Source organism: Agelaius tricolor, unplaced genomic scaffold, assembly GCF_023055355.1.
Source record: "Agelaius tricolor isolate 1412-34295 unplaced genomic scaffold, bAgeTri1.0.p SCAF_14, whole genome shotgun sequence".
NCBI classification, from domain to species: Eukaryota; Metazoa; Chordata; class Aves; order Passeriformes; family Icteridae; genus Agelaius; species Agelaius tricolor.
The window spans coordinates 2,314,866-2,603,223 of NW_027269274.1; the positions used below are offsets into that span (position 1 = coordinate 2,314,866).

The following is a 288,358-nucleotide window of genomic DNA, read 5'->3' on the forward strand; positions in this document are numbered from 1 at the left end:
GTGCTTGTGGCATTAAACAAAACTCAAAGCAGAGAGCAGGGCAGGAACAAAGCTCTGCTGCAGCATTGAGGTTCAGCTGCTTGAACCTGAGAGTGCAGAGAATCCCAGTGTCAGTGAGGCTGGAAAAGCCCTCCAGCATCACCGAGTCCAACCTGTGCCAAATCCTTGAGTCATTCCTGGGACACCTCCAGGCATGGGCACTCCAATCCTCCCTGGCCACCCTTTCCATGGGGAAATTCCTCCTGGTGTCCAACCTCAGCCTCTCCTGGTGCAGCCTGCGGCCATTTCCTCTTGTTCTGTTTCTTGATTCCCATCTTCTTTCTTTTTTTTCTTGCTGTGGGAGCAACTGATAGCCCAGAAAAAATCCAGGGATGGTGCTGGGGAGACTGGGTTGAAGTGGGGACAGCCTGGTGCAGTGGTGGCACCTTCTGCCTAGAACACAGTTGTTACAAACATCTTTTATGAAAAATCCTTTCCTTAGGATTGTTCCTCCTGAGAAGCCCAGGGGCCTCAGGAACAAAATGTAACCAATGTTTATCTGCTGCTGTGGAATGCAACAGGTGCATCTGGGATTGGGCTCATGTGGTTGTTTCTGATTAATGGCCAATCACAGCCCAGCTGGCTTGGACTCTCTGTCCGAGCCACAAGCCTTTGTTATCATTCCTTCTTTTTCTATTCTTAGCCAGCCTTCTGATGAAATCCTTTCTCCTATTCTTTTAGTATAGTTTTAATATAATATATATAATTAAATAATAAATCATCCTTCTGAAACATGGAGTCAGATCCTGGTCTCTTCCCTCATCCTCAGACCCCGGTGAACACAGTCACACACGGTGGCTTCCAAAGGGTTCTGTACCTTATGTGGTGAAAGGGAAATATTTTGGGCTCAGCAGCGTTTATTTTGTTTTCTTTCCTTTGGACTAACGAGCCTGAGTCAGGAAACCATGTGGGGAAAATCAGTATGCAGAGTGCAAGCATCAATTTAAATCTACAAAGTTGCAGTGGGCTATATAAAGATTTATTAATCAAAACATTTGCAAAATATTGACTGTGCACGTACGCTGTGAGGCCTGAGAGATCATCTGCAAAGCAAAGCTTGAATTAATCACTTCTTCTCATCCATTAATCTTTAAAGAATTAAAAAATTATGTAGCAGATATTTGTGGGTATTTTGTGAACTCATTTCATTCTCTAATTTCAAATTTTTTTCCACTCAACAGTTGTCGTGTAGAGGGAGGAAACAACAGCTCAGGGCGATCAGCCAAGTTTTGGCTCCCAGAACAGGGGGTGTTTTGGAGAAGGTTATTCCTGGATCCTTCCCATCCTGAGGGGAAAAGTCCAGAGCCCAAAATTCCTGAGGGGACAATTCCAGAGCCCAAAATTCCTGAGGGACAAAGCACAACCAAGAGCATTTGGGTGCCTCTTTTGGCTTAGACGACTCTGCAAAACACAGCTCTGGGGAAATCTGGTTAGAAGGATCTGGCAGCCCCTGTTGTCTGCAAAAATAGATGTATTACAGGGGAAAACCAGAAGAAAATGTGGTTTTGTTGGAGAAAAAAACCCTTAATGTTTTAGTATCCAACCAAAGACTATCAATGGATACACAGTCAGCATCCTGCCACCTTGAGTGGTGCTGAAAGCCTTGGCAGCCAGTGGATATCACAGGGATTAAAACCCAAAGGCATCATTTGGGCTGGGCTCTTGCATTTTCTGAAAGGCCCAGGAAGGCACCAGCACAGCCCAGAGTGCCCATGAATCAATAAATGCTGGCAGGCTTATTTTCTTGAAAGTTGTCAAGTGCCACAAAGCAGCCCTGTTGTAGTTGATGGCTTTAATTTAAAGAAAATAATCAATTTGTAGGGCTGGCATGATGGGGAGTAACAGCCATGATTTTATTTCAGATGTTTCTTTGAGTCGGTTTATGAAGATGTTTTATAAACAAGGTTTTAAAGTGCAAGGTGTGTTCTTATTTTATTTCCTCCAACAACCAGCAAGTGAGGGAGCCAGGGCTGTATTTATAGCAGGATGTGTTTATGGAGGAAACCTTGCAGTGGCTGGAGGAAGGAACACACATCTCCTAATGCAGAGGAATGACTGGGAGCTGCTGCTTAGGAATGTGGTGCCAGAGCTGAATTACATCAATTATTAATAGATAAATTATTATATATTTAATATTATATCATATACAATATATTATATATAATATACAACATATAATATATATTATATATTATATATTATATATTATATATTATATATTATATATTATGTATTATATATTATGTATTATGTATTATATATTGTATAATATATAATATATAATGTATAATATATATAATATATTATATATTATATATTATATATAACATATAACATATAACATATATCATATAACATACAATATATAATACATAATGTATAATTAATATATAATACACAATATCTATTATATATTACTTATACATGTAATATAATGTATTCTATATGTATATGTAATATGATATATTCTATAATATACAATGTAATATATGATATAATATATAATATTGTATACTATATATCTATTATCTAATATATTATGTAATATTAGAATTAGATACTATAATATATAGAAATACATAATATATTATATATTTAATATTATATTCATAGATAAATTGTTATATTATATAAATTAGACAAAAAAGCCATGAGGTGGTACAAAATGCCCCAGCTACAGAAAGCACCTTCCCTAAACCAGCAGGATGAGCCCCATTCCATCCTTGAGCCCTTCCCAGGAGCCCACCTGAGGTTCCCACACCTGGGCAAGGGGACAGAGACATTTAGGATCAGCAGGAAGCTCCAAAAGCCACGTTGAGGCATTAAGTGAGGATGAGGAGGAGCAGGTTAATCCTCCTCCCCCAAATCCAAATTCCTGCCTGCCTTTTTCCCATCCCAGCCTTCCAGCTTCTGACCTGGTTAAGGCTGGGGCTGGGCTTAGCCCAGGCAGGGTAATAACAGAGGGGTTAAGCTTGGAACTTCTTCCCTCTGCTCTGCAGCAGTGTTTGTCTCCTACTTTTATCTGCTGGAAGCAGGAATACAAAAAAAAGTACTTCTGGCTCAGCCAGTGGATGATTTTTATCAGCTCATTTTAGTCAATAAAGAAAGAAGTCAATCACTCCTGGAAAATAGCACTTTCCAGTGCTGTATAAACCTGGCCAGTACAATTGCAGAATAAATCAATAACTGCATTAATCAATAGGATGTAAACTGCTGATCTCTGTGGATAAATTGTACCGGTGTAAGAAGGCTTTCAAATAAATTCCAAACCCACTCAAACTGCACAGGCTTTGAATCTGCCGAGGGCACTGGGACCCAGGGAAGATTTGTGCTGTTTCTCTTTAAAATCTCTGGGACAGCAGGGCTGCAGAATAATGTAATTATATCATGGTAGCAGTGCTCCCACTGCAGTGAGAGCTCCAGAAAAAGATCCCTGCACTCAAATTTGCCAGGAAAGGGGGATTTCAGGGGGAATAGGGTGGGCAGCCCATGGCACAGGGTGCCCAGAGCAGCTGAGGCTGCCCCTGGATCCCTGGCAGTGCCCAAGGCCAGGCTGGACACTGGGGCTGGAGCACCTGGGACAGTGGGAGGTGTCCCTGCCCTGGCAGGGGTGGCACTGGGTGGGATTTAGGGTCCCTTCCAACCCAACCATTCCATGATTTCCATGTTTCCTGTTTCTGAGATTCTAAGAACAGCGAGTGATGCACAGAGAAGGGAAGGGGATCCTCCCCCTGGGTATTTGGCAGCCCCAAGAGCTGTTTGGCCTCTCCAGACACCTCCATTCTTTATGAAACCCTGCATTCGAGCACCTCAGTTCATATTCTACTTCTTACCATAACAGTGACCCAATGCAAGGCTACTGGCAGAGCCCATGGATGGTTTCTAAGGGAAAAATTGGATTTTACCTGAGGAGATGCAGCAAAGTGGTTGGAGCAGAGGGATGTGGTAGGGAGTATGGCTGGAAAACCAAAACAAGGAAAAACAAGTACATGAATGAGGAAAGTTTGTGCTGGACATTTCACTGAAGGCAATCTGGAAAGAAAGAATTGTTAGGAGATGATGACTCAAATGCAACAATTCCATTTATCTTATTGGAATATTAAGATTCCAATCCTATATATATATATATATATATATATATATATATATAATAATTTGGGATACAAGCATCATATAGCCAACCCAGTACAGCCCCTTACAAAAAACTTCTGCTCTTCTGGGATCCCTTAGCATTTCAGAATTATTCCAGTTCATTCCATAAAGATGACAAACATTTGTAGCTGCTTTTCAGTACTGAAATATATTGGTGTCTATAAAATAGGTTAAGCAAAGAAACAATGCACACCAGTATGATTAATATGACATTTTAATTGCTACGTCAGGCCTATTTTCAAGTATTTAGTGCTAGGAACTGACAAAAGAAGTTCTTAATAAAAAAGCCTGAATGATTGAAGCTATTTAGAGGCCCTCATTGTACTGTGCTGTCAAAATGTCCAACTGACCTTTTCCTGATGGTAAATTTTTCCAGGGAAGATTTCATACAGGCTATTTTAATAGTGCTGATTGCCCACCCTCTCCCTCAGTTTTTAGATTAGATAATGGTCAGAGCAAGAGAAATGTCACATCCTTGCCTAGACTCTGGATTTGGCCAGGGGCATTCTGTCTGAAGTCTGTGGAACCTTATTTAAATTTTTAGGTGGATATTTCTGAGTGCATCATTAGCCATTATTTTATATTTTCCATTCAGGGAAATCCTGGAGGTGTTGTCCCCTCCATAAATTCAGTCAGGAGCGGAGGGAGCCTATGGAAAATAACTCAGCTCAGTGGAGGGAGGCTGGGCCACTCCTTGGCAGGAATGATGGGGTGGGGAAGTTGTGCTGCAGTGTACCTGGGAGAGCTCAGCATCCCTGTGGGAATGACTCTGTCACTGCCCCCAGACCTCAATCCACCCCTTCCCAAAGCCAGCACATCCCTGGCAGTGCCCAAGGCCAGGCTGGACAGGGCTTGGGACACCCTGGGATAGTGGGAGGTGTCCCTGCCATGGCAGGGGTGGCACTGGGTGGGATTTGAGGTCCCCTCCCAGCCCATTCTGGGATTCTGTGCTTCCATGACATTGTGGCTGCACCAACAGAGGCACTTGAAACCTCATTTTGGGAGCGCTGAGATGCAGCAACCCTTGGGCACATCCAGGGCAATTGTGGGGATGGTGTCTTGGAAATATCAGTGCTGGAGGGGAATAAATCAGACATGGGAGGATAGAAATTAACTTAGAGTGGAAATTAATTCCAGATTTAGATGAACTGTGCTGTTTTAACTTGTTTAACTCTTGTCACCAGGGTATTTTCTGAAAAATCTTCTTTGCCTAGCACTTTTCTCCTGAGAAGCTGAGAAGCCTCAGAAAGGAAATGTAAACAATAATTATCTGATTGCTTGGAATGTGGTCTGGAGGCTGCTGACCACCAGGTGCATCTTGGATTGGTTCCATGTGAATTGTGTTGACTTAATGACCAATCCCAGTCCAGCTGTGTCGGGACTCTGGTCAGTCACGGGTTTTTACTGTTCATTTCTTTTTTAGCCTTCTGAGGTATCCTTTCCATTTATTTAGTATCGTTTTAGTATAATAATATAATGTAATGTAATATGATATGATATGATATAATATATAATATAAATCAGCCTTCTGAGAACATGGAGTCAAATTCTCATCTCTCACATCGGGACCTCACAACACCACAAACTGTAACTTGCTGTGCCCACAAAGGCTTGCAGAGATGGACAGAAGAATGCAAGGCTGTGATAAGAGTAGTTTTCCACCTCTACCCTCACAATAAACCACATTGGTTTACTCAAGCTCTGACATCTTTCAAGCAGGGAAACCAAAACCATTGGTTTATTCAAGTTCTCACATCTTTTGTGCTCCCTGAGTAGACAAAAATCCATGGAGGGGAGCACAGAGGGATCCCCTGGCATGCCCCAGAGCACCCCAGAGAGTCCCCAAACCCCTGTGAGCAGATGAATCCCCTCGTCCACACGGGCCCTGCAAATCCCTGCAGGAAGTTCTCCACCACCGAGGCACAGGCTGATATTAATAAAGCCCTTTTTGCACATTTACAACACTTTTGTTCATGGATGTGATTTAGAGCTCGGTGTCAAGGGCTGCATTCCAACGACCCACAGAAAACAGGGAGTTTCTGCACTCTGGGATAATGCTGATTTAGGGGCTGGTGCAATAACACACATGGGCTATTTTATTTCGTTTCTTGGCATTCCTATTCAAAAATTGCCCTATAAAGAAGGGAGAAGGTGTTAAATAAAGTTTAAATGCTCGTAAATCACAAAGAAACATTGTGCTCGGAGCGAATGGAAACATTTGGAGAGGCTCAAAATTGCTTTTTTCATGGAGAAATATTTTGTTGATGTGTTAAATTCGAAATGAAAATCCCTGACTGTGAGTCTCTTTCATGTTTTGGTACTTTGCTTAGGTTATCAAAAGAAAATAGGTATTATTTTTCCAGCTGTCTGAAAACTTTGGCTGGTCTGTGATTTTCTCTAAAATCTGCTAAGTCTGGGCCCAAAATTCCCTTTACTGGGCACCTTGAAATGGGGTTTTTAATTCAGGTTCTTGGCTGTTAAAAATCAGGAGCACTGCAGAGTTTTTCTGTTGTTTTCTTTTCAACTTCTGGTTTTAGGGGATTTGTGCTATTCCTATTCCCAGTTTTTCCTGCAACTCTAAGTGACAAACTTCTGAACTTTTGATTCAAAAAGAATCAAAAATTCCTTTTGACCCTTTCTCTTTTCTTTTTAATGAAAGCTGCCAGCCATGTGAGCTCTTTCCATTTCAGCATCAGCTGCTTTAATAACACTTTCACATAAAAAGAGCTGGACTTTCAGTGCTTTGGGCAGCTCAGGCTCAATTTGTCCTGGTGAAACACCAACAAAAGGACTGGGGAGCTGGAGAGGAGAAAATGAACCTGCACAAGTTCTGCAGTGATTTAGGGAGGGTGGGAGGAGCTGGATGTAAAGTTTTTTCTCCTTAAGACTGCTTAGCTCTGCTCCTGAGGCAGAATATTCACCCTGCAAGCTCCAGCTCCAAGGGAATTCAGCAAGGGAACACTCCCTCATATTCCTGGGATTCTGCAGCTGCCCCTTTTTAAAAAGGGCTGCTCCCATGGGAGCGACAAAATGGAGAAATGCTGAAGTTAAAGGGTCTGGTTTGGATCTTCTACAGCCAGAAAAGAACATCATGGGTGCACAAAAGTGAGAAGAAATCTGAAGAAGTGTTTCATTGTTTACTTCCACCGCAAGGAAAAATGTTTTTACTTCATTAAGGTATTATCAGGATTTTCTACAGCACATTCATTTCTTTCTAAACCATTCTCCTCTTTTGAAAGCTGTGTTAAACCTCTTCCTAATAACTCCTGTGATTAGGAACTTTGCAGAAATCCCAGAGGACAGACTTCTAAAAGTGACATTTTATTTCCAGAGCCTCCCTGTAATTAAGCATCGCTCAGGCATTCTATTGAACTGTAACTGCTCTGCAGAAAATCTCTTTTCACTTGAATAAAAGGATGTTTTGGGCAAAGTTAGCAGAGAATTACATTTATGTTATGAAGTATAAGAATTTCAGATTCAGTTTAATGAAGGGAAATAAAAGGTACCTGTTGTTTAATGGGCACAGAAGGTCTGGGAGTGAGCAGAGGTCCTGCTGGACACCTGCTGGGAAGGGATGCTGCAAAAAGCTCTCTCAAAACCAAATAGGAGTGACCTCTAGAAAATATTTCACTGAATGCAGTCTGAGGGTTATTAAATATCACCAGCTGGAAGAGATCTTTAATGTTCCTTTCAACCCAAACCATTCCATGATCCTGTGAAGAGTTATTTGCTTGGGCATCAATCTCTGCCACGTGGTTCTGCAATGATCTGATCATTTTTGAGTTTATTTTCTGCCAGTCCAGCCTGTGGGACTCTGTGAGGAATCAGAGAATCAGAGAAAGGTTTGGCTTGGCAGGAGGTACCAAAATTTTGGAGCTTCCTCTGTGAATTCCCATTGCCATGCCCATGGATAATCAACATATTTTAATGTGTTCTTTGAAGGATTTCCATGCACAGCTGAACTTCTTTTACTCATTCATGTGCTGACACATCCTCACCCCCATTCCAACAGTCCCCTTTTAAAAATATTTGGGGTATTTGGTTACCTTGTAGTTATAAATGTTTACAAAGATGACACAACATGGATCTGACAGTGGGGAAAAGAAAATAAACTTCAGAGCAAAGTGAGAAGGAAGAAAAGATTTCCCAGTAATGAAATCAGGCAAAAAACACCTTTTATCAGATGTAGTTCAAGCTGGCAGGAGCGTGGCTTCAAGTGTTGAGCTGCATCTCCTGAGTTGAAAGCCAAGCTCTGGTGTTTCATTTGTCATTCTGGGGACTCAGGAGATTGAAGGGCTTAATTAGCTGCTTTTATTTATATTTCAAGATGATGAAAATCAATGTTCTTCTCATTTACCTTCACACCCAACTCAAAGACGAATCTACACTTTCAAGCCACAGCAAAGAATAACAAAATCAGGAGAGAGCAACTGATCCTGCTTAATGACAGCTAGATTTCAGCTCTCCCTCAGAAAATATTCAGTGTCCCTGGAAGTTCTGCTGATCAGAACAGTCTGTGCATTGAAAAGTCCTTTAAAATGGATTTGAGAATATGTGGAGTGTCTGAGGGTATAAAAGGTGCTGCTGTTTCAGCTCTGCTTCAAGGCCTGCTGATACCACTGAAAGTTTTTCCGTGGAATTCACTGGGCTTTGGGTTGGTCCATAGGAGACTCATTTTATTTATAAGTTTTATTATAAATTCTCCTTTTCTGCAGAAAATAGCACAGGGTACTTCAAATAATGTGTTTTATGACACCTCCTCTAATACAGACAAGTGCAAAAAGTAAACAAATAGCTTTTATTTAATTGAAAGTGGGTTTTTTTTAACAGGATACATCGAAGAACATGAGATAAATAATATCCACATCACAAGAGTTTTAAATCTCTGCTCCCCTCCGTGGCATTCAGCTTGCACAGGTTGACATTCCATTAAAATGCTGTTCCAATAACAACTACTTGGAGAAAATTTGAGACCACCCACGTGTCAATCCCAAATTAGGTTTGGCATCACTCTGTTTAATTAATGCATGTTGATTTACCCCTTGATTTCCAAGCCTATTTTTAAAAATTCATGGAATTTTGGTGCCTCATATTTTCTTAATGAGAGACCACTTCCTCCTCCCTCCCCCTCCCCAGTGTTGATTTTTCTCAGGAATGTTGCTTATGGTGAAGAATTAAGATAAAATCTACACTTTTATTTTTAGAAGTCCAAGGCAGAGCATTGCTGGAACCAGCAAGGAACAGGGCTTAGAAGAACAGAACTCAACAGCAGGATCCCAGATGCCAATGTATGGTTTATCCTTTGGGATAATTTCATTGCTCCAGAGCTTAAACCTGCAAAAATATAAACAGACAGAGGTAAATCTGTGTCAAAATTAGTTTTTCTTTACATTTTAGCTTAACAGCAATCTCTGTTTTCTTTTCAAGATGAAAGATTATCCACAAATGTAATTTCTATTTATTTGTTTATTAAACTGTAGTGGCCATTTTGTGGAGTAGGGTTTTGGATCAACACCTCACCTTTCCCGTGAGTATCTTCTTCAAGAGGGTTTTGACAATTTTGTTGCAAAACAAACTATGAATATAAATATAAAAATGCTCCCTTTTGTATGAATAATAAGTTATTTAAGAGAGCAGAGGCAGCACCCTCTGGGCCCACCCCAGCACAGCCATGGGACAGGGCAGATTTAGGGCCACATTATGTGGGAGAACTTTGACTTTCCCAAGAAATCTTATTCCTGTGTCCTTCCCTGAGCTCTGCAAGCCAGGGCAGTGGAGACCTGCACTAAAAATAAGGTGTGGAGAAAAACACTTTCTCCTCTAATGAATGTCAGAATATCAGAGACAAATTTATAGGAGCCAGCACCAAAAAGCACCAGGAGGGAAGACACCTGTGGCAAGGGACAATCTGGGAATCTGCTGTGCTTAGAGGCACAGATTTCTTCTTATGCAACAGCATTCAGAGGGGGGAAAAAAAAATATCTCACTTACTCGATATTTTTGGAATCCTAATTTCCTCACTGCTGCTGCCATCGCCACCGTCGCTGACGGTTCTTATCTCGATGAGATAATCTTCTTCAAACGGGACCAGAAGTTCAGCTGAAGTGTTGTTTGTCTCCAGGATATGGGCTTTGCTCTGCCTGTTCTGTCTGTACAGAATCTAAGCAGAAAAGGGATTGGAAAACAAGGGTTATTTCATTTTGTTTTAAGTTTTAATGGGTTTTTTGGGGGGGATACTGAGAGATTCTTCTGTCGTGTCCCAAAGTTTTCTGAGCACTCTCAGCATCCTGTAGGGTGTTAAAAGCAATTTAAACAGGGGAATAAATTCTGCAGGATTTTGGGGTGGGTACCACAGCAGGTGGTTTCCTAGAACCTGAGGATAATCAAAGAATTCTGCACTGAAACCAAACTTTAAAATAAATTTGTATTTCCTTTAAAAGCAGATTTATGGGAAGGATTTTTGGTTCATACATAGATCTTTGTGTGAGTATCTTTCAGTGTCTTTTTTAAAGGTACATTTATGAACTCTCAGAGAGTGAGAATGTTTAAATGTGGTTTATGACTGCCTTTAATGCTTCAAAGACTGTTCTCTATTTCATATATATTTGTGAAACTCCTTCCCTGGAGATACGAAAGCAAGAAACTTTAGGTAAGTAAGATTATAAGGGGACAAGAGAAATACAGGATTGGGGGACAGAAAATCCCTCTGTTGGGGTAAAGAAGTCCTACTCTGAATGAATATTTGTGTAAACATCAGTCAACCATCCCAATAAATCCAGAAAAATCCAGTGTTCCAGGTAATGAATACTCATTGTCCACCAAATCTCTGCACCTCTATTGTAACCAAAATATCTGATTGATGAGATAAAGGAATCACTTACTTTGTAGCCCAACACCTCAGACTCATTCTCCATTGTTTTCACATGCTCCCAGTTGAGGCATATTTTGGAATTTGTCAGCTTCCAGGCGATGTTTGCTGGAGGTTGACTTGGTGCTTTAAAAAAAGAAATAAAAAGGATTATGATGATAACGAGATAAACTGAGTATTAATTTTCATAGTGAATCTAAATGAGCTGCTGATATGGGAGTAGCAAATGCTTGGGTACCTAAAAGAGCAAAACAACATTTTCCAGTCCATCATTGCTCTGGTATTAGTCAGAATAAAGATCTATTCATAGCACAGAACCTCTTACTGTGAGACTTCATTTGCAAAATTAGGCACAGCCTGACAGCGTCTGACAGTTCAAGTTATATTTGAGAGATTTTGTGCAAGGAAAATGTTGTTCCATTCTGTATTTCCGTGTCCTAGAGGATGTTTTGCTGTCTGGATCTCCAAAAAAGCTAAAACTGAGAGCAAACGACAGAAGCCAAGATTTCCATCAGCCAGGACAGGTTACAAAGAGCTGCACATGAAAGTCTCCATGTGATCCACCATGAAACATTGTAGGATTTTAGAAATTCTCAGCACAATAGGCTGAGAGCAGCTTTTTCAAAGGCTTTTTATGCCTAAGTGCGAGGACTTTGAAAATTTGCCTACAAGTGACTGGAATTGAATCCTGTGTGAACATGTGAGGGTGGAGCTGAGCCTTTGAACTGAGCTCGGATTTAGGCCAACACGTTCTCTCCTGCTCCATGGCACATCCTGCCAGGCCCTGCTGGCTGGTGGCACAGGAAAGGAGGGTTGAAACAGAGGGAAAAAAGAGGAGAGAGCTGGAGAAACACATTCCAGCCCTGATTCTAAATTGTTTAATCTGGGATCCTTCTCTTCCCCGCTGTGTGCTGGTGAGTGATGGAAGGAACAGTTGATTTGGTGATAATTTCTTTCATTTCCCACAGAGATAAAACAAATGGATGGGTGCTGCTGTTTCATATCCATCTGCCTCGTGGTTTTGGAGAAGTTTAATCCATCCCTCTGGTAGGGAATGAGATGTTGGTGGAGCTCCCAGGTGAACGTCCAGGGGTGTCCTTCCATCAGCCACACTGTCAGTGTTGGAAAAGATTCATTTCTTTATGAAGCCATTTATCTACTCTCACATACATCAAACTGCAAATTTATTTAAATATGGCTTGAAAGCTCGTTGTTGCTTTCAGGAAACATTTTATATATGGAATTGGATAACAAAATAGTCACAAGAGGCAAAGGATGTCAAATACTTCATTGGCTGTGCACTCTGAAGAGGTTTGAAATCACTCAAAAAGGGGTGAATTACAGCCTTGACCAAAGCTTTTTGACATAGAAACTTAAAGCTATCTTAATTCATGATCTTGAGGCTGAAAAAACACCACAGGAGGATTTGCAAAACAAAATTATCTGGGTTTTTTCCAGCCAGAAACCAGAATAAGTGGTAAGAGCACTTTCCCAAATCCATAGGAATATCTGCTAGCAAACCCAAGCAGTTCCAGGTCTAAGATTGGCAGATTATTTCCTCAATTAATTCCTTGTAATCAGTGCTCTCAAGAATAATAGAAATCCCAAATATCTGCTTAAGTTTATTGAGGTGCTGATGTTATTGTCATGGTTTAGCAAGCAAACACTTGGCTTTGTTGCTGTACTGAGCTGAGGTTTATCCATGCAAGTATTTCCAGTATCTATATGTAATATTGATATATTTAATGTGTATTTGTATCTATTTGTAAGGGAAAAAGAAGAGGAAGATAAAAAGATAAAAGGAAGAGGAAAAGGAAGTTGAATGGAAAAGGAAAGGAGAAGGAAAAGGAAGGAGAAGAGGAAAGAGGAAGTGGAATTTCTGCAATCCATGCCATATAATTAAAGAACCAGAAGAGAACAGCTCTTTATGGAGCCATGTCCATGGTTTGAGGACCTCAATTCCACCTCCCTAAGTACTTTCAGCTGAAACCAGGATGTCACCTTAGACCTTACATTGATCTTAGAGAAGGACACTTCAATCAGAATTGCACCTCTTTGGCAGAAGGATCATTTCAGCTCTGCTGAGTCCCTGCAATAATGGGAGGAGCAGAAGGCTGCAGGGATGCTGGATGCTGAGCAGGGAGACAGAGCTATTACTTTGGAGCTCCATCTCCTGCTCCAGATGCACATTGTTTATATTCTCTTGACATACTATCTCTTCTCTTATTGCAAGTGCTTGCATCTTCCCCAGACAGAGCTTGAAATTTTAATCTATATATTTAAATATTAAAAAGGTTATTTTGACTTTAATTTTTAAATGAACCATTAGCACAATCCTGAATTTGACAGAAGATAAAGTAGATGTAAAACAAAAGCAAATTTATTCCTTCTGTGTTTTGTCATTTGACTGCCATGTCTTTAACTTGTCTTTCATTCAGATGCACATAGGAATAGAGGGAAGAATTCCCAGAGATGAATCTATTTTCTATTGAAAAATGGACTGTGATGAAAGTCATGGAATCACAGAATGGTTTGGTTGGAATAGCACTTAAATTTCATTTCATTCAACCCCCTGCCATTGTCAGAGACACCTTCCACCATCTCAGGTTTTTCCAAGCTTTGTCCAAACTGGTCTTGGACAGTTCCAGGGATGGGTCTTGTTTGAGCCCTTCAGAAATATCTTCTCTTGCTTTAGTTTTCATTGTTTTATTTACAATAAATATTGGTTTTGTGGCAATTAAAAAAATCAATTAACTCATTTTTCAAGTTGTTCCTATCTTGCACTTGGAGCAATGGCATGGAACAGCATATAGAAAAGAGGCAAAACTGGTGAAACTCAGGAGAAATATTTCCCTTTTATGCTAAAGTGCTGATCAATAATTTACTGGGAAAACAGATTCCAAGGAAAAGAAAGCAGCAGAGGGCTTTATTTTTAGTTATAATTTAAAAAAAAAAACAACCCACAACTAAATTGTGTTTATATCAATGTATCCCTTATGCTGAGCTCTGCAGTGCAAAGTTCAGAGGTGTGAAAACCCCTCTGTATTTGGTACATTCAACAGCTTCCTTTAAAACCCCCAAACCAACACAGCCTCACCCCAGAATCTCTTGTCTGGCCTGTGGGACATCCCTCCTTTATTGGCTCTGCACCTCTGGAGTCCCCTGAAAGCAAGGGGGCTGCTCTTCCTGGGCAAACACAAATCCTCCCTCATGGGCACTGGTTTAGGACCAGAGGAAGTTTCTCAGTCACTGATTTTGTTGTCTGACTTATGAAGAAATTTGGGATTCAGTTTTCCTTGCTGTTGAAGCCTTTGGCAGGGATGGGTCATGGGGAGCTGGGATGTGCCTGTCCCAGCTGGGAATTTGGGACCCTTGCGTGGATGCCATGGGACAGAGAGAGAAATGGCAAACGTTTCTCACAGTGGCTTGTGAGAACTTTCAAGGAGTTATAAAGTTGTGATAACTTGTTAAGCATAAACAGTCTAGAGGTGGTGTTTTTCTACTTTGTCTTTCTGTTCTTCTCAATTCATACAGCTCCCTGGAACTGTATGAAAAAGGTGTTTTTGTTAACTAACCAATCAAACAGAATCTATCGTATCACTCTATAAAACTGCACGGTTCTCTTCAATAAAACCTTCTTTTGCTCTTTCTGTAAAACTGCCTCTCACCTGTTCCTGTGTCATTCTCAGCACAAAAGTGACCCCCTTGTTGTGCCAAACCCAATACTCACGGGATTTTTTGGTGGTGACATTCACGGGGGTGCTGGAGGGCCCTGTCCCCGCAGTGTTGTAGGCTCGGACTGCTGCAAAATACACCGTGTTAGCTCTCAGGCCCGTGATGTTTTTGGCTGTCACATTCCCACTGACTCTGACCTTCCCAGCTGTGCTTTCCTTGGGATCATCTATCCAATATAAAACCTAAAAAGCGAGAACAAAGAACAGGCAATTCATTGTGTTCCAGCAATTAGAGGCTTGGCTGGGAAGCAGACATGCTGACAAGGAAGATTTCGAGGAATACAGGATTTTTTTTGTACTCCAATCTAGCAGGATGTAAACCCTGGCATGAATATTTATAGAGAAGCAATAACATTTCAGAGACTGAATCCCAATTAAGGAACGAAATGAAATCCTTAAATTTACAGATGTCCAGAAGGAAACCTTTGATAAGGTAAGGAATGATAAAAGCTTTGTTGGTTTTATGGTTGAACACAATGAAAGAAAACCTTAAGATATACAAAAGAGCATTTATCTCAATCATCTAAAAGGTTTTTAATTATTTTGTATCCTGGCTCTAGTTTTGATTCAGTGACACCTACTTAGACTTGCTATTTTTTTCATTTAGTAATTGACTTAGGAAGGTTTTTGGACTGTACTCTTACTACCTTCATTTATACCTTGCAGTGATAGCACAGAATTTAAAGCGTTTTTGACTCGTTTTCCTCTTATCTACAAATAAAAAAATAAAAAGAAAAAAAAAAAGAAATTGTTTCACTATGCAAGTAAAATGACCAGGAATGATATCTGACATTACTTAATCCTAAAATCACAGAATCATTTAGGTTGGAAAATATCTTTAAATCCAACCATTAACTCAGCAATGCCAAGGCCAGCACTAAGCCACATCCCCAAGTGCCACATCCACACAGCTTTTAAATCCCTGCAAGGATGGGGACTCCTCCACTGCTCTCTTCAAATGTTTGAGTTAATGGTTGGACCTGATGGTCTTAAAGGTCTTTTCCAACCTAAATGATTTCATTAAGAGGAGGGAGAAGTTAAAAGCCTTTCAGTGCACCACAGCACAAGCTCTGGGTAGTTCTGGAGTACATTTATCCAGCCCTGCTCTGTCAGCAGTGCCTCGTGTGCCTGTCCCCAGATCTGAGCACAGAAAATCTGTGACAGAGCTGCAGTTCTGGGCTGTAAACCCTTCTGATTATCTCAGGTGGCTTGCTGCTAATGAGAGCCAAGGAAAGAGCTCCACGCTCTTGGAAGCAGCAGTTTGTTAACTGGGAGGAGGAACCAGACGGCCAAAAGGATTCTGGACAGCAAAGGGACAACTTCAAGGTGTCAGAGCCCGTCAGCCCGTGGCCCAGCCCCTCACCTTGTAACCCAGTCCCTCACCTCATAGCCCAGCATCTCACCTTGTAGCCCAGCACCTCACATTGTGGTCCAACTCCTCACCTCGTAGCCCAGCCCCTCACCTCATAGCCCAGCCCCTCACCTCATGGCCCAGTCCCTCACCTCATAGCCCAGTCCCTCACCTCATAGCCCAGTCCCTCACCTCGTAGCCCAGCCCTGTGCCCATGGCCCAGTCCCTCACCTCGTAGCCCAGCCCTGTGCCCATGGCCCAGTCCCTCACCTCATAGCCCAGTCCCTCACCTCGTAGCCCAGTCCCTCACCTCATAGCCCAGCCCCGTGCCCGTGGCCCAGTCTCTCACCTCATAGCCCAGCCCCGTGCCCATGTCCCAGTCCCTCACCTTGTAGCCCAGCCCCGTGCCCGTGGCCCAGTCCCTCACCTCGTAGCCCAGCACCCTGCCCGTGTGCCGGTTCCAGGGGATGGGCAGCCAGGACACCTCCACCGCCGCCGCCGACACGCTCAGCGCCGAGGCACCCGCCGGGGCCATCTGTGGCTCTGGGACAGGGAGAACACAGCTGCTGGGACATGCTGTGACCACAGGGACAGTGGGGAGGAGAAACAGCAGGAAGAGCCCCTGGTGTAACCGTGAGGTTTGCTCTCCACTTATGGTGGGATGTCAGCAAAAGCTGTTCTCAGAATTGCCCATTCCCCATCTGCTGGAGCAGGTTTTCAGAGATCAGCCACACTGAGTGGTCTGAAGAACCAAACCCTCTGAGAGAACACCTTTGAGTGTCTCCCAGTTTTCCCAACACACTCAGCAGGAGCACCTTGGGGACAAATTAGTCAAAACAAGCCCTCTACTGAAAATCATTCTGAAAATTTGCCCCTTCCTATTTTTAGTTCAGATTCCCATCTCCTGACTCACGTCTGTTATAAACATCCAATGAGCGGGTTTGGGCAGGGCCCTTAAAAACCCTGGGAGATCTGCCTGACTGTCACAGACATCTTTTATGAAAAATCTTTTCCTTAGGATTTTTCCTCCTGAGAAGCTGAGAGGCCTCAGGAACAAAATGTAACCAATGGTTATCTGCTGCTGTGGAATGCAACAGGTGCATCTGGGATTCGGCTCATGTGGTTGTTTCTAACTAATGGCCAATCACAGTCTGGGTGTCTCAGACTCTCTGTCCGAGCCACAAGCCTTTGTTATTCATTCCTTCTTTTTCTATTCTTAGCCAGCCTTGTGATGAAATCCTTTCTTCTATTCATTTATATAGTTTTATATAATATATAGTTTTATATAATATGTAGTTTTATAACTATATATTATATAGTTTTAATATAATATATATCATAAAATAATAAATATCATATCATATAATAAATAAATATAATAAATAAATATCATATCATAAAATAATAAATCAAGCCTTCTGAAACATGGAGTCAGATCCTTATCCCTTCCCTCATCCTCAGACCCCTGTGAACACGGTCACACCTGACCACATCTGTCACCTGTTGCTGCTACACACCCATTACCACTAAGAGTAGCTTGTGTTACCATCCTCTCCTGAGTAGATGATGGAAATGGAGCTCAGGGTCCCTTCTCCCTCGTTGTTGTAGACACCAACTTTGACCTCGAAAGGCGACAGGGGTGTGATGCTCTCGTTCCTATAAATGTATTTGCTGGATTCCACCGAGGCCACCACAGCTTTGGTCCAGGTTGTTGAGCCAAGGGGACGGAACATGACGATGTAGCCAAAACCTTCCCCGTTCTGGAGCTCTTCTGACACTGGCTGTGGTGACAAGGCAGTCAATAAAGGTTTGCATGTATCCACAGTTTTAATTGAATCTTCAGTCACTGACTGTATTTTAGTGTTATTGATTTAGTTGGCTGTGCCTTGGAGAAGATAATAATGTTTGCCCCATCCGTCAATGTAATATTGAAATAAAAATCAAAATAATAAATCTATTGGGGCAATCAATTTAGAAACAAAAGATCTGATCAGCTCCATTAAAGTTGTCTCTTTCAGGCATGAAGTTTGCAAAATTAAAAGCATTTCACTCAGTACAAGTTGTAGCTTGTAGATTTTTTTCCTTTCCCCAAAGGGGCATAGGAATGCTAATTTTAAATAAATGATTTTAAAGGAAAAAAAGAGCTGGGAAGGAACAAATGTATACAAAGAAATGTGTGTCAGTTGTATAATTGCCTGCCTCTGAGTACAGTGCTGATGTATTTTTTTCAGCAAGAAGAAAGCCTCGAGTACATGAACATATTCTTATTTAAGTTCTCAGAACAGAAATGTTCCTGCAAGTCAACATGGCAAAATTAATGTTTCTATTAATAAAATCTCATGTCAAGATATGTATGAAAGGCTCAAACTGAAAAGGCAATTACAGCAACACCGTGTCCAGCATGAAGTTGGGTTTTTCATGGGATAAAAATACTTCCACATTCTCAAAGCAAGAGGACATTTATGAAATAAAATCAGGATTAAATGGAGAAAGGAAGTGTTTCTCAGTAAAACTGCATTTATTTCAGAGGCTTGCATCAAAGGAAGGGGCATGGAAAAGCAGGCATGGAAAATGGTGCTAAAAGACAGCAAAAGGGTCAGGACCTGAGTCCTGGCCCCAACATCTTCTCCTGCAAACTCTTGGGAGCACAAACAGTGTGAGATGATAGGGGAAAATCTGGAAGCACTTCAGAACACTTCAGGGCACTTATGTTATTTTTATCATAAATTCCTTCTAATTCCAATAATAAAAATACTGATAATAAGCCTGCCCTGCATCTATAACACATGTCCTTCCTTCAGGGTTTTACTAACCCCCAATATTCCCCTTTCCATCTCTTTTCCAGCCCTGAGAGAATTAAATGTGAGGGATGATGCCTCACTGGGGATTTATAGGAGTTCAAGCAACTTTCTAGAGCATTTAATTTGTTTTTGAGGCTTCTGTGACCTCAGATTTAATCAAGACATTTAGTGAGCTCATCACAGAAAGCCGCAGAGTCCCGTTCAGTGTTGTTTGCTGGCCATAATTAGGATTTCTTCTGATTGTTTTTCAGGACACACTACAGAGTCCAACAGGATAATTTGACTGAGATATCTCAGGTTGTTTCCTATTTTCATGTTCTTCTGCTCCCAAAGAGAAGAAAATTAAACAAAAGAGTGAAAGGTTGCAGATGGAGGAAAACTTAGTTCAGGGAAAGTGGAATTTCACTCTGTTTGCAGCACAGGGAGGGGAAAACATCTGCAATGTTATTTATCTAGTGGGAATTTTTTAAAATTTCTTTTGATCTGATTTTTCACTTTTTGACCAAGCAGCTACCCCATCACTTCCCAGGCTTTGCCTGCCTTCATCCCAGGGCCTGTGGGAAGCTGCTGGGAGGCTGGAAATGGAGGCTCCTTCCCACAGCACTCACTTTCTACTCTCTGAAATGACCTGCACTCACCCTTTGCAACTTGTCTGGCATTAACTGCTCTGGAAATGTGTATTCTCTGCTCTCGCTGGAGTGCTGCAGAATTAAAGGGCTCATCTCCTTTAACGCATAATAGGATATGTCTTGTCAGCACAGTGTTCCAGAATGGAAAACATGTAAACAAAAGTAGGAAAAATGTAAATGCAGAAAATGGCCAAGCAGATTAGTGTGTTAAGCACCTCCTGTACAATGGAGATAAGAGGGTTATGCAGACTTCTAAACATCTTTACAACATGCCTCTTAAACTGTTTATTTTCACAAATTGTTCCCTATAACACAGAAAACTTGCTGTATATCTTACAGGCTGTTTGCTCTCCACATCCAGGGTGAAATCCAGGCTCGACCAAAGCTGGTGACCAAAAGCCTTTGGATTTCAGCAGGGCTGTGGTTTCACCCACAGATTTATCCCTGTAGGACATGTGAGGTTCCCTGAGCTCAGAATTACCTCCCATGTGATGACCAGCTCGGAGCGGCTCCCTCCTCCTCCGCCGATGTTCGTGGGTGCCACCACGGGAACTGGAGAAGAAAAGAGGTTGGAGTGTGCAGCTTCCCCAAGGCTCAGCCCTGGGGCCAGCCCTCTTTAGTGTCTTTATGGCTAATCTGGAGCTCAGAAGTTCACAGCTGGCACTAATTTGGGTGGGAGTGTGGATCTGGGCAGGCTGGATCCAGTGGTGTGAAGCTCAACAAGGCGAAGTGCAGGGTCCTGCTCTTGGGTCATAAACCATAAACCACATAAACCATTGACAACGGCCCCATGGTGCACTCCAAGATGGGGGAAGAGTGGCTGGAAAGTGGCCCAGCAAAAAAGGACCTGGGGGTGCTGAAGATGAGGCCAGGTGTGCCCAGGTGGGGAGGAAGGCCAAGGTCACCTGGCCTGGATCAGCAATGGTGTGGCCACAGGAGCAGGGCAGGGATTGTCCCTCTGCTCAGGCCACACCTCCAGTGCTGTGTCCAGCTCTGGACAAGGCAGTGGTCAGCCAAATGTTGGACTCAGTGATCCTGGAGGCCTTTCCAAGGGGGTGATCCAAGCATTTCCTACCTCACCTGCAGCCTCCCAACAGCGGAACAAGGATCACATTGCACAGCAGCCCATTTGAAATGAAGTGAAATTATGTTTACACGTTTTCTAAGGCTGAAGCCATAGATGAATTTGATACATGAGTACCCTGGTTCAAAAAATTAATTAAAGAACTGGAAGCATCAAGTATCTGACATTATTATGCCTCATCAATTAATTGGCAAAATGATGTTCCATTCAGACTGTAGCTGCAACACTACTGATTTACTAATTATGCATTTGTTCAGTAAACATGTTGTTGGAGCAATATATTAATTTTTTTAATTGGTTGTATGCTTATCTTAGTGAATTCAAAACTCACAAATTGCTTTTCTCCTTCTCCCAAGACTGTAAGTATCCAAAAGTTGGTTGATGAGAGTTGGATTTCTCCAGCATTCCACAGGTGCGTGGCACCAGAGGTGGAGGACTGAGATCAGGGAACTTTGTTGAGGTTGAAGGGGCCCATGGTGGAGAGCCAAAGAAAATATCAGCATTTCCTGCCTCTTGCTTTATATTTCTTCTTTAAGGTCCCTTCCAACCCAGCCCATTCTATGGTTCCATGTTATGTTCTTTTTCAGCTGCTGGCGATGTGTAAGAGAAGAGAACATCCCTGCAATGGACAGAGACAGGAAGTCTCTACAGGACATTTGGTAGTACCATCTCCAAGTCCTATCTTCAGAAATGTCAAGATTGTTGTCTCATTGTCTTCATTCATCTCTCACTGTCTGAAAAGCTGATGTGTAGGGTGAGAAATAGGAGGGATGTTTACATCTCAAAAGCCCTTTTTTCAGAGATTTTGGGCAAGTTTTGCCAAATCTGCTTGTCCTTCCCATTGACAAATGCATTAACCCAGCTTCAGAGGTGCCAATAAAAGCAACAGTGCTTAACGTTCACAGAAACTGATGTCAGCCCATAATATAATTTGAATTATATATAATTAAATATATGAATTATATATAATTTCCAGATTTTAGTCCATGTATAAATAAATATCTGATTTTATCCTCTAGAAATGGGAGGAATTTCAGAATAATTTTGCTGTGCAGCCATAAGAGTGAGTAGAAGAGAGCAAACAGGCTGGGCTCTCCTGGAGGGTTTCACAGGGCTGTTCATTTTTGTCACTCACAATCAATGTCTTTGGGCACATCAGAGGCAAACGATCTCAGACTGACAAGAACTGCATGGAAACAGCAAAACAAACTTCCAAGCCTGGTGTTTCACTGTTTCATGAACCAAGTGATGCTCAATTAGCTCATGTGTTAAATGTGTTTGGTACTTGCCACATTTGCAAGGGGAGGATTTTGTGCTGCGGCTCAGCAGAGCCTCAACTGGGTCAGAGTTGAGAAACAGATGAAAATTTACAGCTGAGTGCACCAACAGAGGCTCAATTAATTCTCAGCTCCATTTTAATGAAATGAACAGTGGCTCATTTGCATTCACAAATCTAGTAATGCTCAGATTTTAGCTGGCAAAATAGTTATTACAACAGCTCAAATTCACCCTGTCCTGGTCAGGTATTTGCTGTCCACACTGCCCTGCTGATTTCAGGTTCCTATTCTGACTAAAAAATTAAAGAAGCTGATATTGTCCCACTGCACTGCAACATTTTGAGACAGGGGTTTAGAGCAGTGAAGGGGTTAAGCAGCTAAAAACCTGAAGTGAGTCTTTCTGTCTCTTTTGTTAAACTTCAGACAGAGCTACACTGCACAGAAATAATCTTCCTTGTGTCATTGCCATGATAAATAACAATAATTTTATTGTTTCTTTCTCCTCATTGCCCCAGTCTTGTGAATCCCTCTAAGAAACAAATAAATAAAAGCTTTAAAAGATGAAAGCTTTCAATGCCTGCCTAGTTTTGAATATCCCACTTCACAAAGCCCTACGGTGGTAACAGCCACAAAAACCTTCTCAAGATTAATTTGGTCTTTGTGATCAATCATGTAATATAGAATATTCATTTGAGATACTCTGCTGGGAAATTTAAAAAATTTGACCACCTCTGGAAGGTGCTGGGGTTGGATCTAGATGGTCTTTAAGGTCCCTACCAATCCAAACCATTCTGGGATTCTATTCCCAGAAACAAATGGATTCCACATTCTAAAAGAAATGGATTTTCTTCTGTACAATGTACAATACTGTATTTTGAGTTCTGTCCTGAAATGCAGCTTGCCAAACTTCAAAGCTTGGCAAATGAGATAAACAGAGAAGAGAAAGTGGGTTGTAAAAGCTGCTTCCATTTTACTGCTTTCCATCCCATAAACACTGATTTTATAGGTGGGAGACAGTTGATAAGCAGGGAGCTGGGAGGAACATAAAACAAACCAAAGGTTTGGGCTGCAAATAAATTGTACCAAACTGAGCAGGTCAAAGGACTGACAGTGTTGGTCACCCAAGAATGAGGCAGCTTCCCCTGAGGTGCCAAGTCCCAGAAGATAAATGAGGAAAGGTCAGACAGACAGACAGAAAGGATCCACTCAGGAGTCAGTAGAAGCTGCTGGTTTCACTGGGCTTTGATGCTGTCATTTTTTTCATCCAATATCCAGAGTTAAAATTATCCTGCTCCTCTTGATGCTCAGGTATCAAACCTCTGCAGCCAAGGGACATGCAGAGAGTGAAGTTGTCATTTCATGTGCAAGTCCCTGAGCAGGATAAAAACTTGGATTTAATTGGGAGAACAAAAATTGTTCTGCCCAATTGCTTGAGTGAAAGGTTGATTGGGACACATTAAAGGGAGGAAGATAGGATAACTCCAGCTTTTATCGTGGAATGCCAGAGGGGTTTGGATTGGAAGCGACCTTAAAGACCATGGAGTCCCACTCCTGCCATGGGCAGGGACACCGTCCACTATCCTGATGCCTTGTGCAGGCTGCCCTAGAGCAGAGGCTGGATGGAGTTACAGAATAAAGCAGGGATTGATTCAAAGCATCTCCTCCATGGACCCACCTTGGGCAGCACAAGAGCCCAGCCAGGGCTGCACCCAAGATGAATCCAAAATGGCCCCAAAATGCACGGCCGGGCACGGGCTCTGTCCCTGGGATCAGTTCTGCTCCATTTGCATCTTGCAGTTCATTGTCCCATTCCAGCTTTAGCCCCTGCAGTCCCACCCTGCTTGTTTTTCTCTCTCCAGCCCACGGTGTTTGTGCTCTTGGGCTGAGATTTGGATCATTTGTCCTTGGTGCCCAGCTGGAGCAGGAATTGTTTTGTGTCCCTGCTCTGCGCACAGAGCTCACCATGGCCTGATGTGAAGCTCAGAACTGCACACTAAAGCAGCACAGAATGTGAAAAATAGAAAAGCTCAAACCTGAGGCATCAATCCCAGGTTGCTCCAAGTCCCATCCAGTAACGCATTCTTGTGGAACACGTTGGATCCCCGCCAGTGGAATTGGGTAAATGAAATTCCCACAGCTGAGAGCCGGAAAAGCCTGGCAGGAAGCAGGGCCTCACCTGCTTTGGTTTTCAGGAGAGCAAAGCCTGGCAGGAAGCAGGGCCTCACCTGCTGCTTTGGTTTTCAGGAGAGCAAAGCCTGGCAGGAAGCAGGGCCTCACCTGCTGCTTTGGTTTTCAGGAGAGCTGAGGGCCTGCTGGGCTCCCCGATCCCAACGCTGTTGCTGGCGACCACACGGAACTCGTACTCAACCCAGGGGCTTAAATCCACCACGGTGGCCTTGTGAGTCTTGCCATTAATGACCTCAGGAGCTGAAGGCAAACATGACACCAACAATGGGTTTTTGAGGTAATTAATGTTACACACTAAATAAAAAATCCAAGGCAAGTCCCAAATTGCTCACCTGTGGCGACTGCCTGCCATCCCACCGAGAAGGGAGTCCTGGTCTGGACACTGTAGATCTGCACTGGGCTGTTGTTATCTGCTCCAGGCTTCCAGGATAACCCAGCAGTTGTGCTAGAAACATGTTCAACTTTAACATCTTCTGGTGGACCTGGAGGGCCTGACACGATCAGCATTTTAAGAGGAAAGTATTGGGAAGAGAAGATTCACCGCTGGAATGGGTTGGGCAATTCTTACTTTCTCAAGTCAGAGGAATTATTCATGAAGCTGCAGTGTCATAAAAGCTGCACAATCCCTAAATGATGGCTCCATGCCTGGATTTCATTTTTATGAGTCAGGAAAATTAATGTCTTGATGTCGCTAACATGAAAACTACAAACAAAGGAATGATTTCTTCTTTGTGTCTGACAAAGAAAGGCACCCAGTGTTGTCTTTTGTTGAACCATTGAACAGCCTGAGAATTCCTACTGAATTCAATCAAAACTGAGGTTCAGAAGGAATGCAGGATAGTGCACTACACAGATTTCTGATTTCTCCTAGGGTTTACAAACCTGCTCCCATGACAGCATTTCCTCACTGCTTGGAAGTAAAAAGCTGAGTTAGAAAATATTATTTCATATTATCTCCAAATAGGGGAAAGGAATGAGGTATTTTGATTTTCCCAGCTTGCACAGTGACCCAGAGATGCCTGAAGGAAATAACAACACTGCTGAAGTTAGAGGACTTCCCTCCCATCTGTGTGGCCCAAAATTTTTGCCAAAGACGCCAGGGCAGAACTCCAGAGGTTCTCCTGAGGTTGGCTGAACTCCAGGATCATGCTGGCCACAATTTTGGGGCCAAGAGTAAAAGAAAGGGAACATTTCACTATTGAGATGTGGAATTGACATCCTAGGAGCTATTTAAACAATAGCTGATGTTAAGAATTCCTAATTCCTCTAGAAAATAAGTGTGTCTCCCTTACAGACATACCTCTCACAATTATATCTGCCGTTGCAGATTGAGTGTCTAAAGAAGTTTGCACCATGCATACATATTTCCCAGAATGATGCAGCTGAATATTTCTTATCATCAAATCCCCAGCAGATTCCTGGAGAGATTAAAAAAAAAAAAAAAAAAAGTAAACTAATCACTCACAACATGCTTTCCATACTGGGCATTTTTATAAATTGCTCAATATTAATACAAAATTCAGCTTTTAAATTAAAATATTCATAGCTATCATCAGTTTCTTTCATGGGGACATTTTTATTATGGCTTCACAAATAACTCAAGCGCCTTTATGAAATTTAGGGAAGAAAAATAAATGTTTGCAGCCCTTGTAAAGAAACAGTGATTTGCCAGGCACATAAAGAGCGAGGGAGGAATTATGATAAACATTCGTGTCGTGTAAAGACTGTGGCAAAGAGTTTCATGAAGGAGTTTGGGAAACTCACCCTTCCAATCCTTTCAAAGTGATGGATTCCTCTGCTCAAATCAATCCTCTGGCCATTGAACGACCACGAGAAGCCCACGTGCAGGGAGGGGTCGTGGGACACCTGGCATGGCAGGACAATGCTCTCTCCAACTGTTGCATCTGTGTCAGAGGGGGGAACAGTGATCACAGTCCTTTCTGAGGAGACAAAAAAAATTACATGTTTTTAATTAAAGTGCTTATAAAAATAGCAGTTATGGAAGGAGGTTTGTGCCATTCGGGAAATGATTTCAAACTGGCCCAAATGTTCTGTAATAAAGGGAATTCTCTCTAATATAGAGATGATTTTAGACCACTCCTGTGGCAGTACCATGGCCACATTGTGTGCCTGAGAGTGAGCAGATGGGAGAGGAACACTCTAAATTAGTTTATATTTATATTAGGAACACTCTAAATTATACTAGTTCATAAAGCCCATAATCAATAGTTATGATTTCAGTCAAAAACTACAGAATTCTCTTAAAAACATGCCCATGGTTCTCCAAACTTGAAGAATTCTCCTGGCCAAAAACTGCAGCAAAAGCAAAATTGCTGCTCATCTCCACTTACTTTAGACATTGACATCCTTAATCTTTGTTAATGTCAGTGGCACTTTCCTCCACAACACTGCTTAAGTTACAGCTTCAAAGACGTTCCCAGGCAGGAAAATTATTAATTTGATCATTTTTAACCCATTACATGGAGACCCAAACTCGCAGCTCTTATGAAGGGAAGTATCAGCTCACTGAAGGGGAAAGAAATGGGTTTATATGGCTGCACTTTTGTTGATATGACTGGCAGACAGATTAGAGATAACAACCACTTTGTTGTAAGCAATTCCTTTGAATAAAGCTTTTGTGCATGCAAGTGTTATAAAGTGGTGAGAATTTAGACACACGTAGAAAATGAGAGCAGAATCACTTCAACAATATTAATATGATCTGAAAATAATGTGAGAGGAGGAGAAGGGAATTTGCACGAGCTGGGTTAGTTCAATGCTTGTCACAGCTTAATCCAGAATTTAGGTGAATCTTAAATCGCAGAATTCTGGAAAGGATTTGGGTTGGAAAGGACCTTAAATCCCACCCAGTGCCACCCCTGCCATGGCAGGGACACCTTCCACTGCCCCAGGGTGCTCCGAGCCCCATCCAGCCTGGCCTTGGGCACTGCTGCTATCATAAGAAATCTCCTTTATTATTGGCCTGAAACTGTTTACCTCCACCAAATAGATCTTGAAAACTGTCCTTTTGGGAATTACACTGGCTTTGGGCATGAGGTGTGTTTTTGAGTCGTGATAACAAAAAATAAATGAATTTATTATGGTATTCCATCCTCTTGCACCTCTTGTTGTATCCTCCTCATCCCCACTAATTCAGAATGTTCACTTGGGTGATATTTTTTACTTCTTTTATGGGCTTGTCTTCAAAACTTTTATCTCAAATACTTTTAAAAGCTTCTTAAAAGCTCTTGGTTCTGTCTTATCCATCTATCTTGCTTAGCAACAGCAAACATGCATTATATGGCAAATCCCATTCCAGAGGAGAAAAGAGGGGAGATGTGAGTGCTGGAGGTGTAATAAAGACTTCTCCCACAAAGAATAAACAACTCAATGAGCAGCAATAAACTTAATTTGCACATTAGCTATGCTTTCCCAAGTTCTGACATTTCAGTTGAAAATAATGCTGAAGCAATGAGGCCTATAATTGAACAGCCCAAACTTCTCCAGAGGGGAAACAAAAACAAATGTTCCCTGCAAACAAGATCATTTTTATACCATGTTGTTACTTGGTGTTTTAATAAACTTCATAAATGCCAAACAAAATAGGGTTTTTTTTTCATGTTTTAATGGGATTTTCCCATATTGCCACAATGTATGGGACATGTGAAAGGGGGAGAACCTCAATGAGGTCAGAGCTGCAGAAACCCTGAAGTTCTTGGTGTTTTCATTGCTGGCTGTGCTGCAGCCCCATCTCAGGTCACACTCTGAGCTGTATCAGTGCTAATTGCTCTGTCAGAAAGTGAACATTGAAAATATTTTTGCCAGATGCAAAGTTAAGGAGGAGCTCACACTGCAGGACCATTCTGATTCTGCTGAAAAGAAGGATATTAAAATAAAATAGTTACAAAATCAGAGAACCTTGGGTTGGAAGGGTTTCTGAAGCTCATCTCAGTCCACAAAAGAAGGAAATTCTGAAATACCTTTCACAATCAGGTTCCCTGAGTTTCTGGCAGTTCCAAACTGGTTTGTGGCGACACAAGTGTAAACCCCAGCATCCACCTTGGAGATGTTGGAGATCCTGAGGCTGCCATCCTCCAGGAGCACCACCCTGGGGAAAAACAAACAAAATGGAGCCACAGAATCCCAGGATGGCTTGGGTTGGGTGGGATCTTCAAGCTCATCCCACCCCCTGCCATGGACAGGGACAGGGACACCTTTCACCATTCCAGGTGGCCCCAAGCCCTGTCCCACCTGGCCTTGGCCACTTCCAGGGATGGGGAATCCACAACTTTCCTGGGCAACAATAGGAAAATGGAAATAAAAGAGACTCCTGGCAGAGGAATAGTAACAGAAATGCAGTGCTCCTTTTAATATCTAAACGTTTCCATCATGGTTTTTCTTTTCTACAGTAAGCTGAATCTGTGTTAACCAATTTTCACCTCTTCTGCTTTTTAATTTCTAGATTGGAAATGCTTTATTGGCAAACTGGGGTTGATCATTCACTTTTCCAGGTGGCTTTCTTCCAGCAAAATCTGGAATCTCAAGAAAAAGTCAAAAGACTCAACTTGCTACTTACTTGTGTTCTATTTTACCGTGGTTTTGTTGGTTTTTTTTTATTTTATTTTACAGATCCCAGTGCTCCTAAGCCAAGCTAAAGTTGTGTGTGAGCCCAGCTGCCCGTGGAGTTCTGTCAGGATTATTAAAAGATATTATCAGACTGGCTGAGATGCTCTAATGCCACCTCACAAGCCAAGGAGCCAAATCAAATCCATCACTGTCTCATGGGGCCTCCAAACCACCCTGGAGTCACTGAGTTGTTCATATCAGTGTGCAGAGAATTGGGGAAATTGCATTTAATGGTAATTTCAGGACCACTCCTGAGTTTTATGGACAAAATTAATTTTTGAGCTTGTTCATATTTTATTTTTTCATGTTATTGAGATGCTTTGGGATGTAAGTCAGGACAAGGACTGGATGTGATTTCCTGGGATAAGCTGTCACTGTGCCTGGCACCCTTCTGCTGTCACATACAAGGGCAGGACTTCAGGATTTGGGGGATTTTCTACAGAATCACACAGAACACACACCCAAAAGTAGAGGATTTTCAAATCACAGCTGAATTAGCAACGAACTTCAGCACAGAAAATATTTTTCTGTCATATTTTGGGGCTTTTCCCCCCAGTTCTTCAACATCCATCTGGTGAATGTGGAACTCAAACAAATGTTTTTTCTGAGTTTAGAAGAAATTTAAGACATGAAGGTCCTGGAAGTTTCATAAAAAGGGGGTGAGGCTCCCTCTGTGCACCTCCTCTTGCCACTAAGCTCAGTCCTCAACAGGCATCAGAGAATCTGCAACCAAATGCCACATTTCCTTACACAAATAAATTCAGTGTAAGCCACAACTCCACAGGAAACCAGGCTCCATTCACTCACAGCAGCACTGCATCATTTTTTATATCCCTCATTTAATTGACATTTAACTCTAATACAAGGCTCCTTTCATAAAATAGAAAATATCTAATTCATGCATCACAGCTTGGGTATTTAATATTTATTACTAACAACATAAGATTGGGTGATGTACTGAATTATTAAAGGAAATGAACAATCACAAGAGCAGAAGTTGGAGCTGGCAGCAGCATCAGAACCATTAAACACACAAAAAACCCATCACAGTGTGTTTCTGTTTCCCATTCTGGCATTTTTACATCTGTAACTGCAAGTGGAACACACATCAGACCTTGTCCTGCTCCTGTTACACCTCCCAACAGCTCAGCTGGGAAGGAAAAGCACTAAGCTTGGATTTCTGGCGATCTTCTGGATTATATCCCCCTAATTTCACGTGTCCCACCCTCATCTGACCTTTCCCTGTGGGAATTCATAAAATTAGAGGGAAAATGAAAATGAAAATGAAGCAGATCTTAACAAAGATCTGCTCCTGAGCAGGGCAGGGTGGATCTGGGACCAGGACAAGCAGAGATGTCCCTGTGCAGCTGGGAGGGGAAGGGATTTGGGCTCGAGTGAAAAATCTTTGTTTCCTTGGCAATAATCACCAGGTGCTGCAGCAGCTCTGGGTTTGCCCCTTGTGGTACAGTGAGGGAATAAGTTCAGGTTTAATAATCCATCATTTTGACCAGGAACAGAGCAAAAGAGGAGGAGGCAAAGTCCCCTCCTCATACAGGGATGTGTCAGCTGAAGGGTATTGTTTGGATAAGGAAGGGGGAGTGAAGCTGTGCCAGGGGAGGGTTAGGTTGGATTTTTGGGAAAGGTTCTTCCCCCAGAGGCTGCTGGCACTGCCCAGGCTGCCCAGGGAATGGGCACAGCCCTGAGGCTGCCAGAGCTCTGGGGGAGTTGGGAAACCCTCCCAGGGATGCCCAGGTGGATTTGGGGTGTCTGGGCAGGGCCAGGAGCTGGATCTTGGCACCTGGGGCAGTTTCTGGTCCTTGTGGGTTCCTTCCTTCTCAGGATATTCCACAATCCTGTGATCCCAGGAGCTGGGCTGGTGTCACAGCTGTGCACCAACACAGCAGCCCTGGGTCCTCTCCCTCACACACTGTGACTGTTCCAAAGGCAGCTTTGAACATGAAGAAACATTTCCAAGTATTTCCCTTCTGCCTCTGCAATATTTTTTTGCATTAATGATGCTTTTCTTCCCATCAGCTTGCACCAGCCCCCAGAAAAACTGCTGGTGATAAAATAGGGGATGCAATGGAGTGGCTGGGTAACATATGGTGTTCATCAAACAGCATCCAAAGAGATTCCAGTGTGAATCAGCAAATGCTCAGAAATTGGGCACCTGAATAATAATTCATAACAAGCCACCTCAGTGTCTTTCTCTCCATCAAATATTGATGACCTGTTACTTTTACTGCAGTTGTACCTAAAAGCTCTTAGGTGCAAATTAAAATCCAGAAGTGGCATAAAGCAAAAAAAATTTAAAAAGACAATCTCCAAGCCCAAAAGCTCCAATGTAGGTAAATACACAGGAAAAAACAGACAGTAAAATACAGAATAGCAAAGGGGAGAAGCTTTGAAAGCTCCATCTTAGCCCCTGTGGATTCTGGTTACAGCTTTTCCACTGAAGTTTGGTCATGCCTCAGATTTTTCATCCCTGTATTCTTCATGATGAATTGAGACCTCGATAATTCCCATCTCTCTCATTTAGCCACTAAGAGGGGTTTGTACCCACTCAGGAGCTGACAGTGTCACGTTTGATCTGAAGAAATGCTGCTCTGAAACAATATTTCAATGGCTGGGCAGGCTGAGGATGGAATGGCTCTTTTAATGGATCAAAAAGGAGCTTAGCAGAGAGAAAATCTGCAAAATAAAAGCTCCTGAGTTGTTTGAAACAGGTCACGCTACCTAACAACAATTAGAGCGAGGAGTAAATAAAACACTCAGGCAGAATTTGTGTAACAGCACAAAGAACTCCAGAGTAATTAGTTTAGTGGGGAAAGGAATGACAAAAAAATGTTTTAAAAAGTGAGAAATTTCCAGCTGTCCTGAGGTCTGTGTCAGGAGAGGGGTGGGAAGACAGAACACAGCAGAAAATCAAGATGCTGCATTTCAAATGGAAGAAAAACAACAGCAGCCTCTGAAACGCTGCCCCGGGTGCCAAGAACAGCAAAGTTGCCCTAAACTCCCTCAGAGCCACGACTGAGTGCCCTGGGTGGGTTCAGAGGGGCTGCACTTTGCCCTCTCCCATTTCTCCCCCAAATCAGGGAGCTGTGATGCACAAGGCTGTGGGAATATTGTCTTTAATGGGCTTTGGATCAAGCTCTGACAAATGGTTTAAAAAGAAGCTGTGAAAGGCACGTCTCACCTGCTGGAAACCATTCCTTTTCACAACATTTGAGGCTGTGTGAAGGCTATAGATAATAATTCTTAGCAGCTGCATCACAAGACAAGGTAATTCCAAGTGCTGTGACGAGACAGAAAAGTTTAACTTGTCCAACACAATGCAAGGACAATATTTTGTCTGCCAGGAAAACTGGACTTCTCTCAATAAGTAAATAAGTGCCTGTCAAAGGCCCAAAAACACAAGATGTGAAGAAGATCTGATAAATGCAGAGCTGTGAAAGAAGGAGGAGAAGGAAGAACTCAGGGCCCAGCTGAGTTCATAAATCTCTGAGGCACCAAGGGATTGCTTAAGCCCAGCCTAACTCTGAGCTGGCATTGCTGATTACAAAATCCTTGAATCCTGATCAGTCCTGCTTTCTCCTGTGCTCCTGCCTGGTGCTACCTCTGGGTGAGCAGCTTAATTAAACCAAGCAAAAGAAGAGATGGAAATCCAGTTCTGACTATTTGTGCAAAGTTCCTGCACACAGGGTGAGTTGGGAATGCAAAGAAATATTATTCCATATAGAATTGTGAAATGGTTTGGGTTGCAAGGGACCTTAAAGATCATCCAGCTCATGGGCAGGGACACCTCCCACTGTCCCAGCCCCGTCCAGCCTGGCCTTGGGCAGTGCCAGGGAACCAGGGGCAGCCCCAGCTGCTCTGGGCACCTGTGCCAGCATTTTGTCACCAGCAATGTAAAGTATTTCTTCCTCATTCCTAATCTAACCTGACCCTCTTTTACTTTAAACCCATCAGATATAAATATTGAAATTCCCCTCTGAGTGATTCCATCAGGAGATGAGCACCATGTGCAGGCAGGGAAAACAAACAGCTTCCCCAGGATCTGCTGCAGCCAGAGCTCCGTGTGATGTTCAAAAAGAAGAGTTTGCAAAGTTTGTGCAGAAGCCAGAGGCTGTGGGGAAGAGGTGAGAGCTCATTAAAATTGTCACACATACTTTTTAAGTAAAGAACTTGAGAAATCAAGCAGGGATGATAGGTACAGCTTTTAATTAACCAGGCCAAACAAACCATCTCCGAGCGTGTTGTCTTATGTGAACAAAAGGTTGTTGATGGCTATTTGCTTTGATCTTAAGAGCATGAAAGAATAATATGTATTTAACAAGGCTGAAGGAAGAAATAAAATCTGAGAAAAGAAAGAGGTGTCAAGTCATTAGATTTAAAAGTGCAGCAGGGGTAGCTTTGTGCAGTGCTGCATTGTTCAGCCAATCTGTTTTTGGGAGAGGGGGATGTTAATTCATGGATATGAAATGCATGGATTCAAACAGCAAAGGGCTTTGAAATCCCCATCAAAATCTTGAGCTGGATCCGTGTAAAACTGGGTGGATTCTGCAGCTCTCAGCACTGCCAGAAGGGCAGCTCTCCCTTCAAGGATGTAATTCTTTTCCAAATAAAGTAACCCTGATACTTTGTACAGATTCCCTCTCCTTGTCTCCTGTCTGCTCTCACATCTGACACCTCCCAGCATTATTGAAGCCTCATCACGGCACTGTGCTGATAAAAAGAGAGGAATCTGGATCTGATGAAATCAGAGGCAAAGTAATTTTTATTATCTGAGAAATCCTATTTGAAGCCATGTCTGCTCAGCCTCCCTTTGCTGCTCAGGAGCAAACCCCCTCTTTATTTCCAGGCTGTGCAAAGATATATTGTTTATAAATTTCTCCAGACATGCTGCCAGACACTGAGACAATATCTGACTCCTCTAATTTTACCAAGATTGAGGAGCAGGAGAGGCTGCATTAAAAAACTACAAAGGGAAGTGAGTGAGGGGCAGAAAGATGAGCACAACTCCCCAACGACTCGGAATTAGCAGTGATTTATGCAGATGGAAATGTGAGCAAAGTTTGGCTGAGTGAATGACTTGTCCCTGCTGCTGACAGCCCTGGTATTTTTGAAAAGGTCCCACTGAATCCCATCTGAGATCTGACTGTCTGTATCATATGTTAATGATCTTTGTACCTGTTTATTCTATTCTGAGCATAATTTGTATGCTAATAGTGTTGCCATTTAATAAACTGCGCTTAAAAGATTTTCCTTATCTGCATGCTGATATAAATGAGCTTCAGGGTTGACTGACAATTAACTGGAAATCAAATAAATGTCATTATAATCTTTTAACTATTTGGATCAAAACAAAATTACACAATCCAGCTGAATAGTCTTATTAAAATATTGTAGAAAATAATATTATTAGAAATTATTAAACGTGACGCTAGAACTCTTCCATCCTATTTCTTAAAATTCTCCCCTCTTCCTAAAAATAGAATTATTTTTGCATCAAATCCCTGCAATTGGGATCACAAATATTTATTTATGTAAATATATACAGCCCTCTGAACTGAGCTGTACTCCATACAGATTCCAGAGAAAACACAGGATTTTCAGGAGCTGCTTCTGCCTTTAACATAAAATAGCAAAAATTGTTTTGCCCTGTCTGCAACACACTCAAGGATTAAATGTGAGGCAGATGTTCCTCTGTGATGGCCAAAGAAAAAAAGTGACAAAAGCACCCAAATGTGCCCAAATGTCTTGTAGTGACACATCCCAGAGCTGGCAGCCAGGGAATACTTGGCAACAGCACCTCTGTGTGTATGGGAAAGAAAAGCAGAAAAGGAACAGAATTGCCAAATAAAACAGCTGCCAATTTCTTTATCTTCCAAGTTCTGCTGGTTTTATGAAATCTTTGTAACTCCACTACATCAGACAAAAGCTCTTCCAGTGCAGGATGGGATGGCCACACTGCCACTATTCTAATCCCACCATTAATCATCATTTTTATGATCCAGGCACTATCAGGAGCTCTGACTCAGCCCTTCACACAACTAAATTCACTCCAGATGTAAAACTAAGCCCTTAATATGGGATTTTAGTAGAATTTAAGCAGTACAGAAGGGCCTGAATTGCCCTCTGCGTGGGAGTTTCACTCACTTGCAGGAAGCTGCTTCCCTCTCCTTGTCAGAACACATTTCAGGAGCACAAAACCATAAAACCCGCTGGTAACCTTAAAGAATTCTGTCCAGACAACAAGCAGCTGACACCAGCATGGCCCTGCTTGGATTTCAGAGACCCTGGAATAGAATCAGAGACCAGAAACCCCCAAAACAGAATCAGAGGATGCCAGGATGGTTTGGAGTGGAAGGGACCTTAAAGCCCATCCCATTCCACCCCTGCCATGGGCAGGGACACGTTCCCCTACCCCAGGGTGCTCCAAACCCCATCCAGCCAGGTCCATCACCTCTAATTTCTTAGGCCTGTTAGTTGGGCTCCCCCTGGACCTGCAGGAAACCTGGGATAATCCTCCCTGGGCTGGTGAATTTAAGCCCAATTTGAGTGACAATGATGGGGATAGAGTGTGGTTCACTGGAGCCCCAGACCCACATCCTTGCACAGAAAGTTTCTGTCTTTTTGATGTGTTAGTCACATTCTGTCACTTGTGTGTGTCCCTCCAGCTTTTCCTTTCCTTTTCCAGAGTTCTCTTTCAGTGAAAATCTGGGAAGATGTTTAACTCTTGTGGAAAAGAAGCAATGAAAGAGCAACCCTTGTTTGTCTCCCAAAATCCCAAACCAGAGCTGTTTGTGGCCTCCTACAGATCCTTCAAGGTGCTTTTCAACAGTGCTCTCACTACATGACCCTTCCCGCTCCAAATGGCCCCAGAAATTCCTCCCTGGAAGATTCTTTGTCCATCATGCCTGTCCCTGTGCCCACCACGTTGTCCTGTGCAGGGCCAGCAGCTGGGCTTTGATGCTCCTCAAGGATCCCTCCCAACCTGGGACATTCTGCATTAATCAATGTCCTGTATGTCACCTCCCCAACACACCTTGATCTCTTCCCTCCAATGTCACACTTTCTTTTAGAACTCTGGGAATCACAATCCTTGATTTGGTGCCTGTGCAGCAGATCTGGTGCATTTTTTCCCAAATCCGGGGCATGTTTTCCAAATTTGGTGCATGCTTTCAAAATTTGGTGCAGGTTCTCCAAATTTGGTGCGTGCTTTCCAAATTTGGTGCAGGTTTTCCAAATTTGGAGCCTGTTTTCCATATTTGGTGCATGCTTTCCAAATTTGGTGCAGGTTTTCCAAATATGGTGCATGTTTTCCAAATTTGGAGCATGCTTTCCAAATCTGGTGCAGGTTTTCCAAATCTGGTGCATATTTTCCATCCCACACTGGCATTTTGGATGCTGCAGCAATACCATCAGCAGCAACAATGTGCATTGCAGCAGAACTTGGATTGGAAGAGAAGCACAGAAGGTAAAATTCTCTCATTATTTTTTTTTTCCTGCAAACTCCTAATTAGGAACCTTGATTCCCAGCCTGCTCAGTGGAAAAGAAAAAAATCCAATGAGATTATCTGGTTTTGGATGGAATCCTGAACATCCATCAGAAAATGTGCATGCAGCAGGGACAGGACATGAGCTGGAAGGGGGAGAGGGAACAGCACTGACAGTCACTGGGGGTTGGATTATTGCAATTCCTTGTGACAGGGAAGAGTAACAGATTTCCTGGGACACCTCAGCATGCAGGACAGCCCCTTGGAAAGGCTCCCCTTAACAAGGCTGCTGTAACATGAGAGGGAACCATTTCAAGTTGCATTAGAGAGGTGTCCTGCAGAGGGGAACTGTAATAAATCCTCTTTTTCACGTGAGAGCATCTGCTTCATTTACTCCCTCCACGCTCCCATTACCTGGTGTGCTAAACACTGGCACTGAGCACTCAGCAGTACAGGGTGAAATTAGGTTTGTTGGCCTGTTCCCTTGTGGAACTCTCCAAGAAGAGAGAAAAGAAAGGAAAAACCCTTTTCTCCTGTCTTCCCCTGCACCAGTATCTTCTGGCTGCTGCCTGGGTCAGGTAGCAATGGGGGTCCCCTCCTGCCTCCTCGTTACTCTGCAGTGCCTTGACTTCAAATGGAAACAGAACAGAGGGAGAAGAAAGGGGAGAAACAAAGAGAAATAAGATAAAGAAGGAAAAATAAAGTATTTCTTTTTTTTCTTCCCATCACCCGTGCTCGTTCTTCCTTCTCTCCTTATCTCCCTCCTCATCTTTCAGTCAAATTTTCCATTCCCCTGCCTTCGCTCTCAGCGTGGGGAACAAGAACAAAATAACCAGAAAGATGGAGAAGAAGGAAAGGCTGAAGGCACTTCAGGAGAGTTTGGGGTGTTTTCTGACAAGCCTTTGGTTGTAAAACTTCTCTTCTGCCAAAGTCGCCAGTTCTGGTGATTCCTGTGGCTGCTGCCATGAGTGATTTCCTCCCAGATCCAGTGGCACTGGAAAATGCCTACAACCAACACCAAAACCAGACAAACCCCAAAAACCACACAAACTTCCCTGCTGAGAGCAAATAAATCCTCAGTAAATGCATTGGAACTGCCTCTCCCAGTTCTCTGCAATTCCCTTCTCTTTTCTGTCTGAAACCAGGACCACTGTGGTGCCAGCACTGGATATTTTTAGCTAGAAAATACTTCCTGCAGCTCTCAGCATTCCCTGGGGAATGGTGTGATGGTGGGGTTTGTCTGGTTAGCACCAAATGTGCTGTGACACTGGGGTTTCAGAGATAAAAAACACCTCTAAACAGCAACCCTGGGTTTTGTAGGAGTTTTCATGTCTTAAAGAGTAACTTCAGACCAAACAGTGGAAACAGGCAGGTAAAATCTGTGCTTTTGATTCCTGTCAATCTGTTTGTAAGCAAGGAATGGAGCTGAAGTGATTCATCAAATTTAGCAGAGGTGGAATCAATCCCATTGGTTCTCCAGGCAAAAGTGGGATTTCATCAACAGATAAGCTTAATTTGTATTCGTGTTGACTTTCAGCAGTGGCGTCTGAGATAGCTGGAATTGCTCTGATTGCTGGTGCCCACACTTCAAGTGCTCTATTTAAATACTAAAATAGGAAATGAACTTCTTTACAAGCACACAGACACTGATAAGATAGAAGGGTTAAGGCATCTCATCAAAGCTATGCAAAACTCCTCGTGGTGGAGAAGCAAGGAGGATAAAAACAGAGACACACTTAATCCAGGCTTCAAAAACCAGACTTAAAAACTAAAATAATAGTAAAATTAATATCCCAGTGCTATTCACCCAACTGCATTGCTGTAGAAAGCTGGGAATAGAACAGTAAGTTCTGGAATATCATAAGAAAAATAGATTTTATATGAAACTGGGCACCTGCATGCAAATATCTGGGGTACTTTTTGTGCAAGCAGTGGGTGAGGAAAGCAGGGTGGCTTGTGGCACTAAGCAGCCTGGCTCCTCTTTGCCTGTGCCACTCATCTGCTTTGACTTCAAGGCAGTTGTGGGTTTTTTCAGACACTGTGGATGGATTTCATTCCCTCAGCTTTGCTCATCTAAGTTTGGTGTCTCATTTGAGAGGGAGGCACCTGCCAAGAACAAGTAAATAACTCCCTTAGGCTGCATATTGACTTCAGCTAAAGAATAGTCAAGTGCCATCAATCTCCTCCTTTGTTAGCAGACTAGTGCAAATTTTAGAATTTTCTATCCATTTGGTCTTGATTCCTCCCCAAGCAGATTTTTTTTTTTTGTTTATTTTTAAGGATAACAGATATTCTGAAGCTAAACCAACAGCATTGACATTCTGGTAATTGAAATGTTTCCCTGAAGTTTGCTGAACTGTCCTGACACATTTCTGCTCAAATTGGCTGGAGCTGAAATGCTGCTTCACAGACAATGCATTTTGTGTTTGATCAGGGCATTGAGTGAGGACTTCTCCTGTTTACCAATAATCACAGCACAAGGTGAGCTGGGAGGGACCCACAAGGATCAGAATCCAACCCCAAAATCCCACCCTGGGCACCCCTGGGAGGGTTTTCCTAAATCCCCTGGAGTTCTGGGGCTGTGCCCATTCCCTGGGGAGCCTGGGCAGTGCCAGCACCCTCTGAAGGAAGAACCTTTCCTAAAAATCCAACCTAAACCTGCCCTAACACAGCTCCAGCCATTCCCTGCCCCAGAGAACAGAGGTTGGAGCTGCCCCTCAGGAGGAGCTGCAGACTTTTTAACTCCCTGTTTGTCTAATTCTAATTTTCCTAATTCTAATTGGTCTAATTCCAATTTGTCTCATTCCACAGACACAAAACAATCTTTTTTTCCGAAATAACAAAAAAAGAAAAAAAAAAAGTTTAAATGTGTTAAAAAGCTCCTGATTTTGGAATCTGGCTGTGAGCAGTGGAGGAGCAGAAGGAAAGCACAAGCAAGGGGTGGCCCAGAGGGTGGTGGGAGAACAGATCCTAAGGAAAGCTGCTGGGTCCTGGCTGTCCCCTGGCAGCAGGAGAACCCCTGGGCCTGGGCTCCAAGGGGCAGCTCCAGGAACTCAGCAATTCCCAGATAATTCAGGAACTCAGCAATTCCCAGATACTCTCCAGGAACTCAGCAATTCCCAGAGACTCCAGGAATTCAGCAATTCCCAGATAATCCAGGAACTCAGCAATTCCAAGATATACCAAGAACTCAGCAATTCCCAGATACACCAAGAACTCAGCAATTCCCAGGTACGCCAGAAATTCAGCAATTCCCAGACACACCAAGAACTCAGCAATTCCCAGGTACTCCAGGAACTCAGCAATTCCCAGGTACTCCAGGAACTCAGCAATTCCCAGATACACCAAGAACTCAGCAATTCCCAGATACTCTCCAGGAACTCAGCAATTCCCAGATATTCCAGGAACTCAGCAATTCCCAGATACTCTCCAGGAACTCAGCAATTCCCAGAGACTCCAGGAACTCAGCAATTCCCAGATAATTCCCCCACCCATCACAGCATCTGCTCCACTCACTTTCCATGGAATTTATTAAATGCAGCTTCCCACCTCATTGTTTTCCCATGTTTCCTCAGATTAATGGCCATAACCTGAGCGTAAAACACCAAAACCAAGAGGGCCACAGGACACAGCATTCACCACCTATTTATGGCAGAGGATCCATTCCCATCCCTCACAGAGCTGGGACTGAGCTGTGTCCTACAAGCAAGACTTGGAGCCAACAAGTATTGAGCATATTTTATGATCTCTAAATGCACTTCTTGCCCAGGCCCCCAAAAACAATTTAAATTATGAATATTTGCTTATTACTGATTATTAATGCATGGAAAGTGCTGTATATGACTAATGCATTCTTCCAGCCTACCTCATTTCTCAGTTTTCCCTCAGCTCTCCTCATTGAAATTCCGAGTGAAGTGAGTCCCATATGTTTCCATGCATTCACTGCAGGGCTTGGGGATGCTCAGCCCAGGCTGGGGGAATAGCACCTCTCTCTGGCAAACCAAAACCAGGCCCAATTTCCCTCCATCAAAATGCTTCCATCAAAAGGAATTTTTGTAAAATAAGTTTGCCATGAGAGTCCCAGATCTGAATTCACTGAAGGCACGAAGGCAGATGTTTGTGATGAGATCGGTGTCTAGACTTGGAAATTTGTTTTATTTAATATATGAATTGTTCCTTTCTTCTGTTTCCTCAGTTGGATACGAGGGGATAGAAGCGAGGAGAGAGCTGAAGAAAACTCCTGTTGCATGCACTGAGGATGTGACACACATGAAAATAGCTGAGATCTGTGTCAGACTCCACGGGAAGGGAGTTTGGAGCACAAAGCTTGGCTTTTGTTGTGTTTCCTTGCTACACTGAGCTCAAACCCCCAGCACACGCCAGGAAAAGTTCTTTATTCCAAAAGGCCAAGCAGCTGTCCCTTACAGAAGTGGCATTGCTCCCCAAACCCCATTTCTGCAGATTTTGACCCAAAGAAGGAGGATAATTGCCCAAGAGAGCACCTGAAGCTGAACTGGTGGATATCACATGAGGAGGGAGCAGGGAAAACCAGCCAGGAGGAGCCAGGTGTGGGATTTCCCTTGGATTCCTGCAGCTGATAACCTGGAATTCCCTCTCCCAGGTGCCAACACCGTGGACCATGGATAGATCCCATTACTCAGGGCCTGACCCCTGCCAATAACAGTGGAATGGAGTTACTGCTGAAAATTTGGAAGGGAAACTCAATGGAGAGGGCTAGGAACAATAAGCAGATCTGGTACTGGTATGTTCAGGCTTTATTTCACCATCTAACGTTAAAAAAAAAAATTATTTTGGCATTTTCTGCAGGACTTACATGTGTGCTTCAAGTGCAATGAAGTGTTTTACAGAAATGAGAGCAGACAAGCTGCTGAAGAGCTGAGCAATGGAGCCACAAAAAGGATGGGAAAGACAAGTGGGGCTGGAGAAAACTCTGCCCTGAAGAGGGGACTGAGGGCTGAGGGCCTTCACTGCTGAACCCCAGCAAGAAATGCAGAAAATTATCCTTCAAAAAATTCTAAGGTATTTTTTAGAGAGCAGGGGCCCAAATACTGCAGCTTTGGAAACTTGAAAATGAGCTCAAGAACTCAGAAGAAACCTAATTAAAAAGATTTCATTGTGGATCTATTAATATGGAAAATCTAATAATTAGTACTCCTATTTAGCACACTTCTCTTTACACACTTACAAACTGAATTTAATGTAATCTCCTGTGATATCAAGAGTTCAGCTGATCAGGGAGAATGGTTACCACATATTCAGGACTATCAGGAATAAACTATTATCAGGAGTGAAAGGAAAAAGATGAAAATGAAGGAATATTCTTCCCCCTTTGGGTGGAATAGGTCTGGTTTCACTATTTCTTTAACAAAAGATTAAATTTGTCTAAATAATTTAAAAGCAGCTGCATGATCTGACTTTTTTAAGAATGAGCCCATCACAGTTTGGCTGCCAGAACTGGAAGGGATTGGGTTTTCCTTTTTTTAGCAACTATAACCCTACCAAATATTTTAAAAAAGGCCAATAAAAGAGCCCATAAAGGTTATAATTGCAGCACAATAAAATGGGAGCAGAAATAGGCTTTGTCAGGGTTTAATCATATCTGTGGAGAAAGGCAGACCATGTTCCCTCTTTTTATGTGTAATTCCAGCACTTTAATTAGCCATGTACTTTACAGCCATACAAACCCTTATTTCATTTTGTTTTCTGTCAGGGAGATCTCTGGACTAACACTGTACTCCTGATTTATTTCCCATCCTTTTTAAACCATGGCATTAGCCAGTTTGTCATTTAATAATCAAACAGCCTCATAAATCCCACTTTGCACCAGTGGCCACACTGGCAATAATGTGCATGCAGAGAGTTTAAACTCTGTCTCCTTTGTAAATCCTGCTCCTGTTATTTGCTCCTGCCCAGCAGCAGGAGCCTTCTGGGAAACTCAGAAATTACAGTGTGCTCAGAATTCTTGTTAGTAAATTAATACAGGAGCACAAGTAAATACTGTAAGGAGTGTGTAAATATTTCTTTTATCAGTAAATCAGGTGGGGAATATCAGAGCAGTGGAACCTCAAGATCCAGACTTAGTTCAGCCTCTGGAATGGGCAATACAATCAAAATACAATCAGAAGACAAATAAAGATTTGTTTAAACACTGGTTAGAAAAGTGTTTTTCATCGTGAGAGGTTAAAATGAAAATGAAATGGCCAATACTAAAGGAGAGAAAAGCCATTGGAAAGTTCTCTGTGGCCATGGGATGGATTGCTCACCCAAATTTCTCTGTTCCACTGCCAGCACCTGTAAAATTCTCAGATTTGCACCTTCTTTCATAAACACTCCTGTGATTTATCTCTATTGTACATCCCTGCAGCGTGGCATAGGGAAACAATTCTCTGTGCCACAGTTTGGGATAATGTTTTAGAGAATTATCATCATTTCAAGTCTGATGTGACCCAAAGTAACCTCGCTGAGCAAGTGGTCCTGTGTGAAAATCTGGTGCTCAGCTGCCAGAGCTTCATGAATTACTGATTATAGATTTCAAAGGCTGACAACAGAAGGTGACAAGAGAGGGTTGCTGTTATATTTGTGAGCTGAAAGAGATGCTGAGAAGGACTCTCAGACATTCTCAGCACTTCTGAAGACACTGCTGCCCATTTCATCCATCTGTCTCCATTTGTGTATGGAAATAGCCTCAGGCCTGTATGTTGCATACAATATCCCTCAGTTCTGTCAGTAAGATCCTTGGATTTTAACATTCCCCCATTTAATTGTCATTAGTGTGGAATTATAGAATTATGGAGAAGCCTGAGCTGGAAGGGCTCAGAAGGATCACAGAGTCCAACTCCATGGGGATTGTCCACCCCAACAACCCCACCCTGGGCTATCAGTTTCTCTGGATCTGGATTGAAGGGACTAGAGATGGTGGTTCATGTTTGGACTCAGGTGTTTGTTATTTCTTATCAGTAAGACAGAAGTTTTACCAGTTTTATCAGTAAAACAGAAGAACATCCATGAGTTCGGCAGCTTTTCATTAGAAGGCACAAAATGGCCAACAATCTCTTGTCACAAGGTCTTAAAAGACTAAACTATCCAATTAAGAACTGACATCTGGATTATTTTCCCGTTTAACCCAAAGAGCCCCCAATGCAGACTTTTCTGCCCAATTACAGAATTCCACCCAATCCATGGAGAAGAAGGCAGAAGCAGCATGAAGAAGAAACCCAGGACAACGCCCTGTGCCCTCCATCTTGCTTCCATCCACAACATACTAAAAATCCCAAAACCTCAATTTCTCACCAAGTGATCCACCTACACTGCTCTCTATAACCTATTTCACACTTTTGTGGGTTCCAGTCTATCTTGAAGTCTGGGAAACTTTCTCCATGAGTGAGGGTCAGAGTCAGTGCTGCCCTGGGCTTCAGGGCACCCCAGAGCAGACACAGAAATATTCCCTGTGCCCTGGGTTTCCACCCTGTGCCTGAGGGCACTGAAATACAATAATGGAGATGCTTGCTGGCAGCTCAGCAATAAGGAATCAGCCCTGACCAAAGCCCACCTGACCCAAGGCAGTTGGTGAGGCCGTGTCACTGCTGGGCCAGCAGCTCAGTCCTGCCTGAAAGGAGCGACAGGCCGGGGAGGCCAGGGCTTATTGTACAGCCTGTGGAGCTGCACAGCAATTCTGCCCCAGCCTGGGGCACATCCCACCTCCCTGGCTGTCTCCTGGTGAAGCTGATTCCCTCCAGCCCGTGGCTGGCCATGGATTAAGGGATGCTGAGCACAGATGTACACACAAATCATCACCCACAGGGATTCACTCCGGCCCCGAGCTCACCCTGCTTTGCACCCACAGAGCTCCAGGGACACCCTGAACACAAAGAGGCCTCTGGCATTTCCATCAACGAGCTGCCAAGAGCAATCCTGAGCCAGCTGGGCTTCAATCAGCTTTAAATGATGTCAAAACTGAGGAAATTCAGAGGCCCAGTCGCTGGTTGCTGCCCGTACCTTTTGCTGTGGCGCAGAACCTCCGCGCCCTTTCTCCAGGAAACAGCAGCTCTGGGAGAAGCACTGGGCTTACAACTGATTGTAACTTGCCCTCCAACCTGCACAACAGACAGCTTCTTCACGGGGTTTCTGGAAAAATCCGGGGCTGCAGCTAAAGAGAGAGAAGGAAGAAGAGGTGTTACTAAAGGGACTTGCCAAATTCTGCTCTTTGAGTTCAGCCAGAAGATTCAATGATTGTTTTGGTTTTTAGATTTCTTCAAAAGTAAACCTAAATCTAACATTAAAAATGTATCTAAGTACCAAAGAATTCTGTTTCTAAAGCTGTCCGCCTAGAACTGTGTGGTCTGACAAAATTTCCTGAGGAAATCTGGAGACTGGGAGAACTGGTCTATCCATGATGGAAAACAAGATTCCCAAGCAGGATAAACCTCACACTCCTGATCCAGCCACAAATATCCATCTGCAGAGAGTATTCTGTCACAAGCACAGTTCTACTCTGCCTTTCTTTTCAGAGACCTACTCTGTTTTCTGAAAAGATGTTTATTTTTCCAGCAGCGTATGAGAAAATTCACTCGAACAAGAAGAAAACACAAGACATTGGGTACTCCTGAAGTCTGTGTTTTACCAGCTTCACTGATATTTGGCTGTTGAGCAAACTTTATATTCTGAAGTCTAGAACAGAATACTTTTACAATATATGAGCAAGTTCCATTCATGTTTGTCTCTGGTTGTCATTAATGAGATTCCTTGTTCCATGTTTCTTGTTTATGTCCATATTTGCCATATGCTCTTTGTTTATAGCTAAAACTATTTCCCCTGCTTTCTGAAATAACTTTAAAAACCTGCAGAATAACCATTAATAACTCAAACTAAGCGAGAAACAGCATTCATTAAACTGGTGTATATGTGATAATAAAAAAAGATCATACATGGATTAGATTCTTTCCCAAACAAGCCATGAAATTAAACTTAAAAAAAACACATTTCCATATGGGCGAAAGGCAAAGAAATATCAGGTTTGAACTGCCAGGTTTCATCTCCTCTTTTCTTAAATTCAATTTTTTTTCAACAAGTGTCCTTTTTACTGGTACCTGCAGATTTTAGTGACATTTACTCACCGATCACCCTCAGCTCAGCATTGGCATAAATGGTGTCATATTTATTTTCTGCCACGCACTGATAGAGGCCTGAGTCTGACAGATTCAGCATGGGGATGAGGAGAGTCCCATTTTCTATTTGAATTCTTTCCTGATAAGAGAAAAACAAGGAAAAACATTGACAAAGGTGATGAGTGAACAAATAAAAGGTTTTTTTAGTATCTCACTGATGCACCTGATCAGGACTCAGAAGCAGAAATGTTGTTTTCTTGGGAGCAGTGAGGATGGGTTCACCAGAAATGGGATGTGCACCTCTCTGTGTGGTGGTGGTTGTGTTTCCAGCCCCCTGAGCTCTTCCAGCTGTTCAGGAAATCCAGGCACATGTGGCAGCAGTGGCTTTGGGTGGGTTTGTCCAGGTTTTCCATGAGTTTCCCTGCACTGCTGAGCTGGGAATCTGTCATTATCCTTCTCCATGAAGGGGCCACAGAAGGAGTTCCCTGTAGGGATGCTCCACACTGGGGACCTGGAGCATCTTCAGGATCCTGAGAGGCAGCACCTCATCCCTGGCTGGTGGGACATCATTTCACCATCCCATCAAATAAATCTGATGGTGATAACCCCAGGTGATCAAAAAAGCTCCACAGGAGAGGCGCTCCAGTAACAGGAACATTTTGAACATCATCACACCCTGAGCCAAAGAAAAATGAGCCCCTGGAAAAGTTCCACTGAAAGCCAACACTTAAATTCCACTTGGAAAGCCCCAGGCAGCTGCTCAGAGCACAGGGAGAGCATGTGCCTCCTCCAGGCCTGCGTTTCTACACACGCCAACTTTCTTCAGCAATTCTGCTGAAATAGAGGCAGCTGCACAGTGGGTATATTTGGACCAGAGCTTGGAATTTGGTGTATTAAAAGAAGTTTTACTTGCTTTGCTTTAGAAAACAGAAAAAAAGCCTGTTTCATGCTGCAATCATAACTTAAAGCTAAATATCTTGTGATTTTACAATTACTACCCTCTGGAGACAATAATAGCTGTACTGCAAAGTGGAGCACTGAGGAGCAGAAAAAAAACCCAAACATTCCCCCAAACAGATGAGTTTGGAAGATACCCAGGGGGAATATAAATCCCATCACCAAGTGCAAGCTGGAACAGCAGATATCACGGGGAGGATGCTGCTTCTCATTTAGCCTGGCTCTCCTGCCTCTGGAGCAGGAATGGAGGAGTTTGGAGTGCACAGTTTGGGGATGCACTCCAGTGTTTGATGAACAGCCACAAGCACCTCAAAGGCATTTGTGAAGTGTTGAACATCTGTCACAGAATCCTAGAATGGCTTGAGTTGGAGGGATCTTAAAGCTTCCACCCCCTGCCATGGCAGGGACACCTCCCACTGTCCCAGGTGCTCCAGCCCCAGTGTCCAGCCTGGCCTTGGGCAGTGCCAGGGATCCAGGGGCAGCCACAGCCTCAGAACCCTCACAGGGAAGGATTTATTCGCAAAATCCCATCTAAACCCACTCTCTGGCAGTTTGAAGCCATTCCCTGTGTCCCATCACTCCATCCCCTGTCAATTGTCTCCATCTTTCAGGCCCTGCAAGGCCACCCTGAGCTCAGCCCAAAGCTTCTCCTGTGCAGGTGAACAATCCCAGCTGTGCCAGCCTTTCCTCCCAGCAGAGCTGCTCCATCCCTGGCATCATCCTGGAGCCTCCTCTGGGCTCTCTGAGCAGCTCCAGCTCCTCCCTGGGCTGGGCCAGGGCTGGGGCAGCTCTGCAGGTGGGAAATCACCTGGGATGGGCAGGACCCCCCCTTCCCAGCCCAGGGGGTTCTGGGGTCAGCACACACATCCAGGAGATGTTTTCCAACACCCCAGCTTTTCCTTGGAGCTCTCCCAACCCTGAACTGACCCAGCCCAAGCTTGTTTAGCTTGGAAATGCGATGAGAGCACAGCCTGGGGCTGCAAGGCTGGTGTGTGGCAAACTAATTAACAACATTACATTACTTAGCCTCTGATAATTTTTTCCGAGGCTCTCACTACAGATATCTTTTGCATACTTAGTTTTACCTCCAGGCTGTTTGCTATCCTCTCAATGCATTCTATTTTTACAAACACCCTTTGAATACAAAACCCCCTCTCTGAAGCAAGGCTCGTGTTCCATCCTCATCCCAAATTCCCCGCCGTTCTCTGCCGGCCCTTTTGAGCCGTGCAGACAAAGGGAAGAATAAAGCACACCATGTACAGGAGCAGGGAGGATGCTGGGGTGAGCAGCCAGGTGGTCAGGCAGAGAGCTTTGACAAAGAGGAGACAATCAGAATCAGCCCCGGGGTGAAAAGCATCTGGATGTTATTCTTCCTGGGAGAATTCCAACACACAGGGTGCTGCGACAAACTGAATATTTTATTACATCTCCCTTGTACTTTCCCCTCCAAAGTGTCCATTCTGTCCATTGAGCAATAACATCCAGCACTTTGTTGCCTGAAGAATTGCATTTACAGCACACTGTAAGTACTGTGAAAATGCTGGTTGAAAATGTGTCTGTGAGCGTTTCATTCCTCCTTATTGAAACGCTGCAATTGAAGAGTGACAGACTCTAAATATTGCTGCCTTCAAAGAGAGAGAAACAAGATAATCTCACTCAGAAAAAGGTGACAATGACTACAATGAGCAGGTTCAGAAAAATTGCAGTCCAGGTAAATTCTGGCTATTTTCCCCAGATGCAGGTTGGGTCTGTTTAGGACTGATCCAGCAGAAAATTATATGGAAGATTGGACCCCACTCCAACGACTTAAAATAAGTACAACTAAATCAAATAAATGCTGGTTCTGCAGCCCAGCAGGTGCTAATTCAGCCCATATGTTCTGGAAATTCTCCTGTATGTGCTCTTGCTAGGCAGGAATTAATCACAGAAATATTTTTTCCATCCGAGTGAAGATGCCTCACAGATGAGCCATTGTGTGCTCCAGAGATGCTGGATGGGTGCTCCATAAAATTTAAAGAAAAAACAAAAAAAAAAAGGGAAACTTGGCCTCAGCAGAATGCAAAGAGCTTCTTATGACAGAAATCCTCCATGAGGGTGCCACCAGCTGGAGGCTGGAGCATGGATGGAGCCTGGCATCCCAAGGAATGCAGGATTGTGCCTGGAAGCTGGGCTCTCAAAGGCCTGGCTGGTGAAGGATCTGAAGGTGGTTCTCAAGTGTTTGAGCTCCAAACTTCCCCTCTCCCCCTGCTCTCCAACCTCCCTTCCCACTTGGTCCTTTTAAGTGACATTTTGCACTTATCCAGCTCTCCCTTTTACCTTGACGTGGCTTTCTTTGGATTATCCTGCTACAAAGCACAGAAAATATTACCCTCAAAATTAGCTGATTTTCAGAGCTGACTGATTAATTAAGGTAAAGGATTAACTCAGCAGGAAAGCAGCACTCTGCACGAGACCAAATGTCCACCCAGCTACTGATTTGGAACAGAAACAGAAGAAAAGTGCAATTCAATGCTGAGCATTTTGCAATTCCAGTTCTGGAATCCTCTTCCAGTCCTTTGGCATCTTACCAGTTCCCCAAGCTGCAGATTATGTCTACAAATGTATTTAGTGATTCTTTCACCAATTCATATCTTTAAGCCTTTCCATACCTACAGCCATATCTTGAAGCAATTTGATTATTTGTATGAAGAAATTGGTGTTTCTCTCTCTCTGAACTGCAATTTCATACATTTCCAATGAGGATGAAGTCCAAGAATTGAGGCTCGGTGTGGCAAAGAGTTTGTGCTATTATATTTACTTTGATATATTAATATTTACCTATTTTTGGAAACTTAATTAATATATTGTGAAATTAATATAATGACTAAATAATGAAACAAACAAACGAAAAGATGAGGAAAAATCAAAGGAGACAGGACTCTTACCTCTGGCATCAGGGGCTGGCCATTTTTTAACCAGCTGTAGGAAGGGCTTGGTTTTCCTCTTGCCTTACATTCCCAAAATAAACTGTCATAGAGAGACAGAAAGGCATTTTGGATTTTTTTATCCCATTCAGGGGGTGCTGAAAAGAATAGGCAAAGCATTTTAAGCAGGAGAAAAGGTATGCTGCCATTAATTAATGAACTGAGCAGGGTTAATTAATATCTGTTCAACACATTTTTATTACACTGCAAGTGAATTCTGCACAACAACTCCCAGGCATTAAACTTTGGGGCAAGCTTGGGAAAATGTTAGAAATCAAGTGGTTCATGGGCAAGGAGTTTGGTTGAGATTTTATCAATTTTTGTGGCCAAAATGTGCAGAAATGGTGATTTTTAGATGCCTGAAATCAGAAAGGCACCAAGACCTGTCATTTCTGCAAAGTTTTCCTCTAAAGAAATTCAGTGAGGTGTAAAAGCAGAATTTGAAGGCACCACCCAGGAGCTCTGTAAACAACTGAGCCTCAAGGGCTGAGCTGAGCAGGAGCTCCCTTGGGAGGGCTCTGACATTTAGAGCTGTAGGCAGGTTAGAGGTGAGACCTGGGGAGAATAAATAACACCAAATTACACCAAATAGCACCAAATAACACCAAATTACACCAAATAACACCAAATAGCACCATGGGCAGGGACACCTTCCACTGTCCCAGGCTGCTCCAAGCCCTGTCCAGCCTGGCCTTGAACATTTCCAGGGATCCAGGGGCAGCCACAGCTGCTCTGGGAATTCCATTCCAGGCCCTTCCCACCTTCACAGGGAATGATTTCCCCCAATATCCCATCCTTCCCTGCCCTCTGGCAGTGGGAGCCATTCCCTGTGTCCTGTCCCTCCATCCCTTATCCAAAGTCTCTCTCCAGCTCTCCTGGAGCCCCTTTAGGTGCCCAGAGATCCTTTAAGGACAGAGTTCCCCCGGCTTAAAAGCATTCTAATTCCATTTAATTTGTACTGCTCTCAGGAGGGATCACATAAAAAGCAGTGTCCAGGAAAGAATCCTTATTTTTTTGGAGACAGCCTTCCTTCCTCCAGAGGAAAACCCCCAGAGAACAGAAAAGGAGCAAGAGGAAATCAATTACAGAGATAATTCACCAGCACACTCCTAATATGACAAAAAAACCTCATGCCAAGGCTTCATGAGTGCTGTTTATACACTGCTCTATGAACAGCTATTAATTAATGTACAAAGCACAGTTAATAAGCACATTGTTTTAGATTGAATTAACTGATCATAATTTTATAATTGCCTGTGCTGTTATCAATCACGGCCAGGTAATCTACTGAACTTAATTTTAATGGAACTGCTTGATTGACGTGGTGAAAAAAATTAGTGAGCAACAAGAGCAAAATGTACCCCCTGAAAGCAAGGAAATAATGAAATATTTAAACCAGCAGCAGACTGTTCTATTCCTGGCATATATCTTGATATTAGCCATGGCTGCAGGAGCCTGGGAGCTTATCAGCAAAGCCTGCATCTCTTCATTAGAAGAGATTTACTTTAAAAAAAAAAGGAAAATACTTGCCAGAGTCTTCTCAACAGATGTTAACTGGAGGCTCAGTCTCGCTTGCTATGATTTTTTTTTTTTCTCCTTGCTGTTATGTTTCATTTTCTTTTTTTTGCTTTCTCCTTTGAAAGATTTATGAGGTAAAGAAAAGATCTCTCCTCTCATTCCTGTCCAAATGTGTTGCTTTCCCTGGGTGTGAAGAGTTCCGCTGCAGTGGCATCCTTCACCCTGGCCATGAGGGAGCATCCCGTGGGGCTGGGACTGCAGGGAGCCCCTGCCCATGGGAAGGGACAGGCAAAGGGAGGACATTCCCAGGTTATTCTCCACTCTTAGCCAAGCTGGAAGGAGAGGGAGGAATGGGGTGAGTTCCCTCTGCTTTGTCCTGGTGTGTTTATGGGACAGCAGGAGGTGAAATCACCTTCACTGCCACAGCGCAAATCCTTCCCTGCCCTGCATCTCTGCTGGACACTGATCCCTGTCACTGTGGTATTTTATTGCAAATCCCTTTGCCAGGATTTCTTGTCCTGGGAAACCTCACCTTCTCCCTGTTTTGCTGCTTTGGAATGTGATTTGGAGAATTGTTTAGCCAGCATGTGAATTGTTTTAATTTAATGAGCAATCCCAGCCCAGCTGTGTCAGACTCTGGTCAGTCACAGGTTTTTATTATTCATTCTTGTTTAGCTTTCTGATGTCTCCTTTCTCTTTCTTTAGTATAGTTTGAGTATACAATTTCTTTTCATATAATATAATATCATAACATAATAAATCAGCCTTCTGAGAACATGGAGTCAGATTCTCATCTCTCACCTCATCCTGGGACCCCTCACAACAGATCCCTGCTTGCCTTTCCTGTCTCACACACATGCACAGGGATTCCTCTCTGCCTTTTATCAACATTCCCAATTTCCCCCACTTCCAATCTGAGCTTTGATGTAAAATATCTCCATTTGCTGAGCCTGTAACTCAGTGAAGGTCACTGAGAGCCCCCAATCAGTTTTTAATCAGCTTAACCTGACGTGCACTTTCTACCTCCAGGAAGGGGCTGGGAGACCTCATCTGCACAATACAGCAGAGCTCCATCCTGCTCTTCATTAAAAAGCAAAATTCACTTAATCTGCTTACCATAGACAAATAATTGACCTCTTGCAATGTTTATTCCTCGGGTGTTTGCTGCGGTGCACTCGTAGGAGCCTTCATCTTCCTGCTCAACGTTGGGGATTTCAAGAACTCCCCCAGTCCTGCTGTGTTGGATTTTCTTTGGCAAGGATTTTCCATCAGACCTCTTCCAGCTAATACTTGGGACAGGACTAAAGAATTGTATTTATTGGAGAAAAAGAGACAGCATTGGTTACAACACAGGAAAAATAATGTAAAATCCTTTCTTGAGAGTAGCAATATTTTTTAAAAAGAAATAATTCCTAAGCGTGACATACAGTGGTTCATATAAGACTGAGATTTTATAGCATGTCCAATTTATTTAGGAACACAGGTCCAAAGTGGGATGAAATCCTCAGTCAGTTCTATGATTTTTCCTTAGGCCAATTTGTGTTTTCCCCTTAGTAACTCTTACTTGGGGCTCAAACCTGTTTTTAAGCCCTGTGACACTGAAGCAATGACTTTGCAAGTCCAAGTAAACACCACAGAAGTTCTGAATTATTGACTGGTTCTCCCAGCAAACAAATTCCCTGTAGCACTAAAGGCATTTTCATACCCCAAAATAGGAAATATTGGCCAAGGTTTCAAAAGATCTAAAAATACCAATAAATCTAAATATAAAAAACAGGAGCCAAGGTAGAAGAGAACAGACAGAGAATTGAGTGAGGAGAGGAAAGAACAAAACATTGAGGCTGGAAAGAGATAGAGACAAAAAAAGAAATATTTCTTTTTTCATGTTTTTGAAGCTTTCTATCATTTTCATTTATATTTGGCTCAATGTAACCCATACAACACAAAACAGTGAAGTGTGAAGGCAGCTATAAATACATCTTGGATTTCTGGTAATATCACAAACCATGGGAGCCTCACTTTCATGATCTATTATGTCACCAAAACACTTTGAAATATTAATAGTCATGGATTTCACAGTTGTTTGCTGTTTCTGCAAACTGAAGTAAGTTGCTTTTTCTAACAAATTCAATTTTGAGATTTTTACAGGGGCTTAGGCTAAATGCTGACTTCTTTTCCACTGGAAGTAACATCCACAGCAACTGAAAACACAACTTTCATGGAAGTTACAAGTCCTTGTTTCCAGTCTCCAAGGTCTCTGCCTGCAGTGCTGACTTACAAAGGATTTATTCCTTTTTAATAATAATAAATTCCTTTTATTCCCTTTTAATTCCTGCTCGCACCTTAAATTATTCAAGTTCAAGTCCCTGTTTATTGAACAAAGAAATCAAGTCACAAATACAGAATGGATTAATTTCTTAATAATTCAGGAAGTTTGGGCCTGATCTCTGCATTTTGACTCTGTGTGTCTGTGATGTTCACAACTTCCTCTGAGCAAGAAGAACCAGAGCTGGGGGAATTGTGAGTTCTCTGAACAATTTCCTACAAACAGGAGTGACTGGGACATGTCAGATATTGCTAACCAGTCAAAGGGCTGCAAAGCAAAAATGAGATTTTATTCCACTTTTCCTCATTTTGGTCCAATTCTAAAAAATTCCAGATCTTTCTGGACAACAGCCACTGTCACCACCCCCTTTATTGGCTGTCCTTTCCAGCAAGACCAAAAGCTATTTCAGATATTTCATACCATTCCTTCCTAGGGAATTTCTAAGGGTTCGTTTTTCCTGAGGGAACTGTTAAAAGGTGCTGTCTCCTCCAGAAACCTTGGCACAGAACCACGGGATCATTCAGGCTGGAAAAGACCCCTGTCACCAGGATATGTTCTGAAAAATCCCTTCGCCAGGATTTTTCTCCTGAGAAGTTGAGAAGCCTCAGAAAAGGAATGAAAACAATAATTATCTGTTTGCTTGGAATGTGGTCTGGAGGTTGCAACAGGTGCATTTTTGATTGGTTCCATGTGAATTGTTTTTAATTAATGACCAATCACCATCAGCTGTGTTGGACTCTGAGGAGTCAGTCACGAGCTTTTGTTATCACATTTTCATTCTTGTTTAGCCTTCTGATGCATCCTTTCTCTATAGCTTTGTATAGTTTTAGAATATAATGTAATGTAATATAATATAATATAATATATAATGTAATATAATATATAATGTAATGTAATATAATATAATATAATAAAATGCAATGTAATATAATGTAATATAATATAATGCAATGTAATATAATGTAATGTAATATATAATATAATATAATATAATATAATATAATATAATATAATATAATATAATATAATATAATATAATATAATATAATATAATATAATATAATATAATATAATATAATATAATAATGAATCAGCCTTCTGAGAACATGGAGTCAAATTCTCATCTCATCCTGGGGACCTGACAACACCACAGCCCTCCAAGGTCAAGTCCAACCTTCCACCCGCTCTCTAATCAGGAGGTTCCTACATCTACTCGTGCTTTGAAACCTTCCAGGGCTGGTGACTCCAGAACTTCAGCGTTTCTCTGCTTTTTCCATGAACCAATTTTTCTAAAAATCCAACCCAAACGGCTCCTGGTGCAGCTGGAGGCTGTTGTCATGCCAGAGGAGCCCATCCCCACCTGGCTCAAGCTCCCTCCAGGTGTTTTTAGAGAGCAACGAGGCTTCCCTCGAGCCTTCTTTCCTCCTGCAGCATTCCTCTACAGCAAGTTAGTTTCAGTCATTTATTCAGTCATTTATCCAGTCATTTATTCAGTTGTTATAAAGCAAGGTAGTTTTGGCTGTTTTAAAGGAGCACAGCTCTAGTGCAGACCCAGCCTGGCTCGTGTCTGCTGTGCTCCAGGCAGGAAAACAGCCAGGGGAGCTTCCCAGCCTGGCTGGGATGGATCCACAGCAAGGAGAGCAGGCTGGCTCTTCAAATCCTCCTGCATATTCAACACTGGGGGAGCAGCAAGTGTGCAGCAGCAGCCTGCAGAATGCCAGGAGCGTTTAACCGCCTGCTTTAAAGGCGTCTCTTCTGGATTTAATTTTATTTTTTTTTTTATAACAAAGAGATTAAAGGGAAGCAGCAGCCATATGGGAGAAAAAACCCCAATAATTAGATGCATTCTACCACCTGAAAGAGCTTCATCTCCATATTTCCTATTCTCTCAGCCATTTGTTTTCTTTCAGCTCTGGTTGCTCGTGAGCAAGGGAATTCTGTGCTGACACCAAGGCCAGAGGCAGTGCTAGGTGGGAAAAGGCTCCTTCTGTCAGCTTGGCCAAGGTTTGAGCAGAAGATGCTTCCCTGATCTCCTTCTCCACACCACAGACTTTTAATCACATCCTTGGGGATGTCTCAAGGCAAGCTCAGCTCGTTTTTGGCCAAACATGAGGGTGTTTGACGCTCACTCCTGATGGCAGCTGAGCAGGAGGACAGAGAAACCTCAGAACTCATCAGTTTTGCTGTGTTTAAAGACAATAAATAGTTAACTGCACTTTGTTCTCCTGGATTTTATCAGGAGAAGGAATTCCTGGGTCAGGACAGCACCTCCACCTGAGCTACAGGTAAAGGAGCAGGATCTGGCAGGATCCATAACTCAGCCAATGCATGGGATGGACCTTCCTAGAGAATATCTGCATTTCTTTATTGCTACCTCATTGCTCCAAAATTCCCAGCATGTTCAATCACTGTATTTTTCAGAAAATAAGGGTTTTTTGGCTGGTTTCACTTTTTTTCTGCTGCTAGTTTCCACCTTTATAACCAAATCTCTTAACAGCAACTCTTACTCAGGCCATGTGAAACCTTTCAAGGTTAAAAAATCCAGTTTGATTAAATTGGGTTTTGGGACAAAGAATCTATTTAGAAATTGATGCTTTAAGGAGTAAAACATTCATTTAGAAATAGGTAGTTGTGTATAAAACCTAATTCAGCCTTGTGAATTTTTGTGGGATTGTTTTGCATGTTCATATTCCTGCACAGAGCAGTTCCTGCCCTTGCAGCTGTGGGGTGGCCCTGCCCCTCGTTGTCCTTCTGTCCTTCAGTCCCTTCCAATAACCAGATTAAAAATATTAACTGCTTGGGCCTAAAAAAGTTTTGGAGTACATGAAGAAACAATGAGTGCACTTCCCAAATTTATTACACTTCATACACAAAGTCTGGCTTTCTCCTGAGTAAATAAGAAAACAGTGCATAAATATGAGAGTGTCTTAGTACATAAATCTGCAGTTTATTTGAAACCTTCAGAGCATCCAGGAGCACTAATTTAATTTATATTCCACCATACAGGCAGCAGAATCACAAAACCATAAGTTACTAACTGGGAAAGAAAAGGAGATGGAAAATATTTTGTGGTTGGTGACAAGTTCTTGTCACAGCGAACGCGAAATTAATTTGTCTGCAGAATTAGAACCCACACCATGAGGGAGGTTTCACCTTTTTCAGCAGAGATGATGCATTGGGACCGTGCCTCATCTTTTGTCCTGTGCATCTGGGGGCCCTTCAAAGGGAAATTCAATCTGCATTTGGGATAATGAAGGCCGTGGTTCGTTAGACAAATGAGCCCGAGCTGAGCTTTGAGAGGCGCATCACTGCTGACACCGGGGAGAATTAGGAGCTGAGGAGCGCCATAATTAAAGCATTTAATTTGGGATCCTCCTGATGGATTACCTGAAAACAGCACTTTTCTGAAGCCACTCTCCTGGAGGCACCACCTGAGCTGTGGGAGAGGGGATCTGCTCATCCCTGGAAGGACAAATCCAGGCCTTGCTTTGGTCAGGGATGGAAAAGTGGGGCTGGAAACGTCACTTGTGGTGCCCAAAGTCATCCCCATATCTGGGATTTCCCATAACTCACCCTTTTAAAGCCTCCTACATCAACAACTTGAGAATATACCAGAGGTGAAGCCTGGGATTTTTATGTAAATTTAGTAAAAATGGTTATTTGGAACCCCCTTGGAGCTATGTGATTATCTACTTATTCCAAGAGCTGCTAGAAAAAACCCTTCTGTGAATGCATTTAGAGGAATAGGTGGGAACTTCCCATGAAAAATGAATATTCTGGGGTTGAAAGAAATCTTGTTTTATGTTATTCACATATGCTTTTTACAACCTCAGCTGGCAACAGCCCATCTGCAGGGATTGTGAACTGATTATTTCCTTTTCTTTGAGAAGGGAATGAAGAAAAATATAAACCCGGACAGAGTTTAATAAATATGTGCACCAGACATGGAAACTACTTTGCTTATTTTCGTTCCAGGGACTATTCTTATTTGTGCAACAGGAAAAAAAAGTTATTTTGAGAGAAATCTACAGAAAGCAGCACAGTGTAACTCAACTGAACATAATTCTTTCCATGGTGCTCAATCCCCTGAAAGACAGGGAACAATAATTTGGATATATGGCATGATTAATAGAGCTTGATCCAAACCAGGACTTTTAATCCTGGCATAATATTAAACACTGTCATTGTAATGAATATTGGTGCAGAACACAAAGTCTCATCTCTTCTATTAAACTGCCACAAGCTGCAGGATTTGAAATAGTGGAGCCACTATTTCATATTTCAGTTTTCCCTCTTTCAAAGGATTAAGTATAAGGTGCAGTTTTTTGCCTGTTTAGATTCGTCAGAGAGCTGCACTTTATTTTATAATCCCATCAGAGTGATCACTAATTTGCTTTTCCAAATCTTCTATTTGTGGTGTCTGCTCTATAAAATAAGGTTCAAAGTCAAGGACTGGCCTGAGATCCATTGTCCATTTGGGATCCATCCCTCCAAACCCTCTTTGCAGGGAGAAATTCTTATTCAACCCCTTCTTTTCCTCAAAACAAGAAGAATTTCTGGGGCTGGTAGATGATTTGTAAATATCCTTAGTGATATTTTAATGTGAAGTGCAAAAAGAGCTTTGCAACAGATCTATGTGGAATGCACCTACCCCAGGGTTCCCCTCAGGAGCACATTTGGGTGACTTTGAGCTCCCCCACGTTAAAAAAAGGCATTTTTAAGATGTCTTGAAGCAAGTTTTAAACTCAGCCAAGAGCCTGGCCTCTCCTAGCTGCACCTGAACTGTGGAAGTGCCTTTTGAGCCAGGCCCAATTGGTGTGATTTGCTGTTCCGCACAGAAAACGAGACGCTATTTCTCTAAATACCACAAAACTACTTTCATTTAAGACTTTTGCAGCCCAAAACCCCAGCAGGTTGCCTATGATCTGCCTTCAGCATGAAAGATTTCTGTTATTCACAGTGCCCAGGCAGCAGCAGCCGCAGCATTGTCAGAGCCAGCGGCTTAACAGTGTGAATATAGAAAATTATGGATAATGGGAAAGCAGTTCTGAAACCTGAGCGAGATAATAACCACCGGTGCTCGTGGCAGATCAGAGGTGCAGCTCAACAAATGCTGGGCTGAATTGATTTTAACATAAACAGACAATAGCAGGGGCCGGGGTTTTAGTGGAATTTGGGAATCTGAAGGTGCTGCTGCATTGAGATGGTTCTGCCTGCAATTGTAAGCAGTTGGAGGCAGGAAACTTCCAGCTTTTCACAATGCCACTAATCACCTGCATGCCTCTGGAAATCTGGCCTTATCTAATAAGTTAAGAGTGTTTCACCTGCAATCTGTTTTGCTTGCTTTATTCACATCTAAGTGCCAGCTCTGAAATAAAGCTTTTTGCACTGATGGACATGTTGGTGAAAAGGTGGTTTAAGGCTCTGTTTAGGGAGAGAAAAAAAGTGCAGACTGAAACCTGTGCAGTTCTATGTGAGACAGTGAACTCCTAAAAATAAAATTTAAGAGGAGAAATTGTGAGAAATTCTCCAGGATCAGCACCCGAGCGCCTCTGCTCCCAAGGAGCACCTCCTACACGGGGTGCACATCAGCACTGTGACACCAGAGTGTGTGGAAAGTGGATTTTGGCCATGGATCCCTGGTTCTTAGGCAGGATAACTCCAGGGAGGTCTGGCAGCACTGCTTTCAGCTGCACATGTAGAGGAAAATCTACATTAAAGCTGCATTAACCCTCTCAGGCATTCCTAAGCACTGCATAGAAGGGTCTCCCTGAGGGATCTCATTATCCATATGTCCTCTCAGTCCCCTTTTTTCTCCTTAAGATGTTCTTAAAATGGTAAAATCTGTTCATCACATTAACATGACCCATCTTTACCCCTTCACTAAGATGTCAGTGCTTTGTACATCTCATTTCCTGGCTTTTTCTCCATCATTGTTCAATGCTTTCCATGCAACAGATGGAAATAAGAAATGACAACTTGAAATGTAGAGCCTGCACGGACTAACACACAATTAAGGAGGTATTTAAAGAGAAGTAGCTTGACAGAATTTGGGAAAGAAAATCAGCTTTACCAAGAGTGCTAAAGTCTGGTACCGCTTTTGGGCCAAACAAAGTGCATATACCTTTAATAAAAATTATCTCTGGTATTAGTTTGTATAGAAATCTCATCAGAAAGGCAAGGCCATTTCAATCTTATTAACTTTTTATTTGCTTTATTTTTCTACTTGCCAGCCTAGCTTCCAGAGGAACATTTGATTAATTTGTGCTGTCTGCAAGTCAGGCTTTTAACCTCTGGGAAAGCTCTAAACACTTTAAAAGCTTACAGCCTTAAAATGGATTGTCAAAGTGAACTTAAACTAAATAGAGGTCAACAATCTCAGGGTTATTTGGGCTTTTCCAACGATGCTCAGTGGAAAGACTGGGGTTTGTGGGCTGGTTACAGTGATTCAGTCCCCAAGCTGCTCCCTGAATGCAGAGCAGCTGCCTGAGCCACCAGTGCAGCTGGGAACAGGCACAGCAGTGCAAGAAAACACAGAAAAATGCAGGAAAATGGATTTTTGGAAGGAAGGGCTGCTGCTGGGTCTTCCCAGGGCTCCTCAGCATTGCTTTGGAGACAGGAGGGTCAGGAGATCCATGCCCAATACTCTTCAAATATAATCTGATTCCCCACGTTTGATTTTTAGCAATGGGAGAGCCCAGAGGGGGCTCCAGGATGATGCCAGGGATGGAGCAGCTCTGCTGGGAGGAAAGGCTGGCACAGCTGGGATTGTTCACCTGCACAGGAGAAGCTTTGGGTGAGCTCAGGGTGGCCCTGCAGGGCCTGAAGGAGCCCCAGGAAACCTGGAGAGAGACAATTGACAGGGGATGGAGGGATGGAACACAGGGAATGGGTTTAAATTGAAGAAGGGCAGGTTTATATGGGATATTGGGAAGGGATTCTTGGCTGTGAGGGTTCTGAGGCCCTGGCACAGCTGTGGCTGCCCCTGGATCCCTGGCAGTGCCCAAGGCCAGGCTGGACAGGGATGGGAGCACCTGGGACAGTGGAAGAAGCTCTTGCTGAGGGCAGGGGGTGGAAATTTGGTGAATTGGAGGAGCTTTAAGGTCCCTTCCAGCCCAGAGCAGTCTGTGATTCCATGATGTCACACAAGCACAAAAACCATTCCTATTGTGATCTCTATCAGGGTACACTGAGCGCTGTCTCCTGGAGTCAGGTCTCATCTCAGAGTCAAAACTACACTCAGGAAAGAAAATCTCTGTTCCAGTTTCCCCTCCTCTTCCCACATTCCCTCCCCCTGCACCCACGTGAGCCTCAGCTATAGCACAGTGCTCTCTCTCATTTCCTTGGGAACACACGGCACAATCAAAGCAAGGTTAAAAAACCACAAGATTCACAAATCCCATTCTGACCAGAAGAATCCTAACGTGACAGGAGCAGTGTCAAACCCCAGAGTGAATAAAAACAAAGCTCTTACTTTCCCAGGGCGAAGCATTCCAGCGTGACGGAGGAGCCCTTGGCGGCGTGGGTTGTTTCTGGAAAGCGCACCTCAATCTTTGGCTCATACTCCCCCATCACACCTGTGGAACATCAAAACAGCTCAGTCCAGATGAGCCCCAGACCTTCTCATGCAGCACAGCCTCAGGGTGAGAGGGAGGGTGGCATCAATCTCCTCAGAGCCTCATGTTCCACCCGCCATGGAGCGGGTTTGACCTCCCGGGTGGGGTTCAGCCCTCTGCTGAAAGCTCTGTGAAATCTCTCCATTCCCTGCATCTAGAGCTGAAGAGTGTGACTTTATGCAAGCTTTACATTCCAAGTCTGCTGTGCATCAAGGTTTTGGAGATAATTTTGGGTTCACACCTCTTATCGAGCAACAGTTTTGCCACTAATCACACTCAGGACACAGTGGTGATCCTATGTGCAAGAAAATTAGAAAATCCCATGAACAAACTACTTGCAAAACTCCTAAAATGTCTTTCAAACACCCAAATGTGAGTTGCAGACTTGAGGAAGGCCAATGTAATTAGATGGAATTACCGTATTTGAAAATCTGGCTGAACATCTGATAAATCAGATAATCCAGTATTAATTTAGGGCATTTAATTTTGCAGCAGGTTTGGGATGGATTTAGGAAACTAAACTTTTAGCTGAACTTCTTCAATATCTTTTATGTGTCTCACAGTGAAACTCATTCCAGCTGTAGGGATGAACATAAATCAGGTATTTTCCTGCAGTGTCTTTGCCCAGATCCCACACAGGAAACGAACCAATTCTTGTTTTATATTTAACAGGCATCTGCATAATATTGCACATGCGACTTCCACTGCTGCCTCAGAGGCTGCCAGCATTGGAGTCAATCCAGAGGCCAGCAGAGAGAATGGGAGAGGAGAAAGGGACTGATAGAAGGAGTCTGAGAAAAGGAATAGCGTGCAGAAAAGAAAAAAAGAATCAGAAAAGATCTTAAGCATCTGCAATCAGAGTTTGTGCCAAATTGTTAACTTTGGAGCTGAGGAAGTGCAGCTTTGCTTTGTGTGATCTGCTGATGTTATTGAACAGCAGAGCCTCGCAGTGACAGCATTATTCCATGCTTTATTTATTTATTTATTTATTATTCCATAATGCACTGCTGAGTTTTGTTTATCCTCCAAATCCAACTCTGCACAGACTTTTGTCACTGATTGTTGCCACTGCTTTGCAAACAGCACGAATATATTGAAACTTAGGTGGGCAAACTCCCAAAACCAACTTTGTGTACAGATTTCCAGGTCTGCATTTCTCCCCGTGAACATTTAATTACAAATGTTGCCAGGAAGGCATTGGTACGTGTGCAGGGGAGTTTCTCACCTTGGCAACTCAAAGCAGCTCTCTGGATTTGATATTTGAGCTAAACTTAGGATGACAAATTTAGAAAGATTTGTTGGATTTAAACCTCAACACGGGCACGAGGTGGGAAATAATATTAACGTGCCATGTGACATTCTCTTGTTGCTCAGTGACATTGAGAACTTTCTTTGCGTGTTCACCTCCTCATCTCCATCCTTGCCAGCTCAAACACCACTGATGCCTTAGGATTTCAGCTTTTCTACTTTCCATCTATTTGTAATAACAGAATTTGTATTTCTGTAATTCTTCAGTGTGTAACTCCAAACTCCACACTCAGTGAGAGCTGCTGCTTCCCCATTTGGGGCAGACACAACAATTCCTCTGCAGGCCTGGCAATCAAGGACACCTCACTGCCTCAGGGCCCAGAGATGGGAACAAAAGGGAGTTGGGGGAGCAAACCTGGGGTCAATGACTTCATTACCTGAAGCTGGAATTGGCAGATTCACCCCCAAAATGCAAATGGACCAAACTTATAAAAGTGTGCAAACCCTGACCCATCATCCATTTTTGGGTGTAGCCCCTGGGGGGCTTTGTGTGCCCAAAATGTACCTGAAGGCCCTTCAATAAATAGATCAGTTTCAATAAATAGAACAGTTTCAATAAATAGAACAGCTTTTTATTGCCTTAATTCTGTCTGGCCTCTGTTTTAGGTAATCCCAAAAAGGCATGGTCACTGTGGGACCATGCCCTGCTGCAGAACCTTCACTGGGGCAGTTTTCCCTCTGTGGGGATGAACTCCCCCTGTCTGGAGCAGGATCAGCTGGGGTTTTGAAGCAGCCCAGCCCCTCTGTGCACTCACCATCTCCCCTCAGGCTGAGGGCAGTGGGGGCTCCCCACACCTGGCGCTGAGCCTCAGCACTGCTCACGGCACACGTGTAATTCCCAGCGTCCCAGGGCTCCACCTTGGCCAGGTACAGGTTTCCTGTTGCCTGGGAAACAAAGCGCCGGCTGTCTTCCCCAAGGTGCAGGGTGGTATTGTTGAAGATCCACGTGTAGGACAAGGCTGGAAAACACCAGACATGCATCACACATCCCTCCCAGTGGGGCTGGCAGGGGGAACAAGGGGAAACCACTGGGGAGGCACGAATTAGCACAGGCCAGGTGTGGCATCCACATTCCCTGAACGTGATCCCTTCAGCCAGGGTTTTTCTCCTGGGAAGCTGAAAGGCAGCGAGGGAAGCCTCAGAGAAAAGGAAAACAATTCTGATCTCATTTGCTTCTCCTGTGTTGTGCTCGTATGGAATGTGTTTGGGGATTGTTTACCCACAGTGATTGTTCCATTGCATTCTGCTGTGAGTTGTTTTCACTCTTTGGCCAATCAGGGCCAAGCTGTGTCAGGACTCTGGAAAGAGTCACGAGTTTTCATTATTACCTTTTTAGCATTCAGTAAATATCCTTTCTATATTCTTTAGTATAGTTTAGTATAGCATTCTTCAATATAATATAGTATAATAAATAGTACTACTACAAATATTATTATTATTATTTCTACAATAAATAATAGTATACAGTATATACATATATAATAAACAATAATTTAATAATAAAAATATAAATAAATAATATATAGTATATAAATATATATCTTCACATACTATATATTATACTACTATATATTATACTATATAATATATAGTATAATATCTATTATACTATATTATATATAGTATAATATTTATTATACTATATTATATATAGTGAAATAATACAATAGTATAATAGATAGTATATAAATAATAATAATATAGCATAATTAATTAGCCTTCTGATAAGATGGAGTCATCCTCATCATTCCTTCCTTCGTCAGTGACCCTGAATTTTACAATAGCCAGGTAAGCATTGCTTGAGTTTTCAGCTCATTTCAAGCCACTTCAGGAGGTCACAGCAGTTTCTGTCCCCCACTACTTCTCATTGTCCTGCCTAGTCTGCTCCTAAGCAGGAATGGTGGTGGGTGCTGCACTGGTGTGGGAAAGCTGCTTTAGTAATTAATTTCTGTTTATGGCACTTTCCCTCTGAAAATCCAGAGGGCAAATTGCTGCTTGCTGCTACAGCTCCTTTCTTCACTCTCAATATGGAAAAATTAAACTGGTAGCAAGGAGCTTGAACACTGGATTTTCATGGAGGGATGAGCTGAGCTGCACAAAAGTGCAAAACTTTAAATTTGATCCTATGGCACATTTGATAATGAACATCCCCTAATCTTCCATACTTCTTGCCCTATTCTCACTTCCTGCCCCTTTTCTGCCCCCGTTTCCCACATGGTGCTCCACAATGCAAATCTTTATAATGTACATCTATAAGACCAGGAAACTTAAAACCGATTTATTTGACCAGCCCACCCTGGAAAAGCAGATATCCTTGTGAGTTTACCACTCCCTGTTTTTTTGGGAAAGACTTCTGGGCCAAGCCTTGGGCACTGAGGAGCAGGTTCAGAGCCGGTGCCCCAGTGTGGGGTGACCCAGGGTGTCCTTCCAGCCCCTCTCTGCAGCTGCTCTGCACCCAACAGCAGGAGCAGGACTCAAACCCTCTCTTTTACAAGCCACAGTAAATCAGAACTTTCCAAATCCACCAGTTTAGCTCCTCTTAATTAAATGCATAATTCATAAGCTAACAGTGTTCTGCCAACAGCTTCATTTTTACACATTTCCCCCATCAACAACCCCATTCCAAAAAGATTATTTACGTTGCTTTCCCCCCCTCAGCTCCAGCTTGGGAGCACTATGGTAATAAGTCTGCAAACTCCAGTAGTTTTGTGGAGTTTTATGTTATCAGCTTCCAGCATTTTAGGACTCTCATTAGAAATGATGCATCTCCAGGGAGCAATCAATGACACTTTCTATACTTGGCTAAATCCTGCAACGGGCTCCCTTTTCCTGCAGATAATGCGAAACTTTGCCGTGCTCTGCAGTAAACCTGGGAGATGCAGCAATTCATCCTCAGTGTGTGCAGGCCCACGTGCTCACCCACAAGATCAAAGCCACCCTTTTGCATATTTACCTGCCCTTAGGCTTGGAGGTGCCTTAATGCATCTGTTTATTGAAGGAAATCTGGGGATGGGGGGGTTTTCCTGCAGGAAGGATCAGAAATAAGGATGCAGCCGTGACGTGATCTGTCTTGCAGAGACACACAGCCTGTTTCCCTAGCTCAGGAACAGGTTTTGCTGACTGCAGACTGTCTGGGCAAGCAGACCAAAGTGTGCAAAATTCTGATTTCAACTCATTTTTTTTTTCAAGGTCTCTAAGCTGCAAGATGGGGACTCTACAGAAAATGCTGAAGATTTGCAGGTAAATACTTTAATCTGTGTTCAATTACATGTTGTCCACATTTCTGTGGAAGAAATACCTTGGATCTGCCTTCTCCCCAGATTTCCCAAAGCACTGAGGGCTGGTACCCCAATGTGCTTTTCCTGCCAGCTGGAATTCTTGCCTTTCTCCTTGCTCAGACCTGCACTAAGGCACCTCTGGACAATAAAACCACTCTGAGTGCTTGGACCTGACATTTGGATGCCCAGATTTCCATGCCAGGATGGCTTATCCAAGAGAATCTGGAAATAACTTTAAGAATCATTCATAGGGAAAAGCAGTTTGGAATTTCTCTGCCAAATTCTGGTGGTGGCAATTACAGAGTGAAGAAAGCCCTGACCCCCTCTAAGGGCATCCCTGTACCTGCCCAGGCTCCAAAAGGATTCTCAGGAAGGATCTTTAAAATATTTTATGGCATGGAAGCAAAGCCAGCCATGGGAGCAGGCGATGCAGCTGAATTCTCTGTGCAAGATAGAATAAAATAAAACTCTATTAATGCCAACTTTGTGCTACACAGACATTCTTCAGGAGGTCAATCTGTGAATTAATTAATCAATAAAAGAGAACCAGACCTTTTCTGTCCTGATTTCTGTTCTCAGGGGGCTCCAGCTGACTTCATTTTCTCAAGTTTCTCCCTGTCTGCTCCCCACCATTGCTTCAGGGGCTATTGATGAATTTTCCCATTAACTGGGAACAAGCACAGGGCCCTCTTAGTCATATTTAAATCCTTTTTCCCCCCAGTATGAGGGATACAAACACTCCCCCTCTCCTAGCTGCAGGTTCATCATCACCCATCTGCAGGCCATCCTTGCCTAGAGCCTAATTCAGCTCCACTAAACTCTGTAGAAACCCTAATTTTAATTGACTTCAGTGGGAGTTGGATGAAATCTCAAGAGGAAGGAGCCAAACTTTGGAGATTGAACTCTTTTTTTTTTTCATGCTTTTAAGGCATAATACCAACAACCTACTCCCTTACTCAGTATCTTTTCTTGGAAAGTTACTACAGCAACAGGTAATAGAGTAAAAAATCCAGAACTGTGTTACAAAATCTTTCATTTTGGGTCACTTGGAATAAATCAGATGAGCATATCCACTGAATGGGCCAAAAAAAAAAAAAAAGGAGGAAAAGCCCTTTGCTCTCACTTTTATGGCAGAGCAGGAGTTATTTTATAGTGCTGCAAGATTAGGGTGTGTTTATTTGGGTTTCTTTTTTTTTAAATTTGTGGTGTCAGTGCCCCTTCTCACCCCAGAGACCCCAAAATCCGGTTAATCCTCCTTCCCTTCCAGGTGGGCAATTCCCGAGCTTGGCCAGGCTGGAGAGCATCTCCCACCTCTGTCAGCCCTGAGAGTTTTCCTGCAGAGCCTGGCTGGGAAAGAGCTGATAATCATTCCTGATGTACAGATCTGGGGGGTTTGGACATTCCAGTGCTTCCCTCAGCCCAAGCAAACCCATTCCATTTGAGATCTGGGGGTTTGGACATTCCATGCTTCCCTCAGCCCAAGCAAACCCATTCCATTTGAGCATTTGAGATCTGGGGGGTTTGGACATTCCATGCTTCCCTCAGCCCAAGCAGACCCAAATCAGAGCTGCTGGGGCAGGCTGGGCCCAGGGAGGGGCCTCTCCCTCTCTGGAGCTGGATTAAAGATTCATAAGGAGCAGAGAGAAAGGGACTCCCAGCCCATGACTGAGTTCTAGAAAGGGAGAGACACCTCAAACCCTCCCTGTCAGATTCTGCACTTTACCAAGTGCAGAGTTTCACAGAAAATGCAGAAATCAAAGGCCCTTTCTCATCTCATCTCCTCCCATCCTCTGCACACACCCAGTTCCACGTTTCTCCTCCTTCCCCAGCCTTCTGCAGGCTGAGAATTAGGAAATTTTATCCCCCCCAAGCAGGTCCACAGGGGGCTCCTGCATCCTTAGGAGCGTTTTGGGGTTCATTTATCCTCCCTACAGCAAAGTCAGCACGCAGGAAAGCCCAGAGCCTCCGTCCCCCTGCCAGCCCTGGCAGCTCTTCCACACCAATAAATGCAAATGCAGAGTGATCCTGCTGCTCCTAACAAGATTAGCAACTTCCTTAAAGCTCTGCAGGGAGCCAGCTCGGAGGAAACAGCCTTTAGATCAGGCTTCACTTCTGAGGAAATAAATGAACAACAGTCCACCCCACAGTCTTGTGTCAAGTATTACCATTTAGGCAGCAGCTTCTGAAGCACAGGCAGGTCAAGCTCGTGTGTAGCTGCAGAAATTAAAGCTTCTTCCAGCTTCATCCCTCCATGCCTTTCCCTACCTCAGAAATCTCTAGAAACCACTTTTTTTCTCCACCAGTAAAATATTACTATATTACAATATAGTGAAATATTACTATATGTTGATTACACAGGGGAAAAGGGCTGACCTAAAGAACTTAAAGCAGAGCTGGGATGAGGTTGAGGAAGAAATCCAGCTCAGCTGGTCCCCCCTGCCCTGCTGAGCCTCACTAACAAGCAGAGGGATGGCAGAGCTGAACTTGGCAAGGTGTGGAAATGAGCCTCATAAATAACCTGAGACACCAGGGCATAAAATAGTGAGGAGGGGTGGGCTGAGGGAATAAAGGGGTTGGGCTGGGTCAGGTAACCTGGGGCAGCCCTGCTCTTGCTTTAAAAACTAATTACAGGCTGTGATTTTTTTTTGTTTGTTAACTGTAATTTTTAATGTCCTAATTGATCTAAGGTATAAACTTGGGTGGGTATTTTTTTCTTTCATGCTTGTGTTTGATCAGTCCTGAAAGTCCTAATATTAGTTCACAGCAATATAGAATTCTCTTTTTGTTCTCTGAGATGCTTTAAAGCTGATGTGAAAGCTGCTGGAGCAGTCTTTTTGTACATTTGTTTGTTTGCTTGGTGGGGTTTGTTTGTTTGTTTTTGGTTTATGGCTGACTAATGGATTTCTGTCCTCTATTTAAAGGAATCACTCATTTCTCTTGTACAAAAATAGGTTAGCAGTGCTCTCAGTTAAGAAACCAGCACACAAAAAAGAAGCAGCACATCTTTCCTTGTCACCTCTGTTGGGAAATTAAGTTAAATTCCAATTGAGCTTTAAATATTTTAAATATTTTTGACCATGGACCAACACTTTAGGTGTCTGATAAGCAGCTGAGTGTCCTGATGAGCTCTGCAGAGTTTTCCTGTGAGCAGGAGGTTTAACTCCAGTCTGCAGGACCAGACAAACTTGGCAACGTGAGAAACAGAAGTGAGACACTTCCCTAGAGACCATGGGTGGTAGAAACATTTCTGCAGCCCATTCCATCTTCTTGATGTTATATGGGAGGAATTGAATTAATGAACCCTCCTTGTTTTCCATTCTATTATTTCTGTTCCTCTTCTTCCATTGTTATCCTGACTTTTAGAGGTTGGCAGGAGGTTTTACCCAGTGCTTCCTATTTCAAATTTCCTATATTAATAGCAGCTGCTTCAAACAACTGCTGTACAGAGGGTTCCTGTCTTCCTTCAAGTCATTACATCACAGGAAAGGCAACTCTTTCCCTGCTGGTAGGGCTTATCTTCCAAATTCCTTGACATCTCTCTAATTCCTGACACATTTAAAGTGCTGCACACAGCTCCTGTAATGTGGGCTGGGAGCACAGTTTGTAATCCTTCCCCCTGTAGGTATTGGGAGGTAGAAGCGAGGGTTGCAATTAAAAAACCCTAAATATACAATCCTTTTTCAACAAAAATGACTTAGCAAGCATCTTGAAATAGTCTCTGCCTTGTCATGGCTCACACCATGTACTCCATCCCCATGGTGTATCATTTTGGATCCTGAACTGAGTGTTCAGGGATGACAAAAGGACTCGGGCTCTGTTCTCAGGGGCCTTGTTATTGCAGGGAATGGATTTCCCAGGTTGGTCAGCAGCTCCCAGCTGCAGGAACACTCTGGGGAAGGCTTTGCTGGTGGATACCATTTTGTCACCTCAATTAATCTGGGGGGAGCTCACCTGGTAACTATTTATTTGTTCTGAATGTTTTCTTCCCCTCCTTCCTATTTGTCAAATCATAATTTTACCCTGCAGCAGGAGGGAAACAGATAGTTCAGTGGCTGCAGGATGGATGTGTTGTCTTTCTGCCTGTCCCACTGATACATTTGAGGAACTCTTGGAAGCCTTTCGTGCCCTTAAGGACCTTGTTTCACTTCATCTCCTTGATTATATCCTCCTTTCATCTGGCTGTAAACACCCAGTGAGCTGACACTTCCTCTCCCTAGGACTGGAGGGGTTGCTGGTGATGGATGGGGTTTTCTCCCTCTCTGAAATACTGCCTCCTCTTTCCACATCACTATTCACCTTCTCCTGGGGGTTTGGCTTATAACTCTGCTTCTTTAAGAAGGATTGAGGGTTGCTGGGAGCAGGGCATGGGAAACTGCAGCTCCTGTGGATGTGTGGTCACTGCTGCCAAAAGCAGAATGTGAGTCATCCAAGAGCTGCTCGTTCTTTAAGGGCAGAACACGACAATTTGGTAACTGTGTCACTGATATTTCCCCTCTGCTAATGAATACTTGCTTTACTGGGGTAAAATTTCCACCTGGATTTACCCCACCCAAAAGGAAGATCCTCAGGGGCTTATGGTGAGCACCCCCAAGTAATTAATCAGAAAATTCCTTTTCATTCCCCATCTGAAGCACTGACAATTCCTATGAAACCTGATCTGGCCCTCCTTTAAACAGGCAGTTCACCTCTCCAGAAGCCCCTTCCAGTCTAGATTGTTCTCTGGTTCTCAGGAAGGGATAAAATCAGGGGTTCAAGAGCAGAACCCAAACCTTCATGACCAATCCAACGTGTCTGATGCAGGATTCAAATGAGGGCACTGGGCAGCAAGCACTAAGGGGAAAGGAGCCTTTCCAGGCAGACCTGGAGTAGTTTTGGTGTAGGAGGAAATGCTGAGGGCTGATTTTCTGCCATTCCATGAGGACCAAGGCCCTGGGATAACCAGGAATGTCAGCAGATCCTTCATGCTGTCCTTGCTGTGTCCCAAGGAATGACAGGTCACATTTATACCTTGGGTTTTAGGGTTTTTTCTGTTCTGTTTTGGTGTGCAGCTTTTAGCTTTATATTAAGTGTTACTGGGACCTTTTCACAGGGTGGTGAAGATAAAACAATCCTGTTCTAGCTGGGGACAATCTCTTCAAACTTCAGGCCCAAAGCATAAACAACATGAAAAGAGGAGGGTGAATCTTCATCATTTGAAGCTATTAATTGGACAGTTGGCTTCTGTATGCAAATGGACTAAAACTTAGAAAAATGTGAGATCTTGTGACCAAGCCCTATTTTGCTTCCATCTTGGAGACACCTGGGCAGAGCCACAGCTGTGACTTGGGTACTGCCAGGGTGTGGCCTTTGAAGGCCCTTCAATAAATATCCACTTTATTCCTCTTCACTCCATCTAGCCTCTGTTCCAGCTCCTTAAGGCATCATTACTCCCTGATGTAATAATAAAATAATAAAAACAATTAAATAAAGTAAAAATAAAGCAAAAATAAAGTAAAAATAAAATGAAAAGAAAATAATAATAATAAAATAATAAAATAATGAAATAATAAACCTAAAATAATATAAATAAAATAATAAAAACAATTAAATAAGATAAAAGAAAAATAAAATAAAATGAAAATAAAATAATAATAATAAAAATAAAAAATAATAATGAAATAATAAACCTAAAATAATATAAATAAAATAATAATAAAAATGGGAAATAATCAATATCAACAAAATAATAAAATAAAAATTTAAAATAATAAATAATAAAAATAAAAATGAAAAATAAAAATAATACAAAAGAATAAATATAAATAAAATTAATATAATAAAAATAAATTAGAATAATAATGAAATAATACAATAATAAGAATAAAATAATAATAAAATAATAGGAAATAATACCTATCAATAAAATAATAAAATGAAAATTTAAAATACTAAAATAATAATAGAAATAATAATAAAATAATTTTAAAAGGCCCTGAAAAAGCATGAACCCAGCATCTTTTGAAGGAACAAAATCCAAATTTGTCGTTAACCCCAGTAATTGCTGCAGGAGCAAATTCCAGTGCTACTCCCCCAGGGAACTCTGCTCCTCCTGAGGCAGAGCAGGGGCTGCTCGGGCCGTGCCCATCGTACCTCCATGGTGGGGGGGAGTTCCACAGAGCAGCACCACTCCTTGGCCCTCTCTCACTGACACCGGGCTTCTCGCTCTCGTCTCGAAGTTTTCCAGGTCTTGAGGGAGAAGGAGAAAACAAGGCCTGGTTATTGTCCATCAGAGTTATTCCCAACTGCATCCCAATTTATCCAATTTATTAACTCAGGAACAGACACATATTGGACAGCAGAATTTAATTTCATGGAGAAATTGTATGCAAGGATAGCTTGTCCAAGCTGATATAGCGGAATTACAGGATCATTAAGGTTGGAAAAGACCTCCCAGATCCTCCAATCCAACAATTACTGAGTCCTTTGGCATTCACAAAATATTTATTCCTACAGCATTTCTACTGCAACTTTGGGAATTTGTGTTTACAATTTCTATTTGCAAAGCCAGTCTATTATTCCACTGCTTTTTCCAGCATCATTTTTTGGATTTGCAGGACTTAATCTACATGAGTTTGAAAAAAAATGCATTTTGTTGTGTTTCCTTTTCTATAGAAATAGAGAACAGCTGTGTTCTATATATACAAGTGATAATTAAAGATCAGCAGGACTCCCACAGAGTGTAGGTTTAAATGATGATAAAAATATGTTGTTTTCTTTAAGATTCTGGGCTGGCCCAAACTGGCTGCAGTGCTTGGATATGTTTTAATTGCCTTGAGCTTTAGCACTGGTTTTAGAGGGGAGGAAGAGAGGACTTCCAGTGGGAAATCTCCTGTCCATGCCCATCTCCCCATGTCCCAGGTGATTTTTATGGCTCTTAATGTCTATTTTTCAATCTGCTGCTTCCTCATGTTTCACTGAGATGCTGAAGAATTATCAGCTTGGTTCCTGTTAATTCAATTACAAAACATGACACAATAGATGTGCTTAAAAAAAAAAAAAAAAGATTATTTACTTTTTGTTCCAGTTCTCATCCTAATGAGAAGCCTTCCCATGTTCTTAGAGCCATTGGGGAAACGATTGCTCGAAACTCATTCAAAATATGCTTTAATACAATAAATATCAGCTTCCCCTTAAACCTCTTTATACCACAGAGCTGTAAACTGCCTGCCCTAAGCTCATTTTATTTACCTTGCTGCAGATTCTTGTTTCAAACAATTGTTCCATTTTTCATCAGCTGAACACCAACCCGAGCCAGAGTTCAATAGAGAGAAACAGCCCTCGTTGGTCAGAGCAATAACGATTACTACCTGTACAGCCTCAGCTATTTATGTCAATATATCAATTTTCTCCCCCTTAGCTGAACTTTCCACAGTTAATTTTTCTTTTCCTCCTCTTCATCTCCTGGATATTGGTCTCCTATGAAGACATTGTCTGCTCAGAGGGGGCTGGATTGAATTAAGCACCTGTAGCACCTCCTCGTGCTGTCATAGCACAATAGATGGGGGCTGTCAATACGCAGGGAAAGGGTTTTAAACTCTGATGTTCTTTTAATTGCCTGCTGGCTACAGCTCTGCCTTGGATTATGGGTAGTCCAAGGGGGAATAAAACACAAGAAAGGCCAAGAAAAATAGAAAAAAAAAAATCATTTATTTAGTTGTATTCCATCCTCTGATTCTAAATAAAAGAGAAAATAGTGGATGGGTGTAATATGGTTAATAAGAGTTTGGCTTCTTCAGTCTCTGAATTTGTGGAATTTATTTACTCATTTTGAAAATTGGAAATTTATTTACTCATTTGAATTTATTTACTCATTTTGAAAATTCCATCTGAGAAATTTTACCCCATTTTCTTTCTTTCCTGGAAATTGTTTTCTGAGAAGAAAAAGGCCAGCACCAAATATGTGTGTGGAAAAGTGGTCCCTGGAATTCCTGTCAAGATTTGCTTGGGGTGCCTGCTCTGAGGCTTTGTGCCCGGGGACAAGGAGGGAAAAGATCCTCAAATTCCCATATTTATGATATTAAATTTAAAAAATATATTAGAAAGGTGCAAAAATTCAGATTTTTTTAGGGTTCAGGCACTAATAACAAAAATGGCCACAGTTCCCTTTCCTATCTCTTTCCTTCAGCTGCTAATACAAAACAAATTGCAATTTCTACTTAAAAATAGAGTTAACCCCGCAAAAAAACTCTGGGGCAGTATGGAAAATCTTTGCACTCTAAGGAATTCTTCCCAACATTTTCACTGTGAGAAATCAGCTTTTTTTTTTTTTTCCTGAGAACAAAATTTCAGTTGTTATGAGACATCCGAGAAAGGAGGGAGAAAAAATAAAGGAAGCGCAGTGCAGCAGGAGGGAAAGGTTTTCCTGACAATTGAGAATTAACTGTGTAATACCTCGCTCTGAAATGGGAATAGATTTTGGAAAGTAATGAGCTGCTAGTAGCAATTTTTAGTTTAATGACACAATATGTCATGTTATCAGTTTTACTCTCATTTTAGGTGCTGTGTCACCTGTCCGTGTCTCTCCATTAAAACCGTGACGAGTGGCCCTGACTGGAATAATTAAAAGAAGCAGGAGGATGAGATCCCTTAGGGATCTGCTGTTTTGCAGGGAGCAGGACTATTTTTGATTGTCCAATGGAATCATGGAATGCTCTGGGTTGGGAGGGACTTTGAAGCTCATCCAGCCCCACCCCTGAGGCACCTTCCACCACCCCAGGCTGCTCCAAGGCCCTTCCAGCCTGGCCTTGGGCACTGCCAGGGATCCAGGGGCAGCCACAATTTCTCTGGGCACCTTTGCCAGGGCCTCCCCACCCTGCCAGGGAACGATTTTTTCCCAATATTCCATCTATACCCACTCCCTTTCAGCTGAATCCATGTGGGGAAGAAGTTGGCTGTGCCTTTTCAATCTCCACTTTTCAACCTTGAGGATCAAAATCCACAGGCAGGAGTTGGGGCTCTTTCATGGCCTGTTTGTAGCTTTGCTGTGCAAAGCAACTTGGATTTTCCAGTGAGGGAGAGGAGATTTCCATCCCTTTATGCTTATTAATCATAGGTATAAAAAAGCAGCTGTGGAGGCACATAAATCATCATTTAATCTCTTCATCTCACCCATGACAGGGACAAATATGCAATGTCCTTATTTAACCCAATTTTTAAAGGCCTTTAGGAAAAGACATTTTCTTTAAACAATTCATTGCACTGCTTAACTCCGAGATCTTCATCACTCTGCATCCTTTAGAAACCCTCACCTCCCCAAAATTTCACAGGCCAAACCAGAAATGATCTTTTGCTTTGATTGATTTTGATAGATAACTGTACAAAGTGAATTTATTCAGTGCCTTTTTCTGTAATAAAGAATCATTGAAGAACAAAAGAATGGGGTTCTGAAAACCTCTGAAACCAAACCCCTGAAAGGGCAAACCAAGGCAAAATAGATGAAGAGAATTCATTAGGAGAGTCAGTGTTGCTTCTGTTTTCATCTTTATTGGACTCTTCCTGCAGGCAGGAATCATCTCCCATGGAATATTGTGACAGCTCATTCAAATGGGTTCAATAATGAGCTATAAAATAATCCACTTTTGCTTTGCAGTCCAGGTGGATGAGAGAGAGAAGAGGTGGACCCTCAGAAATAATGTTTGTCTTTGCCACAGAGATTTCTCCATCTATTGCCCAACCTATGGGGCTGCATTTTCGATGACTTATTGCAATTTGAAATGTGATAAGTGTATACATATAGCAAAAAGAAAAAAAAAAAAAACCTGAGGATACAAATGCAGATATTCTACTTTGTTCTTGTTATTCTGAAATTCTGGCTGCTGTCAAAACCCCTTCTCCTTGCCCTGGGTGTTCATTTACACCAGGAGAGCACAAGCACTGTGTTCTTCCAGCTCCTGTTCCCTAGCACAGCTCTATAACGTAACATGACATAACCTAATAAAGCAGAATGTTGCTTGTCAAAAAGAGTATCAACTAAGAAGGCTAAGATCAGGTGTTTGGCACACATTTAGATTGCTAATATGCACTTAGGAATAAGATGACTATTTAACAGATGGTATATTTGCTAACTTCAGTGTTTCTGCAGAGATCTATAAATAAATTATCACCTAGTTCCTACATAATTCCTTTCATTCTTTGTCTGTATTTATCTCACTTGAAGAACAACGAGTTCCCTCACACTCCATTGCTCTCTCAGCCACGAGTTTTAACAAAAAAAACACTTTTCTTTTTTTTTTCCCCTGGATCTGTGCATGTTGGCAGCCTGCTCTTGGTAGAGCAGGATTAATCAGTTGGATGTGATAATGAGGTCGTGGGGGCCAAACAAAATGCTCAGATGCACAAGTGATCCTTCCCAGGGAGGAGTGGGAGTGATGCAAGGACTCAGCTGCCTGTGGCAGGGCCTCATCCATCTCCTGCTGGGAGTGTTGCAGGGCTGAGCGAGGAGGGCTGAGCTCACAGCACCCCAAACATATGGAATTTGGTGGGGTGGGGTCAGGGAAGGGCCTTCTCTGATGGGAGCAGGAACTCTGGGGGTGGAGGAGGCTGCCAGCTCCTCACCGGGAATGGAGGGAGGGGTGGGGAGAAGGAACGGGTCAGGGCATTTTTCACCTGGTGTAACCCAGCTTTACCCTCTGGGGTCCAGGATGTCATCATGGAATCACAGAAGGTTTGGGTTGGTCCACCCCTACCATGGGCAGGGATACCTTCCACTATCCCAGGGTGCTCCAATCTGCCTTTATCCTGATTTATGGCCTGAAAGTCTTCCAGGTAGATTTTAAACAGAATAAAACCAGAGCTTGAGAAGAATATCAGTGTTGAAGAAGAATATCAGTATCATTTTTCACCTTGTGTAACCCAGCTTTACCCTCTGGGGTCCAGGATGTCATCATGGAATCACAGAAGGTTTGGGTTGGAAGGACCTTAAAGCCCATCCCAGTCCACCCCTGCCATGGGCAGGGACACCTTCCACTATCCCAGGGTGCTCCAACCTGCCTTTATCCTGATTAAAATCTTCCAGGTAGATTTTAAACAGAATAAAACCAGAGCTTGAGAAGAATATCAGTGTTGGATGAAGGTGACCATGGGTGTCACTTTGCTGAGCACAAACCTGCCAGTGAGAGAAGCAAACCCAGGCTGGGGAAGGTGTTTGCCTGAAAAAATGGTCTCTGGAGACAGAAATGAAATTGAATTGGTGGACAGAAAACTTTCCTGCTGAAGCAATTCCATTAATTAATAGGTTAATTAATAGGTTCAGCCATACCTTATTTTTTCCTTAATGTTTTAAAGCTGCTAATAATAGAGATAATCATAAATTCCAGAGTGCTTTGGGTTGGAAGCACTAAAAGCCCATCCTGTTCCACCCCCTGCCATGGGCAGGGACACCTTCCACTAGACCAGGCTGCTCCAACTCTAGTTGCTGACTGCTCATTAATATATTTGTTCCAATTTCCCCACCACCACTATTACCCACACATCTGGGGTTTTTGCTTGCTTTATTTTAATATAAAACTGCCTTTCAGGTGTTGGAATAGCAAATTTAACTACACAACAGAGTGAAAGGTCATTTTCCCTGGGATTAGGGAACTGCTTCTTAAATATATTGGATAGGAACAAAAGCCAAATCACAAGCAGCAACTCATTCATTTCAACCTCCCAAATGTGTTTGAAATTCCTGAACCTGCTCAGGGACAGTCCACCCAAATCCATCCATTCCAAACCAGTGCATCCTAAGAAGGGGCATAGAACTTCTCCAAGGAAACCAAGGAAACTTGGGTGTTTTAATATATGAAATTGTTACAGACAATTAGAGAAACTCTAATTTATCACCTTGCATTATTACCACAGTTCATCTGAATTAAAGTGATTTCATGCTTTTGTGAACTTTTGATATTTTTTTTCCCCTCATAAATGTTTTGTCATTACATAATCCCAAATATAATGGCTGTAATTACTTGGTATTGAAATGTGCAATGAATGTTAAGACATGAGGAGTAAGAGCTCCTTACAAATTAGCCACGCTCCTGAGGACAAATCAATACAATTCCTCACATTTCCATGTGCCTGTGTCAAATTGTGATAGATCACTTCTGTTCCCCTTTCTTTCTTCTGTGTCTCCTCTGGCCTGTGATATATTGCAGTGGGAGAGGTGTTCCTGCAGTGATGCAGCACAACAGGAGTTTCCTCACGGGGAAATGGGGTACAAAGCTCAGCACTTTTCCAAGGAAGCTCCTGCTTATGATTTGCTGCAGTATCTCCAGCACTTGTGTTATCAGCTGATAATTAGTTACCTTCCTTTGCTCTGCCTGTAATGAATTAGAGGCCCCATTTGGGGCTGAATTTGGTGCCTGAATCTGAGAATTTAGGTCTGTTATAACTACAGATAATTAAAATGAAGCCTATTGAATCTTTATCTCAAATTCTGGGAGGCCCCATGCTTCCAGATTTTGGGTTTGCTATTTCTTCTCTCACATAAAGGAAGTCCCAAAAAAATTTGGGGTTAAGCCCTTTTAGCTACAGGCTGTTCCTATCCAGACCATCCCAGACTCCTCCTGGACATCAATCCCTGTTCTTTGCTTCTCCTGAGTATTTTTGTACTGAATTGCCTTGAAGGAGGTGAGCACCAATCTCTTGCAGCCTGGATACTACAGGGTGTGTTATGGAAATTTCCTTCTTTCTCCAAATATCTCCCAAAGGAATGGCTAATCTCCTTCCCTCCAACCTCCACTGCAAAGTAAACTCTCTTTTTCAGCTTTCCAAACTGCACTAAACTTGCTGAACAAACCCTCTGACAGTTCCTTTGTCTTGATAATACTGTCAATGCATTAAACTTTCCCCGTCAGCATCTAATCTCAATTTTTTAAATGTTCTAATTGATTTTCTATGAATTCAATTCTGAGATTAAGAGTGGTGTTATCTCTAATTAAGGTGTCTGAAAGCTGCTTAGTATTTCCCATTTCCTGCCTTTTAAATACTTGGATTTTCTCCTCAACACCTGCTGAGTTCCTCTGCTCCATCTGAAGCACTCGTGAGCCTTTAACACTTCAGGTCTGGAAGATTTGGAGCTGAATCAGCCAGGAGCAGCCTGGGCAATGCCCGAGTGTCTCCTTTCACCAGGACAGGTTAAAAATCCACTGGAATTCCCACTTTTGTTCCCATTTCCATCTTAGGGGAGCACTGCACCCCAGAGTGGGTAAAGGGAAAGCTGCCCTGTCCCCCAAAACTCCCTGATGGAGTTGCTGGTCAAAAAGAGAGGGAAAACCACAATCACTGGTCCTGTCCTTAGCTGTGTCATCATCCAAAGACCTCCATCAGTGCTTCCTTATTTAGTTAAATTACTTTGGAGCTTCCAAGGGCAAGGACCTGTAATTTATACTTCAGGATGAACACAGGCCCTGGGTCCTCAATTCAGCTTAAATGATCTGAATGGCCAATCCAGGCACTCATTTTCAAGGTGGGGAACAATAATTTCTGCCACTGTCTGATTGTCTTATTCAATTAAAGAGTGAAAATGCCCTTTACAAAGTAATATCAAGCTTCTCTAGAGGAAAAAAGCGGAAGGTCACAATTAAATTAAACAGGGATGGTGAGGTGAGAGGGGGAAAAACCCTGAGCTGGCTTGATTTTTGTTCATGCACTAACAAACCCAGAGCACAGAAACATATGCTGAGAAGCTGTAGAGCTGGTCTACATCTGGCCTTTGTTATTTTTTTCCCCCTGCTTTTACAGAGTTAGCAGCATAAAATATTAAATTTCTCTTCTGAGCTGAGCACAGGACTTGCTCTGAGCAGTAAGTGTTGACACAGCCGTAGGGCTCCTGCTCCAAAGCCCATCTGCAGGCCAGAGGCACAGCTGAGGAGCTGCCCCTCTCCCAGGGAGGGGCACAGAGGGAATATTTGTTAAATATTTCATATTCCTGAACAGTTTTCTCACTTGTCACGGCGCAGTTCATTTGTCACCTGTCATCACCAGAGTCACTTCGCCGTCTGCAGGAGTTTTCTCCAGATTGGAGAGCTCTTAAAGACAGATTTCTCTCCCTGGGCTGAACCTCAAGGGTCGGATTTCTCCCTGCCACAGCTACACTGATTCTCCTGACTCCCAGGGGAGACAGCCCTGGCTGCTGGGCCAAATGTCCTTTTGGCAGGGAGGTTAATTCTTATCCAAACCCTCTTCTCCCTCATATTTCCCACTGCTCCCACAGAAGCCTGTTTTTACCTATGTGAGATGGTTCAGGAACTTCTCCCTTCCCTCAGACCTTGACCTTGTTGTTAGGGACACAAAGCTGCACCCTGGTCCTGCAGGAAGCACCTCTGGCATCCCTGCCCTGGGTTCTGATGGATACAGGCCCACCTAAGGCAAAGAATTCATTCTATAATGCTTCTACTAACGAAATAGTAATCAAGGCTTGTAATACATTCAATAAAAAATGGCAAGGAAGAGAGGAAAAGTGGAAAGGAAGAGGGGAAAAGTGGCAAGGAAGAGAGGAAAAGTGGCAAGGAAGAGAGGAAAAGTGGCAAGGAAGAGGGGAAAAGTGGCAAGGAAGAGAGGAAAAGTGGCACTGCTCCACACTCAGACACTGCTGATAATGTTTGTGCCTGTTTCAGCCCTTCCCAAATTCCTGCCCAGCCCTTTGGAGATCTTGATCCAGCACAGAATTACTTCTTGTAGAACTACCCTGAGTTACCCCCAGCCCCTTCTTTACCTCCCTCATTCCAGCTGCAAAGCCCTCAAAGAATTCCTTCCAATGGGAATTTCAAGAATTACTCGAGCGATCGATGGAGGGGATTTTTGGATGTGAATCTTGTCAGTGGGATTTCAGGTGTAGGTCACATTATTTGTTCTTGCTGTAGCATTTAGAAATGGATATTTACAGCTCAGTGCATTCTCTGTGCCAGATGTGGTTCTGCTGTTGAGAAAAGCAATGCCTGTGACCTCATTCCTTCACTCCATGAAAAGTCCAAATGTTACACACAATTCCTCCTTCTCCAGTATCAGCTACAGAATAGACAGAATTTTACAGAATTTTATCTGCTGCCTTAAAAGATTACAGAGGATGGACCTCCACTGCAAAAATAACTGATTAATTAATTTCATTATTTTTTAGGAAAAAAAAGCCAATCATTTATTCCAAATAATTCAGTGGTTTTTTTCCCTCGCAAACCTCTACCATAACTTCTTTTGTCACGCCAAAAAATGAACAATCTCATGTGAACATCGTGGATATTTCACTCAATAATGTATTGGAATCTACATCATCTTGTCTGTAATGAAAGGAGAACAGATAAAGTAGCAGATCTAGACTGCAAACATAGACAGGTTTTATGCTTCCCCAGTATTAAATTTTATCAATCAGGATCTATCAGCTCTGGGTCCTGTGGATGCTTTGTTCCCCACCATATCTCAATCACATATATTGCTTTTCCAATACAACTGGCAATGGGTTGATTTAGGATAAACACTCTTAAAGGACCTAAAGAAGAGTAAGTAATATAGAACTAAAAGATAATCTTCAAATACTTCTGTGTTCCCTATTGCTACTTTATCTGCCTGGTTCACTGCCTGTAATGCTCCTTACAACCTCTCTGCAATGTAGATCTCTGTTTCACAGATAAAAAACCTCCTTTTATTATAAAAGTCTAAGGAACTAACCTGGAATAAAGCAGCTTTAACCAAGTGCTGATAGAGCAGAGCCTTGAACACAGTGGTTAAATATTCTGAGAGAGATGTTTAAACCATGGGAGGGGCAGAAAAGTGGAATTTCTGATGTGCCTGGTCTGTTACAATTTAAAATAAACAGGACACTTGGTGTCAATGGACACCACAGGGGCTCTGAGAATGCAGAGGAGACTAAAGGAGGGAATGATGGAGAAAGAGAACCCCCTTCCTTATGGAGATAGCTTCTGGTTTTAAGATTCCAGGCTGTTCTCTGTGTCTCCAGGAATGTCAGGAGATTTGCATAATCCCATTCTTGTGATAGCAGAGTTTTAAAATAGAAGTTCTATTATCACCCTGCCTTGTCCTGTCAGCAGGCAGGTGAAACCCTTCCAGGCTTCCTGCTTCATCACTGCTGAGCAGTGGCTCCTGCTCTTCCTGCAGCCTGTGAGAGGCTCTGTGTGCACAGAATTCTGCAAAGAAATAAATGCTGGGAAGCTCAGCAGGGAGATGAGCTGAGCATGGTGAGGTCTTGCAGTGGTTTTGGTCCTGGAGTGATTAAATTGCATCACTTCAGAGGGATCTCTGCATGTGTTCTGCTCCAAGTGGCCTTGAAGGATGCCCCATGCCCCAGTTTGGGGTGGGTAGAGCAGGACAGTGACCCCTTGGAGACCCCTCCCTGTTGGAACCAGCCTAGAGGAGGCCACCAAGTTGATCAGAGGGCTTCAAGGAGCACTTCTCCTGTGAAGACAGGAGGGAGAGCTGGGGCTGTTACTCCTGGAAATGTCGTATTCCTTCCAACAGTTCTCACCAGGTTTTTCCTGATTTTCTGAAGAAACTCTGTGAAGTAATGGGGCAAAAAAAGAAAACAAGCCTGAGGCTGCTGGGTCTGCTCCATGGAGAGCATCCATTAAGCAAAGGCCTTGGTGTGGTCTCCTGCCACGGGAACTGCTGCAGAGAGAGCTGGAGCATTGGCACAGAGTGTCCATAACAATCAGAAGTGATAAATGAAAGTTCTCTTTCTTTCCACTCCAAGCAGAATTCTGACAAAATACAGGGTTTGTTTTCTGTAACTCATTCTGCTCAGAACCTGGCCCTCAGCTCCCCACACCAGGGAGGGAGGCTGCTGCTGCTGCTGCTGCTGCAGTGATATTGGATTCTACCTGTGCCTAAAAGTCCAAAAGGCAATTTTGAGCTGTGAGACTTTTTAGTGACATGTGGAAGAGATGACAGCAGCACTTCCATCCTCCAGACAGGATCGATCCACAGCAAATGTTCCCACTGCAGGTTGCATTTGTTCCTCACCTGCTGAAGGGAAGACTGGGAGGTGTTGCCAGGATCACCAGGAGGGCTGTGCAGAGTATGCCAAGGAGAAATTTTTGGCTGATTCTCCACTTGTCTGCAGTTCAGATGAGTTTCTGCATCAGAGGAAGTGGGGTTGGAATGAGATGAACTCTTAAGGTCCCTCCCAAACCATTCCAGGATTATATAGAAGGCCACCCTTTTAAAACAGGTGGGGCCAGTGCATTACTCAGCATGTGCAGGGTGGAGAGTGGTGCTAGAATGGGGATAGAGATTGAGAGAATTGGGATTGCTCAGCCTGGAGAAGCCAAGTTCTGGGGTGACCTCATGGTGGCCTTCCAGTGCCTGAAGAGAGCTCCAAGAGAGATGGAGAGAGATTTTGGGAAGGTCCTGGAAGGACAAGACAAGGGGGAATAGCTTCCAAACTGCCAGAGGGCAGGGTTAGGTGAGATATTGGGAAGAAATTCCTCCCTGTGAGGGTGCTGAGGCCCTGGCACAGGGTGCCCAGAGAAGCTGGGGCTGCCCCATCTCTGGAAGTGTCCAAGGCCAGGCTGGATGGGGCTTTGAGCAATCTGGGGTAGTGGAAGGTGGCAGAGGGTGGAACTGGATGAGCTTTAATGTCCCTTCCAACCAGGCCATTCCATGATCCTCTGTAGATAGAGACAATTACCTGACATGCCCCTAAAGGAGAAAAGGGAATTTAGAAAGCCAAGTCAAACTTTTGGGGATGTATTTTTGATTATGAACTTTTCCTGGCACTGGCAAGCTGAGCTCTTCCTGCTCCTCAGTTATCAGCTGGTCATCCCTGAGTGCCTGTTGAGTGCTGAACTGAGCAGTTTATGCCTCCTTTTGAAAAAGAAAGGCACTGCCAGAGTTCATTCCTGCAATCATCTGCCAGGGAGCCTGATCAGCATTCCAGCCCTCGTGTGCTGTGATGAATTAACAATCAGCTTAAAGACCCAGAGAGCTTTACTCCAGGTGGTAGTTACAACAGCTAGCACACCTTTTAATCAAATACAATTGTTACAGAGGGATTTCTGGACACACACAGCACCACAACACAACCCAGCCAGAAGTGTAGGTGCCATTTAGCCTTAAATTCATGCATGTCCAGACTTTGCAAATTCAGCCTATGTGATCCAAGCCTATTGATTTTTCCATTTTCTGTTTTAAAGCATACACTGCCAGTGAAAAGGGTTATGACATCCTGAGGCTGCTGGATTGCTTTGTGATGTTTCTGTAATTTGTGTGCACTCAGAGGTAAATAACACGATGAAGTAATCAGATGAAAAGTGGGCTTTTATGCTGCCTGAGCATCTCCCAGCCAGCCCCTCCAACAGGGCTCTGCTAAAGCTCAGCCTGTCACCATCCAGCAAACACTAAATAGGTTTGATTTGGTTTAATAAATTCCTCCCTGAAACGGTTAAATGCTAATGATGTGCTGTTATTTTTGTGTTTCAGAATGGCAAAAACTCAGTCCAGGAGGAATTATTGCCTCTAATTTGTTATTTCAGCAAAACTGTGTCTTCTGTCTCTGACAAAAAGCACATGGAAGCTCTTGGGAGCTGCAGATTTCATTCCAAGTGCTCCAGCACTGTCACTCTCAGCCACACTGCTGTGAGCACATCACTGGCCAAGAGCAGGGAGGGTGGCAGTGTCAGGAAAATGCTGTTGAGAATAAGCACCAAGCAAAGCCTTTCAGCACCGCTTTGAAAACCAGGAGAATTTGGTTGGAGCCCAAAAACTCCAAGGAGAAATCCTCCCTGGGTCTGTAGCATTGTGGGGAAACTTAAAATGCAGGGTCTAATGGCTCCAATGTGTGCCCTTCTGTGAGGTTCAGGGCAAAGTGACCAATTCTAGGCATGAAATTAGATTCTTGTCCTTGTTTCTCAGAATTTCAGATCTGAGAAATCTGCAATCATCATGACTTTTATCATCAAGGGTAGAATAATTTGACTGAGAATCTAATTTAAGATCCCTAAGCAACAAGATGCTTTCAATTCATACTGAATTTTCTGGGTTTATGCCCTGAATAATTATGAATTAGGTTTGCATTTGATTCCTTTTCATTGTGGAGTCTTTTTTTATTCTGGTTTGTTTAATTGAACTTCTTAATTCTCCTGCATATCCCTTAATGCCTCTGCTATAGATGTGTTTGAGAACTAAAAGAACAAGTAACAGGCCTGGACAGGCTGTTTCATGCAGCCTGTTACAGGGATTTCCCTCAAGACCAGTTGTTTGCACACAGTTATTTTTGCTTAAAACTGAGGAAATAATTAAAGCAAATCCCCTGTGTGCCTTGGGAGAAAGTTCTGGTTGAAGCCATACTGAAGCAGTTTTCCCCAACAGGTTTGTCTTTTTTTTTTTTTAAGGTGTGAAATGCCTTAAACAAAAATGCCTTAGGAAAAATTTCACCACTGAAAGAGTGGCCAAGCTCTGGAACTGGCTGCTCACGGAAGTGATGGCATCCCCATCCTTGAAAGTGTTCAAAAAATGAGTAGATGTGAGATTTTGTGATGTAGTTTATGAGCATGGGGAGATCGGGCAAAGGCTGGACTCGATGATCTCAAAGGTCTTTTCCAACCCTGTTAATTCTGTGATTCAAGATGAAAAAGGCCTCCAGCCTCTGACCTAACACCACCTTATGAGCTGCACCATGGCACTGAGTGCCTCATCCAACCTTTTTTGAACCCCTCTAGGGACAGTGACTCCACCACCCCCCTGGGCAGCCCATTCCAATGCCCAGGCACTCATTCTGTGAAGAACTTTTGCCCAATGTCCAGCCTAAATTTCCCTTGGTGCAGCTTAAAACTGTGTCCTCTACTGATTCTGTGTTGTCATCTTATCACAGGGGTTCCATACTGTTATCTCCTTATCACAAAAGTCCCATAACTTCTTGGTGTGTCACGCAGGCAGCTCCTCAGAGCACTAACTCTTTCTTCTTCACAAAACACCCAACTGACTCCAGTTCTTTTCTCAAGACCACCCCACTCTTTTATAGCATCTTCTTCTCATTGCTTACAGCTGTGGCCTGGTAAAGTCAGGCCTGTTCCTAATCTTTGATAATTGGCCCAGCTGCAACTCCTCAGGGGTAAGATTACTTTCTACACGATCTTTATTTTCTTATATTCTATCCCACTACAATTCTGAGCTGTGGAAAAGCTGAAGGCAAAGCTCTCATGCCCTCATCTCTTCAAGCTGAGTCGGGCCTAGCTCCGAGATGAACCTCCCAAACATTTCACTTCATTTTAGAATGAGCTGAATAGTTCCAGGTGACCTGTGCTGGGTGTCACCACTGAGCTGGCAGGGGAGAAGCCCTGTGGGTGGCAGAACATGACCCCAGCCTGGACAAGGACAAGGACCAGGCCTCTGCTCCCGTGCTTGGCGCTGGCTGCACGAGCCAAGGCCCAATACCAAAGCTTTACAAACTTCCACCCCAACAACTGCAAGAACACACGTGGGCTGCTCCAAATGTGCTGCTGGCAGGGAGCAGGAGATGTGCAGGATTTATAGGGAGCTTTGGAGTTTGTTTATGACAAAACAAGCCTCGTGCAGGAAGCGGGGATGCCAAGGGCCTGCCATCCTAATGCATTTATGTGCTCCCTCTCCCTGCCACTGCCTCTCATTTTCAGCTTGTAGCTTTAATAATCTATGCCGCTGCCTTCTGTACAAAATTCCTCCTGCAGCTTTCCTTTGACAGCTCTGGTTTTAATAGAGGATAAGCACCAAACTCCAGCTGAATCTGAAGACATATTTCTAATCTCGTCCCGCATTTATTTTGCTTCTCGAAGAACTTCCTATCTTGAACACAGGAAAAAAGTATTTTTTATATATTAAGTTGACATGTTGAATGGGTTTCTGGAGGTATCATTAATTCAAGCTCCAACTCAGAGTTAGTTACCTTGTAGTAAAGAGACAAATACACGTAAACCCTGGTACTTGGATAATAGGTTTGATTCAATTCTTTATCAGGGACATTGTAATAATATGCCAGGCATTCCAATCCAGGGAATGGACTGGAATCCCTCCATTTTGTGAAGTGTTGAATGAAAGTGTCATCCCAGCAACGTGCCTGCCTGCCTGGATTTTAAGATATAGCCTGAAGTATTGGTTGAAACAAAGAATTAAATTGGATGGCAACATGAAAATAAGAAACAAGGAAATGTTGACTGTGAAATAAGAGTTTCAAGGTAATTTGTTCCACTATTCCCATCAGGTCATTATGACGTTTTCCATGTACTGTGGGTTTTTTTCCTATTGTAAGACAACTTAAAACTCCCAGTTCTGCAGTGAGGCTGCTAAATTGAACCATTTTCCTGTAAATTTGTGCTTGTCAGTGTAAATAACAGCCTTTGATTTGTCTGTCCTCTCTCTTCTCCATGGGGAAGGTGGTAAATATCTGTCACCACTACTGGAAAAGTGGTGTAGTGCTTGATTATGGGATAAATTTAGGATTCTCTGGTGCTGTTAGAGCTGGAGGACTGGAGCAGGCTGAGGGCTGGGGGCAAACCAGACCCAGCTCTGGGATCTGCTCCCTGCAGGAACTTTGGAAAGTGTTTGGGTGGGGACATAAAGCTTAAATAAAGGAACTGCTTGATATAAAATGCTGAAAAATCACCAGAGCCTTCTTTCTTTCACAGATATTCCTGTTTTTCCTTTCTCCCCCGTGCTTTTTTTTTCAATTTTATTTTTTTTACAGCTTGTTTGTGCCTTCATTTAAGGATGTTACCTTTCCTTAGATCTTGTTCTAGCTCCCTGCCTGGCCTGCCTTGGTTCCTTGGGGATTACAGACTCCATGGACAATTTTGAGGTGGCTGTCTATTCTTGCTCCTTTCTAAAATAGAATTTGTTCCGTCACTAACCAACTTTCACCTCCAAATCTCAAAAAAAATTCCAACACAGGAAGTCTGGCTTAAAAAAATGTTTCAGCAGAAAAAGTGGTAAAATAATGAATCAATTTTTTTTTTTTTTTTTACATTTGACCAGCCCTTGGGAATCAAAGCTGTTTGAGAAATTCAGGGTAAAACATTATTAAATGAGGTACCAGTGATATGCCTTTTGATCAGCTCTGCTGAAAGACACTCTGTGAACCAGCCTGACCTCTGATGTCTCCTTTGTGTAACCCCTGTGACACGAGGTTTGCTATGAGAAATGGAACAAGATTAATAATTAATCCATTTGCTGGTGTCTGAAATAGTGACACAAGGTTGGCTTTAGTCACATGTTTTATTAATGAGCTTTGAAAACAATTGCTTTCTCCCAGCAACAGACTGCTCTGAGCTTTAGGACTGAAAAAAAAAAGAAGGGCTGGAGGGAATATCTGGAGTTTTTTGGCTGTCGCTGTTGTTTCCCCCCCTCCCCAGGGCATTCACAGAACTCGGTCACCGCATCCAAACCTTGTGAAAAAGGTTGTGAAGTTGTGAAGGAGTGAAATGGGGAGCAAAGATGAAATAAACTTTAAATCATCTCAAGACAGACAACGTGCTCGACCTGAGGGAGCTGAAATATGAAATATTTCAGAGAGCAGCTCACACTTTTACACGTTGTGTAAGGAAAAGGAGTGTTTCTTTGGTAATGTAAAAAAAAATAAAAAAAAATCAGTGTGCCAATTAGGGGAACAATGTTTTTGTGTCTCAATTAGGCCTCATTAGCTACAGAAAACTCAAAGCTCAACTTTTTGCAACAATTCCCCCCCCAGCTGTAGCTACCTGTGGGATAACAACAAAACCATTGTCCTAAAAAGTGAGAACACCTTTATTAAGTGAAGATAATTGTGCTCATCTTCCTTGACCTTTCCATTTCCTGAATTTTATTCTGGCTCCCGAGGGCAGCAGCCATCAGATGTCTGCTTTTGTTATTAATATTTACTAGGAACATTTTGGGTTTTTTTAGGAATAAGCAGTGCAGAAGAAAGTCAAACCTTTTGGACAGAATCCCCAATGATCCTTTAATTACCCAATAAATTACAGTCCATGTGCAGAATTAATAGGAAAATAATGCTCTAATAAATATGATCTTCCCAACTTACATGCAAATTGAAGCTTTGCCTTCCTGCTCAGAATTGTTCCAAATGAATTTGTGGCCAAACACTGGTATGTTCCAATATCCTGATTTTTATGTGGGTTATTGATTGCCAAGCTGCCTCCAACCAACCTGTAGTGATAACTCATGGTAAGATCAATATCTGTGCCATTTTGCTTCCACCTTTGAGGGGAAAAAAATCAAATTATGCTTATAATTTACCGAGCCTATTCATATTTATCTTAAATAGTGTGCTGTAGCATACCTGTAATGATAAAAATGTAGTTAAATATCACAAAATTAGATCATTTTTCACACATGACTGCTTCTTACATCAATCATAATGATAGCAATAATGGTATTCTTTGGAAAATCTTTACTTCAGTCACCAGTGTTCGCCCAAATGTCCACAAAAAGTAATTATAACTTATTCAAACAAAGTTATCCATTCAGTCCAGAGGGGGGTTTATACCTTGTCTACAACTACATTATTTTTTATAATATGAATGTGCCTTACAGTCCTTGCAAATGATCAATCGTGAATTTGGCAACCAGAATGCTTTGGAGATGTAGATCAGGAAGGATTGCACTTGAGAGGGCAGAACAGGAGCTGAGAGGGAAGTTTTTATGCAGCAAGTCTGAGACTGATCATTTAATGATGAGAACGCTGCTATTTTAAATCTTCATTTGTCCCCATTAGTCCACTAAGCAGAAAATGGATTGTGTCTGCAACATTACCCAGCTGTTTACAGATGTCAAAATACAATTTCTCTTTCAAAGAAAATAAATATTACGTGTTTCAGGAAGGGAATTTTTGTGGCTTTGCCATTAGTCATGCTAGGGTTGAATTTTCCTTGCTCACGTGGGGGCCAAAGGAAGGATAAAGGACTCAGCCACTGAGGCCTGCAAGTTTTGGGGTTGTTAATGCCACTTTTTAGGTGGTCAGCAATCCTAAAATGACCCAACCAGGTACTCTCTTCTCCTGATTTTATATCAGAGCCATCCCCTTAGCCTTTAGCATTTGTGCTGGTCTCTGGGTGTGATTCCAAGCCCTCCAGTGGGTGGAAGGTTCACACAGAAATTGCCAGTGGCTCACCTTGGGTTCCTGGCAGTGCCCAAGCCAAGGGCAATCATCTCCTTGTTAATTACCTGAATGATCACAGGATACAAATTTTCTATTTCTGCTTATTTGCAGAGCTCCTGGCAGTGAGGGCAGTTTCTCCAGGTAACAAACTGAAGTGAACTCTCATTTATCCCTGGAAATCTGACCTGATACACAGCACAGGATTTCGTCATCCCCTCCCCGCCCTCTCTCCACACACCCACACTGCTCAGGAGCTGGTTTTGTGCTGGGGGATTCCCACACTGAGCTCTGAAATGCAATTCTATGCTCCAAGAACAGGGAGTGCCCTGACCTCCAAGTGAGCACTCGTTGTTTCAAAAGGTAATGACTGATTAAATATGAAATCAATGGAATTCTGTAGGCAAATTCTAATAATGTGAAATCATTTTTTTTTGGGGTTGCTGTCTCCCCTTCCATGGATGCATCCACACTGAAAAATTTGGGTTCAACTCTCAGGAATTCTTCCTACAAATTCCAGCTGATTTTTGGTGTTTCTGTAGCTCCCCTCAATTCCTTTTTGATATTTGCTTTAGTTGGTTTAGGTTTTGCTATTTTAGGGTATTACTGTTAGCATTTTCCCGTATTTCAGGATTTACATATGCTCCAAGTTGTCTGAAGCTTTCCATTTTCTAATCTAAGATATTCTGGTATTTAATTTGCCAGTTCTCTTTAATTTCAGAATCAATCACTGAAATAACTGCTGTCATCATTGCACGGCTCCCAATTAAGATCTATAATTGTTTTTCCAAACAAATGTGAAGACGTTGGCTTAGCTGCTGCAAATGAATTCTTCACAGTATCCCCATAATCATTCTAATCACCATGGTACAATGATTATTAAACTTTGCATATAGATCAGGGGTTCAGCTCCTGGTGTGGCTTTTTCCCTAATTAATATGTTTACATCACTGAAGGAAGCGAATTAATGAATTCATGTGGTAGACAATGATTTAATGACTTTGTGTGTTCTGCAGTGTATTAATACACAGAAATCTGGATAATTATTTTAGGGAATTTTTAACATAAGCCCCTTAAGGCAGAGATCATCGATGTATTTTTTGTGGTTTTTTTTCATGCAACCATTGGAAAATATTTTTCCTCAGTTATGGGAAATACATTCAGGATTGTTTTTCTTTCACCAATTGCTTCAGAACTTAAACTTTAAAAAATTTCCTATGTTCTGATGCTGAATTGATCAGCTCCCTAGGAGCCCAAGGACTGTGAGTGGGGATATGCTCACATGATTTAATAAATTCTCTTTTCAGCATGCTGCTATAATAAAAATATCAACATTTTTATGACTTCATTGTGTTCTATATTTCTTAGATTATTTGCATTCAAATGGAAATGTCCTGCCAAGCCACCTGAGGCTTTGTTGTAATTGGGAAAAGGATTTGCAAAACCCCCCCTTCATGTACAGCACTTCCAGTCAGGAAGAAAATGAGAAGTGTAAAAACTCTTGCCTGTGAACAAGGCAGCAGAGGGTGAAGGAGTTTTAATCCCACCCCAGTTTTGAGGCAGAATCTGCACAGAGCCAAGGAAGAACATTCCAGGGAAAAGGACACAAGGGCAGAGCTGCAATTTCTGTGCCCAGGGTGGATTTTTGGGATTACTGGGAATGGTTCTCCAGCTTGATGCAGTGATTATGAACATATTTGATGTCATTTGCAAGCCTTGTAGACTTTGTGCTCTGTTCCCTCCCTTTCATTTGTGTGCTCCAGTTTTATCCTTGTGCTGCTTGGATTTGGATTGGATTTGAATCTCTTTATCTCCTTGTAGTGCAGCATTCTGTGTTGGGCTGAAATATTAAAATGCTCTTCTAACCAATGCTGCTTATGCTGCCCTTGGATTTATTTATTTATTGGTTCCATTGAGTCCTCCCTGAGAAGATTATGGAGGGGAAAACACCCTCAATTTCCAACTTGTATGAAAATGCAGGACTGTGGGATTGCTCTGGATATTGAATGGAAGTGCAGGAAAAATCAAACAAAAAATGTCAAAATTCTGCTGGAAACGCTGCAGGGTGTTCATGGATAGGCTGGAAGTAAAAAAAAATTATGTACAATTCATTGAGTTGGTGATGAACCCTCTGGTGACTATAACCAAAAAAGCTTAAGTGCAAAAAATGATAAATCTAATTTAAAAATTTGTGTTTATTTACCACCAACATCACACCAGGAAACACCTGGAATAATGTACCTGATATTATAGACAGTTTTGACTTTATAAAAAAGGCATAAGAGATAAAATTATACTTAGCAGAACATTTATATAGATTTCTTAATGGTTTCAGAGATGCTTCCATCCATATTTTTGTTTGCAGTGTAATATGTGTTCTCTGTTACTTCCAAAGGGAAAACTGTGTCTCATTTTTATTACTCAACCCTTCCAACTACATTTCTACACAATTCCTGCACTGTGCTTCTCAGACACACAATATTTTGAGGAGGAGTTGCAAAAAATTCTCACTATTTTTGACAAGTCTATAAGACTAAAAGAGTACCTAGTAAAATCAAATTTTTAGGAAATGCTAAGCATTTTTTTATATTTCAAGAAAAGGCATTTATCAGCATATTTCTTGATGTAAAAACTGCTAAATAGCAAATTAACTGGAATCTAACTTTCTTCCTGTCGGGGTGGTTCTGTATTTCTGAATCAAAGAGAAACCTCCAGCAGTCCTTGCTGTTCTTTGCCATCACTCAGCAGAGGAGATGATTAAAATTTCATACTGGGCTTGATTTATCTAAAATTGTTGGAACTTTAAATATATGGGCTCAATCCTTATCTGACAAAGGCAGCACTCGCTGTGGTGAAATCAAAGACAAGTGAAAAGCTCCCTGTTCCCTCCAAATCGCGGTGTAATTGCAGCAGTGATTGTCTGATAACTTTTAATTGACCTCAGGGCTCCAGGATCCATCCTCAGGTGTTGATCTCAGATCCCTGGAGCCGCTGAGGCTTTGCAAAAAAAAAAAAAAAAAAAGGGAATGGTGATAAAAAACTCAAGGAATTTAATTAATGGGTGGGTAGAAAAAATTAAAGGTAAAATATGGATATCGAATATGGGATGGGGGAGACTTCCCAGCTCTCCTGCCTGGTGGGAGCTGCTGTCTCTGCTCTTGGTGTGTGTGAGGAACCCAAGGGGAGATACAAGAGTCCAGCAATTCTCTAGGGAGCTGCTTAAATGTGAAACAGAAGGGTGGATGAATCTGGAAAGGCTTGAAATTCATGGCCTGAACCAGCTGATGTTCATACTGAGAACAGGGAGAACAAATAGGCTGGGAGATACATGAGGGTTTCTACTCAGAGGAGGAGACGTAAAAAGCAAATTGAGGGTTCCTTTCATAAAGGAAATTGAGGGTTCCTTTCATAAAGCAAATTGAGGGTTCCTTTCATAAAGAAAATTAAATATATTAAAGGTTCCTTTCCTAACACAGTGTCTGGGGACAAATCAAGCCAAGAAGTCCAAAAGCCAAGCTGATAACCAGTGGTGGCCCTTTCCAGGGAAGGCTGTGGTGGGAACAGTTAAAATCTCTTCAATAAATATTCTCTAAGCATTTGATAGCACCTTATTTTCTTTCATGCCTTGCATGAATGATTTATTCTTTATATATAATTTTCCTTCAACTCAACCATTACTTTCCCCATTATTTTCTGAAGAAAGCACAATGTCTTTTTTTTTTTTTTTTCCCTAGATTCTCAGCTTTTCCCCTTATCCAACTTGGATTTCCAAATCCTTGGGGCAACAAGTTATATTGTAAGAAATGAATCCATAGTTACCAAATAAACAAAAAATCCTCTGTACCAAGGTTTTATTAAGTGATTCTTGTATAGGTATTGGAACTGTTTCTCTAAACAAACACCATGAATATGAACATGAAATCCTGGAATTAGAAAAGGGAAAGATGTTGCTCTTCTGCTTTCCAAGCATTTATTAATGTATGGAAAATTTTATCGAGTACAGATGCTCAGTGTTTCCATTCTCCCATTTTTCACAGCTGTTCTGTGGATTCAGAATTAATTCTGTACATTTTTAAATACGTTGGGGATGATTTTCAATTATTTTGTTTTCCTGTGTTAATTTCCTTTACAGCAAAGCAGCAAAAATATTTTTCCTTCATTCCTCAAAATTTACCCTAAATTTTGTATATTCTTGCTGTGAGCACTCAACAGATTTTGGGGCATTTATTTCTGGTAGTGCAGTGACTAAAACACAATCCAAAGAGTCACAGTGAGACAGTATTTCCCCAAGGTTGACTTCACCTGTAGTATGGCAGAGGATATCCTTTAGCTGTGCAGTTCAGGAGGATCTCTGGATTTGCTGAGCCCATGGAATAAGTGATATCATATGGCTCTTGGATAAAAATAGGCCCATGAAGGGTTTCTTCCCCTGTGAAAGAAAAACAATAATTTCAGATTAGGTGTCTTTAGCGTGTCCTTCCACATAAAATTGTCCTTTGGAGTCCTTTGCTTTCTGCTGCAAGGTGAGGTCTGCTGTTATATCCACCAGAGAATCCACCTGCAGACACTGGACTGTTAAGGAGGGAATATTTCAAGGCTGATTGATAATAAAATCGCAGAGCTCAGCTGCTGCTGATTTATTTTGCAGGTGACAGTGAAGCTTCTTTGCATGTTTCCCATGGAAGCTCCCAAATGTGCCCATCCACCTTCCCCTGGTGCTGTGCATCAGGAGTGGCAGCAGGAAGGGATGGAATTGTGGAATTGTGGTTCTGGTTTGGTGTTCCCTGCTCACAGCATAGTCTAAAGGAATCACTCACCCCCTTCTCCTCTAACCCTCCCCATCCCTTGAGATATTATTTTTGTATATTTTATGTATGATTTTTTTATACTGGGTTTAGGGTTGTTGATGGGGTTTTTCTTTGCTTGTTTATTTGTGTTTTAGGGTTTTTTCCCCTCCTTTTTTTTTCAATCCTTTTTAAACAGGAGTAGCATTACATAATCAACTTTTATATCATATCTAAAATTAAATGATTGATTGCAAGGCAAAACAGAACTATTTGTTTATTTCACTGTGATCTTCCTTGCTCTGGGGAGCAGGGGAGAAGACAATTTGTTCAGCAAACCACGAGGGCAAGGCAGAGCAGCTCTCTGGGATGCTTAAATAATCTTTGTTCCTTGTCCTGCCACTCTTCTGGGCTTAGTGCCTTGACTAAAATTTGAAGACTTCTTTTTTCACTGTTGCTACAATTGACCCTTTGACTTGTCTTTTCTTTGGGAGGAATTTGCTTCCCTTCTGGGTTCATTTCCTCAGTCCTTCTCGTTACCTTCCCAGAAGAAACTGCCAGGGAGAAGTTTTTCTGAAGCCACAAAATGACCCAGGGATCATCGTTCTGCATTTTAAATCCCTGTACCCAACAGGGCCAGTGGTGAACTACCTGATGTACATAAAAACCCCTACTTCACCTCATAAAAATGTAAATATTTTGGTAAACCTGGGATTAATTTCCCATGTTTTTTACTAAAAAGAATTTAGACTCATTTGTCATTTGCAGGCTATTGAATATCTTAATTTTACATCCCCTTCCCATGCCCTTAATGTGTAGAATAAGGACACAATATTTTACAGCTCCTTTCCAGTGGACATGCCACAGTCCCTGTCACAAAAATACTGCCAGGAATTTTAGTAAAGGCAGCTTCTTGCTGTTGTTTTGTTCTCTCTTTAATATCCTTTCCTCGCTGGCTGATCTGCAGCAGAGAATAACATCAAATTTGTGAGAAATGATGTGCACTCTCAGAGCCAATGGTGTCCTAGGAGTCCATCTCTTATTTATAGAAAAGGTCAGGCTGGTCATTTCTAATTTCCTGATGCATCCTTTTGTGTTTCCTATAGAGAATGGCCATATATTTCTTCTCCATCCTCCAGGTTCAATACAGTCACCACGATTTCTCCAGAGATACACATGACAAATGCATTTTTGTAGGGCTGTTTGCTTTTGTTAAGGTTTAAATAGTTCGGATTTTTTAAACAATCAATTGGAATATGAATATTTGCCTAAATGTATCGTTTCTATACATAAAAATCATGTGTGAATCCTCAGCATAGTGCTTGAAAGTAAATATAAACTCTTGTTATGGAATGTTTGATAAGAAATTAAAATTTATTTCTTTATGGTACCAAATCAGTTTCATCTCCTTAAAGACCATAATTATGCCAGCCTGAATTCAAAGCTAAAGCAGGAAAATGAATCATCATTCCTTCATTCATTACATGATATTGTCTTCAGCCAATCCAGGCATTAACAGAGTGCTAATGGACGAGGAGGAACTCTGATTTTCCATAATTATGAAAGAAGCAGGGGGTGCCCCAGAGCTCCCCAGTCACTGGTGTATGGACAGTGGGTGGATATGTCACACCCTGATATTCCTGTCAAATTCAGTTCAAGAGGTTTTACTCAGCCATAATAAATATTTAGATATTTATGCTCTTCCTTATCCAGACAGGGAGAAAGAAGAACAAATCTGGAGTTCACACTTGACCAACCTAATTTCCAGCCAAATCCCCTTCCCTCTTCTTTCCTATTTCTGACTCTGGCTGGATTCATAATCAGCTCCTTGTGAGGTCTCTGCCCAGCTGGAACTGCAAAGGGGAACATTCCAGGAGCAGTTTAGGCTGGCCCAGGCCCAGGCTGCAATGGGAGTATGGATAACTCAGCAGGCCAATATTGTAAATTAGCTGACTTTTATCCCTTTGCTGCGCAGATCTTCCTTCCCATTAGGATTTTTTGCAAAGTGGAGTTGGAATTGCCATCACTCCAAGCTGCTCGGTGATAGCAGATAAAATCTGTTTGGTGCAATTGAGATTGCCCCAGAAACATCATGATCTATTTGCAGGGAGAGCTTTTAGGTTTGCCTGGGAGAATCAGCTCCAAGGAGCCAAACTCCAGAGGATTCACTGCTCCAGGACCAGGAATGGGGAATTCTGCTGGGCTGGGAGAACAAAGAAACTGTGACTGCCCCATCCCTGGAATTGTCCAAGGCCAGGATGGACAAGATTTGGAACAACCTGGGACAGTGGAAGGTGTCCCTGTGGGGTGAAAGTGAATGAGTTTTAATGTCCCTTCCAACCCAGACCATTCCATGATTCTGGATGTAGCATATCAGAGAATCCTCATGGAAGATCGCGAGGAGAAGCTTCTAAATGCAAAACTGCCATAATTCACATAAGCAAACCAGATAAGGAGGAATTTATCCAGGCTATTAAGTTCCAGGAAGGCTGTAAATTCCAGGGGTAGTGAGTTTCTAATGAATCTTTCTTAATGTGCCTTAGATAGAGCTTCATATCTGATCCAAAACATTAATATGACTTTATGGGCCAAAGCTGACACCTGATTAAGAGGCGTCTTTTAAATCAGTGTGATAGTAAAACACCTGTCAGCTCCAGCAAAAGGGATGGGACAGGTGAATTAAACCCTTCCCCCTTCTAATGACAGCAGAAAAACTATGAAAAATCCAACTTCTTCAAAATCTGTTTAATTTTTCAGCTGAAGATATGGGTAATTTGTAATTGGAAGACAAGGAGTTTATGGGGTGCACAGATTTTTAAATGTCATGGAGTGTTTCCCTGGGGTTTTTGATTGAATCTTGTCAGAAGCAGAATGAAATTATTATTTCCTTCCTCAAAGGCCTGGACCAGGGAGTTCAAGGACTTTGAAAGGAGCCTGACAGATGCAAAACGAGAGGTAAAGGATGAGACACTGCTTGGTACCACCTAAAGTAACACACATCCCTTCAAGGAGTCAGATTTTTACACTGGGAGAGAAGATGGGAAAAGATGAAGCGGAAAAATGGCCATGAAAATGTTGTGTGGAAAGAAAAGCAGCTTGTCAGGAGCACGGGCAGGGTTCCCTCTGGCCCACCCAGCTCTCTGAGACTGAAGCAGGCACACACAGAAAGGCAGATTAGATCTTGTAGGTTTGAGCAGGAAGAAGCAGCCTAAGACCTGCAGGGTTTTCCCAAAGGGCCCTCAGCTTTCATGTGTTTTCTCCCTTCAGATGTTGATGTACAGAGCTCCAGAGACACAGGGCTCCTTTCAAGTCTCAGCTTCTGTTGAAAGAGTCAAACTGGGAGTGCTGGTGGAATTCCAGAGTGTCTCTGCTAGCAGACACCAAACCAGGGAAGCATTTATCTCCCTGTGATGTTGGGAGAAGGGGAGGCAGGGATGAGGCACACAGGGGAAAATCCTGCCACTGCTGAAGTCATAAAAACTCTCAGTAATGATGGGGAATTTGGCACTCAAGCCCAGGGCTTATAAATGGATCTGTCTTTAAAATGACAGGCAAGAGTGCAAGGCGTCCCTTGCACAGATTCATGGATTCATTGCAGCTGGAAAAGACTGGAAAAGCAACAAATCCATCGGTACATCCATCATCCATCCATCCATCCATCATCCATCATCCATCCATCCATCATCCATCCATCCATCATCCATCCATCCATCCATCCATCCATCATCCATCATCCATCCATCCATCCATCATCCATCCATCCATCATCCATCATTCCATCCATCCATCCATCCATCCATCATCCATCATCCATCCATCCATCCATCCATCATTCCATCCATCCATCCATCCATCCATCCATCCATCATTCCATCCATCCATCCATCCATCCATCCATCCATCATCCATCATCCATCCATCCATCCATCATCCATCCATCATCCATCCATCATCCATCACTCCATCCATCCATCCATCATCCATCCATCATCCATCCATCCATCCATCACTCCATCCATCCATCATCCATCATCCATCCATCCATCCATCATCCATCCATCCATCATCCATCATTCCATCCATCCATCCATCCATCCATCATCCATCATCCATCCATCCATCCATCCATCATTCCATCCATCCATCCATCCATCCATCCATCCATCCATCATTCCATCCATCCATCCATCCATCCATCCATCCATCCATCCATCCATCATCCATCATCCATCCATCCATCCATCCATCCATCCATCATCCATCCATCCATCCATCCATCCATCATCCATCCATCCACCCATCCATCCATCCATCCATCCATCCATCCATCCATCCATCCATCACTCCATCCATCCATCCATCCATCCATCCATCCATCACTCCATCCATCCATCCATCATCCATCCATCCATCCATCCATCCATCATCCATCCATCCATCCATCCATCCATCCATCATCCATCCATCCATCCATCCATCCATCATCCATCCATCCATCATCCATCCATCCATCCATCATTCCATCCATCCATCCATCCATCATCCATCCATCCATCCATCCATCATTCCATCCATCCATCCATCCATCCATCATCCATCATCCATCCATCCATCCATCCATCCATCCATCATCCATCATCCATCCATCACACCATCCATCATCCATCCATCCATCCATCCATCCATCATCCATCCATCCATCCATCCATCCCAGCACCATCACCACTCAACCACGTCCTCAGCTGCCACATCCACACTTTTTTTGAACACTTCCAGTGATGGTGATGCCGTTCCAGTCCTTTAGAACCCTTTCCATAAAGAAATTTCCTCTAATATCCAATCTAAACCTCCCCTGTCTCAACTAGAGGCCGTTCCATCAGGGAGACAGTGGCAAAATTGTGCCACTTCCTTAAGAGATTTGAAAAATAATGAGGGCAAGCAGATGGAAGGATGCATGGCTGGAATTTGGCATTTCCCAGGAGCTGGCACTCCAAGTGCCCCTTCCTTTGTCCCCTCATCCCCTGTGTGATGGATGGAAGTTGCCTGTGGCTCCCTTGGAGAGCCCCACTCTTGATTTGAGTTTGGAGATAAAACTTTTATTTAATCAGGGCTCCTCCAGCCCTAAATGGCACAAAAATTTGAAATGTTTTCATCAAGTCGATTCTGCATCCTGCCAATTTTTTTTTCCCTTGAGAAATGAATCAAATATTCCAATATTTTTCCTGTTATTTAAACAGGATGTCTATGGTGGGGCAGGTAGGGTGAGCTGAGGCTGATGTAGCAAACAACAGGCTCAGGTTATGGACTGGCTGCACATTTTCCTTGGGTGTGAAAACAAACAATCAAGCTATAAAATACAGATTTAATTCCTAATATAACTTATTGTCAGAATCTAGCATAGAAAATTAGGGTGTAATATATCACAGGTGATAATTATGGAAGCATTATGCAAAAACTGTCATAGTCATGAGAATTATGAGCCTTTTTCAATTAAATATATATAGTGACAAAAGATTTTGTCAAAATGAGATACTCCCAACATTTTTTAAAAGTTCTGTAATAACCAGTATTGCTTCAACACTTTCTAGGAATATATTTGGGTAGCAGTGAATTTATTACTCATCTAGCAGATACACACATTCTAATCCCAGAATAATTTAGGATGGATCCCTAAATGCCAAAATATGACATTTTCTCCTGCCATCACCCTGAGTACAGCAATCAAACTTCAGATTTACAGGATACCATGTTCCATACAAACCCCCAAATATTCCCTAAAGATTCCAGACCAGGAGTTCACATTGCAGAGAAGGAAAATTGCTCCTAATGGATGGGTTGTGGAGAGCATTCAGTGGAGCTGCACTGATTTAAGCTTTCTGCTGGAGATGAGCACAGATTTATGAAGAATTCATGGTGGGGATGTGTGGAAAGGTGCTCCAGGAGAGGGGCTATAAATACACAATGTGTCACCTGTATTAATAATGGAATATTTCACTGAAAAATAAACAAATAGGTGAGCAACAGTGCTGAAATTCCTACCTGGGCCTGATTTTTTGTTTGGTTTTATGAAAAGACTTCCCAAAGACTTTGTGCAATTGTGGGAGCTGCAGACAAGTGAAATAAGAGGTGAAAATCACCTTTTCATTAGTGTGGGTGATTTGTTTCATGTCATGAACTTGGGCATGTCCTTCAGATGGAGAACTCTGGTGGAACAGACATCTAATTATGGAGACAAATATCCCTGATGAAGTTGGAGGGATGTGCCTGTCTGATGGATACCAATCCTGACGTGCCCCCTGCTCAATGAAACTTCATTAGTTTTTTGTGTTACTAGGCAAGATGAATAAATAATAATGAACCTTTTCCAACTGAGGGCACGAGCATTTTGTTCACTGTAATTCCAGTTCTGAGGGAGCCCCAGATCCAATGACAGATTCTGTTTGCTGCATTGTACTCCTGTAATATTCATCTGGCACTGTTGCCAAACTGACTGAAGGCTTAATTCAATAATTTATGCTGCAGGAGAAGATAACAGCTATATCATTTAATATCCTGCCACTTAAAGAAAGCCAGCACTTTGTTTCTTTCTAACTTTTCTCTGTTTAAAATGCAACTGTGCTTTGTTCTCTCAGAGGATGGGGAGTAATTAGGCTCAGATGATTTTTGTCATTGGAATTGTGTGATGACTCCCAAATTCCACTGACAGATGCCCTGACAATGCCTTCTTAATGTGAGAGTGAAACCTTGGCTTGAATAAGCACATAACAACATGAGAAACTGCAGTTCTGCTTACACAGAAAATGAGGGGAAAACAATAAAGGAATTTGGGGAAATTTCAGACCCATTTGGGTCTTTGCAACTCTTCTTTCCCACCCAGGGACTCTGGAGACAGAGGGGACAAAGGAGAATTTCTGCACTCAAAGATCCAGCCACACTGGAATGGAGAGAAATCATTGAAGAGACCTGTTTGCAAATAATTTGAATTTACTAAAGCAAGCAGTGATTCATCTTTGTTTCCAGAGGCCACACTTGGTAATTCCCACTTATGCTCAACAGCAAAATTGTTGTAATGTGAAGTTGCATTTTGGTTCTGCAGCACTGAGAGTCTCAGACCTTGTAGAAATCCAGATACAATCTCCATTCTACAGCACTGTAATGCAGATGGGTGTTTAAGCTCCTTGTAGAAGTTATTTAAATTTGGTTTATTTATTTTGAATAGCTGGAACAAAATGGCTCCTTCCCAGATGCTTGTTTTTCTCACTAGGGCTGAAGTAAGAGGCACGAATAAACCAGTCAGGAATTGCTGCAAGACCCTGACATCAGTGATGATTTTATATGTAGATAACAAGGTTTATATCCTGGGATAACACTTCCAAATAATTGAGATCATGAAGATAATAGAAAAACACATGAAGACCATTTATTTTTGTAGCCCAAATTACTGCCACGGCAAAAATTCCTCAGGACACAGAAAGATCTGATATAGAAATTTCAGGCTGCCACCTACTTCTTGCTTTCAGATGATTGATAACTCAGGAAGAAAATCTTGGGGTATAAATCATCTCAAGCAATGATCCAGGCAAGATTAAAAAACTCTTTATTTTCTTACATATAATTGAAGAGGAATGCAAGGGGTATTTAAAACATTTTTAACCTAAGGCAGGTCTTGATTTAAATTAGATGATTCAGTCAGGATATTATCAAAATATTTATTGTATTGACTGACTGATTCACTTGCATTTGTCATCACAGTACTGGCATCCATTTGAAGGATCAAAACTACATTTGGAACTTATACTTTTAGGAAAAAAAAAATGGTCTTTCTTAACCAAAAATCAGGTTGCAAAATTGACAATTGGCCAGTGAAGATCTACCTGAGATAAATCAGACCTCATCTGGCTTTTTTGTGGCTGTTTGGGTAGGATGAGATTTTTTGGCCAGAAGCACTTGCAGATGTGCCTCATCTTGAGAATATTTATGTTTAATTCTTATTTTGGCCCAAAAAAAAAAAAAAAAAAAAAAAAAAAAACAAAAAAAAACAAAAAAAACCAAAAAAAAAAAAACACCCAGAAAAAATCTTAACTATCATGAGCAGCAGAAGGGAAATAGAGATTTAAATAGCAAAACGTGGTTGGGATTTCACTGGACATGGTTTTATCCTTTGACTCCTCCTGCATTCCAGACACCTGCTGAAAACAGGGAGATGCAACCATTCCCCAGGAAAAGGCAGGATCATCCTCTGTTGTGGAAAATATCAGGCAAGGAAAATATAATTAGCATTGAATATTCTGTTATTGTGTCTAGCCCGCTGAAAGCTCCCAGGCATTTTCAAAATAAATAGAATAAACAGAGATGAATGGAACTGAACTCTGCTAAATATCATCAATGAGGATCTGCTTTATTACTGGCAATTAAGAAGGGAAAGTCAAAACACAAGCTCTCATTATCACTCATTGATTAAAACCCAGTTAGAACATTGCAATCCCAACCAGCCCACTGCTCTGCTCGTTCTGCATTTCAGCACAGAAAACAGCACAATATTTCAGAAATAATTAGGAACACAGAGTTAGTGATCAGCCTTAATGTTCCCCAATAAAATTGCCAAAGTAAATGATTATGGATCAGCCAAAAGACACTATTTGAAGCCATCATCTTTTGTGGCTGTTTAATACCTTCATGATGATTTTTTCTTTTCCTGAGTAAACGCAAATGAAGTTAAAATCCTTCCAGTAATGGCACCCTGGAATTTAGCAGAAGTCACAAGCATAATTTGCAAATGCTCTTTTTTGGGAAATGACTGCCAGCCACTGAGTACTCAGGCAATTTTTGTCTCTCTATTTTAGAGGAGCTAATATCAACATTTCTGATGTAGAGCAAGCTGGGAATGTCTCACTGTCAAAATCACTGTGCTTTTCCATTCAAGGAAAAATGACCTTTATCTGATGTGTTCTACAAAAAAAAAAAAAAAAAAAAAGAAATGACAGCATAAACAACAAAACAAAACCCAGCTGAAAGGAGGGAGGAAATGCAGGCTGATAGGGCTGCACTCAAATTCTGCCTTGGAGCAGAGCTGGAAAGGGAAGGGTCAGCAGGAAGGGCTGTGAGCCAGGGACACGTGAGGTGGAAATGTTGCTGCCCATGTCAGCAGGCTGAAAATCCAGGGAAAATTGCAAATGATGCTGTTTAGATACTCTTTCCTCTCCTAATGTCAGTGTTTGATGCCATTTTAAAGCTGCACAGGAACAGCAGCAGCCCAAACCTGGGGTTTGAGGTGGCCCTGTTAACCCTTTCCAAGGTGTCACCCAGAGAGGAGCCTGGAGAACATGGAAACCCAAATGGGAAGAGTTTGTGCCATTTGTCCTCCTGTACCTCCTGTGCAAGTTTCCAGAGGGAAACCAGAGCCTGGAATGCTTTTCATGAGCAGATATGAAAAATTCCCTAACTCTGGCAGCTGTTCCTTGGCCAGTGCCAGTTCAGCTGCTCCATCACCCTCTCACCTCCTCCCTTTTATCTCTTCTTCCATTATTTGTTAAAATCCAGCCATTTTAGGAAACAGGAATGATTTATTATTAAAAAATACTATTTTCATCAACTTTTACGAGTTGTAATTTCCAATCAAGCCTTCACCTATTCTGTCATCAAAATCGTTTTGCAAACCCATTTTTTTCCAGCTGGGATTTACATTGATCCCTTCACACTTTGGGTTCTACCCTTTCCCATTATTTCACTTCAACTCCCTGGTTTTTAAGAAGCTTTAAAAATTAATTTATGTCTTCTTCCCACCTGGAAACATTCAGAAAGGACATGAGTGCAGGAGAAAAAGTGAGTCCAGGTTTAGGACTTCTCAGTCCATTGAGTTCTCTGTGTTTTTTGTAGAATTTCGCTGCTTGGGTTGGAAAAAGAAATAAAAATCAGACAATCTACAGCAGGAATAGCCTGATGGGAGCTTTAGCACCGGGCCAATAATGAAATGCAGGGAAAACATTTCATATCTATTACTTTGGGGTAATTTTTCTCTAATCCAAAAATCACAAAACCGCTGTAATTCTGCGGAAACCTCGCATACTTGGCTGGCATATTTTCCCCAGCTCTAGGAGGAACTGATAACAGGCTGCTGAATTACTGCTTAATAAACCACTAAATGAGTGCCATCCAAGATAACGGGGCATTAAATGACGGCTATTCAGGGAAAAAGTAGAAGCGCAGAGAGAAATGCAAGAGGACTCTTTGCATAGAGGGAAATTGGATTAGTCATCTCATCTCTGCCAGTGGTGGAATTCAAACTGCAGCAGATTGGGGAAAAAAAAATATGGAAAGTGTTTTGATGCCAAAGAAAAGAGGACACTCCATGTAGGGGCTGCTTGTGATCGCTTGAGCTGGGACAGAGTGTTAAAATTGTGGGGGTAATGTGAGCAGTGAAATGTAATAAATGCAAAGACAAAGTGAAATGAAACAGAAAGGTGAAATCCAAAAAGGGGAAATAATATACGGATGAGATTATAAAACAAAATAAATCAAGAGGTGTTAATAAATATAACAATATCTATTAATATGCATTAGATGCAACATGTAACATATTATATATTGTATATTGTATATTTTATATTTTATGTTATATATTATATATTATATGTTATATATAATATATAATATATAATATATTATATGTTATATATAATATATAATATAAAATATATAATATATAATATATAATATATAATATATTATATATTATATATTATATATTATATATTATATATTATATATTATATATTATATATTATATATATTTTATATTATATATTTTATATTATATATTTTATATTATATATTTTATATTATATTATGTGTTGTGTATTACATATTAATACATTATATAAATAATTAATTTATAATAATATAAATAAATCAACAAATATAGAGATGTTGGAGATTTTCAGGATGTGAACACAAAAGGCCAAGTGTTGAGTGCAGGCTGGATCATTGAACTACACAATGGTTTGGGTTGGAAGGACCCTAAATCCCATCCTGTCCCACCCTTGCCATGGCCAGGGACACCTCCCGCTGTCCCAGGCTGCTCCCAGCCCAAGCTGGCCTTGGACAGCTCCAGGATGGGCAGCCAGCACTTCCCTTTTCCCCTGGTTGCTGTGGGATTCAGAGTGGAAGTGCTGCCCTTCCCTGATGCCCCAAGCCCGATCACAGCCCAGAGGTGTGTGAGGAGCTGCCCTATCCCTGCCATCCATCTCGGCCTGGTGCCATCCATCTGCAGCAGAGCTTGTCCCACAAGGCTGCTGAGAGCACATTTGCTTGACTTGTGGTGCTTGGGAAATTGTATCCTCCTGAGTGATGGCCACGGTGCAGCATCGCCAGCAGAGTTATGACAAATCTGCCCAAGGCCATATTTCTGGGCAGTGACATAATCAATGATGGATTCAGCTCTAATTTCAGGAGATTTAGACTGCAGAGTTTCCAAGCAAAGAGAGGAGGGTGTGCCATGTTCCCTCTCCTCAATAATTGCATCCAGCTGAATTTACAACACGTCCTATTTCACCACGTTCATTTTCTGTGTGTTTGTGTTTTCACATCCCTAATATCTTGAAAACTATGCAGACATCTGGTAAAATGTCAGTGCAATACAATAAATGTTTGTTTGATTATTTTGATTTGCAGTGGATGTCCACCTTTGGGCTGACAACAATTCTCCTGTCTCAATTCCTCCTGTAAATTAGTTGTGCATATGCAAAAGCATTTTACACATATCAAACTGGGACAGAAATCTTCATTCAGGTTTGCTTTCCTTAAAGTTTGCATGAATTTCTGTTGGTGGTGTGGTTCAGATTTTTATCCAAAACTCTTAACCCAAGTTATTTCAAGGCACAAAATATTAATCAGGCTGGATTCTGTTCATAGAATTTTGTTCTTTTCCATACAAATTCTAGGTGCTCACCTTTCAGGTCACTTTTAATCTGTAGATTTTTTTTTATTTTAATGAAGAACTTGGGCATTTCTTTGGGAAGGAGAGTTTAAGAATACATAGATATGTCTGCTCTCTAAATCTCACTGTGTTTTATGTGGTTTTTCTTAGATTATTTGAAGAAAAGACATTGTTCCAGTGAGCACTGCAAGTCAGTGGCATCACTGGCAATAAAACCATTTTAATTTGCAGTCAGACTGGTGGGATATTAATGAGGTTTACCTTTCTTTAAGGCAAATTTGTGGAGTACATGTGCAGCACCATTTTAATTGAAGCACCACACATAATTTCGTGTCTCGCCAACTTATCTCCTGGAGAGGCTGGGGGTTAATTGAGTGAATAAAATAAATGTAGACTAATTAGGAGATGACAAGTTATAGCTGATAAGGTCACTTGTCAGGCAAATATGAATTCAATATCTGTTGCATAAATTGTTACATTTTCTCTGGCCTAGAGCAAACTATTTGTGTTTTGCAAACTCACAAATGTACAAGGAAGACACAGAGAAAAGTTTTTTATTTCTGCCATGTTCAGTGTAAATCAGAATAAATCTAAATAGAAACAGAAGTTGGAGGTATCACATTATATTCTGATCAGTGATTTTAGTAGCTTTAGACTAATATGACCGAAATATGAATCTGATTAATGCTCAGTAAGTTGCTGGAGATTAACCCCTACAGTTTTGTTGACATTGTATTGATACCCAATTTTTTATAAGCTGTAGGAAAAGTAATAAATCATCAAAAACGATTTGGCATAAGTGTATGAAGTGAGACAATGTTAGAGGATGAAGAAATTGCATTCCATAAATCACATGGGGGCTGGGGGGAAATCCTTTCTGAGGATTGAGCCAAAGTTTGGATAGATTTTACTCTAAAGCACCCTAAATTTTTTGGGGTGAGATGGAGACCATCCCAAGGTTTTGGAGCGGCAGCCTGGGCACCTGCTGGGCAGTGAAACAAAGCAAACCCAGCCTGGCCAAGGGCACCCAGCAACGCCCCAGAGGAGAGGCCACTCCCAAGGGACAATGAGCTCTGATTTTCCAACAGGCTGCTCCTTCCCCAGACAATTCTCCCAAATGATAACGAGCTTGGCATCTGCTTTTGAGGAAATCTGGTGGTAAACAACCCATCCAGACTGGAGATCCGTGCACAGAAATAACCTGCCATGGAAAGAACCTTTCCTTGGCTCTGCAGTGGTGCTGGAGTGGTGCCTGAACCCCTGCCTGCCCCAGAGCCTTCCTGCCTGGGGTGCAGGGATGCTGCTGCTGGAGCTGGGGGTGCTGACACCTGGCACAGGTGCCCAGAGCAGCTGGGGCTGCCCCTGCATCCCTGGCAGTGCCCAAGGCCAGGCTGGACAGAACTGGAACAACCTGGGATAGCAAAAGGTGTCCCTGCCATGCATGGGGTTGGGAATAAATGATCTTTAGGGACCCTTCCAACCCAAACCATTCTGATTCTGTGACTCCCTGATTCTTCCCACAGCCATTTATACCCACCTGAAATCCCCAGATAAACCCAGCGACCAAATCTGTCTTTTTTAACTTTACCATTAAATTCTGAAGATTGTTAAATTAAAACCAAATTAATATTCCTGGCAAGAATCCCTTCTCTACCTCTGCCACTGTGTAAAACCTTGGGGGAGCCAATATAAATAAATACAGATATAAACTGGCCCAGGGTGCCCAGAGCAGCTGGGGCTGCCCCTGGATCCCTGGCAGGGCCCAAGGCCAGGCTGGACACTGGGGCTGGAGCACCTGGGGCAGTGGGAGGTGTCCCTGCCATGGCAGGGGTGGCACTGGATGAGCTTTTAGACCCCTCCCAACCCAAACTTTTCCATCACTCTGTGATTCCTTGACACAAGAAAGGTGAAGCTGCTGCCTCTGCGCAGGTTTGTTTGCAGAACAGCTCCAGCACAAACATCTGCACCTTTTCCACACCTTTTTTACACTCCCCTAAAACGGCTGCAGAAAGAACTGTGCAGAAATAAACCCTTTTTTCTCCGCTTTTCCTCAAACCGCTGCAATATTCAGGACATGTCAGAGGTTCTGTCGCTGGGACTGAGCCCTGCCGGTGCCAGAACCCCCTGGCCATTAACGCGAGTTTTCCCTGGCGACTCAAGCACGACCTCTGCGCGTCTCCTGCTTGCTCGGCACCAAAGCCAGCAAAGCTCCCAGGAAAATAAGGAAGAGCTGCTGCTGCTGCAGAGGAAACACCACCCCAGCACACAGTGTGACAGATCGGACCTCACAAAGACAATTTAAAGCCACAGCAACTTCCTTGCTGATGCCTTGAGGAGTTGGAATTTTTCAGTCACCTCTCACTTTTCCTGTGGAAGGGGCTAACAGCGGGCTTGTGTGTTAAAGGAGTGAGAAGAAGTTGAGAAGTAAGAAGAAACTGATAAGGAGCTCTTTTTAAGGCTGTAGCTAAGGAGACTGAGAGAAGAAAGATAGAAGAACTTTGCAGCTGGATGAAACATTTTTAGAAAGTTAATTAAGTCACTATAACTTCTCACCAATAGTATTATGTTGATTTATTGTGGCCAATAGTAAAGATAGAAGAAAGATAAACAATTGGAAAGTGTATAAAAATCAGCCATATTCAATAATAAAGTGTTGCCAACTGAGACTGCTTGTGGTCTCTGCTTTATGACCGCCTCGACAGCGACATTTTCCCTCAGAACCCTCCTCCTTCCGTTGTGTTTGGAAGCATTGAGGACAATTATTCTGTTTCTGAGGAGCTCCGGGGCTGCACTGAAAGGTGCATTTGTCATTACAAATATCTTGGGCCACGAGAACTTTTCATTGCCGCCAAGAGCAGCTCCCACCGCGGCAGAGCTCGAAGGAGTTTGATGAACAGACCTGATTTCTGAGCTGAAATGAGTGAGTTACAGGTAATTAGAGCAGGCTGAAAAGCAGGACGATGATGTTTGGAGTGAAACAATGTCACACACAGCGCCTTAATTAGCAGCAAAAGTGATTTAGCAAAGTAATATTCTAATTCCAATCCAATTGCTACAAATTATTAATAACAATAAGCATGGAATAACCAAGATTCACTAACAATGAGATGCAATATCTGTCACAGGAAAACATAGGGCCCCTTTCATAATGAGATTGTAATTAGAATAGAACAATAAAGCAGATATTAATATTGAACACAGGACAAAATACTGGTTATGCCATAACCAGAAGGGGGAAAAGTGCTATTGCTAAAACTCTACGAGGGTCTAAAAATCAAATATATCAAAATAAAGTTTATAATGCTGCAAAGCAGGAGGGAATTCAGGCAGTGTCTGACCCACAGGACAAGGCCTGGCAGCTCTGGGTGGATTTGTGGGCACACAAGGGGAAGCAGAGACCCAGGGCAATGGGGGCTGCAGGTCCCCCCTGTGCCTGAGCTCTGCCTCCACACCCCAGATTTGCCCTCCTGTTCCCCTCTCACCTCCTGCAAGAGCAGCCCTAGAGGGCTTTGTCTGCCTTTGGATGGTAATGGGGATAACTGTGCCAGCAACCACGGCAATTGCTGAGATAAATCCTCACATGTGGGGCTGCTCCTGCACTTCCTGCAACTCTGTAATTCCGTGACAATTAAACACTGCTTTTAATTTTTAATTTTTTTTTAAGAGTTTAATCCTAAATATGAATGGAGTAATAGAGGAAAGGGGTGTTCTGGAGGATGAAAAACAAATGTAAGGTAAATAAAAGTCATCCATTCACATTATTACTGGCTGGCTCAGGACCATAGTCCAGTCTCCTGGGAAATGTGTGGTTGGCCTGTGATTTCCATTGTTTTGGGAGCTAAAACTGGGAAAACTGTGGGACCTGAATATCACAGGAGCAATGAAAGGAGAGCTTTGGCCCAGCTGTGGCAGCTTCAGAGAGCAGCTCAGAGCTACCCCTGACACTTCCATCCGTCCAGCTGGAATAATCCGTATTTCCCTCCCACTGTCCCAGCGCTTCCCATCCACACTCCACAAGCAATTTTTTGTGGCAATCACCAGATTTCCTCTTGCAGACTGGGATGAAAAAACACCTCCCAACGCCAAGAGGTTTATCTTTGTACAATAGGCACCACAACCACAGCCTAAATCATCCTGAGGGGTCGGAAATCACTCTGGGAGCTCAAACTCTGGCACAACCACATTTTCTGTCCCAGGCAAGTGCCAACAACAATAATAATACATTAAAAACATGCTCTTTTTTAATACATTAAAAATCTTTTTGCTTTTTAATAATATATTTTAATTTTTTTTTTTAATTTTTTTTTGCTGCCAAGGTCAGAGGAGAAAATGCCGATTTTTGAAACCCCCAGCTGGAGTGGGATTGTGGCAGCAAGATTTCCCTAGGAATGTCAAGTAGGTGCGAACGCAGTGAATTCCAAGAAGTTTTCAATGTTAATTCCTGCTCAACAAAAAACACACACATAAACAGCGATCAATAGGCGCTAAATGAAAAAGAAGTAGCAAATCAATAACCCCAGACGTTTTATTTTCCAGCTTCTGCAAACAATGGGAAGGATGATCAGCCTGTGATTACGTGGAAGTCGCAGATATTGTTGCAGCACTTCAAAGTTTGTGGGCAAGATCTTCACCCACGTCAGGTTTTCATGTCAAAATAAAGTAGAGATAATTTTTGGGGTTTTTTTTTTGTTTGGTTGGTTTGGTGTTTTGTTTTTTTTTTTTTAAGTTTTTTTGAGGTTTTTTGGGGTTTTTTTGTTTGTTTGCTCATCTGTTTTGGGGTTTGTTTTTTTTGTTCTCTGGGGGTTTTTTTGTTTTTTTTTTGGTTTTGGGGTTTTTGGTTTGTTGTTTTTTTTTTTTTTTTTTGGGGGGGGGGGGGGTTGGGGTTTTTTTTTTGCATTCCCAAGGTCTGATTTCTGGGAAAAAAAAAAAAGAAATTCTCATTTCTGCTAGTGGAAAATTAAACTCCAGCTGGGTTTTTCTCAATTTCATGTAGGATCATAGATGATCCTTGAGGTCCCTTCCAACCTAAACCCTTCAGCGATTCCATGATTTTATGGCCATCATTCTCTCCATAATAAAACCTAAGGTTTCAAGTGCCCATTCTTCAATTAAGCCATTGGTTGTGGAGATTAAAAGGGAGTGGATTTGGTTCTCAAACTCCAAAAAATCCATGTTGGTAGCTCTAAAATGGGGAATCTCAAAATTCTCTGGGCAACCTGTGCCAGAGCCTCAACCATTTTAGGGAATAATTTATCTCTAAAAGCTGATCTAATCCTACTCTTTGTTTAAACAATTACTTTGTTTAAGCAATTACTTAAAAGCAGCAATTTTCCTTGAAAATGTTGTGCTTCAATAAACTGTTTCAGTAATATATTATTGTGCTTTCTTAAGTTTAATTTCTTTATACTTAAATTTGCCATTGTTGACAATAGAAAATGCTCAAAATATTTGAAGTGCTTAATCACCTGCTAATTTCAACTTCTTGGCAGTGATAATAAAGTAAAATTGAATTGTCTTTGAAGCTGTTGCAACAAAAAAAAAAGTGAAAAAAGAAATTAATGGCTTCTAAAGTACCAGGATGTTATTTTAAAAAGTTAATGAGCCTTTTGTGCTGGGAGATAAAATGGTTTGATATGAAACAGGAAGAAATCACGTAAAATTTAAATAAAAGGGGAAAAAATAATGCAAAGCAACTAATTGAAAAGATTGGGAACCAGTAATTATTTCAACCAGCATAAAAATAGACACAGCCTTTCAGACTAAAGAATTTAGACACTAGAGCCATGTAGAAAACATAAAACTGGTGAATTCACAGCCAGGAGTTGCAGCATCTCCACCTCGCTCTAGGAACCATAAATGACATTGCCCTGACAGGGAAGAAGATGCAGGCTCCAATCTAAGGGGGAACCTTAAAGGAACCTGAGCTCTCAGCCCTCTCCACCAGGTCCCTGCTCTCAGGGCAATCCCACAAAGGGATTTTTCTGGGAGATGAAGCACAATGAGGGAGATTCTTCTGTGGGGTGAGTCCAGCCCGTGGCAGGGAATGTTGGACACAATTCCTGGCTCCAGCTTTGGGGTGGCGTGGAGTCCTGTCAGTGCAGGACACAAAACAGCACACAATGCTGCTCTCAAGGTGAAGAAAAAAAAGGGAAGTTTATTTCCTGACTCCAGCATTTATAGATTTCCAAGAGTGACAGCGGATTGGAGGGTGACAGTGCCACCTCTCCAATGACACTGGACAAACCAACAGCCCATCAAATGTCTCCTCCTCCATAAAAGAATGCAAAACAATGAGTTATTTACAGAAAGTGTGTGAGAAAGTTCATTACAAGAATGTAAACATCATAAAGCTTTAAAAATCTTAAAAAATCAGGGTGACAGAGTCCTTGGGAAATGTGGTGTCCACTCAGGGCAAAGCTCTGAGGTGGGTTTAGGTCAGGCTGGTGGAAAGCCTCAGACCCCCTCTCACATCCCCTAAATGTCATTTTCAGAGGTTCCCTTTTTTCCTGGCTCTGTTGCACCAGGGGTGGTTGTTGTTCACTGATGCTGGGGAATGAGCTGAACCTCCTGGCACCCCACAGCACAGAACAAAAGTTCCTCAAATGTCACTGCTGCCTCTCCTGGGAGGGACATTGCAGTACCAGCCTTGCAAGTCCTTCCCAGAAATTCAACTTTTTATTTCCCAAAACCATGAAAACCTCCATGCTGTCGAAGGGACACCCAATTATTATCATTGTCTGACTCATCAGCAGATCTCCAGGTGCTTCTGGTTGTTCAGGGAAGCCTCAACATTTCCAGGCTGGACTAGTTCATCTCCACATTTTGCTGTTAGAAATAGCAAAGATGTCACTTGTCTTAAAATATATGGTGTGCTGTTCCATCCCTAAAGGTGCTGTTATGCCAACAATAAATCTGCCAGACACTGCAGGCAGAGTGTGGGATGTGATGTATTCAATATTCATCCTGCTGTGACCCAGAGGAGGATCAGGACACTTTGCATCAGGAAATGTCTCTCTCTAATTTAACAGTTTCCAAATGATGGGCCCAAAGCCCAGCCTGGGAGGTTGGGGGTTGCACCTTGGGTTGATCTGGAGGCAAGGAGCCAAAGGGCTGTGTGAGAACACAGCCGATGCCTCATTGCCAAATTCAGGTCACACTGGCTTGGGATATTTCTGCTGTCCACAGCCTGACAGAACTCAGTGCCATTCTGCTCTTTCCTTGCCTTTAATGCTGGAATTCCCTCTGCTTCCATGGTGGGGCCATGACCATCAGCAGAACAAAGGCCAGTGACAAAGGCCAGTGACAAAGGCCAGTGACAAAGGCCAGTGACAAAGGCCACCTCTCCATGCGCGCAGAGGGATTTATTTGAAGGGAAGAAGTCACCAGGAATCAGGTCAAAGAGGTGTCATTTCCCTCTAGGAACAGGAGGGACACAGAAAATTGGGATCAGCTGTCCAGGAGGAAGGCAGACCCTTGGAATTATCAGGAGGTAATTCCTCATTGACACAGGAGAGAATGGAGGGACCAGAGAGAGGGAGAGAGGCCATGGAATTTCCTCCAACCTGATGGAGAAACTGAGCTGGCACCCCCAAAGAACAGCCTGAGGTGCATCTGATGGACACTTAGGACAGAAATATGATATCAGAAATGAGAATAAAATTCTGTCTCATCATGAGATGTTCTTGGCAGCCTGCCCTGCACAACAGCTCTAGAGGAAGCAGCACAATCCAGGAGCAGCCATAGGGGGAAAACCTGAGGGAGTTTTGGTGTTGAGAGACAATGATTTTATTTTATTGAGCACTTTGGACACGTCTGTTCATTCCAACTTCCCAAAATCCTGCCTACATCTTTAATCCAGAAAGTGAAGGCTCTTTCCTAACATATTCATATCAAATAATGCTTAAATTTCAATGCTGTCAGGAGATGGTTGTTGTACATCCCTATAGCAAGTACACAGAATTCAAAGCAATGATCTCTGAGTTTATCTTCATCACCCTTCTTGCCTCTGGTGCTCTGCTTAGATCAGATTATCTCATTTAAATAGCAATGGGTTATGAAAAAAAAAAATTCTAATCTGTTCCCTCGCTGTGTCACTGTGCATGCATTACCTTATTTTATTTTGTCCCCTAAGGCACTGCAAGAAAACCCTAAAGACCCTCATTGAGACACATAAAAAAGCTTTGCTGGAAAATAAGAGTTGGAGGGAACATTATTCTTTCCACGATTTTTTGCCTATAAAGAGAATATAGAGGGCAGTTTGATTTTTGAGTAATTGAATTGCCATTTTGGGGGGCTAATAATATCCAGTTCTTCTGCACAGCACATTTAATCCTGAGATTTAAAATTAATTTATAGGTCAGAATCATTTTCATTCTGCATGTCAGGTGGAATTGAGGTAGAAACAAGGAGGAAATGAGTGACCAATGCCATCCAACACCCAGAATTGCCCTTCCATCCCCAGCCCACAAAACTGCTCTGCTCAGCATCAGTGCTGCTTCCTCACCTTCCCACTCATTTCTATTATTCCTAAATTGATGTGGACCTGCCATGTGATAAATCAGAGAAGTTTTGCCATAAGTGCAGTTTGACTGTTACCATCAGGCATATTTCAGAATGTCATGGAGTGAAAATCAGCGGAGCTCTGCTGAAATCAATGGAGTTAATTTATACCCAGGAATAAATTAACTTATCCCAGTGAAGTCAGTGGGAGCTTTGGCTGTTCCTTTAATTGAGAGCAGGAGCAGGACAAAAGGGCCGTTGTGGGCTGCTCTTGGTGCCTGGGAATATGGAGCATTTGCATTTTTAGCTATTTTTAAGTCTTTAAAAGCTGAACATGTTCATCTAAGAGCGAGCTCCCAGTACCTTTTAACTCAGGTTTAAAGCCCAGGACTGGGCTTGTTAAAGAGGATCCTCTGGCAAGAATGATGAAGATGACAAAAGTTTCAAAAATTAAAGCCGGGGGGGGGGGGGAAATGAGAAAAAAAAAAGAAGGAGAAGGTTCTTTTTGGAGAAACAAACCATGGGTGTGAGAATATCTTGTCCCTCATGCATCTCTCCTGCTCCTCCTGCCATTCAGATTCCAGGACCGCCATCTATTTCCCAGTATTTCCCAAGAAATCAAGGAATTGGAGGGGAATCCAGTGCTCTGAAAGACTGGTACAAGTGCTTTACTGAGGGCTGAGTGGGACAATGAGGAATTAAATGGAACATTTGGGTCCTAGTGGTTGTTGAGATTAGTTCAGCAAAGCTGGGTTTACATGAGCGACTGCTCGCTTGGAATATTTTATATATCACAATATTTTATATAGTCCAAGATTTTTAGTCTTTAATATGCTGGCTGTTTGTTACTGAAATAGCAACTTTGTATTGATTTAACAGAAAGTCTGATCCTGAGATTTGCTTTTTTTTTTTTTTATCCTGAGGTTTACATTTCACATTTAGATAAAACAGCATCGAGGTTCATTTAAATTGTATTTTAAAATGGTACTGAAGTCTGCCCTCTGCTCTGTTTCTTCACTTCAAACAGCTGCTGACTCATGCACTACATAATTAATTTAAGTACCATTTGAGGTTACTTTAATACAATTTCCTTGTAAGTACATGAGTAATATCCTGGCTATTTAGAGTTCAATGCATTAATTGGAGACAAAAGTCAGTTGTCATGGTTTCTATCACAGCCAAGTGTGAAGGGTCAGTCCATCCCCAAATTCATTAGAACCTCAAAGAGTTCAGTTCCCACTCAGTGCCTGTTTGGAGAGGAGGCTGTAATGAGCCACATGAGTTAATCCCATTTTTATGGCTCTATGAAGCAGCATTGTCAAGTTATATGCTTTTAATTAGAGGAAAGGTTCAGAGCAGGAGTGAACTCAGAATACCAAACCCTCACTGTGAGCAATGCCCAGCCAGGCAGAAAAGAACATTTTACCTCACAATGTACTACAAACTGTTGATATTTTAAATAAACACAGGGGATACTCAAGAAGGAGAATGGGGGGAAGCATTCCTGCTTGCTCCAAGCACATTTTGTCCTCTGATCCCAGCCTGAGGAGTGTCAGGGTGGGAGGATGATGGTCTCCATCACCACTCCCTTTTCATTGCATTTGCTATGGGCTTGAAGCAAGATTTTCCTTCCTTTTTGTGCATTTATATTGACAGTCCTTGTGATTCTCACCCTTCATAAATAAATATTTTAATTTGCCTTCCAGTTAACTGTGATTTAAAGACACTTCACTTGCATGGAAGCACTTGGAGAGGGTGTGATATGCAATGTGGAATCCAAACCATGAATTCAGTGCTCCCAAACTGGTCTGGTTTTCAATCCAGCTTCGTTTGCTGATATTGTGGCCAAGAAGTGTTTTCATGACGTTGTCACCCAAGTAACAATTGTTTTTCTTTCTCACTGTTACAGCTTAGACTATTTTTTGAAGCTATTACCTGGATTCCAGCTTTCTTATGCTCCTGAAAAGTGCTTTTCTGGTTCAAAGACAGCACCTGGAGTTGTTTAAAATTAAAGTGTGTCCTAATGAAAAGCTCCTTAGTCACTTGTTCATACAAAAAAGGGCTGTTAATTCTGGTAATTGCTTCTCCTTTCTGCAGGAACTATGACGCTGGCAGAGATTTATCAATCACAAACACTAATAGTGGAACATTTTACCTGTGCTGCAGCTCATGAATGGCAGCAGGCTTATTAGTTTCCATAGCAACACCATCTCCACTTTCCAAGGTCAAAAATTCCTCCCATCCAATCAGTGGAAGAAAGTAAAGTGTGTCTTCCTGTGACTACCTGGATATTCTGCAAAAACAGGAAGAGATATTGGGCAATTAAAGTACAGACTCCAAATCAATACCCCAAAATTTTCCCCAGGTAAAATCACCTTCTGCTGCCCCTTTTGGAGACTCAGGCACTACGAATGCGATAGGATAGGATCGTCCTGGCACAAAAATAATTCCAAAATGACACAAAGCTGGAATGAAAATCACAGGTAATGTTGGGGTTCCTCCCATCCCCTCCATGTGACACAAAGACCTCTTGGATGGGAGGGAGTTTCTCCAAGTAGGAAAGAAAAATCTGCCTGTCCCTCGGCCAGACAGTGCTGGGATGGAAGAAAAGGTGTTTGGAAAAATGAGCTTTTTTCAACTCCGAAATGTTTATCAAAATTTAAGATATTTCTTGCTCCATCAAAGGGAGCCCCTCTGGAGCCAGGCTGGGAGAGCTGGAGAGGAGCAGCTCCAGGGAGAGCTCAGAGCCCTGGCAGGGCCTGAAGGGGCTCCAGGAGAGCTGCAGAGGGACTGGGGACAAGGGATGGAGGGACAGGAGCCAGGGAATGGCTCCCAGTGCCAGAGGGCAGGGATGGATGGGACATTGGGAATCAGGAATTGTTCCCTGGCAGGGTGGGGAGGGGCTGGGATGGAATTCCCAGAATCTGCCCCTGCATCCCTGGCAGTGCCCAAGGCCAGGCTGGACACTGGGGGGGACATTCCACAGCCTGGGACATTGGGAGGTGTCCCTGCCATGGCTGGGGTGGCACTGGAGGGGATTTAGGGTCCCTCCCAACCCAAACCAGTCTGGGATTCCAAGATTCCATGGTGGTGGGGCTCTGATCCCAGGCAGGATCCTTTGGTGAATGTGTGACCAATCATTGATCTCAGGGGAGGAGAAGGGATCACAATGTCACACACACCCCATGTAAAAGCACAAAGCCACCTTTTCTGGGGGAAATTTGATCCTCCAGAAATGAACCATCCCCAGTAAGGATTTACATAACAATTATCTCTAATTTCCTTTGACATTTCAGTCAACAGATGATGAATTAAGCCAGGAAAAAGTATCTGTTTGGCCTATACTCCCAAAGGGCAAACGAGTGATTTACTGTGGGGGATCAGTTCATAAAGCAGCTGAAACCAGAAATCACTTAATAAAATGAGTTTACAAAATTGTGAAATCATTCCAAACCTTTTAAGTGCTGAAAATTTTCCACTGAGAAATTACAATTATGAGGCACACTTATGGATCCATATTCTCTTCTCACTTGTCTCATTTTTCACAGCAGCGTGAAAAGATCTCATCCAGGGTTGCCCTGGAACTTATTGCTCATAGGAGTGAGAGAGATGTTTTTTAGAAAATTAAGAAATCCAAATCTTCTGGAAGCCATCCCACTTTTCTAAGGGACTTAATTTTGTTAATATTTTCTATAAACTTCAACTATACAAATGCAGGTGGTCTCAAGGGAGACACGTAAAATCCTGAGGAATGATCAAAACTTGACAAGCTTCTAAATTTTGGCAAAAGAGGATGGAAAAACCCCAGAGTTTCTTTTAGCTTTTCACGATGTCCTACTTCACACACAGCTGTGATCTACTGAAGAACATTTGCAAAATTTATAAGTGTTTGAAAGGAAAAGGATTAAAAAGTATTAAATTCTAATTCTGTCGAAGTAGAAACAGAGAAGGATGAGCTGGGTCGTACCTTTATATATCAACCCTGCCCAAAGGGGCAGCAACTGCACCTAAACAGCCTCAATCAATATTTCCTTCCTTTTTTAATACTTTTGGGTGCTGTTTTACAACACTTGCCTTCAGTCCAGGTTCCACTCCAACCCCTCCTTTAAACCACCTGGTGATACTGAAGGTAGGCATTGATTGTTTCTGCTTCAGTGGGAAACCTGGTGCTTTCCCTTATTCAATCACATCATATTTATTTCACACCCTCTCTCCTGCTTGTCAATGTTTGTCTTGAAGCTCGTGTACATATCTGTGATATCTGAGACAAAAAAAAAAATAAAAATACCCTCTTTAAATTTGTTTTCTCTCGTCCTTCATGAACAGAATGAATCCCTTCAGATCAAAAAATGTTAAAAAGTTAGGATTTTAATTAATTACTTAGATGTCATCCCATTCCTCCTGTATTAATTTTGTGACTTTACCTGTCCCAGGTTTAGATTTTTTCCCTGCAGGAGGGAGAAGATTCCCCAAGCACCCAGGGCCTGTGTAGAGCAGCACCCCAGGGTGAGGAGGCTCAAATTTCCCATTTGCTGACAAATATCCTGGTGGGTGCCAAGCTGGCTGTTAGCAGATAACGACCAGCGTTTGTCTGCAATTTATCCCCTTTTTCTCAAGTTATTGCCTCGAATTCTGCACATTCCCACGTGTTTTCCTTGGCTTTTCAGTCTGGATTCCCCTCCTGTGCTGGGGATTTTTCTGTGGTTGTTCTCTTGGACAGGGAGCACCTCCCAGTGCTGGTCCCACCCAAACCCTTTTCCTCAAGATCTCTCAAATATATCCAGTTTCTGCTCCTTCCACATTGTGTGTGTGTGATTTATTTTAGTGCAGAAATCCCTTCTAAAGGTGCAAGAGTTACCAAAGAAAATTGGGAATGGACTTAGACCCTCCAGAGTTACTCACATGCTTCCTGATATTCCAAACAAAAAATATTCCAAGCAAAAAATAACCAATAAAAGCCAAATAACTGGCCAGACTCTGCCTTTTCCAAGAGGACAGATCCCTTTTTTTTTGCAAGGAAATATCCTTTTGAAACCATCCCTGCTTTCTGTTCTCCTCTGGATGGGTTCTGGATGAGTTTTTGGAACCCTGAAACAAGAACCTGCAGCTGCCAAAATCCAGAACACACAACCCAAACTCTTTGTATTCATAGAAGGAATTGATCAATCCTCAGAACTGTAATTCTTCTGCTCCTAGGACTGCAAATTATGGGGCATTACTGTAAATACACACACACACACACACACACACAAATATTTCCTTTAAGTTACCCAACTGTTTTATTCCCTTCCCTTTGACATAGACAAGGACTGAACTGGCGAGCAGGCACTTAATATTTTTTACAACATCTTTCCAACAGCTGCTTCCATGGGATTATTTACTGTCAAACTAAATCAAGAATAAATGAAAAAACTGAAATATTTATAGCATAAGAAAAGTCTGGTTCAGACTAGAAATCCCAGACTGGCGTTAAATCAAGAAATGTAACAAGATAAATTCTGCCATCATACCCTTTGTTTCCTGGATGTGCTGCTATCACTTATTCTAATTGTTATGCCATGGTTTGAGCAGAGAGATGGATGGAAAACAAAATATGTTAAATATGATCATGGGGGAAACATTACATTTCCCCCTCAAAATCCTGATTGTGTGTCCATTTGTCAGCAGGATGTAATTTATACAAATATGTTTGTTACAGAAGGAGGCAACATCATTTTTTGTTGTTTTCCCATTAGAGAAAACAAGTCCATAGGAAAGAACTCAGTCCTCAGACACTTTATACCTGTCATTTTCATCTCTGATGTGAGAGGAAGGAGAGATATTTGCTCCTGGGACATCCAAATGTGTGGGACTCACAGGGATATCCAGGAGGTGAATAAATGGGAAAAGGAGGATAAAATTCCCAGGTCAGCAATGGCTCTGTGTGGATGGGCTGAGCTGCACCTGCTCCTCCTTGCAGACACTCTGGGTAATATTGGAAAGGAAGTTCACAAAAATGAAACATTCCCTCCTGGACATCTGGGATATTGAAAAGTTCAGTCAAAAATGGGATTTGAGTGTTGACTTGGCCCTTAGCACACGGAGGGAAAGGCTGGCTTGTTGTGTGGCTGGAGGTTGCAGTTGTACTGCTCTTTTCCTTGGAATTTAGTAGGGAACAGGCTGTGGATTCATTTATTAATTAAAAGAATCTGACATATATTTAACACATTAATTTAACTGCTAATGTCTTGTTCTTTACTGAGCCCAACCTGGTGCTGAGGCTTTGGTTTTCAAGACCTTTAATTTCTACAACCATTTATTTTTTGAGTAACAAAATATTTACAAGACCAAATCTGTGACAAAAGACAAAACTGCTTTTCTGGTGTCATCTGAATTTTCATGAAAATGGGTCCCATTTCCCTCTTCTGCCACAATTTTCTGTTAAGTTTTCTGCAAGTAAAAGTTGGTTCAGGTGGTGATGTGACATTGAACTGGGGTAAAACCTGTCAGGCCCTGGGAATGATGAGATTTTGCTCTCAGCTAAATTCCAGCAAATTGACATTTTTACCCATGGCAAAATGTAGCTTTGTTTGCAGAAAGAGCAACTTTTTGACCTGGTGGGGGAAAAAAAAAAAATAAAAAGTATAACAACAGGGATTTGGAGCCAAATGCCACAGTGGTGCTGGTGGGGGAGCTTCACTCCAGGTTTATTGGTGTAACCACCTATAGGATGAGATCTGTAGGGCAGAAGAAAGGAATGGAAATGTGGAGAGAAAGGCTCTAATCCAGAGAGTGCATGCACAGCCCTTTTATTCTGCAGCCTCAGCTTTCCCTCCCACCAGCTTCCACACATCTCTATTATCCTTTGAATTTGGCCTTCCACACTTTTGTATTCCTCATGTGCCAGGAAATAAGTCTGTCCCAGGCAGGCTTGCATTCCTGGCACACCATTGCTCCTGATCTCTCTATTGTCTCCTGAGCACCTGATTCCAAGGCATCTAATGTGAATTTTCTCATGAATGCCAATGATATACAGCTACATTTTTCTTTTCAAACTTTTTATCCCTGAGGCGCTTTCTGCACTCAAACTATTTTCCAGATATCCATAGCAGAGTGAATAGCAAACACTTGCAGCTACCAGAGCAGGAGCAGAAGCGACCAGTTTGCCAGGCTCCAGCAAGATTTACGTATGCTGTTGGAGTTCTCATGCTTATTTAGAATTATTGAACCATATTTTGAGGGAGAGAAGCACCCCGTGCTATTTAACAAAGGTTTCCGATACCGATCGCTCCTGTTTTTCCTCTCTCACAAAAGGACTTGGGTTTGCATTTGGTTTTCACTCCTGACTGCTATTGCTTACTTTTCCGAGGGAAACTGAAAATATTGGGGCTCATTTGCAATTCAAATTCAGTGCATAAAGCCTTCGGGGAGGGTTTAAATCTTGTGTTTTCAAAACATTTTCCTAACTCTGAGCAAACAGCTCGTTGTGTTTCAGGCGACATTGAGATCCTACATGGTGGGACACTACAGAGCCTTTTGGTGCCTTAAACTCCCCACATTAGGACATTTGAGGAGAAATGGGATGGACTTTGCTCTGGTGTCTGATGAGGCCTCACTCACTCTCCCAGATGGATTCAGCAGCATTGAGATGGTCCTGACATGGGGACTTTGTGGATCCACATCCCTGGAAGTGCCCAAGGCCAGGTTGGATGGAGCTTGGAGCAGCCTGGAATAGTGGAAGTGATGCCTCAGGTTTGAGCTTTTCTATTTTCACATTCTGTGCTGCTTTAGTGTGTGGGTCTGAGCTTCACATCAGGCCATGGTGAGCTCTGTGCACAGAGCAGGGACACAAAACAATTCCTGCTCCAGCTGGGCACCAAGGACAAATGATCCAAATCTCAGCCCAGGAGCACAAACCCCGTGGGCTGGAGAGAGAAAAACAAGGATGGGACTGCAGGGGCTAAAGCTGGAATGGGACAATGAACTGCAAGGTGCAAATGGAGCAGAACTGATCCCAGGGACAGAGCCCGTGCCCGGCCGTGCATTTTGGGGCCATTTTGGTTCATCTTGGGTTCATTTTGTGGCCATTTTGGGTCCATCTTGGGTTCATTTTGTGGCCATTTTGGTTCATCTTGGGTTCATTTTGGGGCCATTTTGGTTCATCTTGGGTGCAGCCCTGGCTGGGCTCTTGTGCTGCCCAAGGTGGATCCATGGAGGAGATGCTTTGAATGAATCCCTGCTTTATTCTGGAGCTCTGCCCAGCCTCTGCTCTAGGGCAGCCTGCACAGGGCATCAGAAGCTGTCCCTGCCCATGGCAGGGGTGGCACTGGATGGGCTTTAAGGTCCTTTCCAACCCAACCCATTCCATGATTCTAAACATCCTTGTCAGGATTCACATGTTCTTTAACAGTCAAGTACAAGACACAGCAGGATTTAAATATCTTTAAAATTATTTTGATTTTTTTTTTCCCCTGTGTTCTTATTTTTACAGCAACCATTAGGGAGCTTAAAGCAGGATGCTGAAAAAGAGAAACTCCTCGGCCATCAGTGCCCTGCAGAACGTGTCCAAGTGCTTCAGGATCCCACTGGAACTGCTGGAAAGGTCTCAGGGAGTGCCATTCTTTCATTCATCCATTCTTTCATGAGTATCTGCACTGCTTCAGTGCAGTGGCCAAACATTTTGTGGGCATTCCCAGCTGTAAATAACCCTGTCTGCACAGGCAAGAGCCAGTGAGAGAATTTGCTGTACTTAACCCAACTACAAAGATGAAAGGTAGAAACCCCAGTGGGCTGTGCTGTTGACAAATCAGCATTAAAAAGTCTTTCAACAGCAAAGTGCTTAAGTGATAATGAATATAATGGAGAATAACCCAATCCCAGCCCTTGTGCTGAACCCAGGTGCAGTTTTCTCACACAACCACATTTGGAGCTGTATTTTGACACCCTTTTTTAAACATTTATACACTATGCAATGCCAGTAATCAGCCTGAAAGGGCTGATTGCTCATTTCTTGGCTAAAACAGTGCTGCTCTCATTTTAATCCCTAAATAAGTGGGAATGCACCTCCAACAGCTGAGTGAAATCTGTCCTGGAAGTGTTGGTGGGATGAAAGCATCAGTTCAGCCCTCAGAGATTTGTGGGAACTACAGGAGAGAGCATTTTCCATGTGAATTAGAATTTAGAAGTTTTCATCATGAAGATCATTTCCAACAAGAAGAAGATTCTCTCCCAATCATTTGATACAGTCTGCAGCAATTACTGAGCAAACATTGAGATGGAAAAAGTCTGATAAAAATGCTTCCAAGGCCTGGCTGAAATGCAAGTGTGGATCAGTTTTCAATACAATACACTATGAAATGAAGTTTTTGAAGAGATCTGAAAGTGTTAAATTTACCAAATCTGATAATATCACTTTTGAACAATTATTACTTTTCTTTTAACTTGTTCACAAACACTAAAGCTGCAGATCTTGATGGCACCAAGCACTGGGAATGAAGAGCACACATTGTTCTTCCCAGGTGAAAAGTTTAATATCTACTTCATATCTATGAGTGAAAGCTTAAGAAAACCTCCTTCCAAGTATTATCAGTGTAATAATGATTTAAAAAATTGATTCTGTTTTGACTGAAGTCAGCAGCAAAATTCCCATTTCTTCAGTAAAAAGAGGATCAAAATGAAAATATCATCAAAAGACAGTGTGCAAGTTTCTTCAGAGATATGGAGGTTAATAAAGGAATTGTTGATAAACTTTTACAATGATATTTTGAGGACTTCATCTCTTTCAAGATCTCATTCAGCAGTTGTTTCTCTCTGAGCCTGATATCCCAGCAATGCTTTCATTTGTGCCGCCCTAAAGTCTCTTATTAGGTGTTGGCAGTTTAATCTTTTGCTTCTTCACATTCAATATCCCAGATCTTTTCATTAAAATCAATATTAAAGGCATTGTGATATCTTTATGAGGCTCTCCTTTCAAATAAACAGTATCTTTAGTATTTATTATTTTTGCTGCTGCACTTCTTACACATCTGGTCCTCCAGCTGGTGGCCTTCACAACACCTTAAAAAAACCAAAAAGGCAATTTCTTTCTCCACTGGACACAAAGAATTCACCAATCCACCAAACTTTCTTCCCAAAGGGGAGGTGGAGTTGAGCAAAACATCCCTGGAGTTTTGGAGTTGGAGAAAAGCTCTTTTGATCCAGGAGGTTCAAGGCTTGGACAAAGGGGACCAGGGCATCCACCTGCCACTCCTGCCTCAGAAATTTCTGGATCAGGGTTAAGATTTGCCAAAAAAAAAAAAAAAAAAAAAAAAAAAAAAAAAAAAAAAAAAAAAAATAGAAGTGAAGAAACTGAAGCTAATTTTAGACAAGGACCTGGAAATCTTCCAGATTATTAACAACTGGCTTTCAGCCTGTCAGGAAGTATTAATAGTACCATGAAAGGAAATTATGAACTGTAGATTTCCCCCGAGAGCTGTCAGGAAATATTTGGTTTTTTTAATAGCCACATACTGCAGTGCAGCCATAAATAAAGTGGCCAGGACTAGATCTGGGCTGACCTGGGTGACCATGGATTTAAACCATGATCAGGTGGAATTCTAACAATATAAATAGGAGCAAGCAGGGCTGCAATTCCAGGGTGACTTTAAGATTAGCTGAACCATCCATGAGCATTATTTTTTGCCCAAGATGAAGGCTGTAATCATTTTATTTGCATTTGTGCATGCAGGGGTGTCAGGAGGGAAAGTTAATTTCAAGGCTTATTGTTTAACAAGTAATGATTCAGTGTGAAATGAGGATCCTTCCCATCCCCTTCCTCCTTGGTGATGCTGCTGCTGTTTATTGCTATCATTTAGAATCTCTTGGATAATGAGGAAAAGGAAGAAAATAATCGGTTGGTTTCTGGATGAAATTGGACTTAATTCAGCACAATCTATGTATTTTAAGAGAGGGGACACAGCCAAGTGGAATAATCAGTGCAGCAAACAGATTGCTTTAATGTCTAGACAGGTTTGAAGATGATCTGGAGATGGGAAGAGGAATACAAATGATTTCCCTCCTCTGCTGGAGCTCCAGAGCTGGGTGCTGGTGGAATGCAGAAGGGGAGGAGGAAGAGGAGGAAGAGGAGGAAGTGGAGGAAGAGGAGGAAGAGGAGGAAGAGGAGGAAGTCCTTTAAACAACACCAAACTGGAGCTCCTGAAGGATCTCCCATGGAAAATCCAGAAGGGTTTGGGTGATCCCAGAGGGATGCCCAGGCACTGGGTGGGTGAAGGGGACGCCCTTTGGGTGCTGCTCCACACCAGCCACGCCAGGCAGGAGGAAGGACAAGGACTGGAAACTGGGAAAGTGCTGGAAATGGATTTGTAGAGCTTTGCAAACATCTCTAGGTACTTTGGGGAAATAGAACAATGAAAGATGCATTGCAATAGGACCCACAAGGGCTGATTTTAGGTGATTGGCTTTAAGGCATCTACAGCATGGTGTGGCTAAAGCTGATAGGCCAAGGAACATTTATAGTGTATTGAAATGAAGAAATAGTTGGTTTTTGATTGTGAATTATAACATCTGTATTGTCTCACCCTTCACATGAGACTGAAAATGGAATAAAAGTTTTTAAAACACTTCTCAGTTGCCCCATCTCTGGGTCAGAAAAAGACTCAATCCAACAGGAAAGCTTCCCTGCCCAGAGTGAACAGAAATTCCACTGTTCTCCATTAAAATTATTGAGTTATTAGGGTTTAACAAATATAAATAGCCATGTCCTTCTTTAGCAACTTTAACATTAACCACTGTTTAGATTTTGAGAAGATGGTTGTGTTTCAAGTCAGGGAATAACTTATATACTTTTTCTTTTGTATTTAAATTGGCAATTTGAGAAGAAAACTTGATTATAAGCTGTGAATTTGAGTGTATTGGAGAAGAACATGCCAATGTGAGCTAAATAGAGGTACAACTTCAGAGATTCATTTTATTACAGAGAGTGTCTTGGTGTATATAAAACAAGACTTATGTATTTTTTCCTTTTTATACATTAAACATGTTTTTATTTTTGTTACAAGTTCCATATGAACATCTAAATTCCCTCAAAGTCACTCCAAAGTCATTTCACATTATCAACTGCGTCAAGTTGTTTGAAATTCATGATGTAATCCTAGGCCTAAAATGAATTGATTTGTGATTATTTGTTGCTCATTAATTAATTCCTTCTGCAGTTCATGCTCTTTCCTAGAACTCATGTATGAGCTGTTTTTACCAGTGGGTAAAAGGAAGAGATAGAGAGAAACATTAATCCATTTTATGACTTTAATTACTATTAGAGGCCTGCTTTGCACATGGCAGATGATTTGTTGGAAATTGATTTTATTCCTGGATAATTGCCCTGCACTCCAAACAAGTCACACACGCAGGGGTTGGTGCATTTGCATCTGCTGGATATGCAGCAGACAATTCCTACAAACCCAGAACAGGTTAGGAAAGCAAAATGTTAGCTGGAATAGTAATCAAGATTTAGGAAAGTTTTCCCTTCCTGGGTGCACTAAAGAACTTGAACTTGCTATTCTGCAGGAGTTCTGGGTTTTTAACAGGTAAACAGGGTTGGCTGCTCCAGGGTGAGAGCAGGAAAACCTTGACCTTCATGGAAAAATACAAATTTGTACCAGCTGGCAACCAGGACCAAATCTATTTGGAAGAAGAACTCTTTAAATTTATCTGGTTTATGATAAGAATAATAATTTTACTTAGAGTCTCCTAATACACAGAGAGGTATATTTAGGATGCACTTATTTATGTATGCAGTTATTTAAAATAAATCTATTCTAAAATTCAAAAACGTGAAGGGCTGTGAAAGGCCAGCACTGGATATAAATATTTAGCAAGAGATTTCTCCTGGCAGTGCATTTTTTTTTTCCAGAGGCAGAACTTCCTTTTCATTTCTGCTTTGTTTCCTCATCCATTAAACTGGACACTGCAATCTAACAGGATTTTCACCTGTTGCCTTTTAACATCAGCTCTCCAAGGAGCCTCATTCATCCCCTTCTATTCAGTGCTTTCATTTCCACTCTCTTTATGCACCAAAATATGTTGCTGGAATCACAGAGAATAATTGAGAGGAGCCAATGCCAAATGATCTGTTCTAACACAGAAAAGAAAAAGTGAATTAAGCACTGCTGTCTCAGCCCAGGCCCTTCTGAGCAGCCCTTGCTTGGCAAAGTCCTGATGCAAACGATTTTCCTGCTTAAGTGGGTGCTGGGGAATCATTCCCATTATTCCCTCACCACCACGGTCCTGAGCACCCAGGAAAAGTGCAGGGAAAACTCAAAATTAAGCAGAGAAATCTCCAGAGGGAAAAATCCTGACGGTCTGAATGATGTTATTGTGCCAATTAAAGGGAACTGGTGAAAATTCCATGTTTAGCTGTTTCTCCCTCCCTTCTCATCCCCTGCTGTGTATTTTCCTTTCCACTTTTATGTCCTGTTCTTCCCAAGCAGTTCCTGCACCCTTAATCCATTTTGTGTCATTGTGGTGGCACAAGAAGTGAAATTTCTCTGGTTTCATTCCTGCATCAAACTGTTTGTTGTAAACTCCTACAGTTGTTGGTTCAGCAGAATTGAAGAATATCAGAATCTGTCTTTCCACTGCAAAGGGGATCTTTCCTCATTCTCTTATCATTCCTTTATCCTTTATCAAAAGCCTTTTGGAATCTCTACTAAAGCACATGATTCCACCAAAACTCTTACAAAGGTTGTCCTTTGTTTTAAGTCCAAACCACCACATTTAGAACAAGAAAAAAAATGTTCTGTCCCAAGAAATCCATGAGTGCATTCATTATCAAGGAGTCACACTTTCATTTTCCACATGGATAAAAACAAAACAGTTCTACATCCCAAATTTCCCCTTCCTTTTTAAAGGTGCCCAAGATAAATTGCCTTCAAAACTGGAGGCTGGTGATTTAATACTGCTAATATTCCAGAGAAAAATAAGGATTTGTTCAAGGAAAACATTGAATTTAAGGGGTGTTTGGAATTTAAGCTCCCTGCTTCAGGGTCTGTCTAATGCCAGCTTTGTGGAATGGCTACTCCATAGCAGAAATTGCTAATTAACAAATTTTCAGGTGCATTCTTTGCTGTAGGATCACTCTCATATCAGCTGAAAAAGATGGATTTAGGTGTTTTGCTGAATTTGGGCTACATATTAAAAGGGAAAAGAAAATCCTTTGATTTATAGTTTGATTGGTAAACCTGAACAGTGAAACCCCCATGTCACATCCCTCCTTCCTCTCTGGGAGAGATGCAACCTCTGGGATGAGGATCTAAAATATTTAACAATAAAGTTTCATCTCCAAATCTGTTTTTTGAGCTCTCAGGAAGCTGTGCTGGTTATGCCCCATTTCAGAGAGGTTCAGACCAGTTTCACACCAGCACTGACACCAGTTCAGAGCCACCTCTGGAGCCTTGGCCAACCCCAACCTGCTGCTTCCCCAGGGCTACCAAACCCATCCCACCAGCTGCAGGAAAAACACTGCAAAAGCCTCATTTCCAGCTCACATCCCTGCAATCTGCTCCATCATCGAGTTTCTACACATTTCCTTGGAGCTGCTGTGGTAAAATCCCCAAATAGAGTTTGGTCTCTAATGGGCTTTAAAGTGTTTCTGGTTTAGAGGGAGAGACTGAGGAGGATCCCGAAGTGAAGTGTCTGCACTTTGTCAAGCTCATCACACCTTCCCTGGAGTTCTGCTCTTAATAATGCAGATTGTTTCCTGGATACTGCAGCTCTTCCCCAACTTCTTGTCATGCTCGTGTCTGATTGTGCTCATAAATTCCTCTAATAACTGCTGCTGGTGTCACTCTGTGTCACTCCCAGCCTTGGCTCGCTCCCTCTCGCAGCCCAGCCTCTGTTACAGGTTCAGCAAGAGTTTAGGAGATTGAATGGAGATGATAAGAAGGATATGGCCCTGCTTTGCAGTCTCAAAAACATCCATTTACTGGTGCTGATCTAAATAATGGACTATTTCTCTTTTTCCCATGGCACATAAAACAATGGTGTTGCCTCATAATGACACAAATCCATTTTTTTTTCACCACTGCTGTGCTAAGAGCAACACACAGATTGTGTCTATTCCTCTCTTGGTCTGCCCCTCTCACAAAAATCTGTCATCCTTTAAGGGAAATAGCAAGTTTGGGGTCTGAAGGGATCCACTCTGTGGCATTCACACTTTCTGAAAAATTTCTTTGCCCAGGATTTTTCTCCTGGGAAACTGAGAAGCCTCAGAGAAAAATAAAAACAAATATTATCTCATTTGCTTCTCCTGTGTTGTGCTCACATGTGGAATGTGTTTGGGGATTGTTTCATTGGGTTCTGCTGTGGGTTATTTTCACTCTTTGGCCAATCAGGGCCAAGCTGTGTGGGAACTCTGGAAAGAGTCACAAGCTTTCATTATTTTCTTTTTATCCTTCTGTCTGTACCTTTCTGTATTCTTTACTATAGTTTAGTATTCTTTAATATAATATAGTATCATAAAATAATAAATTTGCCTTCTGAGAACATGGAGTCAAATTCATCCTTCCTTCCTTCATCACAATACCACCATCTTTAGATTTTCTTTCTTTTATAGGCAAACCAAAAAAAAGTTCATCACCACATACTTCAATTCCTTTACCCAGGCAAATCCCACAGCCACAACTGCACTGTGTGGAGGGGAAATCACCCAGGAATTAATGGAGATAATAAGCAGCATGCAAGGGCTGGTCCAGCCCGGGGAAAGGGAAACACATCCCACTGATTTCAGCAAGATTTAGATCAGATTCCCCGAGATTGGAGCTTCACTTAACTTATGAGACAGCCTCAAATTGGCTTTTACTCTGTGTGTATCTCCAGGTCAGTGCACTCATACTTCAAGCAGGACCTACTGAGTAAAAGCTCCTTTTATGTTTGTGTGTTTGGCTCCAAAAAATAAAACATAAAAAAGAAAGGTCGCATTTGCTCCCGAGTTTTCCTCCTTTGCTTTGAAATTGCACTGGGAAAAATGATGTTGTGTACAGGCCAAAGGATATTGCAGAGAGAAAAGTTGTATTAGAGAAAGAACATCTTAGTCATAAGCACCAGGCACTGCAGTGAATTTCCTCACTGGGGTGGGGATCGTTCTTCCTGAGAGCCTTCCCAGCCCTCCTGATCCCAATCACCAAAGCCAAGCTGATCTCTCTTTGAGCAGCCCCCAGGCTGCTGCTCAGACTTCCTTCCCTTCCCTCCATTACTCACATCCAGCAGGAAATTCCTGCTGAATATAATAGGAAATAAACAGAGTGTGCAGCTACACCTGAACATCTCTTCTACACTCATCCTGTCTCAAGCTTTATACCCTCATCATTTTCCTGGATTACTTTTTATGATATTATCTGATATTATCAACTGTGACATCCATGTGGCCACCTGGGCAGCCACAGGCTTGGTGGAAATAAAAGTTGTCCCTTCAAGAAGATTCCAGGCAGTTTGTTTCTGTTTCCTTTGGTCTCATTAGGCTGCCACCACAAGATTAATGGTTTGGGTTAAGAGTAATTTAGTTTTTTGGCACAATAGGTATGAAAGGTTATTCCTTCCTATGCCCTCCTCACATAAAACCTGCCTTAAAAAAAGCAAAGTCTTTATGTCTCAATAAACAGAAGCCACAGAGAAATTGTGTAACAAATTACATATTGGATAACCATCTATAAAATTTTATTGGCTTATGAAGTTTGCATTGATTTGAATTTTACCCAAAGCATTACTGCTCCTCCAAAACACTGAAATAAAAGCAGAACAGAAACATCCATTAGGGTTTTTCTTTAACAGTGAAACACCTCTGCAGAATGTGAATTCCTGGGAACAGCCTGGAGATCCCCTGCCCCTGCCCTGTGCATGGCTCAGAAGAGATCAGCTCCTCCTGCTCGTTCCAAGCCCAGCCTGGGCTGGAAGTGCCTCGGAGTCTCTGTGGTCAGGATGACCCCAAGGTGTGTCTGAGACTCTCTGTTCCCAACCTGGCAGCTGAGGAAGGAGTCAGGATTCTCCTGTTCTGGTTCTCAGGGTTGTTTATTTGCTGTTATCTATAACATCCTCTCCCTGACCTGCTGAGGTCTGTCCAGCAGGTCAGTCTGTGGCACACTGACCACCTCAGGGCAGTGTCATCTTTTTATACTAAAAACTACATGTAGATTATTTACAATAATTTTCCAATACCTATCACCTATGTTAGACAGTGATTTTCTGTCGGGTTCGGCTGTCTGTCTGTGCCCCGACACGGGCAGGGTGGTTCTTGGGTGGCACGCGATGCAAAGGACGAGTCTGGACTCTTCAGCTTTTCGGTCTTCAGGTTGTTTATTATTTCTTATCTACAGAATTTTTCTGTCTGCCCAACAGAGGTCTGATCTGCAGGCAGTCACAGGCACTCTCTGACCACCCACGGGGCGGTCATGTCTTTTTATACTGAAACCTACGTATACAATATTTACCTTTATTTCCCAATGCTTTTCACCCATGTTAGCAAGTGCACCTTCACCATAAACCAATCCCCAAGTGCCAACACCATCACAGGAGATGGAGGACAAGAAGAAGAAAGAAGAAGGACGAGACACGCCCTGATCCCTCCATCTTGTCTCCATAACCCCCCTGTACCAAAAACCTTAAAGTTTATATTTTCACCCTCTAAATGTGTCTCTTTTACACCTTTTACTCTAAAGTGATTCTCTTGTCCTCAAACTCGTTACTTCTGTGGATGGATCAAAATCAAGCCACCAAACACTCTTGGCAACATTCCAGGATTTCCGAGACCCCCAAGGGTTCTCCTGGCATCTCTGGACATCGGGAACGATGTGCTGAGATCCCACAATTTTCTACTCTAAAAAGTGCCACCATCACCCAGAAGATGGAGGCCAAGAAGAAGAAGGAAGAAGGACAAGGCACACCCAAATCCCTCCATCCTGGCTTCTCAACCCCCATTCTAAAAACTCAAAATTCTCCTTTTCTATCTCATAACAAACTAACTATCATTCTACTTAAACTTTCCTGGCTTGTGAATCCTCATAGAAGGTTGGTAATTGTTTTTTCCAAGGGCTAAAATGGAAGGCGCAGTTGGTTTTGACTCCATGCCAAGGGCTCTGAGCTCCCTGCCAGGGTCCTGAGTCCTCCAGGGCAGCCAGAGGAATGTCCTGGGTTCTGACAGAGTGCAGAGTTAGGCTGGGCTTTAGAGGAAAGCAGGAGTTTAACCCAAAGCTCTGGTGGTGCAGGGACACCTTCCTGGAGGCATCTCTGGCACCTTGGGCTGTGCAGGGCTGGCCCTGGATGCTCCCTAAATCCCTCCCATTCTGCATTCTCTGATTTCATGGCCTCACAAACGCTTCCTCACCTGCTTTTTCTGTTCCCTCAAAGCGTTGCTTTTGCCTCTGTGGGTTTCAGTGAGAGGTTTTATGGTTTACTCACACTCCAGCGAGCCCAACAGGGCCCCCTGGTTGGTCAGGGCTGGGCTTTTATTTTTGGGTATTGCTGCTGCTTCCCTGGCTGCTCAACCCACGCCCTCAGCATCCTCCAACAAAGCAGTTTCCTGCTAATTCCTTTCAGGGCTTAGCTGGATTTGGAATCAATCTTGCTGAGAAAGTCAGCCAGACAAAGAGGTAAAATCGTGACAGGCTTAGTCATTTTTATTTTGCCTGAATCAGGGAGAAAGGTGCTTTTCTTCTCAGTTCTTGCACTTCAAATGTAACTTTCATTCTGCTAATTTTTGACAGAAATTTGATTTTGGGGCTGTCTCACCTATGTCTTCCAAATCAATTCCTTGAATCCCAAACCCAAAGTTTAATATCATCCATTATTCAACACCTTCAGTAAGACTAAGTTGAAAATGAGTAATCTCTGAGTAAAGCTGTGCAATTAATGCTGAAATACCTCAAGTACAGAGGAATTCCAAACAGCACTCCCCACAGCTTTCCCCAGAGCATCCCAAAATGCCTCTGAAGTCTCTTGTCACCAGGATTTCCCTGAGATTCAGTGGTAGATCCTGGCTCACCTTAGTGGCCATTTTGCATTAAAGTGAAAAAAATCTTTTTCCTGTAAATTTAATTCCACACCAGCTCTTCTTCCACTGAGCTTTGCCCACTTTGCTCTATCATTTTTATTACTCCTTAATTTGCCATATCAATTATTCCATGGCTGCTGCTCCCAACCACAGCCTCACTCTCACTGTGGAAGGGCTTTTCACACTTTGGACTTTCCCTTCTCCTTGAGGTATTTTTTGGGCTGCCTTTGGACAAACCTTCCACTTTGGCAGCCTTTTCATTCTTTGTAGCTCCAACAGCCTGTGTTTTATTTGGAAACATTGCATTTACTACATTCTAAAGTGGCCATTATTGTTCAGCTGTGCTCACCACTGCTCTCCTTTCCCTCCCCTCTCTTTCCAGCTGCTTTCCCAACTTATCCAGCGTGTCCAGGCTCACTTATCCCTGCCTGTACCAGATACAGCACAGTTATGCTTCTTCCCCCGAGCTCAGTGTCCTCAGAGGAGTATTTAGGTTAAGAACAGTTTATTCCTGGCTGGAACTGCAGCAATTGTGAGCAGGTTCATAAGCCAGGATTCTCCTTTGCTCCAGGCAGCTGAGTGAGAGCTGAGGTGATGGCTCAGATGGAGTCAGACCTGGATGGAGAGGGGGATGGAGCAGCCCTGGCACCGTGTTTGGGGCATGGCAGCAGCACAGGGGGTGGGTAATCCTATTAACAAGCAGGAAAAAATATGGAAAAGTGGCCAAATGGTGTATTAAACATGCAGCTCTGTGCTCAGCACACAGGAACAGGAAGGGCTGTGTGAGACCTGAGCAGGAGCTGGACTCAGCCCCAGGGAGCCCCACCTGAGCAAGGGCATTTCACAGAATCCTGGGATTCTGAGCCTGGAAAATCCTTCTGAGATCAGCCAGTGCCCAATCCCCACCTTGTCCCCAGCCCAGAGCTCTGAGCTCCACCTCCAGCCCTTCCTGGGACACCTCCAGGGATGGGGGCTGCATCTCCTGACCCTTCCTCACCTCCAGGGATGGGGGCTCCACCTCCTCAGCCTTCCTCACCTCCAGGGATGGGGGCTCCACCTCCTCACCCTTCCCCACCTCCAGGGATGGGGGCTGCATTTCCTGACCCTTCCTCACCTCCAGGGATGGGGGCTCCACCTCCTCAGCCTTCCTCACCTCCAGGGATGGGGGCTGCATCTCCTGACTCTTCCTCACCTCCAGGGATGGGGGCTGCATCTCCTCACCCTTCCCCACCTCCAGGGATGGGGGCTGCATCTCCTGACCCTTCCTCACCTCCAGGGATGGGGGCTCCACCTCCTCACTCTTCTTCACCACACCTCCAGCCTGGCACAGGTGATTTTCCTGGCAATTTTTGCACAGACTTTAGCCTGACTTTATCCTGCTCAAAATCTGCTTGGTACTTAAAAAGCAACAACGAATATTTGGAGCACACTCAGCTCTACAGGAATTCTCTCATTTTTTTTAGAAAAAGGAGCCTGTTTCTTTTTATGTGAAGTTTTTCAGAGGATCACAGAACACTTTGAATTGGAAAAGACCATAGTCTTGTCCCAACCCCCTTCCATGGGCAGGGACACCTTTAAGCCCAGGTTTTGCAAAGGAATTCATGAAAAACTGAAACACAGATTTCTCTTGTAAGATCCCTCTGACAAGCCTTTCCCCTGTGGCTCTGCCCTCACAGACAGATGGGAATGCAGCTGCCCAGGCATTAGAGTTTTATACCAAATATTGGTTTGTTTTTTTGTTTTTTTTTTTGATTTTGGGGTGGGAAAATTGAGCCAGGACAGAAAATACAAACCTAACTGATGGATTTGGTGTGTTCAGGGAAGAAATTAGACCCGTACCTCCAGCAGTTGTGCTGTAGCACTGAAAGGAGAGGGTTAAAGATAATATTTATGGCTTTTAGCTTTGTGTGATAGCTCCAGAAAGGGCTGGGTGACCTCTGTGGAGAGGCTGCAGCAATGTGTCACCACTAATGATATCAGTGCTGAGGGAAAGGTGGCAGTTTAAGTGACTTTAACAGGGGTAAAACCTCTAACCCGCTGTGCAGCCCAAGTGCTCCCTCTAAACCAGCAGACAAAACAATTTCTGGGAGAGAAATTCCCTCTCTGGGGCCTGCAGAGCTTCCCTGCTATTACCAACCAAAGGAAAACAACCCCATCCGTGGGGAAAGGAGGGAAATGAGCAGAACAGGTCAGTGTGAGGAGAGTCTGGGTGTGCAGTGCCAGGGACAATGCCAGTGCCAGGGGTAAACCAGGGTAAAACAGCTCCAGGGTTGTCCCCCTTTAAAGCATCAGGGGCACTGGAACAGTGGCTGCCAGCTGATGGATCAGAGGAGGGAAACTGAGGCACGAGGGAGAACCAGCGGCTCTGCTGGATGGAGGTCGCGGTGTGGGTGCCCAGTGTGGCTCTGTGCAGAATTTTGGGTTTGTTTTCCTTTCCTTGGCTCCAGGACAAGCTCCTTGGAAGCTGCAACACGCTGGGAAAGGCAGGGATTCACAGATCCAGTGCTCACCAGCCCAAATTCTGTCCTGACTGAGGGTTTTCAGCTGAGGGGTGGGACACGAGGTAGCCCATGTGACACAGCTCTCTCATTTAGCTGATAAAAATCTCCACCTTATCTGGCTTCCTTTCCAAATGGAGGGAGTACAATTTCCAGGGAGGTTTGCTCTGGTCCCGCTGCTTTTGTAATTTCATGGTAGGATTATCAGAAACTGCTGGAAGAGATGAAGTTGCAGAAACTTCTGTGCTTTTAATCCCCATTGCTCTCACCAAAGGCACCACTCGTGTTCTGCACACACCAAAGTGGCTGAGGGAGCGTCTGGGAGAAATGGATTTGAATGGCTGAAGAGCATCAGGGATTCAGGAACAGTGCCAAGCATTCTGTGATCCATTCCTGCTGTCCTGACCCCACAACAGACCAGGCAGTGGGAAAGGTGTGTTTGAAGCAGAAATAATCACTGAATGTCTGAAAATTCATTCATTTCAGTGAGAAACTTGGTGCAGAACTTTATCCCAGCCTGGTTCTACATTCCCAGTGTGAATCACAGGGATGGGAATTAAAATCAGGTACACATTCGGTATTTACACTCCTTTCTGCAGCAGAGGATCCTTGTTTTCCAGACAGTCTCTCCCCATTCAATAAGAGATAAGTTTATAAGTTTAATAAGAGAATTTTAATAAAAGATTTTAATTTTAATAAAAGATTCCTTGCAGGCACCCCCACAAAGAGGGATTTGGGATCCTCATGCTTTGGTTGCAGCCATGGGAGAGCTGAATTCATTACTAAATATAAAGCATTTATATTTTTTATGAAGAATCTCATTAAAAAAATGGATCTTATTGGTGATCACATCAGGGTGTGCTGAAGAGAAGGAAGGATTTTTAGTGGGAAAAGTAGGCAGAATGTTTTTATTTGTTTGAGCTGCCTCTGGTGGGAGCTGGATCAGAACCCCAGGGAGGGTTTTTGTGTGCCTGGGTCATTCATGTTTGGATATAGCCAATAAAACCAGTTCCTGGGAAACCAATTCCACTCCTTTCCATATTATTATGTTGTGCCAAGAGCAAGGACAGAACACAGCTTCTCTCATCATTCTGATGTTTTCCATCTCCTTTAACAAGAGCATTACAGCAGACGCTGTCAGGAATTTTAATAAAACAAACTGCCTTTCTGACTCACTTGGTCCTTTCCTTCTGGTCTTCATAGGCTAAAAATACATCTGAGGGTGTAAGTGAGGGAAATTGTTCTTCTTCTCCCCAGCTCCTTCCTCCCCATCCCTCTCTCTGTGTTCCCCTCAGCACTCTGCAGTTGGAACTCTTACAGGAAACCCAGAACACAAACACCCCCAAAATTAATGAAGAGATGAGATCTAATGAAATTTCTTGGGTTGGAAGGGACCTTAAAGCTCATCCCATCCCACCCTGCCATGGCAGGGACACCTCCCACTGTCCCAGGTGCTCCCAGCCCCAGTGTCCAGCCTGGCCTTGGGCACTGCCAGGGATCCAGGGGCAGCCACAGCTGCTCTGGGATTCCATCCCAGCCCCTTCCCACCCCAACAGGGAACAATTCCTGCCCAATATCCCATCTAAACCTAATCTTTTCCCAGTGGGAGCCATTCCCTGTGCCATTCCCTCCATCCCTCGTCCCCAGGCCCTCTCCAGCTCTCCTGGAGCCCCTTCAGGAAGGGCATTAAGACAGATCAATCATTTTCCCCAAACATTTTGGGAAGAAGCCCCTGTGCCCTCAAGAATAAAAGCAGCAGGAAGTGCTGAGCAGCTGCTCCTCACCCAGCAGGAAAAGCCACAGCTGGAGCTCCTGCACCAGGAGCTCCTTGGAGGAGAGGAGACAGAGCTGAGAGCACATAGGTACAGAAAAATCCCAGTTTTTCCTCACTGCTTCTCCCCCAGCCTCTGAAACCGAGCAGTTTGAGTCCCCATGAGGGATTCTTGTGCAGAAATGTCTTGCTGGCTCGTTGCTCTGTGCTGACCTGGTGTGTTTAGCACTTTCCTAGCTCCAGGTAGGGTTGCCATAGCTCTGATGCTCTGTCTCACACTTGTGTGGTTTTTTATTCCTCCAAAAGATGGGGAATTGTTAAGCACAGTGCCCAGATCTATTTTGGTTGGGGTTGTTTACTGTGATTAGGGCACTTGAAGATGCTTTGTTCTCTTTTTAAGGTGTTGATTTTTTTCCTTGAATATTCTGCACTTGTGGAAAGCCTTTGTGTAAATAAGAGTCTTGTGGAGCCTGATCGTTTTTGGCTGCAAACAGGGTCACCCAATCACCTAAATTCTGCTGTGCCTGGGGTTTTTTGTGTGTCCCAGGGATGGTTTTTGCCAGGCAGGGAGTTGTAGCTGTAAAACTGTGCCTGAATTTCTTTGTGTCTCCACTTCTCCTGGAGACAGACGAAGTTACAAATTTCCCCAAGCACAGAGTTATGGCCAGCCTGAATTCAGCCCTTGGGAAGAAGGAATAAATGATTTTTTTTTGGGCCAGACTTGCTGGTTTTCCTCCTCTGCAAGAGCCTCCCCTGCTGCAGAAATAGGGTGAGAGGCTGGGGACAAGCAGGGCACCATTAAGATGGTTTTTGTGTCTTTTTGTCCCTGAGGAAGGTGAGCAGAGGCCAATCTGTGGCAATCTTCTGCAATAAACTCAGTTTTTAACAGAAGGAATACTGTAACATGCAGTTTTGGGGAGGAAAATACAAATTTGATGCTGTTTCATAGAGCTGATCCATCCCCACATACTCACAACATATCTTCTAATGAAAATTCTCGGTTCAAACACAAACAGTGCTTTGAGCCACCCAGCTTTGTGTTTCAAGGCCCCTTGGGCACACTGGCACCTTGTTCTGTGAAGGAAATACTTGCTCCAATGGCAAGAAATTAATTTTAGGGTAGCTTATTATGCACCACAAACCTTTTTAATAGTGGCCATAAAGCTGGAAGCAAAGGAGAAGAGACATGGCTCCTGCTTGATTTAAAGCACTTAGGTTGTTATGGATAATTTATAATTTTATCCTCAGCATGGAAGGTAAAACTTGTAATCCATGGCCAGCAGTACCTCACCAGCATCTGAAACCCACAGCTGCAAACATTGGGGGGTTTTATTTTTCTTTTTTTCCGCGATAAAGTGTGATCTATGGTTGTTGCTGACTTCATGGAGGTACTGATTTGGGACTTTTTAGTGTCATAAAACCCACGAAGCAGAGACTTGTGGAATGTGAAACACTGACACAGTGCCTCTGGAGCACCACAGGCAAAGCTGGCTGATGGAGATGGGTTATTTGTGGGGATTTGTGGTGCCTGGAATTACAAACACTGCAGGGTTTAGTGGCACACACTGAAAAATCCTCAGAACTTTCAGGACTTTGTGTGGAAGTCACAAGTCTCCTCTGCTTGGGGGAGAAAAACAAAAGGGGAGGTGGAAATGCTGCTTCAAGGAGTAAATATTTGGATTTTGACTCACAATATTTATCTGCAAAGGGTTGCAGTGCTGATAAAAGGACAAGTAACTCTTACTTGCAGAGTGTTTGCATCTTGCTTGATCATTCAGCTCCATAAGTGCTGCAGGAAATTGTCAGCTTGGAGCATCCTGCTCCTGCAGAAGCTGCTGGAGGAGACCCTCTCCCTGTGCAACAACCCTCTGAAGCCAAGGATTCACCCCAAAAGCACCATGGGAATGTCTGATTCAACAGAAACTTCTAGTCAGGCACTTGCTTCTGGAAGCACAGACTTCCCAAACTTTTGATAAAGTATCGCATCCTTTAAAGCTGTGTCATGCAGTGTAAATAAATAACAATACCCAAACTAACGCTCCTGCAGGTCCTTGGGTGCAGACCCGAAGTTCAGCACAGGCTCTGAACTTGCCTTATATTTTCCTCTGATGATTCAAATGAGCAACAGGGAAAAAAAACTTTCCTTTTAGGACTTACCTACATTCCCCTGCAGATTTATATTTATTGCTTTTCCACCTGCAGCCGGCAGAAATGAGGTTAGGCTCTCATTACCCACTCCAGCTTTTCATCTGCTGCAGAAAGTCATCTGGAAGTGCCAGAATTAGCACTGTCATGCTCTGTGTGCCCGTTTCACTGCAGCAGGGAGCTGTGAGAGCCTCAGTGATGCACCTGTGGTGCCTGTGGCCAGCACAGTCTGGGCTCTGCTCGCCTCGCCCTCACTCGCATACAAATCCATCCCACACCTCCTTTCCTGCCCAGAACGCGCCCGTTTGCAGCATCAGCCATTTCCAGGCACGCAGGAGAAATAAAGCAGCCAGTTTTCCCCCTTCTCTCCCCCTTATGCAAATGAAAAGGAGCGAGGAAGGATAAAAACCCAGCCCCATCCACACCGCGGCAGCCGGCGCGCTCCTGTACTTACAGAGCAGGGACGTGGCTCGGGGTCTCCACAGCCTCCTGCAGGACTCTTTGGAGCTCTGAGCAAGGCAGGGTGCTCAGCGAGGCAGAACGGAGCCGTGTGGAAGCTCTGTGCAGCTGGGAGATGATGGAACTGTTTTCCCAGCTGGGACCACGAGCCTTTTATCCGCGCAGCGTTGCGTGGCTCTTCCCCGGTGCCGAGCGTGAAACGCGCTGCCTTCCCCACGCCGCTCCAGCCAGAGCCCACACAATTAGTGCCTCAATCAGACAAACAGCTCCTGCGGTTTGTGCACAGCCCTGTCTGGAAATTGGGGATGTATAAAAATCAGCTCTGCCTGGCTCATCCTTCAGGAAAGCTGAGCGAGCGAAAGCGCAGCTGTCAGAGCGGAGCATGAAAGATTAAATGTGCTCTTGCTGTTCCTCTCATACAAATATGAGCTCCTGTCAGGTAATCACAAACCTCTCTCCTCAAAAACTGGGTCACTGCACTGGGCTTAGGTTTGGAACAGGAGTGGGAATAGTTTTGTTTGGTCCTGGCCCCCACAAGCGGGTCCTGAACGCTGTCAGACTCCGCTTGTGGGGTGGGAGCTGTCACTGAATCCCATCCCGGCCCTGAGTGACCTCTGCAAACACTCAACTGCCCCTTCCCATGTCACATATTGAACACATTTAAATTTAAAAAGCGAGGGGAGACTTGCTTGTCGAAAGAAGCACAGACATAAATTCTGATTGAACTTCAAACCTTCTTGGATTTCCATTTTCCCCCTTGGGACTGCTTCAGCAGAGAAAAGGCAGAGCCAGGCAGGGGAGTCCCCTTCCCTTAGTGAGAAAAGTTACTTGAATTTATCACCGAGTTCCAGAATGGAAGGACCTTAAAGCCCATCCAGTGAGCGTGGGCAGGGACACCTTCCACCATCTCAGGATTTTCCAAGCCCAACCTGGCCTCGGGCACTGCCAGGGATCCAGGGAATTCCAGGTGCTCTGCAATTCCAGATCCCACACACTTCCAGCAGATCCCAGGCACTGCCAGCTGCTCTGGGAATTCCACCCCAGCCAGGAATTCCCAATTCCCAATCTCCCATCCATCCCTGCCCTCTGGCACTGGAAGCCATTCCCTGGGTCCTGTCCCTCCATGCCCTGTCCCAAGCCCCTCTCCAGCTCTCCTGGAACCTTCTCTGATGGCATTGGGAGCACCTCAGCTGTGTTGCTCTGCTCTTTGGGCTGGGGAATGGGGACAGCAGGACACGGAGCCCCTGGAATGTGCCCACAGGTGCCCAGCAGCCCCTGCCAGCCCCAGCCAGAGCTCTCCCCCTGATTAACATAAACAATTTTGCACTTTCTTCCTGTGAGCTTCTCAAATGAGCTTTACTGACAATTAATTAAGCCTTGCAGCACCTTCTAAAGGAGATAGGCATTATAATTAGCAGCTCCATCTTTAATTAGGAATAAAATTTAAAATGGAATTTTAGGTATTTCCTCATTAAAATTTTCTTCTAAATAATTACGGGGCTTTTTCTAAGTGGTATCAAGAGTAAATAGACTAAAAGTTGCTTGCAACAGATTAGCCCAAGCTTCTTGAAGCCAATTTTAAAAGTTTATTAAAAATTTTCCCTTTTCTATGTCAAAACAAAAGAATTTCCTTATGCCTTTCTTATCGAACAAGATTGGGAACAGAATTTTTCAGTTGCTGAGGAAATTAATGCTGTTAAACCTTTTCAATTTCCAACCAACAGTGTAAAAAATATATATATATATATTTTAGAAATATTTCTCCAAAAAGTGAATTGTTCACTTCAAGATTTCTGTGGAGCCAGGCTGGGAGAGCTGGAGAGGGGAAGCTCCAGGGAGAGCTCAGAGCCCCTGGCAGGGCCTGAAGGGGCTCCAGGAGAGCTGGAGAGGGACTGGGGACAAGGCCTGGAGGGACAGGACACAGGGAATGGCTCCCAGTGCCAGAGGGCAGGGATGGATGGGACATTGGGAATTGGGAATTCCTGGCTGGGAGGGTGGGGAGGCCCTGAAATGGAATTGCCAGAGCAGCTGGGGCTGCCCCTGGGTCCCTGGCAGTGCCCAAGGCCAGGCTGGACACTGGGGGGGACATTCCACAGCCTGGGACAGTGGGAGGTGTCCCTGCCATGGCAGGGGTGGCACTGGAGGGGATTTAGGGTCCCTCCCAACCCAAACCATTCTGTGGTCTCATTTTTTTTCATTCAACAAAGACTGTAACGCTTCTGTGGCTGAATTTTGAACTTCTGAACATCTGAATTTTCTTTTTATTAGAACTTGTAAAGTTCTGATTTAGATTTTTTCTGAACTATCTTATACCCTAATAAAGATTCTGCCCATATATTTGAGAAATGACACAGAAAGTGGTGATAAACTTGAATATCAAGCCAGTCTTTTCCTAGAGGTCAGGATAAAACATTTGCATGTTACCAAAATTTTGTGGCTTTGCCTGGTACCTTGTCAAAACAAAAATTCATCGAGATCAGCATTTCTTTGTCAAAGATTTTGCTTTTGAAGAATTGTGATATTCTATCAGAAAAAAAAGAAAATCACATGTGGTGTTCACAGGGGTCCCAGGACGAGGGAAGAGATGAGAATCTTGACTCCATGTTTCAGGAGGCTGATTTATTATTTTATTATGTATATTATATTAAAAGAATATCAAAACTATACCAAAAGAATAGAGAAAAAAGGATTTCATCAGAAGGCTGGCAAAGAAGGAATGGAACAATAATAAAATCTTGTGACTGACCAGAGTCTCGACAGAGGTGGCTGTCATTGGTCATCAAGTAAAAACAATTTCACATGCTGGGTGAACAGTTCTCCAAATCACATTCCAAAGCAGCAAAACATGGAGAAGCTGAGGCTTCCCAGCTTCCCAGGAGAAAAGATCCGAGTGAAAGGATTTTTCATAAAATATGTCTGTGACAATCACATTAAAAAATAACCTAAGAAACAAACCAAAAGCAAACATTAATTATAAAAAAAAAATCAAACCAACTGAAACTGTTGCATTTCCAGCCGTCAGAAATGGACAAACAAAACTTTTCAACAAAAGCTCTTTAAGCTTTGTTTTGACAGTGTCAGAGCGCAGACAACTCCTGCAAGCTGGGGCAACCTCAGCAGCCTGGGCTGGGCCTCCAGGCACCTCAGAAGGTGCCTCTGGAGTGACAAAAGTTTCCCTGCCTCAGGGAAAGTCTCAGGATGAAGGGCAGGACGTCCTTGTGCAGGCTAAAAATATCTGGGCGATGGGATGTGGTCTCTAAAGCAGACAGGAGCAGGGCTGGGAGGCAGGAGGGAATCAGGAGCCCAGCCAAGGTGTCTCTCGCACAAACTCGGGCTGGGAGACGCTTTGTGCTCTGTTTGCTGCTGGAAATTGGAGATGCCTTGGGCTGATGCTCGTGGGGTTTTGTCGCTGTGCCTCCAGGAGCTCTCCAGCTCCCTGCGGCTCTGTCAGCGTTTCTGCCTCTCCTTCACACACAGGGGATAAAGCCAGGATGTCTTTATCAACTTTCTAACTGAATTAGATCAGGGACTAACATGATCTGAACTCCCCACTGTGCACAAGCATCAGCTTGTTCAAGGGCAAATCCCTGAGACCACAAGGCAAAGTTTAAGGGCTGAGATGAGTTTTTTAAACAAAGGATCCCATCCCATGAGGTGCTTTACTCATTCAGTGCCACCTTCTGCTCTGCCACTCATCCATTAACCCACCTGAACTGCTGTTGGGTGTTGACCCCATGCAGAGGGTTTTGGTTACTCTAAAATCCTAAATCACAGAATTGCAGGATGGTTTGGGTTGGAAGGGACCTAAAAGATCTTCTCATTCCAGCCTCCTGCCATGGGCAGGGACACCTCCACCCATCCCAGGGTGCTCCTCTTTATGAATCCAGGGCACTGCTCAAGTGAGATTGAATCTATTCATTTTACAGTGCTGATCAGTAAACATTTCCCAAATTATTGGTTTCGTTTCCCCTCAGTCCTGTTAGACATGTTCTAAAGTAAATTTCAACATAATTTCTTCCTGAACGCAACCTTGCAATTGTTTTTCGATACAGAGGTGATGTAATTTCAGATTCATGGAGTTACACTACTTTTGTCTTGTGAATATTCCTTGAGGTCTTGTCAGAGACAGATATTGGAAACCTGAGAGCAAAAATCCATCATAATTCACTTGCATTTGTAAGAATTAAAATGCACTAGGAAGTAAATTGAGCTGCTGGACAGGTTGGGTAGTTGAACAGCACAGGCATTGGGGAATGATCTGCTCTTGCATAAGAGGTCTTGAAATCCCACAAAAACGGATTATTGCACTCTGAATTCCCCAGAAAGTTTGCTGCTGGAGCAGAGAAACCAAGAAAACCCAATGAAACCAAACCCACCTGAATTCTTGATGACTTCTGGGCAAGAGACCCCCACGAGGGAGGGAGGTGGCACAACCACTCCAGCAATGAAGCTCCAGGAAAAGGATCCTTCCTTTTCGACCCTTTTCCAAAATGCTGCCTTGCAGAAAAAGGGAAGGAATTTGCCATGGAAGCAATGTTCACAATTTTTACCTTTTTGTGTTAGTATTTTTTAGTATTATTATTTTTAAATCCTCGTTTTGCTCTTACCCTGCAACTGCAGAGAGCACTAAATGCCTTCTCCATGTGTTTTAGCACTGTGAATCATATTGAAGAACATTAAAACAGAAAAAATAATGTCAATTATGGGAAACACACCTTCATATGCAATAGCTGTTTCTTCTGTAGTTTTTGTAGATTTTATTTTACTTGGGACACACACACACGTGATGGGGACATGACACTGAAAAGAAGAGATCTGCAGGTTTGACAGATAAATGTTCAAACAGATTTTCTGCTGAGTGTAAACAGACACAATATTCAAAGTATAAAGTGTATTGGTCTTCCTTTTCATACCAGATCCATCAAAGAACCAGAATTTGGCTACTTTATCCCTTGTTTGTATTCCACAAAACTCCTTCCTCTGCCTGAACTTCAGGCTTTGTCTCCGTGTGGTTTGTTCAGGGCTCCACTTTAGAGTTATGGACAACCCCAATCAGAGGCTCTGCTTTGATAACAAGGGGATTAATTAGTTCCCAGCTCCACAAATAAACCAGAAAACAAACCCTCTGAACGGCTGCCTCTGTACCCCCACCAAAGATGATTAAAGAGGGAGAGAAGCAGCTCAGGGATGTTGTTAGTCCTGTGCTAAAGTGCCCCATTGATCTCAGTCTCTGGAATAAATGCCAAGGTTTAGTGGGTGTTAATCCTTGCAAAATGTGCAGCTTATTAATGATCCCCCCAGCAAAGGTGACCTCTGGAGCCAGGAGTGATGCTCTGAGAGGGGCCTGAGCAGCTCCTCTGCTCCCAGCTGCTCTGCTGCCACAGAAAAACAGGCTTCAGGTCTGTGTGCTGGTTTTGGGGTGGGAAATGCTCTGGTCAGTAGCTGCAGGTTTGTCTGAAATGGAACTGGAATCTCTCTAACACCAGGACAGCCCCGATTGGAAATGATTGGACAAGGAAATCTTAAAAGTATAAGCAAAGAGAGGTATGAAGGCTTTTATTGGAGTTATTTGTGCTACAGCTGGTGGTGTTATTGGATGTGGTTTGTGTTTTGAAGTGCAATCACTGTTGAACAACCTTTGCTCTCCAGACAATCACTGTGACCTTAGTGAGACTTTCTGATGGCTTTGTGGCTAATCCTGCCATGATCTTCTATTCATAAAATGTGGGGAGCTTGCTTATCTCTTTGTTTCTTCAGGCTTTTGTGTGAGATGTGGGTTTTTGCTTTTATTTTTCCACCTGTACTTCTTTTGCTATTTTTTAAAATTTATTTTTTAAAGAAAAAAAAAAAAAGCCATCTGAGAAAAACACCAGCTGTGCATTTCCAGATTTCCAGGGCTGTGTTCGTGCTTGTACCTTCCTGGACGTGAAATACCTGATAAGTGACTCACATTTTGCATTGATTTTCCTCAAGGGAGAGAAAACTTGGAGCAGGGAGCCTGGGGATTGCAGTGTCCTTTGATGAGTCCCCCTCCCAGTTGTGCTGAACGGGCTCTGGATCAATGTCCACCATCTGTGCCCTGTGGAGGGGAGAGCACAGAGGCATCGCTGCCTGCAAGCCCAGGGCACCAGATGTCACCTAATGGGTGTCAGCTGCCAGGAGCCACTCAGCTGTGACAGGGAGGGCTCAGAAACCCAGGCTGGAAGAGAAAAATGCACAAACCCTCTCTGTTTACAGAAACTGGTGGAGCTACAAACCAAGTTATTCCTTTCAAGCGCGGCTTTCTCTTGTCTGGCACTTGGCAGAGGGGACAGAGGGGACAGGAGGAGAGGGAAGGGCCTCAGGCTGGGCCAGGGGAGGTCCAGGTTGGACAGCAGCAGGAATTTCTCCATGGAAAGGGGGCTCAGGAATTGGAACTGCCCAGTGAGGTTGGCAGTGCCCATCCCTGGAGGTGGCACTCAGAGCTCTGGGCTGGGGACAGGGTGGGGATTGGGCACAGCTGGGACTTGATGATCCTGGAGGGCTTTTCCAAGCTCAGAATCCTGGGATTCTGAAGCTACACTTGACCAGGTCCACTATTCTATAATATTATTATTATATTCTATAATATTATTATATATTATTATTAATTCTATAATTATACTATTAATATATAAAATACAAATAAGATATTACTACATATTAATATATAAATGATATATAATATTTTAATATATAAACTATTATATATATAAATAATATAATATTATATAATATCATATAATATTATATATAATATTATATATAATATTATTATAATTATTATATAATATTATAATAATATATATTATATATAATATATAATATATAATATTATATATTATTATAATATTATATTATAATTATTATAATATTATATGATATTATTATATATTATTATATATAATATTGTATAATTATATATAATATATAATAAATAATATAATATATTAATGTATAAACTATTATATATAAATATATATAATGATATATAATATAATGATATATAAACTATTAATATATAATGTACAACTAATACTATTAATAACTAGTAATAATACTATTAATAACTATTCTAGTTAATGATAAAGCATTAGGAATTGCAATCTATTAATTCTGCATCATAGGCACAGTTCTCACCAAGACGGATAAAAAGTGGATTAAAACCAGCAAATATGTTCAATTTTCTCTATGGTTTTTGCATCCCTTAAGGACTAGTGTCTCAATGCTCAGTACATTTCAGCCCTGCAGGAAAATGCTGGGTGTAAACTTGAAAAAAATTCCATCTTGATCTAAAAGAAGGAAAGAAAAAATATGGAACTGTAGGGACAGGACAAGGAGAATGGCTTTAAACTGAGAGAGTAGGTTTAGATGGGATATTGGGAAGAAATTGTTCCCCAGGAGGGTGATGAGGCCCTGGAATGGAATTCCCAGAAAAGTTGGATCCCTGCAGATGCCCAAGGCCAGGCTGGACAGGGCTTGGAGCACCTGGGACAGTGGGAGGTGTCCCTGCCCATGGCAGGGGTGGCCCTGGGTGGGATTTAAGGTCCCTTCCAACCCACACTTATCTTGGATTTTGTGATAATTGTATTAGAAAATTCAACAAAAACCCTTCAAGTGCTGCTGCTCCCTCCTGGTCCCTTCATTTCCAGCCAGGTGCTGGTGTCAGTGGGATCAGATCCATGGGAGAGGGAATTTCTCCAGCTCTTTTTCCAGCCACTCTCCCCAGGGCTCACCAGGATGATCTTGGAGCATCTCTGCCCTCACCACAATTTGCTCTAACTGAAAACATGAACAGTGCAGTGTCTGTGGTCCAACAGTGGCTGTAATTTCAGCCCTTCTTTTAGGGAACCACTGTATAAAATCCACTTATTAAAAATGTATACCTGGGAAGAGCGAGTGGAATTTTATAGATCTGGTTTTACTGCAGAAAATGTAGTTATTTGGGGTTCACAAAAGCTGTAAAGCTGCACCTAGGATTTTACAGCACCAAGAGATCTTAGGTGAATTAAAACATAACATTTTCCTGCATCCTTCTTTGGATTATGTTTGAGGACGTTTTTCATTCAGGTTATTATTACTTTTTTTTTATTAATTTCCAACGGCAAACAGAAAATATTCCTCTTTGCAGCTGCAGATAGATTTAATGAGGAATATAATATGCAGGCAGGGATCATCTGTATGAAGTCACTTGCTGGATGCTTTGCACAGAAATATCCTCATGTTTTGACACACTGATTTCTTGTTCTCTGACAGGGCTATAATTTGCTCTAAGAATTGTTTCAGTCGTTTCCCAAATATTTTTCATGCTGTGTTGGGAAGAAATAATTGAATTTGGTAAAGTTATACCAACTTTCATTACGCTGAAGAAGAGCTCTCTTTATGTAATCCCATCAACTTCCTCCTCAAAGATCAGCTTAATTAAAACTCCACTCTCTTAAAACAGACCATTGCTTATGATTTTAATGAAGTTGAATGAAAACTAATGAAAATTAACTAATGCAGGTCAGTTTGTGCATCTCACAGGATGATTTTGTATTGCTGTTGCCTTGCAGAACTGTAATAAGAGGGGCTCTACCCAAGAATAAGCCTGGCTTTATCTTTTAATACCCAAAGTACTTCAGGGGTGCATAAAAGCCTACAAGGATAAACCCTGCAAAGGAGGCAGCTCAGTGAGAGGCAGAGCTCAGCTCAGGAAGGGCTTTATTTGCTCAGAATCTTCCCAAACATGTTGGGGAAACCTACAGGAGGTTTGCTCTGGGTGCTCCTTGTGCAGTTTGGAGATGTTTAGGGGGCTGATATTGATAGATAACAAACTTGACAAAAACCAGCTTTACTGGGGTCGGGTACTTTCATTTGTTTCACACAATTACAGGACCATTAAGGCTGGAAAAGATCTCTGAGATCACCAGGTCCAACCTTTGCCCAAACAGCTCCTTGCCCACTACCACCAAGAGGATTTCTAGAATGCACTTTTACACAGCTTTAGAACCCACTTTTAGAGTGAATATTTCAGAATCTGGTTTTCATGTCCTCCTTAAAATGAGAGTATTCAGCCCATTCTATTTAGCTCCTACTCCAACAGTTCCCAGCAGTTTGACACCCCATCTCTCTTCCCATAACACAGTCATCTTATAAATCTTTCCAGGAAGAGTCCTCTCCACTATCCAAATCTTTGTGCATCTTTCACCCATGCAAGGGATTTTATCAGACTATTAAAAATAAATTATGCAGGCTTTGTGCCACACAATCAAATCTCTGCTTGTTAAGCATTTAGTGCCAGTGATCAAACCCCCTAAATGTCAGTGAGGTCAGAGCTTGGTTGTGTTTCCTGCATGAAAGAAAAGCTTGGCTGATGTGCATTTTCCTGTACAGAAATGTACTGGATAAAACAATTATATGAAACATTCCCTTGGAAATTGTGGGGCTTTTTCCATAAATTTGCAGTTTCATCTCTCTGGCAAAATGTGTGAGGAGGGGTTGGGCTTAATGATCTTGGTCTTTTCAGACCTTAATGGTTCCATTAAATGAGAGATGTTTTATAGGATATTTTTTATTCCTGAGACCAAGTCTACACCTTTCCTTTTGCTTCCAGCACTGAAATCCAAAGTAATCCATGTCCTCCAATAATCTGCCTTCAGCCTATGCCACTGCTATTCTGAGAAGTTGTTCCCCACATCTCTGCCTGATTTAACGAAATTTTACATTCTGGGGAAGTCAGCCCTGCACCTGCTCTATTAAAAAAAAAAAAATTGCAATTTCAACCTGAAATGTTGAAGAGCCCCTTGCTGGGGTTTGGAGCACCCTGGGATAGTGGAAGATGTCCCTGCCCATGTGGAGGGTTGGAAATGGGGGGGGTCTTTAAGGTCCCTTCCAACCCAAACCCTTCCATCACTGTGAAATGGCACCAGGAGTTATTACCCAGACTTAAATCCCAAAAACATTGATTTAACTTCTATCAGTGCATTAATCTCCCAGCTCCTCAGCCTACTTCTGCAAGAACAGACAGGAATGATTTACCAGATCCTCTTCCACACAGAGATCTCCCTGTTATCTCCTGAACACCAGATATTTCAACTTGCTTATGAAAATTGTTTCACCAATTTTTCTCCTCTTGGTGCATAAAGTGTGGTGAAAAAAACAAACATCTCAAATTAACTCCACAGTAGCTCATTTTAATTCTGTCTTGTGCTATGAGGGAGCTGATAACCTAAATCAGCCTGATTGTTATTTCAGCTGGTAAACAGAATATTTTATCCTCTGTGTATCTCTGGTAATAGCTGGTGCTCAATCCTCAGGATCTGTGTATTCATCTAATTATTAATTTATTAATATCACCCTCGTTGAAACTACAGGAATGATTTGGGTTGGAAAAGACCTTAAAGTCCATCTTGTTCCACACCTTCCACTGTCCCAGGGTGCTCCAAGCCTGGTCCAGCCTGGCCTTGGACACTTCCAGGGATGGGGGCACCAAGTGGAGGTAGAACAAAGGAGTCACGTTCCTTCCCCTGTGTCAAAATCCCTCATTAAGAACACCCCAGAGGACTGCAATTAGCTCAGGGGTAATGATCCCTCGGGCTATCATTGGGTACAACCCCTGACTTACACCCTTTCTTTGCACTTTGGGATGTCTTGGAGTGAAATGAAGTCATTTAAGGATAAAATTATCTCAGGAAAGAGAGAATTTATTGTGACAGTCCAGCAGAAAAACACTCTTTAAACACAGAGCCCAAAAGTGTGGTTTGGGGTGTAGTGTGGGAAGGGCAAAGAAGAGTCAGCAGTTGAAGGAGAACTAAAGAATTCCAAATGTTTTGGTGAGAAAAGCCCTTGGAGGTCACAGATGACAGCAGTGGCTCCCTCATCCAGCTTCCCATGTCCTGCCCTGCCCCAGCACTCCTGGAAGTCACTGGAGAAGGATTTTCTGGGTTCCCTTGCAGAGACTCATGTGCATAAAAGATAAACCGTCCATTATTAGCCCCAGTCATGGATTTACTCCTTTATCTCCAGTAATAAATGTCTGTAATTTGGAGCCGTGGTTGAAACCTCGTTTGGAAAAAGGTCAGTGTTGTGGAGGTCATAACTGTCACCACAAAGTGTGGCTGTCCTGGTGTGGAGCCTTCAGCTGATATTGATCACTAGGGTCTCTATTTTCTTGATAAATACAAGAGATTTTCCCCAGATTTTGACCAAAGCCTTTGATCAAAATCTTTGACCAAAGATTTTGACCTCATCCCTTCATTCACTGGAAAGAGAACATCTCTTGGCTGCTCAAACTTTCTCTTGCACTGGTAGAAAATTAGAATTAAATATTTAAAGTGGAATTAAATCCATTGTTCTCAGTGCTGCTGAGGGGGGAAATGGTGTTTCTGCTTTTTTTGTGTTGGGTAGAATAAAGACAAAGTTAAAACCCCAGTTTGGCTGACAGTAATGGTGGGCTGGAGAGCAGTTAGGACTGGTGATACTGGTATGAGAGATTTTGGATTATCCAGTCCAGCCTGGAACATGAAGGGACAGGAGGGAGGAAATGTGTGGCTGTGTCATTACTGTATTCATGGAATTAAATTCATTGTCCACCACCGCTTTCTGAGGAATAAATCTGTTTAAACATCAGACCCGTGCTCAAGTCAGCCATCAGCACCAGGCAGGGCTAAATCCCAGGAAATCTCCCACAAAGGAGGGGAGATGGAGCCTTTTGTGAGGGCTGTGTGTGCCAGCCCTGCAGCTGCAGCTGCACAAGGAGGCTGCTGCCACATGCAGCCACATTGTCCCTCAAGTGCTTGCTGTGAATAGGGTTTATCACTCCCAGTCCCACAGGAGAATAAAACCCAAATGTGCCTGCTGAAAAGCTGTTGTTTGACATCCAGTTGGTCTGGCTGGAGCTCCAGGCAGCTGAGGGATGGCTGCCAGGGCACTCACAGGGATGGCTTTTCCCTTCTGCTGGGCTCCACATCTCCAGTTCTCACCGGGATCATCCCCAGAGTAGAACAGCCCACAATGGAGCAGCTTCCTTTGGGTGCAGCTCTGGGATTTGTGCTGTAATCCCGATGTGGGGCCGATTTCACAGTGCCAGGTCAGCCCTGCCAGGGGTGCTGGGTGGTGCTGTCAGCCCTGGAAAACCCCTTGGCCCTCAGGGATCATCCCTTGGGATCACCTGCAGCCCTGCCCCTTCTTATGACCACGATTAACAAGACTGGCACAGGATCCCCCAGCGCCCAGGGCTTGATCTCACTTTTGTCACTGACAAATCTGATGGATCCAGAGGTTTCAAGGTCAAAATGCTGAATAAAAATCCAAACTCTGAGCCTCATGCAGTGCCCAGGATTTCCCTGTCTCGGAGCTGTGCCTTTCAAAGCTGTGGTCTTAGGGAGGTCAAGACTACTTGTGAAATGTTGATTAAAAAGTTGATTAGTTGGCTGATTAGATGTGGATTATAGTTAAGGATCAGCAGCAGTTAAGAGAAATTTACAGCATGTCCTAAGCACCTCAGTCACAGCAGCTAATGATATTTTAGCCATAAAACCTTCCTTTCAGGTGGTAGTCCTCACCATTAGAACAAAAGTAGAATCAAAGGATTTAAGACTCTTTCTTCTTGGTTTACAATCTTCAATTCTTTTTTCCCCTCTGGAAGCCTTAAAAAGAACTGCAAGAAATATAAATTTAAGGAAAGGAAATCAAGCTCCAGTTTGAATCCCAATGAAATTACTGAGAGCAATCCACAGACTTTATCCATCAAAATGCCTTGTGTTATTTATCTTCACAACACACCCATGAAACAGGAATCTTCCAGTTTTGCAGGGAAAACCTGGCCCTTCCAGGGGAAAGACTCAGGATCTGGAGTTGGTTTTCTTTTTTCCCAAAAGAACCAGGGCAAACAAAGCACCAACATTCATGGGATGTTTTCCCATGGTGGTTTTGCACAAAGTGCAGTTCACGTGTCTGCTCTGAGCCCATTGATTATTTCCTCCTCTAAAGACCAGGAGATGCTTAAAATACCCCAAAATATTGACCAGAACACACAGTGAAAGTTAAAGGACCTTACCAGCCAACAAAATCCTATTATTTGATTTAGGTAAATCCAGATTTTACTCTAGCAAAGCATCACTTCCCTCTCAATAACGTCAAATAAGGAATCAGCACATCAAAATGTCTGTTGCCTCATGGAATAACCATTCCTTAGAGCAAATGGTGCACAGTGCTGGTTTGGAGGGGCCTGGTAGGCAAAAACCCATTTCAATTCTTTCATTGCAAATCTAAATTTCCCTTTTTAGTGTTGCAGGATCATATAACTTTGTCACCAGGATCTGTGGGACGCAGCAAGGGCTGAATTCTTCTGTATCTGACATTATAAGTGCCACCTGTATTTGTTTCTTTTTTTACTATTATTTTGTTCCTGCTATAGGTCTTTTCCCACCTGCATAATTCATGGCTCTAAATAGAATTACATGAACATTCTTGCAATAGCACTTAATCCCCTCTATACCTTAAAGGAGATATTTGATCTTGAGAAGGATTTGTTTCTTGAGACAACTACAGCAGTATTTAATTATTTCTGTTTAAAATCAAGCAAACTTCATAGACAACATTCTTTAGTGTTAACCTCAGTGGATTTGCTTTTAATAGCATAAAAGAAGTGTGGCTAATGATAAGACTCTTAAATTCTTCTATTTTAATCCTTTTCCTACCTTCTTGTCTTCTGTAATCTTTGGTAACTGCACCCAAAAAAAAAAAAATTCCTCCGTTTCTTCTTCTGTAATGCAGTGAAATCTGCAAATTACAGTGATTTTGATCCATAATCCCCCAGGTACTGCTGCTTCTGATTCTGTTCATGTTGGAAATACTGGAATGTTTGAAGATCCAGCCTGGTTTGTGTTGGATTACAGGCAAGGCTTTGTGTAGACCACAGCTCACCCATCACTTCCCATGTGCGGTTAAGATTTAAAAATACCCAAATTCATTGGACAGCTTCAGGCATGAATTGGGCCTGAGAGAAGCTGATTTCTGCCCTGACCCCTGAACACCCACCTGGGAAAATGAGGAGTCCATTGAGTGCTCAGGGAAATCCCAGCTCTGGTGATACTGTAGGCAAAATCTCTTGCTGTGCATATTTAACTTGAAATTGTCTCTTTGTGGTGGGGGAAAAACCCTCCTCACTTATTAATGGTTGTGGGATCGTAATGACATGAAATGTTTCAAAAATCTTGCCTTTTAAAATAAGCAATAAATGCCAGGGTGGTGATCCCAGGCACCACGACTTGTTTAAGTACATGTGGGAACAAAGCCAGTATAAAGTGATTTAGGATTGATTCACTATAAAACTTTATTTGTAAAAAAAAAAAAAAAGATAAATTCATTTTTATGTCACTCTCAGTCATTAGAACATAAACAGGCATAATACACTCCAAAAATCCAATTCTTAAGGACCTCAAAAGCAGCTTCTTTCTCTCTGTTTACTCATTTTTATTCAGAAAACCTGCCAAATAAAAAAGTATTCAGAGAGACCGCAAAAAGTATTCAAAGACACCAAAAAAAGTATTCATTCAAACACAACAAAAATGGTATTCAAAGCCACAAAAAAAGGTATTCAAAGACACCAAAAAAAGGTATTCAAAGACACTAAAAAAATCAGTAGCATTCTATTTCAAACAAAGGCAGAAAATAAACCCAGGCTGTTGTTTCCACCCCTCGTTTGTTTTGCTTTGGCTCTTTAAACACACCCTTTCCCAAGGGGGAAGAAAAATCCATATTGTCCAATTGTCTTTCCATTAAAATCTGCAACAAACTCCTGCAGCTTTCCAGAGCAGGGAGATCAAGGCAGGAAGATTTGTGCAGGTATTGATCCCGCCTGCAGGACGTGGAGAATCCCCCATCCCCTCCGACCCCACCGTCCCTGCTCCCCAAGCAGGAGGAGATTGCTGCTTTTTGTCTGTGTAATTGCTTTGGAGATTTAGGCCTAGATTTTAATCTCAGAAGGGCAATGTATCTGGGAGAATCTCAGGAGATGGAGGGAAGGAAGTGTGGCTAATGGATATGCAGGGAGCATCTCAGCGTGGAACAAACAAGGCGTGACATGGACCTGAGATTGGGATCTGGCAGTTGTGAAATTTAGATGGAGAACCCTACAAAGAGCTCTTAATTCCACTGCCAGTGGCCAAAATCTGTCACATAATAATCTCAATAATGCTGTAAATATATTTAGTTGAGGATCTTTAAGCATTTTTGCATCCAAGTCCAAGTTTTGCCTTTATTCCTTTATTCCTTTCCCCCACAAAATGTGAAATTATTTACCTTTCCTGAAACAGCAACATTTAATCACAGAGCCCCTATCTGGAGTTATAATTGCTTTATTTTTTTTTTTTTTAATTTTAATTTTTATTTTTTTTACAATTTCCTTAGATTTAGCCATGGTCTGGTGGTGGAGTGGAAGGTGTCTCTGCCCATGGCAGGGAGTTGGGATAAGATGGGCTTTAAGTTCCTTCCAACCCTTCATACGAGTCTATGAAACAACAAAGGTAGGAAAAAGTCCTTAAAATGATAATTGTGACCCCTCAGAAACAGGATATGCACCCTCCCCACACCTACAGTTTAGAAATTTTAAAAACTTTGAAGTCACCAGAAGGATTTGTGAGCCTGCATTTGAATTTTCACTTTTAGGCCAGAAATTTTCCTTTTTTTGCTCTTACAGTCATTCCTCAGAAACAAGAAAACTCCACTGCTTGTCTTGGCATGATTATTACAATCTATTCTCTAAATACCTTGTCTTTTCCATTGATTATCAATTCAATCCATGGCTAATTCACTCCTAATGCCCTGCCTGGGCTGAGGTGAAATCCCCTGGGGTCTATCAAGGCTGTGGTTCTCCACTGCAATGGAGCATAATTTATATTTTTCCCCCTCTAAACATTTGTGTTGCCTGTAGGGAGCTGTTATTTCTGCTGGAATTTCAGTCCTGGCATGGAATTAGAAATGGATGATGTTTCTTTTCCTCATGTTTTGGTGTCTTCTAGATTGCATTACTTGGTTTGAAATAATGTATCTGTATCTTTAATATAATTATCATTAATATGGTTAAAGCAGAGAATACAGCTGGAGTTGAGGCCCTTTTTAGCAATTTTCAGTGTTCCTCATAAGGCCACCAAATATTCCACCCTGAGGGATCTACCAACAACATCACCAATATCCCAGAATCCCAGTTTGGGTTGGAAAGGATATTGGAAAGTAATATATCCGTATCTGTAATATAATTATCATTAATATGGTTAAAGCAGAGAATACAGCTGGAGCTGAGGCCCTTTTTGGCAACTTTCAGTGTTTTTCATAAGGCCACCAAATATTCCACCTTGAGGGATCCACCAACAACCTAATATCACCAATATCCCAGAATCCCAGAATGGTTTGGGTTAGAAAGGATATTAAAGATTGGGGTAGAAAGGATATTAAAGATTGGGTTAGAAAGGATATTAAAGAGCATCTAATCCAACCCCCTTCCATGGGCAGGGACACCTTTCAGTGCCCCAGGCTGCTCCAAGCCCCATCCAGCCTGGCCTTGAGCACTTCCAGGGATCCAGGGGCGGCCACAGCATCTTTGGGAATTCCATTCCAGCCCCTCATCACCCTCACAGGGGAGAATTTCTTGCATTTATTCAGTCTGACCCCATTCCCCCTTGTGCTGCCTCTCCAGCTCCTGGTGCAGGGTCCCTCTTTGGCGTCCTGGAGGAACCTTCAGACACTGCCAGGTTTCCATGGGGCCTCCACAGAACCCTCCCTTCCCCAGGCTGAGCATCCCCACTTTTCTCAGCCTTTCTCCCTGGAGTTCAGGCTGTGTTTGGTGCCAAATCCCCCATGACATCATATTGCACCTAAGACTGAGGAGAACCTGAGAGGAAAAAATCCCACATTTTCTGCAGCCCATAATGTTAACAAGCCTGCAGAAATTCGATAAAACACTTTGGCTGTTTTGTACTGAAGCTTTTTCTTCCCCCCAATTGTTGCTACTGAAGTCAGGGAGTGTTTGAAGATCTGAAACTTTTTCTTTTTGAGGCCAAAGTCGCCTCCTTGTTCTTTCCCCCTCGCTGTGTTGACATGTTTTCATCAGCTACATTGTGCTACCTCTTCTGCATTAAAGCCTAATCACAGCCTTGGAGTTTGCAGTTACCAGCTACAAACAGAAAGATTTCTCCCTGTGAGACCAGAGCATTCCTCAAGCAATTTTCCACCTTTATGCAGGGTTTTGTTTCAGCAGGGTTGATTTCTTTTTTCGTGTTGTTTCTTACCATCTGCCTTGCAATTAGGCTGTTTAAGAGCACCCACATCAAAGGAGGGCTCTGGTTCTCTACAAATAGACCTCTCTGCTGCACTGCAGAAGTGACAAAAATAATCCACCCAGTTCCATAGTTTATAATGATGAAATCAATATTTTCCTTGTTTTTTTTTTTTTTAATTGACTTACCAAAAAAAAAAGAAATCAGAAAAAAGGGTATGTTAAATATGTCTAAAGCAATTCTTTGCTGGAGAAAATCTAACCAGCAACATCTTTATTCTTTATAAGTCTTTCTATACAAATGACATTATAAAATTAATGGCAATTTATTGTGTTTTTTCAAATTTTTTTAAAATTCATTGCCTCTATTAAACCACAATGATAAGATCCCATCCCTGTATTACATTTAAAGTGATTTTTTTCTGGAAAAAGCTAATTGTGGTCTGCAAGTTATTTCTAATGTTCAGGGTTTATGGAGAGTGGAGAACAGGAAGCTTTGAAAGAAGAGGTGAGAGATAAGGGCTGAAGAGCAAACTCACTGCTGAGTCAGCCAGTGCTTCACTTTAATTGTTGTTGTAGGGATGAGTTCCTCAAAAAGCACAATATTTAAACAAAAATGTAATAATGAGTATAGAAAACAAAATGGATTAGAGAAGCTGTTTAAAATAAATGACTTTTTCTTTTGGTGGTTTGTTTTTTTTTTTTCCCCACTTCATAGAATGAATGGTTTGGGTGGGAAGGGACCTAAAAGTTCACCTTGTTCCAACCTTCTTCCATGGGCAGGGACCCCTTCCAAGCTTGCCTTGGGCACTTCCAGAAATGGGGAAACCAGAGCTTCACAGCATAATTTATTATAATTATAATAGAATGAAAGCTTGTGGGGGAAAAAAAAAGAAAAAGAGGAAATGCAGAGGAGAAAGAAAGCTTTCCAAAGGTGCAAAGGTGCTGCTGGTTTCCATGGTGTGACACCAAAGCAGCTGGATAAAAAGTGGCCAGGACTTGCAGGTAATTTGAGGTAACGTTTCAGTGCCCAGGTGGGTGATTGCTCGCAGTGACCTCCCTAAACAACCTGAAACTAGGCTGAGAAAATGGGATTTTCTGTTGTCTTCCTTGCTGACCTCTGCTGTCAACTCAGAAAGAAAGTAAATTAATCAGAGCGTGTTTGCTTTGTTCAGGGAGTAATGTTTTCTTTTCCACGCCTCGTGTTTTATTTCAGCAGCTAATGGTCCAATTTATTAAGAAAAAGCCCAGAATTTTGCAAATGCCTTTCCCTCATTAGAGCCTGATGAGGAGCCTGAACTGGGCTGCCCCAGCTCCCCCAGCACAAGGCACAGCCAGCAGGTTTTGAACCTGATATTCCATTGTCAGGCACTCCCTTAGGATTTCACATCAGGTCTGTCTGGCAATGAGCTGAGCCCAGAGAGGCAAAGCTCAAATTCTCTGCTGTCCCACGCACTGCAGTGTGCCTCAGAGTGAGTGACACCACCATTTCCTCCCACTTGGAGATCTGGTTTGGAGCTTTAACCTCCCTCATTGTTTCTAATTCCAATTCCCCTGGCTGCATTCACACACAGCTCTCCAGAATTTGCCCTGATTTATCTAAAGGAGCCAAGGAATTCTTTTCCCACAATGGTTTTTTGTTTTTTTTTTTCCTAGCCAGCAATTAAAATTTCTGCCATCCTTCTGCAAGGCAAGTGCAGGGGCCTTTTGACCCTGAGAGCAAAACTTCGCCCTTAGAAGTCATTTAAAACTCTTTTACCTCCTAGACATTTATTTCTTCTCTACATTTCAAAAACTTCAGCTCTCTTCTGTACCCCCAGGTGTGGAATCAGTGCAAAGCCCCATCCCTCTCCCTGCTCCTGGGACTGATCCATCCAGGCCCTCCTTTATGGAAATCACATTTTTCTCCCTCTGCAGTGATCAGTGCATGGAAATTCAGCACGAGGTGTTGGGATGGGTTTATCCAGCTTTATCCAGCTTTATCCAGCTCTTGGGGATGGTCCCTTACTGCCTCAGCCAGCTGGAATCACCATTCCTGGGGGTTTGAGGTGGGGATTTCTGTATTTCCATGCACATTTGACTCCTAGGTGCCACCAAAAGCTCATCAACTCTGAAGCAATTAAAACCTGCAGTTTATCACCACTTTTGCCTTGTTACACTTTTCCCTTTTTGCTTTCATTCCAGTGATTGCAAGCGACCAAATTTCAATTAATTGTCAGATTTTGAGAGAATTAGGCTGAGTGTTTTCAAAGTGATGTCAGGGCTGTGGCAATCACTTTGTTGCTGCCTGGTGTTGTCTTAGAAGGTTCCCAGGGATGGAACTCTCATGCAAATGCAGGAGCTGTGTTTGAAGAGCTCTGGGAAGGCTCAGATCAGAGGTGCTGTCTCTGGGCTCCTCTCTCATCTAACGTCACCTCACAAGGAATTTGTTTGCACGCATTATTTACCTTTGGATTCCTCCTTTTCACTGATCCAAAGCTGATGTCAGCTGGTAGAAAAAAATGTGTCAGGTAAAAAAATGTTTGCTGGTTTCAGAGGAACTTCTGTCCATGTGAAGGGAAGGAGTGAGAGTCATTCCTGGAAATGTTGGTGCTTGTTTCCTGTCCCATCAACCTGCCAGGGTCAGTTATCCTCCCTCCTCTGCTGAGTTTTCTTCTTCTTATGAAACCCTCCTACCTCCTAGAGGAGGCTTAAAGAGAGATGTGTTAACTGGGAGGGGTTTAATTAGCAAAAAGAAAGCTATTGTAGCCTTTGTGCTACCAATATTGATAATATTATCATTTAAAATCAATGAGATTTTAAATGGGGGGCTGAAAGGGTGGAAGGAAGAGCAGGATTTCCACCACTGCTGCCTGGGGTATATGGAGTGTATCAGGTGAATTTTCATCTCTCCTTCAGCCAAGTTTTATAAAATTAGAAGTAAAGGTCATCAGGATGAGGACCATCAAGTTTAGCAGATCTGAATAATGTAAATGAATACATATTTTTAAATAACATTATGGCTAAAAATCATGTAGCATCACTGTGGCCCAATGCTGGACTCATCAAATTCTTGTCAAGAGGGAAGGAATGAAGTTACTCTTCAGAGGAGTCCTCCAGGGCTGCATTTATTACAGGACAGCAGAATGGAGCTGAAAGCATAAAACTGTAAGCAAACCTTGAAATTCACCCCCAAAAAACCTTTTTAGAGGAGATATTCAGAGTGAGCTCTGTGGTGCCTCTGTGTTACTGTCTGAAATTTACACTTTAATGGGCAGGTGTTAATGAGCAACAGCCAAAGCCTGAACTGTTCTCTCAAGAGCTGCTGCAGAAATAAAATCTTTCCATCTCAACAGAGTAAAAAACCTTCAATTTTTTTTCTGTATGTGGAACTGCAGCCTGTGTGGGGAAGGATAAGCCCAGCACAGAAAGCTGGACAGATTTAAACAATGCAGAAACCGGGGGGGATCAGGAGTGCAGGGTGTCACAATTGAGCTGAATTTGTCAATGAATTGAGGGATTGGCTTCTTATGAGGGAAAAGCAGAGCAGGACCTGAAGGAGCCAGCAGGGAAGATGGGGAGAGACTGGAGGGAAAGGACCCAGGGAATGGCTTCTACTGGCAGAGGACAGGGAATGGATGGGATATTGGGAATTAGGAATTGTTCCCAATGGAATGGAATGGGATGGAATGGAATGGGATGGAATGGAATGGAATGGGATAGAATGGAATGGAATGGAATGGGATGGAATGGAATGGCATGGAATGGGATGGAATGGAATGGGATGGAATGGGATGGAATGGAATGGGATGGAATGGAATGGAATGGAATGGGATGGAATGGGATGGAATGGAATGGAATGGGATGGAATGGGATGGAATGGGATGGAATGGGATGGAATGGAATGGAATGGAATGGGATGGAATGGGATGGAATGGAATGGGATGGAATGGGATGGAATGGGATGGAATGGGATGGGATGGAATGGGATGGAATGGAATGGGATGGAATGGAATGGGATGGAATGGAATGGAATGGAATGGAATGGAATGGAATGGAATGGGATGGGATGGAATGGAACGGAACGGGACGGAATGGAGTGGAATGGAATGGGATGGAATGGAATTCCCAGAGCAGCTGTGGCTGCCCTGGATCCCAGGCAGTGCCCAAGGCCAGGCTGGACACTGGGGCTGGAGCACCTGGGACAGTGGGAGGTGTCCCTGCCCTGGCAGGGGTGGGATGGGATAAACTTCACGGTCCTTCCAACTCATTCCATGATCCTGTAATTTATGACTTACCAGAGTTATGTACATTGTGTTGTTTTGACTTTTCTTTCAAGGTTAATTTTGACTCCAAACACATAAAGATCATTTTCACACAACTCTTTTAAAAATGAACCACTGCAAATCCCAAATACACGTGGCTCCAGCAGAGCTTGAGGAGGCAGAGCAACAGCCACAATTCATCATGAAAAGCAGGTGTGAAAGGTAGAGAAAAACTATAATCAAAATGAAAAATGACCAGGGTTTGTTAGAAAATTGTTATCACTAATTTGATCAAAATATTATATTTTTATGCACCTTTTTAGGTGGGTCCTTCTTATTCCCTCTTAAGTAATCTCAATTTTCAGGGTACCCCAGTCTGTAGTGATAACAGGCAATATATATCTTCCATCTATGTAGTCTCTGTAAGGATTCTCAAGAGATTCATCAACTTTACAGGGCATACAGAAATGAATCCTATACAAATTACACATCCCTGGGGTATCACCGATGACATCCTAGAAAAAAAATAAATCCCTGCCTTTCCATTAAAGAGCAGAAATTTCTGAAAACAAAAGCCCTGCAGGAGTGAAGGGTTAATAAATTCCATCGTGCTGTAACAAACAGGATTGCAGGCAGAGCTGTGAGTGCAGAGCTGTCCTCCTTCCCTGATAATGGAGCAAACAAGGTGATTTCAGCACCACTAATTGTCAGAGATAAGCAGCAAATGTCAGGCAGGGAGGGGAACCCAGCTCTGACACTGGGAACATGTTAAACACCTTTACCTGCCTGAGCTCAGCAGATCACAGCACACAGATTAAGCCTCATTTGCTCAGCCAAGAGCTGTGGGTATGGTTTGTTTCCAAAACACTCCCAGTCAGGAATGTACTTCAATAAAGCCCCAAAAAAGGCAGGTTCAATTCCCATTTCCCCAGGGTTTGTCTGTTTGGGAAGAACTCTTTCCCCAGCTCCAGAATAAATTGAGGGCTGTGTAAATAAAGCCTTCACAAAAGGATGTTTGCTGTCATTAGCCAAAGCACTCATTGTTGCAAGCATTCCTAAGTATTCCTTGGAGAACAATTTCATCCCGGGCTCAAAACTGTGTTTGTGCTCCACGAGCCTTCCACCAGCACTTACTAAACTCAACTATCCCAGGAGTTAAGTGGAGTCCATTTAAAAATAAATGGAATCGGGAGTTCAATGCCATCAGTCATTTTGGAAGTATTGATAGAGCCCCTTATCATAATGATGAGAGATGTTCCTTCCTTCTCCAGGCATTCTTATCCATGGGATTGAGGGATGGAGCAGGACTCATGCTGCTCTCAAGGAAGCATTTGCTGCTCCACAGGATGTGGCTGCAAGCAGCTTTTGATTTAATATATTCCCAATGTGTTTCATGCATGCAGAGTAACCCCAGGGGTGGCTGCTGCATTTGGGAAATTCAGCAATCCCAGGATCTTTGAGGTTGGACAAGATCTCCAAGACCATCAAGTCCAAGCTGTCCCCACCCTGTCCCCAGCCCAGAGCACTGAGTGTCACATCCAGGAATTCCTTGGGCACCTCCAGGGATGGGCACTCCAAACATCCCTGGGTAGTTCCAATTCCTGACCACTCATTCCATGAAGAAATTCCTCCCGAATTTCTCCATGGAAGTGCAGGACAAGCCCTGCATTTGCCTTCACCCTGTTTACACAAGGTAAGGTTGAAACACTCTAAATGATCAATGGGAGAACTGAAAATCATTCCAAGTTTTAACGATGTTTCTGACTATTCCAAAGCCAACTGCTGTCAGGCAGGGAGGAAGGGAGCATTTTCCCAGGCAGAATTCTTCCTCAAATATAATTAAAAGTAGTAGAAGGTTAAAATAAAAGTTATAAGAGAGCACAGCACAGCAGGACTGGGAGGAGCAGGGCAGCAAACAGCAATCCCCTCTGGACTATGAAATGAAAAAGGCTTACTAATTCATAAACTAAAGGTGTCTGAGCTTTAAAAGAGAGAACTTGTGGGACCATAGCTTCGATTTTTCCATTTTATTAACCATATGATGTGCTGTAGGCATGTAATTTTGTGAGTTTGGAATTCACTCACTTGCTCAACTCTGTCTTACAATCCCTGCCAGCACCTTGAAATAAGAGCATTCCACAGCAGCAATATCCACTGGCAGGGGCTCCCAGCTGGGGGGGGAAATCCATTTCATGTTCTGCAGGGCTGGCAGGGAGCAGAAGAATGAGGGAGCAGGGGAAGGGAAAGGGAATAGTGAGGAAAAGGGAGGAAAAGCAGGTTTTTCAAAACTGTATTGATTTTTTTCTTTTTTTTTTTTTAAGAGGTATCCTTATTAAATTTCTTGTTGTTGTTGTTATTATTATTGCTGTTATTTTACTGTGTTGCTACAAGAGCAGCATCCTGCCATGATGCTCAGGTAGCTGAGTGAGGTGCTCTCCATTCATCTGCACCTTCTGTATCCTGAGAATAGGATTTGGAAGTTAAAAAAAAAAACCCACATGGAATATAGGAAGTGTTGTTATCACCCTTCTCCAGGCAGAGGCACGGAAATGAGTGCAGGGAGAAGAGAGGAGAAGGTGGGAGCAGCATGGATCAACTCCCCTCTCCTGGGTCAGAGTCTGGATTCTTCCCTTCTGACAGCTCCAAATGGACAAAATTTGCCAGGGATGATTTCCAAGAGGGGGAAGGATTATTCTTTACCTTTCAGGTGATTAAATAATTCCATAATCATCACTGCCACTTGCTAAATACATCCTTACCCTGACCAGCCATGCTGTTCTTCTGTTCTTTATATTCCCTGAGAGTGGCAGCATCAGAAACAAGATATTTCTCTTCTGCCTGAACCCTGGGTAATTTTTAACCCTGGCTTTCAAACAGGCCATGGGATGAGCTTATAAACTGCTTTAATTGTTTGAATCCAGCTCTCTAATTTGGACCTGAGCCATCACTGTGGAACGATGTGTGAAGGAACTGTTGCACAGGGTATGGCTGGAAGAGCCACAGGTGAGGCCTGGGTTCTTCAGCAGGTGATTTATGGAGCCTTCTGGCCAAAGTAGTGTTAGCAGTAAAAAGCAGCTCTCTGGGGAAGAGTAAAGCCAGAGCAGGGAGTGGGGAATTGAAAGACACAGTAAAGAAAGATTATTTCACTTAATTATCCTCCTCAGTGCGAGGCCTGGCTCGCTCCGCTGAGGGCGAGTGCGGGGAGAGGGACACACACACACAGAGCAGCTGCTGCTCCCTGGGGATGAGCCCTTAAAAACCTGCAGACACAGCTCATCTGGGGACCTGTGAGAATTCCCAGCTTCCTCATTAGCTCTGTGTCCAGATGGCACAGGAAATTCCCGAGGTGCAGGCAGATCTGCAGCAGGATCTGCTGCCCATGGCAGGGAATGGTCCCAGTGCAGGCAGTGAGATGGCATTCACCATGAAATGGGGACAGATTTGGGGAAAATGTGTTTGGGAAGTTGTTACTGCAAGGCTGCTGCCTTTGGGAAAGGTGTCCTGTGGTCTGGTTGAGGTGGGAATTGCCAAGGCTCAAGCAATCCACAGAGGAGTGGGATGAGTTCTGCACTTGGAGCTGGTCTTAGCCAGAGCAGGTTTAAACCTCTGGGTTCAAACTCGTCCCAAAAGATGCAACACCCTCACGTGCAGCCCTTCACCCATTATCTGCACTGGTGGGGTTAGTTCTGCTTTAAGGACTTGCTCCACAACAAAGGAGTTGCCTTGAGGATGTTGCCTGGCTGATTACAGAACCCCAGAATGGTTTGGATTTTAAGGGACTTTAAAGCCCCTCCCATTCCAGCCTCAGACAGGGACACCTTCCACCATCCCACCAAACCCATCCAACCTGGCCTTGGATTCACAGTTTTCTTGGATTCACAGTTTTCTTGGATTCCCAGTTTTCATTTTGGAAAGTCTCAATTGAAAGCCTTGGACAAAGTGTCCAAAGGCACCAAAGTTTAGACATTAAGTTAAATAATTGCATTGCCAATTAGAAATATTTTTAAAGCATTTTCATGCATTGTCTTGCCCGATTAAACTTTGCTGTGACATTTCAAACTGCTAATGTGTGCTGCTTGTAGAAGTTTGCCAGTTAAATGGAAATTGAGACCTTCAGGCTGAATTGTAACTAATTATTCCAAATATTGCTATTAGTAGGCGAGAGCAAATGATATGAAAATGAAAAAGGGGCTCAGATGTCTAAATTTTGTGCTGTACAAGTGGAGCTCTCAGAGATTTCCATGCACATCAATTCATAGGACTCAATATTGCTGGATAAACTGTAATTCCATCCAGGAGATTTTGCAGGAATAACATTCCTCTTGCTGATAGCAGAGAGCTAATAAACCCCACATATTCCAGGTGCTCAGATCTGACACATAACATCCACTTGGTCGATAAAGGGTGAATTTTATGAGTTCTGCTGGAGTGGAGAGAGAGAGAAAAAGTCTTCATCCTGATTTGATGGGACTGGATCAGTCTTTAAGTACCAGCAAAGCTCTTTGCAAGGGTGACCCTAAAAACTTCAGATCAAGGTATGGAAAAAGCATTTTCACTATGAGGAGCAGCTGCAACTTTAATGTAACTTTAAAGCAGCTCTATAGAGATGGATTTACACTATTTCAGACTTGACCTTGAGAGTGTACATAATCTTCAGCCCTTATTTTCACTCTCTGAACCACAGTCACCTTTCCAGTGGCCAACAAATTCATGGCCCAGTGTCTTTGAAAAGGGAAAGCAGCAGAAATTGGTCTGAAATCACCAAACATCAAAACTTGGTGAGATTTAACTGAGTTTAGTAAGAAAGGAAAAAAAAAAAAAAATTGAAGAAGTAGCAATCCCAAAGATCTTAACATTTCTAATTCCACTCTACAAAGACAATCCCTGAAACCATTTTGAAATGCTCCTGAAAATATTTAATGAACTGTGAACTCTTCTGTTACAGAGCTTAGAAATTCATCCCTTTTTAGCTTTCCTTAGTTCACATGGGTTTTATTCTGTGTATGTCTAAAAGGGAACAGGGATTTCTGCACGAAGACACAACCCAATATTTATGTGCCAACAGCAAAGACAGGCTAAGTCTAATTACAAGAGAAATTTGAGTGATTTCCATACCCTAATGGCAAATCCTTGCTTTTTGCAGTGTTGCAAAGCTGATGGAGAAAATGAACTGCCATAATCCAATTACATCTCAGGAGCTGTCTGGTGATTTTAGAAAAACAACATTTACTAATCTGTTAAGTAAGTCACTGATACGATAAAAATTATGCTTAATATGATAAGACTTCATTTTGCATTAAATCACGATCACATCTGGGAATTCCAGTCCCAGTAACACTCTCTGGGAGCTTTGTGATTTAAATGACTTTAGGTTAAGGAAAACAAGGGATGCTTAATGATTTTACAGCCATTTCAGGGCAGCAGCATCAAGGGTTCCAGTCCAAACTCAGTAAAAAGTGAAAAGTGACCTGGTCAGGAAAGGAGCAGGATGGGAGCTGATCCATTTCCAGGGTGATGAGGATGGGAAGGTGGCACTCAGAGCTGGGAGCCCCTCTCTGGGCAGCCCTTGACCTTCAGCTCAACCTCCCCTGCCAGCTGGGATGAATCCCTTGAAAAGATAAATTCCCCCCCGTGGTTTGAACAGAACAGATCTGGGTTTGCCTTGAAATGTGGAAACTTTTTACAGCCAGGAGCCAGTGCAGTAATGTCAGGGCATTGAGAGGCAGCTTCTGCTGGTGTTTTCCACTCCTGGCAAATGTCCTGTGTTATGGGGCCACGAATTTGCTGTGGGGACATCACCAAATTTTTCCCTGTGTAGATGCAGGAATTCACTCCCTTCACATCCATTGGCTTTTACTTCTACATTTGCTCTTTGATAAGGAGTTGGCACAGGATGCTTTGGAAAGAGGTAGATGTCTGGAGCATGCCAATTTGGGCTGTTAGGCACTCCATCCTCATTCATAATCATTAGTGAGGTGGCTCTAAACCCAGATGCATGAAGCTTCGTGTCTCTTTTAAAATTTCGAGCTAAATATGCTCTAAATAGATGCATGTCTTTCTATTAAAGCACAAAAAGATAAAATGGTATCATTAGAGACTGGCTGCTTCTAGCAATGACCAGCTTTTAGAATCCATCTCCATTTTTTGCATCAATTAACTTCTCTAACTAATCAGGCACTCCATGAAAACAGCTTCTTTTTATCCACTTGGGTTAAAGTGGATAATGTTCAATGATCCCTCATTTGCACGATCTGAGGTGCTGAGAACCTCTCTCAGCCATTCATTATTTGATATAATGCCCCTACTTTTTCTGCATCCAAAGTGAACAGCTTTGCTTTTGCAAATTCCTAATTCCCATCATCATGCCAAAGTTGTTTCCATAACTAAACCAGAAATACCAGCAAGTGCTCAGCAAACCTTTATCCCACACAGTTGTTGGATCAGTTTTCCAACCAATTTATGACATATTGAAAATTCATGCTGTGACTTATCTTATATATCCTTCTAATATATGATTTCCTTTTCCTGTTGGAAAGACATGGAGGGATAAGGCTATAAAAAAAAAAAAAAAAATAATAGTAATAATGAAACCTCAGGCAGATTAATGGAGAATTTTACTTTGAACTCTGATATGAGAGGACCAGAAACACCACCCCAACCCTGAGAGTGAGCAGAGCTGGAGCTGCCAAATCCTTGGGAGTTTTTCCCAGAGTTGGGATCCTGCTGCACCAACCCAGAGCACCAAAGCAAAGTGAAGTTTATCCAAAATCCAGGCTGGGAAAGGCAGATGTCACACAGCTGGGGCGTGACATGTTCCTTGTCCAAAAAAGCTGAGGAGAACTGTGAAGGTTATGTTGGATGATGAAGATGAGGTGGGAGATGGTCGTCACCCTGTCAGATAAATACATCATCATTCCTCCAAGAGAAAGGAGTCTAAGAATAACTCAACCTAGGGCTTAGACAGGGAAATGCTAATGAGTTGAAATCAAAGCTCATTTGCATGTGAAAAGGCAGAGTCTTTAGGGAGCAGCTCTGTAAGGGGTACAATGCCCTGTGCTGTGTTTGGGGTCAGCCAGCCCCGCAGCCCCAAGGTTCTGCTCAGAGAGGAGAAATGGAACCATGGAACCACCAAACCATGGAACCACCAAACCATGGAACCACCAAACCATGGAACCACTATGGAACCACCAAACCATGGAACCACCAAACTATGGAACCACCAAACCATGGAACCACCAAACCATGGAACCACCAAACTATGGAACCACCAAACCATGGAACCACCAAACTATGGAATCACCAAACTATGGAACCACCAAACCATGGAACCACCAAACCATAGAACCACCAAACTATGGAACCACCAAACCATGGAACCACCAAACTATGGAACCACCAAACTATGGAACCACCAAACCATGGAACCACCAAACTATGGAACCACTATGGAACCACCAAACCATGGAACCACCAAACCATGGAACCACCAAACTATGGAACCACTATGGAACCACCAAACCATGGAACCACCAAACTATGGAACCACCATGGAACCACCAAACCATGGAACCACCAAACCATAGAACCACCAAACTATGGAACCACCAAACCATGGAACCACCGAGTCTGGAAAAGCCCTCCAAGATCACCAAGCCTGACTTCCCTCCACATATCCCCATTCCCACTGCCCCAGGCTGTGCAGGGCCACATCAGCTCCTGGTTTGAGAGCTCCCACTGATGCCTTTTGGGGCTGCCTAAAAACAGAGGCCAGACAGAATTAAGGGAATGAAAAGCTGTTCTATTTATTGAAGAGTTTCAGGTACATTTAGGGCAACCCCAGAGGCTGCATCCAAAAATGGATGATGGGTCAGGGTTTGCACATTTTTATAAGTTTGGTCCATTCGCATTTTGGGGGTGAATCTGCCAATTCCAGCTTCAGGTAATGAAGTCATTGAGCCCAAGTTTGCTCCCCCAACTCCCTTCTGTTCCCATCTCTGGGCCCTGAGGCAGTGAGGTGTCCTTGATTGCCAGGCCTGCAGAGGAATTGTTGTGTCTGCCCCAAATGGGGAAGCAGCAGCAGCTCCCACTGAGTGTGGAGTTTGGAGTTACACACTAAAGAACTGCAGGGTTGCAAGTAGATGGAAAATAGAAAAGCTGAAATCCTGAGGCATCACCAGGGATGGCAATTCCACCACTGCAACCTGGGACTGGGCACCCCAAGTCATCTCATCCCTCCTTCTGCATTTATTGCAGACAAATCTGCTTTCTGCCATTTGTTTACCCTTGGACTCTGCCTCCCTGCCTTGGCATGCATTTTTAATTAGGTGCACTCCAGCTCCTTCCCTGCCTGCTCGAGCTTTAATTTGGGAAGCGCAGTTTTCATTAGCTCTGCAAATATCCACTGCTCTTTGCAAAGTCAAATCTATTACTCGCAAAATAACCTTGCTTAGCCCTGGTTATCAGTTATCCCAATAATGCTGGGCTCTCTAATTAGTCCAGCTGTTAACTGTTCAAACTCCCAGGGCTTAGCTGCAGCAGGCAGCTCGGAATCCACACGGTCAATGCTGCCACTCGGCAGGGATTTTCTTGCAGGCAAAAGTGGCTTTTCCAAGCTCCTGGGAAAGGGACAGGTTTGGGTTGGGTTTTTGTGGGGTTTTTTTTGTTTTTGTTTTTTTTTTTTTTTAATTTCAGAACGATTTGCTGGTGCAGTTTGCACTCTCCTTTGTAACCCCTCTGTGATGCACTGCCTGTTCCTAATGCCACTAAACCTGCCACCCACACCTGGGGACTTCCCTGGCTCCAGGATCTCTTCTGAACACCTCAATTCCAAAGAAAACACAGGTGCTGTAATCTTCCCCTCCAGTCCTGGGCCATGTTCAGCTCCTGCCTCAGAAATTCTGGTGGCTCCACCTCCTGCCAGGAGTTTCCTTGCTCCCAGCACTCCATAATGACCAGAGGCTCCTGGGGATTTTGGGGGGATCAGGGGGTTTAGGATTTCTGGCCCCAAGAGGTAGAACAGGACCCAATTTCACTGGAAATTTGGGATACCACTGATGAAGGACTCAGAGCAGGTCTTCCACAATTACAATTTCTTATCAGACAGTTTCTATTTTTAAGAGCATTCTCAAAAATCAGTATTTTGTGTTAACTTCTCTACCCTGAGCATCAAAGATCAGTGTAACCTTTCTTATGGGCCATTGCAGAAAATCTTAGAATCTGAAACCTTTATTGAATTGCTCATTTTTTGCCAGATTTATTTGGTCAAAAGAAACTGTGGGGAAGGAATCCCCCAAAGAGCAAACCCCAAACATCAGGTATGTCCAAACTTCCTGCTGTAAATCAACATAATTTTTAATTCAATGTTTACTCCCTAAATGTATTTTCATCTCATTTGTAGATGTTTAAGCAAGCTTTCAAGTAGAAAAGGGTGTTTAATTTTGGATTTGAAAGGAACATTCTGTTCAACTCCAAGAGAAAGCTTAATTATTATTTTTAAGTCTGCCAAAAGCTCAGACAAATTTTCATGTCATGTTGACAGAGTTTGGGGTGGTTTTTTTTAATAAATTGAAAATAAGCTACAAAACCTTTTCCCAGGCTGTATCTCCAATTCTTCTTTGTGGTTGGAAATGAGGTGCAGTGTGAGAGGGGTTAATTCTCATCCCTTTCTCATCCTTGTGTGGGGTCACAGCTGAGAACTGCTCTGAGCAGAACCTGTTTGCAAAATCAAGTGACAGAGAGAGCTCCACTTTCCACTTGAATTCGTGTGAATTAACTGGGGAAAAGTTAACCCACAACAGAAAACAAATGCACTGATGCAAGGAGAAATTTAAACCCTTTTGAAACAAGCCCAGAGCACAAAGGGATAATTTTGCACATTTGCCCACTGAGGTTTTTTCAGCAGCACTGAAGATAAAGGTTTGTCTTGCCTTTGATGTAGCCAGGGAGTCTGAGAGAGTTCCCAGGTGATGTGAAAAATGGATCTGATTTGAATTTCAAGGTGAGTCCAGCACATCCCCTGTGGGTGGAGGTTTCACCCAGACTCGTGGTGGTGACCAAGGCACCTTTCAGTGCCAGGTCCCCTCCAAAGCCCACAGGTCCATCAGGACAATTCAGGGCACATTATTAAACATCACTTTTTAAGATTTTCATTTCTCCATAGCAATATCTCCCTCTTTTAACTTTGATTTACCGTGACAAGCAAGAAAGGATGAAAGTTACTGCAGTAACTTAAATAAATGCCCAAAAGTTCTAACACTCAGCAGAGACTCTGCAGGTCAGGGGAATTCCTGCAATCTGGGAGAAGACAGGGAAAAGCTGTTTTCCAGGTCTTTCAGGTAAAAACAGAGGGGTTTTTATGGCAGAACAGAGGCTTTTCCTCACCACTCTTTCCTTTCTCCACAGTGTGGAACATCTCATGAAGTCTGGAGCAGCATCACCCAGGTGGGTGCCTTCATCTGGGACAACCCAGATCTCCTGTGCTCCTCTTTCCTAAAGTCATCATTGGAGATGATTTAGAGAAATCCACATCAGAATTTGGGCCAGATCAAGGCTCTGCATGAGTAGAAATATTTAAAATTTTCAGGAAGAAAATGCAGAAGTGCTCTGCAGAGAGTCAGGTGGAAAATGTCTCTTAAGAAAGCAAATTACCATAAGTCATCTGAGCTACAGCCAGGTGAAAAGTAAAAGGTTTGGAGATGAAGAATTTGAGGGAAATTTGTAGGTGGAAATATGGAGAACTTAGGCAAAAGCAATCTCTGCCCAGAGAAAGCAGTGAATACATAAACGAGTACTGGACAGGAAAAAACCATCCCAATATTCCAGATTATTTATTTATACCAATAAATAAATAGGCAGCACAAAAGATGCGCTATTCTTCCCTCAGTCTGGAGAAAAATCTTCAAAAAGCTTTTTTACACAATATTGAATCTTGTGAATAATGCTGGCCAGGGGTTTCACACCCTTCTGAGCCCACAAAGAGACCTTGGTGCTCCACAGAGACCCCTCCAACTTATAGTGGACAAGGAAGGTCTCCAGCCCAAACTGTACCAATAATTTGTGTCTACAATCACTAATTGTCCTTCAGGCACTGCTGGGACAGCTCCTGCTCAGGATCTCATCCAGCTCTGACAAATCTTCCTGAGGGATCTCTGCAGAGGGCAGGGAAATCAGGGAATGTCACTGACAGCTCCAAGGAAACACAAAAACAAACAAAAAAAAGAGCTTGGGCAATTTTAGAACCCCAGTGATCAGCTCAGCTTCAGTATCAAATTAACAAATGTAAATATCTTTATCTCTTTCTTTGTTAAGTTAACCCTTGGATAATAAATAATGCATGGCATTTACATTCCAGTCTCTCTCTTTGCATCAGCCCAGGTAAGGAGTACAGCAATATTTGCTGCAACGTTTTCCTGGAGCTTCCAGAAAGTTGTCCTTGCAATAAATAAATAAATAAGGCAATGAATAAATACATATTAATTGGGGAGGCTGATTTTCAGCAGGGACACACTGGCTTGGCAAACAGACATTGTACTCAATCTCAGGGACCATTTAAATCCAGGTTTAGAATTCGTTCTCAATTCACTTCATGGAACAAAAAAACCAGAAGGAATGAAAACATAATTTTCCAAGATGCAACTTCCATTACCTTGCAAGAACTATGACCCACTTAGAGTTCAGATGGATAACTCCTTACCTGAAACTACAGAAATATTTTTAAATCTTCTAAAACTTCCACCTTAGGTTGGATTCTTAAGGAAAAATCTCACTGGAGAACATCTCAAGATCCCAGAAAATGTCTTCTCTCCAACAATTTAAATTTCATTCCCACTTTTTCCATGAGTCAAAGTGCTTTATTCCCATTTATTTGATACTGCAAAGGCCTCTGGTGTCATCTCCTGATATTTCCCACTGGACCAAGGAAATATAAAAGAACTTGTGCTCCCTTCCCTGTTGTCCTTCAGGTTTCCTGGCTGTGGTTGGGATTGCTGAGCAGGACAGTGATTTATGCATCCAGAAAGGTGGAAATTTCAATTATCTGGAGGTTGTATAGAGATTTTTTTTATGAGTGATCCTAATAAGACCTTTTTAGCAGTGGATAGGCAGAAGTGTGGGGGAAAGGGGAAGGGGAAGGGGAAGGGGAAGGGGAAGGGGAAGGGGAGGGAAGGGAAGGGAAGGGAAGGGAAGGGAAGGGAAGGGAAGGGAAGGGAAGGGAAGGGAAGGGAAGGGAAGGGAAGGGAAGGGAAGGGAAGGGAAGGGAAGGGAAGGGAAGGGAAGGGAAGGGAAGGGAAGGAAAGGAAAGGAAAGGAAAGGAAAGGAAAGGAAAGGAAAGGAAAGGAAAGGAAAGGAAAGGAAAGGAAAGGAAAGGAAAGGAAAGGAAAGGAAAGGAAAGGAAAGGAAAGGAAAGGAAAGGGAAATGACTTTGATTCCACCTGGTGGGAGGCAGGTGACTCATGGACACAGAAAGGACCAGGCAGGTACAAAATGCAGGTGCTAAATGGCAGATTCTGTAATTCCTCCCTTCTCTGCCTTGGAGGAGAAGGAGAATCCATGCTCCCCCTGGAATCATGGAATGTTTAAGGTTGGAAAAGCCCTGTGAGATCATCAAGTCCAATCATTAGCCAGAATTCTTACTGCACAAGGAGCAAAGAGCAGCTGAAGGTCGGGGATTCAGTGCAGGGATAACACAAGTGCCCGTGCTTGCAGCTCAGAGGATCCTGCACCTGACTGCAGAGCAGGAAAACCCCCAAAAAACCAGGGCTCAGCAGATGCACAGAGAAATCTGAGTGCACAAGCAAAGTTTGATCTCCAGGCTCTGAGACAGCTCCTCCAGAGCTGCAGCAAAGAGGAGCTTAAAGGAGGCCTTAAGGTCTTTGCCATCCCAAATGATGCTGTGGAAAATGGGGATTTCTTTGGAAATGGGGATTTCTTTAAGCACCAGTTGGTGGGAGGACAAACTTTTCAGCAGGACCTGTTGTAGGCTGAGAGTTCTTGGTTTTAAATGAAAAGAGAGTTGATTTAGTTGAGCTATAAGGGACAAGTGTTTGGCCATGAGGGTGGGCAGGCCCTGGCAGGGGTGGGGTTGCCCAGAGCAGCTGTGGCTGCCCTGGATCCCTGGAGTGTCCAAGGCCAGGCTGGGAAGGGTTTGGAGCAGCCTGGGATAGGGGAAACCATTCCCAGGGCTCCTGCAACCTGGGATTTCAGGGGTGAAGTTTGAATTTCACCCTCAGGGGTGTCTGTAACAGACCCAAAGCTCTTCCCAGCAATGCTGAACGTTCCCAGGAAAACATTTCCTTGCTGAAATCAGGCTCCAGGCCGGACAGAACACTTGGACACTTTCCAAAACTGATCTCTAGGGCTGGAGAGAGGAAGAGACCTCCCTGTAGGATTTGGGGCAGCAGCTTTTGGGACTGGTGCTGGACCCACCCCAGCATTAGGCAGAACAAGGAGCTGTGCATGACTAAGGAGCAGCTCCAGGGAGTGAGGACAGAGATTTTTGTATTTTCAGGATGTGTTTTTGCTCTTCATATCCACCCACACAGAAGCAAAATGCCAGCAGGGACAGGTTGTATTTCTCTTTTATGTAAGATAGATGCTCCTGTGGTCCTGTTACCAAAACATCTCAGCACCTCCTAAATCTGTCATTTGCTTCTCAGCACATATTAAATGGATATTATGGACTGTGCATGTACCAGGGGACTGAGCAGCACAAACAAGTCTGCCCAGGGGCTCTGGAGCCCACGGAGCAGGGAATTGCTCCTTCATTTTCCTCATTTCCTGACCATCCAAAACCACTTTCCTCTGTGTTTTCATCCTTTGCCCAAGATCAGACCAGCTTCTGCAAAAGCACAAATGCTGCCATTTATTTCTGCTGTTTTCTCTGAAAACTTCAAGTTTTATCCATGAGCTTCACAAATTTGAGGTTTATTTGCTCTAGAGGGGCAAGATCAAAGGCTTCTTTTTTTATGTGCCTCGTGACATGAAAACAAAGCACTTTACTTTGCCATTAATTGATCACATTGTTCCACAGAAATACATCAGTGAGAGGGAAACCTGGGAAAGGCAAATTCCCAAATGCCTTTGCAGGCCCCAAGTGCCAATGTGCCCAGGGAATAAATCACATTTACACCACCCATTAACGCCCATGATCCTGCACTCAGGGGATGTGGTGTGGAAATGGACCTTTCTCCTCAGAGGACAGGATCTTTATGATGCTCTTTGTCTCAGAAAATAGTGGGGGCAGTTTTTCTGTGCTGCTCTGAGATGTCAGAAGGTTTTGGGAAAACCTCTCCAGCCAGGCCTGGTGACAGATTTGTGTCCCCAGTGAGTTCATGAGTGAAACAAAGGAATCATTTCCACAGGTGTTATAAATACCCAGTGCTGCACAAAGCTCTCCCTCACTCCAGCCCTGCTGCTGTGGCTCTTTGTCAGTCACCCAAACCCTTCAGTGACTTGATATGGGAATAAATCACACAGGACTCCATTTTCTTCATGGAGAAAAAGCCATTCTTTATTCACATAACTCCTTTTTGCACCATTTTAACCTCATGTGTCACTCCAATTGGTTAGTAGTTGTTTTTTTTTTTTTTTTTGCCAATTACTTTATTGGTTATTCTGTATTGATTGGTCACTCAAACCCTCTGTGTGTACATGCAGGGACAGTTGTTTGTGAGAGATAATTGTCATTTTTCTATCTGATGGTACAAAACCAGTTTATACAGGTGTAATTTGTTTTTTCACCCAGGAATAGGTTGTTATCCTAATGAATTGCTCACATGGGAACTTGCAAAGTGCTGGCTTTGACAAGGCCAGCCACTGATTCCAGGAGAGCAGGCTCAAATTTATGAAGCCTTTCTTTGTGATTTTTCTACCTTAATGCCACAATTCTATGATTTTTATGGCCTTCATTCTCTCCAAGATAAAATCTAAAGTTTCACATATTGGTTCTTTAATTAAGCCATTGGTTGTGAAGGTAAAAAGGGAGTGGATTTGGCTCTTAAACTCCAAAAGAATCCATGCTGGCAACTCTGAAATGGGGGATCACAAAATCCAGCTCGCAGAATAAACCTAGGAGCATCATCAGGTGGGAGCTTAGGAAAAGCTGGGTTTTCTCCAGCCAGCTTGGGAGATATTTATTTAATAATATATTCAATTAAATATATATATAGATATATATAAAGACATACATATATAAAATTATCAACATATTTAAAAATAAATATATTTTTAAATATATTTATTCTGCTCTGATGAGAACGCAGAGCCCAGCTTCAGACACAGAGAGGAGCATTGGCCATGGACAGATGTGCTACAGAGGTGCCCCTCAAAGTGCTGGGGATGTGGGGAAATAAAAAGAAGGATGCAGGAGATGGAGGCAGGAGCAGAGGCCCTGAGCATCCTGGGCACAGCTGCAGTGCTGGGGCAGAGGTTGGTGGACTCTGTTTGCCTCTGAAAGATGGGGCACAGAGCTGGTCTGAAAAGCCTTCATGGAAATACTTTAGGAAATATTTCAGGGCAAAAGCCACTTCAATCTGTGGAGTCCATAAGCCCGAGAGGAGCTTGCCATAAGGCTTGTTCTTGTCTGGGTGATTCTGTTTCCACTGCCCTGCAGGCAGAACTATTAACCAGCCATGAGATCTTTATTGTTTTTGTGTCAGTGCTGGAGGAAAGGATCCTGCACAAAATGCTTGTTAAGAGGGAGAGGCTGTTCTTGTGCTGCTGCTGTGTAAGGGTTTCTGGGTTTTTTTTTGTTTTTTTTTTTTTGTTGTTGTTGGGGTTTTTTTCATTTTTATTGAGTTGTTTGTTGTTTATTTTTAATGTAGACTTTGCAGAACATGTTTCTGCAGCTGCAGATCTACTTTTCTCCTGTGTAATTGAATGATGAGGCTGCTCCAGGGTCAGCAGAATGGCTGATTCCTGTTGCAGTGCAGCCCAAATCCTGGTGCCATTACTCACACTGAGCAGCACCACACTCAGCATGAGGCCCCTCTGAAGGATCTACCTGCAAAGTCTGCTCCTGCTGCTGGGAACTAAACTGGTGCTCCCTAATAAATGGAATTACAGCACAGAAAATCCAAAGGGGTGAAACAGGTCTGGGTGGATGGAAAAAATCCAGGTGCACTTGGCTGCAAATGACCTCAAGCCTTGCTCATTCCAAAAGAGCAAACCAAAAATAAAACACCAAAAATCAGCAGTAAACTTTAGGAGAAGCTCTAATGGATAGGCTGAATTCCTGTGTATTAATAGAATCCTTTTTTTGTTTCAAATAGCTGCTGCAAAACTTTTGCCACTCAGAATGAAAGTCCTCACTTCCTAAAGCTGATTTTTTTTCAGTTTCCAGTGCTGAAATCTCTTGAAACTTTGTGTGTGCTATAACAGAAGATTCCCTGCAACACATCAATGTTATATCCTGATTCTTTATATATCCTGGCTCTTCTTTATGCTCTGTTCTGCACTGCTTGCCTTAGCAAAAAAAAAAAAGGAAATTTCAAGTTTGGTCTCTGCAGCCTTTTCTCCACAAACAAAAAAAGAGATAATGATGAGGTAAATCACAGATCGTGTCATTGTGTTACTCTGAGAAGGGAAGTGTGGTGTTAACCAGAGAGTTTACAAGTCTTACAAGCTAGAGGGCAATTAAGCATGGGGGTTGCTAATCAGGCATTGAGTAATAAAGCAATGAATGAAGGAAATGTGGGAATCCAAAGCAGTTGTGTCCACTCATCTGGAGCTCCCTGGGAACAGGAACCTGGCACTGCCATCATTTTGTCCCGTGCAAAGCAAACATCTGCCTTGCTGGGATTAAAAAGTGGCACTGCATGCACTTATTCCAGGGAATATTATCCAGCAAAAACAGTGGGGTTTGTCCTCCTGACTTGATTGCTCTGGTTTCCCTGGTAATAGCAAACAGATCCTCCAAGGATACAGTGAAATATCCCTGTCCACCTGAGTGCCTGCATTTCAGGAAGGAAAACCTTTGGAGGCTTTTATATCTTCCCTCTAACTCCAAGTTTGGCAGAAATAATACTCAGCGTTAGGGAGGCTGGTGCTTACTCCCAGTTTACACCCTGGAATTACACTCTGTGTTAGTCAGGCTGCCTAATGCACCTCTGAGGGGTGTTCAGCCCCTGCCAGGAGACTGGTGCTGAACTTCCAGCTGGTTGGATTTTCCTGACAAATGTCTCACACTGGGAAGTGTTGATATGTCACAAATATTCTCAAAAATACCATTATTATTATTATTATTATTATTATTATTATTATTATTATTATTATTATTATTATTATTTTATTAGCATTATTATTTTATTAGCATTATTATTATATTAGCATTATTGTTTTATTAGCATTAGTAATATTAATTGTGCTTGCTGCTGGTGGGTTTGTTCCCTATTACATCCCAAGAAGAAAGACTGAATTTTTTTTTTTTTTTTAATTTTAAAATGTTTTCTGAATGTAAAAGCTCCTGTCTGCTGTGGTCTCTGTGACTTGGAGCAGATGGCTGAGGGATATTTCCTGCCTAAGGAGGAATATTTTGGAATGGGTGTCACTCACAGCACCTGTGAGGTGAGGGGTGTGGCAGTGAGTTTTTAAAGAGCTCCATCATTTGATTACAGCTCCAAGCATAAAAGTGTTCTGAGATTCTTCCTGATCTCCTCAGAAGGAATTTTGCTATATGAGTGGAATTCTCAAACAAAAAAAAAAATCCTGCCCAGCGACTTCCACGGAGCTCTCTGATTTCGGAATCTTGCTCTACCTTAAAAATAATTCCAGCTTTTCGTGTCTCCTGCTGAATTTCCTCCCCATTCAGGCGAGGTAGAGCTGTGGAAGGAGCAATTAAAGCAAGCTGAGAGGAAGAGCAACGTGGGCCCTGTGTGTGGGATGGTTTCCAGGTGGGATGGCTTTCATAAGTGCCTCAAAAAAACATTCTGCCACATGGTTCTTTAGAGGCCTCCCCACAGAAGCAGCTCAATTATTCATTCAGAGCAGAAACTGTTTTATTACATGTCTTGTAGTTCCAATGGTTCCACTGAAATGTGGGACACTCTGCTCTCAACAAGGTTCTGGTATTTGCATTTGTACTTGCACTTGTCCTGTGGAGCAGTAAAAGAGTTGCCAACACCAGCTGGGAGAGAGGAATATCATTAGCACATATTTTGTTTTGTATCTTCAAGGTTAGTACAAATCACAAAATCTCTGCAGCTGAAAGAGAGGGGGGGAAAAAAAAATAAAAGCACAGCTCTGGAATGAAACTTATTTTTCAAATCAGTCAGAAAAATTTGAAGATTAGACAGAACATTTGCCTGTGGCCCAGGGGAAGATCACTGTAGTATGGCACTGTCTCAGAGTTTGTTGTCATCCTTCCTGCAAAATGGCTTTTTCTGCCCCAAAATCTGTATTTTCCACTCTCAGGCTGTCAGAGGGGCTGATGAAAACCTGAGGAAAGCACAGCCCATCCCTGGTGTCCCCGTGCCACCTCTGCCACCCAGGGACACCGAAGAGCTGCACTCAGGCTCCTGCCTCCCCTCCACATGCTGCCAGGGTTCTGGCCAGCTTTTATGTGGATATCCAGCTGAGAGCTGGGGATTTATACCTGATTTGGGTTAAAAAAAAAAAAATTAAAAATGAGGTGAAGAAAAATGAAGTTTCCCCCTTCATATCAAGCAGGAAGTTGTGTAAATCCAAATGAATTTTGTGCCATGAAGGTCCAGGGTTGGATGTGGGGCTGTGAGGTCCCACAGTCTGGCACTGCATGAGCAGTGAATGATTTCCAAAGGTTTTCCTTGAGCTAACATTGACTTAATTGTGTAACACATCCCATATTACCATATGTACACATTACTGAGGCTCTTGATTATTTCCTAATTTGAATTTCTCCAGCAGTTCTCCAAAGGGCACTAATTCAGGAGCACTGGAAAAATGGAAGTTACCGAGCACCACCACTGCCGGGACGTCTCCCCATTTATCCATAACTGTGAAGAATGCCCTGTTAATTGTGGTCAGTGTTTACAGAGGCATTGAGTGTGCTTTCAAATTGCTCTGTTCTGTTTTCAAATGGGATTAATTAGGTGATGATTCCTCACAAAGCCGCTGCCTTTGGCCGAGCTCGTTGTCGACAAAGCAGCAGATGAATCATCTGATCAAACACATCCATTCACTTTGCCAGGCCGTGCCCTGCAGGGAGGCTGAGCCCTCATCTCAAGGGCAAGGCTGAGCTTGGAGCTCTTCAGGGGGATGTGGTGGTCTCCAGTTGGGATAAAGCCTGGAGGGAGCAGAGATGGCTTTGCTGCTGTGCCACACCTCATTTTTATCTCCCTGGGAAAAGCTATCCCAGCTCTGGGCCTGCACAACGTCTCCCTTCTCCCATGTTTAAGAGGAAGTGCAAAACCCCAGTGGTGACATGCTCAGAGTGGCTGTCACATTATTCCATTCCCTTCTTGCCATCCCAGACCAAAGGGATCCCTGAGATTTGGGGGTTTTCAGTGCCTATTCTGCTCCATTATTCTGGTTTCTTCTCCACTATTTTGGTGCCACAAGGACCAAAAGTTTCATGCATCCAGAAATGAACAAGCAGAGCAGAAGGCCCAGCTGAAGGAGCTCTGCCTGGAACTCAGCAGCTGCTCCTCTCCCTGGCTTGGGAATCCCATTTTCCAGCCTGATCCTCCCAAAATCACCTTCTACTTCCTGATCTGCCCCTGAGGAGACCAGCAGGATGTCCCTGACGGGGTTCAGGCTGCAGGTTTATTGGAAGAAGAGAAGTCCCACATTCTGCCCATCAACTCCTGGGCCATGGGATCTCAGGCACACCCACAACACAAAATAACAACAAATCAGCTCAGAGAGAGAGAGCTGAACCTCCAGGAATTTTTCCAAGAGTGGCCTGAGGTTTTAATTTACAATCTAATCCAAGCTCAGCTGATCTGAAGCTCCCCGATTTCTTGCCCAGCATGGGAGCGCTGCAGTCAGCACCTCACGGTTAATGAATATGGTTAATGAATATGCTAATTGGGGATCTGGGGAAGGAAAGGAAGATGGGAAACCTCTGGCTAAAAGCAGCTGAGAATTGAGATGCCTTCTCCTCTGCCTGTGCTGGCACAGCTCTCCTGCCACTCTTTCCATCCCTAGTCTGGACCAATCTCCTCGGAAAGGGAAATCATCATAATGAAATGAAATAAGTGTGAATTTCAGTATGGACAAAGAGCTGAGCAATTTCAAGAGAGTCCAGATCGCAATTCAGATTAAAGAGAGCAGAATTCCTCACCTGGGGCAGGTTTCAGCTCCATCCTCCTGGCTGTGATTGAACTCCAGCCCTGCCCAGCCCCTGCTCCTGCCTGGAGCTGCTGAGAGCTGCAAAATGCTGAAGGGTCAGAGAATCCATTTTAAATGAAGACATAAATACATGTACAGCTGGTAACATGATTATTTGGGGATGGCAGGTCTGACCTGATCTCCTGAAATGCACAGAGGGAGAATGGCCCATGGGTGAAATTCCAGGTACTGCTTTCTTTTGGGGAAAAGAACACGACTAACACAGAGAAGCCCCTGGATTTTTGCATGACCCAGACATTCCTTGGACCCAAACACACTTGTAGATGGACGTGCACTGGCATTTTTTGTGCTTTAGCACTTTCTTCCTGTCTTATTTTACTCAATTTCTAATGTATTGTGTATTGGAATGTTCTCCTGTCACTAGAACATACCTAGACAGGACTCTCTCAGAAATGCATTTAATTTTTAACCACTTTCCTTCCTTTCAGACAAGTGTTTTTATACCTTGGTGAATATGAACTTAAATAATCCAAGTGAAACAGGAATGTTTGGTCTGTAGCACATTCATAGCCCTCAGTGTCTGCAGTGAATTTATCCAGAGGATTCTGTTCATACACGAGGAATTGTTCTGATCAATCACCACGTGCCCAGGGATCAGAAAAACACTGCATTTCATTTTAACCCTTCAGTGAAAGCAAGGGGACACTGCAAGGGAGCTGCTGGATATTCTGCAAGGAGCCTACAACTCATTTTATATATTCCCTCCCTTTTACATCCTCCCATTCCCTCAAAATTATATAAAAACATCATTTCTTTGACTCATTGTTTCCTTCCCATTAAGTATTCCTGGCTAAGGAATTAATCAGGTTATTTTTTTTAATTAATTAATTTATTTCATGAGTCTGTATTTTTAGCAGTTTTATTTAAATCACCTTGCAGGGACAAGTGTACTCAGCCCTCCTGTCCATGTGTGTGTCCCTCTAAATCTGTCCTGGGGACAGTATAGGTGACATAAAGACAGTGCTGGGGAGCAGAAGGCAGAGACAAACCCAGCTCTGCTTTGAACCCATTGGGACAATTCAGGGAACTCAATTAATTCTGTAACTGTGAGGCAGGAGAGGCTCAGCCACATCCCCAGAGTGTGGCCACTGCACCACTCCAAAATTAAAATATTTTTAATTTGCAGCTCTGGAGGCCAAAAGGGAGGTTGTAAGTAACCCCAAATGTCTCATTTTACCTGATCCTATTTGTCACAACAGCATCCAGCACCTCAGTCCAGCACAGAGAGATGCTCTTGCTACTACTCTGAGCTCAAAACCTGATTTTACTCCAGAGAAACACATTCCAAAGAAGACTACAAAGACACACAGTGAGGATCCTGCCTTTTTTTTTTTTTTTTTCTTTTTTGTAAATTATTTCATTTTTCCATGTAGCAGGCAGCAATTCTCATGGAGGCCATGAAGTGGACAAGGAGAAAACAAGAGAAGGGAATTCTTTGCCGCATTTATTTAGAGCTTCCTCCCATGGAGGGGAAGGAGGGAAACCCTGACATTCTATCACTCCTTGTGGCAGTGCTGGTATGGAAATGGAGACATTTCCCAGCAGAGGGATACAGGATTGATAAGGACAGTGCTGGAATTGTCTGGGAGAGGCCTCAGGAGGGGAAGGGCTGTAGGAGTAACTGCTTTCCATTAGGGTTCCCTTTTTTAGGGTGGTGGAGCTGTGGCCATAAGAGGGGATGGTTTGTGCAGATTAATTTGGTGTCCCAGGCTGGGTAAGAGTGCTTGGGATCGAGGGAATGGATGAACTGTCAGCTCCCCAAAAGCTCCTCACTGCCCTCTCCAGTGTGGGGTAATTAATTAATCAGGTAATTAATCAGCCTGGATGGGACCCTGGGATCCCCTCACCATGGGTACAGGATTTGCACCCAGAGGTACAAACACAGCAGGGACAAACTCTGATACCTTGGAAATATTGCTAACAGAATCCTTGGCACAAAAATCCCAGCTCCTGGGATGGGAATTGTACCTTGGAAAATTTCCTGGCACAATTCCCCTTACAGGAGCTGGGAGTTTTGTACCAAGAATTCTGTTAGCAATTTTTCCAAGGGATCATCTTGGCTTGGAGCTCTGACTCCCTGTGCACAAATCCACCACCTTTAACCTGTGGAGTTCAGAGTTCCCATTCATTCAGGACTTTTTATGTTCTCCTTGAAGTGCAGATTCTGACTTTGGGATGTTTTTAACTTCTGATCTGCCAAAGGCAGACTCTGCCTGAGATCTGGGCTCCCTGGTCTGCTCATCCCTTCCTGGAAAAGCAGCTCCAGACACAGCAGAGCCCATCCAGGTGGATTTGTTGCTCCTGTCCTCTCACTCACCACTCCAGGGACTGAGAAACTCAAAAATTCAGTCACAGACTGAAATAAATTTGTAAAGACTCCATTTGTTTTATGCATCCCTGCTTTGCCTCCTCCAGTGAAGTACTTAGAGGACTCAGATCCAAACTCTGAGCTGTATCTGTGAGGGTTTCCAAGAGCCAGAGGCCCTGGCCAAGCCATTCCCAACCTTCCACTGGTGCCCAAATTTGCAGCAGACTCAGAGATTTGAACATTGCCTGCCTACTTTGTGGTGCTCATAAATGATTCATGCAGCAGAGCTAAACAAGCCAGCTTTGACAAGAAAGAAAACCACAACAAACAAACCCCAAACCCAAATTAACCCCAAAATGAGCTTTGTGATGTTGCTGGTTGCGTTTTCCAGCCCCCATCCTCTGGTGCTGTGGTGCAGGGGGTGGAGTACACACAGAGCTGGATTTGCCAAGCCCTGAAATGAATAAAAAACAGGGATTTGCTGAGCAGAGCAGCAAGAACCATCTGGGTCCTGGCTCCTGAGCCAGTTCTGTGCCTCCTGCCCATTCCCAGGGTCACCCCAGTGCTGGGGAGCAGTTGGATAATCTGAATTTCAGGCTGTGGCAGGCAAGGGCTCTGTCCAAGGCTGTGATTCCCCTGCCATGGGCTCCCCACTCCTCTGCAGCCCTTTCCAAGGCTGGAATCTGCATTCCCATGGCTCATAAAACCCCACAGCTCTCGGTCTGATGCTCGGTCACAGGGGCAGGGGCTCTCACCAAGGGTTTGGTGGCTCACCAGGCTGGGAGCTGGAGGGAAAAGCTCAGGGAAATCTGAGTTTCACAGATTTAATTCACCTGTCTCACTGCTCAGGCTCTTCAAAGGGGAAAAACTCAGCACAAGTCTTAATTAATATGCCATGAGCTGGCTAAATGAAGCACTTTGGGATATTGTCTGAACCTGATCACTTAATGGAGCACCAGGTGAAGAGCAGGGAGCTTCTGGAAGGGAAATTCAGGCTCCTCCTTTCCAGAGGTGCTGGTGGCAGCCAGGTCAGGCTTCTTCAGCAGTTTGCTGGCTCCCAGTGAGATACTGCATCACTAAACCTTCCTTTGTGGAAATACTGTAGGAATGATTACATTGTAGAAATTGAAAATTTGTAGGAATGAGCCCTGATGTCGTTGGTGCTACAAGAATGAGGTTTTTATACAGTCATAGCTCAAAATTTTCATGGTTTCATACTTTTATTGGGTTTTATACTCATAGTTTTTGCTATTAAAATTCATTATTTTTATGTATACAAAGCACTTTTGTACCATTGCTTTGTACACATAAAACGTATACATTTTTTACGTATACAAAGCAATGCATTATTCTATGCTGCACAATTCCACTTTTCCTTTACACCAAATGCCTTTCACACATACCCCTGCACTTAAAACCCCCCAAAATCACTGTTTGAGTGTGTGCTCTCCTTCCTCCCACCCTGCCCTCCAGCTGGGACATCTCTGCTGCATTTCAAGGTCCTGCCCAGGATGTCCCTGGCTGCTGCTGGATGCTGCACAAACAGAGATAAAGAGAAGCACCTGCTCTGGGGAGATAAAACCACCCTCGGGCAGGATTTGTGTCCTCCAGGTGAGCCTGCAGAAGGGAAAGAGCCACTTGGACTTGGGAGGTGACAATCTGGCCTCAGGAGACTTCATGGGGATGAGCAGCTGTAGTGTCTTAATTTCTTTAACTAAAAATGGATCTATCTTGTTTCATATTTATTACATTATTATTATTATTATTATTATTATTATTATTATTATTATTATTATTATTATATAAATATACATATACATATTGTAGTATTACATTATTAATACATACAAATATATATTATTGTAATTACTATTATATATAGGAGAGATATGGTTCTATTTTTAATAGAATAAATTAAAAATGGATCTATCTTGCTTTATATATTACTATATTATTATTATTACATATATAGTAATAATAATAAAATGAATATGCATATAATAGTATTATATTATTATTACATGCATATATATTATTATAATTACTTAATTATATAATTACGTAATTGTATAATTATAAAAATTATATATAGGAAAGATATGATTCTATTTTTAATAGAATAAATTAAAAATTGATCTACCTTGTTTTACATATATACTACTATATTATTATTATTGTTACATATATAATAATAATAATAATAATATAATAAATATACACATAATAATGTTATATTATTGTAACATACATACATACATACACATATATATTATTATAATTACCATTACATATATAGGAGAGATATGATTCTATTTTTAATATAATAAATTAAAAATTGATTCTATCTTGTTTTATATATACTTCTTCTTATTATTATTATTATTATTATTATTATTATTATTATTATTATTATTATTATTATATGTGTAGTAATAACAATATAATAAATATACATATACCTATACATAGGTATATTTATTATATTATAAAGTAATATAGTGAAAGGACAAGGGCAACGGTTTTAAAGGATAGAGGGAAGATTTAAATCATATTTTGGGCAGAAAATCTTTACTCAGAGGGTGGGCAGTGGATCCCCGATCCCTGGCCATGCCCAAGGCCAGGTTGGGCATTGGGGCTTGAAGAAATTTGGGACAGTGGGAGGTGTCCCTGCCATGGCAGGGGTGGCACTGGATGGGTTTTAATGTCCCTTCCAACACAAACCATTCTGTGATTCTATAAAAAATGAAGTGTGAGCACTGGGAGGGGTCAGAACTGAAACTCAGCGACTAAACAATTTTTTAGGGGGTGAGAAAATTAAAAACAGAATTCATGGCCATTATATCAACTCATAATAAAAAATACACAGTTATTTTGCGCAGAGAAAATACCTGCACTCCACAATAGCAACAGCTCAGTTTTTTACTGTGGGCACCGAGTCCTGCAGAGATTTTGGACAAACCCATCCCTGCTGCCAGCTCCAGAGGTCGGTGTTTGTGCCGCCCCCCCAGCGCAGGGATTAGAGCCCGCACAGATCCCTCTCTGAAGGGCAGCACTTCAGAGGTGTTTGTTTAACAAACATTTCCTGCAAACCATCCCCAGCAAGGTTTAGTGAGGGATCAACACCTCCCTGGCTGCTCCTGCACCCAGGCTGGGACACGGCCCTGCCTGCTCCCTGTGCAGGACAGGAGGTGAACTCCTCACTCCGGGGGCGATTCTGTCCCTAATCACAATTACAGCTTTCATTCCCATTCATTGCTCACATCCTGGTGCGGAAAAAACAAGTTCCAATATAAGGCTCGGTTACAGGAGTCCTGGATATCCAAGGACTGCTGACAACCCCAAACCCATCCCCGATTTTAATGATCAGAAATCACAAAATCCCTCAAGGAAAACTTTCGCCTTCATAATCAGTTTTATTTCAGATATCGATTACAAAGGGGCAAACATTAATTAACACCATTAGGTTGATACTCCCATCATTAAGAGAGAGGATTGGCCTAAAGCTGCCCAGGGAACTTTAAGAGGTTGGGTTTTTTTCCCTTCCCTCATTTCCCCCTGGAAAGCCCATCCTGATCCTGATGATGCGATAATGGGTGCGCTCCTCTTCCACTTCCTTTCCCACTGATGAGTTTAAATGTTCCAAGTTTTTTGTTGTTGTTGTTGTTTGTTTACTTCTTTTATGGGTTTTTGTTTATGTTTTGGTTTTGTTTTAAGGTTTTTTTTTTTCTTTTCTTTTCCTCGGGAAGTTGCAGCGCCGGAATCAGGCGGTGGATGCTGGAGAACTTTATTTATTTAAAGAAAAATGACCAAAGGAAGATCAGCGTGGGAACTCGTGAGCAGCCGGGCGTGGAAAAAAAAGGTAACACGCTCAAAAATGCATCTCAGCCCTTTGGGTCTGCACTTTTAATGTGGTTTAAAGCAAAGTTTCCGGCTGGAGCTGTCTCATTTCCCATCCTGGACCCGTCCTGCTCAAGGGCATCGCCCCCAAGAGTCAACCCGGGTTTGCTGCTGGGATTTCCCAGCTAATTCAGCTTTTCCTCAAGTGGAGCATCCCTAAGGAGCATTTGGCATTCCGCAGGCTGTAATTACTCCGCCAGGTTCGATGGAAGTGACCTTTGCTTGTGCCAAATGCGTTTTTATCCCGAGATGGCGAACTGCAGCCGAATGTTGCCATATAAAATCCTAATGGAGCGAGAGACGAGGCGCTTTTATTCTCGTGGCTGTGATTAAATCAATAATGCATCTGCCCCCTCTAATCTATTCACTGAGGAGGTTAAAAACAAACAGCGTTTTGTTTCGCAAGAATTTTATATTTAAATGTACTTAAAGACGCGGCGAGGCTCCCAAATCACCTGGGCTCCACTTGTGCCGATGCCCCTGGGTTTATTGGTGTGGGAATCTGTCGGAGAAGCGGGCTGTGAGATTTTGGGTTGCTTTTCTGGCTCCATTTCACCTGCGATGGGGGGTGTTTAAGTGGCTGATGAAGTGCGAATCTTTTGGGGATGGGGAAGGTGCTTTAGAGCCAGAGCCATGCAGAATCTGCATTACAACAGAGTCAAACGCTGGGGGAAAGGAGTTGGAAAATCTGACTTTGAGTGTGCTCTGTAAAATAGTTCAGTATTTTGATAATTGAGGGGTTTAATTAGAAAATATGAAAATAGGTAGCACCATGTGCCTCTTTATCTTTATTTTTTTTTTTGACGTTGCTCTCGGTGTGTTGTGATTCCTGAATTTTTGTGACGCTGGCGATGACCGCGGTGTGCGCAGAGCCTGTTGCCAGAGGGATGCTCTAAAAGGTTTTAACAGATGAAAATCGTTGTTGTTTGTCCCTAAAAGCACTTCTGGAGAGGGGCTGAACCAGGGACAAGCCCGACATTATGTCCTTCCCCCCGAATTCCATCCTGTCTCCAGCACAGGTACAGGTGAGGCAGCAAAAGCCCGCCTAATGCAGCGCTTAGTTCTCACTTTAGGCTTAAGTTCCCACCAGTTTTAGGGTGAATGGCTCTGAAAGGTTCACCTGCGGTGGAGGGATCAGGACAGAGCTTCCCTGGCCTCTCTGACATCCCAAATTCTGCTGCACACCTCCTGGGATGGCGCCTGGGCCCCTCTCTCCCGGTATTTTCAGTTGCGTACCGAAGTGCTGGCTGCATAAATCCTCCTTAAAAAAATATTTTAGCAAATGAAAACGTCATCCCTGTGTAAGCCTGTTCGGCTGGGCTGCCACTTGCGAGATTAATTATTGCATAAATAACGCTGGGGGGGCTGGACCGGGGGCGTTCGCCTCGGGTGACCTCGGGAGAGTCAAACCTGAATCGTTGAGAAGGACAATGAGTCACAGCGTTAATCTAAAGTAAATAACCCTCGCTTTAATCTCACTAAAAGGGAATCTGCGCCTTCTCCCCAGCTCTGATGTCACTGCTGGAATCCGAAAGCAAAGATGCTTTCGCCAAAACTTCGCAGAAGTTGAGAGGGTTGGGGAGAATTCATCCTGCTCGTTTTTAATCTGTATTTCTTGCATTTTTCAACCAAGTGTTTTGACTGGAATTCATTGAGCTGGAACAAGTTTTACTACAGACAACTGCGTGATTCTTTCACGACACGAGCTATTACAAGAGATCTTACAACATCTGGAATGTTGCAGTATTTCAATCAGCATTTCCTTCCTTCACTTGGAAAAGCAGCCAAGGAAAGACTCATTCCAGCAGCCCAAAACATTGTGCTGGGGGAGATGGCAAACGGACTGAACTCAGGGACATTCCTCTTCTGTTCATTTCGATTTCAAAGAATATATATATATATATATATATATATATATATATATATATATATATATATATATATATATATATATATTTAAACACATACTTTCGCGTCAAGGACACAGAGAAATCACGACTTTGATCACTCCAAATTAAAAACAAACAAAACATTAGACAATACGTTATTTTAAGGGTTTCTCCTCTGAAGCACAGATGCTGTAGCAATACAGAGCAACCAGAAGTACAATCTTTGTCTTCAAAGGCATTAAATAAAAGATGCTGAATCGCTTCCTTTGTGCTCTCTCCCCATAATTACTGGAAATAATTAAAATTATATCACACCTGCATATCCTTCCACTCAGCTGCTCTGAAATATATTTGCAAACATGAGAAGGGGAGCACGATTTGCCATTTTATTCTCACGCCCAATCAAGTCCAGCTCTCCATGGCCTGAGTTCAGTGGGATTTTTGTCTGCAGACCATCAGAGGCACAAAAGGCACCCCCACAAAATGGGAACAGGGGATCCCACAGGGCGTTTTATTCAGGACACACTCCCCAGCCTGGCTGGAGGTGCCTCTGGCACCTCGTCCCAAATGAGTCCAGGGTTGATTCCTTGTGCCTCATCCCCCTGGGAGGAGGGAGGGAGGCTCCAAACAGCACCACCAGCACCAAGAGCCACCCTCAGGGTGGGAGTTCCGTGCACAATTCCCAGAATTCAGAAAGGAACTCGGGTGGAAACTGGGTTAATTTCAAAGGAGGCTCTGCAGGGCCTCAGGATGTGTTTGACACTGGAGGAACTCGGGGAGGCTGTGGCTGATCACATCATATTCCAACATTATTCCCCACTAATAAAATCACTGAGCTCAGCTCCCTGCTCCAGGCACAGCTGATGCAATCAGTCACTGGCTTTTAGCTCAGACGTGTCTCATTTTGATATTTCTTGTGGAAAACAGTTAATTTATTAAAGGAGGGAAAAGCCCTCCTCGTGCAGTAGTCAGAGCTTTTCTTGACTTTTGGGGACTTTGACTTTTCAACACTTTGGGGATGCTGAAAAGCTGTTCAGAAATAGGTATTTTTGGAGCTAAGTGAGTAATCCAATGATTCCAAAATCCAGTTTAGCTCTTGGCAGCTGTGTTCAGTCGTTATCCTGCCTTCCTTTGTCACACACCCTGAGATCCCGGGAAAGCTCTGATGGGCTGCTTTATTTATTAAGCATTTGTTAAAATGAAGCAGCTTGAAATTTCTGAAGTTGTGTCTCAAAGGAAGATGAGCAGCCTGTGTTTGCAGGAAGGGATGGGATAAAGCTGAGCAACAAAGAGGGAATAATCTAATGGGAAGATTTTGGACAGAATTGCTTCTCTAATTACTGCACTGAGTGTTTACTGCTTCTTTTTTTCAAATTATTGTGCCCAACTCTTTCATTGCAATAATACAGCTGAGAAGTGCAGACTTGGAAAGAGAAATATTTCCAGAAAGTAGGAGCTGCCCTTTATTGACTTTAGTATTTCAATAAAAGTACTCCCACTAATCTGTGGCAAAAAAACAAGCAAACAAATAAACACCAAACCAAGCAAAAAAACCCCAAACATGTTTTCAAACAATGTTTCTGTCAAGTAAGAAAACATGATTGTGTCTAGCTCAAGTGAACTCTTCCTGCTGCTACTTTGATGGCTGAGGCAAAATCTGCTTTACAAATAATGCATTTCCCACGAAAAGTTTACATTTTTGTAAATAATGTCATTATTTTTATGCTGGAGAAAACCCCCAGAAAGAGAGAAGCAACACAGCCCAGCAGGAGGAACAGGCAGGGGGGAGGTAATGGATTCTTTAACTGAAAGAAAACTTCCAGCCTGTGATTCAAGGAATAAAAATAAATAGGAGGCTTTATTTTATCTCACACAGTTGTGGAGGATTGAGTGTTTTGATGGATTTAAAGCAATGTCTGTCCTTATGCTAATACAGAATAATTCTTTTCCTGTACCGTGGCCCTGTGGAAATGTTCTCCAGGGAAATAAGAGAAGGTTTTAACCAGGGAAAGAGCAGAGTAGCTCAAAGTAAAATTCAAGTTAGGACTCCAGTTCTGGGCTCAAGATATATGTATTAAATAAAATTTGCTTAGATTATCCAAATCTTCATTGCCCACCTAGAACAGTGTGTTCTAGTAGCTGTCCTTATCTACTGGTGCCAGAATTCAGCATTCATCTTATTTTTCTTATAAAAACTGGTGTGCTGGAAACCACAGATGGATAAAATAAGGCACGAGCATCTCACCATCAGGGCTCCGAATTGTCCTGTGAGGGCACAACCCCAACTCCTCCCAAATGTGGGTCCCTTCTCTGTCAAGATCCCAGAAAGTTTTTCAGTCCTTTTTTGTTAGAAAGCTCTTTCTGGTGGTTTTGTTTCTGTGTGAGCTTTGAGGAACACGGAGGGGCTTTGGTGTCTGCTCTGGGGCTGCCACTCCAGCAGAGAATGGGATATTTGTGATGGCTCTGCCTGGGCCCTCCTCTGCTGGGCTGGAAGGATTCACACGAGGCAATGCTGCAGTGGGATTGAGGTACAGGCACTCCTGAGTGTCTGTAATATAAATATTTTTAGCGTGTGACCCATCTGACACAGTCAGATGCTGACTCCTGTATTTGCTGTGATTGCCGAAGCCTCGGCAACTTCATCTAGAAATTCATAATTTTTTCCTGTATTTTTTTTTAAGCTGATCTTTTAATGCTGCAATAGGGTTGAGGTACAGACACTCCTGAGGCTCTGGCAGTGACAGAGGAACACATGGAATTGTTTGGGTTGGAAAAGCCCTCGAAGACTGAGCCCAGTTGTTCCCCCAGCACTGCCAAGACCACATCCCCAAGTGCCACATCTACACAGCCTTCAGTCCCTCCAGGAAGGAAGGAGGACAAGGAGTTTTGGTCTCAACAGGTGGTTTTGGCCACTTTTAGAAGTTTCTGGATCCCTTGGAGAGCCTTTGGTAGTCTCTGGTTACACCAGTTCAAAAGTGGCTTTAGCAGGATCCTTGATCTTGAGCGTTATGGATTTCCTCTCAACCCCATTTACCCTCAGATACATTTTTTTGGTAACACACCACTATTCCCTCCTCTAATTTAAAGACCCACTGGAGAATGCTTGTGAACCTTTTAATCTACAAGGAGCAGCCCTGTTACCAAGTGTTATCTGAAGGTCTGGAAACTCACTGTGATGAAAGTGTTCCTGTCTGAGTGGAATCTGAATCCATAACTTAAAAGATGCTGGGTTGATAATTTCAGTAAATGAAAAATAATAGAATACACTAATTAACAATTCCTCATACCCTTCCACTGTAAGAAATGACATTGACTCTGAAAGCTTCCTCATATTTGAATTTATTTCCTGGCAGAACACTGGCAGCATTTAAAAGGTCTGGGGTGCTTTGAATTCCTGATTGGTTTGACAGCTTGACAGGGATCTGTAAACTGAAGGTGTTGGCACAGCTTGTGCTGTTGGCAGAGCAGGGACAAAGTTCAGGCTCCAGACCAGGCCCTGCTGGAGCACAGAGATGAAAAATTGCTCTGATAAACGCTTGCACTGCAGGAGGATAAAAGGTCCTGCTCCCAAAAATAAGAAGATCTGGTCCAAAAAGCATTCAAACCAATGGAAAGGCTTCTGTTAATTCTGGTGGCTGTTGAATCAATCATTTTTTCACATATATCCCATTTTATGCCGTATTGGGTTTGTGTTTGAGGTTTATCCAGAGCTAAAACCCCATGATCTACATCAAAAGGAGAGATTTCACCAACATTAAAGAGGCAGAAATGCTTAACAAGATGAAGCAGGTAGATAAAGTGATTTATATTCTGTAATCATATAAAATGGACTGAACATCAAATCTGAGTTTCCTTTTCCCCTCTTTCTCAATCTCACAAATTCATATTTTCTATTCACCTCAAAGCAAAATATTTTAATTTTACTGGGATTTCTCCTTCACGCAGCTGAAGCACAGCCCTACCTGCAACAGGGCCGCTTCAGCTGGCCATATTTGCAATTTCAAAGCAAAAAACCCAATTTTCAAAGATGGTTGCTCTCACCATCTTCTGCTGGGATCTCCACCAACCTAGAAATAATTAAACGGGGCAGCTGAGCATGAAACACCGCACCTGCAAAGTTTGTTAGCCATGAAAATTTCCACTGGTTTCCCTTGCAGAGCTGTATTTTACCCATTAAACCGAACCCACGGTCCATTATGAAACCATAAATTTTCATGGCTTGCAAACTTTGTGGGGGTGGTGTTCACTGCTCAATTGCTCTGGTTAATTATTCTGAGATTTGTTCCCCCAGCCTTGCAGGACACTTGGAAGCTACACACACGTGGGTAGTAAAATCCCTTTTGCAGGAAAGAGTGGAGATATTCTGGTTAAAATCGCGGGGGTTTTGGGTTTTATTTTTTTTTACAATGCTCTATTTTTATCTAAACTCTGGGAATGTTGGCAAGGCAGCAGAGCTCTGCAGGGTGCAGAGGAATCCTTTCCGAGGGGAAGCACTGGAATGAAGAGGTGTTAAGAGGCACTCCAGGAGCTGAGCTGTCTGCTTGGCTCCTGACTCCTGAGAGGTGGTAGAACCACTCTCAGCAGCTTCGGGCACCTCTTGCTCTCCCTGCTCTCCTCCTCAAGTGTTTTCTCAGCTTCTCCCTCTCGAGAGCTCCCCAGCAGGGGAAGCTGAGCTGGGATGCGCTCCTGGAAGCTGCTGCCCAGCCCAAGCATTCTCAAGAGCACAATCCTAAGGTTTTGGCTCATGATCAACTGAGCATCCAGGGGAAAACATGGAAAAATGGCCCCAAATCACCTGGTGAGGTCCCTCCCAGCCTCATTAATTTTTGACACTGTGTCAGAGAGACAGAGAATGAGTATTTTTAGCGTGTGACCCATCTGACACAGTCAGATGCTGACTCCTGTATTTGCTGTGATTGCCAAAGCCTCAGCAACTTCATCTAGAACTTCATCTTTTTTTTTCCTGTATTTTTTTTAAGCTAATAAAGTTGAATTTGCTCTATTTTAGCAGCCTGGGAAGCAGATGCAAACAGAGATCCATACCTGTTTTCTCAGCATTAGCTGTGACTCCTCAATTTGTGTCAGTCATGTCCCATTTGATGTGATTTACCCACAAAAAAAAAAAAAAAAAAAAAAAAAAAAAGCCACTTGGTGCAACTAAAAATGGAATCAGCATCCTAAATCCCAGCCCTGTCCCAAAAGATTCAGACTCAGGATGCTCAGCATTTAAGGACATGGCAAAAGCTCAACTGCAGCCCTGAAAAACGGGGATTTTATGGTGAGGAAAATGGAGAAGGTCACTGGGAATGTGCCATATGGAAAATGCTGTTTGTGGGCTGGGTTCTGCTGCCTCACACAGCCCTGAGCCTTCCATTAGGCTAATGCAGAACAATATTAATGAGGGAATCAAGGTGTAATGTTCTTGCAAGGATGCTGACAGGAGGGAGCCCGTTTTAAGCAGGGATTGCTTGCTTTAGCATTATCTCCATTGCTGTTAAACATGCTCTACATTTTCTGGGCAAATATCATTTGGAATTAATTGAATGGAAAAGAGGATGTTCAGAAAATGCATCTTCAGAGCTGTTGAAGTATGACTTTCTAATCAAACTGAGTGATTGTAAACATAAATTAGTTCTTGTTCTTCCTGCTGACTTGGAAAGGGAGAAATGTGAACGCTTTGAGGTTAAAATCTTTTTCTCCTGAGCTTGCAGTTTCAAACCTTGTAGATGTTTTGCTGGTCTGGTTGAACCATTATGTAATGATTATTACTGGAATGTTACTTGAAGCACAGACTCCCTGTATATAAATTGATTTTTTTTTTAAGCTTTTGCTATATTCCATCATTCTCCATGTTCCCAAAATGTCATCTCGTGGCAAAATTCTTCTTGTCCTTCTATCTCCTTCCTCTGGGAGGACATTTCAGGGTGTCCTTAACAACAACTTCAGATATATTTTCTTCATAAGGAGTGACCTTCTTCTTTAGGACAGCAGTGTGCAAAACCAGCGAGTGTAGAGTTTCTCCATGCAATTTTTATAGGAAGTGAATAAAGCTTTGGAGTCTTGCAGGTCTTCAGCCTCTGTGGAGTTCTGAGAGAGGAAAAGAACACGATGTGGATGTTCTGAGGATCCAACAGTCTAATTAGGTCTAGGCTGTAAAGCTGAATGATCTCGTTTAATATCTACTGGATGGTCTGATTAGGGTTTGGGCTGGAGCTTGATGGGAGCAGAGGGAAATCTGAGCATCAGTGCCTGGAAGGAAGGAAGGAAGGAAGGAGCAGCATCCCAGGCATATTCAGGGATTTATACTCAAGTGCAGCTCCTTTCATTTGCACAGTCCCAGTTACAGAAAGGGGAATTAAAAGAACTTAAATAAGTAACTGCTGCATTCATTGAAAACACCATAAAACCCTCTGCAAGGTGTTTAAACCCCTCAGCCTGCAACACACAGGAGCAATGAGCGAAATGTTAGTGAGTAAAAATAATGGGAAAATCAGACACCATCTTTGGGCAGTTTCACACATTTCCTCTGATGTGCCCCGAGTGTCTCTGCATGTGGTGAACACAGAAATGGCACTTCAAAGGGACCAACAGCACAATTTGGTTTAATAGAAAATACTTTTGCTGGAAGTTCAGAAGACCACTCACTCTGAATTTTGATGGCCATGTCTGTCTGAAGTCCAAGGGTTTCTTTAAACATGTAGTTTAGCAATAATTGTTATTCCCAACATAAAAAGACTGTAAAGACGTGGTTGAACAAAAGAGAATGACTTTAAAGAACTGAGAGAGCAGTTTTCCATTTTGTTCTTTAAAAGGGAAAAAAACAGATCCTTCTTCCACCCTGCCTAATGGACAAGTCAAATGAGAATGAGGTGGGCAGCAGCTGTAATCCACAGAATTCTCTGTTCACTGCTGCAAAACAGATTCATGCTCTCTCTCCTGTGCTTGTTGTTTCTGTTTCTGAGCTTGTTGAGTCCTGGGGCTCAGACTGGGGGCCCTATTTCCATTCCATGTCTGTAAGGAGTCTCTCACTACTCATTAGCAGCCTCCAGATCTGCTTCACTTTGTTGCTGCTTTTTATATTTGAGTCTAAAAGATGTGGTCTTCTTTTTGTTCTGGTTTTCCTGCCAATTTTACAGTCAGGTCTTTTTAGGGAGTTTAAGAGGGTTCTGAGGGTGCTTCTGACTCGTGATTTTATTGCATGGAGACTCCTAGAGATATAAAAAAAGGCTCAGGCTGTGGCAAAGGTTCATGTCAAAAACTGCCCAACAAATCCCAGTAGGAGAAAGGAGGAGAATCTTTCCCCCTCCTTTAGGGATTTAGCAAGAACTGGTGTGACTATTACAGTACAAAATGTCCTGGCTCTAATAATTGACTCCAGGGCCTTGCCTCTGCCCAGACAGGATCTGTGGGATGCTCTATGCCATCCTTCTTTTTAGAATGTTAGAAAATTCTGCCAGAAAAACCTAATTTTCTTCTGGTTTGAGTAATGTACTTCAAATGTGAGCCTCTGGTAATTCGTGTTTGTTTAAAATCATTAAAATCTGTTTGTGCCTCAGCTTAGTCTTCTTTTTCCTGTTTCAGGAGGGCCTTTGTCTCCAAGGTTCCCTCTTGAACCAAGGCATGACCTGATTATCCAGTAGCTGTGCCATTAAATGGCAGTGGTGGCACTGCAGCACTGAGTTTTATTTATTTATTTTCATTCTCTTAGCACTGGGCAGCATCAGAGTCACCAGGGGATGATGATGCATTGCCTTTCTGAGCCTGGGTGAGAACTGGAGTCATTGTTGGCTTTGGCAGAGCTGGGAGAACAGCAGGGCTTGAGGATCTCAGGGGGCTTTTCCACCCTAAATGATTCTGTGATTGCCAAGTTGCACCAGGAATCGGGAAATCTGAAATAACAGAGCTGTCTGAGAGCAAAATCTGCCACTGTCCTTTTCCTTTCAGTCCCCCACCATGGTGATCCTCCCCTTTCAAACCATTTTCTCCCCAAATGGCGAATCCCCAAAGATCAAGCCCAGGAGTTGCTGTCCCTCAGACCCAGGGCAGGTCACCTTTCTGGAGCCTCTGGTGAGCCCTGGGTGCTGTTTGAAACATAAAGTGGCCTCCGTTTATCTCATTATCTTCACTCTCATGCAGCCACAAGGATATCACTGCCATCTTTGGGACGACCATCAAGTGGAGGCATTGTCTGTATCTCTTTGTGTCAGGCAGAGTGAAACAAAACAGCAGAATTTGCTGTTTACTAACAAGTCAAAACCCCTCGTTTTGTCCACAACAAAATCAATGTCATCTCTTGGGCCTCGTTTCTGATAAGAGGATGCAAATGGGGCAGAAACTCAAGCGCTGCTTTCCACAGGCATCTCTGATGGATGCAGTCCAGAACTTTTCAGCTGAAAGCTGCTTTACCCTTTGGAAAGGACAGGTGGGGTTTGCCTGGTTTAGGACAGTCAGGGTTGTGGGTCCCCAACAAAACCCCTTCAACCCTTAATTCTCTTCCTCCCACCTTCCCTCCACACTGCTGTGGGACACCTGCAGATGTTGAGGTGTGGCAAATGGTGAAGGAAAAAAGCTTTGCCTTTCCAAAAGAAACACTCCTGTCTCTGCTAATTAATGTGTTTAAATGCCTGGGTAGGTGCTGTTGTTTGACCCTCTTTAGAGGAACTAAAATCCCATTAACTTCAACAAGAGCTGCAAGGCTAAAGGGCCCATCCAAAGCCAAGGTGATGTTGTTAATTCCTTCCCCCCCTCATTTTAATGGACATGAACATAAAAGAAAATAAAGCAGAGCTTAATTATGAGGATTTCATTTGTCTGTCCACAACAGAAATTGGTGTGAGAGGGTTAGAGTGCTGAGGGTGTGGAGTAACCAAGGGGAGAGGGACAGCACAGATCTCACAGGAGTGAGGCATCTCTTAAAAATACCAATATTGTGGGTAATAGCAGTACAAGAACATCCTTAAAAAATTGAGAGGATTCACCATTCTCCTGAATTAAAATGAACAGGAATTGGAGTAATTCAGGAGTAAGAGGAGTGAAACAGATTCAGGGAGACTGAGCCAGCTTGAGTTTGAGAACACGGAGACAAACTAAAGAAAATTCACCTGATAGTAAAGAACCAATCAACTCCTCTCATTCCTGCTTTCATTATTCCCAATAAATAATTCAGATTGTTTCAAATTCAGGTCAGGAGTTTACTTTCAACAATTCCCAGCTTTGCTTTTGGTAGGGGAGCTCATAAATTATCCCCTGGACTGTTAATGTCACACAGAACCAACCAGACACAGAAGCATGTATGATATATTAAAGTTCCCCTGTATTGAAATCATGTTAATTATGAGGATTTCATTTGTTATTAGTGTGGCAATACGTAGTTCTAGTGTATAACTGAAATTAATGGGCTGTAAATTCTGACAGGTTGCTAACATCATCTTCAGTGGTTCTTAATTAGTCACGTGTTGTTTCTTTTTTGGCTGCCTTGTTTGTGTTGCAGACTCTTTATTGCCATTAATCAGAGCTAGAAGGTCCAACCCAAAGATTTAGGGACAGAATTAATTCTTTTTTGGAGGTCACCTTTCAAAGGCAAGAATTTCTCTTAGTTCCACAGGTACTGAAGCTACCAAAAGTAAGAGCAATAATATTACAATTTGTTTTTTTAATAAAAGAAATAATGTGATTATAGGTATTGAATGAAAAAATAGTATTTTTGGGGGGGGAAAAAAGTTCTTTTCAATTCCGTGAGTGACTGCTTCAAAGAAAAACTAGAAAACACAGGGAATATGGAAAAGTTATTTCCAAACAGCCATAGTACAAAGCAAAATAAACCTGATTCAATTCCTGTTTGAAACACATTCTGACCTTCCATTTCTACAGGCAATGATGAGAAAATAATTAAAATATATAAGTATTATTAGTTCACTAAGGAATGTGATGCTTTCAAACCCTGATGGTTGTGGTTATAACTGGAGTTGCTGAATTCTCTGGTGTGACCGTGTCCACAGGGGTGTTCGGACTGGGGAAGAGACGAGGATCTGACTCCATGGTTCAGAAGGTTTGATTTATTATTTTATGATATATGTTACATTAAAACTATACTAAAAGAATAGAAGAAAAGGCTTCATCAGAAGGCTGGCTAAGAATAGAATAGGAAAGAATCATAACAAAGGTTTGTGGCTCGTCTCTCTCTGAGCCAGCTGGGCTGTGATTGGTCATTGATTAGAAACAACCACATGAGCCCAATCCCAGATGCACCTGTTGCATTCCACAGCAGCAGATAACCATTGGTTACATTTTGTTCCTGAGGCCTCTCAGCTTCTCAGGAGGAAAAAATCCTAAGGAAAAGATTTTTCATAAAAGATGTCTGCAACACTCTGGCACTTGGCTTTGGCAGGGAACTCCTAATCCTGGAAGTGCAAACAACTCTTCCTCTGCTGTGCTGGCTTTCCAGGGGTATTTTGATTTCTTGGAGGAAAAGAAAAAACCCACAAAAAACCAGCCAACTTAGAAAAACCCAACTCTGCTTTGCTTAGGAGCTGAAAGCTCTTTGCTCCTGGAGCCTTTGGTCACGGAGGACACCTGTGCCTGTAGATTGCTTTGGGGTGGTGAGGGATGAAAATTCCTTCTGTCAAATGCCCCCCCGTGCAATTATAGAAAGAAATCAATCGGGGGAGAAATGCATCAAAAAGTTTTGTGCAAAAGAATTGAGAGTGACAGATGGTCTGAGCTATGGAACATATGGATTTTGTCAGACAACAGGAAAAAAATACATAAGATCATGTTGTGGAAAAGTAGGTGTAACCTCTGTGTGTGTCACCTCAGAGGGAAAGGAGGCGGCAGAGTGTTTCAAAACTTATCATTTTTTCTTTGACAACGATTTAGAGAAAAGTGGAGGAGAAAATACTTGGTCCTCCACCTTTTGTAACTTCCCAAGGAACGCTGGTGCCAGGAAAAACAGATGGCACTCGGGTCTCTCCTGAAATGAGAGTTATTCCTCTCCTGCCAGATCACCGTGGTGTGCAAAATATATGGTGTAAGTCACCACCAGAAAACAAGCCATTAATTAATCACATCTCAGTGCTCAAGGATCAGGCAGGTGAGGCTGCCAGGCAGCTGCCTCCAAACCTGGCTGGCAGAGCAGAGCAGAGAACGGGCACAGGGAGAGATCCCTGCCCGTCCCTGCCTGCAATGCAGGCGTCCATCATTACAGGTAATCAAGCCTAAAAGTGTTTGTCATCCCCAGGGCACGGAGCTGTTTGAGGTTCAGAGTACAAAGAGAACAGCAGCGCAACAAAAAAACGATCAGTCAAGTGGAAAAAGAGAAAAAAAAGGTGGAAAAAACAGATAGTGGAATAACAGAAACAGTCTAATTAAATTCTTACTGTAATTAAATTCGGTGTGACGAGACAAACAGCACTTGCAGGGTGATTTTTGCTGTTGATGCTTTTGCTGTACAACGTTCACTGTTCTTTCTTCGTGGCTGTCACTCCTTTGGTGAGGTTCAAGCAGGAGCACCAACGCCACCTTCATTTTCCTCCAGGATTTCCAGTGGGCCCAGCTGTACAGGTGGTTTGAAATCAGGGCTTTCCATGAAAACCAGGACATGGCCTTCACCAAAGCAGAGACCAGGACACTTCTCATCCTCCCCACTCAGCCACTGCCACTCATCTCTACAAGTAGAGCACAGTAGGCTTGGCTGCAAATCAGGAATTTACAAATAGCAGCATAATTAAAATGAGAATTCCTTGAAGATCACTTTAAAGGTACCTTTGGCAGTAACTGTTCCTAATTAAACAGAACAAGCCTATTGAAAAAGTGTAGGTTTAGAAGGGATATTAGGAGAAAATTGTTCCCTGTGAGGGTGGGGTGGCCCTGGCACAGGGTGCCCAGAGCAGCTGAGGCTGCTCCTGGATTCCTGGAAGTGTCCAAGGCCAGGCTGGACAGGGCTGGGAGCAGCCTGGGACAGTGGAAATTGTCCCTGCCCATGGCACTGGATGATCTTTAATGTCCCTCCAACCCAAACTTATTGTGGTTTTATGAACCTCAGAGTGGCTGTGGCAGGCAGAATGGGGTTAGAAAAATATCTGTCTCATGGGGAAACAATTTCATGAGTGAGCAGAAATTAGTTTCCCTTCACTTTGTTCAGACTTAAGCAGAAATTAAAACGACGGCGAGCACTCGAGAAATATAAGCTCGTTATAATGAACAGATGGCAGCTCAGTGAAGATTGGTGTGAAGAAGATCACCAGTCCTTTTGTTTACAACACATACATGTCCTGTTTTGTTTTAATTATAGTGTTGTTTTTCCACCCAGGCTATTCACTTAACCAAACAGCAAAAACACCCTCCCCTCCACCACTGTGTTTATGTCAGCAAAGCTAATAAGCAATCCACAAACTGGAACGGGGGAAGCAAATGCTCATGAATACTGAGAACCCTCTGATAGATGTGGTGTCTGCCTGGGTTGTCTGGATCCATCTTGATGTCCCCTGTGAAGTCAAAGGAAGCAAGAAAGAAAATCATCTTCAATCGCTGTCTGGCCAGGAGCTCAGGGCTTTGCTACCTGGTTTTATGTTAGGCTTTGTTAAATCCATTTAAGAGTCTTATGTTCGTGAGACTGAAATATATATGGGAGGAAAGCCCAAATGCTTTCCCTTTTGTCACAGGCTGGAGGTTTAAGAGAGGATTTAAGCACTTTCTAACTCTTTTATTGTCTTGTATACTTTGCACTGTAAATGGCAACGCTTAATTACAGGTAATAAACACGGAAGCCCTTAATAGGATTATCAAGAGCAGCTTTCAGTGCCTGGTGGAACAGGGAAAGGTGCAGCAGAGAAAAATCACCACGGCTGGGTCTGAAGGGTGTGTGCTTGGCAAGAAAAAACTATTTCAGCAGTTCATTGAGCCTGGTTCGAGCCTGGTTAGCGAGAACCTCGTGCTGCTTCCCATGGCTGTGACACCCTCTAGTGACACAGAGCCTGTGACTCAGGGATTTGTCACTCTGTGCCAGCAGCTGCTGGGACACGGGCTGGGGACACAGGGTGTGCCACTGCCCGGCCCAGTGCCACCAGCACCTGGGGCTCAGCACGCTTGGACAGCTGAAAAATTAACTTACAAAGTAGCAGCAGGCTAAAACTTGCAGTAAATCCAGGAATAAATCAGGTGAAAGCCATACCTTTCTAGAACCTTGGTTTTCTTTTTTTAATTCTTTTCTTAATACAGTGCCCAGTTAAAAAAAAAAAAAAAAAAAAAAAGAAAAAATAAAGCTGTCAATCTTCTACTTCATTTCTAACTTTTTTCAGTGTTTTATAATAAACCCCTGAGCTGTTGCAGTCTAGAAATACCCAAATTCTAATAGCCCTGCACCTCAGCTGTCAGCTGCTAATACTCTTCAGTCAGTCAGTATTAAGCAAGGTTTAACAACCTTCTCTCACATAAAAAAAACCCTGAGTAAATTACTGGTTATGTTTGACTTGAACCACCATCCTTGCTGAAACAAAAACACGGAGTCACCGGAGTTCTTAGGATGATAAACTTCTGGTGGTACATTATATATTACTGAAATTAAAATAATTTAATGCTCCAGAGAAGCTCTGGGAGCGTGCAGAGTTGCAGGACTCGTTTCTGTCAGCATTACTGTCAGCTCTGCACACACAGCACCCTGTGCCATATTTCACCCTGGGCTCCTGCTCCCCTCGCTGCACCGAGGGACAGAGCCCATAAAATTAACACATACTCACTCTAATCTCTGCCTCCAGACCCTGTGGAGGCTGTAATCAAAGCCCAAGTGGGAAATGGTTTATTTTTCATCACCTTTCTGACTGTTGGGCAGCACTTTTGGGGGAGCACAAATGCCAGCCTTGCTGGGGAAAGGTGCAGTGGGTGCTGATTCAGAAACTGAGGCACAGGATTTTGACTTTGATGCCAAAAACACGCTCTAATTCCAACTGCCACTGTGGAATGATTGTTCTTGGAGTATTTAGCATTTCCCAGGGCTGTGGGAATAATTTTAGTGTGCTTCAGCTGCTCTGTTCTTCTGAAATACAACTCAGACGTGAAGCTGGGAACATGTAAAATACAGGGTACGTACTCAGAGCCATCCTCCAAAACTGAGTTCCAGCGATTTACTTGTCATCACACAGTTAATCTAAGTTTCTTCAGCTGTCTCCCTCACAGAGGCAACCTTCCTCCTCCAAAAATCCCCTGCTTTTGGGATGTTTCTTAGGCTTCACGGCCAAGCTTGTGCATTTCTGTGGTTGGGTTTGGTCAAACACAACTCCCTGGTTCTGACACTGATTTAAACTTCTCTGGGGTACATCAGACCAGCTGTATATCCACAACTGTAGGGGAAAAGTGCTTTTCCCTCTGAGCTCTCAGGTGTCTGAGGTGTAGGACCCTGGTGATGTGGTGAACTGGTGAAGCTGAAGGTAAAGATTCTCTATTATTCATTTTGCAAACAGATTCTTGCTGTAAGAAGCCTTCAGTATTTACTCACTTGCAGATTACTCCCAAAAATAAGAAATGGATCACTTACCGTGCTGACTTATGGTCAATGCTGAGGAAGAAAACCCAGCCAAGTTGCTCTTTATGTTGCAATATTCCTTAAAATTCTCAAAATTCTTATCAAATTGTGAGGGGGGGGAAGGTTTGGTTGAGAATATTGGGGACATAAAACTGGATTTTTCTGTCAGTGACTTTCAGTGGACAATGAGGGATGTGCAGGTTTTTTTCAGGGAACCAACAGCAAACACTCCTCATCAAAAGCTCTGTTTTCCATCAGAGCTCAGCCAGTTACTGGGTTCAATCACCCCTTTGGCACTTCCCACAGAGCTGACTCCAAATGACCCTTCAGCTTTGTCCCCGTGGCTCTCAAAGCCTTTCCAGGCTGCTGTGTGCAGCATCAGATGAGGAGAACGAGCCCTGCTGAGGTCGTGTCTCATTGAAGTGCTGGTTTTAGTGGAGGCACAGCACTTGACCTGCTTTGTTCTCTCAGCTGCTGCCTTCCCTGCCCTGCTCTGGTGTCCAGGTGTGGGGCCACCACGTGAGCTTCACAAGAGCCAGCCAGCCTGGCAGACCTTGATCAAAAATCCCAGTAACTCCTATTGAAACCTTTCTGAGCTCTCTTGCTCCTCAGCAGCACCGCAGCCCAAGCCTGCTGCTGTTCGGTATTGATTTATCCTCAAAGGTGTCAAAGTTGTGATTTCTCCTTGCCCACCTGCCTTTGTGGGGCCTCACACTGGTGCCTGACCCTGCAGAGGGAAACACCCTGAGACTTTTAATGAACTTTTCTGCTTGCTTAGCCACACTGTTCCAGTTTGCAAGGCAAGATGCATTCTATTACCATTGTCTTTTGTCAGTATTCTATTACCACTGTCTTTTTGGGCAGTTTGCCTTATCTCTCTCTCTGAGTGACCACACCCACTCCTCCCTTGGGAGGGGACATTGCTGATAACAGCCATTGAATGTCCCTGCATAATTGATAAGAACTACAGCATCCCATTGGGAGATGTGAGCCCAGAGGGAGGGGCCAAGCATTCCTACCTGGATATAATCTGGAGATTCTGGAACACCAGCCAAGCATTCCTACCTGGATATAATCTGGAGATTCTGGAACACCAGCCAAGCATTCCTACCTGGATATAATCTGGAGATTCTGGAACACCAGCCAAGCATTCCTACCTGGATATAATCTGGGGATTCTGGAACACCAGAAGGGCTTTCTCCACAAGATTCCTCCACCCTGACCCACAGGGTGTCAGGCTGGGTTCTGACTCTGGCAGTGTTGTTCTAGTTCACTGCATTGCTTATTTTATCCTTTTATTTTTTCTTCCCTGTTAAAGAACTGTTCTTTCCTGCTCCCATATTTTTGCCTGAGAGCCCCTTAATTTAAAATTTACAGCAATTCAGAAGGGTGGGGAGGGTTTACATTCTCCATTTCAGGGGAGGCTCCTGCCTTCCTTAGCAGACTCCTGTCTTTCCAAACCAAGACACACACACACAATAAATAACTTCAGGTTTCACAGCCTGGGACCTCCAAAAATCCAGACCAGGGTGGCCTTTGAGATTTCACTGAGGTCTCACAATGCTCCTGTGAGCGTTGCAGCTGCTGGGAGCAGGAGAAATGCTGTCCTAAATGGAGCAAATGAGGAAAATGTGGATTATATATCCCTGTTTCCACCTCAGCAGCTTAAAATATCTGGGTGAAGCATGAATTAGTAAATAAAGAAGATGAAATATTCGGTATTATTGAAGTTTTCATTGAAAAAGAAGAAAAAAGATCACTGTTTTCCAATGTGGCATGACTGCCATAGGATTAAGTGTGATTTTTGATTTTTTTTTTGACATTTGCATAAAACCAACTGAACAGTTGGCTGGGTTAAGCCATGTAACTGTGGCAGTATTGCTGGAGACAACAATAATCACTATGGAGATTAAACCATTTTGTTAGATGAGTGTTTAACCTGCTACAGCCCATTCTGAATTGGTGAATTGAAACAGACTTTATGAGGAGTCATTAGAAAATGAATAAATAGGTATGGGGAGGCCTAAGGTGATGCTGCTGCATTGATCCCTGCTGCTGCTGGCATAACAATGTCACTAAAGCATCCAGTGTGGATCAGGTCGAAAAAATATTGCTATATTGGAAAATTGATGTAGTAAAATGGTGCTAAATGTTCATTACAGAGCCAGAAACTGCTGGGACCAGAACCCCCCGAGCCCTGGGCTGGTGCCAGCAGCAAAGGGGGGGTCCTGCCCCTCCCAGGTGATTTCCCACCTGCAGAGCTGCCCCAGCCCTGGTCCAGCCCAGGGAGGAGCTGGAGCTGCTCAGAGAGCCCAGAGCAGGCTCCAGGATGATGCCAGGGATGGAGCAGCTCTGCTGGGAGGAAAGGCTGGCACAGCTGGGATTGTTCACCTGCACAGGAGAAGCTTTGGGCTGAGCTCAGGGTGGCCCTGCAGGGCCTGAAGGAGCCCCAGGAAACCTGGAGAGAGACAATTGACAAGGGATGGGACACGGGGAATGGGTTCAAATTGAACAAGGGTAGGTTTATATGGGATATTAGGAAGGGATTCTTGGCTGTTAGGGTGGGCAGCCCTGGCACAGCTGTGGCTGCCCCTGGATCCCTGGCAGTGCCCAAGGCCAGGCTGGACATTGGGGCTGGAGCCGCCTGGGACAGTGGGAGGTGTCCCTGCCATGGCAGGGGTGGCACTGGGTGGGATTTAAGGTCCCTTCCAACCCAAACCATTCCAGGATTCTGTGGTATCTTGTGAATCAATACCAGACAGTGGATCATCCTCATAACTCGAGAGATTTCCACTCTGGCTTTTGCTTATATTCTTATATTCTGGTGAGATTTTGGGCCTCACCAGTGGTGATACTAAAGACAGATTTTTTTTGACTTGATAAAAATTGGATCAGCACAGCATTTTGGTTTAAGCTGCACCAAGACAATTTTCCTGGCAGTTCTGGAAAAAATGAGTGTACAATAATGATGGGTTTTACTAAGTGTAGTTATTTGCTCGTGTAGCCCCTCCCACATTAATAACTTCTCATTCCTACCCATCTAGATGACATTAAAAGCATATTAATGCATTGCTTTTACCCTGTAAGAAACAGAGAATGTCAAAGGAGACCCGAACTATTTATTTTCATAAACGCACTTTTCTTGCTCTCGGAATGTAGCATTTCACAAACCTCAATTTTCTCCCCAGTCACAAGTAGTAAATAACTTAACTGTATCACATTATAGCCATTTAACAAATATTCCCAGACCAGCAGCAACATTTAGCTCTGTGAAATAGATTTGTTCTGGATATAAAGTGGGGAGAGCAGGATGCACATTCCTTGGCCCTTGTGGGCTGACGTGACGGAGCCGTGCGAGATGACTTGAATTAAGATGGAGCGCGTGCAGAACGAGTATCCCCCGGACAGGGATGTTTATACACATTTCCTCCCAGCCTCCCCTTTTCCCTCCCTCCCAAATGCAGCTTATTATGCCTGTTTTCCCCCCCTGATAAGTGGATTTTAAAGTTATGTGGCCGTTTTCTCACTCCCAGATAAATGTGTGTAATATATCTCTCATAAAATGTTACTACACAGATGGGACTGAGAAAAGTTGTGTTTTTTTTTTTTTTCTTCCCCCAGTTTATGGAGCCACCGTTGGCAATACCTACCACTTATGAATAATAAAAGAAAACGGCCTTTGGCGAGTTTTGGAGTTTTGTTTTGCTTTCTGTGGGAGATCCTTGAAGGAAAGGAAAGTTCCAAAATCAAAGGATCAAAGGGGCTGTGCTACACAATTCCCTCAGGTGCAGTCACAGCCAGCCCTGATTCACATGGGTGATATCTCTGGCATGTGCAGCAAATCCTTTGCTTGTCTCTTTTCTTTTTGCTACCACTCTTTTACCAACAGCAAATCTCAGCTGCAGTCAGCCCTCAATCTGTATTTTTAATGAGCAAACAGAGATAAGCTTGGGTACTACTTTTATTTGGTGTGATGAATGTGCCATAAATCCTTGTCTCTCTTTGGGGTGGCAAGTGAAAGAAGGTACTGATACTAAATGGGAATCATCTCAATCTGGAGTAAAGACTGACCAGAGGAAGGGATGATAAAAAGATAAAGTTTTATTTTATTAGGAAATAAATGGTGGTGAAGGGTAATTGTTTCCCATATAACTGGAGCTGTAAAAAATGGGAAAATCCAACTGTTCTGGGCTATCAGTGCCTCAGGGAGCTGCCAGGGGCTGTTCTGAGTATCCTGTTCTGTTCAAACAGAATCACACAATCTCCTGATGGGAAGGGACCCACAGGGATCATCAAATCCAGCCCCTGGCCCTGCACAGACACCCCAAACCCCACCCTGGGCATCCCTGGGAGGGTTTTCCAAACCCTCCTGGAGCTCTGGCAGCCTCAGGGATGTTCCCATTCCCTGGGGAGCCTGGGCAGTGCCAGCACCCTCTGGGGAAAGAGCCTTGGAATGTGTAAAGGCTGAAAACGTCCTTGGATATCTCACTCTGAACATTAATGGAAGGAAAATAATTAGGGGACTGGGATTTACATCATAATTCTGAAGAACTGGTAATTTTTAAGACCAGGTGAAATGGAGCTCTGGTCCAGTGAAAGGTGTCCCTGCCCATTGCAGAGTGGAACTGGAGGAACCTCAAGGTCAATTCCAACCCAAGCCATTCCATCCTTCTGTGGTTCTCTGAACTGGAAAACGATGAACGGGAATTTTTCAGAGTGCAAAAACACAGGAGCCAAACAGGAATTTCCTGCAGGCTCAGGAGACTTAAGCAAGTTTGAGATTTGGCCCAAAGTCTTCAGTTTCTAAAAGAAAAATGAAATATTTGCCTCATTGTGTCTTTGGCAGTGCTCAGAGTTGCTCTTGTTCATGTTTTGATTTACAGAGCGAGTCTCTATCAGGCACCTGCTGCTGGATGGATTAACAACACTCAGTATTTATTTCTCAGCATGTGATGCAAACTTCTCAGCAAAAGGAGAGAGAATAACAGTGACTATAAATTGATGCAGTATTTCAAGTGAGAAAAAACCCTAAGTTCACTAATCAAACAGTAAATTATTAAAACATTCCTTTCACTTATCATAACAACAAAGGACAAGAGGCAAAATGATATATATTTCTGAAAAAAGGAAGATATTTATGTCTATATTTATATTGGCATGTTCTGCTCCTAATTTACTGAGCATTGTCATGGAACCTGTGAGCAAATCCAAGTCATAACTCTGCAGAGACAGGATCTGTACCTGATTTTAAGCATATGAGTAACATGATTGACTCAAGTGGGCTTACCTGGAGGTTGAAAATTGTCTTGCAATTTCTCGTCGTAGCTGGAGCCTTATTTTCTCGCTAATCCACAAGTAGATCAAATATCAAGCCTTCGTCTAATTTGATTTAATTAGTAAGTAGTGAAATGAATGGTGTCAATATGTGAGGTAAGAGGAGGGAGAGTTAAAAATATGGCACTTGAGACAGAAACCTGAGTGCTCTGACTGGGAATTCAGAGGGGTTTGAAAAAGTGCAGCATGATGCTGTTGACTCTGATTTATGTCTTGTTGGGGCTTGTCTGAAATAGACTTTCAGGACCAGGATTTACTCAGTTCTGTCCAAACAATAGGGAAATCTTAAGCTCCCATTAATTGAATGCAAACAGAAAAAATAAATACCACAGATAAAAGGACTTTTGCAAAGTTGGATGCTTGCTGCTGAGAGCTGTCTGACCAGGTAAAGACAATACAAGCAACTTGTTTATGTCATTTTTCTTCCAATAAAAGGAAACTAAACCTAATAACATCTATAAAATGACTGATGATGCAAAAATTCAGGTATATTTGTATATACACAGGTGGGTGCAGGCAAACCTCAGCTCTTCATTCCGAGCTGGTTAAACTCTGACAGTTCCAGTCTGAAAACCATGAAATAATGGAAATGGAATGAATTAAATCCTCATCAGCCCAAGGACGTTTGAACAAAAGATTTTCACACGGGGCTCAGGGAGCACCTTGTCCCTGAAAGGAGGCTGGGGACAGGTGGGGACTGGGCTCTTCTCCCAGGTAACAGGAGAAGGACAAGGGGAACCAGCCTCAGCACCACGGCAGGTTCAGGTGGGATATCAGGAAATAATCATCACTGGGAGTGGTTAAACACTGGAACAGGGCAGTGCTGGAATCACCATTCCTGGAAATGTGGTACTTCATGATATGGTTTGGTGGCCATGGAGGTGTTTGGTCAAAGGTTGGACTTGATGATTTTGGGTATTTTTCCAGCCTTAATGATTCTGTGATTTTCTCAAGGGAGCTGGGATGCTAGGCCACCTGTGGATCAATCATCCTGAAAATTTCTCATTATAAATGATACAAAAATGGGGTTAAACTTTCTGTTCTGAGCTTGTTGTAACACCGAAGACCTTGCATGACAGGAAATGGCTTCATGGTGGAGGCAGAGCTTGGCTCCTGACAGGGCAATGGACATGATTTTCTTTCTTGCTTGAACTTTCAGTTTGCTGTGTTTTAAAAATATTGATATGAAATTGGTGAAGTACAACCTTCCCTCTTTACTAACAAAGCTTTGAAACAAATCCCTGCCAGTGACTCAGTAAAGAGAAATAGCTTTATATTGAAGCTTCAGAACTGCAACTTGCTTTGTTGTGGCTTTACATATTTATAAACATCAACCCCAGCCCTTTGTCTTGGCCCTTTTTGAACCATTCTCTGGCACCCAGGGCACGAAGCTGCTTGATGCAGAATCATACTGGGCATGCCTGGAAATATTGATCCATCAGGAATCCAAGGAGGATTCCACCATCAGCTGGATCAAAGGGGTTCAGGCACTCACAAGAGAACTAATTGTGCTGCTTGATCTGAATTCTCTGTGTGCAGAGCAGGGTGCAGAGCAGGGTGACTTTTCAGGATTTCTCAGAATCCACCTTCTCCATTCTGCTGCAAATCATTTGTAGCAGTACAAAATTATTTTCAAGAAAGGCTCCCTACATTGTTTCTAGTCAGTCTTTAATCACCTTTAGGTTTCCTGGACGTCTTGATATAAATTTTCAGTCCTGAGAAGATTTATTTACTAAAGGTTCAGAGTTACTTGTATAATGAATTCCCATGTTCTTTAAAACTCCTAATCAATGAAGATACATTTCCAAAATGACTTCCCATAACACATCTTGTGTGCTGCTGGCTCCTGAGAGATCCTGGAGATTTATGGCAAACATCATTTTCAGACTTCACAAACTTCCAAAGTTACAGATTGCCTTTGGAGAGAGCTTCTGTTACCCCGTTGTGCTGCAGAATTGGGTCTGTCTCGTGGATAAACATAAGCAGAAGCCACAGAATATTGCACCTGGCTTTGAGAAATTCCATTCAAATTGAGCAGTAGTGAAAAGAACACAAAATTATTGCTTATTTTATTAATTTCTAGTCCAGCTAATAAGAAACAAATCTTCCTACAACCTGCACTGTTTTGTTACCACAGCAGTGTTTGAACAGCGTTTCTCTAAAATATTAACCAGCAACTGAACACTCAATTGACACATTAGGTTTTAATTCCAGGCTAATTTTAAATTTCAAACCGCAGGGATTCTTTTTGGACACAAATCCATTCTTCTAGGTGGGTACAAGTGACTGTGAGAGTGACAGGAAAAGAGGAAATGCTTCTCACACCCCATAAAGGAGCCGACTTTTACTGTGGAAACTTTTCCTTGACCTTGTACGTCAGCAGTCTTTGTTTTAATGGAATTCATCATTACAGTGCCTCATTTTGCTGTTTCTAATTCAATTGAAAAGGCAATTTTCTTTGATGATGCATGTTATTTATTCACTGTAGAAAAGAAAGCAAACAACTATTTTGGGAAGCAGGTAGTTTTCCAAGAAACTGGGCACGAGGGATTCATTTACATGAGCAAAACAAATCTACTTCTGAAAGAGAAGTAAGAGAAACTTTCCATCATTTTCTCAAAGCAATGCTGCTAAATTTAGTTCTGAAGGCTTTCAGGTTTCTGGAACTTTCAAAGCCAGGACTTTTATTTTATCATGAAGGGTCCTTCAAGATCTATTCAAAGCAGAGTTAATTGCATCCTGCTTTTGTTTGTCACTGTGGAGAAGAGGGTTCTTACAGGACATTTACAGGACATTTAAGGTACTTAATTCTCTTTCAGAGAGTAGAGACCAGTGCAAATTAGAGTGAGTTAAAGATCTTTTTATTCATCAAAGTTCAAATGTTTTATCTGCACACATTTTTGTTAAAGCTCCTCTAAATTATATTAAAGTTCTGCAGCTTCTGGCTCCTCTGCAGTTGGAATTCTTATCTTTTGTGGTCTCAGAACCAACACAGCCAGAGTTTCCAAGGAAAACTGGAATCCCACCAAGGATGCAGCCAGTGCATCTCTCCTTTTGGAGAGAGTGAGGGTTTGCTTTTCACTGCAGTGTGCCAGTGTGGATCACCTGGCTCCAATGGGAGCAGAGCACAGTGTAATCACTCTCCTGGAATAGCAAAGGATATTAACTGGAGAGAATGACCCTGTGGTTGGACAGCTCCTGCTCGATATGCTGGGGATAACACAGGGAACTATTTGGGGCCGTGTAAAACCAGAAGGTTTTTAACCTTAGCCCACAAACTACAACTTCAATGTGTAAAGCAAATGAGCTTGAACTGCACAGAACTGAAATGCTGAAATCAGCATGTGCTCCTTTGAAAGGCATCTCATGGTGTGACAAAATCCCAAAATCGTTTAGGTTTTTAGGGAACTTCAAGCTCATCCCATCCCACACCCTTCCACTGTCCCAGGCTGCCCCAAGCACTGTCCAGTCTGATCTTGGACACTTCCAGGGATCCAGGGGCAGCCACAGCTGCTCTGGGCAAACTCAGGCCTCACCACCCTCACAGGGAAGGTTTATTCCCTAATATCTCATCTAAACCTACTCTCTTTCAGTTTTAGGCCAATTTCAGAGAATCCTGCATTCAAGGAGTTGGCAGCACTGGAGATCCATTAACCTTCCTTCATCCCTCCTCCCTCTGGTCTCTATCCAGGTCTATCAATGGAAGTAAAGGTCAAGCAACGCTCTTCTTCCCATCCTGGAAGGTACCTGCCTAGGGAAAGTTCCTGTCTTTTACCCTCCTGCATTACCTCAAAGATCCCCTTACATCCACCCTCATAATATCAATAATAAAAGATCCAATCTGAGCTCACAGGAGCTCCTTGCAGAGGAATTATCCGTGAATCCAGGTGGTGGAATTGGGCCCAGAGGAAAAGCTGTGATCAAACCCTTCTCTTGTCTCCATAAGCACTTTAAGTCCCACCTCTGGTAACTGCAGGTGGAGGCTTTGCTCCAAAATTCCCTCTCCCACCCTACATGTGTGACTGACAGCTCTGAAGCACAACAAGGCCTGCGAGGGTGAGCTGGGACACACAGGGGGAAGCAAGTAGGTCACGTTTCATTGAGAAAAGTACCACTCTGAATAGTGGGGAAATATATTAGCAGTCAGGTCAGGCCAGGAGCTGGAGGCTGGGAAGTGAGATGGAAGTGTGATGCTGAGAGCAGCAACAACTGCTCCTTCCCTGCTTGCTGCGAGCCTAATGAATGAACCAGTGGAAATGATGGGGAATTTTAAGCATGGAGAAACTGGTGCAGGAAGAATATTCCTGGGAAAAAGTACTTCTAGAAATGCACCAGATGATGTAATGGCACTGAGAAATGTGCAGGTTATGGGGATTTTTGAAGGAAATTTGAATGAGTTAGAGATGGGACTTCTGAGTTTTTAGATGATGTGATTTATTGTTCTTATCTTCTACATAGGCAGGAAGGGGGAGTTCAGCTCACATCTTCACTGCATGGTTCAGAAGGTCACAAGACCCTTAGTTATACAACCTCTTAAGGATTTCTTGACCAATAAAGCCCTGCCAACAAGGATATTTATGTCTTTGACCCAATACTTAAATATTTTGTCTTGTGGACCCATGCTAAGTGTAAGCTTTCTTAGCCAATCATGTTATCACACACAAACCTGCAGCACTGCATCCTAAACTCCTTTTTTACCTTTGTAACTACTTTTATTTTTTCTGTATATTAAACTCTAAAACTCTAAACTTTCTTCTTAACTTAACGTGTCTCTGCTTTAAACTATAAATCCACATTCTCACTTCTAGCACCTGAGTTTCAAAGCCTTTTCCGAGGTCTCAGATCAAATCTTGTGTTTCATTCTAAGCTTTGGCTTATGAGCCCAAAGTTCTGAGAACCCCCTGAATTTCAGATTCCAACATCAGGTTAATCCTGTGTGTCATCACTGGTGTTCTATGTCCAGTTTTATAGACTTAGGCACAGACTCACTTATGGATTCTCCCTATTGTCATTGTCTAAATGCCTTCAAAATTCTATTTATTATTTCCCTGTGGATTTGTACTTTAGGAGGTTTTTCTTGGAATTTTGTCAATCCTTTATGCCATTCATTTTGCTGGAAGTGTCCAATCCCAGGCTGGGTGGGCTTGGAGTGGGACGTGTCCCTGACAGGGGGTGAAACTGGGTGGGCTTTGAGGTCGCATCCAACCCAAACCATTCTGGGGTTCTGTGGAAAACATTGTATAAAACTCTGTAGCAAAGCAATCCCTCTAAAACATCGGAAAAAAGTGTCCTGATTACAGAGATCATCAAAACATTCCTCAGGGCAGCTTTGGAGAGGGGTTCACTGAGTTTTAAAATTATTTATTGGTATCATTTTTCATCATCCCAGTTATTTCACATTTAGCCAGCCAAACACTGGTATTTTTAATTAAAACTGTTAATTACATTCTTAATAAAAAATGTGGCATATGTGGAAATATGCTGATGCTTCAGCAGTTTGTACTGGAATGTTAAAAAAATTAGCATTTCATAATTCCCTTCTGAACGGAAATTCTGATTTTCAACTCTAATCAATACTTGCATGTTCTCAAAATCCTTCTTAAATTTATCTGAAAGAGCTGTGGAGGGATTTCTTTCCCAGGTAGAATAGTTAAATATTCAAGATATAAAATTTTCAGCTTTCTTCAGCTTTCTTGTGTTGGATTTGGTACCTTTTGAGGTATTTTCCTTTTGGGAAAAAAAAAAAAAATTCTATTCACTACAAAAAAGTACTCAATTTTAGAGATTGGTTTTTATGTCAAGCATTTAAATGGGTTTAATTGAGATTTATGTCAATGAAGGTGAAAGAAGAACCAGGAAAATCTTGGTAGAAGGATGTAAAAGGCTGAATTCTCCAGATGGGGAGTTACACTCCAAGCCCTGCCCTGTTCAGCAGAGAGTGAAGCATTGAACAGAACAGATCATCTCAGGGTGGAACAAATCACTCTGGGGCCTTTACTCATGTCTTCACCCAGAACAAAAGACTTTCACACTGTGGAGGAAACACATGAGGAGTTTGAGCTCCAAACACGTAATTGAGTGAAGTCAGCTGAAATGAATCCAAGTCATCTTCAGCCCAAAATCTGCTATTGCCTTGTTTCAGCAACAGACTCCTGGAGTTTCAAAGGATCACAGGATCACTGAGGCTGGGAAAGAGCTCCAGGATCATTAAATCCAAGCTGTGACCATCCCCTTTGGAGTTTCAAAGGATCACTGAGGCTGGAAAAGAGCTCCAGGATCATTAAATCCAAGCTGTGACCATCCCCTTTGGAGTTTCAAAGGATCACTGAGGCTGGAAAAGAGCTCCAGGATCCTTAAATCCAAGCTGTGACCATCCCCTTTGGAGTTTCAAAGGATCACAGGATCGCTGAGGCTGGAAAAGAGCTCTAAGATCATCGAATCCAAGCTGTGACCATCCCCTTTGGAGTTTCAAAGGGTCAAGAATGAGGTTGGAAACGCCCTCCCAGCCCATCAAGTCCAAGCTCTGTCCCATCCCCACCTTGTCCCCAGCCCAGAGCACTGAGTGCCACATCCAGGAATTCCCTGGACACCCCAGGGATGGGCACTCCCATCCTGGTAGGTAGGATGCTGCTGTTACTCCTTTCATTTTAAGGGGTTTACTCCTTGCCTACATCCAGACACACCAGGAATCCAATTCCATCTTTCCTCTGCTCAATCTGACCTTTAGCTTCAGTTTTTCCTGCTCTCTTATCTCTGTGTTGAATTACAGGTTTATGATTAGAGGACAACAGAAATGTCCAGGGAAAAAGAAGTGCTGCCTCTAACCTTTGGTGCTCTGGTACCAAGAGGTTTTTAGACCTCCAGATGTTCTGTGACACGTTTAAGAGGAAAAGTCCTACCTAAAATTCTTCATAAAGTTTGAATAAGCAGCGAGTTTGCAAAAAATCTTCAAAAAGCCTGGACCCTGGGAAATCTTCCCATCCCTAATTGGGATTCAGCAGTTCCTTCACTGTCAAATGTGTGATAAATGCCAAAGCAGCAAGAGCACGTTCTGCTCAGTGTGAAGTTAAAGGCATGTTTGCCTTTAGACCTCAGAATTTAATATACAAGTTTCTAAGCCAGCCCTATTCTTTCTGCCTTAGTCTGAGAGAAAAATCTCAAGATTTTATTTTTTTCCCTTTTTTGCCCTGCACACGCTATTAGCTTGTCTGCTGGGAACAAAAGCACAGCTTGTACATGAAGTGAAAAAAAAAAAAAATCTTTTTTTGCTACCCTAAAGTGTGGGTTTTTAATAACACAGTATTGAAAGTTCAATGTCAGCAGCATTTCCTCTCCAGATGATCGAGAATTCAAACAATACACTGCACCTATTTGCGTATGTAAGTGACAAAATGTCATATATCATCTGTCCCAACAAAGGAAATGAAAGATTTGAACATTAATTTCTATTTTTTGAAAATGAAAAATCTTCTGTGCTGCTCCCACTAATACACAGAAAATGAAGAACTGAAGTTTTCCAGCGCTTTATTCAGCTTTTAGCTTCTTCTTTTTTTAAGTCAAAGAATATTGTGAAAATAAAATGAGAACATCAGAGGCTGATCTCCAGGTACTTCAACTTTTGTTATCCCTTATTCACCTTGTTAGAGGCAGCAAGAAGAAAAAAGAAAGACACAGATTCTCTTGTGTGAACGCCCTTTCTGAAGGCAGAAGACCCTGCCTGCCTCTATTTTTCTGGGCATTAATCCTCCTCTAGGAGAACCTCTGGTCAAAGAGAGAGAGTCCTCCCCAAAGCCTCAGGAACGAAAGGTTACAAGGGAACCAGGTTCAAATCCAGCCTTTGTTAGTGGTGGAAGAGGTTTGACCTTGAATATTCTCCATTTTGGGTAAGAAAAGCATGAGGTTTTCAGAGTCCTCTGGGTGTCCAGAGAGAGAGGGGAAAAAAAAGCAAACAACTCAACCACAGGCCTTGCTGGAATAAACCTCCTATTCCCCTTCTCCATCTTTGCTCCATATTTTAATAGCACGTGCAAAAGAACTTCTAATTTTGTAGGGAAAAGGGGTGCACTTCAAAGCTATCAACACTTCATGACCACAATCAATAACTCTTGGTTACCTTGAAACATCTGGTTTGAGATACTCTGGGAAATTGCTATTTTGAGTCTGAAAAGCCTCCCAGGAGCGGCGTCCTTAGGAGATGTTCTGTGGTTCTTGTGTTCAGCGTTGATCAGTCACTGTCAGCACTGCTGAGCAATTTGGGCCAGCCGGGACCGGGATGCCTCAGCCAAGGTGTTCCCTCAGTGCAGCGTAACCAAAACCCCCCATTTCAGTGCAAATTAAGAACAAAAACTGATTTCTACGGGCTTGTAGCAATTAAAAACTTAATTGAGGTCTTGACTGGCTTAAGCCACAGGAATTGTGAGTTATTAACCCTGGCCATACAATTATAGAATTGTTTGGGTAGAAGATCATCCCATTCCACCCCTGCCATGGGCAGGGACATCCTCCACTGTCCCAGGGTGCTCCAAGCCTCATCCAGCCTGGCCTTGGGCACTGCCAGGGATCCAGGGACAGCCGCAGCTGCTCCGGGCAGCCTCACCACCTCCCCATCATCCACCCCTTTCCCTTTTTTCGTCCTTGTTCCACCTCTACTTGGCCAGAGGAAGCTGTTTTCACCTTGAATTGTGGTGTGATGTGGCGCCTGGCAGCTGCTATCTCTGCCTGGATTTCACCCTTGAAACCCTCCGTGATTAGAGAGGTTAAACGTTACAGACAGGTTTGGAGAGCGGTTGGGAGATAAGAATGAGATAAGCTGCTAACTACCCAGCAGATGAATAGCCTGAGCTCTAGGAAAAACGGATATTCTACAAAGTGCCAGCAGATTTGCAGGCAATCTCGGTGCCATTCTCTGTTTTAAGGTATTTAGGAAATTTACTGCTTAAGTGAGAGTTAAGCTGCTCTGGATTTTCTAGCGGAGAAAGTTCTTATTGTTTCTTGGTAGATTTCGTGAAGAGCCAGGCGGAAAAGTAGTTTTATGTTTGTTTGGTTGTTTTTTTCTCTCTTTTTGGTCTGCACTAGGCATGTCACTTCCATCCTGACCCGAGGTGATGCTGGCACGGAGGGTGAGCATCGGACCTGTCCTTCTCAGGAAGCTCCAGCCGCAGAGACGAGCCCCAGGGCGACCTGTGAGTTCATTCCCTCTGGGAATTCTTTTCTTTTTCCCTTCCAAAGAAGTTTTCTTGCCTGTCTCAGCTGGCTCCCTGGAAGCTGAACTCCGCTGCAGACCAAAATCAATTCAGAGATTCAATAACACAACACAGACCACTCAGCGAACAGGCTGACACTTGAACGTGCACTTAGATGAGCCCAAAGCCCCGATTTTCCTGTATTTTTTTCCCTCTGTCACAACAGTTAGAGTATAAAAGCCTAAGAAGGCAGATCAGATGAGGGAGAGGATGCTGAAAGTGAAGAGGTCAATAGGAAAAGAAATGCAAGTTGTTAAGGAGGGCCGGGGCCGGTGCCAGGCATCCCCAAAGTGTTACCTCGGGCCCCGCTGGCTCTCCGTGGGCTGAGCTGACTGATAAAAGCACACACACGCTCTGCTGAAGGAAAAGCAAGGAATGGGAAAAGTTGGTCTCTGATTCCCTGAGAAAGTCTCCAGAGCAATGCTCATTTCCAGCACAGACTGCCAGGCTCCGGTTCAGGAATATCCAGAGAGAGGTGAAGCATCCCGGCTGTGGCAATGGGCGTTTTCCTCGCCTGATCCTCTGACATTTCTGCTCTTTTCCACAAAGCAGTTTCAACAACAGAGGAGTAAAAATACAACTAACAGCACCTTCATAAACCTGTTAAAATGTTTATTAGAATCATTGAGTCATAGAATGGTTTGGGTTGGAAGGGACTGTAGAGCTTATCCAGTGCCACTCTACAGCACAGGAAGGGACCTTCCACTGTCCCAGGCTGCTCCAAGCCCTGTCCAGCCTGGCCTTGGACACTTCCAGGGATCCAGGGGCAGCCCCAGCTGCTCTGGGAAATTTGTGCCATTCCACTGTGCCAGCTCTGCCCCAGGAACCGGTTCTGGGCATTTCTAGCAATTCCCAGGAGCTCAGCCCTTTGTGTTATCGCCTCCAGTCCCTGCAGTTTAAGGAATCTACCTCAGATGGCCCCAATTAACAAATGAAAAACGAGATCGTTTTATTTTAGTTCCGAGCAGGAAAGGAACGTCCAAAACTTTCTCAGCTTGCTGTCTTACAGACAGAACTTCCACAAGCGGTGGGGAAAGTGGGGAGAAGGGTCCTTGACCATGTGCTTTGGCTCCAGCAGATAATGCCAGTAATGGGAATTGCACCGGGGGGGTTTGTGACCATTTGCAGGTTGGGATTTTTGTGGGGAAAACCAGGATTAACCTTTTAACACGCTGGGCAGAGCCCCCTGCTCCACCCCACAGGCTGCTGCGGCTGCCAGTTGAGGGCAGAGAGGAAGTTCAGCCCCATTAGGGTTGGGAAGGAGGGTGTGGGATTGGGTTCCTGTAGAGTTTTACTGCCTGCATTTGGGGCTTGAAGCGTCCCAGGATGGGCTCTCCTGCAGGAACAGCGGTGTGAGGGGTGAGTAACCCCACTGGGGTTTTGGTTGGCTTTTGGGGGCCTGTTGTAAAAAAGAAGTTTCTGGTTGTTTGGTGGGTTGTTTTTTGGTTTTTGATTTTTTTTTTTTTTTTTAACCTGGTCGCTGTTAAACCGGGGGCTGTGCGATGCTTTGTATTCCCGTGTGCTTTTCCTCCGCTGCTCTCGAAGCCATTGGGTAGCAATTCCAATTCCCTGGAGATTGAAAACTCTGCCAATTCCCTTTTATAAGGTAATGAGAGAAAATGTAGCCACAGGAAGCAGTATCCTGGTTTATTTTCCTTTGGGATTAATGACCCCGGTGATAATACTGGAAAGGCACGGCATGCAGGAATTAGAATTACAGAAGCAATGAAACCTTAGGTTTTACCTTTACCTCTGAATTCCTGAACTGCCTCCTTCTATATAATCTTTAAAATTTCCATTATCTACTCCAACTTTTGTCAGCAGCACGTTCACAAACACAAAATGCCACAATTATGTGGATTCTGCACTGCCTTTACCCTTTGCATGTTTAAGGAGAGTGCAGTAAGTTGTTTAAGTAGCCACAGAAATCAGAGATAATATCACTTGACCCAGCGGGCATAGCCATAAAAGACTATGGGAAGCATCTACTGAAAAAAAAATAAATGTGGTGCTTGCTAAAGAGAGTTCGCTTTGAATCCCAAACGCCTGAAAATAATTTTGTGTGTGTGTGTGGCTGTCTCAAAGCTCGGCAGATCTCGGGATTTGTTTGCCTTCAGCTCAGTGCAGGCGGGGCAGCTGTGGTGCTTTAGGGCTGTTGATTTTGCCATGAGAACTCGCAGTTTTTGCTTTCTGCTGTGGTATTGTTCCCTTCCCCGAGGTGGAGCAGGAGTGATCAGAAGGGGTTTTATGTGTAGGGGGGCTCAGGGGCTCTGTGGTGCTGTGAGAGGACAGGTCCCTGCTGCTCTGAAATGGTGGGGCCTCTCTCTGCTGGGTGAAAGGGTTGGCAGAGGAGCTGAGCCTGCAGCAGATCACTGGGTTAGAGGGTTCCTGTCGTGATGGGGGGCTGGGATGAATCCTACATCACCTCTGAGCTCTCAGGAGCTGCCCCAAGTGTGGGGTTTGCAGGAGGGACCGAGCCCTGCTGCCTCCCACAGTCACCCGCTCTAAATGGGACCCAGATTTGCTCAAAAATCGGTGAAAAAAACCGCCGTCCTCTTCATGCCACTAAATCAAGTTTCAATTTGCAAAGAGCCCTGACAGCAGCTGAATTTTATCTTGTTTTATATTTGATTTCATCTTAACTTCAGGATTCTGCTTGCTGCACTATTCAGGTTTGAAAGAACCATCAAACACCTCTTGCAAATAATTCAATAGAGCAGAGCCACATGCGAAAAGATCTCAGCAGACATATTTAACCTTGTGAATCAGATTCATTTCCAACATGTTTAGTGCTTTATGAAAATTCATGTTTTTATCTGCATCTCACAAATTCTTCATTGTATCGAGGCTTTTTCATTGAAAAAAGTTCAAAAAGCTTGACTGATATTCTAATGAGCTCTTCTGCTGAATGCTGATCAGCATTAATGGGCAGACATTCCTTGTAGCTGCTGTTTGACTTGAATGCTGTCAAAATAATCGAGGTTGTTACTCCTGCACCTCCAATTTACTCTCTAATGGCGTTTTAGTTGTTTCTGAAGTCATCCTTCAAAGATGATTTTAAGTGACATCTGTGTAGGCCTAAAGACCTGAATTGCCTTCTAAATCATATCCACTTGCGCCCAGGGATTTAATTAAAATATTTTGAAATACAGAAAGAGGGAAAAAAAGCTTTGGAAGAGCTGGAAATCAGATTTTCCCCTACCCCCAGTCGGCAGCCATGCTTGGAGAGACAGGGGACTGCTCATAAATATGCTCTAATTGCCTTAATGAAGTACATAATCACATGATATCGGAAAAATAGGATGGAGGTGATGTTTAATGGGATGAAAGAGTCTTTGCTAGTTCTAATTACAAGCTACAATTTCCAGGCTCTCATATCTGTCTTGAAATTTCTGAATTCTGGGTGTAGGACTGACATTTTGTACCTCTGGGTTTTACTATTTAATAAAACACACAAGCAACTCAGCAGGGTTTTACCTCTTTTAAACAATCCCCAACTCCATTGCCAAAGCAGATTGTTAGGATTTAGGGGAGAAATAAGGGACAATTAGACAAGAGCTGGTGTGGGTTAGGAATTTAAAATAGCTCAGAACTTTACTGTCTTATAAACTCAGGTAAAACATTGACCAAAATGTGGTTTTTACTATTTAAAGGCCATTTAAAAGCTATTTCGAGGCTATTTAAAAGGAGAACAATGCTGTTTAGTGGGAATGGTGGCATTCATGGAGGGTTGGACTTGGTGATCTTGGAGCTCATTTCAAACCTTAATGATGCTGTGAAAATAAAAGGGAGTGGATGCAGGGCTGGGTTCTCAGTTAACCCTTGCTGGGTTAAGGGCAACAAATACTGAATTCTCGTGGCTGTGGAAATTCTCCAAGTGATCAAGCTCAGAGTGGAGCCCTCCTACTGCACGTGTCCCGAATTGCCGAGAATTTGCGTGATTAAGGAGGGAAAGGTCCTTAAGCGAATGTTGCCAGGGGAACCGGCACCTTCCCATTCCCCTGGTGGGAACAAACGTGTCCCGTTTATTCCAAGCAGAGGGATGTGATCAATCAATCCAAGCGCATGTTCTGCTTGGAATATTACATTTTCCTTGCTGTTCTCCATGGCAGGAAATAATGGGAATGGCCTCACTGTGTTTTTAGAAGCAGAGAAAAATTCGAGGTAAACAACAACAACAAAAATTCTTTCTGTATTTACATGACATTCTTGAGAGTTATTGTTCATCCTTCATCCCAGGTGAAATATCTTTAGACGTGTCTAAGGAAAACATTGATGTTGTGCACTGAGCTGGATCCACTGCAGAGGGTGGATTCTTCTTCTTTGGGAAGGATCTGTCTGCTCCAGCACCTCATGCTTTAAACTCCAGTGAAGGGAGAATTGCAGTGAAGTTCTTAAATTTCTGGTTGTTCCTTAACTTAAACTGAGGTTATACAGAATTTTTTCTTCTTATCCCTTTATTGGTTTTGCTTTGGTTTTTGTGGGGTTTTTTTTGAGGTTGAAGAACTTTTCATCAGGTTCTTCCTGATCACAGTAGATGCAATGGATAGATCACAGCCAGGAACAGCTGGACAATGTCTAAGGGAAACTTGTCAGGAAGTGACTGTGGAAATTCTCCAAAATCTTCACCTGTATGGAGGAAATGACACAACAACCAAAAATTACAAACAAACAAATAAAAACCTAACAAGGAAACTCAAACTAACAACAACCAAACCCCCCAGAGCCCCTTCCTAAATATTTCCTTCATCTTTTCCTTAAGGAGACATCTCATGGATATCCTTCTCTGTGTCACAGCATCCACTGGTGGTTGTAGCCTGTAAAAACTCTTTTCTCTACTATTTGGCAAAGAAATGAGAAGGAAAAATGCAAACCATTTTTCCTTGTACTCTCATCACGTTTCCAAGATTACATCTGCCGCCTTCCTTTTTTTCTTCTCTAATGGTCTTGAGAACTAAAACTTCCATGATTGTGCTTTTCAGGCACTAACTATTGGTTTAACAGAAGTCCTCACAAAGGTATTATATTTCTGAAATATATATTTTAACCCATACCCATATAACAACATTAATTTTTAAAAAGTTCGGATGTTCATCTTATCAGAGAAGTGCTTGAAATAAAATAAAAAAGAATAAAAGATTCAAGCTTGAGATACAGAACACTTTTTGTAGAATATGGGACAAAGAAGGATATTAATGTTTGAAGTGATTTTAGCTTTCCTGCACTCTTTGTGTGTCTTTAGCATTCTCTGCTCTCTCTAATCTCCACTGCATCACTCGGTTCTTTTAATCCTTTGTGCTGCACTTTCTGGGTATGGAATGTGCTTTTTGATGCTCAAAACCCTTCACTCTCAGACATTTGCTCTTCAACAGAACAGTTTTGATACACAGATAGGGAACAAGAATAAAGAAGTGCAAACAGTGTAAGGAAAGTCAGGAGTGAAGGCAGAAGAAAGGGGCTCTAATGAGAAAGACGGTGAAGGTACAGTGCCAGCATTGAGAGAAGATAAAAGTCTCTGTAAAGCTGAAATAACCAAGTGTTTGTTATTCTAAGGAGCCCAGCATCTAACAGCAAGCAGTGGTCTTGGAGCCCTCCAAGGCCCACCCCCAGGATTTCAATTCCTTCTCATCTCCCTAAGGAAGGCAATGATTTGCTCAGGCTCGAGCAAAGCTTTGAACGTGTCCCACCATGATCTGAGGGGGCCAAGGCAAACTCTGCATCTGAAAGGCTCTGCTCCTCATCAGGGCTCTGCTCTGGGATGATGGGTGCTCACCTCCGTTACCTGGGAGCTCCCTTGGTCTCCTCATGGAATCACAGAGAGGTTTGGGTGCAAGGGACCTTCAAGACCTTCTCATCCCACCCCTTGCCATGGGCAGGGACACCTCAACAGGGTGCTCAGCATCCCTCTGAACCTGGCCTTGCACAGCTCTCGGGTACTCTCTTAACACAGCTGAGCAATTTTACATCCCTTGTCTGACACCTGTCCCTTAGTAGAGGGAGTCTCATTATTAGGGGAGCAGCTGGATTTTACCCTGAATTCCTTCCCTTGTAGTTTCTGAGGTGATCTGTGCTGCTCTGCTCCAGGGGTTCTTCCTTCAAATAGGTTTCTTATCTTTGGAGATTTAACATCTCAGTAACTGAATAACTTTTCAATAACTTTCCAATCACTTTTCACTGCACTGTCCAGCAGGACAGAGGTGTCTGCAAGCCCCATGTGAGGTGTGAAAGACCTGTAACCTCCAGACAGGGATAAAAGTGTGAATTCCAGAATATCCTGATGGGAAGGGACCCACAAGGATCAGAGTCCAACCCCTGGCCCTGCCCAGACACCCCAGATCCCACCCTGGGCATCCCTGGGAGGGTTTCCCAAATCTCCTGGAGCTCTGGCAGCCTCAGGGCTGTGCTCATTCCCTGGGCAGCCTGGGCAGTGCCAGCACCCTCTGGGGGAAGAACCTTTCCCAAAAATCCAACCCAAACCTTCCCTGACACAGCTCCAGCCACCCATGAGCATTACCTCACAATATAAGCAATTTTTTGCTAATTTAATCACTGAAACATTGTTGTCTCTGTCAGTATTTCTACCTTGAAAAGCCAACATCTCTCTTGCAAATAATCTTTTATAGAAGATGGGCCTGAAATTGAGATCTTAGGGAACTTCTAGGGATCTAATTACAGGCCCCAGAAAAGGTGTATCAGCTGGATTGTAAAGCTGGTCGTGCTAGTGGCACAAGGAGAAAATCTGAATTAACTGAGGGAGCTATAGTTTTTAATTGTACTTTTTATCACTCAGAAGACTCATTAAAGAAGTCGTAAAGACTGTAAAAACCATTCCAGGAGATTTCACTTTTTAAAATTGAAAAAGGAGCAAGACATGGGGAACAAAAAAAAAAAAAATCTAATGAAGCTCTCTTTTTGTCTGAGCTTGTTATCTACAGGTAAATTTTTTACTGGGTTCATTTCACTTTTAATTCTTAATCTATATTCAAGCCTAAGTGTAATAGCAAGTGGAGAAGAGGGGAATCATAGAAGATATATCTTTGGAAAAAAAAAAAAAAACAAAAAACCTACCACTTGGTGGATTTTTTTTCCCCCTCATCTGGAGTGAGAATTTGTCCATAAACCAAAGGAGCTTCTAAACATTGGGATTAAATTTAATGGCAGATTTTATAATATATATAAAATAAAGCAATGATACAGGGGAGATGCTGTAATAACCCACACATTACAGAAAGCAAGAGGAGCAGAGGAATTTTTCCTCTTCCAGGAACAAAGAATGATCTAAATGAACAGCTGCTGGAAGAAGAGGCAGTCAGTGGGTTCCAAGAGTCAGGATGTTCCCCTGGGAGGGATTTCTTGGAGCAGGAAGGTTGGAGGAGCAGCTGCAGAAGGCAGGGGGGTCACAGCAGGAGAGACAAACATTGCTGCAGGATGGGACCGAGTGCCTGCGGCTCCTGGTGATTCCAGCAGCAGCTGGAGGCACTTGGAGAGGCTTCCCAAAACTGCTGAGCATCACCCAAGGTGAGCAAAGAGCTTTAAATAGGCTTTGGATCAGGCTGAGAGCGTGAGGGGAGCTGCAAAGAGCCTTTCCCATGAAAAGATCATTTGTGGAGCTGGGTTTTATTGTGGAACGCTCTTGGTGAGGGCACCTCTGAACACCTCCATGCCAGTCCTAAACAACACAGCTGATTCTTCCCAAAAGTAGGAAATAAATTGTTCTTGGTCATGTGTCATCCATCTGTTCCATCATGGACCTGTGGGAAGTGCAGGATACGGGGTTTGGGATGAAATTATGCCCAGCAACCTCCTCAGAGTGTTGAGTACAGGAATATGGCAGAATGAATTTATTCTCTAAAGTCAGCCAGGAGTTGCTTCTTTTCCAAGCATTCTGCTGTAATAGGAAAGAGTTTTGTACATTAACCAGAGAGCCTTTCCAAATTCAGCAAGGCTTGAAGTCAACCCAGATCAAAGTTCTTGGACTTGGGGCGTTTTTGGTTGGCTCTGCTCAGAGTGGCTGGAAATAGAGAGACCTGGGGGTGGTGAGGGAGCTTTGTGCTGTGAGCTGTGATGGGGAGGATTTGGTGCAAATACCTCACCCAGTGCTAATGAATGTCAGAAAATTATCTAGCACAGGCCAAACCTGGGAATATTCTTATTCATGGTGTCATCATGGAATCATCATGGAATCCTGGAAGGGTTTGGGTTGGAGAGGGCCTTAAAGAACATCTCATTCCAGTGCCCCATTGTGGGAAGGGACACCTCCCACTAGACCAGGTTGCTCAGAATAGCCAAAAAGAAAGACTCTGTTGGTTCCTCAAGGGGAATTAAAACCTCTAGGTATTGTCAGATATTAACAAAACCTCCTGGAAAACACTGTTTTTATACTAATAAAAGCAAGGGATAATTGGACATTCCTTTGATGTTTTACTTGCTGATCATTAAAATAAGACACTTCAGGAAAGACTATCCTGCTGAAACCTCAACCTGTTGCATAAACAAGAATGCTCCTGCTGTTTTCCGGACTTTGACATTCTCCATTCCTTCACATTTCTGCTTTTGTTCATAGAACAAAAGGAAAATTGGAAGCTGATTCATAAAGGGCTGGCTTTTCTACCCATGAGCAGCTGTGTGTTAATTGACTGCACTGGGATTCCTCTTGGTGCCAGAGAAGACTTTGTGTGTGCAAAGGAAATTGTTCAAGGAGAAAGTTATTCTTGACATATTTGCCTGTACATTGTGTTACAGTAGTTTGTCAACAGCTGGTTAAAAATACTTTAGGAATAAATATTTTAAATGAGTAAAATTGGTTCTCTTTCAGTGTGTTAGTTCTAGGTGGAGGTAAATATAAAGGTGCTGGGGGAGTATGGATTGAGGTTTTCACTTGCTTTAGGAGCTTCCAGATCATAATGCTCAGCATTAAAATGTATGAGAAATAAAAATATAGAGTGCTTTAATTCTGATTTAAATCATTATTGCTTCATTTCTAATTTACACCAATAATTGAATCGTGGTAATGGTTTTGTCTTTTTATTTATTAGCGGTACAAAGAGACATCACAGGATTTTCTAGAAATAGTGACAAAGACTGATTCTCTGTAACCAGTGTCAGCTGCTCAGAGATGATCCCAAATGTATATTACACCTATTTTTTGGATATTGCTTTTGCTACTCAGAGTCCTCCTTCCTCTCTCTGTTCATTTTTCCAGTGTGCCTGAAACCAAAGCAGCAAACAGTACCCAAAGTTTGTTCTTTCTGCATGAAGAAAAAGGCAAAGGGCTGCAGATTTCAAAGGAAACTTCTCTGCTTAGCAATCTGGGAATATGTAGAAAGGTATTTGAAACTATAGCTCAAGGCAAGGAGGAACAGGATTTCAGTCTGCTCACAATCCCTTCTGAGTGTCAGGCTGGGCTTGAGATGTGTTTTCATCCTGGGCTCTCAAATATGCAAAATCACCACCTTGTGGAGCAAAAGAATGATGAATAAACAGAAATTAATGTGTTGGAACTGAAAATCTTGTAGCTGGCTAAGCTGCCTATAGTGAAATGGCTGCTGTTGGTTTCCATACCTATAGGATAGCAATATTTGAGTCTTAAAAAATAAAATTCAAAGCAGGGACGTAGCCAGAAACTCCAGTGCAGAGCATAAATTAAGAATATGTTACAAGTTGGACATCTGAGGGATAGATCAAGAAGTAAATCCTACTAATGGCCCACCAGATGATAATTAATTCTGTTTTTCCCAATATCCACTGATCCCTCCAAGCAGATATTTTGTGTTTCCCAGTCTGTCTTGGTGCAGTATTTGAGAGGAGATTCCAGACTTTGGCCTGTGAGGCTGGGTGTGACTTGCAGTGCTTTTGTGTGCTGCTGACAAAGGACTCTTCCTCCTTCTGCTGTGGAACAGAACAGGTATTATGTTGATGGGAATTGTATCCAAGCCAGGCAGGGCAGCCCTCAGCGAAAACTGAATGTGTTATTGTGCACCTGAGGCTGCTGGATAAATGGGTATTTTTAAATGAATGTGTGGCCTTCTGCTCTGCACTGTGGCCTTTGCACTGGGGCTTTTATGCCTTGAGAAGGCAGGGCCCCAATGCCGAAAAATTCCCTGCATATAAGGGACTGTTTCTCGTAAAATAGAAGTAAAATTGCACAACTGGTAAGTTTGAGATGTTTTAGAGCCGTGTAAATATTTGCTGCTTGTTGACAGTCTGTGTTATCAGGCTGGGTTTGAGGGTGGTTCTCACTGTGCTAAAGAAGTGTTACATTTCTCCAGGATAGGCTTAAATATCTGAATGAATTTTTAGATCATGGAATCATTAAGGTTGGAAAAGACCTTTAAGAGTGAATGAAATCACAATTAAACCATGGCCCTAAGAGCCATATCCACACTTTGTCACCAAGGATGTGACTCCACCACTGCCCTGGGCATTTCCAATGCCTGGCCACCCCTTCAGTGAAGAAATTTCCTCTAATACCCAACCTAAACCCGCCCTGGCTCAACTCTAGACCATTCCCTCTGTCAGTCCTTATTGAGTGTGATATTTTACTTGGGATTGTGGAAAGCTTTCTTTGCACTTTTAAGAATCAGCAGATCCAGACCAAGCCCCACAATTCAGATGCTCCCATTTCTTAGGGAACACGTTAGAAAAGCCAATGGCTTTTTCCCTCTCTGCACCAGATGCCCTGTGCTCATGGGAAGTGTGTTTTCCACAGCTCTGATCCTGCTGAAGTGGTTAAATTTAGCTGATGGTAGACTGTTTGTTCTTAAGGACTTTTTTTTCTTTCCACCCCCCTCGTTGTGTAGGCTCGTGGTACAAAATCGAACACGACTGTTTTATCGTGGCTTAACAAGTTCCTGCTCGCCAGCTGAGCTTCTGCCCCCAATTCTGCAAGTGCTGGGAGCTCCACTTCACTGAGCAATGAATGCACTGCCCTGAGCCCTCTCTGGCCATGCCACAGTGAATGCATTTCACCTCCCAGTTGAATGCATTTCACCTCCCAGTTGCACTGGGGGGATACTGGCCATGGGATGAGTAAAGGCAGCTCAGCAGGCAGACAACTGTGTGGAATCCTTTTGCCTCCACTTTCATGGACTGGAGTGTCTTGATTTTTTTTCCCTTTTTTTTTTTTTTTGATGGGGGAAGAAGTGTTTTCTTTTTGGAGATTAGCATTTTTGCTTTTAATTCTGAATCTGGAGTGCTGAGAAATCCAGATGCAGTTGCTAGAAGAATGTAGGCAGCTGGCATCTGAGCTCTGACACCAACAGCTCTGCTCCATATGGCCCAGCTTCAGCACCAGAGAATTTTAACAAGTGATGAGAACAAACAATCCATCAAGCTTAAGTACTGTTCATTTCTTATTTTTTAAGGGAAGCAATTTGTACAGCATCAAGACACATTGTTGTTCCCAGTGACTTCTCTTCAGGAGCATTTCTTCCGGCCTGACTTGCAGCAGAAACACTGCGATGATTTTCTTTGCAAAACATTCAGAGTTCTGCTGGAACAACAAATTCTTGAAAACTTCGTCATTTTGGGTACAGAATGCAGGAATTAACCCCATGGTTGAGTGAGCAGTGGGGGCTGACTGGGGCTGCTGCAGCTTCAGCATGGCAGCTCAGGTGCTCAAATGCAAAATGTCCTGGCAGGGGGCTCAAGCTGTGCCAGGAAAGGTCCAGGTTGGATGTCAGGAGTTCTGAAATTGCCAGGAATTTCTTCATGGAAAGCATTGGAAGGGGTTGCCCAGGGAGGTTTGGAGTCCCCATCCCTGGAGGTGTCCAGGGAATTCCTGGATGTGGCACTCAGTGCTCTGGGCTGGGGACAAGGTGGGCATCAGGCACAGATTGAGAGGACACAGCCTTAAAGCTGCACCAAGGGAAATAAAGGTTGGATATTAGGAAAAGGTTTTTGCAGAAAGGGTGATAAAGTTCAGGAATGGCTGCCCAGGGAGGTGGTGGAGTCCCCATGCCTGGGTGTGTTTAACAAAGCCTGGATTTGGGTGTCATGGTTTAGTTGAGGGGTTGGGGCTGGGTTGGAATCGATGATCTTGAAGATCTTTTCCAGCCCAGTGGTTCTGTGAATTATCATTTCTCTATCCCATCATAATAAAACCAGCCAGTGTGAAGTGGAACACCCACTAAAGCTGTTGAGAGTCTGGAATTTGCCACAGGTAAAGCACGACAAGTAATTTTTGTTCCCCTGCCCCAATGTCGAGGCATTAAAAACAAACAAACAAAAATAAAAAAAAACCCCAACCAACAACCAAAAAACATCAACAAAAACAAAAATCTCACAACTAAACCTGTAAATATCCTGGGTTTTTTTAAACCTTTGTTAAGCCAGAAGCACAAATTCTTTACAAGGTTGAGATTAATTATTAAATCTAAAAGGCCTGTCATAATTTGTGTGTTGGAGCTGTCATTGCTTGGTTGATCTCTCTTCTGAGTGGTTTTTGAAAGACACAGGTGCTGGTTTGGGCATTTCCTTTATCCTTCTGAAACTCTGCTTGAATGTTCTTAACTACTAAGGAGACAAACACTACAATGCAAATTTGTCCTAAATCGACAGATGGAAAGCAGAGTTTGAAGTTCCCAAATTAAGCAGCATCCCTTCAACAGCAATAGCACAAAGAAAGTGTTATTGTGTGAGAGAATCTATGTTCTGTAATTTACAATAACTGAGTAATGATGTGGTAAGGATGCAATTAGATCTCATTTGCTTATGTAAGTGAGCTGAATAAAAAAGATCAATATTCAGTCTACACCTAGTGTGAAAAACAATTAGTTTAATTGACAAAAAACCTTCTGCTTCAGCTAATTACATAAAAATGACCTAATACTCATGCAAATTAAAGCTATTAATAGTACATGAGTATTTTTAATTACATAAATCATCTTACCTGTGATGTGGTATTTTCTCTGTAAACTTAAGGATTTTCGTTTTAGGAAGATTACATTTATCCTTGTTTTCAAGAAGTTCTATATTGCCTCTAAAGTAGAAATGAAGCCATTTCTCTCACACTGAAATGCTGTGGAAACAGTGGAGCATCAAAATCTACTGTTCTGACCATCCAACTAATAATTAATCCAGAAACAAAGGGGACAAGCAAATGTGATGTCCTGAGATGCTTGATGTGGATGACATGGGTAATTTCCCATTAGTGCCAGAGTGATGGGAAGGGGGACAGGGCTCCTTCACAGAAAATTCAGAGCACAAAAATTAGATTTCTCTTCTGAATTATCTCTGAAGGCAACTCTTCAGTCAATGAGAGGAGACACCTTAATTTGTGATTTTTATCTGTAATGAGGCTGTGCTGGCCTCTCCACAGCACGATGGAGTGTCAGGACTGTGGCTTTAAATTCCTTTCTAATTTAAAGAGAACTGCCACACATTGCCTGGCTGTGTTTGGGGTGGAGGATGAGGAGGAACAGCCTTGCACCTCCTGGTGACAGGAGGACAAGGAGGGAGGCAGTGGCATCTTTAGGGAACAAGCTCCTGGCCCAGCTCCTCCTGGAATTCTGCATTCCTCCTCCCAGAAATCCAGAATACAGAAATACATCCCTCATCCAGAGCTGCTGGAGCAGCCATGATCTGCCCAAGGCCTCTTCCCATCTCATGGAACCCTTGGGCTGGGAGAGACCTCCAGGATCATCCCTTTCCATCCTCTGCCTCCTCCCACTGTCCCAGGTGCTCCCAGCCCCAGTGTCCAGCCTGGCCTTGGGCACTGCCAGGGATCCAGGGGCAGCCACAGCTGCTCTGTCCCCAGTTCTTCCCAGCTGCTGGCCATGAGGAATACTCCTCTGGATACCCCCGTGGATATCTGGGGCTCCATCATCAGCTGAGAGATGAATTAACTGGTGATGGCACCCATCCTGTGCTGGGAGTGAGGGTCTGGGCAAAGCTGAGGCAGTGTGGGACTGTCCCAGCCCTGCCCAGCCTCACTGCTGAGGATGAGTATGGAGAGCTTTTTGGATAATTGGTTAGCTGAGAAAGGCCACTTCGATGTGATACCGTTAGATAAAGATAGGGGAAACAAGCTGGGAACTGAGCAACCAGTGTCCAATCACTGACAAAGGTCATGGTGACCTTCCCTGAAACGGGAAGACGGGGGAGAAAATCGCTTGCCAGAAAATGAAGATATCCTAGGTAGAGAAGTTAGAAGAATGCAAACATAGAAACAAAATAATCATTAGAACATAGAAGTAGGTGTGGTTGATCTAAGTGTGCTTTAACCAATAATGAGCTCAGCTTTTGCAATATGTATAAGCTTCATTAACACCAATATAAATATGTGTGAGCTTTCAATAAACTCTGGGATTTGCCATTCACGCATATTGTGTGAGGATGAGGGCTAAGGAGAGAGCCCCAGAGGGAATTCAGGGTGGTTGGACTTTGGGAATGTCCCTTTGCCACGAGGGAAGAGCTGTTGCTGCTCTCGTCCTTCCCCCCTGAGTGCTCAGGGCACAGTTTGGATTGCTGTTGCAATAGAAATAGATGGGATTTTTTTTTTTTTTTTTTTTTTTTTTTTTTTTTTTTTTTTACGTAGAAAAGCTGAATTTTTATTGTATAGTTTGTATAGAAATATTAGAAGGCACTGTGTTAAATCTAATTGGTTAATAGTACATTAATGCTCAGTTTATTGGTTGGTAAATGGCTAGGGTGTTTGTTTATTGAAACTTTGTTATTTTTGGTTTATATATTTTTATGGGTTTTTATGGGATAAACTTCTGTTTTTGTAGCTGCACCTTATTGTTTTTATAAGAATAGATTATTATGTAACCTAATTTTTATTTTTACAATTTTTTCCTATGGGAATTAGTAAATTAGCTAGTAGTTGCACTTAATTGAGGTAACAGGATTTAGCTATGATTTTATAAAGATTTTTTTAAATAAGTTTTTTTTTATTTGTATGCAACAGATTGGGAAATGCTGTGGCTCTGAGGGGCAGGAAAAGCGAGGATTTAACATTTTACAGGAGCCATTCACCAGTCCAGTGAGAGCTGGAGAAAGGAGTGCTGCTCTGAGCCTCTGCCCATCCCTGCTGAATGCCACTGGTGGGAGCAGAGGGTGCATCAGCCACGGGGGGGTTAATTCCTGCATTCTGTATCCAAAATGAAGAAGTTTTCAAGAATTCGGGAGGGATTGATGAAACCTCTGTGCAGGAACAGGCTCTGGGTGACCCTGGGAGGTGAGACCCTGCTTGGGGTATAAAAGGGTTTGGAGAAAGTCCCAGTCTCTAATTCCCACCTTACCAAGCTCTTTCATGGGCAGAGTTTGTGCATTTCAGGAAGTGATGGCAATAGGGAACAGTGCAAGATTTCTGATCATTTTACAGATCTGCACACGTTGCCAGGAGTGCTCAGACCTTTGCACCAAGAAATACAGAAAAACAGGAATGTGTCTTAAATTTTGTCATATTTTTCCGTCCCCTTCTCAGCGCAGTTCCTGATTAAGGCCACCTATCCCTGGAATAGGGGACTTCATAAAACCCCTTTAACCCTTCCAAATCCAAATCCATCATTCATTGATCCATACTGTGCAACTCCACATAGAGTTCAGCCTCCAAGCTCTCCCAACCCTGCAATCCACCAGTGTATTTTTTTTTTCTTTTATAATATATATACAGGTCTGAATGCAGTTAATAGATTTTTTACCCTGCAGAGAACAAAATCCTCTGCAGAACAGTTGGTATTTTCTGGCTTTCAGCACTGTATGGTAATGTAAATGTCAGGACAGCATAAGGTAATAATTATGAAACCATATTTTGCTGCTTTAAGGAACTAAAAGGTTTTTAAAAAGTAAATAAAACTTGTCTTTTCCACTGCAAGCTCTCTCAGCCAGTGACTCTATTTTCATGTGTTTGTGGACATTATTTAGTGCTGTCTGAATGCAAATGGTATTTATTGGAATAATAAAAGCTGTTTCCTAGTTATCCTCTCATAAAAGCTCACAGTGTTCACTACCTACAGCATTGCAGCTTCCCAGCAGGACAAAAGATGCTTTGGATGCAATGTCTGTCTCATAAAATCATCACAGAGTGGTTTGGGCTGGAAGAACCCTAAATCCCATCCCATTCCATGGGCAGGGACAGCTTCCACTATCCCAGGCTGCTCCCAGGCCTGTCCAGCCTGGCCTTGGACACCTCCAGGGATGCATTTTAGATTATTTTCCTGTAGACACAGAGTGTGGATGTTGGAGTGAGTGAGGTGGCAGTCAGTGCCTTTTCCCAAGTGGCAGGACAGGGGAAAAACGTTTCAAGTTGTGCCAAGGGAGGTTCAGATTGGATACTAGGAAAAGAAATTCCTCATGGAAAGTGCTGTCAAGGCCTGGAGCAGGCTGCCCAGGGAAGTGGGGCAGTCCCCACCCCAGAGTGTTCAGACAGTATCTGATTGTGCCACTGGAGGGTAAAATCTGGGGGTGAGCATCCTGGTGCTGCTGGGTTGACAGGTGAGCTCTGTGATCTTGGAGGTCTTTGCCAAATTTCTGATTTCTGATTGTCCTGTTTCACCTTTTCTGCCCTGGTGCCATTTGTGCTGGGCCGGTCGGGAACGGGCGTCGGGGCTGGGGCTGTCCCTGGGAGCAGAGCACTCACTGATCATCAGGGATCATCCAAAATACCAGAAAGCTCTTCACAAGCCATGCCTCATCCAAATCCTCAGCCAGGGATATCCTGATTATCTCCCAGGCATGAAAATAAATTCCCTCAGATGTTTAAAAAGACAAAATATTCACGTGTTTCATACCCAGAGGGACCTTCTGGCACTTGGATTCAAGGCTGGAGATGAACCTGTGCAAATGCTCTGGGCAGTGAAATCTGCTTTGCTCTTCTGTGAGCACTTCCAAGTTGCACAAAGGTGTAACATGATTGGAGGAGCCAATAATCTGTGGTTTGAACCCCCTCAATTAATTGTGTACACCAAAAAGCCTCACTTTAAAGTGCAAACCAGACTGAATTCACTGGCATAAACAATATCTTTACTTACTGAGGTGGAAATATCAGCAAGAAGATTCTGGCAAAGGTATTTCTCCATCCAGAGTTGGTTTTTTTTTGAAACAATGGTGGGGGGAGAGTTTGTGTGAATTGGGAGGGGGGTGGCCTCTAAAACCCTCCTAGAGCCTGCAAAAGAGTAAATCAGAATTAATGACTCTGCTTGTTGATGGAGAGCTGCATCTTTTTGTGTCTGTAAATAAGAACAGATGTGTTGTTGCTTGGAATGGTTTTGATGAGGGATTTCCCAAACATAATCTATGTTTGTGGGTATGTTGGTCTCGAGAAAACAGTATTTTCTGTCAAATCAAGAATTGTCAGATCTGTGTGCTGCCTTGCTCATCACTAAAATGGCAAATGCAGATTTCACGTGCATTTAAAAAGAAAACTAAATTGCATTTAAAAAGAAAGCTAAATTGTTAATAAAATACATTAGTCACTTAAAAAGAAAGGCAGAGCAGGTCAGAGTAACACTTAATTGCTCTTATTCATTAAAAAGATGTTTAGTCAATGGAAATGTTTGATTGAACTATCTCCTCCTCTTCCAGAGCTACTCTTCTTCCTTTATGGTTTCATTCATCAGGGCTCTGCTCTGACAAATAACTGTTCTCTGTAGAGAAATACCCAAAACTCAGACTTGCTTACTGCAAACTTTAAATTGTGGCCAAATTCCCAGTCAGCAGTTAAAGTGTGAGCTGCTGTGCCTGATTTTCCTGACTCAACCTCTGAAGTCACACTTGGACCTTTGGGATTTGGAGAATCTTTTGAGAATAGCTGGTAGATAATTAGATATTAATATCCTGAAGATTAGTGAGATTAGTAATAGTGAATGTTAAGAAAAAATGCTTCCAAACTTCCTTTGTCATGCTGAAAGTTTTGCTTGGAAAAGGCAAATTTTAGGACAGATGGAAGTGGAGCTGCAGGATGCTGTTCCCTTGTTCCTGAGTCCATCCCAATGCTCTCTGCAGCTTGGCTATCCCACTTCTCCTTCCCTTGCTCCTCAGAGGTTCTTGAAATGCTCTTCCCTCTCTTTCCACGAAGGTTTGGGCTTGTGAAAAACACCTTCACTCTCTTGTGAAAATGTAAAAAGTTTCATATAGGACAGTGGGAGACAAAGCCCATAGAGCAAAGTTTATTATTGGCACTCAGCTGAGAGCATCCCTGCTATTTTGGAAATCTCCTTTATTCACCATTTCTATTGCATCAGCCTGTTGCATATTCATAAACAATCATGCCTAGTCAACTTTCCCCAAACTAGTTTACATATTTTAAGAACTGTTTAGCATGGCTCCTCCTCAGATCCACCTTTTTAGAGGATGAGTATTCTTTGGTTATGGTTTTAGGGTTTTTTTAGTATCATTCATCCTCAGTTTTGGGCCTTGGTCCATATTGTGTTCAGTCAGTGAGTGCTGATGGTTGGCAGATGTGTCCAGGTGTGCTCATCCTGTGTTCATTGGGTGTTATCCCATCCCAGCAGGCATTTTAACACAAGCACACTGACATCAGCTATTGCACTATTATGTCTAAGCTTAATGAACAACAGAAATAAAAACTATATAACAAGGTTACTTTACCACCCCACATGTAGAATCCATTTCAATATTTGCAAAAAGCCAGTATGATAATCTGTACCTCTACCAGGCTGCATGGCAGTGCTGCAGCCTGCACAGAGCTCTCCAGTGTGGATCTGCATGCAGCTCACATCAGCCTTTCCACACGGAGGTGCAGGGAAGGCAGCCCTTAAAGAGAATTGTCAAAGTGAGAAAAGAGAACGTTGTTGTGAGCAAATTCCAGGGCGAGCTGATTAGAAAGGACTCTGCTCCTTCAGATGCTCTTGCAGGCTGCTAAGTGCTGAATACAAGCTTGTAAACTCTGCTCAGATTATTGCTTTACAGCCAGCCTGTTTCTGCTGGGGATAAATTGGCCAAATGTGCATTTGGATTGTTCCACCACCCCAAGCTGGGTGTTTGGATGTGGTTTAATGGGGGCTTGGCTGTGGTTGGCCTCCATGACTTTAAAGGTGTTTTCCACCCTGAATGGTTCTGTGATTCCGTGTGTGTGTTCAGGCTGGGAACTGGCACATCCTGGAGGGGATGGTGAGGGGTTTTTACCTGGTTTTTTTTACCCTCCTTGAGGCCATTTTCCATCCCCACTGTTCCTGGGAAGGCACCTGGGCTTGAGTTGTGTCACAGAAAGCATTGGGAGCGTTCTGTTCCAGTAAGTGGGAAATTCAGGTTTGTTTGATCACAAGGAGTTCAGTGCAAACCTCTGCCCATAAAACCTTGTGTTTTCATGGCCTGGGTGCTGCGTTTGTCTCTGATCTGGTGGAAACTTTGGAAAACTGTGCACAGGCTAAAATGCCCTGTGGAGATGTGCATTCCTTAATGATGGACATGATGGGTAGATTTAGATGGGATGTTAGGAAGAAATTCTTCCCTGTGAGGATGGTGAGGCCCTGGAACTCTTTCCATTCCCTTTCACAATAATCACCCTAAAAATAACGAGGACACATTTCTTAATCCTTTCTAAAATTAAAAAAAAAAAAAAGCTTATTTTAGGGATATCTGTTTAGTAGAAATCACAAAAAAAACCAAACCCTTAAGATTCACATTTTGGATTTTCATCAGAATGTTTCTATTCCATGGTAACTTTTAAAGATTGCAATTATTATTTTTTAACAAAACTCCCCAAATGTTTTCTTTTCAATTAGTTTTATATGCAAATTGGTCAAGCTCAGTGGAAATGGCTGTCTTAGGCCACAAAGCTTTTGGCAGCAGTCACAAATAAAAGGCTTAAATTCATTTAAAATGGATACCTTTCAATGGAAATAGATCTGTTCTTTTGAAATCTGCTGGCTGATGTGGCATGGGAATGTACAATGACAATTCCCTTTATCCACAGGGAATTCTGCTCATCCATTACAGTGTATTTCCAGAGGATTTATGGTTTTTTTCTTAATTTTTATTACTGAACTGATCTGCATGAGAACAGGGCCTTTTTCCGTGGGGATTCATTGGATCCAGATGTTTGTCATAATTTCATTTGTGACATTGCACTGGGCTGTGGCAAAATGGTGCTGGTGACAGAGACAGGATTATCACTTCTGCCAGGGATGAACAGCAACCACGGAGAGACTCCAGTAAAACAATGGCCTTGATTCCCAGCAAATTCCTTCTCCAACAGGAGATTTTGCAGAACTAAGAGCTCGTGTGGAGAGAGCAGAGCTGAGCAGGGCCTGCAGAAACCTCTCTGCTGCTTGGTGGGTCCTTGCCGCCCACTCAGCTTTCCCAGATTTCCTCGTTCCAAGCCCGTCCTGCCATGGGGAGTTGGTCCCCAGGGCTGTGGCCTCTCCCAGTGCCTCCCAGTGGCTCCTTCCCAGTGTCCAGCTCAGCCCTTCTGCTCCCCATCCACATCTGGGCAGATTTTGTGACTCAGTCCCATTCCTGTTGCTCCTTCCCAGTGTCCAGCTCAGCCCTTCTGCTCCCCATCCACATCTGGGCAGATTTTGTGATTCGGTCCCATTCCTGTTGCTCCTTCCCAGTGTCCAGCTCAGCCCTTCTGCTCCCCATCCACATCTGGGCAGATTTTGTGACTCAGTCCCATTCCTGTTGCTCCAGGTCTGGGTTTTCCCCTCTGTTTCAGAGGAATTGAAGTGTGGAATGTTCTGAGAGGCACACAGGGAAGTTGGTCTTCAAATGGTCGAGTTTTGAGAGATCTTTGCCTGCTGCCTCAGGAGTTTTACCAGCAAGACCTTTCATTATTCCCTGTGTTCCTTCCAGGCATCTCCAGGAATGCTGAACCACAATTAAAGGGTTGCTTTCCCTTTCCTTGAGGTATTGCCTGGCTCAACTGGGACACACCTTTCTCCCCTAATAAAACAAACAAAGTCCCCATGAATTTTAGCAGGAAGTGGGAAATTCTCCATGTATCTTCTCCACATATATTCTCTATATCTCCAAATATCCATGTGACCCTATATAACAGAAATCTGTTTCTTCATGGATTCTTTTCAGGGTTTTTTGAGATACAGGATCTTAGTAAAAAAAAGTAAGACTCTGGATTTTTGAATGATTCCAACCTATCTCGTTTTGCAATGCTGCAGCATTCCAGAATGAGTAAAAATAGGAGTTCATGCAATTTTAAATAATTTTTAGCCTTTAAATGTGTTTGCAGTAGCTGTAGTTTGGACACGACACCATGCCTAGAGTTGATAAAGGCAGCTTAGTTCAGTACCATTATGTTGAAGATAAATCTGGGGGTGTGTGGTATAATTTATAATCCTGGATATTTAATCTTTATTAGGTTTAATGATATTGGATATTCTGGTTGTTTTAACAAGTTTGGTCAAATGTCAAATCTAGTTAGCATCAATTATCAATAAATTTGATTTTTTTTGCCTCCAGCTTTGGACTGGCAATTTTCTGTGTGTTCCTGTCTGTGTATAACTTAGAGAGATTCATTGGGAGCTGTAGAGGAGCAGAGATTGAGGTTTTTACATAAAAAATAAGAAATCACACTCTACAGAAGGCTCGAGGGAATGTTAGAAACAAGGAGTATTTGTCACTTACAAGCTGAAGCAAAGTGGTTATAAATACATGGCTCACATTACCATCCCACCTCCTTTTGGGTGCACTGCAGGAAGGCTGGGGAAGAACTGAAATGGAGAAACCACGCCACCAAGAAGAGCAGGATTGCTGATCACAGGTGGAAGGGAGGTTTAGGGAGTAGCAGACTTTGGGTGATTGTCACTGCAGAAATATAAAGTCCTACCCAAAGAGGGGGCTGAGAGATTACATTCCATAAACAAGACAAATAGTGAAGAGGATGAAAACATCACTTTAACTGCATATTTTTATAAATGTAACAGACCAGGGGGATGATTTTTTTTTTTAGTGCTCAGTCACTTGCTGCTTCATAAAACTTTGGGATAATTATGGCAGGAAAAGGAATCAGTGTGAATGGATTCTAATGAATGGAATCTAATGTTTGGAGGGCATTAAATCACCCCCACCTCATATTTCTCCTACACTGTTGTCTCTGAAAAAGCTTATAACATGCCTTAAAGGGAACTTTCCAGTGCTGAATGATCAAAAAAACAAATCTGTAAATGGAGTTAAAGTATCACCCATGATGCTGGAATGTGGAAAACTGAGGAATGTGTTTCAGGAGGGGTTTAGGAGTGGTTGGAATCTCAGTTTGGAATGGCTGGAATCTCAGTTTGGAATGGTTGGAGTCTCAGTTTGGAATGGCTGGAATCTCAGTTTGGAATGGTTGGAGTCTCAGTTTGGAATGGTTGGAATCTCAGTTTGGAATGGCTGGAATCTCAGTGTGGAATGGTTGGAATCTCAGTTTGGAATGGCTGGAGTCTCAGTTTGGAATGGCTGGAATCTCAGTTTGGAATGGTTGGAATCTCAGTTTGGAATGGCTGGAATCTCAGTGTGGAATGGTTGGAGTTTCAGTTTGGAATGGTTGGAGTCTCAGTGTGGAATGGTTGGAGTCTCAGTTTGGAATGGTGGGAATCTCAGTTTGGAATGGCTGGAATCTCAGTTTGGAATGGCTGGAATCTCAGTTTGGAATGGTTGGAATCTCAGTTTGGAATGGCTGGAATCTCAGTGTGGAATGGTTGGAGTCTCAGTTTGGAATGGTTGGAGTCTCAGTTTGGAATGGCTGGAGTCTCAGTGTGGAATGGTTGGAGTCTCAGTGTGGAATGGTTGGAGTCTCAGTTTGGAATGGCTGGAATCTCAGTTTGGAATGGTTGGAATCTCAGTTTGGAATGGCTGGAATCTCAGTTTGGAATGGCTGGAATCTCAGTTTCTTGGAGCACTGCAGCTGCTGAGTGAATCCTGCCTCAAACCCCAGCACCCACTTGGCTCCTGCACGGATCAATGTCAGGGCATCCTCAGCCTTCCCCAGCTTCAAACACAAAAGTAAGTCTGACTCTCTTAATCCTCCATCAGGTCCAGAATGATTAACATTTATTATGGAGCCACTTAATAGCCAGTGGCCATCCAGTCAGGGGAGATTTATATCTCCTTACAAGAGCTTAATGTGGACTTATGCTCCCCCAGGGTCCTTTGTCCAGCTGAGTGGCCAAAATGAACTTGTTCAGAACTCTCTTACTCTCAGCAAACTCCAGACCCAGTGGCTACTGGAGCATTTTAATCGGATTTATCTTGTCAAGGATAACGCAATGCCGGGCTGAGCTGCAGCAGCAGATCTTGTGCAGGGTCCTGCCTGCCAGGAGCTGGGGGTGCAGAGGCTGCCCTGAGCTGTCAGAGCTGGGCACAGCTTCCTCTGACACTGGGTTAACGTTTGGCTGCAAAATGGAGCAGATCTCTGTCAAACTCTGCCTTTGGGGCATTGCTGAGCAGCACTGGCTGTTCTCATTTAGGGTTAGGAAATAGTGAATACAAAACCTTCAGGTGTCCTTGTGTGAGGCCCAGATTCAGAGCCCTGAGCATTTGGGCTGAGGAATAATGCTGGCAGTGGGTGTACAGGGTGTGTAACTGGTGTTGTTTTCTGCTGAGTGTAAATTCACAATATTTTGAGTCTAAGTCCAGGGGTAATAGCTGAGCATCACAGATACATAGCATGGCAAATAATGCAGCTAAAATGAGGGTGCTTCAAGAAATCAGCCAGAGACAACATTTTCTTCAAGCCTTACTCTGAAAGTCCCTGTATTTGCTTATTTTTACATAAAAATTCCCTCTTTAAAATGAGGGAATCATCCTTATTTATGATGCAAACATTCTTCAGTCAAAGCCTCTAATTTTTTATGGGTATGTAGCTACTCCATCCTGGAAAAAGAGCCACTAAAAATATTTTAGATTTCTTTTTCTGGATCTGATGTTCGACAAAAGCAGCTGACTGATGTTTTCCCTTTTGCTCAGATAACAGGGAAGCAATCTCCACTTCCACGGGCAAGCAAGGGGATGAAAATTTCCTTCTTTCTGTCTTTGGCTTGTGCTTCTCGAGCAGTGATTTCTGAATCATTCCCTTGCCCTGATTCACCCCTCTCAGATGAGGTGACTGCCCTTGCACTTAGATTGTTACCCAGAAATGCTCAGCTGCTCTTTGCCTGCCCTCCTGCATGCAAGGAGAACCTCTTGAAATCCTTGCAGAACTTCCATCAGATCTTGCCTGTAGTCAGGATTCCTGTGTGCTGCTGTTCACAGGGGTCCCAGGATGAGGGAAGAGATGAGGATCTGGCTCCATGTTTCAGAAGGATGATTTATTATTTTATGATATGTATTATATTAAAACTATGCTAAAAGAATAGAAGAAAGGATTTCATCAGAAAGCTAGCAAGGAAAGGAATAGAAAAGAATGAAAATAAAATCTTGTGACTGACCAGAGAGTCTGACACAGCTGGGCTGTGATTGGCCATTAATTAGAAACAACCACATGAGCCCAATCCCAGATACACCTGTTGCATTCCACAGCAGCAGATAACCATTGGTTACATTTCGTTCCTGAGGCCTCTCAGCTTCTCAGGAGGAAAAATCCTAACTAAAGGATTTTTTCATAAAATATGTCCATGACACCTGCAGAATTATTTGAATCCCAAACCTTAGTGCAGCCTAATCAGCAGAACTCCAGGAGCTCCCTCCAAAGCTCCTCACTTTGCTTCTCTGGTGTCCCACAAAGTGCCTTGGCCTCCCCAGCAGCCAGGGGAAGCTGTGGCTCTCCCACCTGAGATGGTTTTTCCTGGGAAATAGGCAGGATCCCAACACAGCTACTGCTGTGCCCCGTGGAGCAGAGCTCTTTGGATGTGAAGCATAAATGGCATCAGTCTATATTGAAAAAGGCAGGAGCTGTCCTGGTTCCCTGTGTGCTGAGCCTCAGTGCTCAGAAGGAAAGCAGAGTGTGCTTTGTGCCCATAATCAGCGTGTTTCCAGCAGCCTGGCAAATGGTTTATGATATTATTCCTGCACCATCAGGAGCAGTCCTGCATTTCAACTTAATTGAGCCACTGCTATGACACAGCCAAGCTTTTCAAGTGGTAAAATTGTAATTACAGAGAGTGCTTCTCTAGCACTTTCCATTGGGTGGCTGCTTGCTTGCAAAATATGAAGCCCTTGGAATACATCTGTGAGGAAGATTTTCCTGGGGAAACTTTGGGTTTGTGTTTGCTGTGCCAAGCTCCTGACTCCTTGGGAGGGATGGCTGGGGGTTGGACTTGGTGATCCTGGAGTTCTTTTCCAACTTCAGTGATTTTCTGGAGCATTCTTACCCCATTTCCTCCCATCCCACAAGGCCACCCTTCCCTTCAAGGGATGGCTTGTGCCAGGAGCCCAGGGCCCAGGTGACACCCCCTGTATTCCACAGCAGGCACAGGGAAAAATGGAAAACCTGTGGAAAATTTGTCATGGGTTCACTTTTCTCTGGTATAATAGACCCTTGGGCAGCCAGTTATGGAGTGTGGCATTTCCTGAACCTTGCTGATGCACATCCCACTGAGAGAGAACAGCATGGGGCTGGCAGTGGGGCTGGAGCTGCAGGTAATTACATAGATTTGTACCAGGAAAGGTGTGTTCTACCAAAGGTCAGATTTGAAGCTATCATGGGTTGATTCTGCAGGATCCATCCATCAGCTGCAGCTTCCAGGGGAGGCAGAGTGGCTCAAGTGCCTGTTCGCATCAGGAAATACGGAATAAAATTGAAAATGAGTGGTTTGTATCCCTTCATGCTGCACTGAGCCAGGAGTAGAGCTGGGATAGCGAGGCTGGGAGAGTGCAGGGGTAAAATAATGAGGACAGGGAGAAGGAGCAGCCTGTGTGCCCTGGCATCTCTTCCTTTGCTTCACTGCTTCGTGTTGGAGAACAGAACCACTGGGCAAGGCTGGATTTCCAGGCTGCTGTGGAAACAGCTGGATTTCCTCAGTTCTCAGAGCACAGCCACCTTGGGGGCTGATACCAAATCAGCTGCCTCATGACAGACCCACTCTCTCCTGCTTTCACTCCAGCTCTTGCTCTTTGGGTGTGGGTTCTGATGCTGGTTGGTTTTTCCCTCTTTACCTTCAGCTGCCGTGAGCTCTGCTGCTCCGTGGCTGTGGAAAGCTCTGGGATATCACCTGACACTCCCCTCCTGGTGCTGCATGGATGCAAATCATTGCTGGCTCTGCCTGCCTTTCATCCCAGACTGTCTGGCACTGTAATTGCTTGCTTCTAATATTTCCTCTCCCAAGGCTATCAATTTGTTTTCAATTTCTCCACCTGTTGGGTTGGCTCAGGTATCCCACAGGGTTTTGTCCTAGGCATCCCCTCCTTCATTTATTATGCTCCCAGCTCTGGAACATGGGCACCCTGAAGCATTTTTACAAGCAGGATTCTATTATAGGGTTGTTTTGTTTGCCAGAGATTTTGGCAGCAAAGGAGGAGAGTTTTCATCTTTATTTGCTCCATGCAAGTCTTGCTGTGAAGCTGGTTATTATTGCACAGCATAAATCTGAATTCTTTGAGCCATTTTCTGGTCGGGAGTGTGCTGTGAGTGTGCTGTGAGTGTCCAGTGCCACAGCACACGCTGAGCAAATGGGGTAGGGGAGAGCACCTGAAAAAAGGGCTTTGCAGGTGATGGTTTCCACATAATTCACCTGCCTTTCCTGTGGCTCACCTTGAAAATTGCCTTGGGAGATGATGGGAGGGAGCTAGGTTTTGCTTTCTGCAGTGTGGATTTCAAAAAGCAGAATTTCACTTGGGGGCAGGCACTGGGAAATAAGCTGGAATCTCATGGATAAAGAGAATAGGAGGAAAAAAAGTGTCCTGTTAGCCAGGGCTCAGGGGCTGCTGCTGTGCTGTCCCAGTGGAGACTGGGGTGAGAAAAGTAGAAAAAGTAGCACTGAATCACTTCTGTGCTTGGCATTTGAGGCTTTCTAGCTGTGCATCTGAAATATATATCTAAAACACATAAATTAGTGTTGTAAAGGTTGGCATAGCTGGTGGAAAAGCCCTGAAAACTGGAAGTGGATAAAATCCAGAGGCATAAAAGCCACACAGCTGCTTTCCCACCCTGATCCATGTTCTAAGTGGGAGATTTTCCCTTTCCATGGGATGTAAAATGTGCTTTGCATGAGGGTTGTCTCTCAGGACAGTGTTCTCCAGGAGGGGGAGAAGGAGGTGGTGTCATCCTTGAGCAATTTAAAACGTCCCTAACAGAGTTCCAGACTTTCTTCTGAGCTCTGTGCAGGTATTTCATTATTTGGATGAGCCATCTAAGGAGAAATGTTCCTCTTTATGGGTTTAATAAGGAACTGAAAAGGAGTTTCAGGGCAGCCTTTAATCCCATAGTTAAGAGTATGGGTAAGCACTGCAGAAGTGGATAAGCAGCAAAAATTGTGTTTATATGAAAAACAGTGAAAAAACCCCAAATCCCCACTCTTTTCAGGGTCTGCTCCATTATCTCTTGATAACAATGTTAAGAAAATAACTTCAGTGCAAGTCAAATCTCAGTCACCTTGGTGACAGAGTGGCCCCTGCTAAATTGCACTCTGCATAACCTACAATTTTTTACTCTTTCTACTCTGATATATTAATACTAAAATATTGATGAACCCTTTGTCTTATCCATCTCCCCTTTCTTCCAGCAGACAGAGTGAGTAAAAATAGCAGGAGCTGTGGGTTTTCTGGTTCTGCTGTGGCTCAGGCAATTCAGGCTTTGATTTGTGTGACCCAGCAATGTTTGGGGCAGGAGGGCTGAGTAAGAGAGGGAGTGAAAGCAAACCTTAAATCTCTTAGTAAAATGCTTGTTCTGCTCTTTCTGCTGAGGAGGATGAAGGAAAAAAATAAAAAAGAAAAAAGATAAACAGCAGAGCCATTACAAGTGGGCCTGAGTCCAATCCCTTAGTTACATCCATGCCTTTAACTCTGCCTGAGAAAGTAATTTTAAAGAAATACAGTTATTACATGCATTAGTCCTCACATCCTGGGAGGTACATCTGTACTCTTCAATCTTTCTGGATTACCTCAAATGTTTCCTGAAGGCTTTTAAATCCAGGGAAGACCAATCTGAGAGAAGTCTTGCTGCAATCCTTTTCTTTTTTCTGGCTCTGCAGGCAGAAAAAAAATCTGCAAGAGGCTCACAAACGATGTTTTAAAAAAGCAGGAAAACTGAGACAGAAAATTCAAAATGGTCTGTAAAAACACTGCAGACAGGGGATTTGACAGGAGCAGAGTGGGATGAACTTCTCAGACTCTGGTCTCTATTCAGTGTTTTCTGAGCATACAGGCCATGGGCTCAGCTGGGCAGAATTATTGTGGCTCCCCTGATTTCAGTGGATATGTCCCAGTTTACTGCTGCTGAAAATGGGACTGAGCAGGATCAGTGTGCACAGCCTTCAAAGTACACCCTGAATCAGCCACTTGATTCTGATAATGCCATGTTGGTGTTTCACTGGTGAAACTCAGTGCTGCTGGTCCCACTTGACATCAATGAGAGCTGAGAATCAAATCCAGCACCACTGATCACTTGGGTTCTGGTTTTGGGCATAGGGCTGCAATGAGATAATAATTGCCCAGTGTTTGGTGTTCTGAGCTTCAAAATAAGCTCAAATTGAACTCTTTGTCCTAAAGCATCTCTCAGTAAATGCCTCTCTGTTCGCTTGGACTCATAACAAGACCCCAATTATGTTTTGTAAAGTGATTCATCCAAAGGCCACTGGTCAGCTGGCGCTGCTGGTCCTGCTGACGCCTCTTGGAACGTCTCTGGACCTGCTCCATGCCTCTTCCCCTGCTCCTGGGGCTGGAATTCCAGCTCTGGGCCACGGTGCATGTGCCATCTGTGTGTGCTCTGCTCTGGCCCCTCTCTTGTCCAGGCAGAGGCAGATGATGAGCAGGGCTGGTGATGGTCAGTGGGTCCTGGAGGGGGTGGTTGGGCCATCAGCCTCCTCCCATGGCCAGGGAGCCTTGCCCTCGTCCAAGGATGACTTCCAGGCAGATGGTTTGCCTCAATTAGTGGAGAAATGGGAATTAAAACACGGCCCTTGTGCATTATAGATGGAAAGAATGAGGAGATCCATAAAATTTTTTTGTTGTGGTAAATACTGTGTTTGCTTTTTCTGTGCAGTATTCCCCCAAAAGGGGGAGGGAGGGACTGGAATCATAGAACTGATATGGTTGGAAAAGGACTTGAAGATCATCAAATTCAGAACTAAAAAGTTCACCAGGAAGAAGTTCATCACCTTCTTATCCTTAACAAGGATAAGGACTTTTCAGGAGTTCATTCCTGCCTCTTCTTTCTTTAATTAACACTAAATACTCATTGTAGAAACCAAAATTCATTTGTCGCAAATAACGTTTTCTTTTGGAGGGTTCTTTCAAACTAGCATTGACCATTCCATGAGAAAAATCCTGTGGCATTGGCATTTTCATTCTGTGAGTCCTGGGAGCTCAGTGAGAGCTGCAGCTTGTTCATGTGTGAAAATTGTTCCAGCGCCAGGATCAGTCACTGCATTCATGGGATACACAGAAATTAAAATCTCAAACAACAAAAGAATGATAGAATTTGGTTTTATTTTGTGTGTGACTTCCCTGCTATTAATCTGAACTTCCAGCTTTACAGACAACTTCCCTTATGCTGTCAGCTTGGAACTTTTCCCCTTTTGGTTTAGCTTATGTGCCAGGCAAAAAAAATTCTGGTTTTCTGTTATGAATTGTCCAATTCAAAGGTCAATAGTGGTATCATGTATCACAAGTCACTTGCCATGTCACCCAGAGCTTGAGGGCACATGTTTTAATGCGATCTGTCAGCCCTTCTGAGCAGATTTAGGACGTACTTGTAATATATTAGAGCTTTCCTTTTTGGACTCAGCAGGAAATTGATTGCCAGCTCCGTGGCTCACGAACAGAACCAGCTTGCTGGGCACGAGTTCCAGCCACAAAAACCACAGCCAGGTCCTGGATGGGGTGTGATGAGCAGGAGATATCTGTGCACGGCCATGCCTGCTCTCATTAGGGTCCAGTCTGCTTGCATTCCCAGGCTGAAGAAAAGCTCAGCTGGGCAGCCAGGACTGGGCTCATTTGCAGAGCAGAGCCAGGCACTGTTTGCTTCCCTTTGTGCTGCCAGGCAAAGAGCTCTGTACACACAGGCACGGATGTGCAGCGTGCTGGAAGCCAGGATCAAAACTCCCTTCCCTTTCCAGAGGCCAGAACATCCCTGCCTGTGCTGGCTTTAATAATTGCTGCAATGGAGAGGAGCAGCAGAGAGCTTTGCAGTGACCTCGGTGTCTGTGCTCACGTTTGGGTTATTTACTAATTGCTACCGTGGGATCTTAGTTAAAAGGGGAAACTTAACTCTGCTGGGCTAACTGCTGTTGGAACTTGGTAGTAAAATCACCCCGTGGGGTAAATCAGTGTTAAACTCACCCACAGCCCTGCCTGGGATGTGAGTTCTCTGCTGTCAATTCTGTTGGAGTCCATGAGTCAATCGTGTCCCAATGACACTGAAACAGGATGATCAAATTCTTCGTCATTATATTCAGCTCTTCCTGCTTCTCTTAGGAAGGAGTATTTTATAGTTCTGACAGATCCCATTTGCCCCCTAAGTCACAGCTCAGGAATTCAGCAGCAGCACAGGAGCAGGAATGTTTCTAGCAGACATTGTTATATCTGCAGAAGTTACCTGACACAACCAAAACAAACTCACTGTAAACGAACATTGCCATATATCTCTCCCAAAATTGTCTCAAAATAGCAATCATTTTATGGAGAATAAATAACTTCAGATTATATCACCCTTTCTAGTGGCAGCTGATGTCACCCTGCACAGAGTTTTGTGCAGATGTCTGCCTTAACCTACTATTTTTAAATGTTCCCTCACTATTAAATGCCTCTTTATGTCCTTTCTCAATCGTTATTTGCTATTCATATTTAGTTTTCCACCACTTCATCATCTGAATTTTTCTACACAAAGGAACTGTTAAAAATAAACATCCTAAATTAATCCTGTTTATGGAACTCGTAAAACGATCTAAAAGGTGTTTGCAGGAATCATTTTAGATTCTTGAGAGAACTTATTTCTTTTATAATCTTTTGGGTTTTAACCCACTCCAAAGCTTCTACTTTTGAGATTATTTAAATAACAGCTCTTAGCTGTTTTCCTCACAAAGTGCTGATTTAGTTGTTAACATGCTCTTAGAAGAAGATAGGATTTATTTTTTGAATGGACCTTTCTTGTTACACAAGACACAATTATAAATCCAAACGTAATTCTCTTCTTGTCTGCAGCCTTCCCACGGGAATGCTGCAGCAGATCCAAGAAACCCTCCCAGAACTGTGGATTTCATATGTCTTATTTAGCTCAGATTATCAGCTGGGATAACGAGGCCCAGCCCTGTTTTGTTTTGGCTTTTTCTTGGAATATTTGCAATGTTCAGACAGAGCAGGGTGGAAAAGGATAAACTTTGTCCTACTACAACACTTCCAGCAGAGCAGCTGGGGCTGCCCCTGGATCCCTGGCAGTGCCCAAGGCCATTGGACACTGTAATAGTTGGGTTGGACATTGGAACTTGGAACACCCTGGGACAGTGGGAGGTGTCCCTGCCATGGCACGGGTGGCACTGGATGAGCTTTAAGGTTTCTTCCATCCCAAACCATTCTGGGATTCTGTGATTCCAGGATTCTCCAAAGTGGCAGCGAGGAATCCAAATTCTCTGCGGTGGGAACACGTTTCCCTGGTGGACAGAAGTATCCATTTCAAGAGCTCAACTGTTCTGTTCTCTGACCAAGCACAATTTTAGGTCTTGGGAGCCTCAGAAAAACCCTTTATCTTCTCTGTGTGGAGTTGAGATCAGAGGGAGTTCCTCCACTGACAATATTTTTCTTTGGGTCTCTCTTGTGTCTGCAAAGCTTCCATAAAACCCCAATATGGATCTCTTTTAAACCTCAGGATTCCTAATTTTCTTGTAGCATGACAAATCCTCCCGTTTACAAAACAAAACTGTGTTTGTGGAACCAGTTAAACTGTAAGGAGAGATTTTTTTTTGTTGTTCTTTTGAGAAGCAAAGCGATCACATTAGAGAGGAGAAAATAGAGATGTTAGAGATGGGCCCATCTTGCTGAAATGAAAAGGCTCTTGGCTAAGTTTACACAGAAGAACGTTCCCTCACAGAGGAGATGCTTGTGCCAAACCCATCCACTGCTTCAAGCTCTCTTTTATCATTTATGCTCTGTTTTCTGCTGCTGCTGCTCTGCCTTTGTGCTGTCAGCTCAGCCTCTTCCAGGAGCTGACTGGAGGGCTTGGAAATCTTGTTAGGAACATAAAATCCTGTATAAATTGTCAGCAAGGAAATAGTATTTGTTTATTTAGGGATGAAAGTCCTCTCAGACAGGCAGTCCAGCAGAAAACCACACTGCAGCAGTTTTCCAAGCCCTTTGCCCTCTGTCAGTTGTCATGGCTGGACCTTTTTGGCTTTGCTTTGACTGCATCTCTGACAAGTTTGGAAATGAAAGAGGAACAGAAATACCTTCTTGGTTGCAGGTGGTCACTTTGAGTTTCTAATTGTTGTGGGGGTTTTGCTGCTCTGGCTTTGTTCTGAAAACCCTTTTCCACTTCTGCTGAAACTGATGTGGGACAGTTCAGCTGGAGCTGGTATGGATGAAGCCCTGCTCTGCTCTGAGCTAGCAATCAGAGCTGAGCACCAAAAACTCTCTTTGCTGAGTGGCCTTGCTTCCCAGTCCCTTCAGTGAGTGGCTCAGACTCTGTGTTTTTAGAACCCTCACCAATATCTCATGTTTGTTTTGCTTCTGGCTAAAGCACAACCTTTGAAATCCCAGGGCTCTGCAAGGAAATTGGAGAAAACTGGTTTTTCTTGAGTGCCATAGGTCGTTTGTTCTCCCCAGACAGGTCTATTCAGCAACTTGTAGTCCTTAACTATCAATTACTTAAGAGCTGATGTACCAAAACCTTTCTCTGGTGTCCTTAGCATAAGAACTGTGAGGCCCAACACAATAAAAGGGAGTCGTAAGACAGTAGAGAGAGTCACAAGATATAAGAGTATAGGTAGTTCATAAAAGCACAATGGAATTCATAAATCACATTTAGACAAGTCCCCCCAACCCATCACACAGCCAAACACTGCTAAATGAGATTTTTATATTGGCTTGGGGTCTGAAGCTTGGAGCTTCAAAGGAGGTGGTGTTTTCTGCTGTCACGGCTGACCTGAATCCTTATTAATAATGAATACTGCATGAGGGCCTTGATGGCTCTGAAGTTGTTGTTGCTTTCCTCAGAAATAAACATGGATTTCAACCAAATGGGGTGTTCTCCTATGACAGGAGACAGGGAACAGCCTGAATTTGGGGAGACTGTTCTTCTTTGTCTTGGAATTAACTCAGTATTACCCCTGATGCAAAATGAGAGACGTAGGAATAGAATATCTGTTCCAGGAATGAACTTGTCCAAAAATATTTGTATCTCTCTTTAGAGGGGCAGCCAAGCAGTTTGGTGTTCAGGAGAGAAGGTTATCCCAAAACACCAATAATTCCTAAAGAGTGGGGCCTCCCAAGAGAGCAAGAACTTGCAAATCACAGGTGCCCAGCCCAGGATTTTGCACACAGAGCAGCCAGGCATTACTGGTGGTACAACCTTCTTGTGGGATTGGGAAAGGAAACAGGGCTGCTGAAAGGCTGCTTAAAAAACCCCCCAAACCAGCCAGCTGAATTGTGTCTCAAAATGGAAAATGGGAGTGAGCCTGCATCATAATTTGAGTTTGTTATCCCTTGACAGCTACAGCCAGAGCTCAGTGCAAGGCAGAATGAACTAAAATATGTAGAAAATGCAGCAGTGCCCTCAGCATCCTTTGGGCCAAAGAGCTGGAGCTGCTGCTTTGGGATGAGGCAGAAGAGGGAGAGCCTGTGCAGAGAAATGGAGAAGATGAAGCTTCTCAGAGCTCTGTGATAGCAGGAAATAGAGGCAAGACACCTTTAGAGATTCACCCCTTTTACCTGGAGTTACCTTCCTGCAGACCAATTCCTTCAATAAACTCAGAAACCAAAAAATCTTACTAAATGTGCTCTGAGATGTGTTTGGAGCAGGGAAGGAAGCTGTTGGAGAGATTTTTTTCCCTTGGAAAGTTCCTCTCCACCAACAGGGAGCTGGAGAGACTGGGCCACAAGGAGTGTGTCTGATTGCAAATTTCCTTCTCCTTCAGCAGCACTTATCTCTTATTCAATGCTGTCTCCAGATCCAGTCAGTTTTACTGGCACTTGGCTGTGGAATTGCTTTGGTTTCTTCCTTTTATTGTCATGTGTCTGCCATAGGGAGCAGAGGGATGTGAGGCCATCCCTGAGCTTGATGGCTTTGCAGAATTCTCTTGAGTTTGCATTGCATGGTGTGGTCTCAAAACTAAGAAATGAAATCCCATCAGATTTCCCAGAGTGTGCAGAGAAAGGGGAGAATGGCAGATTAAATCTGGGGGGAGCAGAGGTCTTACCTCAAGGGATGCTTCCATTGCTAAACCTGTGATTTAGAATATGCCATGTATGTGGTGTCAGGTGTTATCCATAAGTATTGCCATTAAAAAAACCCTGAAATAATTTAAAAAAAAAGAAACATAGCATGGCCAAAAGCCTTCTCTGTCATTTATTTTGTGAGCATGCTAACCTGCAGTGTGCATTTACAGTATTTCCCTCAACTTCCTTCATCCTGCGCCAAACCCCTGAGCTAAAAACCAAGATTTCAACCTCAAGCAAATGGACAAAACTCAGTTTTCCTGAGGTGGCTACTGAAATTGGGAGTTGAGTGGGCATTTCTTCTAGTCACCCCTGCCTTCAGCATAGGAGGAGAGAAAAACACCCCGAATTTGGAGGAAACACCCCCCCGAATTTGGAGGAAACACCCTGAATTGGGAGAAAACACCCTGAATTTGGGATGGGCCCAAAATTTGAGGGGCTTCTGGAGATCCTGAGAGGGTTTAGGGGAATTTTTGAGGGATTTCTGGGAGATTTGGGGACTAAAGAGAGGAAGGAAGGATGGAGCAGGTTCTTGTTGCCTGGTTTGTGTCAGGTTTGGTTTCCTGTGGTTTTGCCATACCAGGGTTGTCCTGTCCTTGTGACCATGGTAAAAGTGACCCTGCTGCTGACCTGGGCAGGGTAATCAGGCCTCATCTCCTCTTCTAAATAATAACCTGCTTCATAATCATCAAGTGTTTTCCTCAAGGAAACCTGAAAGAGGGAGGGAAATGAAAATCCTGGCTTTAAGTTATGATTCCTTAAAGAGCAGTGGGTGCAGAATGTGCAGTTAAGCTGAAGATGTGATATAGGGATAATGTTGCCTTTTTTTTTTTTTCAAGCAGCAAAATTAACTACCGAGTGCCATCATTTTAAGACTATAAACCAGTGTAACCTATAAAAGATTTACTGGGAATCTAACTCTTCTTTTCGATATCCTAGTGAAAGAAATAAACATAAAACTGAAATCAGATGCTTTAGGATTTATGAGGCTGATTCAATTTTTTTTTTTTCCTAGTGACTGTTTTAACAGCCTATTAACATCTTCCCCACAGCAAATATATAACAAAATTGATATTACAGAATCAAGTTGGGATGGGTCCCATGAGTGTACTTAAATATACCGTAAACATCTAGAGCTATTCATCTGGATTATGGACTGGGTGTATAAAGTACATCTCTATAAATTCTCCTCAAGCAAATTCTTCTGAGTTCCTTTTGCAGAATAAAAAATTAAAGCTCTGATTCTGCAGAGGGTTGAATGCTCCTGCTAAATTCCCAGCTCCCTTGTAAAAGGATGGCTCTCTCTCAGTGCTCTCAGGGCTGCTCACAAAAGACTAATTTTCTCCCTTGCAAGCTGAAATCAGTTGTCACCGTGTTAAAAAGTCTTTCTTACAGATGATTTGTGTCGTGCTAATTTCTTAAGTGTCAGCCGTGAGCGCCTGTAATTCACGGCGGAAAGTGGCAAGGCCATTAAATGTTGCTAATAAAAGGAACATGAAGGGTGTTGTGCCCAGCCTGGCTTTGCCATTTATCTGCATCCTGCCAGCCCTGCCGTGTGACAGCGTGGGCTCGCCAGGGTGGGGCGAGTTTCAATCCTGCCTGTTGGGTTTGTGCCTCATCCCTTCAAAAGGCAAGAACAAACTTTTTAATTAGATAACCCAGGACCTAGAAAACTGCTTTTTTTTTCCCGAAGTTCTTGCTGGAATTTGAAGAGGTTAAGCTTAGGGACAGTGTGTTAGAATAATGCCAAAGTGTTGTTTGCATCAGTGGATGATTCAGCGCCTGCCTCGCTGCTCTCCTTTACCTCCCCTGTTTGTTCTGGTGCCTTTTACTGAGCTCCAGAGAAAACAATCAGGGAGCACCAGAGCTGTTTGGAATAGAAATAGCTGTGCTGCATCCAGAGGGCCCAGTTGAGTGGAGGAGAGGATTTGTACAAAGGATTTAGCTTTGGCTTAGCTAATTCTGGCATTTCCAAACAGTATCTTGATTTCTGTGCAATTAAGGCAGGATAACTTCGGAATCGCTCGTATTATGATGTCTCAGTTCCATTTTATAATTAAAACTAAACTGCATGACTGAAGGTTTCTAAACTTGGGGTGTTTGTGTAGTAAAGCTGAAAAACTCCAGGCCTTTCTCTGAAAATGAATTCTGAATGGGAATCTTTCCCTGTAGCCAAAGTAATTCCATTAATTTCTTCAAGTGTTTTTCTGTAATACCCTGTTAAATCTGAGCATGGCCTTCCAATGAATTCCTTGCAGTTCAGCTCTGATCCATTGACCATAACAGAGTGAATTTTGAGACGAGATTAACTTGATTTGACAGAGTAGATTAGTGACTCAGTTGGCACCAAAGTCTATAAAGTACCCAATGAGGTGATTTTTTTCTGTGTAGAATAAGTGTAACTATCCTTGCAGCTTCAAACAGCGAGAGAAAGACACTACAACTTAAATAGAAATTGATTTATTCACTTGTGGCAAAAAATTGGAGCCTAAAAGCTCCAAACTCAGAATAAATTGAGATTTATTCTGGGTTTTGAAGTGAAAACACATGGTATTTAAAACCTGGGGACTTCAGGGAAGTGTTTATAATGAATAGGGTAGAGTAAAGTGTATTGACAGCAAAGAATGCATCCAGTGGGGAAAGGCTGCAGGCCATGGATCTTTCATCAGTTGTATCCTCATGCCTGATCCCGTGTGGACTTTCCTTGTGATGTTCAGCCAGCTATGAAAAGGTCAAGCAAACCAGAGGAAGGAAAAAAAGAAAAAAAAAGCTGAAAAGCTCCAGCTGTTTGTTGCCTCATTCTTTTTGGGTTTCAAGTGGAGTTGTGGAGAGAGCTGAGTAGTGGGACTTGAGTTCCTCACATCCTTCTGCTGAGGCAAGGGAGCCTTTGCACCACGAACACTTGGGTGTATTTTGGCAAAATTATCATGGGAGACTTTGTGGATTTAGTTTAAACCACAGGATTTACCTTCAGTAAGGTTTGGATTAAGCACAGTACCTTGGAAAAGGATTTTTTTGTGAGACTGTTCAATAAGGAAAAGTTACAGTGAGCCAGGTTCTAGAAAAATACTTTACAGTAATTCTCCAGGTATTGATGCCACAATTTTTTCTGCCTGCAGCTGATGCTTTAGCAGCACCTGTCCTATTTTCCAAATGCAAATGTTCGTGCCATTGCCTCAGAATGATGTTATTTTGCAGAGTCTAAAAATATTGTGATGTCTCAGTATTCACTGCAGCACAAAACACCCCAAATTAAACCAGCAGCAAAATGGAGATAATAGCTCAGATTTGACTATTCTTAGTACTTGAGAATGCCAGAATAAATGAAAATTCTGGTAGCAGACACAACCTGTGATTGGATTGAATTTCCCCTATTCAGAATGTTCTGGTGTTTTATTTTGGCAGTGATCACATTCACACATCAGTGCACTCTGCTTAGGACAAGATGCTTTAGTTTCAGAGCATTTCCATGGAATCACAGAACCATTAAAGCTGGAAAAGACCTCAGAGATCATTGAGTCCAACCATGAACCCACCACCACCGTGTTCACCCCTAAACCGTGTCCCCAGGTGCCACATTCAGGGATGGTGACTCCACCACTTCCCTGGTTGGCCACATTCCTTTCAGTGAGAAAATCTTTCCTAATATCTGATAAAGGGGAAAAAAAAACAAACTGAAAGGGTGGTCAGGATTTTGAGAGTTTGAAATCCTCCTGGATTTGGTGGCAGCTGGATTTTGGCAGGAAGGGTGGGGAATCCCAGGCTGTTTCACACGAGCTTTTGAGAGATGCAGAAGCTCTAGAGACCCGATAAATTCCTGTCCACCCCTCCTGCTCTACAGCAAACATGGAATCCCTCCCAAATCCATTGAGTTTGCCCTTGACTCCTTCCCATGGATCATTTCTCAAAAGCCTGGGAGATCCCTCACTGTGTAAAAATGTGGGACCAGGGTGACATTAATGCCACCCTCGAGCTGCCTGCACTGGCCGTTCCCACTCCCCTCCAACAACAGGGGGTTTGTAATTTGGGATTACAAGCGGAGACCCAAAAATAGATTGCTCCCAGGCAAACTAATCCATCTGCAACATGTACTGCAATCACTCTGGGAGGGCAGGCCGAGATGGATTGCAGCAGATGGCTCTGAGCGTGGTCCTGGATTCACCCTGGATTGCAAAACCAGGTTGTGTAACCACTTCAAGGTCACCAAATGACTTCTTCCCAAAAGGTAATGAAGGATTTGCCTCTTCCACCCTACAACATTCATTTATTTACAGGAGCCAGCCCTCGGTGATTTGAGGCTGCAGGGGGAGGCAGAGGGGGATTTGAGCTTCGGGAGGGCAAATGTCCAGAGGGATTAATCCTTCATAACCATCATTTCTGTTATCCCTAATCTCTCATTTGCTCTCTCAAAGCAAGGTCTGGGGCAGATGTGGGGGGATACAAGGTGTGGCACTGGTTTGCCCTTGTTCCAAAGACTTTGACAGCTTCAGTTCGTGCTCTTGTGGCCAACAGGAGAACTTGGGAAAGCCTTTACTGGCTCACTTGGAAAATCCAAGGGAGCAAAGCTGCTCCAGCAGCTGGAGCTGGGTCAGCAGGGTAGTGCATGAAGGACAAAAGTAGTCAAAATAATGATTTTATTGCTATTAGGAGAAGAAGGGGCCTGACTGAAATCCATTCTATGAAAAACGTACATTTTTATTTAGATTTAAATAGTTTACATTTCAATATGCCAGATTTGTCAGAGAAATTAAACTATTCTCTTCCCAACCAGAATAAACTTCCAGTTCCTCCCAGTTTTCTGAAGCCCGTGATGTATCAATTCTTAATTTCCCAGAAATACATAAACCCTAACACGGTGAAGTTTTCATTTCTGATGTCTTGTTTCTGATCTTCTCAGAACACACCTTTTACTCTGCTGTCTGAGCATGGCTCAGTCTTTAAATGTATTAATTTTTACAACAGTCAGGGATTACCTTTATTTCACAGAGAAGTCCATGAAAACACCTAAGAGCTACATTTTCAAAATAATCATCGAGCTGAACATAAAGAGCTGTCAGCTGGAGATTTCAAAGGAGCTCTGGTGCATGACACCTGTCTGGAGCCCTGCAATGACATTTATTTGCATACCTGGTTGCCTGTGTATCTTTAATTATTTAAGTTTTATTACTTAAATAAAAGCGCTGATGCTAAAATGAGTTACTCAAGGAGCTCCTTTGAAAGTCCTTTTTGCATTTCTAGTGCCAGGATTCCTTGGAAGATTAGGCTCAGATGATTACTTTGAATAGAGGTGACAGAATCCAGCTTGTTGTAATACGTGGAAGGAATTCAACTCCCAGGCAGGCCTGCATTTGAATGTTTGATGTGCTTTATGCTAAAATTAAGGCTCAGATTTTTTTTTTCCTCCCAAGATTTTTAAATGATTTCAGAGAAAAGGAAACAGCTAATAGAAAATGGAAAGTCTCAGTGATGTTACCAGGAATGTTTCTGCACTGTGGATTAAGGGGGTGTTTGTTGTTTATCTCATGGAATTGTAGAATTACAGAATGATTTGGGTTGGAAGGGCCTTAAAGCTCATCCAGTACCACCCCTGCCATGGACAGGGACACCTCCCACTGCCCCAAGCCCCATCCAACCTGGCCTTGAGGCCATCTCCTACAACCATCGTTGTTTTAGCAGCACATGGATTGATAAAACACACTCCAAAGATGCCTTGGCAAATTCCAGTTAAATTCATAGTGGCTCTTGTTAGGATTTTTTGAAAAAACAAACCCAAAAACTTTTCATTATTTCTCATTAGATTTACCGTTGACTCAATTAAAAAAAATTAAATCTGCTGCTCTTAATAAGCTTCAGTACATTCTTGGAAATGATATCACCATCAAACGGGCTTTATTTCTTCCAAGTAAATGAGAATGCTTTCTGTGAGGAATTATAAATCCCACAGGCACATTCCTGGTTTCCAGAATGGCTGTATTGTGAGTCCAGGACAACATGTTAAATCTTTAATCACTGACTGCTTTATGTGGCTGTAACTGCCTCACTTTATTGTGAGTGCTTCCTGAAATTGTTGTTGTGGAGTGTCATAAACTGCTTCATCCTAATTTCAATTATTAATCCAGGGAGTTCTGGTCTGTTTGGGTATTTATCATGGTACAATCTGAATGGAGCCTTGGAACAGCAAAAAACTCCAGAACACTTTGAAGCACATATTGAGATTATTTCTGAAGGAAAAACTGCATCTTAGCTGGAAATCAGGAAAAACTTCTTCATGGAAAGGGCGGTCAAGCATTGGAACACATTGAAGTGGAGTCACCATCCCTGGAAGTGTTCAAAAACCGAGCAGATGCAGAGTTTGTGATGAGATTTAGTGTGGGTGTGCTGGGTCCAAGGCTGGGCTTGATGATCTTGGAGATTTTCCCAACCTTTGTAATTCTAAGAAATTGTATATAAAAGCTTTTAGTCAAGGTCAAACTGAGCAGCCTGAAGGGCAGAAGCAGATCTTTAATTTCTTGTTTATTTTCCATGTAGGTCGCAAACGTGACTTTATTTTTATCCCTGCAAACAGAGATGGGGCCCCATGGCCCAAGCTCTCCTTCCCTGAGGCTGTTCCATTCTCTATCCCACCTTTTTGTGTTGCTTTGTGATGGAAGTTTTTCATACAATCAGGGCATGTTTGTGTTGTGGCAGCAGTGAGATGGACTTGGCAAAACATTCCTTGTTGTAGGGGGTTGTTTTGAGGAGAGACTTCAAGGTGGTGATTTCATGAGCAAAAGTGCAAGCTTTTTTGGTCAGCTCAGTTGAAGACCAAGGGGAAAGTTTTGGGGATGATTTGCAGGAATATGGAAAGATTAGCCAGATGAAACTTGTAATCATTTTAAAGGCTGCGTGCACTTGCAAAAATAGAGCCTGTAAATGCAGCATGTGAGGAGAGCTGTGATTCATCTGCCTAAAAGGTGCTGAAGAGTTTTGGTGCTGTGGTGAGTGCTTCATTACCCTGCCCTGATCCTCCTGTCAGCCATCTCAGGCCCATCACTTTGTCAGCCGTCAGATTTTTCTGAGCAGATAACTGCCCATCATCTTCCAGTCTATCAGAGTTACCCTTTGGAATGACAAGGATTGTTTCACATCTAGTTTCTCATAAAACTCCAATTCCCTGAGGGACTTGGGGCCAATCCCACAGCTAATCCAGTCCTTGGAGCAACTCTTCCCTGTTCTGCCAGCTGCTGTGACACTCCCTGCCTGCTGCTGGGGAGGGTTCCAGTGCAAATAAATCAACACAAAAGCAAATAATTAATTAGCAAATGCATCATTTCCCGGGAAGCTGTGGCTACCCTGTCCCTGGAAGTGCCCAAGGCCAGGTTGGATGGGGTTTGGAGCAACGTGGGGTAGTGGAAGATGTCCCATGACAAGGATTTGGGACTGTAAGGTCCCTTCCACCCCCCAAAATTCTCTGATTCTATGAAAAATGTGTAGCAATGAGGAATTTGGTGCTTCCCCCCAGAACAAAGCAATCTGGTAGCAAAAATGATTCCAGTTCATCTTGTAAAATCAGAGCTGTTGCAGTTTATGTGAGCTGAGGACGAGGTACATAAAGAATGGAAACTGGGAAACTGAAGCAATTATAAAATACCTTCCTTTCCAGTGGAAGGTGTCCCTGCCCATGGCAAGGGGATTGAAACTCAATGATCTTTAAGGTTCCTTCCAACCCAAACCACCTCTGGAAAAGGACAGAAAAAAGGCCCAAAACATTTTGATATAAAACCTGTAACAGCCACTGTAGTCACAGCTCGTTTATAAAGAGCTGCAGCACTGAGCACACCCTCTAACATATAAACCATTTAATTTTATTTATGAATTAAGCTTTTGATCTGTAAAACAGCCATGTTCAAACCACGTTTTTATGTGACTGAAATACAGAAATGCAGGCACTGCTGGTTGGAATGTACTTGCCTTTATCTGAATAAAGAACAGGATTGCTGACAAATCCCCATGTAGTTAGGGTAGTAATTAGCAAAAATACATGTAATTTAGTTACCTTTATTTACCCAACTGATTGGTGCGAGTGCTTCTAACATATTTTGCTTTTTAATCTGCAGCCAATTGGATGGAAAACAATGTATAAGCCACAGCTAAACATGACAGAAAGGTTTTAAGTTATCTTTTCCTCTCCAATCTCCCATCTCCCCTGCAGAATGTGTAAGAATTTGGGATTTTGCCTTGCTTTTTGAACTTGTTTGTGCCAGATTCTTACAAACCTTTCTGAAATTCATTGTGAAGTTGAAATTAGAGAATCACAGAATGGTTTGGGGTGGAAGGGATGGTAAAGCCCATGCAGGGACACCTCCCACTGTCCCAGGTGCTCCAGCCCCAATGTCCAGCCTGGCCCTGGGCACTGCCAGGGATCCAGGGCAGCCCCACAGCTGAAGCTGCTGCCACTGGATCCCTGGAAGTAACAAAAAATTTGCAATTTTTGCCAGGCAACAGATCCAGGATGAAGCCACCTTCAAAATTAAGGTGTGGACACCAATCCCTGAGACACCAAGGTCTGGATAAATCCCAAACTTGGGAATAACTGTCTTTGTCATGTGGGAATTTTGGGGTTTGTACAGAATCACTGGAGGTATTAGTCAGATTTCTTCCAGATCTTCTAAGCATAGAAATCAACACTTTTAAATTGGGTGAAAATCTTTTCTCTTTCCCCAATATTTTAAACAAAGCACCTTAGAAAATGGCATGGAAAATCACAAACCTACTACTTCCCCTCCAAATTAAAAATACCTCATTTCCACTAAGTGGCAGGGGTTCAGGGCAGAATTCTTTGCCACTTGCTACTTTTGTTTACTTGTTTTTCTTAAATCCAGCAAAATTACCAAAGTCCCACTCAGTGTTTTATTTATTTTTTTCCCCAGCAAATTCAAGGAGAAATTTACTTTTAATAAGTAAAATTAAAAAGTTTTTATCATCTTGTGTGTGGCTTGGATCTAGACAGTTGCATTTTTCCTTGCTGAGCACAACTTTCTAATTTAATTTATCTTTATGTTGTTAAAAAAGTACTCCAGCTGTTGAGGGTGAAATGCTCCTGGAGGAAACAAATCCCTTTTTCCAAGGACAAGGAGAACAGAGAGCAGTAATCTGTAAATGCACACGCTGCAGGTCTTATCTCTGCTGTGGGAAATTGGCCAAAGAATCAGGTGGAAAAACTAATTTCCTCAAATATTTTTTTTGGGAATGGGGGCAGTTCTCTGAGTATCCATAAAGAAAGGAGACAAGTCTTGCTCCTGGACTGAGTCCAGGGCTCCTGGATTGTTTTATTTACACCTGATATTAAGGTGCTTTCCTGTGAAGAGCTCTCAGCTCTGCTGAAATCTCTGTAATTAATTCCTTCCACCTCAGCGCACGGATGGGAAGTTCAAGCAGCAGGAAGAAAAGACATTTAGAGGTGTCCTGGTCTTGTGGGAAAGGCAGGAGTCTCCACCAGGCTGCTGCTGCCTCCCTGTGCCCTGTTTGTGGGACAAAGGGTGGCCAAACACACAAATTTTCAAATTATTTAAGACCCATGACTCTGAACTGGAGACTCAGGCAGCCAAACCTGCCCAAATTTCAAGGCACCCTGTTTCTTTATCCCAGAATTATACATCATGTTTTTCTCCCTTGGGTATTACAGCTCTGGGGATTTTATCAAAATAAGATAGAGCTAAATATGGTTATTTAGAAAGCCACAGAATATCCCGAGTTGGACGTGACCCACAAGGATCATGGAGCCCAACTCCTGGCCCTGTTTATTGCTCTGCATTTCATGAGGTAATGCCTTAAATTTAAAAGCTCTTAAACTCATGTGGGTTGGTTTTGTTTCCCTTCAGTGCTGAGCAGTAGGAAAGTGAGGTAGGAGGCAGTGTGGGCTGAACAGGAGGTGAATCTGGATCCAGTGCAGGATACAGGTGGCTGAGAACACACCTGTGATGGCTGGGGCTGTGAGGACACTGAGGCAGCTCAGGGGCCAAACCCTCCTTGTCCAGTCCTTCCTGCAGAGGAGCTGGGATATGATCTAAAATATTAATTGCAATATCTCTGACATGGAGCTCCAGCACTCACACCAAAGGGTAATTCTGCATTATGGCAATCCCATTTAACCAAGTCACTGAGTGTGTGCCAGGAGCTTTACCCTCCCCACATGCTGGGGGTGAGAAGGAGCCTCTTGAGATGGTGACCTTGCCATTTTTGGGGTGGCTGTGACCCACACCTGCGAGCTCCTGTGACCTGCACCAGCCCTTTCTGGGTGCCTTTGTGGATTTTCAGTCGTTGTGCTGGTAAATCTGAGATCTGTGATCAATCCCTGCACGTCCAGCACAGCTGCAGGTCCCACTGGATATCCTGAGTATTTAGACAGACAAAATGTTTTGTTACAACACTTCTTAAGGATAATCCTGATCTTTCTTTTGCCTGTTACATGGAGTGGCTGAATCATAATAATGCTTTCAGGCTCAGCAACACAATTTGTAAAACCTTTTGTGAAGCTTGCAGAGTGCTGTAGGGTAACTGCATGATCAGCACCGTATAAATGTTGGTCATTAAGCAAAACCAATCATAATAATGATCAGCAGTAAAATAACAATTAGCTGCTCCTGGCTGCTGTGGTACCTGCTCACCACTCATGCTCAATAAGCTGGGGGTGGGACAGTGGCTGAGGCTTTGTCTGAGCTCCAGAGCTGATCAATAATGGGAGCAAAGCAATGGCTTGCATTGACTCCAGCAGGTAATTTGTGCTCATCGGGCAGGGCTGCTGCATCTGAGCAGCAAGCAGGGAAAAGTGGCAGCACATCAATTCCTTCTGCTGGCTGGGGCCAATTACTGGAATTAAAATAACCCCTTTCAGACTGCAGCAAGATGAGCTGTTGACCCTGCTGGCCTAATGCAGTTACTATTATACTTATTATGATCATCAGTCCCTTTCCTGCCTGAGCTGCTGAGTCTCTGTCATTGAAGGCACGGGCTCTTGTGTTTATTATTTGTGCTGCAACCACATTCCAGAGGTTTGAGAAGTGCCAGGAGCTCCTTGTAACAGAGCTGGAGGATGTTAGTGCACAAAACAAAAACAGCAGCTCAAGATTTAGGGGACAGAGGAGGAAGGCCGCTCTAAGGCTGCACTCAGTGAGTCCAGGAAGAACAAAAATTCTGAATAATCTCTGTGTTATCTGAGGCTTAATTAATATCTTTTAGCACATATAATTTTCCTCAGTTTGTAACACTTTCTCTTCCTGCTTCATGCCTAATGATTTGCGTGTAACTGCTGAAATTTAGCACAAGCCATTGAAACCCTGCAGAACCAGTGCTGATCCATGTTCCATCTGAGGGGTCTGTAATGTGGAAATCCATGTTAATGAGCCCCCTCAGGGACTTTCTGGCTCAGCCAGCCCTGTCCAGAGCCCTACAGGTTGATATTCTAGAATGAGCTAAGCCTCCTAGGAATACCTTTCTCTGGCAAGCTTTTACTTGTGCTATTTATTCATTATCATTGTTAATTTGCAAGGTAATTTTGTCCAAGGTGTGCATCAGCCCTGGCACAGGCTCACAGTGGGATTGTCATTGCCATGGCAGGCACAGCCAGAGCAATGCTAATCCCCAAAAACCTCGGAGTTCCCATGGTTCACTGACCCAGTGACAGGTTTATTGTGTGGTGCCAGTGAGGATGAGCCACCTCAATTGCCTTCGTGTAGAAAATCAAATCTGTGTTCTCATTTCTACAACGTGCTTTGGAGTTAACAGGAGAGGATTAGGTCTTTAAATGAGATTTCCACAGCCACTCCACAGAACCTGTTAGGACCATGGTGTGGTATTTTCAGGGTCCCCAGGATGAAGGAGGAATTGAGAATCTGACTCCATGTTCTTAGAAGGCTAATTTAGTATTGTATAATATAATATAATATAATATAATATAATATAATATAATATAATATAATATAATATAATATTATATTATATTATATTATATTATATTATATTATATTATATTACATTACATTATATTACATTATATTACATTATATTACATTACATTTCATTACATTACATTACATCATATCATATCATATCATAGAATGCCATACTAAAACTATACTGAAGAATAGAAAAAGGATACAGACAGAAAGCTTAACAAAATACTCTAATGAAAAACTCATGGCTGCTTCCAGAGTCCCAACACAGCTGGACTGTGATTGGTCATTAAGAAAAAACAATTCACATTTTGGATAAACAATCAATCTCCAAACCACATTCCAAGGCAGCAAAACAGGGAGAAGCAAATGAGATAATACTGTTTTTCTTTTTCTCTGAGGCTTCTCAGCTTCCCAGGAGAAGAAATCCTAGCGAAGGGGTTTTTCCAGAAAATATGACAGTGACATTATGGGGCTTGTCACATGGAAACAGAGCTCGACCCAAGAGGATTTAAGAAGGTGAGGAGTAAATGTGACCACCACAAACGTTCTGAGATGCTCTGTATGCTTTGTCTCCCATCCCCACATCAAAGGGTGTCTGTTTTTAGCACATATTTGTAACTAGAAGGGTAACTGGCAGTTTTCAGGTCTAGGGGAGATTTCATAATAATGTGTTTTCCTTTGTCCAAAGATGTGGAGAAAATAAATTCCTGGAGGATCAAAAGGGTGCTTTGGAATATTTCATATCAGTTCATCTCTCTGCCTTTCAAAAGGAGCTGAGGAATCCCTTTTTCTTTTACATTGTGGAAGATTTTGGCCTTACCACTGCATCTCTCATGCTCTAAAAGTATCTGAGGTACTGGAATTGTTTTTGGGGGGACACAGCAATAGTTGGACCCAATGTCCTGTGGGTGATGAGTTTTCCCTGCAGGGGGAATGATGCCAGCTGGGACTGGAGCATGTGCAGAGGGCACCAGGAGCCCCTGATGTGTTAGGATTTCAGCTTTCCTATTTTCCATCTGTTTGTAACCCTGCAGTTCTTTAGTGTGTAACTCCAAACTCCACACTCAGTGGGAGCTGCTGCTGCTTCCCCATTTGGGGCAGACACAACAATTCCTCTGCAGGCCTGGCAATCAAGGACACCTCACTGCCTCAGGGCCCAGAGATGGGAACAAAAGGGACTTGGGGGAGCAAACTTGGGCTCAATGACTGCATTACCTGAAGCTGGAATTGGCAGATTCACCCCAAAATGCAAATGGACCAAACTTATAAAAGTGTGCAAACCCTGACCCATCATCCATTTTTGGGTGCAGCCTCTGGGGGGCTTTGTCTGCCCAAAATTGGGCCCTTCAATAAATAGAACAGCTTTTTATCCCCTTAATTCTGCCTGGCCTCTGTTTTTAGGCAATCCCAAAAGGCCTCCCCACGAGCCTCTGCAGTGCCCGTGACGTGAGGCACCTCTGGGGAATGTGTGAGCACAAGGGCCAGAGGGGCTGGGAGCACCAGCAGGGGCTGGAAACTCTTCCCCAAAGGGAGCTGCAGCATGGCCCAATCCTGTGAGAGGAATAAATTCACTGTGCAAAGCACCCAGCTGCAGGGAACAGCCAGCTCCTGTGTCATTAGGCTTGAATGGAATGTCTGCTCTGCTCTTGGGGGATTGCAAGTGGAATGTCACTGAATGAAATGCTGGGTTTTGTTATTTTTTTTCTCCTTTCCCCTGCAAGAATGGATTTCTGCAGAGATGTTTTCCCAGCAGGAGTGTAAAAGCCTTTTAGAAAAAAAAAAATCATAGCAAATAATAACTATTTTTTTTTCTGACTCGCATAACTCTTGCTGTTTCCAGCCTCTTTAAAAAAATTGCATTTAGTTGAAAATGGAGGTTGTAATTAATTCTAGCACAGAGTTAACAACGTGATTTGTAAAAGAGGGTCATGCACTTGTAGCAAATTTATCCTGGAGTATTATTTCTTGAGCCAGATTCCCTGAGAAGATGAAATGGAGCTGTTGGGGCTGCAGAAATGTAAATGCAGCCTGAGTGAGGGCTGGCACTGCAGCCTGGGATGTTGTGGGTACGTGGAGTGTTTGACAGAACAGCTACTGAGGAAAATGAAGGAGATGAGCTATGCAGAACAAGCAGATGAGATAAAGGGTACAAGGTCAAATTTCATGAAATAACTCAAGTCAGGCATAATAAAAAGGAAAGACAGAGAGCATAAAATGCTTTGGAGGGACAGGATGCTGGAGAGGACTGGATGTGTGCTAAACAGAAGCCAAATAAACCCAATTACTCTGGTTATTACTGCCTTCAGTACTGCTACAGAGGCAGCTCAGTGCCTCATTAGTCATTCCTTGCAGAATTATCATCTATCATGGCCTCATCTTTTCCTTTCTCCCTTGGGAATGCAGAAAGGAAAACAAAATCCATAAGCTGTCCCCTCCCCGTGTCCCCCAACGAGCTTTAGAGAAGCTTCCTCATCCTTCAGAAGAACAATCAATATTAAGCATCTTTTACTTTGCCAGCGATTGATTCTGTCCCACTGCCCATTACTCATAAAAAAGGGACATTTGGGCTCAATTTTATTTGTATTTAAGAGATGACAGAGACGCAGGTAGCTGAAAAATTCATGGAAACTTCCCTGGCGTTTCTTGTAGAGCTTTGGCAGCAACCTCGAGGGACAGGGCTGCCCCAAGAATGAAAAGTTCTCCCCCAGATCATCCTCTAAAGCCCATGAACACAAATAAATACGGCAAGAGCTTAAAACTCTTAGGGAAATGCTTATTCTACAGAATGTGCCAGTTATTCTACTTGTAGAATTTGGGAGTTGCAATCTTAGATACTTTTAAAAGTCTTGCTTAAAAAACCAATCTTTTGGTTAAAAATATGCTAGGAGTCTTGTCTTTTTATTCATAATTTTTATTTTAATCAATACTGAAGTATTACTTGAAGCTGGCTCCTGAAATTGGTGGGATTTTCAGATGGTTGTTGTGTCAGTATCACCCCACAAACACAAGCTAAAAAAAGTCCCTCACTTCTAATTAATCTGATTTTGAAATTTCTACGCCCCTGGGAAGGCCAGGACCACAGAGCTGAACAGAAAACCTGTGTGCAGCTCCTGGATAATTCCAGGAGCTTGACAAAAGATGTTTAGTTCAGAACATGTCCAGAGTCAGCAGAATCCACTCCAACATTGTTGAGTAATGTCAAAACCTTTAGTAAGTGCTGACAAATGCCACCATAATTTGTCACAGGAACAAGAAAACTCCACAATATCAAAATTCCCTGTACAGGCAAGGAAAAAAAAATGCCTGTAAATTCTAAGGAGTAAACTGTACCTTGCTATTGAAAGGAAAACAAAGAGCTCTGAGACAAACTCTGCTTTTCTGTCTTGAGAGGAAATTCTCTTTTCATCTTCAAGCAGCAATAATAAAGATAATAAAGCAGGATAAGCAGCCTGCTTTTATTGAACTGCTTCAGAACAGAGTCCTTAACAACATGTTTCCTTCCATCCTGTGATTTCTTCTGACTCCAATAAAGTTAAATCAGAGAGTCTGGAATGTTGTGCTGGGGCTGTTCAATTATTTCCTCAGAGTGTCCCTGTGAGTTAATGCCATTGGAGGGAAGCAGCACTTGAGCGCTCGCAGAAGATTTGTGTTCAGTTCTGTTAATTCAGACACATCCTAGCAGATGTCTGATTAGACTAATTTGAAATTGAATGGCGAGGAAGGAGAAAAAAAAAAGTTTGCATTCATTGAGAATGATTGAACAAAAGATGAGAAGTGTGTATCTCTCTGTTTGCTGAGCCTGGAGTGTGTGTGTGGAGCTGCTGAGCTCGGCTCCCTCCCAGCCCCTGCTCCCCATTCAGCAGAGCCCACCCAGACACCAGGCTGCACATTCCCTTTGCAGAGATTTGTTTGAAATAAGCAAACACTCCGAGTTAAACAAACATTTGATGAACACAGCACTCTGGGATAATCAGAGGAATTGAAAATAAGGAGGCAAAGATACTTTGCCCATCCTCCACCGGCTGGAATCCCAGCTGCCATCGCGGGCTCTTCAGCAGCATCAGAAGTCCTTTCCATGTGTTTTGAAGGAAATAAGGATCTGCATTTCCTGATGTTGTATCTAATCCTTTTCTGGAAGATGTTTGCATGGCTTGGAATTGTTTGGGCATTACTTGGGGTTTTATTCTCTTTAGTGTCGTGCAGGGCCGGGTTTGGACAAGTTCTGTCCTACGGAGAGTGCCAGAATGAGGTGTGGAAGATGTTTGGAGTGCTCCTGTCTTGATTTGGCTCTTCAAAGGTAAAGGAAAAGCACGGGAAGTAACATTCTAAACAGGGCAGATATTCTGGATAATTTAAAAATACCTCAGAGTTGAGGTTGGGTTGGGTGATGATGCCGATGGTGATGATGATAATGATGATACCTCAGAGTTGAAGTTGGGTTGGATGATGGCCATGATGATACCTCAGAGTTGAAGTTGGGTTGGATGATGATGATGATGATGATGGTAATTATTATTATTATTATTATTATTGTTATTTCTTTAAAGGGATTAATGTATATATTTTAAAAAAATGGGCATTTTCAAAAGTTCCTAAGCAACTTAGCAAATTAATTGTGTCATTAAGCACGAGGTTCAAGAATTGGTTTTAGGAGGATGATTCTCACTAGAAGCCAGATACTGCTGGTACTGGGTGATGTGGTGAGGGTGGGAAGGTGGAATTCTTTGTGGCAAGGCCCAGATGATTGCTGTGGCACTTGAGCAGCCATTGGTGTGAGAAGAGCTGGGGCTGGAGAAATGCCATCAGCTTTGCTGTGTGCAGCAAACCTCCGTGTGTGTCAGGGGCAGGGAGGGGTGGTTTGGATTTTCCAGCAGCTTCCTTGGATGCTCATTTTCCCACCTCAGCTCTCTGCTCCCCCTTGTGCCCTGGGAACAAGGTTAGGATGGATACAAAGATGTTCCCCTGCTTGAGAGATACCCAAAAATGCATTTACAGGGGGAGCCAAGGTGACCAGAGTGTCCAGACTGAAACTGAGGAACCTGACAGGGTTTCTGGTTACAGGGAAGATGGTTCTGGCTTTACACAGTTCCTTAGGCAATGGGGAATTCTGGTCTCTTGAAACCCTGATTTTGAATACCTTGGTGTTTGCAGAAAGGCAGGTGCACAGGAAACTAAGGGGAGTCATTACTGCCCATCACATTTCCAGCTCTTTTGGCACAGGACTGGAATTCTGATTATTTTTAGCTTAATTTTACAATTTTTCTGCTTAATCCTGCCAAAGGATGGAAGTGCTCACACAACTGACCTCCTCCTCCACCATGTGAGATAGAGAGGAGGTGCTGTCCCATTTAAATGTTTGGACACATTTGATTTTTTTTTTTTTGTAATTCTTTTGAAGGAAAATATCTGATATTTTTCCAAGCACCCATATTGCAGCTTGAAAATCCTTCTATTTTTAATTTGGTGTCTGTCAAGGGTGGACTCAACAATGTTTTCATGACAGCCCATATGCTTCCAATGTACTTCCGACAGCTCAAACTTTGGAAATTCCCTGTCAACAGGCCCAAATCCATTGGAGTTTCACTCAACAGCCAAAAGTTTGGAGTTTTCTAATCTGCTTTCCCATGGTTACCTCTGGAAGTTTCTTGGAGCAGAATTAAATGGCTGCTCCATGCTCTCAATATATTGCAGGAATATTAAAGATCTACCTGCAGTACCTAAGGCTACAAACATAATGTATGCAATTAAACCCTAGATAATAACTTTTTAAACTTGCCTTTAATATCCAAGGAGTTTCAAATTAAAATGGAATTTTAGCCAATATAGCCTAATTTAATATATTAAAAAGTTCTGCTGTATTTTTTTTTTTTTTTTTACTGTAACAGATGCACATCTCAGCTCTTATTTTATACCAAAGGTGCTGGGATTCTGGGTTTTTAGGAAAAGCAGATGTTTCCTGTGATTGCTTCATGGGCTGCTGGAGGAACTCGGGATGAGCCAGCAGCTCCAGTTCTTGTGTTGGCAGTTTTCTCTGTGGATGCAGAGGGCTCAGCTGTTCCTTGAGTTTTTCCTCCTTTGCTACCTGTTTTATCCAAAAAATAGGGGTTGCAAAGTCCTTATTCTCCAGCTGTGATGGTGAACTGGGGTCATTGTACGTGAGGGATTTGAGGAAAAATGGGAATGTTGTCATCAGAAGCACAAATCGAGGAGAGGGAGACTTGCAGAGGTGAAGCTCTACTTGGAGATAACTTCCAAGAGATGTGGAGGGGCAGGATTTGTGCTTTAAGTAGGTTCATTTCCTTGTGGTTATTGTGGGCTGGGTGATTCCTGAGCTGGGTCTCCTGATCCAGGCTATGGGAGCTGGCTCCTGCTTTCCCCTTGTGCCAGCCCTGATGGCAGGGTTGAACAGGGGGAGCACGTTTTCCCTGAAGGAGAATAATGGGACAACTAAAATCCACAAATCCACCTGTTCCTTCACCAGGCAGAGCAGATCCTGCTCCATGTGTGGCACCCTTGGTTAATTTTAGCAGGTAGCTCAGGTGGCATTTTCTTGGGGAGACAAGAGTTCATGGATCAACTCTGCAAACTTTTCAACTTTTCACCCTGTTCCATTGGGTTTGTGGGGCCTGGAGGGAGAGGAGCTGCTGGATTTGGAACAGCTGGCTCAGGCTGGATTTGGGGAAGATGGGAGTGATGATGCTGAGGGAGGAAAAGTGTCAGGACCCAGGACATTCCTCTGGGTGAGTCAAAACCCTGGCAAGGGGCTCAGAGACCTTGGCATGGAGTCACAAACACCCGTGCCTTCGATTTTAGCCCATGGAAACAATTCCCAACTTTGTGTGAGGAGTTACAAGCCAAAAGAGTTTCAGTTAAATAATAGTGAATTTGTCACAGAGTAAAAAAGGAGAATTTTAGAGTTCTAGAATAGGGGTTCAAGAAGCAAGATGGAGGAATTTGGGTGTGTCCTGTCCTTCTTCTCCTTCTTGGCCTCCATCTTCTGCTGGGATGGTGGCACTTTTGGATTGGTTTAGAGTAGAAACAGACTATCTAACATAAGTGATAATTGGAAAATTATTGTAAATAAAGTACAAGTAGTTCATAGTATAAAAAGCCAACAGCACCCCAAGGGCAGGGACTGTGCCACAACCCAAGCTGCTGGACAGATCTCAGCAGGTCAGAGAAAGAATGGAACAGATAAGAGAAAATAAACGACCTTGAAAAGCAAAACTGACCAATCTCAACTTCTTTGGTCACGGGGCTAGGGAAAAAAAGACTTTCTAATACCTCAGGAGTCATCTCAACCACAAAAACGCAAAGAAAAGTGCTTTGGGTACTCAGCCAAGCAGCAGAGCCCAGGCTTTGCTCCTCGAGGGCTGGGAGGGATTCTGGAGAATTGGGTGGCACCAGGTTGGATAAATGCACTCCAGGAAAATTTCACCTCTTCTTCCAGGTGGGATCTCTGCACAACCACCCACAAATTCATCATCTTCAGCCTTCACCCAGCACTTTAGGATCACCAGGAATGATTTGCTCCTGGTTTCTGCAGCCCCAGCTCCACACTCAGGGCCACGCACGTGCCTGAGGAGAAATGGAGCTTTTCAATCAGGCTTTCCGTGAAGCTCTGGGGTAATTCTGTGTGACACAGTTTGGAAATCCCTCCTTGGGCACATTGGAGCAGCAGCAGAGTAATAAACTGGACAGGAAACATAAAGAGTGAAATAGAGTTGGTTGCACAGCAGTTTGAGAGGAAACAAGAACGCTGCTCCACTCTGTCCTGGGAGAATCTGTATTTATGTCTTTGTGGGCTCCTGCAAAGCCAGGAATGGGATTTTTAGCTTGAATGGCTAAATGCAAATAGGGGGTAGATGTTCCTCCAGCTGCTTTCCTTCTGCTCCCCTCTCCTGTAAAAACAAGGCATCAAAGCTGAAATGATCCCCCAGGCCCCCAGTTTTTAATGCTGTAGGACAACTGGTGCCTCGAGAAGACAGATCTGTGTGGCAGCAGCAGTAATGATTTTTAATTTGCATTTCAGTGCCCAGGTTATTGCATATATAAAACTTCAATTATAACTTTAAAAGGCTGTTTGGATGTGATCCAGAGCGTGCTGGAGGAGAGGGAGCAGCCCTTGCCCCAAACTTGTTGGTGCTGCAGGTGCTGCTTTCCCTCGGGAACCAACAGGAGGCGAATCTTGGTGTTCCTGGGATTTTGGGATCAGATGTTGGTATCTTGTATGTTTTACAGGAGAGGGAAATGTCGTTACCCAAAGGAGGAGGAGGAGATTTCCACTTCACCATGAAATGCAGGAGATGCCTTTCCAAGGTGGCCTCAGCAGAGATAAAGTGGTTTTTCTCTTCTTTATTCCCCAATGTCATTTGTTACCACGTGCTCTAGTTTTGATATTATAAACGCCTCTATCTCGCCTTTCCCTTTGCTGGGATTGGATTCTAATTTGAGATAAGTGGATAACAGTGAGACCTTCTTCTTCTTAAAGGCTTAGTGAATCCATACGTGGGTATCTCAGCTTTCCAGCACATCCTCCAGCATATCTGATGGACAGCAGAGTGTGCAAAGCTATTTTCCAGAAAAACAGGGAGAAGGGAAAAACATCTTCCAGTGGTGGCTGTGGCACTGAACACCAATATTCACTAAAATAAAGCTGTTTGCAATTGAAATATTTTTATTAAATGGAGGAACATCACAAGGTTTGTGGGGTTTTGAAAGCTAAAATGTTTTGTTAAAAGGCTTTTTATTTTGCATCCATTCTGCCACGTGTGTCTCAGATTTCACAGATTTTATGCAGCAGTAAAATCAAAACAAAACTCCATTGTGAGTTCCCACATTGTTGCAAACACCACCCTAAATAAATAACTCATGAGGTAATTAATACAATTAGGATTTTTCATAAGGCAAAGCAAGACTAAAGCTTGAAGCTAAACAAGGTGAAAAAAAAATTATATTTAGACTAGAACTGCAGAACTGTCAAACTCCCAAAACTCAGGAAAAGAAACTACTGAAATTTAAAAATATTTTAAAAAAGGAAAGGGAGGGGGATTAAGATGGTAATTTCATTTTCATGTTTGATTAGCAGGAAGACCTGGAGGGATTTATATCCTGATTGAAACTCATTTTGTGAGCTGCCCATCAGAAGTTCATGGAGTTGTTTTTATTATATGATCACTAAACTCTGACTGCCCTTCAGAACCTGAGGCAGGATTGAGTTGGGATTCTCCTCCTTTTATATAGAATGTGGCATTTTATTTGTTATTTAAAAACCACATGAAACAAAGCTGAGATGACCAAAAAATCATGGCCAGATGCAAGTTGCACTTAAATTTAATATTTTTGTTGTATCTACTACATCCATTACATTCCTGATTTCAACTCTTTGAACAGGGAAGGTGTAAAATACCTTATTTTCGTGCTGAAAGTAATTATTGGCTTGAAATTTCAACATAACTATCCAATACACAGTTCATGTTGTGTAATTAGTACTACAAAGAAGCAAGGTGGAGATGTGCTAAGTAGGAGTGAGCTTAAAACACATTATTCATTTAAAAAAAAAAAAAATCCAGACTGTTCCGTTATGTAACTGGAACCAAAAAAGAGGATATTTCCTATTTTACTCAGTTTTTATACTGAGCTAATTAATGAAGAAATTTATTAAATGAAAATTAATATGAAAGACAGGAAAGGCTGAAAATACTGGGATTTAGAGCAGTGAAACACGGTGTCCTATTTTAAAAATATCCTTTAAAATGAATTTCTGGTTAATAATGTCATATTCCCCTCTCAGAAGCTGTTTGTGTACTCCAAGTCTGTGCCACACAAATGGAGGTTGATGTGTCAATATGATTCATTAATAAAAATTATCTTGTCCGTGGGTACAAATTGAGGCTTTTTGCAGGCATCTCTAAACAATCCCCATCTGCCCAAATGGCTGCAAATGTGGCTGTGAACAGATCTTAAACCTTCACCACCCCAATCACAGGCTGGAAAATTCCACATTTTTGCATTTAATGGAATCGTAGCAGATGGGAAACTTTCCGAAGTTGTGCTGTTCAAGACATCCCTGTGGAATGCACTTTTTCTGGATATTTTTTCCTACAGATTAATGGCAAAATTGGCTTTTGAGATGCCCAACTCAGCAACAGTTCTGTTTATCAATATAACAGCAAGCCTGCAAGTGAGCACAATCAGAGTTCTCACAGATGTTTTTCCTGAAGGGCAACAATAATAATGGCAGACTTTGAGCAGCTTCCATACCTGGGAGCTTCAAACATCCTTCCAGAAAATCTCCTCAGCTGTGCCACAAGTGCTGAGGCACCTCTGCCAAAAGATAAGTATAAAAGGAAAAGATAGGAACACAAAGCAGGGACTTTCTGAGTGAATTCTGGAGCAAATTCAACATTTGAAGTTTGTTCCATCCCAACTGGATCCCTGACCTTTGGTTTGTGCTGGAGCTGTGCTGATAGAAAACAGGGGATCTGATCATTTATTTTACCTTTTCCCAGTCTTTTTTTCCCAGTGCTTCCCAGATTGCCACCCTCTGCTCTGCTTAATTAAAACCAGGTGAGGTTTTTTTGAGGGTGTGTGAGATAAGGGTTTGTTCTGTGCCTCCTCTGCAGATCATGTCTGCTCTGATCTTTGGAGCACTGTGGTGCTTCAGTTGCTGAAATTATTTTTGCAAATAGTTTTGCTCACCTGTGTGTTTGGGGAAGGAATTTCTGGTTGCTTGTTTTCATTTTAGGTGTTTAAACTGATGTCTTAGGTTTTAGTTCTTATATTTTTCAGGTTCTGGGCTGCTTTAGTGTGCAGTTCTGAGCTTCACATCAGGGCATGGTGAGCTCTGTGCACAGAGCAGGGACACAAAACAATTCCTGCTCCAGCTGGGCACCAAGGACAAATGATCCAAATCTCAGCCCCAGAGCACAAACACCGTGGGCTGGAGAGAGAAAAACAAGGATGGGACTGCAGGGGCTAAAGCTGGAATGGGACAATGAACTGCAAGGTGCAAATGGAGCAGAACTGATCCCAGGGACAGAGCCCGTGCCCGGCCGTGCATTTTGGGGCCATTTTGGTTCATCTTGGGTTCATTTTGTGACCATTTGGGTCCATCTTGGGTTCATTTTGTGGCCATTTTGGGTCCATCTTGGGCTCATTTTGTGGCCATTTTGGTTCATCTTGGGTTCATTTTGTGACCATTTTGGTTCATCTTGGGTTCATTTTGGGGCCATTTTGGTTCATCTTGGGTTCATTTTGGGGCCATTTTGGTTCATCTTGGGTGCAGCCCTGGCTGGGCTCTTGTGCTGCCCAAGGTGGATCCATGCAGGAGATGCTTTGAATGAATCCCTGCTTTATTCTGGAGCTCTGCCCAGCCTTTGCTCTAGGGCAGCCTGCACAGGGCATCAGAGCCATCTGTGGGCTATGACCATGAATTCCCAAAGGATTTTCCTTCTCCAAGCAACCCCAACAGTAAACAAATATCTCAGAGAGAGCCCTGAGCATGCAGGAGGTGGGGATGAGGCATTTGGCACCTGCAATAATTCCCTCCATTTGCTGCAGAGGAGCAAGCCAGCAATATCCAGGTTTTTCCTAGGTTATCACTGCTGCAGTAATTTCTGAGGCAATGCAATTCTTAATAAATTTCACAGATTTGAGCAGTTTGGGGCTGCAGTGGCTGTTCTCACCCAGCCCCAGGCTGAGCCACTGTGCTCTTCACTCTTCCAAAAGTGAGGGCTCTGGCACAGGGGTTGTTTTTGCTGGAATTAGACAAATGCAGGTGGCAAGGAGAGTTAATTATGTAACAGTGGGAATGTGAGAGCTCCTAAAGGATTTGAGCATTTTCCAGTGATCCTAATCTGCTTGGGAGCAAGCAGCACCTGTGAGGGAACATTTCACAGGAAAATGGAACTTTGGAGGATGCGTGTGGCCTTGTCCCAGAGTTCTTTTTTTGTGCTGAATTTGAGCATAAAAAGGGGAAGAAAACAGGTGGACAAGGACTACAAAAAGTGATAGCACAGAGAAAAGCATAGAAGCCTTTATGAATGCAGGAAAATAATCTAAAATGCATCCCTGGAAGTGTCCAAGGTCAGGTTGGACAGGGCTGGGAGCACCCTGGGACAGTGGGAGGCGTCTCTGCCTGTGATAGGGGTGGCACTGGATGGGCTTTAAGGTCCCTCCCCACCCAAACCAGTCTGGAATTCACTCAGCAGCTACAGAATCAGTGCTCCAATAGCTGCTAGGAAATAATTCATGTTAAAGCAGTAAAAAAATAATTTTCATGTGTGTAACCTTGATAAGCGAAAGCCAAAGGTGATCAGAAAACTGGAGCTGGCTTTTGGCAGAGGTAACAGAAGGGTGGTTCCACCTCTGGAAATGGAAAAAATCTGGAAGTTTGTGACACTGGCAGGGAAAAGCCTCTTGTGCCAGTGCTGGCTGTCACTGTCCTGTGGTGTTCAGGGTCCCTGGAGTGTCCTCACCCCCAGCATCCTCTCCCTAAATCTTGTGCTGAGCAGCACCCAGTGTTTTATGGCCCCCAGCTCTGCCCTGGCAGTGGCTGTGTATATTTGGAGTACATTTAGAGCTCTGGGCACTCTGTTCCAGCAGCTGATGAATGGGTGCCAGCAGGACCCTCTGCAGCCCTGGGTCAGCACTGCTCACAGGCAGTCCCTGAATTAACCTGGATTAAACAGCAGCTTTAGGACATCTTGCTGCAGTCCTGGCTATTCCATCTGCTTGCAGCTCTCAAACCTCCCATTCTTGCTGCTGCTTGTGACAGAATCTCCAATGGGTGTGAACATGCAGGGGCAGGAGTGCAGGGGACGCTGGGCAGAGGTGCCCCTCGGGCTGGGCTGTCACAGGGGGCTCAGTGTCTGTGTCACCTGCCAAGGTAAGGCTGCCACCCTTCGGGGGAAGGTGCTGGTGTTTCTCTGAGGATAATGGGCTGATTTCTGCTTTGCCAGTACAAAATAATGATGGAAAAGTGACTTTTTGGGATTATTTTTTGTTCGGGGAAGCGCTGCTTCTGTTGCCTCAGTCTGTCAATGACAGTGTGGCACATAAATCACTTTCTGACTTTCAGAAAGGGAGCATCTTGGGATGAGATGATAGAAATTCAGAATTAGACCTTTTTAACCCTTTTATCACAGAAATGCACTTCTTCCTTCAGTGCTTTTTTTTTTTTTTTTTAACAGAAATCATCCTCCTTTTGGCACCTGTTTTTCGTGCTGGAAGGAAGAGTGGTGCCAGCTGAAAGGGAGTGTAAAGTCACATCTAAAAAATGGTTCTGCCTCCTGTTCAGAGGATCTTGGTTATCAAAATTCTTCCCAAGAGCTCTGCCTGTTTTTAAAACACTTTTTTGAAAAGCTGTTGGAATCCACAGTGTTTTGGACCCAGTGGGGAGATGGACCCTTAGTGGTGCTAATTTCATTACCAGGACACAAAATGCGTTAAAACCACAGAATCAATAAGGTTGGAAAAGTTCTCCAAGATGATGAAGTCCAACCTTCAGCCAAACACCACCATTCCCACCCAGAGGCTGGGAGCACAGGGTGAGTTCTGCCAGCAAATTTGTTGTTACCTCTTGTGAATTGTCATTTTTCAGGTGCACAGGATAAGGACAGAGGTGACCAGCACTTAAAAACCACTTAAATCCTTCCCCTACAGGTACCTCACACCGTGTCAGGTTTTTTATGTATTCACATTTTCCTCAAACTTGAGTTTACTCTTTGATCAAAATGAGTAATTTGCTTTTCCTGGAAGCTCTTGGAAAGCTCTTGATGTCTGCAGCCCTTTGGGAAGCCAGAACCTCCACACAGCCTCTGCAGAGGCAATTTCAGCACCTCTCTGCTCTCACTCATGAGATTCCTTCCAGTTGGATCATTCTCCCATTTTAACTGTGAAATAATATCCTTCAGCTGGTTTCCCAAATGTCTTACCATGAAAAAAAAAAAAACAAAAACCTTTTGTTGGTATCTCTGAAAGTCTTGAGAGTGGGAAACATCCAAACTGGCATAGTTTGAAATGGGGTAAAATAAATTTTGCTCCAGCACCTTTTAGTGGTGGCACATTGTGAGGTCAGGACCTCAAAAGGTCCCAGGTAAGAAGTGGGGGACACCTCCCTGAATCCACAGAGCCAAGTGTGCAGTAATAAATATTAAATGATGTTTCTGGATAGGAGATGATTTGTATTCCACAGCTGCATTTCTCGTATTCAAGACAGAGAAGTGAATTTGTATCCCATAGAGATGTTTTATTTATGCTTCCTTATTTCCAAACTTGATAAACACACACACCAAACTCAGAAACATGGAACTCCTCTTAGTTAATCCAGCTTTTAATGTAATTTTGCTAGAACTAATAGTTTTTGAGATGAAAATAGAAAAAAATCCCCAACTCCTTGAACTTGCCATGGTTTGGGACTGGAAATCTGTGGGGATTTTAGCATCCACTGAAGACCAGACAACTGGAAAGGCCAGGAGAATTTTTAAAATTCCATATTGCAGAGAAATGGGGGAAATCTTCATTAGAAATGAGTCTCCTGACAGATTTTGGGTTCATTGTCCAACTGAACATCTCAATGTGCCTAACCCTGTTTTGCCATATTGCAATTAAGAGCAAAACACATAAAACCAACTGGGGCTGGCATCCATCACTGGATGTGCTCTTGTTTTAAGGGACACCTCTGTCCATAATGTGTTCACATGGATGTGATGTTCATCCCTGGTTCTCAGGGAAATCCTGGGCAATATTATTCTCAGTCCAGCCTATCCCCAATATCTGGCCTGTTCTTTGGAGCACCGTGGTTCTCAAGTTACTCCCAAGTATTTTTGCAAATAATTTTGCTCACCTGGGTGTTTGGGGAGGGGATTTCTGCTTGCTTCTTTGTGTTAGAGGTGTTTAAACCATCTGTGGGCAATGACCACAACAGGGCAGGGACATCACTGGTCCCAGTGTAAGCTGCTCCACTGGTTCTGTACAATGGGAGGAGTGTTCAAAGTTGGGCCTGGAACACTGGAAGGTGTTCCTGTCTCTGGCTGGGGGGTGGAATTAGGTGATCTTTGAGGTCTCTTCCAACCCAAAGCACTCTGTAATTCTGTGATATGGAGAGTATTTAAGGGATTTCTTGCTGTTATAAAGTTGTTCCTGGTGTTTGGGGGTGAATAATGTCAAATAACCTTACTGGAAAAGAGGCTGGAAGCTCAGGGAAGGAATGCTGGAACAGGCTGGAGCAGGATAACCTAGTGCTTTTTTTTGTTTTGTTTTGTTTTAAACTTTTTAGGACCTCAGATTTGAAGATCTGGCACCCCTCAGCTGCTGGAGACCCACAGAAGCACCTCCTCCACATTGCAATTCCCCTGCAAAGTGCACCAAGCACGGCTCGTGTGCCTCCAGGTTCCGTGGGCTGGCTCTGAGAGTTCTCTTGGCTGCAGGGAGAAGTCGTGGCTGGGACTCAGCTGGCCTCTGATTGCCTGCAGGTGGCTTGTGTTCCAAAATATCCTTGGAACTGGAGCCTGCACACATCTGCCTGATGCTTCCCCATAGCAACTCCTCAGTTCAGTGATGCTCTGTGGATTCCCATCCAAGGCGAGGATGTGCACAAGTTGTTGGGAGGCTGGCCCAGCACACGGTGGAGATTACTTGGAAAATGTTGAACCATTGGTCATGTGGAATCCATCCCATTCCTTGCAGGGAAAGGCAGAACAGAGAGCTCCAATTAGCTGCTGCTCATTTGCAACCATGTCAGTTAATTAGCTGAAGCCCGACCAGATGGGGAAGGATTTCTCACATTGCTCTCAGAGGCACTTCTTGTTGCCCAGTTTCCAGCACGTGGGATTTTAATTTTTTCCATTTCTCCAGGAGGCTGGAGAACAAAGGAAGGGAAATTGAACTCCCAATCCTTTGTTCCTGTTTGAGAAGGGTTGGTTCTCCTCAGGCTTCAGCTTGCAGGGCACTGATGGAACCCAGGTGACTTTGTGCCAGCAGAGATCCAGCTCTGCTCTCTGAGATCATGGATGGGAACTGGGAGTGGGTGGGAATGGAGTCAGGCCATGGATGGGAGCTGGGAATGGATGGGAATGAAGTCAGGCCATGGATGGGAGCTGGGAATGAGGTCAGGCCATGGATTGGAGCTGGGAATGAGGTCAGGCCACGGATGGGAACTGGGAATGAAGTCAGGCCTTCAGGTCAGCCTCTGCCCAGTGCCCTGGTGATCCCAGAGCCAGAGCAAATCCTTTCCCCCAGCTGACTGAGGGGTTCATTGTGCATTCCAGGGCCCTCTGTGATACAGGTGGGCACAGAGCTGACCAGCAGCACTGAGGCAGGATTTGGGGATTGCAGAAGGAGCTGGAAATCTGTCTCCTCTTTCCTATTCCAGCACAGCTACAAGGATCTTGGAGGAATGGTTGTCTTGGACTGTGGATGCGCCCAGGTGAGTCCATGTCCTAAATTATGATGATAACATGAATCAAAGTCACATTTGGCAGTGACAGCCATTCTGATGAGTCTCCAGGAGCACTGATCAGGCCTTGGCCTCCAGGCAGAGACCCATCTGCACCTTCCTTCCCCCATATTTGCATTTTTAGAGAGCTCTGTGTTCCAGTCTGTGCCCTGCTTCCCCAGACTGTTGTTTGTGCCTCCCTCAGTTCAGGCTCCTCCACGATTCCTGCTTCCTTTGACATTTCTTTTATTGCTCTCCCGTGCACCAGCTCACATTAACACATGTTAGAACAGCAGCATCTTTTTGTAGCACTGGTTTTAATTAGTCTGCAGCTTCCCCTGGGATGGCTGTTTGCTCCAAAGCTTTCTGCAGGTGCTGTTCTGAGCTCTGTGACTGCAGTACCTGGAGGTGATACAGTACAGGAGGTGGTTGTGTTTCAGGTGACTCCAAAAGGCCTCCCCAGCGTGCTGAATTCTCTGATCTTAGCTGATGAAAACCACTGGCAATGTGGAAGAATATTTTTAATGCTGAGGGAAGGGAAGGATGAAGGTGGGCAAAGCCACTTCTGTGGGTTTGGTGTTCAGAGCCCACCTCTTTGGAGGGGAACCAGTGTCATGGATGTCTTTAAAGGATTCTTTGTTTCAAAATGCCTTAAGAACAGGACAGGAGGAGCAGTTTATAGGATCAGTAAGGCAGGTGCTGATACTGTGCAAATGGGCTGCTTTATCCACGTTTACAATGACTGATCCAGGAGTAACTGCCATGGAGTTGTATTAGTTGTGCTACCAGGGCCTGCACTTCTCTCTCTGAAGCTGCCACGCCACATTTTCCTATTTATCATACCCTGCACAGAGCCTTTGATAACTTCACAGCTCCCTGTGTTTCACTGGTGGGCTCCATAAACCCTGACTCATTATTGTTACATCCTCCATCCCCTGATTCCCGCGTGTGCCTGGCTCTGTGGAACACATCACAGCATCAGGAGCTCTGCTTCTCCAAGCCATGCAAAATCCAAAACCTGGCACTCCTTCCTCAGTTTGCTTTCTAGCACCTGGCATCTTGAGTTTCTTTTTGTGAGCTGCATCCTGGCCCATTTAATGACTCTTCTGTTTGCGTGGAGCTGGTGACCAGCTGTACTCAGAGTATTTATTATAACTGACCATTTACCCCAGTTCTGTGCAGGATCCCAGAATGGTTTGGGTAGGAAGGGACATTAAACCCCATCCAGTGCCACCCCTGCCATGGCAGGGACACCTCCCACTGTCCCAGGTGCTCCAGCCCCAGTGTCCCAGCCTGGCCTTGGGCACTGCCAGGGATCCAGGGGCACCTGTGCCAGGGCCTGCCCACCCTCCCAGGGAAGAGTTTCTTCCTAATATCCAATCCAAACGTGATGATGTGAGATGCTGTAATGTCCCCTTATGCCAAATTCCTGTTGATTTTAGCAGGACTTTGCAGTGGATTAGATGGGGATCCCCTTTCTGCAGTGAGTGCAGCTGACTTGTCTCTAACAGAGCTTGAGTTGTTTCTAAGACAGAGCCACAATGGCCAATATTTCCATTGAATTATTGCCTTCATGAAGATTAATGGTGGTTTGAGGCAAGAGTGCAGTCCTGGTTATTTCTGGTTTAATCCCTAATTCACTGTTCCTTTCTTGCCTGGTGGTGCCTGCTCCGTTCTCCTGTTGCTTCCATGAAAAACAGATGTGAAAACCAAAACCTGAGACTGGAATTTGAGTCTTCACTGCTGCTCCTCTCAGCATTATTGATCACTTCCATTAATGCCCTTCCAGGAATGAGGCCTGGAAAGGCTCAGAGCAGCAGGGAAGAGGCAGAAATGCCCATCCCCAGTCCAGGAGCTTTTGTCCTGCCCTCCTCCAGGAGAAGGAAACAGCCCCAAGTGTGAAGCATCCCTCAAAAAAGCATTTTGTTCTTCTCATTTCCTTGGCATTCAGTGCACACATCACCTGGGGAATGTGCACTGAGATGTTGCCTGCCCAAGTGCACCTTGGAGATGCTCATTCAGGCAAATCTGCATTTTTGGGCACTGATTTCTGAACCTACACTCTCTGACACATTATTTGCTTTGGCTGTATCAACTACCTTTCTTAACTATTGATAAACAGCCAGAGGAAAGAATGTGCTTTGGGCTGGGGTGCAGGAGGGTTGTGAGGTTTGCTATGAAATACAAGCAGCAGCAATTTCCCCACATCCTGCTGTGTGCAAGTGCATTCTGGCTGAACTCCTGTGCCTGATTTCCAGGCTGCCTCTCCTGGCTCACAGGAAGGTGGCTTAGCTAAAGCTGCATTGTGTGTCCCCTCCACAGAGCTGAAAAGAGAAAAGGCTGCCAGGAGACAAAGAATGAAACAAAGAATTAAACAGTTGTGTCATGAAGCCTTTCAGCATTTGCAGACAGGGCTTTGGCACAGCTTGACTTCCCAGTGGAAGTCTGGTTTTGGTCATTTAGTGACTTATTAAAGCCCTCAAAGCTTTTTCAGGATTTCTTCTTTTGTTAACTTCTGTCACACTAAGTGTTTTAAATGCTTTTCTCTCTTTTCCTGTATTACAGCCCTGCAATATTCAGATTAGGTGAGTGGAAAGAGCAGTGATTTAATTATGGATGTGAAAAAAGAGTTTGCAGGAGTTCCCTGTGACAGACAGACAATAATTTTCCTGACATGAGTGGAACATCAGTGAATCTGCTGTTATATTTAGAGGTAACCCAGCCTTTCCAGCTCAGGAAACCTCAGCTCAGCCCCACAGTTGTTTTTGTGGGAGATAATCTGTCATTTGAAAACCTGGCAAGTGGAAATCAATCCACAGTAACCCACCCAGAGTCCAAAGCAGCTCTGTGGCTTTTTAAAATACCATTTTAACTCTTTCTGTGCCCCAGCAGATTGATGGGGTTTTGTCTTTGGGACAGTGTCCACCCACATTATTTTTTTTTTCCTTCAGACAATTGCACACCAGTTTGCTGGGACAGAAGTGCAGCTAACAGACTTAGCTGGTGCTTCAGTGATTCTTCATTAGTAAATGCAGTGATCCATTAATAAATGCAGCTGGGATGGGCCTGTGAGGGAGGGGAGAAGCTGAGAGGAGCTTTGCCTGTCTGAGTTCCGTGGGAGCAAAGCCACCTCTCAGGAGGGCTGCAGGGAATGGAGGAACTCTCCCTTCCTGTGATTTCCCCCCAAAAAAAGCTTTGCTCCAGCAGCTTTGCTGCTCTCCAGGTGAGGAGGGGTGACCCCAGGGAGGGGTGGGAGTTTGGATGGCCCAGGATGGGTTATCCCTGCTCAGGGTATGGCTCTGCCTCCATCCTGCTCCTGCCTGGGTTTAACTCTGCTGGGACATTGCAGCCACGTCCCTGTCTCTGCCTGGTTGTGGTCACCACCAGGTGACATCTTTGGAGCATCACCCTGCTGGTTTAATAAGGATATTTTACAGATCTTGTTCTGTGGTCTGCAGCAAGCAGGAAAAAACAAAATACACCTAATAAGTCCAGAAATATTATATACTAGGTGTTTTAATTAAAATTTTTATTTATTACATTTTAGTCCATTTGAAGTGTTGAGAGTAACTCTGGGTTTAATTCAGGAAGGATTTTTTTTTTAATCTGCATATTAAAAGGAAAAGGAGTATGGTTGTTCTAACATTCTAAGTGCATTTATACCAAGTATAAACTAGAATCCTGGATTTTATTTTTTAATGAAACTTAATTCAGCCTAGTTAGGAAACCAATAACCATATCTCCTAATTCAGTTTATTAAAGTAATAAACACAGCTATTCCAGGAAATGAAAGCATTTCAGGGGATGAAATACAGAGTTCTCTGAAGAAGATACTCAAGTGGGGGTACCAGGCATTTCACAGCTATTCCAGCACTAATCAGAGCTCTGTGTTTCTGAAGATGCTGGATATCACCTGGGGCTGTGGATGTTAGAGATTCTCAGCATTTTGAGAACTCCTCTGGCTTATTTGGGTGTGTAAGGTGGATTTAGGTGTCTGATTTTAAGCAATGAGACATTCAGGTGCTCGTCTTAGGCCCTGACTTTCAAAGGCAGCATCAGCTGCATTGAGCCTGACAAGGCAGAGCTGGAATTATGTTTAATAATGGACTAAACTCCTCCCAGGCTACAGAGCAGGAATAGCAAATGCAGCAGGTTGGGTAGGAGAGGCCCTCAGTCACTGCAGCAGCGTTTGCTCTTCATCCTCATCACTGGATTCCTGGAGATGGAAGAAAGAGCAAAGCTGAAAACACAAAAATTGGTCTTTTGCCATCAAACTGGAATGTCTGGGTTCTTTCTCAGCTCATGAACTTGAAACCATCAAGAATGGCTTGGAAATGCCTTAAAAATCATCCAGTTCCTGCCATGGTGGGGACACCTCCCACTGTCCCAGGTGCTCCCAGCCCAGTGTCCAGCCTGGCCTTGGGCACTGCCAGGGATCCAGGGATCCACAGCTGCTCTGGGCAGGGCCTGCTGCTGATTTTGCTGCTTTATCTCCCAAGTCACAATGCTGTTTTATTCAGTCTGGGATACTGGAGCTCAAAAGGAAAAGGGGAAAGAAGTCCAGGGCTAAGGATGAGATGAAAATGTTTCTTTAGGAGCACAGGCAATTTTAACCAGCTTTCTCATAAATCAGCATACTGATACTGGAGATAAATCATGCAGCTATGGAGATATCAAGACAGCATTTATGGACCCATATTGATTTTTGAGCATTGATCCCAAATCAGCCAATTCTTGCTCTTTCCTCCCTTCTTCTCCTCTTTCTCTCATTCCAGCAATCCAATCATCCTCGATGGTGATGCTGCCATTTCTCCTTTATCCGGCGCTTTACACACAAAAAAATACAAAACTACAATTAAAAGTGAGCTGTGGAGAGGGGGATTCCGTGGTCACTGAAGAAGTTTGTGTTCAGCAGAGGTCATTTTCACTTTCATTTTCATATTTTGAGGGAGCTGCAGCAGAGAGAGACGTGAGGTTTCTGGGGAAGCCGCGGCTCCGGAGCCGTCCCGGCGCTGCCGTTCCTGGTGGCTGATCCTTCCCTTCTTGTCTCAGCAGCTGGGCTGGCCTTGACAAGCTCCCATTCCCCAGGACCTGCAGGGGCTGTGCTTAATTCATCTCCTCCTTTTTGCTGAGGTAATTACTCTGATTTGTGATGAAGGATTTTTGGAATTTCCCCCCCCCCCCCCCCCCCCCCCCCCCCCGAAGAGGCACTGTTTGATAATGGGGTCTCCAGCATGGGAAGGACAAGGGACAAAGGACAGGGTTAGATGGGATTTTGGGAAGAAATTCCTCCTTGTGAGGGTGGGCAGGCCCTGGCACAGGTGCCCAGAGCAGCTGTGGCTGCCCCTGGATCCCTGGCAGTGCCCAAGGCCAGGCTGGACACTGGGGCTGGAGAAGCCTGGGTCAATGGGAGGTGTCCCTGCCATGAGTCATTTTTTAGAATCCTTCCAAACCAATCCCATTCTGGGATTCTCTGGAGTTCTGAGCTCCCCATTCTTTTCTCACTCATAAACCTCTATTGCTTCCTCTTCTGGCTCTCTAAGATTGGTTTGTTTCCTTTAAAAAAGAGAAGAGGGAAGGGGAATGAGCAGCTCTTGCCACGAGGCAGCAAAATCTGTCCTGGCAATGCAGGGTGGCACAAGAAACCTTTTCCAGCTGCAGGGAGCAGGAGTATTCAGCAGAGCTGTGGATTTGGATCACCCAAGGAGACTTGCAGTTATTTCCACAGTCAGTTACCAGCCAGGGATTTGTGTTTTTACGGCAATATTTAGGGATTCAGCAGCTTTCTCTGCCCCTCCAGGCAGAGCAGATCACTCGAGTGTGTTGGAGAGGAGCACTCAGAGGGAAATGGGAGCAGAGGCAGTCACGAGGAGCAGGCACTTGGAGAAAGGCTTTGGAGAGAGCTCCCAGGAAAAACGATCCTTCCTGAGCAGCTGCTGGATGGCCCAGCCCTGCTGCCAGGCCTCAGCCCCTGCCCTGCTCAGGGCTGTGCTCAGCACTGTCACTC

General features: G+C 43.1%; 1 protein-coding gene across 4 annotated transcripts; it reads right to left on the reverse strand.

The window, feature by feature from the left end:
• Window positions 1-8,970: 8,970 nt before the first annotated feature.
• Window positions 8,971-140,957, reverse strand: LOC139595745 (contactin-6-like). Of its 4 annotated transcripts, none has more exons than XM_071439316.1 (23): window positions 140,528-140,957; window positions 116,800-116,937; window positions 93,729-93,855; window positions 88,353-88,477; window positions 71,468-71,563; window positions 62,816-63,019; window positions 60,611-60,713; window positions 51,927-52,111; window positions 49,254-49,390; window positions 45,382-45,511; window positions 44,264-44,414; window positions 28,103-28,230; window positions 25,887-26,062; window positions 25,423-25,540; window positions 24,455-24,613; window positions 24,213-24,362; window positions 20,056-20,126; window positions 17,691-17,925; window positions 16,572-16,687; window positions 14,790-14,976; window positions 11,073-11,185; window positions 10,183-10,351; window positions 8,971-9,525 (listed from the first exon to the last, which is right to left on the reverse strand). In XM_071439316.1, exons 2-23 carry the CDS (start codon window positions 116,852-116,854, stop codon window positions 9,392-9,394), a joined length of 3,069 nt encoding a protein of 1,022 aa, XP_071295417.1. In that variant the 5' UTR covers window positions 116,855-116,937; window positions 140,528-140,957; the 3' UTR covers window positions 8,971-9,391. The 4 variants fall into 4 exon arrangements, with proteins under 4 accessions (XP_071295417.1, XP_071295416.1, XP_071295419.1 ...); XM_071439315.1 differs by having other exon boundaries at window positions 88,353-88,528; XM_071439318.1 differs by lacking the exon at window positions 116,800-116,937 and having other exon boundaries at window positions 88,353-88,528.
• Window positions 140,958-288,358: the final 147,401 nt, after the last annotated feature.

Bases quoted from the DNA above. Each gene is read 5' to 3' on its own strand.
- LOC139595745 (XM_071439315.1), bottom strand. From the start codon at position 116,854: ATGGTGTTGCTATGGAAACTAATAAGCCTGCTGCCATTCATGAGCTGC. The intron at 49,391-51,926 runs GTAAGCAGATTA...TATTCTTTTCAG, and splicing joins AGGTCAATTATTTGTCTATG to CACCCCCTGAATGGGATAAA. The intron at 17,926-20,055 runs GTAATTCTGAGC...TTGTCACCACAG, and splicing joins AGCTGGTCATCACATGGGAG to CCAGTGTCAGAAGAGCTCCA.